At 44.6% G+C, this 288,358-nt stretch overlaps 2 protein-coding genes across 36 annotated transcripts; one reads left to right on the top strand and one right to left on the bottom strand.

The window, feature by feature from the left end:
- The first annotated feature begins 7,833 nt into the window (after positions 1–7,833).
- TLR5 (toll like receptor 5) lies at positions 7,834–41,409 on the top strand. Of its 4 annotated transcripts, XR_009867923.1 has the most exons (4): positions 7,874–8,046; positions 23,824–24,007; positions 37,320–37,423; positions 40,437–41,409. XR_009867923.1 is itself a non-coding variant. In XM_062210430.1 (3 exons), the coding sequence occupies exon 3, from the start codon at positions 31,605–31,607 to the stop codon at positions 34,179–34,181; it is 2,577 nt and encodes an 858-aa protein (XP_062066414.1). In that variant the 5' UTR covers positions 7,834–7,916; positions 23,824–24,007; positions 31,601–31,604; the 3' UTR covers positions 34,182–35,137. The 4 variants fall into 4 exon arrangements, 3 of the variants coding, with proteins under 3 accessions (XP_062066414.1, XP_062066416.1, XP_062066415.1); XM_062210430.1 differs by lacking the exons at positions 37,320–37,423; positions 40,437–41,409 and adding an exon at positions 31,601–35,137 and having other exon boundaries at positions 7,834–7,916; XM_062210431.1 differs by lacking the exons at positions 37,320–37,423; positions 40,437–41,409 and adding an exon at positions 31,601–35,137.
- Positions 41,410–96,836: 55,427 nt separating this feature from the next.
- DISP1 (dispatched RND transporter family member 1) lies at positions 96,837–287,889 on the bottom strand. Of its 32 annotated transcripts, none has more exons than XM_062210395.1 (16): positions 287,720–287,889; positions 274,603–274,664; positions 263,658–263,744; positions 215,749–215,825; positions 206,969–207,122; positions 205,009–205,073; positions 202,975–203,141; positions 198,331–198,380; positions 191,522–191,716; positions 165,101–165,623; positions 125,026–125,055; positions 115,266–115,389; positions 114,322–114,449; positions 113,873–113,970; positions 111,123–111,220; positions 96,837–101,851 (listed from the first exon to the last, which is right to left on the bottom strand). In XM_062210395.1, the coding sequence occupies exons 10-16, from the start codon at positions 165,604–165,606 to the stop codon at positions 98,249–98,251; spliced, it is 4,587 nt and encodes a 1,528-aa protein (XP_062066379.1). In that variant the 5' UTR covers positions 165,607–165,623; positions 191,522–191,716; positions 198,331–198,380; positions 202,975–203,141; positions 205,009–205,073; positions 206,969–207,122; positions 215,749–215,825; positions 263,658–263,744; positions 274,603–274,664; positions 287,720–287,889; the 3' UTR covers positions 96,837–98,248. The 32 variants fall into 32 exon arrangements, with proteins under 32 accessions (XP_062066379.1, XP_062066402.1, XP_062066381.1 ...); XM_062210418.1 differs by having other exon boundaries at positions 165,463–165,623; XM_062210397.1 differs by having other exon boundaries at positions 287,777–287,889.
- Positions 287,890–288,358: the final 469 nt, after the last annotated feature.

Genomic DNA, 288,358 nt, shown 5'->3' with positions numbered 1-288,358 from the left:
CTGCCCTCGGGCCATCAGTGACCTGCTGTACTGTCTTCTGTCGTTGTATAACAGAATACAGGAATTTCAGGGTTTGGGACAATCGTCATTCATTGTCTCACAGCTTCTGTGGGTCAGCACTCCTGGCAGGGTGTGGCTGGGGCCTCTGCTCACTGCTCGGAGTGAGGAGGTGTGGGAGGCCCAATCAGGGGGCAGCCGGGCTGCGTGCATCCTGGAGTTTGGGGTTGTTGACAGAATTCAGTTCCTTGTCATTGTAGAATTGATGCTGCTGTTTTCCTTGCTGACAGTCACCAGGGACCACTGTCAGCTACTTCCTAGCCGTGTGGCACCCCCTTCCTGCCCCAGCATGCTGTTCAGCTGGCTGTCTGCTTCCTGGAGGCCAAGTGAATTTCCAAGCAGTCTGATCACATGAAGTCTTCACATCAGAATCCGATCAGGTGAGTAACCATCCTATCATCGTCTCGGGGCCTGTCTGACTCAAGGGGAGGGCGTTATCCAGGCCAGGTGCAGCCGGGTATGTGAATTTGGGGAGCCATGTTGGAATTCTGCCAACACACCTACAATTTGTCACGTCGAGTGGGAAATCTCCATTGTTTTTATTTTTTTAATTTTTAATTTATTTATTTGACAGAGTTAGACAGTGAGGGAGATAGACAGAGAGAAAGGTCTTTCTTCCGTTGGTTCACCCCGCAAATGGCCGCCACGGCTGGCACGCTGCGCTGATACAAAGCCAGGAGCCAGGTGCTTCTTCCTGTTCTTCCATGCGGGTGCAGGGCCCAAGCACTTGAGCCATCCTCCATTGACTTCCCAGGCCACCGCAGAGAGCTGGACTGGAAGAGGAGCAACTGGGACTAGAACCGGGTGCCCATATGGGATGCTGGTGCCACAGGCGGAGGATTAACCAAGTGAGCCACAGCGCCAGCCCCTCTTCATTGTTTTTGATGTCTGGTTTCTAGAAGAGTAGCTGCTGCTGACCACTCACACTTTGAAATTCATACAATGAACTTCTTGCTGCTTCCATTTTTTATTTTCCTCCTGTTTTTTTCTCTATAACTTTTAATGTGATATAAAACGCTGTTTTTAAAGTGCCTAAGACGTATCTGCGTATTGTAATGAATAACCATAAAGCAGACTCTTGTGTTGCCTCTGTTACCACCAGAACACTGCTCCCACCAGAAAAGACCTCTGAGTTCCCTCTCAATGAAGCCTCCTCCCTCTGACTAATTAATTCTGCAGGAATCATTTTTTTAGTCTTTGAAAATAGTTTTATCATCTACTCAGGTACATCTAAACAATATCATTTAGCTTCATCTGTATTAGAACTGCATGTGAATGGACTGATACTTACCTGTTCTCTTACATCTTCTTTCTGTTGCTTAACGTAAACTTGCACGTTTCATTCATGTAGTTGGATACATGACGGTCAGTTCCTTTTCAGTGACGTCCACTGTAGTGCTCCGCTGTGTGGCCATTATCGATCTGCAGTGTATTTCTCCCTTCTATTTTATTGAGGAATACTTGGTTGATTTCCAGTTAAGTGATCTGCATTGGTTCTTTATTGCTGTGTGACAAATTACCCCAAAGCTTAATGGCTTCAAACAAGAATGCACGAAATGTCGGCTTCTGAAGGGGAAGACTCCAGGCAGGACCTCCCTGGGTCCTCTGACTCTGACATTCCAAGGTGCAGCCAGAGTCGGAGCAGGGGCCATTGCTTCACCTTAAGGCTTGAGCGGAGCTGTAGCCACTTCTAAATCACTCAAGTGGTTGTTGGCAACCACTGGCTATTGGACTAACGGCTTCAGTGGCTTGCCGGCTGTTGGTGAGAAGTCTCCATTGAGTCTTTGCCAAATGGTTCTCTCGCCATAGGGCAGCTGACAACATGGCAGCTGACTTCCCGAGAACAAGTGAGAGGAGCCGGGAGTGTGTGAGCAGGTAGATGCGACATTTGTTGGCAACCCAGTCTCAGAAGGGGGAGCCCCCCACTTTTGCCAGTTCCCATTTATTACAGCTAACACTTAAGGGGAGGGGACACGGAGGGCATAGACATCAGGAGGCAGGAATCATTGTGAGCCATCGTAGAAGCTGTCTGCTAGGGGGATATTACAGACAAATCTGCCTTAAATATTCACATACATATGCTCTTGTATATGAGAACAGCAGGTGATACACCTAAGCATGGAATTTCTGAGTCTTAGGGCATGCGAATTCAACTTTCCAGGATCATGCCAAACATGTGAAGATTTTGTTGCTCCGTATCATCACTAATACTTGTCATTATCAGACTTTTAGTTTTGGCCAATGTGATGTATGTGTAATACATGATGAACTTTGGAAAGTGCACAGGAAAATGGAGTTGAAAAATAAATTTTTGGTGCAAAAATATTTTGAAATACATGCATTGTTTTTTCATAATATGCATTTTCCATGAGCTTTTTGAATACATCAAAAATGGATTTCAAATTTTTTTACACCAAAATGAACTTATCTTTTAATTCCATTATCCATGAGCTCTTTGAAAATACCTTTGTATTATAGTTTTTATCTGCATTTCTCAGATTACCAATGAAACGTGGCTCTTTTTCATTTCTTAATCTTGGATTTCCTCTTTTGTCAGCCACTTGCCTGTATCTTCTGTCCATTTCTCTAGTCTTTTCCTATTGGGTTGCCTGAGTTCTTTATATAATCTGGATACTCGTTATCCATGTTGCAAACATCTCTGGTTTTGTATTCTGGCCCTGGAGTCACTGACAGGGCCTTCAACTTTCCAATCTTATCTTTAATTCTCTTTTAAAATTTTACTTATTTATTTGAAAAAGAGAGATCCTCCCTCTGCTGGTTCACTCTTCAAATGCCTGCAATGACCAGGGCTGTGCCAAACCAAAGTTAGAATTCAAGAACTCAATCCAGGTCTCCCACACAATGGAGCAAGGTCTTAAGCCTCAGAGCCATTTCAGCTCCTTGCCTGCAAGCAGATGCAGTTCCCTGAGGGACTCCCTAGGCCTCCCTATCCCTGCATTCCTTCTCAATCAGCTCGGTCCCTGGCCCTGTGTCCTTCCCCACCTCACCCTCTGCGTTCTAAATGGGTCCCTGAGAGAGGAAGTTTGAGAAGCCCTGGAAAACCTGCAAACCAGATCAGCTCCGCCCACTACCCTCCTGTCTAGACCCTTAGCCTGCTGGAGGGCTGGGCTCTGTGCCACACGCTCGCTCTGTCTGCCAGCTGCCTGTTAGCCACCACTGAGAACCTATTCCCTTGAGTAAATTCATTTTGGCTGTGAGTCCATATCCGGTCTCCGCTCTTTTCTGCCCCTCTCTTCTTACACTCCTGGGTGGCAGGCTCCTAGCACTGGAACCATCATCTGCAGCCTCCCAGGGTGTGCATTAGCAGGCAGCTGGACTGGAGGGCTTGAGTTTGGGTCTCAGATACAGAACAGGGACATCTCAAGTGGTGGCTTAACCATCGTGCCAAACACCCACCTCCCTCTCTTTTCGCGATAGCTTTTGATGGACAGACGTTCTTACAAATGCACTTGAATTTATCGATCTCATCTTTATGAACTCTGTCTCTTTCTTGGACCTGGATTTTGCCTGTCTTGTAGGTGTCATTTTTCAGCTAGATCTTCATCTGTCACCTCTATCATTTAATTTAATTTTGTTTTTTTTTTTGGACGTGTTTGAGAGTCAGAGAGAGAAAGAAGGGAGGAGGGAGAGGAGAGTGAGAGCAAGCAAGCAGGAGCACTTCATCCCCTGGGTCACTCCCCTGATGTCCAGGAGCTGGGAACTCAGCCAGAATCCTCCGCTGCCTCCCAGGGTGCACATTAGCAGGCAGCTGAAATCAGGAGCAGAAGCTGGACTCAGCTCTAGGCGCTCTGAGAAGGGACACAGGCATCCCAATGGGCAGCTTCACCGCTGTACCGAACGCTCACCTCATCACCTGTGTTTTGGTGCCTCCCAATTCCAACTCCATATAAAGATGTTGCTATGCTCAGACACAGGACTTCAACTGCACACTGGATGCTTCACCTACCTATCCCACAGACAGCAACGCCAGTTTATCCCAAACTAAACTCATCCTTCCAAGTCTGCTGTCACCATAGCACCATCCTAAACTTGTATTTTCTAACTAAGACTGGCACAACCAGCTACCACTGTAAAGCTGCCCTGACATCTCGTACTCTAGGAGGGGTTAAATTTCGCGACAACCTAAATCTCGCCCAAGCTGTCTTTTCCGCAACTCCTGTGCCAGATGTTAGTTCCACAAGACCAAGGACGTCACCCAGCTTACTCAGGGCTGTAAGACCATGGATTCTGAGTTGGAATCCTGGCTCTTCACTTACTAGCGATATAAGCATGGACAAGTTATATAACCCTCTCTCCTTTGTTTCCTCTGTCTGTAACAGATAATGATACTGACTTGTAGACTTGTGGCAAGGATTAGTCAGTTAATATATGTGTAGAGCCTGGAAGAAAGACACCTGAGAGACATTCAATGAACATTGACTATTGAGGTTTTGTCCGACCACCTGACATAGTGCTTGGTCCATAAAAGTATCAAAAAGTGATTTTTTTTTTTTTTTAGAAATGAATTCAGGCCATTGCTCTACTTTGGACTCTTACTAGAGAGCTGGCGCTGTGGAAAGATGGGTTAAAGCCGCCGCCTGCAGTGCCAGCATCCCATATGGGTGTAGGTTTGAGTCCTGGCTGCCCCACTTGCCATCCAGCTCTCTGCCACAGCCTGGGAAAGCAGTAGAAGATGGCCCAAATCCTTGGGCCCCTGCACCCACGTGGGAGACCTGGAGGAGGCTCCTGGCTCCTGGCTTTGGATCAGCCCAGCTCTGGCCATGTGGTCGTTTGGAGAGTGAACCAGCGGATAGAAGACCTCTTTCTCTCTATTGCTCTACCTCTCTCTGTAACTCTGTCTTTCAAATAAATAGAATAAATATTTTTTAAAAAAAAAACTCTATCACTATCTTGCTTAGAGAATTGCAGTAACCACTAACTGTGTTTAGTCCTTCCCAACTACCCCATTCATTCTATGCACTGCCCTTAGGACTGGCTGCTAACCACAGAAATATGAGCGCGTGGTATCGCTCTGATCCTTACACCATCCAGTGCATCCCCAATCCTGACAGGGAGCCAGAGCAAAATCTAAACTCCTCAGCAGAGCGGGCATTGGTGTGTGGCACATGCGTGGATTTGCAATCTGAGCCCAGCCTCCCTACTTCTCCACCCACCCCAATCCTTCCCACATGGGGCACTCGGTTACCACCTCACCAGCAGCCCCCACATGAGCCCCTCCCAGCCCAGCACGTCCTCTCTCTCCCTATCCAGCTGGCAAAACCACCATCATCTTTTGACTGCGACAACGGCACCGTGAAGTCCTGGATGTCAGGGCTTCCAGCAGAGTTGGTGCACACGGTCTTGCAGCGCTGATCAAATCACAGAACCACCATTTGCTTCCGGGTCCACCTCTCCCACGGGCGGCGAGGCCCTTGACCCCGAAAGCCAGATCTGAACCAGATTTGTAGTCCTGCCAAGGAGCACAAGGTCTACAAGAAGCTTAATATATGCCTGCTGAAGGGATGGTTAGTTTTAAGAAGCACCTAACAAACCTTGGTATTTGTATTTCCTGAATCTTGTTTTGCTTGTCATCTTCAAACAAAGACAGCCCCTATCATTCATTCATTCATTCATTCACCGACACTTATTTATTGGGAGCTACTTGGCAGATGCTGGATTGAGCAACTCAGACACAGCTCCTCCCCTCATGAGGATTACAATCTATTACGTCTCCTAAGTATGACGGGGAGACGGAACCATAAACACATCAGGATAAAATACAGATGGACGTGAGACTGACAGAACAGAAGAGGACAACAGGATAATGCAGAGAGGTTAGGGGAAATTCCCTCTGGAGAAGTGACATTAGAGAGGACAACAGGATTGGGTACCAGTGAGCCATGAAAAGTCACAGGGAGAGAGCATTGCAGGCAGCAGGAGCAGCAGGTGGGAAGTGCTGAAGGGAGTGGGAGGCAGTTGGGAGGCTGGGGCCTGAGAGGTGGGAGCAGAGGGGAACAAGCCTGGAAAAGCTGCCATGGGCAGACGCAGGGCTTTGGCCTGGAATCTGGATTTTATTCAGTGCAGAGGGAAGCCACAGGAGGTTTAAAATAGGGGAGTAGCACAAACCTCGGGCAGGGCTCGGACTGTGTAGAGCCCTATACCTGCGTGTACCACAACGGATTTCAGTGCAGAAGAAAGCAAGGGACAGCCGCTCCCAGCCCTGATCAGCAAAGGCTTTGCTCACCAGCCACCCCTCCTGCATGCCCAGTGCCACACAGGAAGACCCCAAGCTGCACTGGCTGTTCAGATGGAAGTCACCAACTCCCTCGGAGGACTTGTCTGTCCTAGACAGGGCCAGGTAGATGGTATCTAAGGGTCCTCCCTAGTCTGACACAATGTGGGGTGCTGGAGACTGTGACCAGCATCTTGGGCCAGGTGCCACCCTGGGCGGGGGGGGGGGGGGGCGGGGGCGGGGTGGCTTGGAAGTCCCTGGAGACCATAACCCTGCCTGGAGTGCTCCGCCCTCCGCCGTACACTCAGAGCACTCCTCTCTGAGTGCTGCTCCTGTCCTGTGCACCTGAGGCCACCTACCAACCTCTCTCTACCTGGCCTGGGCTCCACTGACCACAAAAGGGACCACCGGGCTTGCCCCAGCAAGGCCTTACTTAGCTTGGGTTAGCACTGCTGTGGTTTGCAGCACTCCTTACTCCTGGGGGCCTTTTCTTATCCCCACCCCCACACAGTGCAGGAATGTGAGCTGTGAGCTCTGTGCCCCTCCCCCCCATCTCCACCCCCTCAGGGTGGGGTTGGGGTGGGCAGGCAGTCCTTGGAGATCCACTTGAGACAACCTGTCACTCAGGCTAGGAGCTGGCAGCCGAGGTGGGAGCTGGGAAGACTCTAATGAGCTCCTTGCGGGTGATTAAGAGCCAGCCTTTGTTTGACACCTCTTTCCCAGGGAGTGCAGTGGGGGAGACAGCTGCTCAGTGATTACACGGAGCTCCCAGCAGCAGGTGTGTGGAGGCCTCCACCTGCACCTGTGCCTCCCCCACCCCCTGCCTTATCAAGAGGGTGCCATTTCCGTCTGAACAGCAAGCACTCGCTGTGCTACTTTCTGATAAAGTCACCTCTCTCGCACCCTTGGGTGGCACTGGCCCCTGGGAATTCCTTTCTGTCTCCTCCAAGTGCAGCGGCCTCCAGCGGTGTGTGTGTGGTGTGGGGAGCGAGAGGTTAGGGCAGAAGGAACACAGTGCAACAGGACGAAAAGGATGTCTGAGCTCTCCGGACCAAACTGGAGCTTCCTTCCTCAAACCACCCCAGTCCCCACACCCGCGCGCTCAGATCTGCAGAATGTAGCCTAGGGGTTGGCACAGGTGGAGGAGCGCCGAGCTGGGCGTCCGCACAGAGTCGATTCCTTTTGCCAGTTTGTTTCAGTGCCGGTGCAAAACGCCTGAGGTCCTCGGCCTGGGTTGCCCGTTCTGCGCGGTGCGAAGAGGACCGGAAGGAGTAACGCTGGCATGGAAGACCTCTACGGGCATTTGGGGAGTGTTCCGAGGCCTCTCTACCGCCTTCCCCTGCACCCCGGGCGTCCCGCGGCGGCAGGCTCCCGCCCCACAGCCCTCCCGGCCGTCGGAAACCCCACGCCGGACACCTTGCCAGGTGCTGCAGCCTCCGGGTGCCCGCAGCTGGTGCAGGAGGCCGCCCCGCCCACAGAGAGCGCCGAGAGGCCACCTGGGCAGGAGGGCGTGGCGGGGGCGGGGCCGCGGGGCTCCGGGAGGCCCGGGAGCCTGGGGCCGAGGGCGCCGCGGGTGCAGCGGGCCGGAGAGAGCCGAGGTGCCGGCGGCGGGGAGTCGAGTGTGGAGGTGAGCGCCCCTCGGTGGCAGGGACCTCTGCCCCCTGCCGCCTCCCTCTTGGGGCTGTTTCCAATCCTCGTTCCCGTCCAGGGCCCCAACCCCAGCGCCGTGCGAGAGAGGAGAGGATCCCTTGGCAGAGGTGAGGGTGGCATAGGGTGGCTTGTGATACCCTGCCTGGCGGGTGGGACCAGAGGAAGCCTCGCCTTGGGACAAAGCTGTATTTTTTTTAAAAATGTTTTTCTTTTCATTTCAAATGTGAAAGGCAGAGAGAGAGAGAGAGAGAGATACAGAGAGAGAGAGAGAGAGAGAGAGAGAGAGATCGATCCTGTCTTCTGGTCTACCTCCCAAATGCCTGCGGTAGCCCAGGCTGGATCAGGAACTCCATTTGTGTTTCCCACTTGGCTTGCAGCCATCCAAGTGCCTGAGCCATCACCTGTTGCCTCCCAGGGTGCACATTAGCAGGAAGCTGGAGTCGGGGTTGAGCTGGGACTGGAACCCAGGCACTGGGAATGGGATGGGGCATCTTAACAGCTGAGCCAAATGCTCGCCCCCTGGATTCCCTCCCGACAGGTGCACCTCTTCCCCTGGGCACACCCTGTGCCTACGCTCCCACCTCTCCCTCTGAAAGGGGAAACAAAGGCCGTCAGAGTGGGGTGTGGAAATCCCAGAAAGTCACTGAGCTGCTCAAAAGACCTTGAGCACCCTGCACCTGCACCAGCTAGTGCAGCCTGGCCAGGACTCCAGGGGAAATAAGAGTATTAATGGCACTTAAGGGGAGGTGTGTGGGGGGACTACCTGTGAAGATAATCGCCTAGTGTCTGTGCCCCTCTGAAACCGAATTGGGAGGACATTGTGTAAGGGGTGAGGGTGGGTGTGGGACGGTGTGGTTGGGTTCATTGATTGGCTTGGGGGTGAGTGCTGACCCAGGAAGGCTGCTTAGGCTATGCTGGGTAGGAACTGATGGTGGCAGCTGCTCCCAGCTGTGGGTTAGCTGGGCAGTTACCTAGTGTTTGAAACACATGCATCCAGCCAGGGCCTTACTCCAGCGACTTCTAGACAGTGTTGCTGAGCGTTGTCCTGTCTGGATGTCAAGTTAATCTGTAACGCTGGGTTCTTGCTCAGTGCCTGGAAGAGGGCCTTGGTGATTCCTGCATGAGCCCAGGTGTGGCTCGCCACCTCGGAGCAGTCAAGTTCTTGCCAGATGTGGGTTGATGACTTTTCTCAGTGCCGGCCTGAGCTCTGGAAAGCTGCTCCAGCATCTCCCAGGCCCCTTGACTCCCTGCACCCTTGTTCTCGAGCGCATAGAACAGTGGCCAGGAACTTCCCGGTATGCCACATGCAGGCAGTTGGAAGGAAAGCAGGGCCCTGGAGGAAGCTCTGTGGAGTTACATGCTATGCCTTCAGTTGCTGGATTGAGAGGGAGGTGGGGGGTGGGGGCGGGGAGGGGTGTCCCAGAGGAGGAGCTCAGGCCAAAGCTGATTACCAAGTGCTACAAAAATAATCCATATTTTAACAATCAGGATGCTCCCTGCATATCAGCCTGATGGGCACTTCCAGCCCAAACGATGGCACAAGCCACCCCCTTGGCCATAGGTGGCTCTAGATTCTGCTGTCAGAATGCAAACCACCCCTGCCAGGCCTGCAGCTCTCTTCCTGAACAGGGAAGCCTCTGCCAGGGAGGGTGTGTCCAGCACAGAGCCTTCTTTGTTGACTGTTATGTGTCAGGAAGTTTGGTTCTGCCAAATGTCGAAATCAAAACAGTCTACGCAAGCATTCAGCCTTGGATAGCAAGAAAACCCTGGAATGTCCAGTGGTAACACGAATCCAGATGTGATTGTTTTACTCTTGATTTTGTGGAAAACAATGCAGATTGGGTGGATCCAAAACTTTAATCAGATCTCTGAAGCTTCGGTGGTTTCCAGTCCTGGTTTCATAGTTCCCTAATGTGTCAGCCACATCCTATAAGGTGCTCAGCTCTATGGGACAAACACAGGCATGAGACACGGTTCCTGCTATTTGAAGCTTCCCGGTGCAGGTGGCAAGACAAAGCTAGCAGCACAATTAGAAGCATGATTTAGTGTAGAGGCTGTGGCGTCACCTGCTGGCTCTGAGGACAGCCAGTACGGGCTACGAAAGGCAGAGCAGGCTTCCAGCAGCTGGTTGGTCTTGAGCTTGGTTTATTTATTTATTTATTTTAATATGTATTTGAAAGGCAGAGTTACAGAGAGGCAGAGGGAGAAAGAGAGAGAGAGAGAGAGAGAGAGCCACAATGGATGGAGCTGAGCAGATCTGAAGCCAGGAGCCAGGAACTTCTTCCGGGTCTCCCACTTGGGTGCTGGGGCCCAAGCACTTGAGCCAATCTTCCACCGCTTTCCCAGGCCATAGCAGAGAGCTGGATTGGAAGAGGAGCAGCCAGGACTAGAACCGGCACCCTTATGGGATGCCGGCACTGTAGGCAGCAGCTTTACCTGCTTCACCACAGCTCGGACCCTGTGATTGATATGGAAATGACAATCGGAGACAGGCCCAGGCAGAGGGAAGGCAGCCTGAGGACAACACGACACTGGGAAGAAGCGACACTGGGAAGAAGCGAAGGCACTTGCTGCCCACGAGCTGTGGCCCAGGTTCCTGCCTCCCTTCCGGCACTGGCAGCTGCTATCTTAGTGCACCTGACCATGCCACCTTCCCACAGCATCTGACCACGTGTTCTGTGCTTTCCTCTTTCTCTTTGCATTGCCCTCCTTGTGCCCAGAAGCTCTGCCAGGAATCCTCTCCATTTTTAAGAAGCATCTCCAATGGCATCTTCTCCAGGGATGATATCCTGGATGGCTCCACTTCTGCTTCAAGCAGAATCGGCGGGTTCCTCCTCTGTCCCCCAGTGCTCCTCGCAGGAAACTGTACTCTTACCACCTTGGCCATAGGAATTGAGGAGTCTTTGCCCCTCTCACAGAGGAAGGGTTGTGTCCCATTCATCCAGGGATCCCCTGAGCCACAGCTGGTGTACGACACCTAGGAGGCATTTGGTAAATGATTCTTAATTGAAATTCAGCCTCGTGTGGGAAATAGTAAAGCTCCCCATGTATGTGGAGCAGAAGGCATGGGTTGTGTAGTCATTGGATCAACCAGATGGAGCCAATTCCTAGCAGCCTTGAGGAGTCTGAGTTTAAGGCCATGGTAGTGCTCAAAGCCCTTAGCACCTTCTTCTGTGCCCAGATGGAATTCTAGAATCTTTTTTTTTTTTTTTTTGACAGGCAGAGTGGATAGTGAGAAACAGAGAGAAAGGTCTTCCTTTTTGCCGTTGGTTCACCCTCCAATGGCCGCTGCGGCCAGCGCATCGTGCTGATCCGAAGACAGGAGCCAGGTGCTTCTCCTGGTCTCCCATGTGGGTGCAGGGCCCAAGGACTTGGGCCATAGCAGAGAGCTGGCCTGGAAGAGGGGCAACCGGGATAGAATCCGGCCCCCCAACTGGGATTAGAACCCAGTGTGCCGGCGCCGCAAGGCAGAGGATTAGCCTGTTAAGCCACGGCGCCAGCCATGAATTCTAGAATCTTCTGGATCCAGCCCCAGCAATTCCTCTCCAGCCCCATCTTGAATGCACACTTTGTCTTTCCGAGCCATCCAGCACCAGGCAACACCCAGCTGGGGCTTTTTCCTCCCCTTTGCCTGGGCTGGGCAGCAGCCTCTCCTCCTGAGAGGTGAGCTCTCTTTAAAGACAGAGCTAGAAACATTTGGAGGGAGAAAAAAATGGGATTTGGTTCTTTAAAGAGAGACAAGGACAAGATTGGCTTCCTGCCTGGAGGCAAATATCTCATGGGGCAGATCCCCAGCCCAGGGAGAGGTCCACTTTACACGCCTCTGAATGTTGTGCAAAACTTTTTGTTCCCAGAAAGATTTTCGAAATTCAAAATACTATTAAGTCATTTGGGGACATATTGAGTCTGAAGCTGTAAGAGGACATTCAGATCGGGATGTTCTTTAGTTACAGAAACACACACCTTGAGTACAGGTAAGCTCGGGGCCAGAGAGAGGCCTCGGGAGTGTAGTGGGATGGCCCGACTTATGAGGGTGAACAAGCGAAACTCAGAGACAGGGTCTAGGGAAAGCCTGCAGCCACGTAGGTGGGAGAATGAAGAGGAACTTGTGAGAAAGAGAGTGGCAGAAAGACAGGGAGAAATCTAGGGAACCAGAGGAGGAGATATTGCAAGAAAAATAAGTAGTGAACCCTTTCTGGTCCCTTAAAAAGGCAGGGCTTCAAAAATGAGGAGAGAGGGAGAGGGAGAGGGAGAGGGAGAGGGAGAGAGAGAGAGAGAGAGAGAAGCTTCAGGCTAGAGCACCTCCAGGGAAAGCAGACCTCAAGGGGTTAAAAAGAGTGGTTAATGAGCCCTGGGAACCTTGGGTGGAGTCTTTAGACTTCTGTTTGAGGAATTTGACCACGAAAGAAAAGCCAGATTACTTCTTAGAAAGCAGGGAGGAGTGCCTGGGTCCGGACAAGATTGTGTGTTTGAAGGCAGGGGGGCTGGAGCCCGTGTACACCAAAGGGGTCTGGACAAGTGCCCCCTCCACACTGCTTAGATTCCACGAGACCTCCTCGCCTTCCCACCACCCCCTGCCGCTCCGGAGACCTTTCCCTTTGGAGAATTTCCAGGCCTGGCATTGCTCAATCCAAGGACAGGATGTCACAACACGGAAATGACTGGTTCTCATTGTTAGTAAAATGGCGCAGTCTTATCTATGGTGCCATCTACACCCTGACACCATCCTAAGCTCTAGCCCCTACCGCCATTGCTCCAACCACCAGTGTCAGCTCCACCCCCATCCTAATGGGATTCACTGCTTCTACTTCCGCCCCTCCCCACCCTGCAAAGTTTTAAGAGGGCCTGTTCCTCCTTCTCCCTCTTTCCCTTCTTTGCCCCTTCCCTCTGGTCTGTCGGGTTTCCCCCAATAAACCCTTTCCCTTACTCCGGTGTTAGGTGTGTTTTCTGGCGGCCTTACACGCATCTCTCTCAAATACCCACAAGCTCGCCTTTGTCTCCTGGTGGTGCTGACCAGATGTTTTGTCCTCTACTGAGCAAAAATTAGTAACACAGTACTAATAGCAAGCACATAAATAGCACCAGCTCTGAGCCATGCACTATTTTTAGTGCCTATGAAGGTAAATGGTAAACCAGGATTCAAACTCACTGTGTCTGGCTTCAGGGTCCATGTGCTTAAACCACTGCACCCAATACATGACAGCAAGCTAGAACTTGGGGTTCACATTCATGTTCCTGGCACTAGGACAGGATTCATGGTATTGATGCTCCGGACAACATGGCTTCTCCAAGGTGACCAAACCAGTTGTCTGTCCAGACCCAGCTTCATTGTGGGTTGAAGCAGCTTTAGTAGTCCATAAACAACAGTCAGCAGGTAATCCGCCACGCACAAGGTGTTCAAGGGACACGAAGCCAGGAGCTCCAGCTCTCGTGGCCTCTTCACAGTCACCGCCTTTTACCACTCTTGTCTCAAGCTCCTGCCCCTGGCTGCTCTCGGCTGCTTCCCCTCCAGCCCTCGCCCTCCTGTTTCCTCCAAGCCTTTGCTTCCACCCGCCAGCCCCCACTTCTCCCTGCACCTCTTGGCACAGCCTCTGAGTCCTCAGCCTAAGGCTCTGTTTGGAAATCAAAGCCAGGAGAACCTGCAGCTGCTTGTGGGTACTTGCCCTGGGGCAATGACTGGGGCTGGGCAGGGCAAGGAGGAAATATACAGAAGAGAAAACCAAGCTTTCTAATCTCAAAAATACTATCTAGCCACAGACGCCATACCCTCTGAGAGAAACCTTAAGGAAGAAAAATGTCAGATAAAAAAATGGCCAGGATCTATGTGGACCCACTTTTATTGGTACAGTTTAATAACATTACTTATTATAGATTATTGTATATTTTCAAGCGCTGGAACAAGCTCTCAGATTTGTCAAAATGGAGACGAGAGTTCTGCTCCAGAGAGAACTGCCATGTCTGAGCTGTCACGACAGTCAGCAAGTCTCCTTGGGTGATTTCGGAGTCAACAAGGGTGTGATGGTCCTTCCACGGGAGACTCGCTATTCTACATGGGCAGAAATTGAGGCCAGGGAGGGTGAAACCTGTGCAGGGTGCCCAGATGGTGGCTGAAGGAGGACCCAGAGCCAGACCCCCCCTCGCAGCCCACTGCCCTTTGCCATAACCTCACCCATCTTGGAAGTTGCCACCACCAGCAAGCTGGAGCCAAGTCACTCGCTGACCCCTTGGGTGGACTCAGAGCAGAACACGGCTGGCCGGGCAGCCTGTCCAGGCAGAATCCACAGGCACTGAACCTCCTTGCCTCCCCCCACCCCGGAAGCCGGCAGGTGGTGGGGACGTGGGTTTCCCAGGCTCCATCAGTGAAGTCCTTGTTGCTGCCCACCCTGTAGTCTCAGGCGTCCTTGTTCCCGCCTGCCTGCCTCCCCAGTCTCCCCTGGGGCTCCCCTTGCACCAGGATGTGTCTCCAGTCACAGGACGGACTTGCTTGGATCGGCTTCCACTTGGAGTCTTTGCTGGCCCGGCACAGGCAGCGACAGACTCCCCGGGGCGGTTCTGGAGTGTCGACCCTCTACGCAGAACCCATCACCGCTTCAGTGCGGGTCTGCTGCCCGCAGCCCTGCCGCACGCCCCAACCGCTCCTCATTTACGGCTCCATCCAGATGCTTTCTCGGCTCCTAGCAGTGTCTGTGCCTTTCAGGGGACGCCTGATGGGACGCGGCAGCTCTCAGCTGCTCCAGCCTCCTGCTCGTGCAGCTACCTTCCTTCCTAGCTGGGCCCACCAACACTCCAGGTTTAACTGAGCTGCCTTCCGGGAGGCCGACAGAAACCTGCCATGCTCATTTTCTGGCACGGTCTGACCCTGACCCTGAAGACTGGGAGGGAGGATGAGTCCCTAGGGATTTCGAGCGCGCTGTGCTAGCTGTCGGATTTAAATAACCACTCGGACGAAAGATCCGGTTCGCCCAGATGCTTTAAAACTGTGCCCAAGGATTTACAAAGGCAGGCAGAAGGGAAGCCACCCTGACCCTAATCTTAGCCCTAACCCTAACCCAAGTAGGCGCCAACATACCCCCCCCCCCATATCAGCGCCTTTGGGTACTGCTGTGTTGGTTTGGGGGGCGCTGGGGACCACCACCCGAGGTCGTAAAGAGAACCAACACGTGTTTGCGCAATTTCCTTCTGGTGCCAAAAAGAGAAACATCAGGTCAACCCCAGGGTATTGAGAAATCTCATTTCGCTGTTCCGCTTCGATGAGTTCTGAAAGACAGGCTTTTGCCCGGCGGGGCGGTGGGAGACTGATGGCCGCCTGCTGGGACCCTGCCAGGGACCCCGACCCGCGGGGGGGCTCCGCTCTGCGCCCCGGCGGCCCCAGCGCGCAGAAGCCGGCACTGCCGCTGGTTCACAGGTGGCGAGACAGGCGCTCAGAGAGGGGCAGCCCTTGCCCGGGCTCACACAGCCAGGCACAAACTTTAGTTGCCATTTCCAGCTCTCAAACACGCTCCATTAACGCAGGCAGCAAGAATTTCCCGGAGCTCAGCTCAGCTCAGCGCCGCCCTGCACCGCTCCGCCCGCAGCGGTTCCGCCCTTCGCGCGCCCCCTGCTGGTTGGCAGGAGGAGCGCCCGTCCTGGACCACAGAAACTGGTCCCAAACTCTGCTTTGATTAGCTGGGAGTGAAACATTACTCACACGCGCCTCTCCTGCGTCCCACTTTGGGACGGAGAATTGATGGTGAACGTACTGACGTAGCCCCTTCCAGGAGGAAGAGGCAGCCCGGGGCGGGCCAGGAGAAAGCTGGCAGCAGGTGTCTGTGCCCCTGTGTGCTTGTTGGAAATGCAGACCCTCAGGTCCTGTCCCCAGACACACAGATGAAGCAGAAGTCGAATCTGCATTCCCAGGGGGCTCCCTAGGGGCCATTGGGGTGTAATGTGAGAGATTTTGCTCAAAGATGACAATGACAGCCATGCTGGTGGCTTTATTCCAGTCCTACCTCTGTACTAGGGTGGCTTCCCAAGGGTCCTGGTCATTGCAGGCTCGGTCCCTGGGGGAGTGGGTGGAACCTTTGAGAGGTGGGCCAGGTGCCAGGTCTTTAGGCATTGTGAACGGTTTTCATGGACTTCTTGCTCTTGGCAGTTCCCAGCAGAGGGCTGTCAGGAAAGCTAGCGTGGACCCCACCCCCCACCCCCCGCAGTTCATGGTTTCTGCTCCTGATTCTAGATGCCGCGGCTGGCTTGCTCCGGCCATCACTATCTGCCATGCTGGAACACCGGGCAAAGAACTGAGCTTGCACCAGCACCACACCCTTCAGCCTGCACAATTGTGAGCTGAATAAATGCTTTCCCTTCATAAAATGAGCTGCCTCAGGCATGTTAGCACAGTGCACCGCTGACTACCACATGCCATGCACTGATACACGTGACGCTGCCTCTCCGAGCACTGGTTTAATCTCCCATAGCATGCCGTGAGTCAGCCCCTTGGCCTGCAAGACTCTCATCCCAGCCCTGAGACTCGTCCGTACCCGTGCCTCCTCGTATAGCCCTCGTCCACCTGGCTGAGCTCCTTGGAAACCTCACACCCCAGTGGCGACTGCAGCTCTGTTGGTCCCTAGGAGCCCGGGAGACCCTTGGTCAGCAAGTTCCCTGCCCCCTGGAGAATAGATGCGAAAGAGCTCTCCTTGTCCTTGTCTGAGAGCCCACAGGAGCCAGCGGCCCACAGAAAGCTCTGGAACTGGACTGCTGGGTCCCAGGGGAAAACTTCCTCTCCACTACAGTGATTCATTTTCCCCCTCACAGAGAAGAAAGATCCTGTTCGGACTGGGTGGCTTAGATATCCTACATATCCACCCTCTGGACAAGAGTCTGCGCCAGGGATTGATTTCTTTGTTTCTTTTTAAAAGTTTTACTGATTTTTAAATGCTCAAAAAGCAGAGCGAGAGAGAGCGAGAGAGAGAGAGAGAGAGAGAGAGGGAAACAGATGTCTTCCATCCACTGGTTCATTTCCCCAAATGCCCTCATCAGCCACAGCTGGCCAGGCCAAAGCCAGGAGCCTGGAAATCTGTCCACGTGGGTGACAGGGACCAAGAACCTAAGCCATTATCTACTGCCTCCCAAGGTGCGCATGAGCAGGAAGCTGGAGCAGAAGCGGAGCAGGGCTCAAACCCAGGCCTCCTGAGTGGCACACAGGCGTCCCAAGCAGCATCTTTCCCACTGTGCCAAGCACCCACTGCTGGGCCAGGGATGTCTGAAGATTCCTTCAGCACTGGTGTTCTCTGTGCCTTGATGAGCAAAACAGCCCCAATCTTTTCCAGTTACAGTTCTATTTCCTGGTGATACATCCAATGTGTGTCAGCTCTTCCACAAGGAAAAACGCATATGGGCGAGAAAAACATCTAAGTAATGTTTTCTGTTCCTCTCTTGGAATCAGCTTTCCTGTTCTCCCTTAGGCAAACAGAAGCCCTTTCTCCTGATTCACCAAATACACACACACACATGCACACACACACTCATCATGGTGAACAGATGCGGTAGTCTTAGAAGCTGAAGTTGTTAAACCACCAGGGGACCCCCTGCCCCTAGACTAAGAATGCATCAGAGGGTCTGGTGTTAGGGTGAGGGGTGGGAGGTGCTCCTGATGAGAACATATCTTCTGTCAAATAGTAACGAGGAGAATATTGCTGGGGCGCGGAAGGTGTGCTAAGTACTGCAGAGAATCCTGTGTGAATCCAGTGGAACCCTGCCCTCGGGATTCGTCATCTGATGGGGCTGGCTTAACGCAATCCAAACGCTCCGATGGAGATGTAGCCAGAATGTCAAGGGAGGGAGTTAAAGTGCACCTGCAGAAACGTGCGGGCGGCTCCACGGGAGAGCTGGCCTCCGAGGCAGCCGCTGAAGGGCAGGCTGCAATGGGATAAGCAGAGGAGACGTGTGCTGCATGCCAAGCCCGAGGAGCAGCCCCCTCAGAACTGGGATGGAAGCCGAGCGCAGAGAACGGCACTTCTGTTTGGAGCGCAAGGCAGTGATGGGAGGCCAGGTGGAGGGTGGCCTGAGCTCCCCTTCTGTGAGATGAGAGGGCTCAAGCACAAGGGTCCTCCTTAGTCAGTCATCCCAGAATTAGGCTTTAGTCCTTGATAGAGATCCCAAGGTCATTCTGAGACTTTGGACTTCTCGGGCATAAGGAGCCAAGGAAGATGACTTCTTCTTCAAAAGATTTATTTGTTTATTTGAGAGGCAGAGTTACAGACAGAGAAAGAAAGAGAGAGGTCTTCCATCTGCTGGTTCACTCCACAAATGGCCGCAACAGCTGGAGCCGTGCCAATCCAAAGCCAGGAACCAGAAGCTTCTTCTAGGTCTCCCATGTGGGTGCAGGGGCCCAAGGACTTGGGCCATCTTCTACTGCTTTGCCAGGCCGTTAGCAGGGAGCTGGATTGGAAGTGGAGCAGCTGGGACACGAACTGTCGTCCGAATGGGATACCCGCACTGCAGGCGGAGGCTTAACCTGCTACACCACAGCGCTGGCCCTGGGAAGACTTCTGATCAGAGCACCAGGAAGGGTGCTTTTGGCGGAGGGGTAGGGGGAGATCAGCCAGTGGGAGTCAGTGGGGCCCAGCAGCTGAGCAGTGGCTGCAGAATTGGAACCAATGCTGCAGATATCCTGAAATCAAACGGTGGCCGCCGGCTGCACTGATTCTGTCCTGGAGGTTTCTTCCCGTGGGAGCCTGAGGACACCAATGCGGCCCAGCCCGCCTGGCTCCATGTTGAGGATGGAGACGCTGAGGAGAAGGCAGAGTCCATCAGCAGAGGTGATGACAAGGCAGGGTGTGGCCAGGCAGAAGGGGCTCAGAGAAGGACTGCGCACCTAGAGGACTGCTCCAGATGCACCCCAAGGTGCATTCGGAGGAGGAAAAAGGCAGGAACAGGCTCGCTCGCAGAAGCAGAGGGTACAGTCGTGCGGATAACCGCTCCCTGCTGGGAGGAAGTGATGGTCTGGGTGGGAGGGAAGACAGCCAAGGAAACAGGGCCGCTCTGAGTGTGCCCCGGGCTCCCAGCCAGGCCTCTTCACCCAGGGGACCCAAACGCCTGGCAGATGAGCCCTCTGCATCCCGAAGCCCCAGGGCAGAAGGCGAGCAAACGCATTCGGCCGGCAGACACTTCCCCGGGTCCCATTCCAGGGTGAGCTGTGGGCAGTGCCTGCCCTGGGAAGGGCGTCCTCACTGACACGGAGGGGCACAGGTGTGCAAGAAACTGCAGACCGCAGAGCAGGACAGCAGGTGGCCTGCGGCTCTGATAGGTGCGGCCCGCTGCCATCCGGAGGGCGTCGCTCGTTTCTGGCAACTCCAGGAACTCGGCACAGAACAAAACCCCACACTTTAAAGGAAAATTCCCCGTCTTGGCAGGCTCCACTTTGTGGGACATGCTTTGCAAAATGGGGTCCTTACTGATCCTTATTAGAAACGCAAGCCGACCTAAGGAGCCTTTACACCAGCCGTTCTCTGGAGCCTGCACCAGAGCCAGACACGTGGGTGGGTTTGTCCTGTGGTGCTGGCCTTTGCTGCTCAGGCACAGGCCGAGTGCTTTGTGCTGATGCCAAGGCGGGTGTGAGCAGCAGTGTCGGGAAGAACGCGTTTCCATTTTGCTTGCATGCGCACACAGCCCTTAGTGGCCATGGAGGGAGCGCCTCTTGCACTCGGGTTTGCAACCTGCTGGGCCCCAAAGCCCCCTCCTCGGGGCGCGGCAGGGGGGGCTGCCCCATGTCTTCATGGAGACTCCTGGTAGGCTTTTGATGTCCCGACCCAGGGAGCCACGCCAGTGGCCGGTAGAGGGCAGCAGCGCGCTCCAGCCCAGGACGTGCTTGGCAGGGGGCCCGCGGGCAAGAGCCTGGCGAGGTGTGGACTCACCCCTGAGGCGGAGGAGAAGGAGGAGGCCTGGGTACTGCACACCCGTGTGAGCACCAACGTGCATGGGGTGCGGCTTTGCTGCCAGTGCAGCCCTCAGCTGTGACGTGCAGAAGGCAGGCAGCCGGTGCAGGCGTCTGGGCTGGAAGAGCAAGGAGGCGGGGAGTTAGGAACGTGAGAGAGCCATGGTCTAGAATGGTGGAGAGGTGTAAGGGCGTGGCTACACTGAGCAGGCAGGGAAGGTTCCAGAACAATCATGAGGCTCGCAGAGAACTGGTGTGGGTGCAGAGGAAAGGGTGGGAGAGCCAGGAGCTGGAGAGTAGGAGAGAAGGACAGCCTTTCAAAGGAGGAGCGCCCCAGGAATAAGTGACCATGCGGTTGACGACGGATCTTCCTGCGGACCTGGAAGAGAACAGGAGCCAGTGCCACAGCCCTTTGTGACTGAAGCGGAGTGGCCAGGGACAGAAGATGATGACTGGGAGGTGGGCCGGGACAGGGCTGCTGTCCCAGGAGACTTGGGCATCCACACAGAGGTGCCTAGCTTGGAGGGTGACATTTAGTAGACAGAGCTGTGTGGTCTTAGGTAAGTTACTTACCTTCTCTGGGCCTCAGTTTGCTCACCTGTAAAATGGACCTACAAATAGCACAGAAGACTGGGAGGATGAGGGCAAGGGGCGAGCTCAGAGCCACGGGGGGATTGAGTGTGTAGGTGAAGGCAGCCTGCCGTGTGGTGACGATGCACATGACTCTCACACACTTGTCCCTCGGTGTTCACAGGGGATCGGTTCCAAGACAACCTCCCCCCATCCAGGTACTCGAATCTGCAAATGCTCTGTCCCATATATAAGGTGGCACGGTATTTTAACCTAGGCACCTCCTCCCATATACTTAAAATCATCTTGGATTACTTTTAAGACCTAACTCAGTGTCAGCACTGCATAAACAGTTGTTATACTGTGTTGTTCCGGCAGAAAAGTCTGTGCATACTCAGTAAAGGCAAAAACATTCCCCAGATATTCGCCATCTGTGGTTGGTGGAATCCATGGATGTGGGACCCACAATAAGGATGGCTGACTGTGTGTCCCTGCTGATTCCCCAGACTCCAGCCCAGCGGTTCTCAGATGTGAGGGCCAGAGAAAAGACACTGCCAGGCTGGCACCACGGCTCACTAGGCTAATCCTCCACCTGCAGCGCCGGCACCCCGGGTTCTAGTCCTGGTCGGGGCGCCGGATTCTGTCCCGGTTGCTCCTCTTCCAGGCCAGCTCTCTGCTGTGGCCCGGGAGTGCAGTGGAGGATGGCCCAGGTCCTTGGGCCCTGCACCTGCATGGGAGACCAGGAGAAGCACCTGGTTCCTGGCTTTGGATTGGCGCAGCGCGCTGGCCGCAATACGCCGGCCATAGCGGCCACTTGGGGGGGTGAACCAATGGAAAAAGGAAGACCTTTCTCTCTCTCTCTCTCTTTTACTGTCTAACTCTGCCTGAACAACAACAACAACAAAAAAAGACACAGCCAGATCCCAGCCCCGAAGCTTCTCCTCCAGGAGGGCTGGGGTGGGGCCTGAGAATTGGCCATGCAGCTGCTGCCCCCGCCCAGAGCCCAGCAGTTGGCACAGCGGGACAGCCTCAGCCTGGGCCTTAAGGACAGCAGAAATTCTAATCGCGGCACAAGGCAGGGCGGTGCTGGGTGAAGGGGAGATGGTGCCAGCAGAGCCTTGGAGTTGTGGTTTGTGAAGGAAGCTGGAATCCTATCTGGAGAGCTGTGACGCTGATGACTATGCAGCCACCCATTTGTTTCACAGACAGAACGCTGTGGCCCCAGCAATATTTTGGACTTGGCAATGGCCAGGGGTTGGCTTGTTCCAATGGAATGCTGTATGATGCGTCTAGAGCATGTGTTGGCCCTGTGAGAGTTCACCTTGTCCCTTGCTCTTGTCCAAAGCTAACCCCACGGTCCACACCCATACCTGGAATCAGTCCAGGGTTTTTACTGCTGCGTGAGCTTGGGAAGAAGTCTCCCAGGCACATGCTTGGAAGCGAAGGTAGTACTTTTCTCAGATAGTGAGTGCCCCATGCCTGATGCCGTGGTTGGAGCCCAGCACCTGCCCGGAGGAACATCCCCTTCACAGCTGGTCACCTATCTGCAGCCAGCATGAGCCCAGTTCGGAACCCTGGGCCCTGCCACGGAGCCTCCAATGGCAGTGTTTTATTAGGGTCAAGCATTCAATTAGCAGCCTCCTGGCTCAGCCTGAGGCGGTCGATGGTTATCAATGGTGCCTGGGAGCACAGGTGGCCCTGTGTGTTTGCTGCAAAAATCCTGTGGCCCATAACTCAGCCCAGCTTAGGTGAACGGCTGTGCTGTGCAAGCAGTTCAGTCAGGAAACGGAACCTGCTCTGCTGATGGCTAGGATGGAAGCTAAATGACTTCATACAAATGAAAGGGACACTGACCCTTCAGCCTTCCCTCTTAGCATCTTAACTAACAGTGCTTGGCAGGTGTATTGAGGTCTGTGTTGACTGTGCTGCCCCCATCCGCCCGCCTCCCCCCCACCAATGCCCCAGGGCCAAGTGCTCTCAGCTTAATAATAAAAACTCAGTGCTCAGCAGCTCTCAAGTTTTCCTACCAGCCCTTCTTCCTCCAGGAGAATCATGGAGGTTCCCAGCTGGCGGGTGTTGTCTAGATCAGTGCTTCCCAGAGGATGGCCTGAGCACCATTGCAGCCAAGTGCCCAGGCGAATGCCGGGATAGCAGAGAGAACCTGAAAATCTACCTGGGAGTCAGGTGTGGGCAGCACTGGGGGGATTTTTGGTTTAGTTTATTTTTTAAAAGATTTATTTTATTTATTTGAAAGGCAGAGTTAGAGAGAGAAAGAGAGAGCCACAGTCACAGAGAGGTGGGGAGGGGTAGAGAAAGGGATCTTCAATCCGCCAGTTCACTCCCAAAATGGCCACAAAGGTGAGAGATGGGCCAGGCTGAAACCAGGATCTTCATCTGGGTCTCCCACATGAGTGCAGGGGCCTGGGCACTTGGGCCATCTTCCGCTGCTTTCCCAGGTGCATTAGCAGGGAGCTGGAACAGAAGTGGAGCAGCCAGGACTCGAACCAGTGTCCATATGGGATGCTGGCATTGCAGGTGGCAGTTTAACCTGCTGTAGCACAACACAAGCCCCTATTTGTTTATTATTTTCAACTACTTGAAAAGCAAAGCAAAAGAGAGAGAGAGATCCCATCCCGTTCACGGGTTCAGTTCCCAAATGCCACAAAAGCCAGATCTAGGCCAGACCAAAGCCAGGAACCTCTGTGATTGGCAGGAACCCAAACACTTGAGCCATCATCTGCTGCCTTCCAGTGTGCACAATGGCAGGTAGCTGAATCAGAAGTGCAGGAGCCAGGACTCAAACTGGCACTCTGATATAAGATGTGGGTGTCCCAAGTAGCAGCTTAACCTACTGCATCACCATGCCTACCCCTTAATTTTATATCTTTAGTTGTGGGAAAATACACACAACATAAAATTTTCCATTTTCATCATTTTTAAATGTGCAGTTTAGTGGCGTTAAATACATTCACCACCATCGGGCTTCAGAAGTTTTCATTATTCCAAACTGAAAATCTGTATTAAACAATAACTCCTCACCCCCATAGCCGCCACTGGATTTTCTATCTCTATGAATTGGCCTGTTCTAGATATCTCGTGTAAGTGGACTGGCTTACTTCTTCAGAGTTCATCTGTGCTGTAGAATGAGTCTGGATTCCACTCCTTTTTTAAGGCTGAATAGCATCCATTACAGACGCGTCAGACTTTGCTTCTGCATTCACTGGTGGACTTCGGGTTGTTCCGCCTTTGGGCTGCTAGGAATCAGACCACTGTGAACACGTGTACATACCTGCTTGCGTTTCTGCCTTGAGTTCTTTTGGGAGCATACCCAGAAGTGAATTTGCTGGGTCATATGATAATATTACTGAATTTTTAAAATTTATTTTTTATTTATTTTATTTAGTTTCTAAGCACTCAAGGTGCAAAGTTGCAAGTGGAGGACTAGATGATCAGACTCTGCAATTCGAATCACCTGGAAAGATGAACAACTCTGATGCCAAGACCAACCTCAGGCCAACTAAATTGGCCTCTCTTGGATAGGACCCAGGCACTGTGATTCCATGTGTGGCCAAGTTCCAGAACCATCGGTAAGAACACAGATTCTTGAGGGATCCTGAACCCTAAGAGCCCATTGAATGGGTCAAGGATAACCTGGATTGCACCTGTCTCAAGACTCCTCAGGAGGTTCTAATAGGTAGTCAGGGCTGACAGCCACTAATCTTGTCTGGGCTCTTGGTGGAACATGAGAACTCGGAGGCTTTAAGGGGCAACTTACTCTGCCCACGCCTCTGAGCCCTTTGTGGCCTGAGTCAACCTTTGTCTCCTCGGCCGGTTCCCAAGTCAATCCCGTGGATTCTCCAGACTATACCATACGGTCACAGAGGGTGGAATCATCGATAAGACCTGCATCTTTCCTTCTCTGAAGTGGAACTGACATGCTGAGATTAGTGGACTGTCAGTTGGGTTATAACGCCTGTTTTGAAATGTGAATTTGCTCCCAGCACAACTCATGCATTAGAGGACATGCCTGACATGTTGCATAAGCTTATAAGCTTATACAACCCATCAATGACTCAAAGCCTGCATCTAAATTACTAAATCTAATCATAACTTTGCCTAGTAGCAAGCTTTAGCCCAACTCCCAAATTAAAGCAATTCTCAAAACCTAAACATTTTATAAAAGTTTAGGAACAGGGCCTGTCGCTATGGTGCAGCAGGTAAAGCCTCAGTCTGCAGCACTGCTTCCAATCTAGCTCCCTGCTAATGCACCTGGAAAAGTGGTGGAAGATGGCCCAAGTGCTTGGGCCCCTGCACCCACATGGGAGACCTGGAAGAAGCTCCTGGCTCCTGGCTTCATCTGGCCCATCCCTGGCTTTTGCGGCCATTTGGGGAGTGAACCAGCAGATGGAAAATCTGTCTATCTCTGTCTCTCCCTCTCTCTCTGTAACTCTGACTTTCAAATGAACAAATCTTAAAAAAAAAAATTTAAGAACAATATTAATATAATAGGGATGTGAACTTTACACTTGTTTATGTGCAATTTCCTTTTTTTAAAAAAATAATTTATTTGTTTATTTGAAAGGCAGAGTTATAGAGAGGCAGAGGTAGAGAGAGAGAGAGAGAGAGAGGTCTTCCATCTGTTGGTTCACTCACCAAATGACCGCAATGGTCGGAGCTGAGCCTATTCAAAGCCAGGAGCCAGGAGCTTCTTCCCCAGGGTCTCCCACTTAAGTGCAGGGGCCCAAGCACTTGGACCATCTTCCACTGCCTTCCCAGGCTATAGCAGAGAGCTGGATTGGAAGAGGAGCAGCGGGACTTGAACTGGCGCCCATATGGGATGCTGGCACTTCAGGTGGTGGCTTTAATTTTTATTTTTTTTAAAAAGATTTATTTATTTATTTAAAAGTCAGAGATACACAAATAAAGAAGGAGAGGCAGACAGAGAGAGAGAGGGAGGGAAGGAGAGAGAGAGAGAGGTCTTTTATCTGCTGGTTCAATCCCCAGTTAGCTGCAACAGCCAGAGCTGCGCCGAACAGAAGCCAGGAGCCAGGAGATTCTTCTGGGTCTCCCACGCTGGTGCAGGGGCCCAAGAACTAGGGCCATCTTCCACTGCTTTCCCAGGTCATAGCAGAGAGCTGGATCAGAAGTGGAGCAGTCAGGAATCAAACTGGTGCCCGTATGGGATGCCAGCACTGCAGGCGGCGGCTTTATCCGCTACACTATGGCGCCGGCCCCCAGGTGGTGGTTTTACGCACTACACCACAGCACTGGCCCCTTATATGCAATTTCTTATGTATAAAGACAGAAAGCAGGACCCAGCAGAGCCTTGCCACATAGAATATACAGAATACACTCCCTATATCTTTCAGCTACCTCCATTCTCCACAGATGCTTTGAGCATCTGGGGTTGCCGCTTTCCCTTGGACACCAGATCTTTCCCCTGCTTCAAGGCAGTAGCTCGTGAGCAATGGCCCTGTGATGGCCGCATCCACAAGCCCATTCTTACTGTGGTGGTTATGCTTTGGGGGCCACGCACCTTGGCTCAAACTGTGCTGCTGCTTTTATTGGATTCCAATCCTTTCTGTTTTTAAACCTTCTGGGGATGAACGTTTTGAGTCCTGTCTCCTCGCCCCATTTATCCCACAAGCCCCGTGCTTTGGTGTGCTTTTGCACAGAGCAGTGACTTTTAAGAAGGAATATATGCGTCACCCGAGAGAACGAGCCGAGCCGTGGAAGTGGTCTGACCTGTTGTGCTTTGTCGTCCTTTTAGTGATGACTTAGGAGCACACTGGCTGGTGGGGAAATTTAGCCTCCAGCTCTCCCAGTCTCTGTCCACCAAGGCCCCAGGGAGCGCCCCTCTCAATGACAACCAGATGGGCCGGAAGCCGTCCCCACGTGTTCGCCGGCTGCACCTGGATCTCAGGGGACATGGTGGCCGCAGGTCGCAGGCTGCGGGTGGGACCTCCTCCACACACTGCCATCCTTCCGGTCCCCTTCTTGCCTTAACCCATTTCAGGTTTCCGGTTTCAGGTCACCTGGTTTCTTTCTTGAATTCCTTTGATGCCCAGGCTGGCTGATCCCCACCTGCTGTGGGTCACACGCCTCTGTGGATGGATGGACCACATTCTTGGACTCTCTGAGGTTTGACCAGGTCCGAAGCGACCTCATTGCCTGTTCTCACCCTTGGGTTAAATTTTCCTTGACTCAGTCCTCATGCAATATTTACTGCAACCCACTTTGGCTTCTGGTCTCGAATTCCAGGACACTCTGCTTGGGTGCTCTGCTCAAGACACCCAATGCACCTGCTCGCCTGTCCTGTGCTTTGATCCACAAGAAGCTGCTTTGGAGGTTATAGTGTAGCGGTTTCCTGTCTTTGTGCACTTCCTAAGGAAATAGATCAGCATGGTATTGTAATACAACACAGGCCCAAACAATTTTCTTTAAAATCTGTTTGTTTAGCTGGCTTTATCCACCTTACCTCCTTTAAGTAGCTTCCCCATTATGAACTTGAAAATTCAATATCTTGTTTGGTGCTGTCTTTCACTCATTAATACCACAAATTGACGATCAAGTCACCAAGTTTGGCATGAACCTGTTGGCATGGGCCAACCTGGAGTCGACTATGAAGAGACAAAATTGAAGCTAAAAATGTGAACTTCGTCATTCTGAGCTGATGTCCTCATGCCCACATCTCTGTGGACATTTCTTTGCCTGGTTCTGTAAGATGAGGATTCGTTGTTTGGACAAAGCAGAGGCTGCAAAACTGTCAGTGTCTTGGAGGTCAAGTTAGTTCTTTCCTACAAATACTGGTTGTTCAGCATCAGAGTGTTTCTGTCTACAGTCACTTCAGATCCTCATTTAGGAAATCAAAGTCTATTTTCCTTTCTTCTAGAGCTGAGATCAGCAAACAGTGGTCCATGTCTGGCCTGCAAAGCCAGCGCATCCTTTCCGGAACAAAAAGCGTGGCGGTTGTTTAACATAAGCCAACGGTTCTCAGTACGACTTTGAAATGGATTGGCCCAGGAGGCCAGTGAGCCCTGTGAACCTGGGGGCAACATTCGGCTTGTGCTGCAGACTTTGCAGAGGGCAAGGAATCAGCACTCTGAGCAGATTCTTCAAGGGCCCGGTGACCTCAAAGTACAGAGGGGCTGCTGCAGTGACAGCATCAGGTGTGAGCTCCTGGGCGGATTTCTGCGTGCCCTGCTGGGCACTGTGGAATCCACTTCACACCGGCAGGTGCAGAAAGGTTGCTCTGAACTCAACACGGTCTCCGCACGACTATTTGTTCTCCCCCTGTGAAATGCATCACCCCGCCTCTCCCGAGGGCCCCTGCTTCCTCCATGTGCCATTAGCTGCGCCTCCCAGGCCTTTACCAGCTCTGGAATCACTGCCCTGCCATCAGACATGGGAAATGCAGAGCTGGGTTCTGGGCCCGGTGCCGTAACTGCCTCGGGAACTTTGTCGTTCTCTTTTAGAGCTCCTCTGCCCTTTCCAGATGTGTCCTGTAAACTGGGATTTCTATTTGATATTCTCAATGCTTGGGGGACATATTCAGGATGCAAATGACAAGTATGTCATTGAAGATGGCAGGTGCACTGGGGACAGAGCAGAGCCTGTTGGGACAGGGTTTCGCTTTAATGCCTGTAATGCCTTCATCTGCCCTGATTCCTGTTTTCTTCAACAATTCTTCAGTTTATCTATTAAGATCGCTTTTACCTCATTTCCTAAAATGCAGCCTCCCCCGCCCGTGTGTGTCATCTGTACATACGACCTCGTTAGCTCCCAGTCCCAGTCACAACCACAAGAAATTCACAGAGAAGGAAAGTGGCTGTGTGGTTTTCATAACCTAGTTTGATCACCCACACAAAAAAACATCCCAGACTTCCGTGGAGCGCGGGAGCAGTGCTCACAGACTTTCTGGTCTTGGTCACCAGGGCGCCTGAAATGCGCTTGGGAAGAAAAAATGAGAAGTGCTTCAGCTCCACGGGTACCGTTGCTTCTTTATAACAACTGTTTGAAATGATCCCTCTGCTATTCTGAAATGGAATTCATAGACATAACGTAATCTACCTGCACACCTGATTTTAAAGAAATCAAGATGATCCCCTCCCCTCCCCCCGCCCCTTGGTGGTATGCAAAAATAAATAAACAAAAGGGAGAGCACCTTCCCGTGGATTGGTATGTGTTTCACTGTGGGACTGCCTGGGCACAACTGCACCAGGAGATGAGGTGAGTTAGACGCTTCCACCTGCTGATACAGAGGAGGTCTGACAATTAGCAATGAGGGCCAGATACATCTGCTCACTCATATGAGCAGCCCCTGCGAAGGCCACCTGCTCACGACTCCCTGCGGAAGCATTGGCCATCATGGAACGATCTTCTGAAACGGTGAATAACACTGTGTCAGGCCCCAGAGTGAACAAGGTGCCATTTTCCCTGGCTTGGCCAGGTGGCTGCATTCCTGGAAAATGCAGTGTGCGCTGAGGTGGCGCACGAAGACTTTGCTATCCTGGCCCCCATGGCTGGGTTCAGCGCTAACTCGGAGCAGGGTTTTCGCTTTCAGGGATGCATGCGTGGGTGTCCCAGGGTTGTGAGGGGCCGGCCCAGAACCACCAGGTACCTTAGTGTCCCTGCTTCCTGGCGACGGGTTGGTGCCCACACACGTCACTGTGACAACCAGAAAGCCTGCAAGGTCCTGTTCTGTGCTTTCCCTTCCCCTTCCCTGGCTCCTTCTTGCTCTCCCTCTCTCTTTTTCTTCATTTCCTTCTTTTTGTGAGCACCACAATGTGGGAGAGATGATAGACAAAAACACACAGACAAGATTGTTAAGCACCGAGGATAATCAATTTGATGGATATAAGCAAGGTGGGTTTTGAGAGGATAACCAGGCAAGGGCACTACGCCAAGCACTAAGGTGGGGAAAGCTCTGAGCAAGTGCTGGTGTGAAATCCAGCCACAGGAAGAGCAGGAGAATAGGGTGCGCGTAGGAGCAGCGTGTGCCAAGGCCCTGAGGTCGGGAAGAGTTCGGAACAGCAGAGGGGAGTGTCTCTGGCTGGAACTCCCACCCGTGGGCCATGGTTCTGGCTGCTCCCTCCACCTTGACTATTGCGCCTCTCCATATCCTTTCTTTCCTTCCTTCAGGTCTCTGCTCAGTTAAATTTCTATCAGAGAGGCCCTGCTGAACACTCTGTGAACAGCAGCCACCACTCGGGCTTTCACAGCCCTGTCTCCTTTCCCCGGCTTCACCTCTACCTGTGTCACCTGTTTCTTTTGTCACCTGTCGCCTCTCCCCTACACCAGAGCACAAGCTGCATGAGGGTAGCTCAGTTTGTTTCGTTCACTGCTATCTCTCCAAGTCCCAAAGCAGCACCCGACTTGTTCAGTAACTTAGTGAGGTGGCAAATGCTCAAGATGGTGTTGAAAAGACAGACGAGAGCCGGATCATAGACCTCCTTGCAGGATTTCCTCCAGGCTCAGCGAGGAGGAGAGAGGAGGGAGGTGGAGTGAATCAGGTTTTAAAGGAACTCTGACTGCTGTTTGGAGAACGGAGAGCAAGGTTGGAAATCCGGCCAGCGAGGAGCGTCCCGTCTCGCCCAGATAGGAGACACTTGGGATGAAGGTGTGGATTGCTGGGGGATGGAGGAAGAGACTGAAGCTGCCTCTGCTGTGGTTACCACCAGTGGGGATGGCAGAGCAATGTGCTGAGAAAAACTCAAAGCCGTGTGAACCCCTCCACCCCTTCTATTCTAATGATCATTAAATACCCATTTTTGATCCTTGGCGTCAATGTCACCTGCTGATTTGCTGTATTGTGTGCGCCACAGCCTCCCAGCCCCGCACAAAGAAAGCCCCCACGAGAGCCGGCCACTGGTCCAGGGTCCAACACCAGCGCCGGCACTTGCTCTGCTCTGACGCCGACGTTGTGATGCCCCTTGTGGGGTTAAGGCTCTTTATAAGGTGCTGCTGCCTTCCTACCTCTCTTTCCTGTCCCTCCCGCCTCCTCCCCCGCTCCACTGGGCTGGGTAACTCTGCCCTTGTCTCCCAACAGTGAGGTCAGATCAGATGGGTTCCAGGCACAAAGACGGAGGAGCTCTGCCAGGGGCAGACACCAAGCTGTGGGCAGGGTCCTTGTGTGTCTTCTCTGTTCTCTGCACGGCACCTAACACCACACTCGGAACACAAGCCAGACACAAGCAGTGAGCCCCTTTTGCTAGTGTACAGGTGATGTAAGCACCAGACTTACCAAGAAGCCTGTTTTTTTCTATTGTACACTCACATAGTCACACAACAAATGCCAGGCGTGCAATAGGTGCTGAACACATTTTTATTAAACCAACCAAGCCTCACACTTTGTGGATATCTCTATGAGAGGTGTTGTTAGGATCAGATCCAAGAAATGGACTAGGATCCTGGACGAGTGCGAGAGAATCAGTGGATTTCTTTTCCACTTATCAGCTGAGCCTTCTATGGGTGAGGAGTGGGGTTGGGGGAGGTGGTCCCTGACTGAAGTGAGGCAAGAATGTGTCTCTTCCTGCTGTTATCTCCACTTCACTCAGCAAACCTTCAGTGAATAAATGAGCAAATAAGTAGATGAACAAAGTTACAAAGATTAGATGAAATATTTTAAGGTACCTAGACTAGTACGTGAGGTGTAGAAAAAGCAATATAATTGATAGAAAGAACAAGAATGGCTTTGTCTCTAGCCAGCCACATCTGCCAGCAGCCACATTCATGGAGTCAGATGAACACAGTGGTACAAGGAGTAGGCACGTAGTAGAGGAGTCAGCCAAATTCCTTAAAAAAAAAAAAAAGATTTATTTGTTTTAAAAGGCAGAGTGACACAGAGAGAGAAATCTTCCATCTGCTGGTTCACTCCCCAGATGGCCACAATGGCCAGGGCTGGGTCAGGCTGAAGCCAAGAATCAGGAATTCCATCTGGGTCTCCCACGTGGGTGGTAGCGGCCCAGGTACTTGGGCCATCCTCCACTGCTTTCCCAGGCGCCTTAGCAGGGAGCTAGATTGGAAGCAGAGCAGCCAGGACTCTGTTATGGGAGGCCAGCGGGCCAAGCGGCAGCCTAACCTGCTGCACTGCAGAGCCGGCCCTGACCCCCGGGTCCTGTGAGCCCGTGTGCATGGCCCTTAAGCTTAGACGCCAGTGTTTTCGCTCTCCTTCTCCACAGGGTCATGGCAGGTCACCTCGACCTCCTCGTAGGAGTGGTGCTCATGGCCAGCCCCGGGTTTGGAATTTCTTCCTGCTCCTTGGATGCTCGGGTGGCTCTCTATCGTTTCTGCAACCTCACCCAGATCCCCCGGGTCCTCAACACCACGGAGCGTCTCCTGCTGAGCTTCAACTACATCAGGACGGTCACTACCACGTCATTCCCCTTTCTGGAGCAGCTGCAGCTGCTAGAGCTGGGGACCCAGTTCACCCCCTTGACAATTGACAGAGAAGCCTTCCGGAACCTGCCCAATCTGAGGATCTTGGACCTGGGCCAGAGTCAGGTCAGCTTCCTGCACCCAGACGCCTTCCAGGGACTCCTGCACCTGCTGGAGCTTCGGTTGTTTGCCTGCGGTCTCTCGGATGCCATCTTGCGAGATGGCTATTTCAGAAATTTGAATTCTTTATCTCGCCTGGACCTCTCCTTCAATAAGATCCACAGCCTTTCCCTTCACCCCTCCTTCGGGGAGCTGAGTTCCTTGCAGTCTGTAGACTTCTCCCACAACCAAGTGCCAGCCGTGTGTGAGAGTGAGCTCAGGCCTCTCCAAGGGAAGCAGCTCGCCTTCTTCGGCCTCGCGGATAATAACCTGTACAGCAGGGTCGCTGTGGACTGGGAGGCGTGTGGGAATCCCTTCAGGAACATGGTGCTGGAGACCCTGGACGTTTCCAGCAACGGCTGGAACGTGGACATCACGGGAAACTTCAGCCGTGCCATCAGTGGGAGCCAGACTACCTCTCTGATTCTCGCCCACCACATTATGGGTTCTGGATTTGGCTTCAACAACCTCAAGGATCCCACCCAGGACACGTTTGCTGAGCTGGCCAGAAGCTCGGTGCTGCACCTGGATCTGTCCCATGGGTTTATCTTCTCCCTGAACCGCAGACTCTTTGAGACCCTCAAAGCCTTGAAGTTTCTGAACCTCGCCCACAACAAGATAAACAAGATTGCCAACGAGGCATTCTATGGACTCGACAAACTCCAGATTCTCAATATGTCACATAACCTTTTGGGAGAGCTTTATGATTCTGATTTTTATGGACTACCTGAGCTCACCTATGTTGATCTTCAAAAGAATCACATTGGGATCATTCAGGCCCAAACCTTCAGATTCCTGGAAAAATTAAATACGTTGGATCTCCGGGATAATGCTCTGAAAACCATTTCTTCTATCCCGAGCATACCCACCATCCTTTTGGGGAACAATAAGCTGGTGTCTTTGCCAGACATCCACCTTACAGCCAAATTCATCCAGCTGTCAGAGAACAGGCTAGAACACCTGGATGACCTCTACTTCCTCCTCCGGGTACCGCAACTCCAGATTCTCATCTTGAATCAGAACCGCCTTTCCTCCTGTCAACAAAGCCACACCCCTTCAGAGAATCTCAGCTTGGAACAACTTTTCCTGGAAGGAAATATGTTGCAGCTCGCCTGGGAATCCGGCCTGTGTTGGGACGTTTTCCACGGGCTTTCTCGTCTGCAAATCCTGTTTTTGAATAACAACTACCTTAATTTCCTTCCACCTGGAGTGTTTAGCCACCTGACTGCATTAAGGAGCCTCAATCTCAAGTCTAACAGGCTGACAGCTCTCGCGCCGGGCAGTTTCCCTGCCAGTTTAGAGATTCTGGATGTATCCAGGAACCAGCTCCTCTCTCCCGATCCGCATTTATTTGCCTCACTGAGCGTCTTGGACATAACCCATAACAAGTTCATCTGTGTGTGTGAACTTAACATGTTTATCAGTTGGCTTAACAAAACCAACGTCACTATATTTGGATCTCCCGAAGACCTCTACTGCATGTATCCCGACTCATTCTTTGGGGTTTCGCTCTACTCTGTTTCCACGGAGGGCTGTGATGAAGAGGAAATGTTGAAGTCCTTGAGGTTTTCCCTGTTCGTCGTGTGGACTGTCGCTCTGACGCTGTTCCTCGCGGCCACCCTCGGAGTCACACAGTTCCGGGGGCTTTGCTTCCAGTGTTACCAGGCTGCCCAGAGGCTGGTGTTTGAGGACCATCCCCAGGGAACAGAACCCGATACATACAAGTATGACGCCTACCTGTGCTTCAGCGGCAAAGACTTTGAGTGGGTGCAGAATGCTTTGCTCAGACACCTGGACAGGCAGTACAGTGACCAAAATAGATTCAACCTCTGCTTTGAAGAAAGAGACTTTGTCCCAGGGGAAAACCACATAGCCAACATCCAGGCTGCCGTGTGGAGCAGCAGAAAGATCATCTGTGTGGTGAGCAGACACTTCCTGCGCGATGGCTGGTGCCTGGAAGCCTTCAGTTATGCCCAGAGCAGGTGTTTCTCTGACATCAGCAGCGCGCTCATCATGGTGGTGGTCGGGTCCCTGACCCAGTACCAGTTGATGAAGCATCAGTGCCTCCGAGGATTCGTCCAGAAGCAGCAGTACTTGAAGTGGCCCGAGGATCTCCAGGATGTTGGCTGGTTTCTCAGCAAGCTCTCTCAACACATAGTAAAGAAAGAAAAAGAAAAGAAGAAAGACGAAAACATTGTGTTGCAAACGGTGGCCACCATCTCCTAGTCCAAGGAGCAGTGTGCAATTTCTCTGAAGCTGCAAATAGCTCTTCGTGTTGTCTGTGCACCGGTACCACTGCAGGGCCCCTTCTTGGAGTCGCTTTCCTACTGTGAAAACAACAGAAATCTCTTGATGTTCGTGTCAACAGGATGATTTGTCTCACTGACCTCCAAATGGAAAATAAGAGATCTAGAAAATTAGAACTGCCCCTCGAGGTGCCCCCGTCCACTGATTTCCTTTCAGACCCAATAATTCTGTTCTCCCCTGATGTATCGACTGCAGAATGCGCCCTCGCCAGGAAAGGGCACCTTGGGAGAAGTTACAGGTGTCTGGCACCCGCGCTCTGGCATTCAACCAAGAAGGGGAGGCTCAATGACTGAGTTTTCTGTGCTCTGCAAAAACAATGCTAAGTAGAAGACAAAAGAAGATGAACAGCAGGTGCAGGCCACCCCCTCTCCTAAAGATTAGTGGTGGCCTCCAAGAAACTGGGATAGGAATGCCTGCCTCTCTTGTGGCCGTACTGTACTTCCTGTCCACATCTTCAGCTCCTCTGGGTCCAACGCTGTGGGCCCCCAGCATTCTTTTGCACACTACCTTTCTTTCATCCCGGCATTCAAGACTTCGCATGACTGAGCACCAACCTACTTTTTGGACCTTATTTCCCACCACACCTCACTTATCGGGTCCCCAGGCTATTATGGAAAGAACGTGGACTTTGCGCACGGATCTGGATTGAGTTCTGGTTCTGCTGCTTTTTAGCTGTGTGCCATGTTACACCCTTGCTGTGTGCCTCAGTTTTCTCACCTGCAGGCATAATAACATCCACCTACCAGAGTTGCTGTGACAATGAGATTGTCAAAGGATGTTAGAGCTTCTTGGGTCTTTTCAATGATTACCCTAATGGCCACAAGAGAGTGAGGAGCCTGGGAGGCCATCTGGGGACTGTTGCAATTTCTTTGAAGTTGTATTTTTTTATAATCTCAAAATAAATTGATGTATATTTTGCATTATTTTCCTTTTTGTGTTTATTAATACAGAAATGTCTTTGTGCAAGAGCATTAAGAAAATGTAAACCAAGGAACAACGCACCAAACTTAGCCGATAGCCTCACATACAGCCTCCTCCTGAGCCAGCATCACTGCAGGCCATTCCTGCAGGTGGAGGAATCTATGTAGACCAGGGATCCCCTTCTCCTTGCCGTGCTCCCCAACCCTTACTCCTCCAACACACACGTAGCTGCACACACACATAGCTGCACACACATAGCTGCACACACACAAGCTGTTCTCAGCTTTTTGGGGTCCCCTTTTTTGGGTCCATGAGACTGAGCTTGCCCTGCACCCAGATATGGGGTTGTTCTATACACACCATGCACACCCCACTCTACCTCTTCATTAATGTTCTCCCATCTCTGCCTGCCACCCTACATGTTCTTCAAAATCCAGCCCATGAAGCCCCCTGGACTCCTTTTATCCCAAAGTCCTTTCTCCCTTTTGTTCTTTTGAAACTAGTACTGCCTCCTGTGAGAGTTGTGGCCTTGTCTGGCCACCCACCCCTCAAGACTACAAGCTCTGTAAGACCCTGTTCTCTGTCCCACCCTGGCTAATCATCACAGAGCACATGAGGTTTTAGGACCACACAAGAGGTTCCCACTTGCACACCTTGTCCGCGCTTCTTCCTCCCCTCCTGCTGGGATTCCCTTTCCACAATCCCACTTCCTGTCTGCCTGGTGCATTTCCTAGCCTCGCACAACCACCCATTCCTCAGGACCCAACAGATTCCTGCCTCTGATATGTGACACAGTGTGCTTCTATACTATACATGAGAGGACAACCTAGCCCATGGGAGCCTGAAGTCTTGTGTTGTCCACCTGCATATCCCAGACCCAGGATGTGCTCAGTAAGTCCCTGTTGGGTACATGAGGTGTCCTGGGAAGCCCAGCCCATCTCCAGCAGGGCCAGCTGCTAGTAGACTCTCCCGGGATGGGCAGGTGGAGCCATGAGAATGGGATCCCCACAGAGGTGCTGGTGGTGAGGAAGAGGAGGAGAACACAGGCTTTAAGAAACCTGCCGACCCCAATTTCCAAAGACTGAGCATGGTAGTGGGACAGTGACAGCCTAGACAAATAGCCAGGAGCTGGGCTGGGGTGGAGGGGTGGACGGGCACAGAGTGGGGAAGGAACACGTATACCTGCGTATGTAGTGAGTAAGGTTCTCTTGAGCTTGTGCTAAGAAATACAGCAAAAAGGGGCTGGTGCCCTGGCACAGTAGGTTACTCCTTCGCCTGCAATGCCAGCATCCCATATGGGCACTGGTTCTAGTCCTGGCTGCTCCTCTTCCAATCCAGCTCTCTGCTGTAGCCTAGGAAAGCAGTGGAAGATGGCCCAAGTCCTTGGGTCCCTGTGCCTGCGTGGGAGACTGGGAAGAAGCACCTGGCTCCTGGCTTCGGATTGGTGCAGCTCCGGCTGTTGTGGCCATTTGGAGAACAAACCAACAGGAGGAAGACCTTTGTCTGTCTCTCCCTCTCACTGTCTGTAACTCTACCTCTCTAATAAGTCAATAAAATCTTAAAAAATGCAGTGCAAGCACAGTACTGCTGCCAGAAGCGCTATAACCACCACTCAGGAAGGCTGTGGAAAGGCCATGGCGTCTCAGCTGGGTCTTTCCCGACTCGCCTGCTCCTCTGCCATCATTGTTCCCAGGCTACAGGAGCAGGGCAGAGGTGCCCCAACCAGAAGCTCACGAAAGGGGTTCCCTGGCTCTGGCGTGGGGTATGGGCAACACCAGAGACCCCTTTGTTGTGGGCAACCAACACCTTGACTTGATCTTTCAAACCAGCTCTGGGGCGCGTACGATGATAAATGTGACAGGATTTATGAGAACAGTGCCTTGGAGCACAATGACTGTTGAAATACAGGAGTCCCTCCTAGAGCCTTGCCTAATCCTCTTATTTAAAAGCACAAACAGAAGGTAATGTTCCCGGTGAAACATACTTACAAAGCATTTAGGCTTTTCTATAGAGTTCATGGAACTGTTCACTCCATACATCCTGGCTGCGATTGAATTCAACATGCATCTTTAATTCATCCCAAAACATCCCATAATGTTCTTAAGCTCTTTTGTTTGTCTTCTCTTCCATCACCAGGCTCAACAGCTGCAGCTCTCTCTGAGCCCGTTTGCCCTGCTCTTTCTCACGTCAGTTGCTGCATATTTGCTGAGAGGAGAGATCCCGCAGAGCCCCGGGGAGAGGTGAGTCCAGGGAGGTCAGCTGGGACCCGGCCTGTCAGTGGCGGCCTCCACCCTCCCTTCTCAGCAAGCTGATAAATTCCACTCCAAAACGGCAGGAACAGCCACAGTGCCCTCTAGAAACGCCTCGGGCTCGCTGTACTTGACATTGAGATTCTTCTGGAAAATCTGGAATATTGATTGCAGCTGTTGAAAACTTCAAAGAGAATCCTCCCCATCACCCTAAACACAACTGAGTTTGGAAATTCCTTGTCAACCACATGCAGCTGCAACGAATAGTGTTTAAGACAGTCTTGATATAATCTAAAATAAATGTGGTTTATACCACGAAATGGCTACACTGGGAGGATAAGCGACTATGGCATACAAGTGTAAGATATTAAATGCTTAATTACTGCAATATAAAGCCAATATACATTGCCCAAAGTGTTCAATCATAAATAGCATTCTGAATATATGTTTGTAAGTGTGGAAATGCCAGAAGAAAGAACTAGACAAATTAATGGTGATTGCTGGAGGGAGTTCTGCCCAATTCTTCCATTGAGAACATCTAGAAAAGCTGCAGAAACTGCTTTGTAGACTCTGCCTAAAAGTACTGCAGTGCTTCAAGGCAGTAAACGGGGCCAGAGCCAGAGAGAAGAGGGAAATCAAGAGAGAGCGCTACGCCGAAATCAAGCCCTTCGTTCGCCAGAAGGCCATGAGTGAGCGAAAGGACGGGACGGCATGGGAGCAGATATTTATAACACATGTGTCTGGCTGGAGAGGACTCGTAGCCAGAATTTGACAGGAGTTCTAGATATTAATGAGGAGAAGACAACTGCAAAGAAAAATGGACGAGAGACTCAAGGATTCACAAAAGGGTATCCAATGTCCAGAAAGTAATGAAACCATATTCAATCTCCTTGAGGCCTCAGAGAAATGCAAATTAAAACCACATTGCAGGCCAGCGCCATGGCTCACTTGGTTAATCCTCCGCCTGCGGCGCCGGCATCCCATATGGGCGCCGGGTTCTAGTCCCGGTTGCTCCTCTTCCAGTCCAGCTCTCTGCTGTGGCCCCGGAGGGCAATGGAGGATGGCCCAAGTGTTTGGGTTCCTGCACCCGCATGGGAGACCAGGAGGAAGCACCTGGCTCCTGGCTTCTGATCGGCGCAGCGCCATTTGGGGCGGCCATTTGGGGAGTGAACCAATGGAAGGAAGACCTTTCTCTCTTTCTCTCACTGTCTATAACTCTACCTGTTAAATTAAAACAAAACAAAACAAAACAAAAAAAAAACAAAAAATACATTGCAGGGGCCAGAGCTGTGGCATAGCAGGTAAAGCTGCTGCTTGCCATGCCACCATCCCATATGGATGCCAGTTCAGGTCCTGGCTACTCCACTTCCAATCCAGCTCTCTGCTGTGACCTGGGAAAGCAGTAGAGGATGGCCCAAGTCCTTGGGTCCCTGCACCTGCGTGGGAGACCCAGAAGAAGCTCCTGGCTCCTGGCTTAGGCCTGGCCCAGCTCCAACTGTTGTAGCCTTTTGAGGAGTGAACTAGTAGATGGAAGATCTCTCATCTCTCTCTCTCTCTCTCTCTCTCTGTCTTTCCCTCCCTTTCTCTCTGAAATTCTGACTTATAAATAAATAAATCTTTAAAAAAAGGAAGCAGGTAGGGTTTTTTTTTTTTAAGATTTATTTATTTACTTGAAAGCCAGAGTTAGAGAGGGAGAGAGAGAGAGAGAGAGAGGTCTTCCATCCAATGGTTCACTCCCCAATTGGCCACAACGGCTGGATCTGTGCCGATCTGAAGCCAGGAGCCAGGAGCTTCTTCTGAGTCTCCCATGCGGGTGCAGGGGCCCAAGGACTTGGGCCATCTTACACTGCTTTCCCAGGCCACAGCAGAGAGCTGGATTGGAAATGGAGCAGCCGGGACTTGAACCACTGCCCACATGGGATGTCAGCACTGTGGGTGGCAGCGTTATCTGCTACACCACAGCGCTGGGCCCCAGGTAGTTTTTATTTTTACAGAAATAGAAGACATGTAGTAGACCGGTTCAGGCAGAATGGATGGAACCATCTTCCCCAGATACCTTGTTTTGTTAGGGACGCCTCTGGTCCAACTGCATTTCCTTGCTCTGCACGACCAGAGGAAAACACAAATGGTTATGTGGGGGCTTTGGTAGACGGCCTGGGGAGGCCCTGGGACTGCAAGTTTCCATCGTCAGCCTTGGTGTTAATTAATGCTTAACTCTGCACACATTTCATTGACAATACATTTTTTGGGGGGGGGGCCAGGCAGAGTTAGACAGTGAGAGAGAGAGACAGAGAGAGAGAGTTATAGACAGAGAGAGAGAGAGAGAGAGAGGTCTTCCTTCAGTTGGTTCACCCCCCCAGTGGCCGCTGCGGCTGGCACACCACGCTGATCCAAAGCCAGGAGCCAGGTGCTTCCTCCTGGTCTCCCATGCAGGTGCAAGGCCTAAGCACTTAGGTCATCCTCCACTGTGCTCCTGGGCCACAGCAGAGAGCTGGACTGGAAGAGGGGCAACCGGGACAGAATCCGGCACCCCAACCGGGACTAGAACCCGGGGTGCTAGCGCCGCAGGCAGAGGATTAGCCTAGTGAGCCGCGGTGCCGGCCGACAATACTTCTAATAGGCAAAAAAAAAAAAAAAAAAGTAAATGATAAATACATAATTACATGAAACTGAAGTGATAAAACTTTGCTCCTTGGCAGAAGACAGAGAATATAAAAAGAAATAGCCAGACTTTTAAACCATCAACAAAGACCCACAAAATAATCACAATAGGTGAACAGACATGAGAATAAGACATATATATGTGTGTATGCATATGTATATATATATATATATATATATAATGTTTTGCTCCATTTTATTTTTCTTGAGATTAAAGGAATCTTGAGATTAAAGGAATTTTTTAATTTGTTTTACTTTGCAATTAAATATTTTATTTTTCAATGAACGCAGTAATTTCTATTTAGATTGTCTTTTTAAGAAACTAAACATTTTTATTTTACAGAAAATTCCACGGAAAGAGCTTGCTAAGGCTCGTGTGGCAGTCCCAGGCACCGTCCACGCAAGTGACAAGGTGTTTTTCTTCCTGAAACTTGGGGGCCTGATGCCGCAGGCTAAAATCGCGTTTCTCCCCCTAGCTCAGGCCACTCCCCTCCACAGGCCCCTGCTTCCCTGCCTCCTCCCCAGGAAGGTGGCCTCGTGGAGCTGTGATCAGAACCCATGACATCTGTCTCATCGGGCTGGCTGCTCTCCAGGAAGCAGGTGCTTTGGCGGGGTGGAGACTGGGATGTGTTTCTGCTGCACCGATCTGGGTTTCCTGGCCAAGTAGCCTCCAGGGCCTAACATGTGGGGCCACCTTCATGGTTTTCCCAATGACTTTGACCATTAATCAACTCCCCTGCTTTCCCCAGACGCAGCTGTGCCACGCAGCCAGAGCCTTCCGGGCCTGCAGGTCATGCCAAGCCTGGAGGCATTTGCACCAAGAAGTCACTAGTGGTTTCTGAGCTCTGGCCTGCGTGAAAACAAGAGAACCTTCTTGGAGAGGGAACTCGGAACCCCTGGTGGTGCTTCTAAGAAGGACATCAGGCACTGGTGCCAAACAAAGAAGAGAAGCTGACATGGGGGAGACCCTGGCCGGTGAAGGCAGCTTCCCTAGCCCAGCTCAGGCTGCAGCCCCCAAAATGAGCCTTGGGGGCAGGAGCTCCCTTGCGGGCAGCATCTCCAGAAACAGCTTGGAAGTCAACTCTGGGCTTGGAATCAGAAGACTGAGTTGTGGTCCAGTTAACCCCTGGGAGCTGCAGGTTTGGTTTGTGGTGGTTTGTCCTAGGAGTGAAAGGTCGGTGGGAGCAGCAGAGTCCTTGGCACAGAACGATTGCACTTTAGGTGTGGTGGGGCAGAGACGGGGAGGTGGCCATCTAGGTCCCTGACTTCCATGTCACTGCCTCCCATTCCCCAGGTCTTTGTTCCTGGGGTAAATCCGATTTTGGGGGTGGGGGGTGGGGTGTAGGCGATGCCTCTAAAAATCCAAAAAAGAAACCAATAAGCAAGTGTTTTTCTTTTCTTTTCTTTCCTTTTTTTTTTTTTTTTTTTTTTTTAAGATTTATTTATTTACTTGAAAGCCAGAGTTACATGGAGAGAATGAGAGGCAGGGAGAGACACAGAGAGAGGTCTTCCTTCTACTGGTTCACTCCCCAATTGGCCGCAATGGCCGGAGCTCTGCCGATCCGAAGCCAGGAGCCAGGTGCTTCTTCTGTGTCTCCCACGCTGGTGCAGGGGTCCAAGGACTTGGGCCATCTTCTACTGCTTTCTCAGGCCATAGCAGAGAGCTGGATCAGAAGAGGAGCAGCCGGGACATGAACCAGCGCCCATATGGGATGCTGGCACTGCAGGCAGAGGATTAACCTACTGTGCCACAGTGCCGGCCCCTAGCCACACCTCTTAACCCAGACATAGCAGGCTCCATTGTAGCCCCTTGATAAGTCCGTGTCTCAGACTAATCTGTTTACACATTCACACCCTGAGGAATTGAGAATTGAGGGGCAGAAACAGGAAAAAGAGCAGGCCACCAGATGGCAGCAGCGCTCAGCAAACCTATGGGGAGGGAGAAGATACTTGGGCAGGTTGCATGGAAGAGCAACGCTCCTCACCCTCACCGCAGGAGATGCTCCTGAGAGGGCCCAGATCCATGGCTCAGAAGGGAAAAACGACGAGGAAACTTCACTCCACAGCCTGGTGGGGAGTCTGTGGGCCAGAGAGCTCCCAAGGGCACTGGCCATTTAGGGTCTTCTGTAGCCCCTGGTTGTCCTTCATCGTGGAAGGCGCTGGGAACAGCTTTATGGATTAGGCAAAGCAGGTGGGCACCAAGCAGACAGAACAAAGGTGGTGGGGGGCGGGCAAGGGGCTGTGTTTAAGGAATTGGCTGTGTTAACAACGTGGGCTGCTGCTAGCAGGTTCCAGTTAGTGGCCCTGAGCTGTGGCGCAGAAGTAAACAATATGCCCGGGAATGCAGCATGTCCCTGGAGAACACAGCAGTGCCCTGTGGGACTTCTTTGCCTGGCCTCCTTCTATGGTGCCCCCATCTCTGCTATCATGGCCGGTGTAGATAAACCCTAGCACCTGCCCAGTGAGCTCCACTTTCTACAGCCCAAGCTTGCCCAAATCCCTAGTTCATGAAAGTAAGCGGAGTTCCTGTAGCAGTGACAGGAAAGGCAGCAGGGGCAGCAGGGGCAGCAGGTGTACGCCCAGAGCCCTGGGAACAGCACTGCCCTGGGCACCATCGGGGCAACATCTCCACAATGGGCTGCAGGTAGAAACCCACCTGATGCCACAGGGCGTCAAAAGTGGATGAGCCACTTCCCCAGCCCACACAGGAGTTCTCAATTGGCAGGTTTGTCATCTCAGTGATACCTGATGACAATGTACCTGGATAGTGGGACATCTTGTTCAGTGAATTTCCAAGTTGGTTATAAAAGTGAAAGTGAAAGTAAGCTGTCTGGGCTGGCCCTGTGGCGCAGCGGGTTAACGCCCTGGCCTGAAGTGCCGGCATCCTATATGGGCGCCATCCTGGCTGCTCCTCTTCCGATCCAGCTCTCTGCTGTGGCCTGGGAAAGCAGTAGAGGATGGCCCAAGTCCTTGGGTCCCTGCACCCGCGTGGCAGACCTGGAAGAAGCTCCTGGCTCCTGGCTTTGGATCGGCACAGCTCCAGCCGCAACAGCCGATTGGGACCAGCAGATGGAAGATCTCTCTCTCTCTCGCTGCCTCTCCTCTCTCTGTGTAACTCTTTAAAATAAATGAATGAATGAATCTTTAAAAAAAAAGAAAGTAAGCTGTCATTGACTCAAGATGCTCTTTCATTGGAGGGAATAAATACGAACACTGCCGTCTCAACAGCGACATTTGTACCAGGCATCCTGCGTGTTCAATGTGACAAATGTGAGGCCGGGAGTTGTGGTGCAGCAGGTGAAGGCCTTCACTCCATACCAGAGTGCCTGGTTTGAGTCCTGGCTCCTCCCCTTCCGATGGAGCTTCCTGTGCCTGGGAAGCAGTGGATGGCAGCTCAAGTCGCTGGCTTCCCGCTGCCCACCCGGGCCATCCACTTGGAGTTCCTGGCTCCCGGCTTCAGCCTGGCCCAGCCCTGGCTGTTGTGGGCATCCAGGGGAGGGAACCAGCCAATGAGAGCTTGCTCTCTCTCTCTTCTCCCTCTCTTTGTCATTCTGTCCTTCAGAAAAATAAGTAAAACTTTTTTTTTAAAGGAATGTGTTTCCGAATTGTTGAGCTGCAGGAGAGAGAACCACCCCCATGTGTGAACTCTTCGATCTCCTTGGTGCTCAGCTCCTCGCCCAGCCCCATCCACGCTGCCACCCCCTCTTGTCACACTGAAGTCCCAGAGGCCCCACGTCCTGGAGCTTTGGTCCAGTCCCTTCCTCGTACAGGACTCAACCTGAGTCCCTTAGGGCAGCGTTTTCAAAGGCTCAGCAGGTCTTTCAGACTTAAGGAGACAGAAACACCCGGTTTTCTTTCCTCTTTATTTTTAGATTTGATTTTATTTATTTGAAAGGCAAAGTTATAGAGATAGGGGGGAGAGATAAGATCTTCCATCTGTTGGTTCACTCTCTAAATGGCTGCAAGAGCAGGGGCTGGGCCAGACCAAAGCCAAAAGGGGGGAGCTTCCTCCAGGTCTCCTTGTGGGTACAGGGACTCAAAAACTTGGGCCATCCTCCACTGCTTTCCCAGGCACATTAGCAGGGAGCTGGATCAGAAGTGGAGCAGCTGGGACTGAAACCAGCACCCACATGGGATGCCAGCGCCCATACAGGAAGCAGCTTTATTTGCTATGCCCCAGTGTCAGCCCCCTGGTTTTCTTAAAAATACAACACACCTAGGATGTTGATTGTTCCCCGTGTGCCAGGACTGCAGGCAGCAGCAGCAGCAGCCAATTTAGGATTTAAGCTAAGACTGAGAGAGCTGACCCCAGCCTGGGCAGGTGGGGGGGTGGGGTGGGGGTGGGAGCATTGCCTCTTGACCAAGACAGGAAGTGGGGCACGATTGCCCTCCTCTCCTGCCGAGACCCTCCACCGCACTCCAATATGGGGCCCCCTGGCTCCTGCCTCCAGAAATGTCCCTCCCCACCACTGGGTGGTTCTCAGCCCTGGGCCCACATCAGAATCCCCTGCAGAGCTTTTCAAAATGATCTACACCCAGACACCTTAAATCTGGGACCCCAGAGGTAGCACCTGGATTCTGTGTAAAGGTGGCCCCAAGGGGTTCTCATGTGCATCGCGGTTAAGGAGGACCTTTCTAAACCAGAACGGCCCAACCTTGGCTGCAGGCTGGGACGAGTGAGGAGCTTCGGGAGGCTCCCGTGGCCTGGATCAGGCTGCAGACCAGGGGCTCCGTGCTCTCCGGGCCGGCTTCACGTCAGTGTGTGTGTGTGTGTGTGTATTTTGGCTGCCTGGATTTTGCACAGGTGCTCTGAGCACTTCTCCTGCCTTCTTATCACTCTTCCACGCAGTGGTGGTTGGCACCATTCCCATCACAAATGTGTCCGGGACACCCTCTGGCCCAGAGTTTGCACGTGGGAGCTGTCTGTCTCTAGGATAAAATTCAGAATTAAGTGCAGAATCTGTACCTTGGCTCCCGGAGCCGTTCCTGAGCAGGCCATGCCTGGGCCACCTCCTGGAGGTGGAGCTGCTCCCCGGAGCCCCGGGCTGGGAGGGGAGCTGGGGAGAGGCCTCTGGAGGTGAAGGAGGCAGAGCAGTCCTTGGACCCAGGACCACGGGAGAGGTGCAGCTTCGCTGTGACGATTGTCATGAGAGAGACTCACTGCCCTGCAGGGTTGAGCCTCACACCCATCTGCAGGGGCTCTGCCCTTGTGCACCCCTTTGTCTGTGCACCGAGGTCTACACAGCACCCGCTTTGCACCTGCGCGCTGCCAGGGGCTGGGTCCCAGGAGTGGGAAGAGCAGGGTTTATGGTGACGGCCAAGATCACCTTCAAGCTGAGAGTTTAGAGGGCCTAAGAACGTCTAAGAACAAAGAGGCGTCTGGGAAGGGTTTTCAGCCGGAAGGGCCGAGACCCAAGTAGCGTGTGGAAGCAATAAGCCCGTGGCAGCAAGGGGGTGGCTGTAGAGAGGCTGCCTCGGAACTGAGGCTTTTCATTCATAATCCTGATTTTTTGGGGGGAATTCACACAGAAAGGGATGAGCGCGGAGACAATGAGCCGTGACCGAGCGAGCATGGCTCCGGGCAGGCGGCAGCTCTGGGGTCAGGAAGAGAGGCACTGACACGGGGCAAGCCAGCAGCCAAGAGGGAGCTGCAGCAGGCTGGGGGGACCTGACACCATCCAGAAAAGCAGGGCAATGTGAGTGCTGAAGTCAATGGTCTGTGCGCACTCAGCGAGATGCCCCTGTGGGCGTGACTGTTGCCAGGTGCTCATCACACGCCAACTCTTGCCAGCATTTCAAGCAAAAGGGCAGCAGCTGGGGTGAGGATGAAGTGTGCGGGTGGCACCCTGCGGAGCAAAGGGATGTGGGGCGGGGGGGGGGTGGCAAGATGGACTCAGAGACCCCCTCTCCCACTCCAACACCCTGGCCACGTTTCTGGACAAGGCCACAAGGAGACTTCTGAAATTGGAAGAAGGAGAAGCCAAACGCCAAGCGAGCAAACTGCTAGCCTTTGCAGAGCTGCCTGGACCCGGCTGCAGGGCAGAGCGCGCAAAGGGCTCAGCATCCAGGCTCTCACCCGCACCCTGCTGGGACACAGGGCACTTACTCGTGCTGAGCGGATGCTCTGTTTTACTTGGTTTTAGGAAACCTTCAGAATTTTCAAATATAATGTGTGTGTGTGTGTGTAGAGAAAGTCATCTTGTTTGAAGTTTCAGCTGGGAAAATGAAGCCATACACATTTGTCATGGAAAGAAATGTTCACTTCTCCTGTGCGAAGCGGGGTGGCCAGACAGGGGATGTGTTAGGTGTGTTACGTGTTAGGTGTGTGTGTGCCAGGCACATCACAGGGAGCACTGGGCGGGGGGGGGGGAGGGGGGGACTTTCTCCCACCGGCTCCCTCCTCATTAATTGCACTTAACTTTCATGGAAACATTTTTTTCCATGAAGTGTTCCATGATCTGAGTCAGACTTGGAGTGACTCTTTTGGGGGAAAAAAATGAGCTGAAAATTGCTTCAACTGTTTTTGACGGAGGAGATGTTGAAACACACACACACACACACACTTCTCTCTTCTTTAAAAGAGAAGGAAGAAAAAACACTTGACCTATTTTTACACTCGCGTAAGTCACTAACAGGGGAGCTGTAAACTCCAAACTTGGCCAGGCTGGGGCTGACATCTTTGAACAGGCAAACCCAGCTGGCCCCAAAGAAAAAGGCGGCAGACATCACAAAAGTTGAAACCCCCGCATCTGCGCCTTTGGAGGGAAAGAGTTCCTCCCCGGAATCTCAGCGAACCTCATTATAGCAGCCCCACGAAAAAGCTCCAGCGCTCTTGCCAACTGCCAGCTCTTTTCATTAAAAGCAAGTCTGGGAAAAAAAAAGAAGAAAACTCAGAGCCGCGTTCATCGCCCAGCAGCACCATGGGAAAGCGGCGAACTCCTAAGCCACCCCTGCACACACCGGAGCCGGCGCTGGGGACAATCGCCAGAGGCTCCCAGGCCTGCTGGAGGCATTTTAAGTCTTCATTTCCAGGCACAGTCAATGCTGGCCGCTGGGAGGCTGAGGGTTGCGCTCATCGGAGGAGAGACCAGCAGGGCCTGGTTTGGCTTAGCCATGAGGATGCCTGCATCCCACACTGAAGGACTTGCATTTGAGTCCTGGCTCTGGTTCCAGTTCCAGCTTCCTTGCAGTACAGACCCTAACGGGCAGGTGATGGCTCAGGTGCCTGGGTCCCTGCCACCCACTTGGGAGACCTGGATGGAGTTCTGCAGCCCCTGGCTGATGCTGGCGTTTGAGGAGTGAACAAGCAGATGAGAAACCTCCCCTACTCCCCATCTCTGTCACTCTCTCATCTAAAAAAAAAAAAAAAAAAAGGCAGCAGATTTGAGTTCCAGAAATATACCTAAAATATCAAACACAGCGCAGCTCTCCCATGAAAAAATGGCCCAAATACACCCCAGGGCAAACTGTGATGACAACAGCCTCATAAGAAAGAAGGCAGATTGACCCGGTGTTTCTGTAAGGGTGGCGCTGGTCTTACCCACCCTGGGGCATTACGAGGGTCTCCCTCTGTGCACAGGGTTTGGGGTGAGCTACACCCTGGGAAGAACAGGGGCCAGGAAGTCAGGGGGCCCAAGTTCCAAGCCCAGCTCTGACAACTGCTCTAGAGCTGTGACCTCTACGTGTCTCTGTTTCTTCTGTGGGGCCATGGTGAGGCCTGGGACAAAGCACGTGTTCAACGGAAGGGAAATGATACCAGAGGCACTGGGCTGCACATTCCGCCTCTGCCTTCTATGTCTCATGCATCAGGAAGCCCCAACTTCTCGAACCTCAATTCTCTCATCTGCAAAATGGGAGCGCTGGTGGTGCTGCAGAATCAGACACCCTGGACACTGACAAAACCCTCACCTTTGACCGGGACGTCCTCGGTTCTTCTGGTCTCAGCTTAACTGGCCTGCCCTGCGCCTCCTTTTTCTGATCTTTCAGAGTCCCTTGTGAGCAGGATTCTTGCTTAGCACAAGCATCCCCCTGTCCCCCCCGGGCATCTGGCCACCCCCCATGCCCTCTCACCATGGCCAGCCTTCAGCCAGAATTCTGTTGAGCTTGTCTAGCAAAGTCCCCCATGTCCTGGGGTCTGCGCTCAGTCATTTCCCATCCGCTGGCTCCCAGCCTGCTCCACGGCTAGGAATCCCACTTGGCCCTGCTGGAGTGGGCTGAGCTGAGCCCCACTCCCCACGACCGCGAGAACCCGTGGCAGTGAAGCCGCTCTTGAAGCTTTCTCCCAAAGAGTCTGCCTTGCCAGTTTTTCCAAGGATCGTGCCCAAGTTTTTTCTTTAACAACACCCCAGGGCCCCACGGCCCTCGGAGGCCAGAGCTGGCAGCAGCACCCAATCCCCAGTGTGGCAGGAGCCAGCAGCCATCTCCAGTGGCCCTTGCCAATAGACTTAATTTCCTGGAATGGCCCCCAGGAGGATCCCTCCCCACCGCAGCCCCCACTGCCCCTCCCTGCGTTTATAGCAGCCCTGGTGCAGCTGTCCGCCCCCGGCGCTCCGCTCTGCCGTGGCCCAGCTCCAGCCTTCCGCTAGGTGGACGGCTTGTCCTCCCCGCGTGGCCCTGACTCAGAAGTGCGTGTCGTCATTCTGTCTAGGGATCGTGAACCTGTTGTTCCCTAAACCGTTACAACCCATCTCCAACACGTTGTTCCTGAAAGCAAGCTCGTCTCCTCGGAGCAGAATTTATGACGTGGGGAGAGACTCGCAGAGACAAGCAGGCAAATTCCATTTCTTTGGCGTCTAAAGAACACGGCGCTCAGAGCAGCCTGCTTTACATCTGACTGCAGAGCCAAACACCTCAGCCTTCGCTGTCCTGACACCAAGGGAAGCAACAGCGAGCCTTGCTAAACATGGGCCCTTCTAGTGACTTCCAAACCTCAGGACCAACACTTTTGAGGACGGAGAATCCTGAAGGGACCTTAGGGTGAGCCTCTCCAAAACCAAGAAATACAGCATGTGGGTCCCCCTTGCCATGTACCTTCTAGCCACTCGGTAGGGATACGGGCGCCTGGGCTCTGTGTGCACCTGCCACCGTGCCGTGTTGGTGTGAAGGAATGTGGGGTGGGCCCTGCCTTCTCGTCTTCAGTCCCAAGCATGCTTTGAGCACCTGCTGTATGCCACACAATGTGTTCAGCATGATCAGAAACAAACCTCAGACTCGTGTGCCCCCCCCCCCCCGAGTTGCTGGTCATCATGCACGTGTCTGCAGGTCTGAGTGGACAAGGAGGGCGAACACATGCAACAATTAATTAGCCACACAGGCAGACTGTCACCTTCCAGAGTCATGTGGATAATGGGCATGAGATGTGCACTGCCGTTTAGTTTATTTTTGCCAGAATAAAACAAACTGAGATGTTCAAGGGAGCAGGACAGGGGCTGGTCCTTGAAGGGGGTGTAGGGTTTGAGCCAACCTGAGTGTCCTCCGGTGCCTCCTGGGCATACATCAGTCCCATCTAGGGATAAGTAAGGCAGTCCTTGCTAATGGTCTCCCAGGAGGTGGAAGGAAAATTTTCCTCCTGCCCCAAACAGCAAAACCCACCCCCCAGCCTTTGTCACCCACAGCTCCTATCTTTCTCCCAGAGTCGTGTCCCTACGGGGCTGCCTCCTCCATTGCCCACACCCCTGAAACCTCTGCTTGCTATTCTTCAGGCCTCGTCCATTCAAAGTCCCATCTCCGTCAGGGTCCAGACTCCATTTAGCAGAAGGAAAAGCACGGTGGCTGGTGGGACTAGAACCACGCAGCCTCATGGCTAGAGCTAGACCCGTCCTCCAAATTCTCAGGTTGAGGCCTGAGCCCAACACCTTCCCGCCTCCCAGCGCTGCACCTCAAAATGCACCCTTATTTGGAAACAGCCTTTTTTTAAAGTTTATAAACAACAGAACTGTATTGTTCACAGTTCTGTAGACTGGCAAGAAGAAGATCAAGGTACTGGGAAATACGATGTCTGGTGAGTGTCTGCCCCCTGGTCCTTACACTGCAATCTTCATGCTGTAAACTTACACGGCAGAACAGGATCTCTTTTTTTTTTTTTTTTTTTTGAGATTTATATGTTTAGGGGCTGGTGCTGTGGTGTAGTGGGTAAAGCCGCTGCCTGAAGTGCTGGCATCCCAAATGGGTGCCAGTTCGGGCCCAGCTGCTCCACTTCCAATCCAGCTCTCTGCTATAGCCTGGGAGAGCAGTGGAGGATGGCCCAAGTCCTTGGGCCCCTGTGCCCATGTGGGAGACCTGGGGAAAGCTCCTGGCTCCTGGCTTCGGATCGGCGCAGCTCCTGCCATCGCGGCCATTTGGGAAATGAACCAGTGGATGGAAGACCTCTCTCTCTCTCTCCCCCTCTCTTCTCTCTGTGTAACTCTGCCTTTCAAATAGATTTATATGTTTATTTGAAAGGCAGAGTTAGAGAGAGAGAGAGCACTCTTCCATCTGCTGGTTCATTCCTCAAATGGCAACAACAGCGGGAGCCGGGCCAGGCCAAAGCCGGGAGCCAGGAGCTTCTTCCAGGTCTCCCACATGGATGCAGGGGCCCAAGAACTCCTACCATCCTCTGCTGCCTTCCCAGGGAGCTGCAGAAATGGAGCAGCTGGGACTCGAACCAGCACCCACCTGGAATACCAGCGATGCAGGTGGTGGCTTCACCTGTTACATTACAACGCCGGCTGACAGGCACTTTAGAAGGGCAATCAGGCCAAAACGAGACCATGCGGGTGAGCCCTCATCCAACACGATGGATGGATGCCCCTAGAAGAAAGGGGAGTGCAGAGACAGGCATGTAGGAGCGAGGCCGTGAGCCGAGAGATGCTGGCAGGAGAACCCAGCTGCCAGCCAAGGAGAGAGGCCTCGGATGCGCCTCCCTTGCAGCCCTCAAGAGAGGCCAGGCCTGCCGACAAGGACTCGACCTGTCTTCCAGCCTCTGGGTCTCTTCCAGCCTCTGTGCAAGCCCCCACTGTGGGCGCTGGCCCACCCCTCCCACCCACAGCAAGCCTCGCTCCTGCTCCCCAGGAGACAGGCGCTGCAGGCGCTCCTGGAGGTGGAAGCAAAGGCTGCAAGGCAGGACACACCGGAGGCCCAGGGCCTGCTCTAGCCAGGCCAGGGTCAAGTTCAGGTGTGACATTTATCCACCCCTTTTGCTCCACAGAAATTGTAGTTTGCACGATGAACTCCGATTAACTCCGGGGCCTTCCAGGGGCTGCCAGGCCTCATTCCTCTCAGGCCCAGGATTCAGCCCCAGGACCTTGGCGGCCCAGTGCTTACTCAGTGGTCGCTGCCTGGGCTCACGCTTACCAGCTGTGTGCTCCTCTTGCTTCAGTTCTGGGCCCTCTGCACAGATCACAAGTCCCTCTGTTCTCCGTCACTTGGGGCCCCTCTGCACAGGGCCGGCCAGGCGCTGGAGCACAGGAGTGGACAGAGCAATGGGCTGGGAGTCAGGGGACCCGGCCTCTCTGAGCCTCAGTCTCCTCACCTGTTAAGTAGGCCGGCAGGCTCCGCCGCCTCCCCGCATTTAATATTCCGCACATCTTAAAGGACTGCCGCCTCTAGGTGAAACAGCCACGCTGACAAACAGCAGGGCAGGGAGGGCCGGAGCCATGGCGCTCCGTCACCCTGAGATCTTGGGCAAGGCAATCTCAAGGGAAGCCTATGCTTTTCTTTGGAGTTGGGGTAGTGTTTCCTGACAACTGGTGGATGTCTAGCAACTTCCAAGGAATTGGGCATCCTCCTCGAGGGGCCAGCTTAGGAGAGGTGACCCCTAACCAGGATGAGGACCTACTGGATCCGCCAAGTTGCAGTGTGCGTGGCTCCGCGGCCGTTCTTCTTGCCGCCCCCAGGTGGCGCTGCAGGCCCACAGCCCCAGGCTCCCAGGCGCCCCGAAGCCCGCCTGGGATTTACTCTCTCCCAAGGGAGGCGGCACCAAGAGGCCGCAGGTTCCACCCCAGGCCCGGCCTTCCTCCCGCACCCCAGACCTTCGGGAGCCTTCCGGATCCATCGCCTCAAAGGCCTCCAGCGTGACCTGCCACCTGACGCCGGCAGCGACGGGGCTGGGGCCGGACGCTGGAATTCGCACGGGGCCGGCCGGCGCCTGGCTGCCTGCGCCCGCCCTTCCCGCCCCGCGCCCCGCCGAGCCGGGGCCCAGGGCCTCTCCGCCTCAGACCCCACGGCTCCGCGGCCGCGGCCGCTCCCAGGACCCCTGGAGCCTCACGCTCACACCCACAACAAGTGCACACTCAGAATCCGGCTTCCCGGAGGGAGCCGTCCGGCATCGCAGCGGCTCAGCCTCCACACTAGTCCTGTTCTCGCCTGCACCCAGCGGCTCACAGCGCGCTGCTGTCACCTCCCACCTCACTCCACACCACCACCTCACCTCCACACCACCACCCTCACCTCCACACCACAATCCACACCCACCACCCTCACCTCTACAGTCACTCCACATCACCACCCTCATCTCCACACCTCACTCCACACCACCACCCTCACCTCCACACCACACTCCACACCACCACCCTCACCTCCACACCACCACCCTCACCTCCACACCACCACCCTCACCTCCACACCACAATCCACACCCAGCACCCTCACCTCCACACCACACTACACACCCACCACCCTCACCTCCACAGTCACTCCACACCACCACCCTCACCTCCACACCACCACCCTCACCTTCACACCATACTCCACACCCAGCACCCTCACCTCCACACCACACTACACACCCACCACCCTCACCTCCACACCACCACCCTCACCTCCACACCTCACTCCACACCACCACCCTCACCTCCACACCTCACTCCACACCACCACCCTCACCTCCACACCTCACTCCACACCACCACCCTCACTTCCACACCACAATCCACACCACCACCCTCACCTCCACACCACACTCCACACCACTACCCTCACCTCCACACCACACACAACCCTCACCTCCTCACCACACTCCACACACACCACCCTCACCTCCACACCACACTCCACACCACTACCCTCACCTCCACACCACACACAACCCTCACCTCCACACCTCACTCCACACCCAGCACCCTCACCTCCACACCACACTCCACACCACCACCCTCACCTCCACACCACACTCCACTCTCATGCACACACCACTCACATGCACACTGCAGACACTGTAATCACACCCACAGCACACTCCACACAACCACACGACACTTGACTCAGACACACCACACATGCAAGTACACACACCACACTCCATATACACTCCATGCACTCACACCACACTCAATACACACTACTCACATACCAACATACCACACACACACATACCATGTACACATACCATCCACTCAACACACATATACCACACTCTGCATACCTCCTACATGTGCAGTGCAACTCATACACAAGCCACACGCACACTACATATATACACACTGCACTCCACATACACACCACACATGCAACCCACACCATATACACACCACATACCATACATCATATGCACATCACACATAAACCACACATACAACACAAACACACACCCCTGTGTATACCATAAATAACACTATATACACTCACCATACACACCACATCCCACATATATGATGCACAATGGTCCAACAAGATGGTCCTGGCCACCCTTATGGGTGGCCTGGATGGAGTTTTAGGCTCCTGGCTTCAGTCTGGCCCAGTCCTGGCTGTTGTGGGCAGTGGCGGAAGGGGTGCGGTGGGCGTGAACCAGGTGATGGAAGATGCCCCTTCCCTTCAAATAAATCAAAATCAAAATAAAAACCCTGTGGCCCATGCCCCAGGAATGGGCTCCTTGCAGAATGTGGAGACCTGAGCCTAGTCCTAAGGCTGGGGATGGTGGCAAAGGCCAGCTCGAGAAGCCACAGGTGCCAGGTGCCTCCAGAGAGCTCTGAACCACGTCCTGTCTACCCGCAGCCCAGGGAAAGGCCAGGCCAAGACAGGGGTTAGTGGCCGTGTGTGAGATCCGTGCTGGGCATACAAGTCCCAGGGGCAGTTAAAGTAAAAATCTCTAGGGCTGGCGCCATGGCTCACTTGGTTAATCCTCCACCTGCGGCACCAGCATCCCATATGGGCACCAGATTCTGTCCTGTTGCTCCTCTTCCAGTCCAGCTCTCTGCTATGGCCCGGGAGGGTAGTGGAGGATGGCCCAAGTCCTTGGGCCCTGCACCCACATGGGAGACCAGGAGAAGCACCTGGCTCCTGGCTTCGGATTGGCGCAGCGCCAGCCGTGGCGGGCATTTGGGGGGTGAACCAACAGTAAAGGAAGACCTTTCTCTGTCTCTCTCTCTCACTGTCTGTAACTCTACCTGTCAAATAAATAAAATAAAATAAAATAAAAATAAATCTTAAAAGTAAAAATCTCTAGGCCACAAGGACCCAACTGAGCTGGTCATTAACTTGGTGCCCAGGTGAATAGGGCCTCCCTGGATTCAACCCAGTAAGACCTGGATGGTTGGACCGGAGGAACCCTGAGGGTTTGTTCTGATCCCCAGGCAGCGGCGGTCCAGCTTCCGCTTGGACACTTCTAGGGACAGGGGACTCCCTGTTAGTAATCAGCCTCCTCCACTCCTGGAGAGCTCACTCTACAGTGGATGTGATGTCTGCCCTCTGGGACATTCACCCACTGGCCTGGATTCCACCTCTGAACCTCCCCAGAGGGCCTGCTCCTCCCCCAATCCTGTAGGAGGGCCCCATGCTGGGTCACTGATGGCTGTCTGCAGGGGCACTGTTTGGGTCCGGAGCGCCTTGGACCAAGACACCTGGGACATCAGCCGGAGCCATGGGCCTGGGCTGCAGAGCGTTTCGGGAATCGAGGCTCTGTGGACGGAGAAGATCCGGAAGCTGCAGCCTCTTGGGCTGAGCCCGCCTCTTGTGGAAGGGCAGACAGGGAGGACCTCGTGGCTGGTGTGCACGCAGGTGGTCTCCATGGACAGCCTCTCCCGCCCGCCCACCACTCCTGTGCATGGGAGCCACTCTCCCTGCAGGAGGGCTGCTTTCTCCCTCCCTCCACCGCTGGACCAACAGGAGGCAGCAGAGATCCTAGAGCCACACTTTAAAGGCCCTGGCCATTTCCTGTCTCCTGGGGGGACCAGCCCCCATGCTGTGACCAGTGGACTGGATGATGAGAGCCGAATGGGGCTGGAGCTTCCCTGTCCCTCTCCCTGGCCTCCTGCAGCCATTGCCCGGGTCCCAGTTGGCCCACACCTGGCACCAAGCAGCCCTTGTGTAGACCTCCTCTGTCTGCTGCACTGCCCAGGCGGGAGCCTGGCTGGGGGCCCCTCACCTCCCTTCTGGCCTCTTGTCGCTGGCCTCACATGGCCCAGGCCCTGATGAATGCATGGGCTCGCTACCAAGGTCGTGGATCAACCTTGTCGGGTGGAGCCCCAGTGAAGGCCTCACAAATATCGATCCAGTCCCCTCCCTGTGCTCACAGCTTCACCGCAGGAGACCCCAACCCCCACCCCTCCTCCCTGCCCCTCCCCCCGTGCCAGCATCCAGGGCCCTCCTGCAGCGGGAGGCAGAGTCCCCAGGGCGCCTGGCTGTGCCTGTCCCATCCGCTCTCCAGAGCAGTCGCAGACATTACCTCATCGCTCTGACAGGAGTCTCAGGGGCCGCCGGGGAACGGGACCCTCCCTCCCTTCCTCTTAGTGTGGAGCTCGCAAGGCAGGGAGTGCCTGGAATGGCGGCGTGGGCCTCCTTGGGCGCTCACAAAGGGGGAGTGCAGGAAGGCCAGGTGGCGCTCCAGGTGGGCTTGCTGCCCGGCTCCACCTCGCGCAAGCTTGGGCATCCGGGGGGCCCAGGCACAGACATCCGCTGGTCCCCCTTCCCTGAACCATGCCCCGGCCTCCGTGTATGGTTCAGCCCGGTGTCCACATGCATCTGTCCACCCCATGTCCTCCGCCTTCTGAGAGGCCCATCGCAGCCCCAGGCGGGTGTGAGACGTTCAATGGAGCAAGTGAACAGTTGTGTGTGCAGTTGACAGGGAAGGACCCCCAGGTCTTCCTAGAAATGTGGAAGGTGGAAGTCAGCCCCGAAGCCTCGCTGCCCCCATCCCCACCACCTGTAAACTGCCGCCAGCAGACGCTCCCTGAGGCACAGGCCCCAAGGGGCCCCAAGGGCCAGGACACTCAGCCCCACCGCCCTCTGGCTGTGTCCCTGTGCTCAAGGCCAGGGCCAGCGCCGGGGCGGCTGCCACCAGAGCTAGGGTTTCTGGAAGCATCTCTCGGCTGCGGGCCCCCTCCCTGTACCTGCTGTGCTTGCCTGTCTTTCACAGGGACTGTTGCTGGCATTTCTCACCCATCTCCAAGACTGAAAAGGAATCTTTTGGAAACCGCAAGACGGGGAGGGTGGGGGAGCGGCTCCACAAGCCAGCTCCTCTTGATCCCCAAACAGGAAGGCGGGTCTTTCCTGTTTAGACCTCGTGTCTGGCAGGAGGAAGTCAAACCCGAAGTCACAATAATAATTACATAAACTTATGATATGTTAGCATCCCTTGTGTCACAGCCAAGCCCAACTGGGCACAGCGTGACTGGGGGGCCGCGGTGGTTAGCTGAGGGGCTGGGATCGTGGGAGGGCAGGCTAGGGACTCCCCTGGGTGCCCCAGGGAAAGGGCCTTGGGCAGAAGGGAGAGCAGCATGGCAGAGTGGAGGGTGTGCGGGCTCTGCTGTTGGCCAGGTTCAAACCCCAGCCCCGGCTTCTGCATCTCAGGCTCACTCCTCACCCCCTGGGCTGCAGCCTCCTCGTTGCTAAGGTGCTAAGGGGAGGATAATACCTGGTGTCTTGTGTTGCGTGAGAATATGAAACCAGACACCTGCCCAGACCTGTTCCCCCTCCCCTGAACCCTTAGGAGCCATGCTGAGCCAACCTGAAGAAAGACAAAGGCACAGGCTTCACTTAGCTTTGAAAGAGAAGGGTCGGGACAGGAACAAAGGGATTGAGTTTCTGATGCAGGGAGCCCGCTCCAAGGGGGTCACTGTGTCCCGGGCCTGACTCAGCTGAAGGTTGTGCCCAGAGGCCAGTCCCTACAGCACGCCAGCAGTGACAGTCCTTTACCCAGCCCACCTACCAAGGGGCTTCCAAAGGTTCATGGAAAATGGAATTAAAAGATGTTAATTTTAGTGCAAAATATTTTTGAAGTCCATGCTGTTTTTTTCCATAGCATGCCTTTTCTATGGGAGACCGAGCCAGCTTCACTGGGGACATGTTAGCTTAGAGCTGACGCCGTGCACGCGAGGCAAGGTGTCTGTGCGTGCCAAAGGAGCCGGGGATGGCTGGGAGAATGGGCGCAGGAGAATGGGCAGTCCTGGGCTGCCCAAAGTGGCACTGAGCTTGAGTTAAGAGAGAGCTACAGGGAATCCTAGTTAAATGCCAGAAAGCATTTTCTGATTGTAAGGGTTAAACAGAGATTTTTAAAAGAAATTTATTTATTAGACAGGCAGAGTGACACAGAGAGAGACAGAAACAGAAAGATCCATCCTCTGGCTCATGACCCCAAATGGCCAGGACAGCCACGACTAACTCAGGCCGAAGCCAGGAACACAGAACTCCATCGGGTCTCCTACATGGCTGGCAGGGGCCCGAGCACTCAGGCCATCTTCTGCTGCTTTCCCAGGCTCAGCAGCAGGGAGCTGGATCAGAAGCAGAGCATCTGGGACTTGAACCAGTGTTCTCATATTAACATGTTTCCGTTGGAACCACCTTTATGGAATAAATTGACAAAGAAGGAAATGGAGGCGTACTGGGAAGGAAGAAGCCTGCACCCCAAGTTCACGAGGCAAAGGATTTGCAAAAGAGTTTGTCAATGTGCTTGATTTTGGCTGGTGTCATCTCCTGTCTCTCCCAGTAAGCAAATCTGTTTCTCAGGGCCGCCTTGTTTTCTAAATCGAATGCTTGTCTTTATTTAACTGATATCTTCATGGGAGACCATTAAGACATACAAAATTGTGTTTACTGAACTTAAGTTGTGGAAAATGCATCTCTGTAGAGGGCTAATTGTTGAGCTATAAATTCTGACAGCATGGATGAGCTAGGGGGCTGTTTAATGAGGACAGCTGAATAAACGGCCTGTTAGGGTTCGAGCAGAGACAGGAGCCCAGGCACGTGCTGCTTATTTACCGAACACTGCTGGACACGAGCGTCCACACCCCCACCCACGCCCACTAACACCGCTGCCCACACGAGACAAATATTCCACTCGGGCCCTGCACAGCCCGTCACCACATTGTCATTTGCTGTCTTCCTAAGCCCACAGCAAGCAAAATATCTCTTTCCAAAGAAAGAAGTGACCACTGTGGGTGGGGCTGGGGTTCCTGCTGCTCCCGGGGCTGAGGTCAGAGCTCTGGCTGCTGTCATCTCCCCGGGGGTCTCCATCACCTCTGCTCACTTGGGCCTCTCCACCACCGCCCACCTCCCCTCACCCCTTCCCAGACCCTGCGGACCAGCAGCTCCGTCAGGCCCCTCTGAAGCCAGGAAGCTCGCTCTCCATCACTTCTATTTCGGGCGCTTGGACGCAGCCCTGGAATTTTACGAGCCTGGGAGGAATTGGCAGAGCCTCAGGGCTTTCCTTTGCCGCTGCCTCCCCTCTCTAGTCCCCAGGACGCAATGCCCAGTGCCCTCGGGCAGCACAGGGACTGCAGGCCCTCCAGACTGGCAGCAGGGGCGGAGCGGGAAGGGAGCTGGGAGGCCCAGGGAAGGAGGAAAGCCCGTGTCCATGACCTTCCAGAAGAGCCTCGTGCAAGGAGACGCTGAAAGCTCGAGACTTCCTGGGGCAAAAGCACAGGGTCTGCAACCTCTCAGTTTCTCCCTGCTGATTTTCATCCCAGCACAAGATAAACTGAGCTCCGCAGAGAGAGGGCCTGTGCCTGTTGAAATAAACCCATGATTCCATGTGCATTACCTGGCTCCCCTCCTGGGTACGGCTTCCACTGACACCAGGACTTCACTCTTATTCACTGCTCTCCAGCCAGCACATGGGACAGAGTAACTGGCTCACAGTAGGTGCTTAATAAATGATGAGTATGGGGCTGTCTCTTTTTTTATTTAATTTTTAAAATTTGACAGGTAGAGTTATAGACAGTGAGAGAAAGAGACAGAGAGAAAGGTCTTCCATCTGCTGGTTCACTCCCCAAATGGCCGCTACGGCCAGCGCTGCGCTGATCCGAAGCCAGGAGCCATGTGCTTCTCCTGGTCTCTCATGCAGGTGCAGGGCCCAAGGACTTGGGCCATCCTCCACTGCCTTCCCGGGCCACAGCAGAGAGCTGGCCTGGAAGAGGAGAGACCGGAACTAGAACCTGGCGCTCATATGGGACGCTGGCGCTGCAGGTGGAGGATTAACCAAGTGAGCCACGGCACTGGCCCCAGGGCTGTCTCTTGAACTTGACGTCCTGCCTGCCTCTCCTTGAGGTTCTACTCATTCAGAGTTTGTTACCGAGAATTGGGAAGATTTTTTTCCCCTAAGTCACATTGCTTCCTTTCAAACCAACAAGCACTGGTCACGCCATGCTCACTCCCTTCTTAGATCTAGGGACCTGGGTCGCTTTGGGGGGTGCCACTCATTGATTTATTGACTGCCTACTGCATGCTGAGCATGGAGAGGAAGAATGAATGAGTCCAAGTGACCTTATCCTTTTGGAGAGCTTGCAATCATTATGAAGACTCCTTTAGGATTGCCATCGGACTTTGTCACGCACACCGGCTGGCTCCGCTTCCAAGCCCAAGACTACCTCCTACCAGTCATTCAGCTTTCTAAGTGATCTGTTGGTAGGGAGGCAACTCCTAGGACCCCTCAGTGCTCGAAGGCTTCATTCTGGTCCATGCATCAGACTCTGTGAGCTTAGTTAATGTGAGTCTGCCTCAAGAGCCAGAGACACTCTTGGTGAGCACACAGCAAATTTCTGTGCATGTGAGGCTAAGAACGGAAAGTGAGCTAGTCAAGTTCATAGAGGTGGGCCTTTCGCGGGTCCATGCTTCTTTGTCATTCCCCCCACCTCCAAAACTGGTCACGTAATCTCCAGCCTGTGAGGAGGTACAGAGCACACCAGGGTCACTGTGGGGCACACTCACTGCAGTGCACAGACCAGAGCGCCACACTCCCACGGAGCGCACAGGCTTGGGTCTCAGCTGGCCCCGACCCTGCAGGGACCCCGTAGGTGCCGGCTCGTGAGCACAGCAGGGACGAAAGCCTGATTTAGAACTTCTGAACCCCCCGTAGGTTAATAAGAAGGAGAACACACTTTCCATGACTTGAAAACACTGAGTGTGACAGTTAAGTTAATCAGTCTCACGGTTTTGGGACTCAACAAGTGTTTTTAATTCAATTACTTTTAATTCTTTGCTAACTCGGCAGAAAGAGAGTTTTACTATAATTAACTTATCCTAAAATATAAAGTTTCAGACAAGGCCCGAGAAAAAAGTGAAGAAATAAATAAATGGAGGGGGAGGGGGCCCAGGAGAAGGTGGAATGTGGAGCTTCCGTGCCGGCTGTGCTCGGCGATGGGCGTCTGCGCCCGGCGATGGGCGTCTGCACCCAGCATGCTCGGACCCAGGTGCTGGGGCCGTTGTGTTTCTTCCAAAGCTGTGCGTTCATTGGCTGATGTTGATGTTAGCCAGTGCTTCGCCTTAGCCACACTTTAGGTTTAAGTGATTCTTTTTTTTTTTTTTTCCTTTTTGACAGGCAGAGTGGACAGTGAGAGAGAGAGAGACAGAGAAAAAGGTCTTCCTTTGCCATTGGTTCATCCTCCAATGGCCGCCATGGCCGGTTCACTCCCCAAATGGCCACTACGGCCAGCGCTGCACTGATCCGAAGGCAGGGTGCAGGGCTCAAGCACTTGGGCCATCCTCCACTGCACTCTCGGGCCACAGCAGAGAGCTGGCCTGGAAGAGGGGCAACCGGGATAGAATCCGGTGCCCCGACTGGGACTAGAACCCGATGTGCCGGCACTGCAAGGCGGAGGATTAGCCTATTGAGCCACGGCACCGGCCAGGTTTAAATGATTCTTAAAAATCACCCATCCTGGGGCCGGCGCTGTGGCATAGCGGGTAAAACCACCACCTGCAGGGCTGGCAGCCCATGTGAGCGCCGGTTCGTAATCCTGGCTGCTCCACTTCTGATCCATCTATGGCCTGGGAAAGCAGCAGAAGATGGCGCGCTCTCTCTCTCTCTCTCTCTCTGCCTCTTTAACTCAGGCTTTCAAAGAAGTAAATAAATCTTTTTAAAAACATCACTCACCCTCTCCTTCCTGCGTCTTCACACAGCCTCCCCTCTGGACACCGGTGACATTAGGCCTTGTGAGCAATCCAGAGAGAATGTAGAACGGACATATTTGAGCTATATGCAAATACTAAGTGCTTTGCTATGAGGGATTTGGCGTTGGCACCAATGCCCCACAGAGAGTGAGGGACAACTGTATGACACTGCTTTCCAACCTCATGAGGACCCTGGTCGTAGTGGAGTAAGGCCCACCCTACTGGCCTCATTTGAACATACTTGCTTCTTTAAAAACCCTGTCTTCCAATACAGTCACATTCAGGAGTACCGGCGCTTAAGTCTGCAGCACAGGAAGGAACCCGGGGCGAGACAGAGTGCATCCCACAAAACTTGTATCACCATCATTCATTCACTCATTCATTCATTCATGCTCACGTGCACTCATTCATTCATTCATGCTCACGTGGAGCATGGTCTCTGCAGCGGGCACTGTGGTCAATGCTGAGGATACAAAGACGAATAAAACACGGGCGTGGACCTCAAGAAAGTCACGATTAGGAGACAATTATGCACAAAGATCAGTCTGCCTCCGTAAGCCCATCAGTCAGAACCCTGTCTGGGTCATCACCCACCCTCGCTCGCTCGCTCTCTCTCTCTCTAATGCATACTCCTTTCCTGAACCATGACTGGAAGTTGTCACTGCCCCTGGATGTCACCCACAAGTCATCGTCCACTCATTCAACACATACTTCTTTATTAGGCGCCTACTGTATGCTCGGTGCTAGACACCCTAGGTGGGGAGAAATCCCAGGAGGAGTCTACAATCTACAATTGGGAGACACACAACAAACAACTAAACACATAGCTGGCATTGTTGTGATAAAAATGAATCCAGGCAAGCAGACAGAGGCACTGCCGGTGGGTGGGGAGGAGCTGTTTTAAACAAGACCCCGGTCAGCCTGCGCTGGGGACTTTTGCGCAGAAACCTGCAGACTGTGGGCAGGGAACCGTGCTGAGAAATGTCGAGGGAAGAGAACTGATCCCTCAGGCAGGTAAAACAGCAAGTGTGAGCGTGGAGGGGATGAGGAACCACCAGGAGGCGGGCTGGGGGAGGACAGGGCCCGGCGCCGCCCTCCTGCGGGACCTGGGTGGCTGTCACTCAGCTCTGCTCACTGTGCTGACACAAGAGGCCGTGGGGGACTTCGACGGCAGTCGGTCTTGCTGGCTGTGCGTGAAAGAAAATGGTGGCCGGAGGGGGAGGCTATTACAGGAAAACAGGGGAGTGGTAGGAGGCCGGCACTTGGCTCCTGGTAGTCAAAGCAGCAGAAGTGATTAAATCAAAGAGATGTTGAAGGCAGGGCTAATGGACGACAAGATAAATGGCTCTTACACTTGCTTTCAAGTTAGCCTGGAAAGGGAAGGAAGACATAAAAACAGCTTTCTCACTGTTCCCACTGACTCCACTTGGCTTGCAAGTGCGACGTCGACTCCCATTGTCACAGAGGGGCCAGTGACCACTCTGGGAGGACACCAGTGATGCGATGTTTGACCATAAACCATCTGTTAAGTCACTGCAGAAATGAAGGTATTGGCGCCATTAGATTGCAAACAAATTTACTCGCTGAGTTCAGCCAATGGCGACCCAGAAGCCCTCTTGTAGACCTGACAGCGAAGTCCCCAGGCCAGAGACCCACATGCCCAGCTTCCAGAGGGGACACCGAGGCCGAGTGGCATCTGCAAGCTCCCCAGGGCTGCCGCGGAGTGCTCTGTAGATACAGCATGCGAGTACCACAAAAACCAGACCATCTCCACCCAGTTCTGTTCACAGACTGAGCCTGGTTCTGGACAGCAACCTGGCCCAGCAGCCATGACGCTTGGCTCCTGGTCCTGGTTCTGCTGTGACCTGGTTCCCCATGGATGTCAGAGGTAATGGTATCTTTCCTTCCCTGCCTTGCTGGGACACAAGGATTCCAGCTATATCCAAGACTCTAATGCAATGCTTGGCACGGACTTAGCAGTGCTAACGCACTTGCCGTCTCAGCCCAAGAAAATAGGATTGAGTGGGGTCAAATGCAATTACTTTACCTTGCACAAGACGAGTGCTTTCGTTTTCAAAGCAGTTTCTAACCACTAAGATTGAGAAAAGGCCGCGGACACTGTCACTTCTATGCACCATTGTACTAGAAGGAGGTAAAACTGTCTCTGCTGGCAGATGACATCACTGTATCCACAAGAAGTCAAAAAACATCCACACACTGTTAGAATCCATAAGTAAACCTAACAGGGTCACTGGGCAGAAGATCAAGACATGTTTGAATTTTATTTCTGTATACTAACAACAAAAATTAGAAAAGGAAATTTTAAAAAATCCTGTATAATAACATCAAATATCATTCAGGACCTTTATGCTGAAAATCTATAAAACATTGCGGAAAGAAATTAAAGGCCCAAATAAATATAATAGAGATACATGCAATATGGAAGATGTTATATTTCTAAGGTGTTAATGCTCCCTAAATGGATGTATGGAGCTAATGAAATTAAAATCAAAATCCTAGGGGCAGGTGTTGGAGCACAGGTAAGCTGTCACTTGAGACACCCACATTTCACATGGGAGTGCCAGTTGGAGTCCCAGCTACTCCACTTCTAGCTCCTGGCTGATGTACCTGGGATACATAAAATGATGGCTCAAGTACTCGAGTCCCTGCCACCCACTTAGGAAACCCAGCTGGAGTCCCTGGCTTCCGGCTTTTGTGTAGTCTAGCCACAGCTGTTGTGACCATTTGGGAAATAAAGCAATAGATAGATTTCTCTCTCTCTCTCTCTCTCTCTCTCTCTCTCTCTCTCTCTCCTCCCAACCCCCATCACTCTGCCTTTCACATAAATACATAAATCTTTAAAAATATAACAGAATCAGGGCTGGTGTTGTGACGTAGCAGGTTAAAGTACCAACTGCAAGGCTGGCATCCCATATAGGTGCTGGTTTGAGTCTCAGCTGCTTCACTTCTGATCCAGTTCCCTTCTAAAAGCCTAGGAAAGCAGTGGCAGATGGCTCAAGTACTCAGGCCCCTGTCACGCATGTGGGAGACCAGATGAAGTTCCTGGCTCCTGGCTTTGACCTGGCCCAGTCCTAGCTGTTGTGGCCACTTGGGGAAGTGAACCAGTGGATGGAATATTTCTCTCTGTGTCTATCTCTCTGTAACTCTGCCATTCAAATAAATAAGTAAACTTTGAGAAGAAGTTTTAAAAATGTATATGGAAGCCAAACCGAGAATGTTCCAAAGAACAACAAAGTTAGAAAGCATATACTGCCAAATATCAAAGTACTGTAATTAATTTCACATTTGCAATAATTAATAGAGTGTGGATCAATGGGAGAGAATACAGAGTCTAAAAATATGTATGATTGCTCAGTTTATGACTGCAATTCAGTGGGCTAAAGGCTTTCAATAAGTAGTGCTAAAGCAAATGGATACCTACAAGGAAAAACATGAACTATGGTCTCCACCTCATACTACATAAAAATTAGAGATTAATATCAGACTTACTGTCAAAAAAAGAATAAAGCATCTAGAAGAAAATAGGGATGAATATCTTCATAAGCTTGGAATAAGTAAACATTTGTTAAACTATATGCAAACAGATTAACCACAAAAGAGCATTTGATAACTTGGACTTCATTAAAATTAAGAACTTGTGCTCATTAAAAGCACCACTAAGAACATGAAAAAACAAACTATGGATTAGAAGATAGTTGCAATACGTACAGCTGATAATGCAGTCATACCCAAAATAAATCAAGTGCTCCTAAAAATTAGCTATGAAAAGACAAAGCTGGGGTGGGCCTTTGGCTTACCAGTTAGGACGCTGGTTAACATGCCCATGTCTCACATTGAGGTTTAATTGCTGGCTCTGGCTCCTGACTCCAACTTCCTGCTAATGCAGACCTCAGGAGGCAGTGGCAGTGGCTCAAATTGTTGAGTCTCTGCTACCCAGTGGGAGACCGGATTGTGTTCTTAGCTCCTGGCTCCAGCCCTGGGCCAGCCCTTGCTGTTGCTGGCATTTAGCAGAGTGGGCTGGTAGATGGGAGCTAGTGTTCTCTCTCTCTCTCTCTCTCTCTCTCTCTCTCCTCTCACAAATAATTAAATTGTTAAAAGAGAAGACAAAGTCATTCAAAAACAAGCAAAGTGCATGAGCACACACTTCACAAAATAGGATCTAAATAGGATCTCTGAAGGGTCTAAAAGAGTATACCATGGCTCACCAGAGAAATGCAGCTCAAACCTCAATACACCTCCGCCAGATAGCTAAAATTAAAAGGATTGGCAATACCAAGGAATTGGCGCAACTAGGTATCTTTCCCACCACCGTTGGGATGACAAACCTCTTTGGAAAACTGCTTGTCCATATCAAAGAAGGCTGAACACAAATGTTCACTGAGGTTCAGCGGTGGGAGCCTTGGTTTGAAAACCAAAGAGAGATGCATTCGCATTAGCACTAACGAAGAATGGATGAGAATATCATAACTGCCTTATTCATAACATCTACTGCAAACAATGCAAGTGTCCACCAACAGGTGAATGAACAAATGAAGTGTGGGATCCAATTTTAAAAAACAGCAAACAGCTGATACACACAACAAGGTGTTTGACTATCAGAGAAATTATGTGGCACAAACTCCAGACTCAAAAGGACGTGTGTGTATGTACTCCACGATTCTACTTACATGAAGTTCAAGAAGTCGGCTGAATGGACAGTCGTTACTGCTGGCCAAGGGTTCTTAAATTAGACATTAAAAATTAGCACAAGATTACCACAAAAGAATGGCTAATAAATTGGACTTTCTAAAACTCAGAACTTCAGTTTATCAAAAATAATCAGTATCTGGGGCTGGCGCTGTGGTGTAGCAGGTAAAGCCGCCGCCTGCAGTGCCAGCATGCCATATGGACGTTGGTTCGAGTCCCAGCTGCTCCACTTCCGATCCAGCTCTCTGCTGTGGCCTGGGAAAGCAGTAGAAGATAGCGCAAGTCCTTGGGCCCCTGCACCCACATGGGAGACCTGGAGGAAGCTCCTAGTTCCAGGCTTCGGATCAGCTCAACTCTGGCTGTTGCGGCCAGTTGGGGAGTGAACCATCGGATGGAAGCTCTCTCTCTCTCTCTCTCTCTCTGCCTCTCCTCTCTGTGTGTAACTCTGACTTTCAAATAAATAAATAAATCTTTTTTTTTTAAAGTAATCATTATGCACATGGAAACCCAAGCCACAGACCGGGAGAAAATACGATCGTAATTGTCTGATACAGCACTCATATTTAAAGCACGGGAAGAATGACTAAAACTCAACAACAAAAAAGGAAACTTATTTTAAAACACGTTGTACTACAGAAGGGGAAACTGCTGACAGAGGGAAGGAAGGAGTCTTTTCAGTGCTGCAGAGGGCCTGCATCTTATCCGGGTGGTCGTTATGCTGAAATAACTATTTGGAGACATCTATCAAATCGTCCACGTAGCATTAGCACATTTTGCACACATTACTGCACAGAAAGTAAGCCTCAATTAAATACATTCTCCCTCAATTAAAAGCAAATCATGATAAGGATAATTATCCAACAAATATTTAATATCTCTATTAGCATTTCTTGCTGAGTGGTTGAAGGCAAACTCATGCTGCATGGGGAATTAATAGGCAGAGCACATAAAAAAAGGCCCATGTTCCAATAAGTTGATGGAAACCTGGGTTTAACAAAGATGAGCATCCTTTATTGCAAGATTTCTCAGAGCTGTTTAACTTGAAATCGTTTGTCAGTTATCCTGGGGCAGAGGCGTGCAGGCAAAGCTTCGGTGTCTCTCACAGCGTGGCAGCACAGTCCCTCTGCCATGTGCGGGTTTGGAGATGATGACTTGGATTGTTATCACTGAAATTACAACCCAGATTCCAGGAAGTCAAAGGGGTCATTGCTTTTCAGTGTGTCGGATAAGCCCTTCCAGGAAGCAGGCTCTTGAATGGAGTCAGGAATGCCAGAGAGTCATTGAGGGCAGTGCCTTCGAAAGGCACGGGGAAGGGGAGGCAGGGTGGGCACAGGGAACCTCAGACAGCAGGAGGAAAAGAGGAGAAGCAGGGGATTGGGTAGAAAAGGCCTCAGATTCTGAAGCCACCTCCAGAAAGTCTTGGCCAGCCGATAGGAAGCTACAGTGACACATTTCCCTTAATGAGGTCCCGCGTCAGAAAGAGCCGGGCCCTGGGAGCCCTGCCCTGCTTTGCCTTGGCTACCTGGGGAGGGCATGGCTTTCTGGAGACACAGTAGCTGGGGATGAGTGCTCACTCCTCACAGCTGACTGGCGACTTCTTTCCTGGAGGGAGGACTGAGTAGGACCCTGCCATGGGTGTCGCCAGAAGATCACCAGGACTTTAGGAAGGAGGAAATTTCCCAGTACTAAATTCTAAGAAAGTGTTACATGAGGCTTTTATAAGGGGCAGAAAAAAAAAAAATACAGTAGGTACAGGAGGAGAATCGGAGCAAGGCATGGTTTGCTGCTTTATTGTAGATTTTATTTTCAGTTTTCTAATGTGTTTTGTAAATAACAGTATTCAGTTGAGTGGGAAAGTTCTTTGAAATGAACTAGGGCACACCCTGTAAATCCACCTGGACATTTTGTCTGATAGTCCCTTCAGCACCCACAAACACTCCTCCAAGGAGGACGTAAATGGCAGAACCACTGCCCACTAGGGGCTGGGACCAGCAGTGGATTCCTGACATCACATCTCAGGGTACATGGGGAGCTCAGGGCTTCTCCAAGCCCTGCACTGTCTCCGGAGTCGCCACGGCACACCCACACATGGGTGCTTACCATGCTCGGCTTCCACAGAGGCTGGCCCTCCCCCCCATGGGTTCTGTCCTCTGTCCTGACGGGACCCTTCCTTTTCCCCTGTCTGGCGGCATCATCTCCTTCCTACTGCTCTAACGTCCCAAGGCCATCATTCTGCACAATACCATTCATGTTCTATGTGGAGTGAGCCTGGATGTGTGAGATCTGATGGCAAGGAAATTTGAAACTTGCTGCTGCCTCATTTTCTGCCATTTATGTAAAAAGGATACAGGCTTAAAGTCCTCACTGGCCAGGGGTGATTAACAAGTTGTGAACAGAAGGCTGCTCCAATGAGGCTCCCAGGGACTCCCGAGTTACACACCTATTAACTTGGGCCACAGCCAAGAAGAGCCAAGGTGCCTAGCTGGGCTTATTAGAATACATCAAGATCCACCCCAGACTCTTGAACCAACTCACAGGCAGAAGGCAGAGGGTGCTAGAAGAAGATGGCCCGTGCTGGTGGCTTTGTGCAGTGTGGCCCCCTAGTCCAACCCCAGAACAGTGGGACCAAGTTAAGGATTTTGGTTCCAGTTGCCTCTCCAAGATCAGCTCCTGGACAGCATTTGTCAGACCAGCCTACGAGACTCTTTGACGATCTTCAAGTTTGCACTGCATTCAGGCAAAAATCATGGGCCCCATCGTGACGGGACCACAGTCTTTATGCCTCCCAACCCCAGCTCTCATAAGACCTCCTTCTCCACCTCTGGGGGAAAATATGTTGTGACCAGCGTGGAATGCTTTTCTTTTGCAAGTCATCCATTTCAGCTAGATTTTCCCAATGCATTGGTAGAAACATGTGGTGTCCCAGCTGTTTGCTCTTTCAAAGGCATTCTCAGCCTTGGAAGCTCCAAAACACTGAATGGATTCAGTTCTACGGAAACACATGTGTTCAATGAGATGTTCAAATAAGAAGCGAAGAAATTTTGCCAAAGTTAAGAAAAGCTCAGTATGTTGTTAAAAGAACCCAGCAGATATAGGCAAAACTGGAGAAAATGAGAACATAAGCACACACCGTTGCACGTGCGTGTTACATTACGGGACTCCATGGAAAGAGAAAATCCTTGAGATGCTTCCAAGAAGAGAGCAGAGCAATAACAGCAAGTGGCACGAGATCCTGCTGGCACCAGAATTCCCGTCTTGGGGCCGGTGTGTGGCTCAGTGGGTTAGGCCATCTGCAACTCCGCGTCCCATAGACGCGCTGGTTGGAGTCCCTGCTGCTCTACTTCTGATACAGCTCCCTGCTAATGCCCTGGGAAGGCAGCAGAAGACTTTCCAATTGCTTGGGTCCCCGCCACCCATGTGGAAGACTCAGATAGATTTCTAGGCTCCTGGCTTCAGTCTGGCCCAGACCATGCCGATGAGGTCTTTTGGGGAGTGAATTGGGAGATGGCAGAACTCTCTCTCTCTTTCTGGAACTCTTTCAAATAAATACATAAATACATAAAAAGTAATGTTCGTGGAAAAGTGGAATTAAAAGGTAGTATACACTTTCCATAACAAAAAAATAATTCCTACTTCTAAATGGGACAATAACATAGTCAGTCTCTAAATTTTCTTAGGAAAAATGTTATGCTACCAGAATTCAATAATCGACAAAAGACAATTCTTGTGTAAAATAAAAACAGTATTAGACAATCAAGGGCTCAGAAAGTTTTCACAGGGACACAGGGACGGTGATATTTCTAAAAAACGAACTGGAGGACATCCTTTCAAAATACAGAAAAGTGAACCCCAAATAGATAAGGAAATGGAATCCAAGGAATGGTGAATAAAGAAGATGGAAAGCTGTTGGTAGGTACAGTTGATTGCAAAAATGGTATTGTTAAGCCTGATAACAACTGATGAAAAAAGAACCAGACCAAAAGAGGAAGCATAAAGTGAAAACAAGATGATACAAAGATAGAGAAATACAGATAATAGACAGATCACTTGGAATGCCAACTCTATAATACTTACAAAAGTAAAGGTGTGAAATGTTTAGGGGAATGTATTCTGTTAGAATTAGTGGGAGGTGAATCAAAGAACATGTAGTTTTTTATTTCAACCCCAAATTACCTAATAAATCCCCCAAATTATACGGTTCACTTCTTAGATTTCAAGGATTAAGACAAGGTAGCCTCTCAAATGCACATTTTGGAAAAACTGAGTATCATGGAAAACCAAATAAACCCCAAGTGGTCCTTTACTGGCACGGGCATTAGGAAAACAGATCCACGCTGAAAAGCAGCAAAGGAGCTACAGTCTCCGAGAGTGTTCCACCGCCGTAGATACGCAGTGTTCCTGTCTGGGCATCTTTTCTCGTGGGCGTCTCCAGGGTCCACGGGGTCCACCCATACACACATCTGGCCATGCTGGAATCCCGCCAGGCCCCCTGTCTGTGTGTGGAAATCTCCCGGGGCCGCACGGTTTCTCCTCTCTGGATGGGTGCTTGTCTTCTGCACTTGCAGGGACCTCTGCTGACTGTGCACAGTGCTGCCCCTGCCTCACCGGTGCTGGTCTGCAGCGGAGGGAACTGGAGGTGTTGGCTGTCTTGATCTCGGTGGTGATTACATGGGACAGGACGTCTATGAACGCTCATGGAACTTCACACTTCAAAGCTCAAGCATGATGACCAGTTTACAAAGTGAGAGCAGGGAGCCGGAGAGAGCACTTGGCACTGCAGTTAGGTCACTTGGGTCACCAGCATCCACATCAGAACACCAGTGTTCGAGTCCCGGCTCTACTCCCAAGTCCAGCTTCCTGCTGATGTGCACCGTGGGAGCCAGCAGGTGATGACTTAAAGTACTTGGGTCCCTGCCACCCATGCGGGAGACCCAGATGGAGTTCCCAGCTCCCAGCTTTGTCTGGTCCAGCCCTAGCTGTTGTGGGCATCAGGGGAGTAAACCAGCAGATGGAAGACAACTGTTCGTCTCCATTTGTCTTCCTTCAAATAAATAAATAAATAATAATTAAAAAAAAAAACATAGGGAGCACAAGAGCATTTGTCGAATAGGCACGAAGGAGCGGATGCTGTGCACTGTGCATGCCAGCCACGGGCCTCAGTTGTGGACAAAGCCAGACGCGCAGCAGCCACGGAACCCAGAGCGGGGCTACCTTGCACAGTGCGAGGCTCACAGCCAGGGGCCTCAGCCTGCCAGGTGGGGAGGAAATGTGAGAAGAAACTAAACGGGCTCTTTATTGGGTGTTGGGCTATGGGACCTGGTCATAAATTAATCCTACACATGAGCGTTCCCCAAGGGAAAACCCAGGAAAGAGATGGCAGTTTTAGGAGATGGAGTACGCCCCCGCTGAGTTCCTGCAGCCTTCCACGTCCTCCTTCTCAGTCTGCACGTCTCTGTTTCTGTCTGTCTGTCTGTCTGTCTGTGGAGACGCCCAGAGCCTGAAGACCCCATCCTTCCGGGAGCGAGAAGAAGTTGGAGCAGGAAGATAAGCAGCGACTTCCAGCCAGGGGTCCCGAGACGGCTGTGTTTAGTTTGGCTGCGGAGCCCTCGGCCCTCCCTGGCTCCTGCCCAGTTTCACAAATAGAACTGCCAGGCCCACGGAAGGAAAAGGACAGGCGGAGGGAGGCCGCGACACAGACTTCTCAGGTGGACGTGAGGGAGAAGGCACAGGCCCTCCCGAGGCTATGCGGGCACTCGCTCCCCGGCACAGGGCCAGGCAGCCCGGAACAGAGGCAGCCACCCGTGCTGTCACAGCCCCCACTGCGAGAGAGGAGCAGGCAGCCCAGCGGTTTGAGGTAGATAAGGCGGACGAAGCAGAAGAATTGTTGGAGTGGCATGGGTCGCCATCTTGCTCCCAGGGGAAGAACTCTGCAGGGCCCGGACGGTGCTGCTCGCAGGCAGCAGGTCGGCTTCCCACGTCTACCAGGGGAGGCCCGAGCACTTCTGCCTGCAGACCCCTGCTTCAGAGCCTCCTTCTCTGATTCTTCCTCAGGACAAAGCCCCCAGGCCCTGCCTTCTAGAACCATATTTGATGGGCCCAGGAACTCCAAATGTCCATTCACATGGCCCCAAGCCTGACTCTAGGACCTACAAGGGACTTCCTCAGGGCTGCGTCCCCCAGAGGATGGCCACAGAGCAGTATGGGGTGTGTGTGTGTATGCGGAGCTATGACACGTGGGCCTGGGGTCCGTGTGTGTGCAGCAAGGCCCCGGCAGTGCAGTAGAACCAGGCTGGATGAGAAGGCGTAGGCTCGGGCCAGCTCTGTGGGCACAGAGCTCCAGAAAGGCCAACCTTCTCCACCCAAACCCTGCTTTCCATCCTGTGATAAAATGATCCCGCGAGGAGGAAGAGGGCACCATGGCGGTGGCAGGTTGGCTCCCTGTAACTTTCAGCTATTCAGACAAGCGGTACGTGCGCGGCCCCGGGTGCTGCAAATGGCAGTCACAGTGGCCCCGGATGCTCACCTCAGCACTGCCAGGCCCCCGCTGTGGAGCCCTCAGACCCCACTTGGCCATAGCCGCCATTAAAAGCTGTCTCCAGCTGACCTGGGGTCTCGGGGTGCTCCATCTTAGTTCCGCAATAGTGGCCGCATCTGATCGGCCGTCGTTGGGGGACAGCTCCATGCTCAAGCTGCCCTCGGTTGCAGGAAGAACATCTGGTGCCACTGGGCTTCTGTCTGGAGAGGCCTTGAGGTTTCCGGCACGCCCCGGAGAGGTGCTCAGCAGGTGCACAGTCAGCGTGACAAGGCCCCTGGATTAGTTTCCTGCCATCACAAAGCACCAAACACAAGGTGACTTAAAGCAACACAAATCCGTTGTCCCACAGTTCTCAGGGTGTCAGGGGCAGGCCTTTGGCGCAGTAGTTAAGATGTTACCTGGGACACCCACATCCCATATCTGAGTGCCTGCATTTGAGCCCTGGCACTGCTCCTGGCTCCAGCCTCTTGTTAACACGCACCCTGGAAGGCAGCAGGTGGCGGCTCAGGTACTTGGGCCCTGCAACCCACATGGAGACCTGGACTGAGTTCCAGTCTCCAGCTTCAGTGACCCAGCCACTGAGTGATGAGAGCATTTGGGGAATTAGCCAGAGGATGGGCATTTTCTCTCTCCCTCTCTCTCTCTCTCTGTCTCTCTCTCTCTGTCTCTCCCTCTCTCTGCTCTCCCTCTGCCTTTCAAATTAAAAAGTTAATTAATTTAAAAAATCTTTCTAATTAAAAATAAAAGCGTCAGCAGGCTGTTCTCCCCTCCTTGCCGCTTTGTATCCCTGGTGCTTGCCGCAGTCTTAAGCACCTGTTGGCCCAGGGATGCAGCATCCCAGTCCACATCTTCATGGAGCTCTCACCGTGTCTCTGTCAATCAGTTGGGTGGAAGTGGAGCCTGCCCCCCCCCCCCATTACATACTGCACGTGAAGTCTGACGTAACTAATTATTTCTGCAATGACTGTATTTCTAATAAGGTCACATTCTGAGATACTGGACTTTCATGTAACCTTTGTAGTGGACACAATCCAACCACAACACCCACTAACAAGATCTTCCGATTCCGCGTCTTTAATCTATTTACACCCATGTCCCTGTTGTAAATTAAAAAAAAAATTATTTGAAAGGCAAGAGACAGAGCGAGAGATAGAGACAGACAGTGGTCTTCCATCCACCGACTCACTCCCCAAATGCCTAAAACATCTGAGATTGGCCCAGGCAGAAGTCAGGAATCAGAAACTCAATCTGGGGCTCCCATATGGGTGGCAAAAACCCAAGTTCTTGAGCCTTGTCCTGCTGCCTCTCAGGTGCACCCTAGCAGGAAGCTGGGATTGGGAGCCAGAGCTGACACTAAATCCAGGCCCGCAGATACTGCACGCAAGCATCCCGAGTGGCATCTTAACCCCTGTGCCAATTGCCTTACCCGCCATGTCTCATTTTGGCAAACATAAAAAGTCCATAACTTCCTTTAATTTTTGGAGAAACTTCAAGGGATTCAGGGACAGCCTGAACATGAAATTGAACGTCTCCTCCCAGGACAGCCCTACCCCACTGGTGAATTTTGGGATTTATGTCTTTCATCAATTCAGGAACACTCATAGAAAAAAAAAATGTCGTTGAATACTGCCTCTCTTCAAATCTCTATTTCCTCTTCTTGGAACTCCAGGTATATGTATGTTTGATCATTTCATAGTGTCTTCTATGTCCTTAATTTCTTTTTCATATTTTCCATCTCTTTTCTTCTTTGCACCGACTTCTAAGTAATTCTTCAGAGCTATCTTCCAGGTAACTAATTGCTCTTCTCTTACTTATTTTTCTGTTGTGTTTTTAAATTATCTTATTTTTCTTAGGGTCTAGAGACATTTTATTGTAGCTGATCTATTACTTGTTCTTATTCTTCCGTCACTTCTGTCCCAAGTTTCAGCATGTTTATCTATAATGTGTACATGATCAATCTGATGTCCTGTTCTCTTGGGGATTTCCTCTTCTGCAGATCCTTGTTCTTGGTGCCTCATTTCTGAACTTTGAAACCTTGAGTTCAGCTGTATAGGCCCGATCTGCATGAGTGCTGGCCTGGGTAACGCCGTCACCCCCCACAGGGCACCTGCACTTGCTCTGCCAGGCGCCCCAGAGAGTTACGAAGCACTGCACGTTTTTTAGTCTTACTTTTTGGAAATCATAAAGCTACATTTCACTAGTAGAATAGACTCATGTTTTTAATAAGCAGAATCGAGTCTTTATCATGTTACTTTTTTAAAAACTTATACTCTATGTGTGGTTTTGTTCATTTTATTTGTTTAAAGATGAGAACAATGAGTATTTTTTTCATTGTGCTTGTTTAAATGTGACAGAAGGCGAGGAGAACCATAAAAGAGGAAATACGAAGGGATAGCAGAAAGTTCATGGAGAATGGAACTAAAAGGTAAGCTTATTTTGGTGTAAAAATGGAAATTTTTCATAACGCACGTTTTTCCATGAAAGGTCTTTGAAGCACCCTCAGAAACCTGCAGCAGCGCTCTGTCCTGTGTGGTTGCTTCAGCCTCATGATGAAAGCCAGCAACCAAAGAGGAGCTGGTGTCGAAGAAACAATTTTACCAGCTCTCCAGGGACACCGGTGGACCCCAGGCCTGCATCTGTGTCAACTCGCTAAGCAGTCTTCCCCCGAGGTCTTTTCAACAAGAACAGGAATCCACACCTGGGAAAGAAAGCCCTGAACCCGTAGGGAGCAAACCAGGCACAGAGAGAGGGCTTCTCCAAGCTCCGCCCACACAGACGCCTCGCTGAGGGATCTGAGAACTCCTGAGAGCAGCTCTGGCCCCTCTCAGTGCACCTGTGGGTGTCCAGCGCCTGTGAGAGCAGGGCGAGTTCTGTTTCCAGGGTAGCCTGAGGAGCCCTTCAGTATGTGTTCAGCATACTCTGAATTCCCCAAAGGATGCCAAGTGTAATACCTGCTCCCAGGGCGAAATTAACCCCTGACCTTGTCCAGTTCGATCAGATGCCAGTCAAGACTGCTGTCAAAACCATCAGCAACAAACCACAGCCCCTGGGCACGTGGCAGGAAGCAAGCAGGTGCACCCCACCCCTCCCTGCCCCGCTACAGCCCCCCTCCCTTTCCTCCTCCTCCTGCTGCCCCTTCCTCTTCCTGGTTTCACTGTAGGGTCCTGTGGACCCTGCTCCAGGCAGAACAGAGTGGTGAGGGGCAGGACAGCCTCAGGTCCCTGCTTAGCCTCTGCTTAGCCTCCTGTGGAGAGCCCCCTGTCACGTGGCTTCAGTGGCGCTGGACTTTCTCCAGGTGAAAGGCCGAGAGCCACCCTTGATTTCTCTTTTTCTCACCTCCCACAGACTACCCACAGGTGAGTCTCAGCAGCTGTATGGTCCAAAGTTCTTCCCAGGTGTTGACTTCTCCCAGTTCACTGCCACTGACCTGGTCAAAGCCATCTGGGCCTGTCTGTCTGTCTGTCTGTCTCTTGCCACCCTATACCCTACTTTCCTGCCAGGAGCCTGTGGCTAAATCAGAGGAGGTCGCTACCCCGTGACCAGCTGTTGAAGAACCCCAACAACACTCAGCATCAAACCTAAGTTGCACACGTGGCCCCACCATCTTCCTTCCCCCTTCCCCTGCCCCTTGCTCCTGGCCCTGCCCAGGTCCTCTTTCTGTCCCTTGAGCAAGCCCGACACATCCCAGGGCCTGGGGGCCTCCTCACAACCTTCTTCCATGGCTGGCCCCTCAAAGCTCATCCATGCCTAGCTCCGGTTACCTCCTCCGGGGAGGCCCTCCGTGACCACCCCTTCTGAGCCCCGTCGCCCTACATATGTGTTGCCCGGTGTTGTTATCACCCAGGCCCTTAGCACCATCTGAAATAAACACATTTTATTGACCTGTGTGTCTGGGTTTCCCCAGGAGGTAAAGTTCCGAAAGGGCAGGAGTCTAACTTTCCCACCGCACTCACTTTGTGTCCTCCATAGCCTGGTGACTCAGTGGGAATGTTCGAGGGGGGTGAGCCGTCTTGCCAGCAGTGGAGAGGGCGTGAATGGAGCCTTCCATGTCCTCTCACTGCTTGCTTGGGCGTGGCATCTCTGCAGGGTGAGCTGTGCACCTGTCGCACCCAGCCAGCTGGCCTGACTCAGGCGCATCACGGGATGTCTTTCTCCTCTCTCCAGGCCTGCTTGCCAGAGAGGTCTGGCCTGTGTCACATCCTGGCGTACTCTCAGAGTGGGGCAAGAGAGCACGGAAAACCACAGGTGGGGGTCGGCATGGGGGCGCAGCAGGTTAAGCTGCCCCTGCAACACCAGCTTCCCATATGAGCAACGCTTTGAGTCCTGGCTGCTACACTTCTGATCCAGCTCCCAGCTAATGGCCTGGGAAAGCAGTAGAAGATGGCCCAAGTGCTTGGGCCCCTGTACCCTCGTGGGAGACCCGGGTGGACTACCTGGCTCCTGGCTTTAGCCTGGCCCAGCCCCAGCCAGTGCGGCCATTCAGAGAGTGAACGAGAGAATGGAAGATCTCTCTCTCTCTTTAACTCTGCTTTTCAAATAAATAAATAAATCTTAAGAACAAACAAAAAACCAGAGACCGGCTCTGAAAGCTACTGCCGGGAGAGCTTCACCTCCATTGAAAAATCAATGGCTTAAGCCGGTTTTGTGGCCAAAAAATAAACCCTCCTCTCCGGTTTTCCGTGTTTCCTGTGTTCCCGTTGGTTGCTTTCAGAGTCAGCAAGCTGCATTGAGCGCTGGGCTCTGTGCTCCCCTCAGCTTCCGAGCCCGAGACCCATGGCGGGAGATGTCACCCGACCAGAGCCTGAGACAGCCCCTCTGCTGAGCCTAGGGAATGTGTGTGTGGGGACAGGACTGGGGACCAGGGGGCCGTGAGCAACCCCCCCAGCAGTCCAGGTGAGAGGGAGGGGAGAGGCAGGGTTCATGCCCCAGGAACTGTCTCAGGCGCTGGGTGGATGGAGCTGCCCTTTCTCTGACACAGAGAAGCAGCCATCGCAGACTCATGGGGCCATCCAGCCAGGACCCCTGCCCGGAGCGCCCCAAATCAGCCACCAGCCAGCAGGGTCCGGAGCAGGGTGAGGCCAGGGAGGTCCCCAGGGTGCAGAATTGAAGGAAATGTCACCCTCAGGGTCATGTGAGGGCAGGGCTGGCCCTGGGAGTGCTGTTTCCCTAAATGTGACCTCCTCTCTCCTCATTCACCTCACCCTAACCTCAGCCCTGATCACAGACTGTGACCGCCTGACCTAGGCTTCCCGGGGGCCCCGTGCACACCGGTGACAAACGCAGCCTCTCCAGGGCCCCTGTGTGATGGAGTGGCCTTGCAGCAACCTGGCCTCCCAGGTCTCCTTTGCCCACGGCCTGTCTGTTCCCATGACCTCGTCACCCCCACTGAGGCCTCACTGTCTGATGCCCGTGCCTACCTGCGGGCTATACTTAGCAGCTTGCGCCCGCTCCTCTGCTGCTCCTGGGATGCCCCTCCCACCGTCAGGGCCCAGGAGCTCAGGGAAGGACAAAGGCCCTTCTGTGAGCTCCACAGAAAGCAGCCAATGCCAGGCAGGGCCCTGCAGCCTCCGCTGGCCCTGTGTCAATCCCTGCCATGCAGCCCTGGCACTGACCCAGGCGGGCCAACGTGGCCCAGAACCCGGAAGTGGGTCTGCCCGGCTACAGGAATCCCATAGACAACGCAGTGTGCGGCAAGGCAGGGCAGAGCAGGCCTCCACATTTTATTTAAAGGACAGCCACCCAGTCCCAAAGCCTCAGCAAAACACGCGAGCTTCCCGCCTAGTGCAGGACTGCGGCTCCGAGGCTGGGAGCTTCCAGAGCCAGCACCACCCCTGGGACCACCCGGGGCTCTTCTGGCCCCCCCCCCCCCCACCAGCCATGGGCTGCAGTCCAGAGGGGAGCGGGAGCCCCCAGCAGCTCAGCCTCCTTCTCCTGGGCTCTCTGTCCCCTGACCCACTTGTCTGGACAGCAGGCACGAGGCTGGCCGAGCCGTGGCTCCTCCTCCTCTGGACAGCACAATTCCCTGGGCCTGCTGGGAGCCCATACCCCATGGGGCGGCTACCGGCCTCTCTCTTCTCCGGGTGGCTCACCCTCCGTGGGGCCTCCTCACCGGGGTAGCAAGGAAAAAGGAGCATGGTTTGAGGGAGGGGTTACCAGGCAGGGGGCAGGGAGAGGAGTGTCCTGATGGCTTCAGCGTGGGGAGAACTGAGGAAAGCAGTTGGATTTGCCGACAGACAGCTGTAGGTTTAAAACCCTGGGCTGATTAGGGGAGTGAACCAACCGAAGGAAGACCTTTCTCTCTGTCTCTCTCTCACTGTCTATAGCTCGCTCTCTCTCTCTCTCTCTCTCTCTCTCTCTCTGTCTCTCTCTCTCTCTAACTCTGCCTGGCAAAAATAAATAAATAAATAAAACCCAGGGCTGACTCACTCTTCCCGAGCCTCGGTTTCCTCGTGTGGAGATAGAAATACCGTGGTATGGTTCAACAACCAGAAGCAACAGCCATCAAGTGCCAAGTATGCAGTGGGTGCTGTACCAATGGTAGCTACTGCCATGCTTGCTCTTGGCTTTTTATCGGCTGCCTTGTGATGAACATGGATGAAAGACCTCGGCTGCCCCTTCTCTCCTGGGTTGCTGCTTGGGGAGCTGTCACACACAGTCGTCACCCGGGTGGGGTTGCCCGGGCTTGCCACACAGCTGGCCAGATGGGGGAAAGCACCCCGGAGCCCTTGTAGTGGCTCAGGACATCTGGGGGTCATGAGTACGGTGCTCTCTTGCCTTCAACATGATAGGTGCCTGCCTCCCACCCACCGCAAGCAGGAGCCAAAGAAGGGAAGGGAGGACATCAAAGACATTCCCCTGGACTCCCAAGTGCTGGTGCACTCACCCGAGGGTCCCAGAATCGCAGGAGCTCTCAACAGGCCCCAGAAGCCAACCCAGAGCCGGCTTGGCCACAGCAAAGCCAGACGTGTCTCTAGTCCAGAGCTCTTGGGGGAAGGCAATTTTCCGGCCTGGGACCTTAAGGGGAGTGAGGAGACAAGCACTGAGAGTGGGTGAACAGCTCTTTGTGGGGTGTCCCTGCAGGATTCCCGGAGCTCTGGCCAAACCCACGGTCTGAGAAGGCCGACACTCCCTGAGAGGTTTTGGGGGAAGGAGTTTCCAGTGGCTCTCTGCTCTGTGTGGCACCCGGGCAGGGCCTGCACCGACATGAGCTGTGCAGAGGCGCTGAGAAGGGGAGGCACGCCTGCCCTTGCTGCTCTCAGGTGGCTCTATTCACACTTCAGCGGGCCCAGCCTCTCTGTCTAACGGCCTCCTGGCCGGCTCCTCCTGGAAATGGAGCTGTAATTTCCCTGGTGCGGAACATCTAATTTGAACTTCTCAAGTCTCCTCCCCTCAAAATGCTTAATTGCTATGTTCTTCTAAAACATCAAAGGGAACCTTCCCCAGAGGAGGAAAGAATAAACCAGCAATTAGTGCTGTGAACTCCGATCCTGGGACGTCCGCTTGGGGCCAGGGATGGGAAGGGGACTTCGGAAAGCTCATGGAGAAACGGAGTTGAAGCAGGAGTTTATGTCGGTGGATAAAGGCACAGGCTTGCTACTGCCGTGGCAAGGATGCAGCAGTGTCCTTGACAATCCCGGGCGCGTTTCACAGGGCGACACCCCGTGCGGACCATGCCTATCACGCCATGTGCTGCCCCTGAACTGTCTGAGGGACCCTGGGACTCAGCCCCGGGACTCCACCATGGAAGCACGGGCAGGCTGGTCGCCAGAGGGGCTGCTGATGGCAGGTGTGTGGGTTAGAGGCCCCTGAACGCATTTCTCTCTGGACACCCCTGCCGCCCTGGTAGCACAAAGCAACTCTTGCCCCCAGAGCCCCCAGAGCCCCGCTCCAAGCCACAGTGCCCAGAGCATTAGAGCTTGCTTTGTTTGTTACTTTCTTTTCTAGAACATTCTTTCTGCCTTCATTTAAAACAAACAAACAAAAAAACCAAAAAACCCTCTTCCCTGAAACCCCAGCTGTCCCTGTTACATCATTGCACGCCCTGCAGCCTTGTGCCCACTGACTGAAGTCTTTGGTGCCTGGCTCGTCCGGGGGTTGTCCTCAGCTATGGGATGGCCCAGAGAGCTAGCCTGGCCCAGCCTCTGGACTTCCTGGCTGCTAGTGACGGTCTAGTTCCACGTTAGTCACACAGCCCCATGGACATACCCCAGGTCCTGCCATCGCTCACCAAGGTCTCCAGTGACTTCCCCAAAGCAAACGCCACCCTCTGGAGTCAGCACACAGCTCCCACTCCTCCTGATCGTGCTCCCTCAAATCCCATTGTTCCTGCTCTGGGACATCATTGGCCCCCATCTCCCCCCCCCCACCTCCACCCCCTATATTACCCTTCTGTTTTCTCAGTGAGCGCAACATTGCTGTGACCTTGTCACCTGCCCCACGCCTTTAGGTCTATTTCCTCAACCAGCCTGGACTCAGCTTCACCCAGGAAACAGGATGCTCCAGCCCCATTTCTGGACCCCTGAAGCTTTCTCTCCCCCTCTGCCATGTGGCTAAGCTGGAGAAAATCTAACCATCCTATGCACCGTAGCCACTTCACTCTCTGACGCGCCACAAAGTCTCCCTCTGCTGTTAGCGTAGACATCTAGCGTTAAGACGGCTGGAGTCAGCCTTCTGTGTAGGCAAGGTGCACAGTGCAGGGAGTTGATGAAGTTGGGGGTGGGGGGAAGAGAGAGAGAGAAAGGTGGCCCGCGGACTGCAGTCTCTGTGGCACAGGCCTATGGGCCAAGTGTGTGAATCCCTCCCCAAGCTGGCTCAGTGCTGCCACGCTGGGGAGGAGCAGCCCTGGCGGGAGTGCTCACAGCACGGGCACTGGCGAAGGCTCTGAACTGGGTCTCTCTTTGGTCCAGAGAGCCGCTTGCCAGTGCACCACTGCCAGCACCTGCCACGCAGACCCGCATGCTGCTTTGGTGAGGACAGACAGCTTCCGGCTTCCGGGACTGCAAGGCTGCAGCCTGGTTCCTCAGGGAGCGGGGGTTGTTCCGGTCGCTGGGGAGGGAAGCGCTTGCCCTTACACATCTCAGTCACCTCTCTCACAAGCAGCACAACTCAGTAACTTAGAGACTTAGTGTTTTGTCATCGGTGGCTGTTTCAGACGGCAAGTGGTCAGCTCAGGAATACTCTCTCGTCATCAAATCAACTCAAGGACTCGTGTACCCAAATCCTGCAAACGCAGCCTAAATCTGTGTCTTCAAATCCTTCGTTTACACCGCTTGCCAAATGACCACCTGACTGCAATCCCCTGATGAGGCTGACCACTTTCCCAGAACTCCTGGTCGGGGCCCTGTGATGGAAGTGCTAGGCCAAGCTTGGACCTCATCCGATCCTGTAGCAAGCCTGTCGGGCAGGTGCTACTGCTGTCCCCACACTCCAGTTAAGGAAGCCAAGGCCCAGAGAGGCCGAGGAAACGTGGAGGGGGGGGGGGGGGGGCTGGGTGTGAGCCAGGCCGTGTGGCCCCAGAGCTGGCCCTAGAATGCACGGCCGGGGGCGTGGCTGTTGGACCCAGTGGCTAAGACGCTGGTTGGGAGAGATGTGCGTGTCCCATGTTGGAGTACCAAGGTTCATTTCCTGGCCCTGGCTCCTCATTCCAGCCCCCTGTCAGTGCAGCCCCTGAGAGGCAGTACTTGTGGCTCAAGGGACTGGTTCCTGCCACCTGTGTGGAAAACCTGGCTTGAGTTCCCAGCTCCTGGCTTCAGTCCCAGCCCAGCCCAGCCCAGCACAAACCCCTGCTGTTGATGGCATCTGGAGAATGAAGAGCTCTCTCACGCTCTCTCTCTTTCTCTTAAATAAATAAATGGAATTTTTAATAAAGAATTCGCAGCCCAGGAGAAGGTAGAGGGGAACCACAGGGATGCCTGGGCCTGAGGCCTGCACGGTGGTGACCTTGGCTTTCACTTTCCACAATGGGGCGAGAGCATTTCCTTCCAGGAAGGAAGGACCACTAGGACGTGAGCTAAAAATACAAGTTTTCCTCCCAGCCTCAGGGAGGAAGAAAAAAAAAAAAAAACAACAAAGCAAGGAAGTTGCAAGAAAGAAGATGATCAGACCCTGCTGGTCACTTGAATTTTTTCCAGCACTGTCACATGAGGGGGTGTGTTCACTCCTCGGGCCACGGGTGGGCGGGCATGGTTGTGTTCTGGGCGTGTGTGCGTGCCAAGGAGCAGGAGTGAGTCTGCCCTGAGAAGCTGAGAGGGAGCAGGAGCGAGTGAGCGGGAGAACCGTTCTGAGTCACGCGCCTCAGTAACCCAAGGCCCACACCTCCTCCCAGAGTGACTAAGGAATAAACCCACACACAGGGACCCGGCTCAGCCCAGGAACCTAAGGCAGCTCCCAGGGGCATGTCAGCCAGAGGAGGCGTGCAGGGTGCCGTGGCCCCCAGCCCCGCTCTGAGGCTCTTCCCCATGAGAGAGGATATCTTGGGTTTGGGGCAGAAACATCTTGACCAACTGAGACTGCTCAGGGCCAGAGAAATGCCCAGGCCTCTGCCCAGCCGACTCCCCCGGCTGTTTGCCCCAGGTCAGGTCTCCAGGCCTCTCCCAGGGCCCCCCCCTTCCAGTCTGCTGCAGCCAGGAAGAATGGGGGTCCTTCCAGCACGGCCGCCTGCCCCAACTTCCTGCTCCCCAGCCCAGGGCTTGGCTCTGCTGCCCCACCCCCCCCTCCAGGCCCAGTGCCCTGACCTGCCCTCCCTCTTGCCCAGCCCCAGCCCCCAGAGGCCACCGTGTGCTCTGGGGGCTTTCACACTGGGTGACCCGTGCCCTCTGTCTCTGGCCTGTGTTTGCTGTTTCCGGCTGTGCTTCCTTGACATGAAAGGGCCTGAGAGTTCAGCTCTCCCTGGCCCCTCCAAGAGCTTAATCAACGGTGGTGTTCATTGGAAGCCCCCACCCACTCCTGGGAAGGTTCTTCCTCTAAACCAATGTCTCTCTTCTTGAATCATAGTCACCCAGGAGTCCGTAGAGGCGGGCCCAGGTGCAGGCAGGCTCCGCCCCCCTCCGCCACCATTGTGCCTGTGGATCCTGTGAATGCCTTGTCTAAAGATCCTGATCCCGAAGGGAGGAAACAGGGCCTGAGAATCCGCATTTCAGACGCGCACTCGTGCAGTGGCCTCCCTGCAGACAGCAAGGCACCTGATGACATTTGGAGCTGCTCTGTGCACAGCCCCACCTTGCCTTTCGCACAGTGGCACAGCCCGGTGACCTCACCAGATGACGCTCCTGGGGTCCTGCTCACTACTGTGTCCCCTCTGGATAGCACAGGGCAGTGTTCCACTGTTGCACACGCACACATGGGGGAAATGATTAAATGGAATGATTTTCAAAGGCGTCTACAATACATGATCTGTTAAACGCTCCATCCCAAATAGACCCAAGTGCCCATCGCTAATGCAACGTTCTCTCTGCTGGACAGCCTGAGCCCTCCTGCTAGGTGCCTGGGCTCCCGGCCACCGGGGGGTCAGGAGCTTTGAGATTCTCAAGAATCAGAGAGGCACATCCTGTGGACTGAAACATAAACCAGCTGTGGCTGCTGGAGCTTCCTAAGGAAGGGTGGGCCCAGCTCCGCAGGGGAGAGGAGAGACGGGAGATGCAGGAAGGTTGGGGGGGGTGGGGGGAGGAAAGGGCAGGGCAGGAGGGCCAGCCCTGGGGGAGACAGGCCTCTAATGATGGCAACATCTGATCTGCCTCTCCTCCCTGCTAATCCTAAATCACAACAGTGTGAAATCTGAGCGAGTGTGAACGCCTGGAGCGCCAGCTGTTTTTCCTATCAACCTGTCACAGAAAGTCCCTGTTCTGAGGATGTGGCTCTTACAGACTGATCCCGGCCCGGGCAGGGGACAGGCACAGGCGTCAGGAACCCAGGCTGGTCTGCCTAGCGCAGCCACTGCACTGACATGGGGGCCACCCCCAGGGAGACCTCCAGTTCTGCCTTCCTGCCCTTGGGAATTTCATGGGCCCCTGGGATACCACCCAGGCAGGTGGAGATAGGCAGGAGCAGCTGTCTCCCTGGGAAATGGGGGCCCCAGGAGAGCGGGCACTGCAGTCCAGCCCAGCGACTGTGGGCCTTGAGACGGACCCTAGCCAGGCGGAGACGACAGCTAGGGAACTGGGGGGGGGGGGGGGGGGGGAGGGGGCAGCTCTGTTGCTGGGGCTGGATTCAAGGAGGTAGCCACCACTGGCTGCTTCCGGGAGATTACCCGGCACATTAGCTGCTGGGCCCATCATCCTCGGTGGAATCTTCCCGGGAGGAAGCGCAGGGCTGGAACCCCTGGGGACACTTGCCTGCTGGCATATTGTGTGCAGGCTGGGGCACCAGCTGTCTTTGGGAGAATTCACTCCCTGATTAGAGATCTGGGTGGCGGGAAGGGAGCCACAGGCCAGGGCAAGACAGCTTCCTACCTCCCAGAAGGAGAGACTGGAGCCAGTGCCCCAGCCCTGCGAGGTCCAGCCTGAGCAGGCAGATGATAGAGGTGGCACCACGTGGCATTAGGCCTGGCACCTCTGGGACAGAGGATTTTTGGGGTGGCCTTCCCAGGCCTCCATTTCTTGCTGCACCCTCAGGTCTTGCCCAGTGAGAAGCCAGAGCTTGGTGGCCCTGCGGTGAGACTTGCCCCAGGAGAACCCATCCAGAGATCAGGCTGGGCCAATCAGACTGTGACTCTTGAAACTGGGGACTCAGAGCCTGCGCAGTGAGCTGCTGGAGCTGTGGGTGTGGATGTGGGGCTGAGGGACCCCTATGGGCAGCCCCAATAGGTGTGTGCCTGCTGAGCCAGGGAGCCAATCCAGAGAGAGAGCGAGAGAGATGGACCAGTAGGGATTGAAAATCACCCACCCCAGAGGTAGAGCCCGAGATGAGGAGAGGGGTATCTTCTTGGTTCCAGCCCCTTGGGGAGTCTGCCCTGGGGTTCCATGAGGCACCCCGGTTCTGCCCACTGAAATCTACCTACTGTATTCACAGGAGACCAGCTTGTTTCTGATCCATGAAAGGCCATTAGACAAGTAAGGCTGGGCCGAGGACATGGCCAGGGCAGCAGGCAGGATGGGCCATGCCCGCTCCAGGACTACAGCCAGACAAGGGCCGGGAGCACTGAAGCGCACTCCCAAATCCGTGTGGCTTCCACTGGGTCGTGACTTGAGGGGCGCCTGGATCCCCTGCGGTCTGCAGGCTGCTCCCTCCCGCAGGAATCCAGGGTTTCCTCCAGCTCTGATGACCCTCGCCCTGCTCCCCCTGCAATCAGAGCTGCTGCCACCCCCACCCCGGCTGCTTCACCACATCAGGAAACAATTGTGCTCTGGCCACAGGCTCGCCCGCTATCCAGTTTCCAGCAATGGTGGACGACGTTACTTGAACCTGAAACACACCCAGCGTAATCAGATCAGTGTGGGGAAACTGAGCCGCCTGTAGATCATGGAGAAGAGTTTGGTGGACAGGACCATGGCCCTCCCAGTGTCCCTGGGGTGGGGCAGGGGCTGGGATGACAGTGACCACACAACTGAGGGACTGAGCACAGAGACGGAAGGGGCCATTCCCTGCAGCTGGGTCCAGGCTGGGCGCACCAGTGGTCGCCATTTCTGAGGTCCTGGTGCTCTAGTGGCCGTAGCAGGTTTCTGAGGACCCCTGTCCTCCCTGGCTATGCCAAGAGACCCACGTTAAGTGCCCGCCTTCGTGGGTATTTCAGGCTCTGTTGATCCACAGGGACTGGGGGGCACCGCCCACCCAAAACTTCCTGGAGAAAGCCCTGGGTGAGGAGAACTTTCCCCCAGTCCAAACCTCAGTTTACCTGCTACGCACTTTCTTGTACAAACCTTACAGGTTTGGAATTCAAAGACACTGCGGGGCAAACAGACAGTGTTAGCAAGGAGACAAGGTGCTGGGTGGAGGGCCTGGGACCCCAGGTTCAGGAATGCAGGGACACGGTGGTCACCTTCAGGGAGGGCAGGTGATTCAGTGGCCACTACAGGGTCCCTCAGCCTTGCTCTCTGCAGAAGCAGGCCCACTGTCAAAAGACTGACTCTGGAACAAGTCACCTCCCATTTTGTGTGTGTGTGTGTGTGTTTAAGATTTATTTTATTGGCCGGCGCCGTGGCTCAACAGGCTAATCCTCCGCCTTGCGGCGCCGGCACACCGGGTTCTAGTCCCGGTCGGGGCACCGATCCTGTCCCGGTTGCCCCTCTTCCAGGCCAGCTCTCTGCTGTGGCCCGGGAGTGCAGTGGAGGATGGCCCAAGTGTTTGGGCTCTGCACCCCATGGGAGACCAGGATAAGCACCTGGCTCCTGCCATTGGAACAGCGCGGTGCGCCGGCCGCAGCGCGCTACCGCGGCGGCCATTAGAGGGTGAACCAATGGCAAAGGAAGACCTTTCTCTCTGTCTCTCTCTCTCTCTCACTGTCCACTCTGCCTGTCAAAAAAAAAAAAAAAATTAAAAAAAAAAATTAAAAAAAAAAAAAAAGATTTATTTTATTGGGGCCAGCAGGTTCATGTCCGGGCTGTTCCACATCTGATCCAGCTCCCTGCTGATGGCCTGGGAAAGCAGTAGAATATGGCCCAAGTGTTTGTGCCCCTGGAAAAAGCTTGGATCGGAAGTGGAGCAGCTGGGACTTGAATTGGCACCCCCATGTTATGTCGGCACTGCAGATGGTGGCTTTACCCACTATGCCATAGTGCCGGCCCCATAAATAAATCTTAAAAAAAAGATTTATTTTATTTATTTGAAAGGCAGAGGACACACAGAGGAACACACACACACACATACACACAGCGAGATCTTCCTGCATTAACAGGAAGCTAGATTGGAAGTGGGGCAGCTGGGACTCCAGCTGTTATGAGTCACAGGCACCGCAAGTAGCAACTTAACCCGCTTGTGCCACAGTGCCGCCCCACCTCCCACTCTTGTTCCCCCTCACAGGCAAGCTGTGGCTGCAGAGTGACCAGGAGGAACACGTGTGGGCAGTTTCCCACCAATGTCCAGCCGGGGCCCACATGGGCGGTCCTGAGGAGCACGCACACATCTTTGTAAACAGTGGAAGAGGTGAGCTGTGCGGTTCCAGCCCCAGAAAAGACACAGAGAGGTAAGGGAACAAGCATCAGGCCACACTGGTTGGAGTCTAGGCCCAGCTGGCCCCTCAGTCAGCCCTCCTAGGACCTTGAGGCCCCTCTGCTTTGTCCCTGGGAGCCTGGTCCAAAGGGCTGAGGGTCCTCACTCCACCACAGGCTTCCAGGACAAGGCCTGCGTCCCATGCCTGCCTCGTGCGCATCTGGAAGGATTCCTAGCAGGGCCCATCTTGCTGGTCAATGTCAGGATATCCCTCCCTTCTAGTTACAAAGAAAGACCTCATCCAGGAATTCCCAGGGCCTGGCCAGCCTCCTGTTTAGTCCTCTCATCCTGCTCACCCCAGCAGATAAGGAAGAGCCCCCCCATTCTCTGCTCACCCTGTGCGCATTTCCTGCCGGACTCCAGGCAGCCACTTCCTAGCTGGGCTTTTCCCCAGAGGGCTGGCGTGGCCACCACAGGACCCTCAGCTTGTGAGAGAGTGGGGGAGGAGCACCTGCAGCAGGGAGGTGGTGAGAAGGGGCCCAGACTCCCTGCCCTCACATCCCACCCCAGCTGGGCATATGCGGCCCCCAGGGGCTCGGGAACACACAGGAATCCCTGTGGCTTTCCGTACAAGGCTGCCTGCTTTCTTCAGGCTTCAGCCCCTGCGCCTGGGTGCTTATCGGGAGCAGAGTCTGAGCCCGACAAGAAGCTGGCTGATCCCACCTACCAGCTTGCTGCCTGAACTGGCCAGGTCTGGCTGGGCAACAGCACGAAGGGCTAGTGCCCCTGCACGCACCGAGACCCAGGGCTGGGCATGCAGCGGACAGCTCGCCGCCTCCCGCCAGCCTGCCATCACCGGGTCCACACATCTCAGAGGTTTTGCTTCCAAATGCGGCACAGAGACCAAAAAGATGTGCCCGTTTCTCTTCTAGCGACCTCAGCCCTGGGCTCTACACCCATTAGTTGGGGTTTTCCATGGGGCAGTGAAAGGTCCCCACCCAACATTGCATTGCTGTTGGCCCCTTAGTCTCTATGTTTACTTTAATACAGCTTTGCTCAGTACATAAAGAAAACGAATCCTCTAACTACGTACGCAGAGATCTAGGAAACCCTGGAGCCACAAGCCCAGCCTCACGTGGCCGTGGTGGGTTCACGCCCACGAAGCTGTCTGCAGACAGGCCCAGCTCTCCTGCAGAGGCGTGCGCCCGACTCAGGGCTTTGTCCTCAGGTTACCTTTCCCTAGTGCACAGCAACATGCATGGCAGGAGCCTTCTTTGTACACGAGGTCTCTGGACCCACCTCCACTGTGAGTGCAGACAGAGAGCCTTGGCCAAGTCCAGCAGGCTGTGGGAACTCCAGCCAGAGTTCTGTCTCGGTGCTGCTATTCCCCAGCCCGCGCAGCAACAGACCCTCCTCTGTTAGGACATCAAATCTTCCCCGGGCCCCCCTGGTTCACATTCCTCTTTTTCGGATGGGCAGGTCTCACAGGGAAGACACGGGAGGAGTTAGGCTTAATCCGGCGCCTCTAGCCCACCAGTTACGCATTTTGGCTGAGTCGTTTCCATGGTGGAGGGGTTATTGCTAAAATACTTCAGATGTTTATAAATGAATAGAAGACGCACTGGCTTTGGGGGCAGAACTGAAAATCCAGGGAAGATCCTGGTCACAACTGGACCTTGCTGACCTTCAGGAAGTGAAGTCAAGGTGTTAGCAGGCCACCCAGCGCACCTTGTCTGGAGTCTGTAGCTCCCTGCACTCCTTGTTGGAAGCTAAGATAGTGTCATGATAAGAAACAGCCTCTCCTCCAGGAGTCCCTGTGCTGTGTCGGTCAGGGTTCTCAGTTGCCCATGACAGAATCTACTCTAAACTGGTTTTCAGCAGGGGAGGATTTTTCAGGGATGTTAGGAAAGCCACTGACAATACTGTGGGAGCTGGAGGTACCTGAGCTGCCGGCAACAACTGCCAGCCCCGCACTGAAGAAAGGTCTGGTCTGGGAGCCGCTGCCAGGGACAGCCCTGGAGTCACCTGCACTTGCAAAGAAAGGCCCTGGCCTCGCCTGCAGCATCAGCCTCCTGGCGAGGTCTGCAGACATCTGCGGGCTGGGAGTCCGTGTTTGGGCGGTCTGCTGGGAAAGTGCACGGAGATAACGGAGAGCTGTCGCACCGTGGGTGCCGCCGTGGGTGCCGCTGTGGACCGCCGCAGCCCGCTGGGAGCACAGAACTCAGCTTCGCGCTCCTGGCCGGGCTCGCGGACATTCAGGTCTGCCTGCCCGCCCTACTTTAGTCAGGAGCACCGAGGCCCCAGTTCGAGTCCTTAGCTTCAGAGCACACGAGAAAGTCTGTAGGAAAACAAGGGTTTGATTTTGGCGTGACTTGAACACTGTCCGTCCTTCTGGGCCTGGGGCATCAGGGCTGGAAAATTGGAACAACTCCCCCAGCCGTGAGCAAGGTTCCCTGGACAGGCCGGATCCTCTGACGTCCCTGGCTCTCACCTGCGCAGTTCCCTCTGCCTGGACAGCAGCTGCTCCTCTGGTGCCCTTCTACAATACCAGGACTCAGTGTGCGTGCGTTGTCTGGGAGCCCAGCAGACAGCTCCGGGCTAAAATCCAGCCCCACCGCTGCCCAACTGTGTGACCTCAGCCAAGCTCCCTCACTTTCCTCAGCCTCAGTTGGCCTTTTTTTGTTGTTGTTGACAGGCAGAGTTAAGAAAGAGAGAGAGAGACAGAAAGAAAGGTCTTCCTTCCATTGGTTCACCCCCCAAATGGCTGCTATGGCCCGCGCATCTCGCTGATCCAAAGCCAGGAGCCAGGTGCTTCTCCTGGTCTCCCATGGGGTGCAGGGCCCAAGCACTTGGGCCATCCTCCACTGCCTTCCCGGGCCACAGCAGAGAGCTGGACTGGAAGAGGAGCAACCAGGACAGAATCCAGTGCCCCAACCGGGACTAGAACTCGGGGTGCCGGTGCCGCAGGTGGAGGATTAGGCTAGTGAGCAGTGGCGCCGGCCTCAGTTGGCCCTTTTAAAACTTGACTTGGTCAAGTTGCTGCACCAGGCGTCGGTCTGGCGAGGAAGACGGCCGAGTAAGTGGACAACTCTAACACGAGGCACCCGATGCTGCTGGCGAACCCTGGCATCAGAGTAAGGGCACAGGTAGGCAGCTCCTCTGCTCCCTGCTCTCCAGGGCGGCGTTTCAGAAGGTGAGACTTCCTGGCCCTGCCCTCAGGGTGGCCCAGACTTCCAAAAGGAGACTCATGAGCCTGATTCTCCCAGGGCCCCAAATGAGACATCAAACCACAGAGAATTTTCAACCTTCACTCCCTGTCCGAGGCTACTGGAGACAAAGCCTCCCCTTGTCCTCCCGGCCCCACCACACAGGGGAAAGACTCCGTTTTTGTTTGCAGGGCAGCCTCGGTGCCTGGATTGATTTCCTGGATTCCAGTGATTTGAGGAAGACTGAGTTTGGTCTCAAAGTTGGTTTTTCCAACCTCTGCTTTCTCTCTGATGGCAACATATAGATATTTACTGAAGTGCCATGTAATTTGTTGTGATTGGCAGGGGAGCCATTCACTGAAGGAAATTCCCCCTCCTCTGCCAATCAGAGCCCCAGGTCTGCTGGAGGGCAGAGCAAGGAACTTCGGGTTGGAATCTGTGTTAGGACTATTCATCAGTTCAAGGTTCTTCAGTATGTATCTACTCCCATCTGACACACAAGGGGAGCACACAGGCGCTATCCAAGACACTAAAGGCAAAGAAAGTAAGTCATGTTCTACAAAAGAACAAACACGGGGGTCAGAGGTGGCGTAGTGGGTAAAGCCACTGCCTGCAGTGCCAATATCCTATATGGGCGCCGGTTCGAGTCCCAGCTGCTCCACCTCCAATCCAGCTCTCTGCTATGGCCTGGGAAAGCAGGCCATGTGGGAGACCTGGAAGAAGCTCCTGGCTCCTGGCTTTAGGAGGATCCACACAGTTCTGGCCATTGCAGCCATCTGGGGAGTGAACCAGCAGATAGAAGACTTCTCTCTCTCTCTCTCTCTCTCTCTCTCTCTCTCTCTCTGCCTTTGCCTCTCTATAGCTCTGCCTTTCAAATAAATAAATAAATATTTAAAAAACAAACAAAAAAAACAAAGGAACAGATACTAGTGACTTTTAGTCCGAAGGAGAATATGGCCCAAGGTCTGCTGCTCCCCGACCCTTCCTGGAGAACGGGGCGCTCTTGTGCTTTCACACACCCTGGCCTCCACGGCTGAGCTTCCAGAGTCCAGAGAAACAGAAGTCACTGTGCAGACCACAGGGCTTCCCAACGCAGGAGGAAGCTGGTTGGGGTGGCAGTATCTGACAAAGACTAAAGCCAGGTGCCCCGTTATCATTCTCAGTGGTATTCAGACCATCTGGTGAAGTTTGGCCTTGAGATAATCCCACTGGATCTTTTTTATTAATGAGATCGGTAAAAGCCATCTTGTGTTGCATAGACTGTGACACTTTGGTTTTCTAAACTGAAGAGGTTTGTTTTCTTAGACAGGCTAAACAGGCTCTTGGTAATCTTGTTTAGATGACTGGTTTACTTAGCAAATCCTTTCCCCATTAAGTAGTGGAAAGTTAAAGTCTGGTTCATTGATCAAAAATGTCCAGTTAGCAGACAGACACTGAGCAAACTTTGTCACGTGGTCTCAAATTAAAACCAGCTCTTACATGAACTTTATCAGGTTCCAAAGAAAAAATATTTCCTGCTGAGAATAAGCCCTTCACAGCTTTTTTTTTTTTTTTTGGTAGATTTATTTATTTATTTGAAAGGCAGAGAGAGGGGGGGAGAGACAGAGAGAGACTTTCCATTCTCTGGTTCATTTCCCGAATGGCCACAATGGCCAGGGCTAGGCTAGGCCAAACGCAGGAGACAGGAAGTCCATCCTGGTCTCCCGCATGGGTGGCAGGGACCTGAATGCTTAAGCTGTCATCTGCCAGTTGGAAGCAGGGCGGCCAGGACTGGAACCGACTCTTAGATATGGCATGCGAACCTGCTGTACCACAACACTGGCCCCTGCCCTTCCCTCTTTAGAAGGGTGATTACATTACAGAAACTTACAAGAAAAAGTGATTACAAAGGGTAAATGTCAAACTTCAGCTACTCCAGTTGAGTTGAGAACATGGGGCTTAACTTGTTTCACTGTTCTAGTCCCAGGGTCAAGGGGATCATAGCCACCAACGTCGTCAGCGGTCCGTCAAACTTGTGCCCCCATTTAGGGGCCAGGCGAGCACAGGGGAAGTGTCGGGTGGTACTGCAACCCCAGGAAGAGGACACGTGCTCCATAGCACCACACTCAACAAGTTTGCCGGTGACTTAACTTCTTACTCAAAATTAAAGGCAAATCTGGACCACGACTCTCGAAGAGCATCCGGGTGAGAGAGAGCTGTTCCTTGGACGACGACTGCTGAGTGCTCTGTGGCTTCTGTGCACGCAACCCTGCACCCCACGTCTGAGGAGAGCACAGCGTGGGCAGCCAGGCCCAGTGGGCCTGCCTCCTAGGCGCTCCCACTGTCGGCTTCCTGTTCTAACTGGTGCCTTACGGGGGCTAATGGAAGCTGTGTGGACCCTGACTGCCTAGTGACTTGTCTTTGTGTGTTTACCCTGTGGTTCATAAAGCTAATTAATGGAGGGGACCGGCGCTGTGGCACAGCAGGTAAAGCTGCCACCTGCAATGCCAGCATCCCATATGGGCGCTGGTTGAAGTCCCAGCTGCTCCACTTCTGATCCAGCTCTCTGCTATGGCCTGGGAAAGCAGCAGAAGACGGCCCAAGTCTTTGGGCCCCTGCACCCATATGGGAGACCCAGAAGCTCCTGGCTCCTGGCTTCGGATCAGTGCAGCTCCAGCTATATGGCCATTTGGGGAGTAAACCAGCGGTGGAAGACCCCCCCCCCCCGCCCCGCCTCTCTGTTACTTTGCCTTTCAAATGAATAAATAAATCTTTAAAAATAAAAAGCTAATGAAACAAGAAATGACGACTTTTAGCAAAAAATTTCAAACTGGGGCAGTTCGAACACTGTTAAGAACAAAAGGCACAAGATTGTATTCATCGACCATGAATATTCATGATCTATTTTCCTATATATTTAGTGCAAAGATATGAAACCTTAATGTACAAAAACAAACTTTAGGGGTGGGCACCTGCACCCCATATCAGAGTGCCTGGGCGTCTCAGCTCTGCTTCCAATCAGCTTCCTGTTAACACCCTGGGAGGTGGCAGAGGAAGGTCCGAGTGCTTGGGTCCTTGTCTCCCACATGGAAGACCCAAGGGAATGCCAGGCTCCTGGCTTTGGCCTGGCCCAGCCCCAGCTGTTGCTGGCATTTGACAACAGATGGAAGAGTGATCTCTCCCTCCACCCCAGCCGTGTCTCTCACTGTCTCTACAGTCTGTCTTTCAAGTAAATACAAACAAATAAACTTAGAAAGACTAAACATTAATGAAAGTGACTGTTAAATAAAACATTATAGATTAAAGAACAATCGGTGTACACTAAGTGTCAGCAAACCTCTTGGAAAAATCCACTATTGTACAAAGTGTTTGTGGACATGACAGTTTTTTCTGCATTAAACATTTAAAAACCCCTTCATGATTTCAACACATTCTTCTTTCATGGCTGTGTCTGAACCTTACGGGAAAGGTTGAGTCTTGGGATTCTTTTTTCTAAACACATGTTTAATTTTTTCCTTCTAAAATGGCTCTCCTCATTAAAGTGAAAAGATGCAGCTGTTTTCAAAGCCATTGTTTCCTCATATTTCATTCAGAAACTCTCCTGACTGCTGGCGGGAAGATGGTTTCCATGTGAGACAAGGGGGACCGGGGACACTTCCCAGTGTCCTGTTTCACCGTGCCGGGAGCTGCTCTGCACATCACCTTTTGCAAAGGTCCTCAAGTGTGGGGAGACTGAGGCCGGGGCACGGATCACTGTAATGAAATGTAACAGCAGTTCTCAGAATCCTGTGTTAGGAAAGGCTGTTCCGCCCGAGAAACGCACGCACACAGATGAAACGAGGCAATTATTTTGAACAATACAGCTCTTCTCCGGGAAAATCGTCTCCTCTTGGCCTACTCGGCTCTTCAATCAAACAGGATTTAGAAAGGGCCCTTGCAGGGAACAAGTCAGCAACAAATCTGGTAACGTGAACTCAGGACTGAGAAGATGTGTTCTGCTTTCGTGACAGAGAGTACGTAAAGCCTTTCCATACTCCAATTCCATCCAAGCTGCACATATCTCACCGCGAACAGGAAAGCGCTCTTTTCCCTGCATGTAATTTAACCTCTTTGTCTGCCTCACAAATTATCCAGAAGACGACAGTACAAGAAATTCCTTTGTGAAACACAACTAGGAATAGTGATTCTTTGCTACCCAGTAACAAGGAATTAAAAATTTAAAAAGAAGTTTAAAAGCCTTCTGAGATCCAGCAAATAAATTCTTAGGGAAAAAAAAAAAAAAGAATTCCTGTGTGAAAAATGTAGTCAATTCTAAGTCCAAAATCTGCAGATAAAATCCATGTGAAAGGGTTCACAGCCACGCTCAAGGTTCAGGGTAATTAGCAGAGCTTGGGGGGAGTGGGGAGGCCCGGCCCCCGGTGAGCCCTGGAGCTGGGCATACATGGCACAAGACAACAGCAAAGCCGGACAGAGGCCCTGTGCGAAGATGGAGAAGGTCTCCTGCCTTCCTTCACTCCAGTTTCTAAATTAAATGGCGCTCAACACACACAAGTCGTCCAGGCTGGACTCTGTAAGGAAAGTCTCGCCTCCAATCACCCTTAGATTCACTCTAGGATGGTGTTTGACCTAGCGGTTAAGATGCTACTTGGAGCCGGCGCCGCGGCTCACTAGGCTAATCCTCTGCCTTGCAGAGCCGGCACACCGGGTTCTAGTCCCGGTCGGGGCACCGATCCTGTCCCGGTTGCCCCTCTTCCAGGCCAGCTCTCTGCTGTGGCCAGGGAGTGCAGTGGAGGATGGCCCAAGTCCTTGGGCCTTGCACCCCATGGGAGACCAGGAGAAGCACCTGGCTCCTGCCATCGGATCAGCGCGGTGTGCCGGCTGCAGCGCACCTACCGCGGCGGCCATTGGAGGGTGAACCAACGGTAAAAGGAAGACCTTTCTCTGTCTCTCTCTGTCCACTCTGCCTGTCCAAAAAAAAAAAAAAAAAAAAAAAAAAGATGCTACTTGGGATACCTGCATCCCGCCACAGAGTCTGAGTCCAAGTCTCACCTTGGCTTCCCATCCAGCTTCCTACTCTGAAGCTGCAGATGACGGCCCAAGTACTTACTTGAGTCCCTGCCACCCCTAAGGGAGATCCCAACTGGGTTCTGGGCGCCTGGCTTCAGCCCGGCTCAGCCCCAGTTGTTGCGGGCATTTGAGGAGTGAAGCAGCTAATGAAATATGTCTGTCTGTCTCTCTCTCTCTTTATAAATATATTACTGACTCTCAATAAAAATTTTAAAAAATTTTAAATTCGCTTGTGTCGTGCCCAACAAGAGTGCTTTTGGGCCACTAGATTTTCACTAGCTGACTTCATGTGCATGTCTTTCAGCAGAAAACCAAGGCCCTCATGTTAGGTACTGCTAGTCCCGTCTCCAAAGGCTTCTCGTCCTCCTCACTGCACCTTACCCAGCAGAATACAGAGGGACAGACATCACCTCCTGACCTTCAGGGCAGAAAAGCAGCAGTCAAGGGAGAGGCACCTGGTGGGTTTGGTGCCCTCTATGCTGCATGAGAGGCGCTGTAACACTTGAGCCACAAGTTATTTCCATCGTCGTTGAGTGAACCAGCAGGGGTGGGTGCCACCCGGTCTTCTGGGTCTGATCCTCTTTCTCGTGGTGTTATCAGAGTCGGCTCCAGGCACCACATTTGCTCAGGGAATTTGACAAACTTACCCCAAAGAGAGCCAAGTTGCTCAATCAGTGTGTTAATTGCTTAAAACCCAGTCATGGGAAAATCAGCCGAAAGCAGTGGGATGTTAGTGGGAGGATATGATTACTGTGCTCAAATATCTGAAGGGATACCACATGGCAGAAGACCAGCGAGGTCTGTTTTCATTTCAGAGAATAGAATGAGGATCCAGTGGCAGAAAAACTACAGGACAACAGGTTTTCGTTGAGCCAAGCTGGATATGTATTGAGTTGCTTGTCACTAAGTATTCAAGCAAAAGCTGGAAAACAACTTAACCGAAGTGTGTTTGCACGGAGCTGCACTGGAGGCAATGACCCATAAGAACCTTTCAGCTCTTGAGAGCCTTTTTTTAAGGCGCTAGAATAATACACACATCTGATTTGGAAAACTATTCTTAGAAAACAAGCTAGTATGCTTTCTGAAGAGAACATTGTATTTAGAAACATTTCCACCCGTTTTCTTCAGAGGACCAAGTTGGAAGTAGAAACCCAGAAAGCAGCAGAATTCCGGGGGTGCTCTCCCTGCCCGGGGCTGGAATGCATGTGGTATCAGATGACACCTATGATGAGCACTGTGTCATCGGGAGCATTACCCAGAAAGCATGCTCCAACTGCTCTATGCTTGTAGACTGATCTCACACAAGATACACAAGCGTCACTGAAGATGCCGCCGCGGGCTCAGCATTCCAGGGGCTAGCTGTGCAGTAAAACCATCCGACATGTCTTTGAGACTAACAAAGGAGGAAGAAACCTTCTGAACATGGTTGCATTAAGGAAGCCAAAGTCCCACCAGTTCCCTTGCTCTGAATGCTGTATGACCTCACCTGGGTCTGCCTGCGTCACACGGGGTATCCCCTGGGGTAGAGCATTATTTTGGGGGAGCACATCTCTTCAGTCATGCTGTTTGGTGGCAATAACATAATTGTGGGCTGACACAAGATGTCATCTGTGACTCCTGGGTTAGCAGACGTAGTACATGAAGAATTAGCTGTTTGGGCTAATGTGGGAAAGGCCTCAATTTGGGTAAAACTGTGTCATGGCTTTATGTAGGCTCATCGTGTAAACAAGTGGAATGTACTACTAAGCTGCTGGGACAATTCATTTTTAAATTAAGCCTTACCAGAAAGTAAATTTTAATGTGGTTTAGTTCTTGGATTCCCACTGAAGTGGTGCTATTAAAATTAGGGCAATTCCTAGTATTTATGTTGAGCAATCAGAAGCTTTGCTTGCTGCCAAGTAAATACACCAGAATCAAGAGATCGGGTAAATGTGACTGCCTGAGGGCACTGAAACTTCCAGGTGATTCAAACTGTAAATCTCTGATTCAGCGCTAAGGGAGGACGGAAAGAGAGACAATTTTTTTTAAGCTGGATATAAATGTAAAAAGCATACTTTTTGAAACAATAATATCCAATCAGCCAATCCAATAACCATTGGAACTCATTGGATTTTTGGGATTGGTCACTGTTCAAATAAACAAATAAATAAAAACATCCCATCATTTGCAATGATGTGAAACACATGTGCCCTGGTGTTCGGGGCTCCCTTTCTAAACTTCTGGATTTGACTTCCATTCCCAAACAACAACCGAGGCCCGGGCCTGACTGTAGCGCTATGTTTATTACAGTGTTTTGATTAACAAACTTTCACCGGGAAGTTCCGAGTGTGCGAACACAGCAGGCACAGTGGCTTCGATGTTTGGCATCTGGCAGTCCACAGAATTGCACTTCACTCTCACAACTCTGCTACAACCTTGTGGGTTGTTGGGGCAGGACCTACACCCAGCCTCCCCCATTAAACGGTTAAATAGAAATTTCGGTTCATTCTGATTGCAATGTTCTGAGTTTGCGATTACGTCGGTCTGTGACAAGCTCTCCACTTTCCTCTCTGCCGTGTCGGTCTGATTCCCCAGACCAGAGACCTTGCTTCCAGGGCCCGCACTGCCCTCCACGTTCCCCACGTCTCTGTGGTCACAGAGTCCCCTTTGGTTATCCTCAGCATCGCAGGCTTTCAGTGAAGGTCCCGTGCTCCTGCAGACAAATGGTGACGGCTCTGCGGTCCCGGGCGGGTGCTCTTCTATGCTCTGAAGGCTGGAGACACTGGTCTTACCCAATTTTTCTTGGGCCTGAATATGCTGTACTGGGTGGAGGAAATAATTCCTGGGCAGAGAATTCTGCATTCCAGGTGGGCTTGCTCTACCCAGCAGGCAGGGGCAGTGGTGGGCGTGTGGGATGGGATGCACGTAACCCTCAGTGGCTTGGGGTGCAGCCTTCCGATGTGCCACCCCATTCTGGATCTGGACAAAGCCGCAGGCAGTAGGAACACACTGGTGGCACAAGGAGTCCTCTAACTGCTGGCAGGAGTGTGGGCCATACTGCAAGTGTTTGTAGGCATTCGGGCAGCTACATCTCTGATTCAGAGAGAACAAGTGACACATGGTGTGTTGTTCAAGCGAGGGCTGGATCAGGGCCGAGCTGGGCTCGTTCTTGGTGTTGAGCTCACTGTTGTAAGCGGCCTGCACAGGCATCCCTAAATTCTTTGCTTGGTTGTTTAAAAACTCAGAGCAGATGTGGGTCTCTTCATAAGTGGTCTTCTCAGAGGCGGTACAGCTGTGGGATGCCAGAGGTTCTAATTCATAGAACTCATGCTCCAGTTCAGGTTTTTGGCCCCTGGGACCTAGGTGGTAAGCATTCATGGAGTGTGTTTTGCTTTGTCCCTTGTCACCAGGACTTGTAGACAAGGCGTGGGAAAAGGCACTGCACTGTAGCTTTTTAGGTAGAGGAATCTGACCACAGGTACCCTGCGGCCCAAGGCACCGACACATGCACTGGAAAAAGAAGGTGGCAAAGGCCCAGCTGATGCACATGATGAGCATCATGAAGGTGCCCAGCTGGGTGTAAGCCAGGACCGTGGAGGGCATCATCATAGCCCCGGCCACAAAGGTCGTCAGAGCAGCCATGGCAATCGCGGAGCCCATGCGGCTCAGAGAGAAGACCACCTTGCCTTCTCGGTCAGTATCTGGAGCCAGGCAGTAGGCAACGCCATAATGGACAGCGAAATCTACAGACAAGCCGACTGCCACGGAAATGGTGACCGATTCCAATACGTTCAGCTCCCAGCCCAGGAGGACAAGAGAGCCCACGGTGACGAATATCGTTCCGGCTATGGAAAGGATGGCGTAAAGGCTGATGACGATGTTCCAAGTTGTCAGCAGCATCACGCTAAATGCCACAGCCACAGAGAGCCCCATGGCAATGAGCGTGCCATCAGACAGGCTGTCCTGGAGGTCGTAGAACTCCAGATTGCTGACGAACCAACCACTGCTGAGGCCCTCAGGCGCAGAGCTCAGCTCACTGGAAATCCACGAGTCCACCTCTTTATAAAACTGATGCATTTTTTCATAGGCCAGGGTGAACAGGTAGGTACTTTGGAACTCTAGCACCACGGCCCTGATCGTGTCATTGATGTCAAACCTCGGCCCGGGGGTTTTGCTGTCCAGGTGGTATCCCGTGCTCCTTTCCAGCTCCATGATGGCCCGCTTGATGCACAGTTCAAAAATCTCTTGCTTATAGGGGAAGCTCCAGTGGCTGCAGCACGGGTAGAGGGCAGGCTCGTCGCAGTCCTGGTTCTCCATCCACTGTCTGAACGTTTCAATGAAGCAGCTGGTGAAGTCCTGCTCGTCGGTCTGGTGAAAGAAGGTCTGGTTTCTCAGTTTTTGGCAGAAGTGCAAAATCCAAGCCTGAGAGGCTGGGCTGGCGATGTTGAAACTGCTATCCAGCGTCAGCTTCCCTTTGCTCTTGGGGTTGAGTGGGTTGCCGTTGTCTTCGGGGGTCACACCCCAGATGACGGTAATGGGCATGTGCAGCTCCTCTCCATGGTGGACACGTTCGAACATGAAGAGCTTTTTGTATTCGGCATCGTAACGTTCAAACGGGTGAGAGGACCTGAACACCTGGAACTCGGAGAGCTCCAGCGAGGGCAGCTTCATCTTTGGATTGACACACACAATGTAAGCCCCTCCGACCGTTAAGGCAAGGAACCAGAACAGCCAAAGGTAGCGGAACTTAATGACAATGCACGGCAGGACTTTCTCAAAAAAGATTCGGGACGCTTCTGAAATGGCAAAGAGTACTTTGTGGCCCTTCTGGCAAGCCACTGCCCAGCAGCTTTTGGTGTCGTAGACTTGCTGCTGGGGCTTTCGGAAGCAACTGAATAGATTGAGAAGATAGCGTTCGTGTAGCACAACCACCGCTGGGAGCCACGTGACCATCAAGACGTAATTCACTAAGATAGCTGTCCCCGCGTACACGCCAAAGCATCTGATTGCTGTGATGTTGCTAACATAGTTAGCATAAAAGGCAGCGGCAGTGGTAAAACTGGTGACGAACATGGAGAGGGCGGTGTGCTGCAAGGTCACGCTCACTGTTTCCGAAGTTTCGGCGTGGGGCTTGTCAAATTTGGTGTAGTTCCAAACATCACAGAGCACAAAAGCATCATCTGCTCCGATTCCGACCAAAATAATGAGTGCGGTGAGGTTCATAAAAGGGAAGAATTCAAAGTTAAACACTACGCGGTAGAGAAAATAGGAGACGATCAAGGAGCTGATTATCGCAAACATTGTCATCAACGTGATAAACATGGACTTAGTGTAGACACACATGACCAGGAGGACAATCACAATGGCTATGGCGGGATACACAGTATCCATTAGAAGATAATCTTGAAACAACCTGTGTTTGATACCAAACTCAATGCCAGTGACGGTGGTCACGCCGTCAGAAGAGTTCCAGTTTTCGAAGTTGTCCAGGTAAATGCTCATCATCCTCTCCCCTTTCTCTGTGGGAGAGAAGAGCATGCTATATTTTAAAGCCGGTGTGGCATAGTCGCCTGTCTTTGGGGTCATGAAGTCTTTGTCCACCAAGTAATGGAGGATCTGGTACACGGCGTTGTACTTGGTACATTTGCGCGGCACGTTGGTGCACTTGAGCTGATCCTTTCTTCTGGCTGCCATGTCCCAGCAATCTGGTCCCAGGGTGCCGTTCTGGTAGTGTTTGGCACAGGTGCGAAGCAGTTTCAAGGTGTGAGAGACGTCCCGCTCGACGATCTTCTGGCAGGACGACCTGTTGTTCAGAATGGCGATGTAGTTCCCCAGCGTCCAGCTGGGGCAGCAGGAAGCAGCAGTCGTCCTCTGGCAGAGGTTGCCAAACTGGGGATGAGATCTGATCTGCAGAGACAGAGACAGAGACGCGGGGAAGGAGCGGGGTTTACACGGGGTCACAGCTGGGCTGTTTTCAGGCTTTCTCGAGGGACAGGAAAAGCTACAGAAGCTAAACAATTCCCCTTTCAAATCAGGATCAGTTTGATTACCACGTGAGCTTCCCCCTAAAACGATCTCTTATTACAGGGTACTATCTCTAGGTTATTTATTTTGAACAGCAAACTACTGTTGGGGGATGACATACAAGTGTGAAACCGCTTCAACCAAGGCTACTTTAGTTTTAGAAAGCAGATAAAATTAACACCCACTTAGTAAACAAAGTCGGTAAAAAGCGCTACAGTGAACAGGTTGTGAAGCTCACGTTTAGCCACCTACAGAATTCAGCAAACAACTGCCCAGCTGCTACAGGAAACAAAACTGTGCCTGTGCCTGAAATTTCTGCTTATCAGCAGGCAAGTTTCGGTGACAGTTACTGGATCTTAATCAACACGGGTTGGGAGGGATGATGCAAACCATTGTGGTTTGAATGCTGTGGCTCCCTAAGTTCCCAGCGCGACAGTGTGAGAGACAGGGCCTCTGGGAGGTCATGAATGGGATGAGCGCCCTCACAGCAGGGTTGGAGGGAGCTCAGGGGTCCCTGAGCGTGGGTGGAAGGCACTGTCTACGAGGAATGGGCTCTCCCCAGCCAATCTGCTGGCTCCTTGGTTTCAGGCTTAGCAGGCTGCAGAACTGTAAGAGAGAACTCTGCTGTTTCTAACTACCCAATCTAAGGTATTTTGTACAGGAGCCCAAAGAGAGTAACGCAAAGCCATCTGGTGAATAAAATATGGCCCCTGGTAATATCAAAACCACTGACGGCAAAATGTATGAAGCATTCAGACTAGAACTGTTTTCTGAAATAGGCGTAGAGAGGGGTAATGTGTCTAAATTAAAATATTATTTGTCTAGGCCGGCGCTGTGGCTTAACAGGCTAATCCTCCGCTTTGCGGCACCGGCACACCGGGTCCTAGTCCCGGTTGGGGAGCCGGATTCTATCCCGGTTGCCCCTCTTCCAGGCCAGCTCTCTTCTATGGCCCGGGAGTGCAGTGGAGGATGGCCCAAGTGCTTGGGCCCTGCACCCGCATGGGAGACCAGGAGAAGCACCTGGCTCCTGGCTTCAGATCAGCACGATGCGCCGGCCGCAGCGGCCATTGGAGGGTGAACCAATGGCAAAAAGGAAGACCTTTCTCTCTGTCTCTCTCTCTCTCACTATCCACTCTGCCTGTCAAAAAAACAAAAAAATTATTTGTCTGATTTTGAATAAATACATACAATTTAAAAATAAGTAAAAAAAAAAATTCAATGACTTCTGCCATAGTCTATAAGTTGATTCAGGTTGTTAAAATCCTTTGTTGGGAACACTCTCTTCTGGTAAATGGGGACACTGCGTACCAGCAAGGATGGCACACTTGGGGTTTTTCTCAGAACGCTGTTCCTTCTCCTGGCTGTGGTGGTCATACAAGCCGTTTCACTACTGGCGCTGCCGGATTCTAGTGAAGTATGTACAATCCTGTGCTGTAAATTACATGGCTCTTCCCTGGGAGTGAGAAGAAATGCCCCCTCGTGCCCCTTCCCCCTCCCTTTTTTTTCATTTTAAAGATTTACTTACTAGGGCCAGTGTTGAGGCCAAGCCTCTTCCTGTGGTACTGGCATCCCATATGGATGCTGGTTCATGTCCCGGCTGCTCCTCTTCCAATCCAGCTCTCTGCCATGGCTTGAGAAGGCAACAGAAGATGGCCCAAGCCCTTGGGCCCTGGCACCCATGTGGGAGACCAGGAAGAAGTCCTGGCTCCTGGCTTCAGATCAGCCCAGTTCTGGCCATTGCAGCCATTTGAGGAATGAACCAGCAGATGGAAGACCTTTCTCTCTGTAATTCTACCTCTCAAATAAACAAAATCTTAAAAAAAAAAAAAAAAGATTTGCATATTTGAAAGGCAGAGTTAGAGAGAGAGAAATCTTCCATCTACTGGTTTACTCCCTAAATGGCTGGGGCTAGGCCAGGCTGAAGCCAGGAGCCAGGAGCTTAATCCAGGCCTCCCATGTGGGTGCAAGGGTCCAAGTACTTGGGCCACCCTCCGTACTTTCCCAGACACATTAACAGACAGCTTGATCAAAGTGCTACAGCTGAGATTTGAACCAGCATCCATATGGGAATGCCAGTGCTGTGGGTGGAGGCTTACCCTTCTGTGCCGCAGGGCTGGCCCATCCCCTTCTCTTGAGAAGTCCCAAAGCAGAAGACGCCCTGGTCTATCACTTTCCCCCATCTCTGTTTACTAAAGGCTGTTCCAGGGAAGAAACTCCAAAGTACAAGAAGGGTGTGAACTAGGCTTGTCAAGCACACACTGAAAAGTCTTTTCAAAGCAGAGAAGTTGGTATCAGCTCTTTGGAACTTGGATCTAACCAAGAATCAAATCACTTATGGTTCCTGAAATCCTGGTTGTGGCAATACTTTACTAGGGAGTAACCTCTAGGGACAGGGCGTAGATGAGTCAGGCTGGCCACGCGCTGAAAACGGCTGAAGCTCAGTAATCTGCCCATGTGGCTTCAGGGGCTGTTTTCTCTACTGTTCATATGCTTGAAAGTTTCCATAATAAAAAGTTGGATGGGGGTCAGCATTGTGGTGTAGCCGCCATCTATTAGGCTGGCATCCCTTATGGGACTGGCTCAAGACTCAGCTGCTCCACTTTTGATCCAGCTCCAATCTAATGCACCTGGGAAAGCAGCAGCAGATGGCTCAAGTGCTTGGGCCCCTGCACCCACATGGGAGACCTGGATGAAACTCCTGGCTCCTGGTTTCGGCCTGGCACAGCCTTGGCCACTGTGGCCACTTGGGGAGTGAACCAGCAGACTGAAGATTCTCTTTGTCTCTCCCTCTCTGTTACTCTGCCTGTTAAATAAATAAATAAATCTTAAAAAAAAAAAGTCACTTCGTAGGGGCTGGCGCTGTGGCACAGTGGGTTAAAGCCCTGGCCTGAAGCACCAGCATCCCATATGGGCACCAGTTCTAGTCCCAGCTGCTCCACTTCTGATCCAGCTCTCTGCTATGGCCTGGGAAGGCAGCAGAGGATGGCCCAAGTCCTTGGGCCCCTGCACCCATGTGGGAGACCTGGAAGAAGCTCCTGGCTCCTGGCTCTGGATTGGCGCAGCTCCGGGCCATTGTGGCTATCTGGGGAATGAACCAGCGGATGGAAGACCTCTCTCTGTCTCGACCTCTCTCTGTAACTCTTTCAAATAAATAAAAAAAAAAAACCTTAAAAAAAAAAAAGAAGGGTTGCCTCCTAAGGAGATGTTTGGGATTGTAAAGACTTTTCAAATGTAAACAACTGCAATTAAAAAAAAAAAATAGTCACTTCCTATCTTTTCTATTAGGCATAAAGAAAAATGAGCCAAAAGGGTTATTATTCAAATGCACTAAAATACTATTTACTTTCACAAAGAGTGCATTTTTAAAAGCTCATTTCTGAAGAGCAATAATTAGCATTTCACCAAACAGGATAATTCACATTGTTTCCAGGTAAAAACATTCACATATGCTAATTTGGAGAAAATGAAAGCACCTGAATTTACTAAACTTATTAAACCCTGGCATAGGCCCTCACTGGCTTCCATGCAGATTTTATTCCATGGAGAAATAACACGGCAGCCCGAGTCAGCCTGGTGAACTGAAAGAAAAGGCACTCAACCCCACTTTCTGGCAGCTTTCACATGAAAGACAGTGAACGGGATCAGCTAGAAGGAACATATCTGTAGTTGCTGAAATAACCAAAAGTCAAAGATAAAGGAAATAAAATTGCAAGCTAAACCTGGCAAAGAAAGCACAGAATTCTGCCCTTGAATAACCTTTTCCAACCACAGCAGGTGTTTTTAAAATGTGTGTATTTGACCAAAGATTTAAAAATTGGACATTATAAACACAGCCCAAATACGACTTTGATGGCTGCTATCAGAAACAAACGCTAGTTAGCCGCTGGGGAGCCAATCCTCCAACTCAAAGGTGGCGTCCCCAGTGCACAACATCTGGAAAACCGTTTTCAAGGACTCCTACAAGGTAAGAAATAAGGACCGAGGGAAGACACCAGGGCTGGGACTTTCTACCACCCAGCACCCTGAATCTGAAGGATGTTATTGGTCAAGGAATTGTCTGTTTTCAGGGAAGAAGCTTTATGTTCTCTTCCATTTTTCCATCCAAAAGTGGGGGGGGGAAGGTACTGAGGATGTAAACAAGATGAATAAGGCACAGTGTTCCCTATCCTCAAGCTGCTCAGTGTGGCTGGGAAACTGGATGAAAAGTAAACAGCCGTGCTGCAGCAGCGTGTTTCGTATCATCTGATGTGTGCGAGGGAGTGTCTTATGACTTGCAGAGGGAGTGTGGCAGTCTGCTGGGCGGCACTGAGTCCACTGTGGCTGAGATGCACAAATACAGAGGCTCCTGTTGTGTTGTGGCTCTGAGAGGTCAGCAAGCAGGATTAGCTTCACACAGAAGGCGGCTGTATTTTTGTTGTATTTTTGGAAAATGAGACTCAAAAGAATAATTTCAAAATCTTTGAAGTTTATAAAATAAAAATGGAGCGAGAGCAATTTCTTAGGACATGCATGAGGAAAACGGCCCTTCTAATTCTAGTTATTCACAAATTGGATGTTTCAGGGAATCATTTTGCTTCTGTGGTTATAACATGGCTTTGCACACTTCCCTAGTTAGATAGTAGCAGGGTGGAGTTGACTTAAAATAGGGGGTGCAAGAAGAGAAGAGAGAAAAAGAAGAAACCAGCGGGGCTCTAAATGATACCTTAACTTTTAAAACTATTGGCTAAGTTGCAGATATTTTAAGACGCTGAAAAAAGAATAAAAGGAGGAAAATTAAGCCCTTATCACGGGGCTGCACGGACTGCAGGAGTCTCCTTCCCCTGTAAGCAAGTCGCCCACATACTGAAAGTTAAAGGCAGAAGGGAGGAAACCAGGGTTCCACAGCCCCCTCTGACATGAGCATCGGGAAATGTTTCTGGGGTCCTCTACGTGGCAGGGGCAGTCCAGCTGTCCACAAAAGTCACTCCAGTAAACAGAGTCTCAAGCACCAAATTTCAAATCTCTTTTCCAAGCTGAGTGCTCACAGCCCCAGTATCTCTAGTGCACCAAGACTCAGGAGTGGGAAAAGGAGTAGAGGAGGCGAGCAGGGAACAGACTTCGTCTCCTTCGAGTCTAGGAAAACGGGCATTTCTGCTGGGAGGCGGACAGCAGCAGCCGAGAGAGGCTGTTCACCTTGGGAACCAGCGCCTGCCTGAATTGTGAGTGAAAGTGGTTTGTGATTTACAGGGAATCCGGAGTTTGAATTAAATGTGCTGTAAACACAGGCAGGAGACAACCAAAACATCTGGTCTCACTGAGATATTACACTGATTACCAGACATTTTCTGGAATCAACTCAATGACAATTAAGCTCTTCTGTTCTATGTCATTTGGTTGTGTCCCATTTAACTTGAGACTTGTTAATAACAAAGGACTTAAGTATAATAACCAGAATTGGAGGGGCGGGGCAGGAGGATTACCAAGCAGTCTTTCCTCAGGATATGGTCTACCCAATTCACCGTAGGGGCTTGAGCTGGTAGATTTGAAGAAGGCAGCAATAATCAAAAAGCTGAGCTGTTAACTACATCATTACTTAAGGTATCTGATGAGTATATTATCTTTATGAGGAAAGTTTATTATTCTGGGTTCACAAAGGCATCTGCAATTGGTAAAAACAGTATTTAACAAGTTAAAGTTATAATCATGGTCTCTGAGGTAGACTCCTGGGGCTTTGTGAGTGGCTTGTTAACAACCACTCATCCAGACATGTGCCTTGGGACTGTTCCTCCAGTTCTCACAAGAGTACCACAATCCTACTCTCTTGCCAGTTCATTGCCAAAGTGTGCACATATGCTCTTAGTGTGTGACCTAGAAAATATGCATGTCCTGCTGTTATCAGGTATTATGAACCTGAACTCACTGCTGTAGAATCCTTGTCATGAGTCCAGCACAGAGAAATACTCAGGGAAGAAGAAAACATTTATTCCTTTAGATAGTCTAAAAAAATTCTGCAAATGCATCAAGCCAAGCCATTAGAGAGCTACATTTGCAAATGTTACCGCTATAGTCCCTGTAGGTATTCATTTACTATAACATTTGCTACTACTCAACTACTTATGTTTCACAAATCAGCTGTGATTCAATGTTGTAATGTGGTTAAGAACTCTGTACACAACATCTCACTTTTATATAGACTGCAAAAAATGATTCCCTACATGTCTTAGTTTATTCTTTCCTAAAAAACAAATTTTGTTCTTTTTTGCTTTAGCAGCTTGGAGGTTAGAGAGAACTTTGCAGCTCACTTACCACTACAAATGTACAGGATTGTGGGATATGTATTATTGCAGCTAAATCTTAGTCTTAGCTTTATTATTTTCCCTTCATGTAGTTCATTCAATTTATTTATCTTACGTTTGGTGTGTTTTTGTAAGCTACCTCACTATGTTGATTTTTTATCATCTGATACAGAGATAGGCAGATATACAGATAGATGAAATAATATACTGGTTCCTTTTATGAAAGCTGCCATCAAACAGTATTCCTGGTTCCTGAGTCTTTGAGTGCGTTCACTCTAACATGTACTCATGGAATAAACTGCTAGCTCTTAAAAAACAAACAAAAAAGATGCTTATTCCAGGCCAGGAAGCCTCTTCAAGGTTTATCTGAGTAGGAAATGAAGTGAAACACATGAAATGAAACAAAACCAAAATGGGAGACTGCCTTCATTATGGAAGCATAAAGCAGAGTGGATAAAAGTATAAACTCTGGAATCTGCCATTTATCACCTATGTGAACTTTTCTCATTTACAAAATGAGCAAAATAATAGCACTTAATTCATAACATGGTTATGAGCATTAACGGACATAATCCAAGTGCTTAAAACATTTCCTGGCACATGGTAAATGCTCAACAAATATTGGCTTTAGTTAGTTGAGTGAATTCAACCCTTTACAGTGTTCAGGGATATGGAAGGTCTGAAGATCAACCCATGATGGAATAATGTAAAAACGTAAAAAAATTCATGAGTGCTCCGATCCAAAGTGTAATTATAAAGTAACCAGACTGGCTGAACTTTTCTGCGTTTAACTTCTAATTTGCTATGTTAAAAGGTGCTATAAATTCCAGGGCTACAGACCTATTGTGAGCTTAAAGCCTTACACAAATGAGGTATCACTACATATTTATACTTTATAGAGAAAGCTTTCTATATGAGAAAGTGTCATAATATATGACAAGGAGAAATATATTCACAGCCTACAAATAAGGAGCTATGGGTTGTAGAAGAAAAGAACATATAGCAAATAAAAATTGGCCACACAGTAAGACACTTTTTGTTTATAGATGGTTTATGGCTTTGGAGTTGGGCAAAAAAAAAGATGGTGCTTACAGAAAATCCTGACATCTCAATCAATAGGAAAGTCATTTTTAAACATATCAACAGCCTCCCAGGGGCAGGCATTGTGGCACAGCAAGTTAAGTCACTGCTTGGAATACCTGCATCCTATATTGGAGTGCCTGGGATGGAGTCCGATCTCCATTTCTGATTCAGCTTCCTGCTAATGCGCACGCTAGGAGGTAGCAAATGGTGGCGCAAGTGCTTGGGTCCCTGCCACCCACATGGGATACCCAGATGGAGTTCCTGGCTCATGGTTTTGGGGCTGGCCCAATCCTGGCTATTGCAGAACACAAGGAGTGAACCAGTGGATGGATGATTTCTCTCTCTCTCTCTCTCTCTTACACACACACACACACACACTTCATCTTTCAAATAAAAACAAACTTTAAACAGTCTCCAAGAACAAAGAATGTGGAAAGCCAGGAGATCTGGGAACAACTAACTAGGTGACCTGGGTAAGCCATTTAGTCCTCTGAAAGGTTTATATCAGCACACTGTGGGAAACTGGTTCAGGTGACCTCTAAGAGCCCTTGTAACCCCAGTTCCAAAAAGAAGTCCTGTCGATAGAACAGGAGATTGCATGATGTTGTCAGGCTAGCTCTTAGCACAGCACGTGATTTGATTTTTAACTAACCAGTGACTTTACATTTTTAGAACTATGCTAAGAACACAATAGATTCCTTTCCTGCCTGGTTGTTGTGCTTGGACAGGTCCATTAGTCACATCAGACGGCAATTTCTAATTGGAGAAACTGCCTTTGAACATATGAGATGACAGCTCTTCCAAGCCCAGGGGCTGACTTTGTGTTTTCTGGTGTTGACATCTTTTTGGCTCTAGAAAAGACTAAGACAGGAAGCACTTGTCTTCTTGCATCCTGGTTCTTCTGAAGCCACAGGTGTTAAGTTCAGGGCAGTCTGTTTTGGGTTGCTCTGGCCATTTATACAGATACTGTATTCATGCCCTTTGATGACCCTTTCCCAGCCTGCTCACTCCATTTTCCTTTAGGTCACTTGCCCAAATAACATATTGATTGTCAGACAGGCAGGCATTAAATTGCATAATTAAGATGCTGACAGCTGCCTCAGGAGGAAAAGCTAGTGAACAATGAAAGTACAACGAAAGAAGAAAACAAGTCTTAAACTACTGTTCTGAAGTAATAGAAAAGACCAACATGGAGAGAAAATGTAAGTTGCAAGAGACAGGGTTCTTTATTAAGGAAGATGGCATGTTTTGAAGGTGGGGGAACACAGGGCCACTCTGCTCCTGGAAACTGAAAGAAGTCAAGGCTGTGGGCTGGCCCTGTGGCATAGCTGGTAAAGCCACTGCCTGCAACGTTGCCATCCCATATGGGCGCCATTTGAGTCTTGGCTGCTCCACTTCTGATCCAGTGCCATGCTAATGGCCTGGGAAAAGCAGCAAATGTTGGCCCAAGTGTTTGTGCCTCTGACACCCATGCGAGAGACCTGGAAGAAGCTCCTGGCTCCTGGCTTTGGCCTGGCCCAGCCCTGACCACTGCAGTTATCTGGGGAATGGACTAGCAGATGGAAGATCCACCTCTCTGTTTCCCCCTCCCTGTAACTCTGACATTCAAATAAATAAATCTTTTTTAAAAAATCCTTTTTTTAAAAGAAGAAGGCAAGGCTGGCATTCTGGAGTCTGTCCTTAGCAGGTATGTCTTGCAGTGTGTTCCTGACTGGACACCAGGTCAGCAGTAAGAGGGGTTTTTCAGTCATACAACCTTATTTGTGCTAAACACATTTCGGTTTTACTTTACATACCCTGGAATTATCTACATTGCACATTGATTTGATTGCAGGTAAATTCCATAACGTTTCTCCTCCAGCTGAAGTAAATACCACCCTGGAGTATCGGTCACCTAGCAATATGAAAAAAAAAAAAAAAAAGAAAAGAAAAAAGTTGATAAGTTCTTTATTTCATAAGACTCATCATTCAGGAATAATTCAAACTGGGAAGCTGCCTGGATAATTCATTAGCAGCAGGGGATTATTTCCTTTGATAAATTCCAGGAGAAAATGTAAAAAAGAAAAAGTGATACTATAATATTGCCTTAGCTCAAAGTCTTTATCTATTCACTATATCTTAAAACTGTAGGAACTATAAAACAAATCTATTTCTGATCAGACTATAATTAGGAAGACAAATCTATAATAACTTTCAACAGGAAATTAATTGACTGCCTTCTTAATTTCATAACACATAATCAGAATAGTTTACAAAGTCAAAGAATCATACACTGGGAAATATCAGGAGTGAGTCACAAAGATACCCTCTCTGGCGGCTAATTACAGTGAAAAGATGTGAGGTGATTAATTTAAAAGCACTAAAATGCTGGCCAGGATCACAGACATACTCCATATTCTGATCTCTCTGGTATTCCAGAGTCTAGGAAAAAATACTTTGAAATCAGATTAAAGAGTAGTGGTATGGTGCTGTGGGTTAAAACGTCTCTGCAACCCCCATCAGGGTCTCTGGCTCAAATCTTGGCTATTCCACTTCTGATCTAGCTTCCTGCTAATGTATCCTGGGAGGCAGCAGAAGCAAAAGATGGCTCAAATGTCTGGGCCCATGCCACCCAAGTGAGACTTGAATTGAGTTCTGGGCTCCTGGCTTTGACCTGGCCCAGCGGTGGCTACTGTTGTGGGCATCTGGGGCATCTTCCAACAAATGGAATAATTCTCTTTCTCTGTGCTTTTCAACTAGAGAAAAATAGCAGGAATCAGATCAATAGAGAGTGTTTTAGAACAAGGAAGGTTGGATGATGTACTGGAAGGAGCAGGGTGTTTGGAGTCAGGCTCAGGTATAACCAGGTTCTGCCATTTACTAGTGGTGTGGCCTTAGGGGATTAACAACTCTGAGCCTGGCTCCTTATATATCTCAAATAGTTGTGAGAATTAAATGAGATAAATGAAAAATAGATGCTAAGTATTGTTTCTACCTCCTCAGCCATTAGAAAAAACCTTAATATGAACTAAATAAACTGAGCAGGTTAATTTTGATACCTAACATGTCTATTGTGCTAACAAAGAAAATCAGTTGACAAATTAATGAGTCAAGCTTTATTCCAAAGGTTTTACTCATGATCATGAAGTTTTCTTTAGTCAACCATTGTCTCCATCAAATTGCAATTGTGTAGGCTGATTTGGGGAGCAAACTCAGCCTTGTGGAAACGGAACCATTCCAATGACATAGAGTTGGTAGTGGCTTTCGTCAAAGCAAAACCTATTACTCATGAGACAAATATTTAGTACTGAATACTGAAATATGAACAAAACTACATTTAAGGAATCTGCTCATGTTCTCCCTGTTAAATAACAGCTATTGGCTAAGCAGTAATGGACAGTAATACTTTGAGAGAAATAAACCAGCCAAAAACATGCAACTAAGCAGAGCTCAACTTTCCGGATACATTTTTTGAAGAGCGGGACAAGGAAACTTGTATTGCCTCCTCGGATCAACATAAGGTTCCATCTCATCTCCCACTTTCACACAGTAAAATGCTCCAAATAAAGACCCTGAGACTAGAAAAATCAAAGATCCCAATCAAGCCCTCTAGTGTTCTATTAAGTCAAGAAAATATATATTTAAGAGGACTTTTCAATGATAACACCAACATGGGAACCACTAGAGCTTTAAGGTTAACATTTCCCTAATCCGAAATTCTAATTATCCCCAAGTCCTCATTCCTGATCACTATGGTTAATCAATGACTCACACTCGTATATATATTCCTCTATGCCAGGTGTTTCTCCTTCCCTGCAGTTGCACAGCGCTCAGGCTGACTTTATGCTACGCTGAATTTTGTTTAGCCAATTTGCTGCCAACATTTATAATTCTGGTGATTCCACAATAAAATCTGGATTCTTGACCTCTAGAAAATTCTTGTAACATCTGGGACCTCACTTCTCCAAGGCCACATTCTGCTGAGTTAGGGAACAGGTTTAGATGAAGCAGGTGCCATTTCTGCTAGCTTGATTTACTCCTGTTGTGTGCCAGCCCCAGAGGCATTCAAACTCTGGACCTCTGGACTTTATTTTCTTAACCTCTCTATCTCTACTGCACAGTAACAAGGCAGGCACACAAAAAGCTCTTAATAGATGTTTTTTGAGTGAATCAAAGCTTATTTTTAACACTACAATGGGTTATTTCAGGATTAAATCCAAAAATACATACTTATTACTTAATCTAGAAATAAATAATACAAGAAATTTTTAAAAAATGATTTAAAATTTGAGAAAAGTTAAGACTTTTATTAGATTTATATGCCCCCTTAAAATTGAGTATAACTCAACCATCTCTTTGTTTTTATTATAGATAGATAATTCAAACTAATAGTTGACTAATCTAGAGGAATCAAGTAAGAAGTTAATTGGCTAACACCTCTGAACATCTGATGGCAACAGTGGAGCTGTGGGACTAGCCACGCTGCTCTCCATTCAGACTGTGATCACGTTCAGTCCTGAGCGCCAGGGCATTGCTGAGGGGTTTGGTCAGCTACGATGCCACTCACTTGGAACGTCGCAGAAAAAGCTGTCTTTGTGGAAGTTCCAGTCAACTTCTCTTTTTTCTCTTTCATAATGATCATCTGACCATCTGTCATCCCGGTGGCTGAAACAGAACCACAATTTGATCCTCGGTAAAGGTCTAGCTATTTTAAGGCCATTGTGTGTACCTCTAACAGCACATTCTCAAAGCTACAACCTCTCCAGTGCTTAATATTAAGTTGGAAGGATTAACAAGCGATTGATATAAATTTTCTCATTTCATTTCCGAAAAAAGAACATAAAATCTCATGTTTTTATCCTACGGCAATACAATTTTAAATGACAATGAGAAGTTAAATTTAGTGGCAAATGATTTTGAACCACACATTTTACTTTTAACCTTTTTGCTCTAGCCACATTAAGAGAGGAATTCATTAAGCATTATTTTGCCTCAAAGTTTTATAAAAACAATTACCTTTTGGCTTGTTCATCTGCATATTTAAACGGATAATTTGCTAATGTTGCTTTGTATCCTGTATTTTTCACCATATTATTCCATGTGACCAGTCTCTGACCTATTGCAGTCCCTCTTGGTTCAAAACCCTAAAGTAAAATATTATAAGTTCTCATTAGTATATTTCATTTCAGGTTAAGTACAGTTATAATCAGAGCTTGGGAAAGCAATGTCAAAGTGAGGTACAGCTTTCAACAGACAATACAGATGTTCCTTGCAGTTATTCGCGGAGAACTGCTTTAAAACAAGATGACTTGACAGGATAATGATTACCTATTTACTGTGACAAAATAGTTTGAGTCTCTGGTATGCTGTATGTCTCAGGAGAAAGGAAAACAACTGTGTCAGAGACTTACCTTTCTAATTTATGCTTAAGCACTTAGTAGATACTTATTTTTATCTTGTAAAAACTATGGTGAAATTAAATTATGTTATGCATTGTTACAGTGCTTATGAAGAGTTTATCATTCCCCTTGATCCTATTTCCCTCATTAGTCCATGCCAGAGGAACACTTACTTAAAAAGTAGATCCTGGTTATTTATCAGTACTACTGAGATCCCTTTTACTTCGTTAGGTGGAAAAAGAAACAGTATATTTATAAAAATATGTTTATGGTCTGCAGATTTGCTAATTTAATGCTTTATAGCTTAAAAAGGAGGACCGACACCCAAAATGTCTAGATATTGGGTGATGAGCAAGTTCTTTGACCTTTTAAGAACCCAAGGACACAGATAAAATATGTGTATACTTTTCAGAAAGAGTTGAAGATTCACTGGTGGATCAAGAAGGTCAGACAAGACATGAGATAGTAAGTAACCTAACACAACACGTATGGAAATACGTAACTTTTGCAGACGATGTCAGGCTGGAGAAAACAGAGAAACTGTACAGACTCCATCCTTACCAGCAGTGGATCGGAGAAGTCAGGCCTCTCAGGCACCAGCAGTCCAACCAAGGCACAGACCACAATAAACACGGTGCACATGCCCAGGACCACCACGGGCCAGTCGGCGATCAGGGCTGCGTAACTATAAAAGCAGAAAAAATTACAAAGAAGCCCTCTTAGAAGCAAGGCAGAGTTCTTTTGCCACCCAGGGGAGCAGCTGATAAATCTTCATATGACCTAGTACAAATACTTTTCAATAAAAGGTCTAATGGGATTATAAGTATTTAAATGTAATTGTAGTAGGAAATTACAAAATCCAGTCAACTTCCATCGGGCATTCTGTCTGTATGAAGATCTGGAGTGTCAAGAGACTAAGGCACGGGGCAGGGCCTCCGGAAGGGGTCCAGGTTCTGATGCTCCAGTTGAAGCTGGTCAATCAGGGTGTGGGAAGGGATCCGGAAGAGAGGACGTCACGGCAGGATTTGGTAAAGGAGAAGTCCCTGCGGTTAGGAAGAGACTGAAGCCAGACTACAGTCGCTGGAGACTACAAGGACGCGCCATTTTGTGATAAAGAGCAGTGGTCAGATGCTACAGGTTACGGAGAGTAACCTGCACTTTATGTCTGCATCTGTGCCTAAGAAAGAGAAGCTCTAAAATCCACACTTCGTAAGAGGAAAGAAAATCTGTCCTTTCTGCCAGCTCTCAGACCTTTTGTTTCTGCAGTTCTTCTCTCTCAGTACCTTTGCTGTATCACTTCTTTAAGAATAACACAGTCTATAAACACACAGACATAGTGTAAATCTTAGAAATAACGAAACCAAGCTGCCTGGGGCCAGAAGCAGGTTAAAGCCCTGGCCTGAAGTGCTGGCATCCCATATTGGTGCGGGTTCTAGTCCTGGCTGCTCCACTTCCAATCCAGCTCCCTGCTAATGTAGCTGGGAAAGCAGCAGAAGATGGCCCAAGTGCTTGGGCCCTGGCACCCATGAGGGAGATCTAGATGAAGCTCTGGGTTCCTGGCTCCTGGCTTTGGATTGGTTCAGCTCTGGCCATTGCAGCCATTTGGGGAGTGAACCAGCAGATAGAAGTTCGATCTCTCCCTCTCTCTCTCTGCCCTTTAAATAAATAGATAAATCTTTTTTTTTTTTTTTAAGATTTATTTTATTTATTTGACAGAGTTACAGAGAGAGGTCTTCCATCTGCTGGTTCACCCCACAGATGGCCGCAATGGCTGGAGCTCTGCCAATCTGAAGCCAGGAGCCAGGAGATTCTTCTGGGTCTCCCACATAGGTGCAGAGGCACAAGGACTTGGGCCATCTTCAACTGCTTTCCCAGGCCATAGCAGAGAGCTGGATTGGAAGAGGAGCAGCTGGGACTAGAACTGGCGCCCATATGGGATGCTGGCGCTTCAGGCCAGGGCTTTAACCCGCAGCGCCACAGTGCCAGCCCCAGATAAATCTTTTTTTAAAAAATAACCAAACCCTTCCCACTAACCTATAACTTTTCTTCTAGCTAAAACTATACTGAACTTATCCACTAGACTGTGAATCCCATGATAATAGAGACTTTTGTCTACTCAGAACTCTAGCACAGTCCCTTTAGAAGGTGCTCAGAATGTGGTTAGTGACTAAATGAACAGACACCCTCATAACTGCCACACCCTGGCAGTCTCCAGCCACTGGAGCCTGGCTTCAGTCTCTTCATCCATCGTGGAAACCAAATCCTGTCAAGAAACCCTTCCAGACAGCCCTCCCACACCCTGTAAGACCTGTTTCTAGAGCCCCCCAGAAGGTCCTGCCCCATGCCTATTGTCTTGATACTTCCAGGTCTTGATATGAACAGAATGCCCAAAAGAAGATAACTAAACTGAACTGTCTCTAAAATCCAAAACTCATTCTGTAAACTTCTGATTTCCTGAATCTGTAATATTATTTTTTTTGCAGAACTATATTTATTTAGAACAAAACATGATCTCCTACATTTAAAAAATAATAATTTTATAAAAACTGAATTTCAGTCAGTCACATTTGCTTCTCAGTGAATGGTGCAAGTCGCAATTGCACTTGGCAGAAATCTTGACAATGTCCTCTACTGCGCTCCTCACTTCAGCCTATGTTTTTCTCGGTAGACACAGGTTCTTCCAGAGTTTTCTTTTGGCTCCCCTTCCGTGAATATTTGTATTTGTCTACATAGGCTTTTACCAGATTTGCCACTTTCGTGGAGTTTACTTCTCCACTCTTACTATGACAAACTTCATCCACTGCTTTCCACACAATCTCCTTATATTCTTCCTTGGTGATATCTTTATTTTGATAAAATGCCTTAATGGCCAATTTTACTTCCTGTGCTGTTTTCTCTTCTGCCGAATCTGTAATATTATTATTAGAAGAAGACCCTTACTTGTGGATCACAGCTCTCAAACTCACAACAATACTAGCTCATTTGGCTGCTATCATGGCTGTTTCTGGCTGACTGGAAACAGAGTCAGAACAATATTTGTGAGTTACTTCTTCAAAATCATGCTAGCAGTTACAAATAAAACTGGTATCTCTCAATGTCATTGTGGAAAAAGCTCTATAGTATATATTTCTCAAAGAATAGATTGTTGGTTTTATGTACTGATCTCTTAACTTCAAAGATTTGGTTTTGTGGAATATTTGCTTCAAATTACAATTCTATTAAGAAAATTAAAATACAACATAAGTATGCTTTGGGGGAGCACCGTGCAGGAATTTCTACTGCCCTTCTTTTAAAGTAATCTTATGAAAATAAATAATAGTAGCTTCACTTATGTGAAGTATCAATTAGCTCTTGTGCTTTAGAAAGATGATATCATTTCATTTAATTCTTACAAGAACCTTATGAGATTAATCTGGGGCACAGGCTTGTTCAAAGTTGCAAAACTGGGAACCTGGGTCTGGTTCAAGAGCCTGGCCTCTTAATCACTATGCTGTCGCCTCTCTTCTCAAACCAAGAGGAACCAAAGACTTCAGGAATAATAAACTTACCACAAATGGCTGCTTCCCAAAATTCACAATAAAAAATTCCTAGCCCCACTAATAGTTAATTTCTATATGCCAGATCACACAGAACCAGAGGACAAGTGCAGATCATTCACTGGACTCCAAATTTTAGATTAATAAAACTTAGGGGGAGGGCAGTAGGGTAGGCTGCCACTTGGGATTAGAATGCCAGTTCTAGAGCTGGCTACCACGCTTCCCATCCAGGTTCCTGTTAATGTGCCTGGGAGGCAGCAGGTGATATCCCAAGGAGCTGGGCTCCTGCCACCCTTGTTGGATTCATTTGGAGTTTCCAGCTCCTGACATCAACCTGGGTGGGCCCTGGTTGTTGCAGGCATTTGGGGAGTGAACCAGTGGACAGAAGATCTGTCTCTCAGCCGGCGCCGCGGCTCACTAAGCTAATCCTCCGCCTTGCGGCACCGGCACACCGGGTTCTAGTCCCGGTCGGGGTGATGGATTCTGCCCCGGTTGCCCCTCTTCCAGGCCAGCTCTCTGCTGTGGCCAGGGAGTGCAGTGGAGGATGGCTCAAGTGCTTGGGCCCTGCACCCCATGGGAGACCAGGAGAAGCACCTGGCTCCTGCCATTGGATCAGCACGGTGCCATTGGAGGGTGAACCAACGGCAAAAGGAAGACCTTTCTCTCTGTCTCTCTCTCTCTCTCTCACTGTCCACTCTGCCTGTCAAAAAATAAAAATAAAAAATAAAAATAAAATAATAAAAAAAAGATCTGTCTCTCCCCTTCTCCCTCTCTCTCTTGCTCTGCCTTTCAAACCAATCTTAAAAAACACATTAATGAAAAATTATGGTAGATAAGACAGAATAACCTGTTAATAATTTTGATTGTAATGAAAACATATAAATCACAACATGTTGACTATGGTTGCTCAAATGTAAATACCAAGAAGCCAGAAGCTTTCACATTTCAAGAACACACCCAATGCAAAAAATATTTTCCTTATTTTATTTCCTCCTCCACCAAATGCAAACTAAGATGAAAGTGACTGGTTTTGAAGCAATAAAGTCCTTTGTCTCACTAGCTCATTTGAGACTTTCTGTTCACTGTTTCATACTTTGAAAAGAGTCCTTTTCATTTCAGACCTTTAAAATATCAGCCCTGTGAAATGAACATGGCCCCAGGCTTCTATAATCATTCATTACACTTTATTTTAAATGGATCCATTCTCTTTCAAATAAACCAGTAGTGCATTTCTTTCTTTCCTTTTTTTTTTTTTTTTAACCTACAAACATATTATCAGTGGAGGCCAGTGGGCCCCAAATTGCTTGGTTTTCATATTGTGGTTTCATTTGCCTATATAAAGACTTTTTGTTTTGTGTTCTTAAAAAATCTGCACACACATGCATAGCAACCTTCAAAATCTCATTCAATAATTGCTTTTCTTCCCTTTGAAAACATTTGGTTTTGATTTTATAGGCACTGCTATAGACCATATACGTGCACTGCCTACATATGGAAACTTTATGGCAATGGTGATTTCAGCACATTTCTTCCAAACACGTTTAACCTTACTATATTACAATTCCACAGCAGATGTTTCACATGCTAACCTTTCCTAGACACAACTGCTCATACTTCAGAGATGGAATCACCATCCTGAGCATACAAATAGCACCACGGGGGCAAAGCCCAACTATTCTGGGTAAATTTTACACGGCCAAGTGTATCTTCTACACCCCACAACAGTGCTGAGAATGTTTCTGGTTCTTCCTGCTATCTATGCTGAGGTATCATACAGCTGTGGGCTGAGAAGTGAAAGTTTCATGTAGTAGGTGAAATCCAGACGATAAGTGTAATACCAAGATAAAAATCTAATAAAACAGGAAAATTGGACAACTAAGGGGAATTTAAAATGGGCTATAAATCTCACCTGTACCCGCATACACTAATTTTACTCTTGGGTTTAAGGTATATGTTCTAAGTTTGAAAACTAAATACTTGCGTATGATTTTCTCTGAAAAGTGTAAGAATTTTCAAAAAGATCATTCCTTTCACTACGTGCCCTTTGGCACATTAAATATTACTTGTCTGTCATGCACCTGGTCTAACTTTGGAAACCTTTAGACAACGCCTCCTCACAGCTGTCAATGCAGTCTGCGTCCTGGGTTAGGGCAGGTAGTCATTCTCCGGAGGATGGCTGGGTGAGTGTTTTCTCTCCGAAGCCCCACTGCCGGAGCGGCTGCTGTGGTGAGGGGCCACAGCTCTGTGCAGGGTGCTGCGGTGCACAAGTTCACATCGCTTTCTCAGCAGGTTAGGTCTCAAACAGTACACAGACCTGAAGGCCTCACCCTCTTTTCAAAGGATGAGGAAACAGAAGAAGCAGAGTGAATGACACGTGCTCACGCCTGAGCAGTGGACCTGTGCTAGTGGGCGTGCTGCCCAGCTCTGGGTCCAGGTGGTCACCGCCTCACTGGAGTTTTCACTGGTGTTCGATGAGAAATCCCTCAAATATACTCTGAGACTCTCAGCCACCTTATTATTGGGTTTACTCTGGAAATATCTCAGAAATAACTGTTAAAACAAACAAACCGAGTGTCTACAGGCCAATTTATGCTCCAGTGACATTAAATGGGGGGCTTGTTTTAAATGGGTCATTTCTATTCTAACAACACCCCACCCACACACACGATAAATTTTCCTCCTAGCTTATAAAGACTTTTTTCCTTGCACTTTGCTGCCTTTTCCCAAACGCTCTTGTCTCTCTCCACTCCCCTCCAAGCAGAGAGCTATGCTGGGGAGAGTGTAAGGCCTCATTTTCCTGACCAACCACCCGTCCTTAACCCATTGCAGCCATGGCTCTTCTGAACTGCCAAAATCAACTCACTCCTTACGGTTTTCATCTTCCTGACCTGAGCAATAATAAACAGTGTTAGCTATCCTTTCCTTCCTAAAAATCCTTTTTGCCTTGGCCATTCCTTTCATTTCCTTTAATAACTCTTCCTTTATTCCTGCTGTCCCTGAAGGGTAGGACATTTCAAGATATTATTGATCACAATGTTCCAGTGACATCAACTTTCAATTCAGTGGGGAAAGTCACTGACATTTGAGAAATTTCACATGCAAAAAATAGGACACAGACGTCTTTCTTCTGTGTAAAGTATGAAGCCCATTCAACAATTAGAATTGAATAGGAACGATACAAGGCCTTCTGGAAATATAGAACAATAGACACAGCTCTTATCCTAAAGGAACTTAACAGCCTAATACAGAAAATCATGCAAGCAGGGGCAAGCATTGTGGCATAGCAGGTTAAGCTGCTACCTGCAGCACCAGAATCCCATATGGACATCAGTTCGAGTCCCAGATGCTCCACTTTTGATCCAGCTCCCTGCAAAGGTGCAGCGGAGGATGGCCCAAATGCTTGGCCCCTGGATCCACATGGGAGACCTGAATGAAGCTCCTGGCTCCTGGCTTTGGCCTGGTCCAGCCCGGAACATTATAGCCATTTGAGAAGTGAACCAGCCGATGGAAAACCTCTCTCTCTGTCTCTCCTTAACTTTTTTAAATAAATAAAATAAATCTTTAAAAAAAAAAAAAAAGAAAGAAAGAAAAATCACACAAGTATACAAATATCTGTAAAATCAGGTAAAAAGAGGTGTATTTTTAGAGGGATTTAGAAGTTTTGTGAGTGAAGGGAGACATTACTACCAACTAGAGAGGAAAAGAGGTAATCAGGAAAGGCTTTTTTGAAAAAATTGTATTTATGGCAGGAGCCGCGGCTCACTTGGCTAATCCTCTGCCTGTGGTGCCGGCACCCCAGGTTCTAGTCCCGGTCAGGGCGCCAGATTCTGTCCCGGTTGCTCCTCTTCCAGTCCAGCTCTCTGCTGTGGCCTGGGAGTGCAGTGGAGGATGGCCCAGGTCCTTGGGCCCTGCACCTGCATGGGAGACCAGAAGGAAGCCCCTGGCTCCTGGCTTCGGTTTGGCGCAGCACGCCGGCCGTGACGGCCATTTAGGGGGTGAACCAACGGCAAAGGAAGACCTTTCTCTCTGTCTCTCTAACTCTACCTGTCCAAAAAAAAAAAAAAAACAACTGTATTTATACGTATATGTACACACAAAACATTAGAAATTAAGACTTCTTAAAGAAAACAATGTACCAACAGAGAGAAAAATACAAGAGTCATTTCAAAATGCAAGTTTTGGTCATTTGAGAAAGCCCTATCATTTCTAGAAAAATGAAATTCATTTTCCTAATATGACATATTTATTTGCATAGCTCTTCCCTTCATCTTTTTTCCAAGTTTTTAATTATTTAATATTGTGCAATTTTTTTCACCAAAAATGGAAGAAGAACTGGCTAAACAAATTATGGTTTATATATACAAATGAATATTATTCCATTGTACAAAGGAAGAAAATTCTGATACATACTACAAGGATGAACTTTAAGCTAAGTGAAATAAGGAAACCACAAAAGGACAAATACTGCTTGATTCCACTCACATGAGGTACCTGGGGAAGCCACATTCAAAGTTACAGAAAGTGGAATGGTGGCTGCCAGGGACTGTGGGAGGGGGAGACAGGGAGCTTCTGTTGAATGGACACAGAGTTTCAGTTTCAGTTTCACAAGATGAAAGCAGGTCATGTTTTGGATGGAAAGGGATGATGGTGATGGTTGTACAACAGTGTGCATGTTCACAATGCCATAGGATTGTACTCTTAAAACAGTCAAAATGGCCATTTTTACCTTATATTTTATGACAATTTGAAAAAGAAAATAACTCCCTTGAGGTAGGCTTCAGAGTTATCAATATCTGAGCAATTGGATTTCAAAGGTCACTTACAGTTTATTTATTATTACTATTTTAAAGATTTATTTTATTTATTTGACAGGTAGAATTACAGAGAAAGAGGGAGAGCCAGAGAGAGACATTGTATCCGCTAATTCACTTTCCAAATGGCCTCAATGGCTGGGACTTTGGGCCTAAGCCAAAAGCCTAGAAGTCCATCTGGGTCTCCCATAAGGGTGGAAGGTTCTCAAGCACTTAGATCATCTTCTGCTGCTTTCCCAGGTGCATTAGCAGGAAATTGGATCAGAAGTGGAGCAACTGGGATTTGAACCAGTGCTCATATGGTATGCCAGCATCACAGGCAGTGACTTACCACGCTGAGCCACAATGCTTAAGTTTCTTAAGTATAAGGACATCTAATTAGATAATGCCTGATTTCCAGAAACTCACAGCTATTTAAAATTTTTCTTTACTGAAAAGATTTTTTTTTTTTTTTTTTGGACAGGCAGAGTGGACAGTGAGAGAGAGAGAGAGAGAGAGACAGAGAGAAAGGTCTTCCTTTTCCATTGGTTCACCCCCCAATGGCTGCTATGGCCGGTGCACTGCGGCAGGCATACCGCGCTGATCCGAAGCCAGGAGCCAGGTGCTTCTCCTGGTCTCCCCTGCGGGTGCAGGGCCCAAGCATTTGGGCCATTCTCCACTGCACCCCCAGGCCACAGCAGAGAGCTGGACTGGAAGAGGAGCAACCAGGACAGAATCTGGCGCCCCGACTGGGACTAGAACCCGGTGTGCCGGCACCGCAGGTGGAGGATTAGCCTATTGAGCCGCGGCGCTGGCCAAAAAGATACATCATAAAATATAATGGCTTCCAGTTGCATTCATTTTGTTACAAAAGACAGGATTTCATTTTTTTTAACTGCTGAGTAGTATTCTACAGTGTATATATACCATGATTTCTTTATCCAGCCATCAGTTATGGACATCTAGGTTGATCCCATCTGGGTTGATTCCATATCTTAGCTATTGTGAACTGAGCTCCAATGAACATGAGGGTACAGATAACTCTTTCACTTGCTGATTTCATTTTGTTTGGATAAACTTCCAGGGATGGGATGGCTGGGTCCTATGGTAGATCTATTTTCAGATTTCTGAGGTATCTCCATACTGACTTCCACAACAGCTGCACCAGTTTACATTCCCACCAACAGTGGATTAGGGTACCTTGTTCCCCACATCCTCACTTGGTCTGTGGTAACTAATAGAGTACCCAAAATGTAATGTATTGGAGTGAAATTGACATTCTGAGATTTGATGATTGTTTACAACCCTTGTCCTTACTGCTGAGGAACAGTGTTTTTTTCTTCATACTATTTGTTGAACTCCTTAGTTAACGTAGGGTTAATCTTACGAGCATAAAGTAAACTGAAAATAGATCTTTGTAAAAATTAAGAGTGAAAGTAGGAAAGGGAGGAGAAAGAAGGGTGGGAGGGAGGGCAGGGTGGGAGGTATCACTATTTCCCTAAATCTGTATATATATATGAAATACATGAAATTTGTATACCTTAAATAAAACTAAAAAATTTTTTCACACGAAAATACCTCCATCTTAATATGGTAACACAAATTTTTAGACAACCTATCTTAGATAAACTGCCATGAATTCAAGTGATGGTAGTGTGTGTGTGTGTGTGTGTGTGTGTCTGTCTGTCTGTCTGTCTCTCTTTCCTCAGCAAGTAAGAAACTGAAAAGCCAATCCCTTACAGGAAAGAACACAAAGTAATTAGATAAGTATAAATGACTCAAAAGACACAGAATTTAAGACCTATAAATTTGCCCTGGGATTGAAATCACTTTTAGAGATATGGGATTCTTCAAGCAGCCAACTCACAAGACATTTATTTTTCCTTCAAAAACTGCGAAGGAGAAAGGCAGACAGCACGGCAAAGTGTGGAGCAGGGCGAGCAGGGGAAAGCATGCGGCAAGCTCACGTCTGTAAGAGCACACTGACTACTTTACCTTTTTGGCAACTTGAAAGGTCTGGATGGCCTGGAAAAAAGCAAAGATCAAACCATCAGAAAGGAAGCATCCTAACACAAAGGCTTCACGGTTGTCTCGACTGTTTTACTTGTTACCTCTCCTTGGAAAGCTTTAACAGGAGAACGATTTGAGAGATGTTAAACATGTGGACTGAGCGCTGCATGGTGGCCACCGTGCACTAGTGGGTGAGTACTCAGTACTGGAATCAGGAGGCAGCACTTCTCACTCCACACCACACTCTCCTGTCAGAACACAGCCTTGGTGTACACCGCACCAAGACCTGCAGCTACCAGACTCACTGCCCCCCCACCCCGCCCCAGCAGGAACCCACCCCCCAAGCTGCTTCCTTATTTGATCTCCTAATATTTTTTTGATTGATAGCTTCTCATACTAGAAATATTCTATTCCCTCTTCAAGATATTGGCTGTTTCTCCATATTCCAAGTTCTTCATGTCTAATTTCATAATGCATTTTAAAAAAGATTTATTGGAGCCAGCACTATGGTGTAATGGGGTGAAGCCACTGCCTGCAGTGCTGGTTAGAGTCTTGGCTGCTCCACTGTGGCCATCGGGGGAGTAAACCAGCAGATGGAAGACGTTTCTCTCTCTGCCTCTGCCTCTCTATAACTCTGAGTTAGAGAGAGAGAGAAAAGGAAAGAGAGAGAATCCACTGTTTCGCTCCCCAAATGGCCACAACAGCTGTAACTGAGCCTGTCCGAAGCCAGAAGCCAGGAGTTTCTTCTGGTCTCCCATACAGGTGCAGGGGCCCAAGGACTTGGGCCATCTGCTTTTCCATGGCATAGTAGAGAGCTAGATCGGAAGTGCAGCAGCTGGGACTGGAACCAGCACCCATATGGGATGCTGGCACTGCAGGTGGTGGCTTTACCCACTTCGCCATAGTGCTGGCCCTCATAATGCATTTTAATAAGTCTGAGCTTGTATTTCCAATCAGCTCTTGCCCACGCTCTATGTTCTCAGTCCCTCTCATGCTTCATACCTCACCCCTACCCCAGATAAGAAACTCCAAATTCAGTCTCAACTTCCAAACTTCTTATTCCTACCAGATTAGTTCTTTTCCCAGTTTACTTGGCACATGGTAAGAACTTAATAAATACTTGATGAACGAACAAAATCCACTACTCGTGTTTCATTCTTTCCAAGTACAGTGGTTCTCATGATGTGGTCTGAAGACTGCTAGGAACTCCTGAGGCCCTTCTCTTTCCAGCTACGGATCTATCAAACACCAGAGTTTCTTCAAATACTTCCAAATGGCATATTGCAATAGGTTGACTGCAGAAGCAAATATAAGAATTCTGCTATCTTCTAGTAAGCCACACATCAAACAGATATGCAAAAATGCAAAATAATACACATCTCACTAAACTTTGTCTTGGAAGATATAATTTTTCCATCAAAAATTTTATTTATGTTAATATGTAATGGGCTTATTGCTAGTCTTGAGTATGTTAAATACATTATTTTAAATTTCTGAGTTTCAATTTCAATATGGTACATATTAGCTCCAACCCACATAAACATAAAAGCTCTTTAGAGGCTCTCAACAGTTTTTGAAAGTGTAAAGGGATTGAGGCCACAATGTCTTACAACCACCAGACTAATATATAAAAGATATGTGAGGGGCTGGTGCTGTGGCATAGCAGGTTAGGCTACTGACCACAGGGCAGGCATCCCATCTTGGCACTGGTTTGTGTCCTGGCTGCCCACTTCTGATCCAGCTCCCTGTTAATGGCTTGAGAAAGCAGTGGAGGATGCCCAAGTGCTTGGGCCCCTGCATCCATGTGGGAGACCTGGAAGAAGCTCCTGGCTTTGGCCTGGCCCAGCCCTGGTTGTGGCAATTTGGGAAGTGAACTTTGGGAAGTGATGGAAGAATCCCTCTCTCTGTCCCTCCCTCTCTGTAACTTTTTTTTTTTTTTTTTTTTTTGGACAGGCAGAGTGGACAGTGAGAGAGAGAGAGAGACAGAGAGAAAGGTCTTCCTTTGCCGTTGGTTCACCCTCCAATGGCCGCCACGGCCGGTTCACTGCGGCCGGCGCACCGTGCTAATCTGAAGGCAGGAGCCAGGTGCTTCTCCTGGTCTCCCATGCGGGTGCAGGGCCCAAACACTTAGGCCATCCTCCACTGCACTCCCTGGCCACAGCAGAAAGCTGGCCTGGAAGAGGAGCAACCGAGACAGAATCCGGCGCCCCGACCGGGACTAGAACCCAGTGTGCCGGCGCTGCAAGGTGGAGGATTAGCCTATTGAGCCATGGTGCTGGCCCTCTGTAACTGCTTTTCAAATAAATAAATACATCTTTTTTCAAAAGGATATGTGAATATTTGCTGATTGAATAAATGAATGCCCTAACTATGTTCCCACTCTTAACCTGAACTCTGTCAGGCTGTACTAAGAGAAAACAGAGTAGAATGTAATTTTCCCCCCTGTACTCTTCATGTTGCAAACCATTACTCTTCCAAAATTTGGAATTCTTATCTTGGAATTTCTTCAAGATCTAAGGTTATCTTCATTGTTTTCTCTTGCCATTTACATTTCTCACTAAGATACATGTATTCATTTAAAAACATTTTTTCTAATTCTTAATATAGCCATGAATAAGACTAGCTAGTTCCCAAACTTTCTGGAACTTAACATTCTAGAATGCACTTAGTATTGGCTGGTTTATATGAAAGATGCATATGTTCTAAATTTCATGCTTTCTTTACATGCCGTCATGATGGACTCCAAGCCATTAAAAATATTAAAATCAAGGAGATGGAACAATCTCAGATACAGCAAGCATGGGAAAGATCTGGAGACTACATTCTAGTTCCATGCCAGCCTGATTCTTAGAGACAGGACTCGGTTTATCTTTGGTCACTCAAGGTCTGAGTCACAGAACTCAAGCCCCCTGGTGCCTAATTTGTGCTCTCTGTCCTCTGTGTTTCTCTGTGAAACCAAGGGGTAAAACCTAACAGGGACAATCACAAAGTATTAGTCACTTATACAGGAGAAGAAGTATCCTTTATCTTGGAAGATACAGAACTTAAAGTGTGGGTTTCCAGGGAGAACAACGTAAGAAAACTTGCTGCTTGTCTGAATATTAGGAATATCAAAAGATCAGCTTGGTATTTGTTACACTAATAAATGGGAGTCTTTTATTATTTTCCTTGGCGTCAACAGCTTTTAAATCAGTAGGCAATGATAAAAAAATTTAAAAAGCTAGGGACATAAACGTCAACATAGGTAGATTTAGTTTTATTTTCTATTTCTCTTCCACATCCCACCCCCAACAGTGTAATTTCAGCTCATCACCATCTGTCAATCCTAAACTCTTTTACCATTTTACCAAACTTTGTAAAGTTTTGTTTGTGTCTCTAAATCCTATAGTAGGGGGATTCAGTGCTCAGGAACTGTTAGTGTAATGGTTAAAGAGATCAATGAAAGTGAAAAATTCTTAAAAAGTGTTATACACTCCTTAAATACCTAATTATAACTTAAACATAAATGCCTTCTTGGCTGCTGGTCTTTGCTTATAAAAACCATACCCATGCTGCATTGTCTGTATTTCCAGTTTTGAAGCACTTAGGAGACTTGTGAATGTTCTGGTACAGTGACTACAACAAAGACCTAAACGTTGATGACTCCCTCCCCAGTGTTCTACAATCATTTCTCCCATCTCTAACTTAATAGTGAATTTTTCCATAGTAATTAATCTTAATCTAGTTTTGCTGAAGGCTATAATTTTCTTTTCATAAGACAACTTTCTTTTAGCATCTAAATATGAATGGATCATTTATTTAAAATTTTAATTAGATGACATAATTACAAAAACAAGCCAAATTGGCACAGATAGGTTTGGAAGCACACATGTCAAATGCTGGGAGCAGAAGGCTGTGGATGTAGGCGACAGCAGCCTTTCAACCTGGAGAGCTTGGCCTGCCTGGGCCAGGAGTGTGTGCAAGGGATGGAGTTAGTGAAGAACTTACACGCATACTTTACACAAACTGATCTTTCAACAGAAAGATTCACTCCTGAAGAAGCCTTGAACAATAGCTTGTTTTTTGGGTAATTCTACCAATTCCCTACTGCCAAACCTTATTTTTTCAAATATATACTGATTTTTAAATGTTTTATTGAAATTCGATCTACACACCATACAATTCATCCATTTAAAGTATATGTCAATGTTTTTTAGTACTCTCAGAATTGTGTAACTATCACTACAACCATACATTGATTTTTAAATATGCTGTCTGAACACTAATGATGAAACTACTAATGAGCTATGAGAAAACTTATTTTTACACATACACACAGAGTGAGGCATTGAATAAATAAGCAAATTACTTTTATAAAAAACCATAACTTTTTGCTCCCAATTTTCCAGTTATATATTCTCTTGAATTGCCATACATAGTTAATAGATTCTGCTATCTTTAGACCTAAAGTAGCCTTGAGTCACAATTCTAGGATGTGTTATATTCAATATTTGCAAAGAAATGATATTGTATTATGTACACTTGGGGTTGCACAAAATATAAACATTCTTTTTCCTCCTACTCACTCCTACTAACTTTTTTTAACTGAGAAATTCATGGTCCTTGACTAGCTTACTCCCTAGAAACAACTAGAGATTCATCACATTCCTTCTGCCTAAGTAAAGACCTCATTTTATGTTAAATTTGAGACAATAAGTAGGGATTGTCAACATCAGTTGAAAAAGAAAAATTGAGGCTACCACAAAGATACCTCCTGGGGAAACACTAGATTCCTTTGAAGTTTCTGTACTAATGGACATGACAAACAGATGTGGGAAACACCCCAACCACACTATAGGTAAAACATGACATCTGTTTGATTTATAGTGTTACCTTCTTTAATTCTGCCTTGGCAATCTCTTACCAGAAAATAACTGAGAAAAGAGGCAGTCAAGGGAATACGCCACAACTTTCATGAATCAAAAGTAGTCTTCCGAAAAATTATGAAGTAGTCTTCCTCTATTGTAAAATCTTTCCAATTTGTTTCTTTTAATATCTAATAAAACCTGCAGAATAGTTTTCACCCTAACTTTGGAAGTTTATATTGACAAACAATAAGCAAAAGCAAACAAACCTAACTCTATTAGGGAGAGAAACTTTTTTTTTTCCAGGGTTCATTCATTTTTTACCATTGGTCAAAACGCATGCTAGCCAGCCAAACAAACCAACTCAAGAAAGCAACAGTAAACTTAAGTGGGAACATTTGCCTGTTCCTTGCTTAGGTTTTAGCCTTTTTTTCTAAGAAAAAGCACAAGGAAAGATGGCATTTGTATATTCCACAACACACTCCCACGGCCTTTGTAGATAAGGTTGGGTGGTACAGTTTCCAAGAGTTGACTAACTGCAGTGTCACTCTTCCTCTCCCACTCAAGAAAGTATTTCTGTACGCAAGTGGGTGACAGTGACATTGTTCTAGGGCTAAGCTTAAATTTGCTTTAAAAAAATAAAGCGCTTACAAATTTAAGTACTTATAATTAGTAATAAACTGTCCCTGGCACTTCACACTTGAGAATGGTAGCAGCAGTTGAGAACCTTGGCTCCAGGACTCTGATGACCAGTGAACTGTGGTATGTGTGCACATATTGGTCAACAGAACAGCTAATGAGACTGTAAAATTCTTAGAGGAGGGAGGGAAAGAGGGAAGTACAGAGTGGACTAATCAAGATAATAGGGTTTGGGGTAGATAAAGAGGCAAAAAAAATTTTTTTAAATGGCAATTGAAAAAAAGAAGGGAGTGGAAAAGCTAATAAGAAACAGAAAAGGATGTGGAAAATGTCCCAATGGTCTGCGTTTCTTTGTTTTCCTTAATTTTACTCTCTCTTTTAATAATTTTTGGAAGAGGAGAGAGAGAGTATAGGGTGAAGAAAATGAGAATATTAAGATGTGAAAACTTTCATCAGACTACAGAATTTTATTCTTGATAAAGCTGCAGAATTAATTTCACAACTGACATAGGGACACTGTTAGCTCCAAAAATTCCAACTAGCTCTTCCTAGCATGTGGGAAAATAAAAACTGAAAAATCATTTTGTATTTTTCTGAATAATTCAAGTGCTATGAAGAAAATATACTTTCGGCTTCATGAAAGTAACCATGGCCGGTGCCGTGGCTCAACAGGCTAATCCTCCGCCTTGCGGCGCCGGCACACCGGGTTCTAGTCCCGGTTGGGGCGCCAGATTCTATCCCAGTTGCCCCTCTTCCAGGCCAGCTCTCTGCTATGGCCTGGGAAGGCAGTGGAGGATGGCCCAGGTCCTTGGGCCCCTGCACCCGCATGGGAGACCAGGAGAAGCACCTGGCTCCAAGCTTCGGATCAGCGTGATGCGCCGGCCGCAGCGGCCATTGGAGGGTGAACCAATGGCAAAAAGGAAGACCTTTCTCTCTGTCTCTCTCTCTCTCACTATCCACTCTGCCTGTCAAAAAAAAAAAAAAAAAAAAAAGTAACCAAATTTAAGTAAGAAAGTGCTTAAAGGAGCATGTTTTAGCCTCAACAGTCACACGGGATTGTGCCATATTATCTTTTTGTAAGAGGATACCCTGCAAGTAATAACTTCAGTTCATTGCCGGTATGTTAGGAAGAAAGTATCTGAAAATAAAGAATCCACACTTTGATGAACATTCTTTAAAAGATTTCCAACAAAAACAAAGTCATTCTTCATCATTAAGTATTTCCATGAATCATCACTGGCACACTTGGGTTCTATCGTGAAGATGAAACAGATACCCTGAGACAAGCTAAGCTTGGCCTCTAACCCACTTTTCATGCACCAGAGCTAAATGTTTATGGTCGGTGTCAAGTGATTTGAAGGATAACAGTAACCACAACTACTTGCGTAATGCATTTCCGGAATGCTTAAGAGATGTCAACTCAAAGGCACTGGTCATCTTGACGGCTAGAAGTACCTGAACAGCGTACTATACAAAACTAATTATTAAACAAAATAATTAGGAGGTGGGAGGAAAAGGTTGAGAGTAGAGACCTAACATTTACAGAGCATTTAATAACTACTAAGCACTTTATGAATGTTAAAAAAAAATCTAGCACATATTAAATGAGTACTTTGAGATGAGGAAACTGTCTTTAAGGAGAATAGTGAACTTAGAAACAAAACAGACATGAAGTAGAGTCTGGGCTATGAAATTCATCAGTTGAATGATCTTGGGCAAGTTTTTTCATTACTCAGAATTTGTGGGAATATTTTAAAATGAGTTGGTATAGGTGATAACTTTTTTTTTTTAAAGATTATATGTTATTTATTTGAAAGACAGAGTGGGTGGGGGAGAGAGGTCTTCCAATCTGTTAGTTCACTCCCCAAATGGCTGCAATGGCTGGGGCTGGGCCAGGCTGAAGCTAGAAGCCCAGAGCTGCTTCTGAGTCTCCCACATAGGTGCAGTGGCCAAAGCACTAGGGCCATCTACTGCTGCTTTCCCAGGTGCATCAGCAGGGAGTTGGATGGGAAGTGGAGCAGGCAGGTCTTGAACCAGCACCCATATGGGATGCCAGCATCACAGGTGGAGGCTATGCTACAGTGCCAGCCTCCTGGTAATAATTTTCTGTAAACTGTTGAACACTTTCCATAAGAAAAGAATATATTACTACTATTACTACTTTTTCATCTGGAAATTGTATTCAAACATCAGTTAATGCAGAAGACTCATGTGGAGTAAAATGCAATGATCCTTTATTTATAATCACTGTGAAACTTTATGATTTGCTTTACAAAATTCAGACAATTCTCCCAGCTGAGTATATAACAACAATTGATGGCATTATGCCCATAGCCTAATTAGGATAAGATATTGTTAGAACTGGAAGGAGCCCTAAAAGTCACCCCAATTAGCATGAAACAAAGGAGAAAAAGACCCAAGCTCAGAGAGCAAATCAATAATAGGGCCTAGTCTGGAATCCAAGTTTCCTGAATTGATCCTGTGCTTTTTTTTGGCCACATTCTATAAAAGAGAAGCTGCACACTGATGGAGGCTATGAAGTACTGTTTGTGAACAGAGAATGGAAAGAAGAGCAGAGTGAGAGTCTTTTGTTTAAGAGCTCATGGTCCATGTGCACAAAAGGGTATATGCAAGAATGTTTACTGAGGTGTGATCTACAGTAAGGCAAAGAAGCAAGAGCAAACTAAATGTCTGCCTATTAATAGATGGATGCTTAAATAAATGGTGACCCATCCACATTTGGGACATTGCATGGAATGAATATACATGCATACATATACATACACATTGCTGATATAGAAAGAATTTCGAGACAAAGTGAAAAGTTTCAAAAAAATTCATATCAGTGCTAGTGCTGTGGCACAGTGGATTAAGATGCTGTTTGCAGTGCCAGCATCCTATATGCACACCGGTTCAAATTCAGGCTGCTCTACTTCAATCCAGAGCCCTGTTAATGTGCCTGGGAAAGCAGCAAAGGATGGTCCAAGTGCTTGGACCCCTGTACCTATGTGGGAGACCTGGATGAAGGTCCTGGCTCCTAGCTTCCACCTTGCTGTTGAGGCTATTTGGGGACTGAACTAGCAGACTGAAGATTTTTCTCTCTCTCTGTCTTTCCCTCTCTCTCTCTAACTCTTTCAAATAATAAATAAATCTTAAAAAAATTCATATCACATTGGAAAAATAAAACTAAATATATAAATATATAAATAAAATACATAAATATATCTTAAAAATTCAGAAGAGAGTGGCAAATCAACAGCAGAAGGGAAGAGGACTCGAAAAAGAATCAACAGTGAATTTTACTCTGATTTTGGAATTCTTAATGAGAATATGTTCATAAATTAGTTGTATAATTTTTAGAAAAGTGACAGTTATAATTTTTAAAAAGGTACCTGCTTTTTAAAAAGGAATTTTTAAAAAGGGTATATATATATCTATATATCTATACATATGTTCATTTATATACATGTGACTGAAATGTTTTATTTTAAAATTCCTCTCACTGATAATTTGGGGAGAGTGAGGCTTCTAGGTAACTAAAATCTAGATAAAAGCAGCAGCACACACACAGATCATTCTAAAAAGAGAATATACTTAACATAAAATGTATAGTTAATTCTGCTCAATTAAAATAGTCACTGCATAGTCTGGGACCAAGTAATTTACTCGCTGGAATCACCTGGGGAGCTCAGCAAACCCACAACACATCAGTCTCCTCCCCAGGGATCTGGCTCAGTATGCCTTGGAATTCAGCCTACTCAGTCAGAGTTTGAACCACCACCACAGACCCCGTGCCAGGAAAATGTGAGCTCCAGACAAGAAACAATTAGAGAACAATATAAGAAAGTAATTAAAATTTAAAGGTATAGTGTAAAGATTAGGTGAACAGTGAATAGGGAGATAAGAGTGGCCCACAGCACTCCCCAAAGTAGCCCTGAAACCTGACTGCAGACAGGCATTTGGCTGGCAGGTACTGCTACACCTGTGTCCTGTATCTGAGGGCCTGAGTTCAAGTCCTGGTTCTGTTCCTGCAGCTTCTTGCTAATGTGCACATTGAGAGGCAGTAAATGATGGCTCATGTACTTGGGTCCCTGCCACCTATGTGGGAGTCTTGAGTCCCAGGCTCGCAGCTTCAACCTGGCTGTTGTAGGCATTTGGGGAGTGAACCAGTGGATGGACGATCTCTGTCTCTGTCTCTTTCTCTCTCTGTCCTCCTTCCCTTCAAATAAAAGACAGTAAATAAAACTTTTTTTTTTCTTTTAAGTAGAATTTGAACAAGGTCTTGAAAGATGGTAAGTTTTAGATAAATTGGATGCAGGAGGAACAAGAAACAAACATTGTGCACAACACTGACTATGCTAGATATCTTCACATGGCAGCATTAGCAAAATTAAGAAGGAATTATAATGAAAGAATAAAGAGGGCATCTTATTGAATTAGGAGTGTTTTGGGAGAAGCAGGAGACCAATGTGGGTATTAGAAATATGCAACTGGGGGCCGGCGCCGCAGCTCACTAGGCTAATCCTCCGCCTTGCAGCGCCGGCACACCGGGTTCTAGTCCCAGTCGGGGCGCCGGATTCTGTCCCGGTTGCCCCTCTTCCAGGCCCGCTCTCTGCTATGGCCTGGGAAGGCAGTGGAGGATGGCCCAAGTCCTTGGGCCCTGCACCTGCATGGGAGACCAGGATAAGCACCTGGCTCCTGGCTTCGGATCAGCGAGATGCGCCGGCCGCAGCGCACTGGCCGCAGCGGCTATTGGAGGGTGAACCAACGGCAAAGGAAGACCTTTCTCTCTTACTGTCTACACTGCCTGTCAAAACAAAAACAAAAACAAAACAAAACAAAAAAAAGAAATATGCAACTGGGGCCGGTGCTGGTGGCATACGGGTAAAGCTGCTGCCTACAGTGCTGGCATCCCATATGGGTGCCGGTTCAAGTCCCAGCTGCTCCACTTCCAATCCAGCTCTCTGCTATGGCTTGGGAAAGCAATAGAAGATGGCCCAAGTCCTTGGGCCCCTGTACCCACATGGGAGACCTGGAAGAAGCTCCTAGCTCCTGGCTTTGTATCAGCACAGCTCCAGTTTGAGCAAGAACTGACATGATGGAAACACTATTTTAGGTGGGCTGATGTGATGATAATGTATAGGAGGAACTAGAAAAGGAAACACCACAAGAAAAGAAGAAGTTGGGAGTTACTGCAGTGACCTGTGCAGAGAATGGTGACAGAAAGAAAAGGGAGGACTTTAATTTCTCTTTAATGATTCAGAAAGCCTCTGAGAATCCTATAAACCCAAATTACAGGAATCTATCGTCCTAAATAAATGAGGGGCTTTAAAACATTCATGAAGAATGAAATTAAAAGGTAAGTTTAGTCTGATACAAAAAAACTCTTGCATAGTTTTTTCATATTATATATTTTTCATGAGCTTTTGAAGAGTCCCCATATGCTTGGATTTTAAAATTTCTTGTAGCAAATAAACTTGACTTTTAATTCCATTTTCCACAAACTTTTGGAAGTTTCCCTGCATATGGTATTAGGTATTACAAGAAGAAAATTCTGGTGATATTTTGGATTAATAAAAATTTATATATCATATGCATACAATATTTCCATATTTAATACTGTTTAATCTTTATATATAATGATATATTTTAAGTACAATTAGAAATTCCTAAGGCTGTTTAACATATTTTGGTTTCATATCAAATCTTAGTTCATCTAAAAATAGAATTGAAGGTAGCAATAATTTGGATGACAACACAAACAGGTTGTCCAAAAGATTAATCTGAATGTTGAGGGCACAGATGATGAATAAAACCAAACTCAGCAAACATATTTCATTTTAAAAAAATATTTTATTTATTTATTTGAGAGGCAGAATTACAGTAGAGGGAGAGACAGAGAGAAAGGTCTTCCATCCACTGGTTCACTCCCCAAATGGCAACGGCCGGTGCTGCGCCGATCTGAAGCCAGGAGCAAGAGCTTCATTTGGGTCTTCTATGTGGGTGCAGGGACACAGGCACTTAGGCCATCTTCTACTACTCTCCCAGGCCACAGCAGAGAGCTGAATTGGAAGAGGATCAGCCAGGACATGAGCTGGCACCTATATGGGATTCTACAGGCAGAGGCTTAGCCTACTATGCCACAACGCTGGCCCCAAAGTTCATTATTTTTATTACAAGAAAGACACAAACATTTCTCAGAAAATTTATGAATAGTTATCAAAAAAAACCTTTTTTGCATTTTTATTACAAACTACACAAGTTATGTAGATAAGAGTTTATGTGTTAATAATGACGTCTATAAAGGTATATTTGAGGGGCCAGTGCTGTGGTGCAGTAAGTTAATCCTCCGCTTGTGGTGCCAGCATCCCATATCCCATATGGGCGCTGGTTCTAGTCTCGGCTGCCCCTCTTCCAATCCAGTTCTCTGCTGTGGCCTGGGAAAGAAGTAGAAGATGGCCCAAGTGCTTGAGTCCCTGCACCCACATGGGAAACCAGGAAGAAGCACCTGGCTCTTGGCTTCGGATCAGCGCAGCGCCGGCCGTTGAGGCCACTGGGGAGTGAACCAATGGATGGAAGACCTTTCTCTCTGTCACTCCCTCTCACTGTCTGTAACTCTACCTCTCAAATAAATAAATAAATAAACCTTTTTTTAAAAATGTATATTTGAATTTCTGAAAGTTCAAATTATGCATTTATTTTATTTCTAAGAACCAATCTCAAATTTATTAACAAGATAACGCCTTCATCAATTAGACAAGATAAAAAGTATAAATACAATCATAATTCATAACTTTTCCAACTACATTCTCTTTTAACATTTCTTATTTCAATTTTTAGTATGCCCACATTTTTCTCAATGTGAGAATGACTATTTAAGCTGAAAATGACAAAAAGTATTATTAATCTTCCTTAAATTCATTTCTTACATTATTTTGCCTATACAAACTTACTCAATACTCTAAAAGTTGAGTTTGGAAGGTTAAAAGTCACACCTGTTATTTAAAAAAATTGGAAGGGGGATTTAAGAATAATAAAAATCCACTGTATCAAAATGAATTCCAACGGTGTAACCAACGCCTTGCAGCTGCTGCGATGTCTTCATTTTACCGGCTGGGAAGACAGACTATCCCCTCAAACTTCTACAGAAACTCTTTAGTTATGCTTTCCAGAAAAACAGTATATGGCAAAATTGATTTTTCTTCCTTAACTAACCTTTCTCATGTTCACTCCTGAACTTAAATGTTACATTTTCATAACTCAACCATCAAAAGGTTTCATAAAGGTCAAAGCAACACAGTCAGTCTCAATAAAGGCAATACTGGTAGACAAGGGGGCTCTTCTTGGCCAAAGTCTGAGATTAATCAAAGGCAAAAAAAAAAAAAAAAAAAAAAAAATCAGCTAGGCTTAAAAGAACTAGACTGAGAAAAAAATGAGAAGTTTCTGAAGAAAAAAATGTCCTCCACTGCCCAGGGCCTGCATGCTCTCAGGCTATGGTGATGGCCTTGTTAAACTCTGGCTCTGGGGCAACTAGGCTAAAACTCTAAATTCACTTAAAGTTGTATTTGAGTCACAATAGTGCAGATTCTGTTTGCAACTCCAAACCTGTTATATAAGCCGATGATACCCAAATACCATGTGACAACGTTTAGGAACTTATTTTAAAGGTAATGAATTAAAAAGACCACATTGAGAAGTCACAAGACTTGTTCTGAACCAGGTGCTAATCTTGGGTTTTAACCTCTCTGGCTTCAATTTCCTCATTTATAAAATAAAGAGTTGGATTAAATTATTTGGAAGGGCCTTTCCAGCTGTGAAATTCTATTGCATTTTCCAGTGGAATTTTAGATAATTCAAATCAGCACATATTTCAGCCTCCTGGGAAGTATTTCAATACTGCCAGAGCAAAAGCTGGTGAACCAGCTTCCTCTAATTAAAATTCTGTTGAAATTCTTCATGTGAATGGTCAATAAAAATGATCCCCACACAAAGTAGGTAAGGAATAGTGTTTTAAAATGCTTTCAAAAATAATGTTGGCTCTTTAAGTAAACAACTAGGCAGACAAACATTTTAAGTGGCTAAGTGGTGTAATAAAAAGAGTGCTCAAAAATGCTTGGTAGGACGATGGGAGAAGAGTTCCCCATCTGTTAATTTTAGCTGGACATGGAGACTGATGAACCAGCCATGCCAGTGATGCATCCGTGCTGGAGGGGATGATACAGGGCCAGCAAAGCTGCTCGTGGTGCGAAGTGCGTTTACCAGCCTAAGGGGTTTTACCAGCACAGCAAACAGCAAAGAGTGCTCAAGTGAAAGGGGCTGTTTGCAGAAGCACTTTTCCTGGTCTCCCATCCATCATCTCAGAAAGGTAGGATACAACCTTCTTTCTTTTTTTTTTTTTTTTTTATTTTTGACAGGCAGAGTGGACAGTGAGAGAGAGAGAGACAGAGAGAAAGGTCTTCCTTTTGCCGTTGGTTCACCCTCCAATGGCCGCCGTGGTAGCGCGCTGCGGCCGGCGCACCGCGCTGTTCCGATGGCAGGAGCCAGGTGCTTCTCCTGGTCTCCCATGGGGTGCAGAGCCCAAACACTTGGGCTATCCTCCACTGCACTCCCTGGCCACAGCAGAGAGCTGGCCTGGAAGAGGGGCAACCGGGACAGGATCGGTGCCCCGACCGGGACTAGAACCCGGTGTGCCGGCTCTGCAAGGCGGAGGATTAGCCTGTTGAGCCACGGCGCCGGCCAACCTTCTTTCTTTTTAAAAAAAAAAAAATTCTAAAAATCTGCCTTTGATAGGCTTTTTCATTTAATGTTCTGCCATTCTAAAATATGAACTTTAATTTTTAAAGATATATTCTGTTTCAGTGCTGGTTTTGCTTTCTGACTATAAAACTAACATACTCATTTTTCTTAAATCTGAAAAATGCAAAATATTACCAAAAAAAAAAAAAAAACCAAGCACCCATTCCGTTACTACACAAGTAGAGCCTCTGCAGCTCTTTCTAAGCTATTTCCTTTCAGAGTTTTTCCTTTGTGCATAAACACAGACACTGAGCATGTCCATATGCGTTGGTTCACCCCCCAAATGGCCGCTATGGCCGGCGCTACACCAATCCAAAGCCAGGAGCCAGGTGCTTCTTCCTGGTCTCCGACACGGGTGCAAGGCCCAAGCACTTGGGCCATCCTCCACTGCCTTCCCGGGCCACAGCAGAGAGCCGGACTGGAAGAGGAGCAACCAGGACTAGAACCCGGCACCCATATGGGATGTTGGCACCGCAGGCAGAGGATTAACCAAGTGAGCCATGGCGCCGGCCCTCTTATTTATTTTTAAGCCTTGTATTAAAGACATGGAGCAATAGAATTGTGGCAAACACTCTTCCTAGTTTGTGGTATAGTTTTAATATGACTTTTTTTGCACGATTCAATAAAAATTTTTCTTTGTAATTTCTGTGCTCATTTTCACAGTTAAAGAGCCATCCTTGATCCAGACGTTACTTTCTCTCCATTCCATCTACTGAATAACCTAGGCCAGCCCTATGACTTTGCGTGCTTCAGTGATCACCTTCTGCAAAATTCTGTTTTAAAGCAGCCATTGAATCTAAAAATTCATTTTTACAAAATACATGACATGTAATATTGTGAGAATAGTGAGCTAATCCTGATATATTCATGCAACTAGCGGATTGAGTTTCCAGGGTCTGGCTGAACTGTCCAAATATGTTCTCGTATAGGCTATGTAGTTTGATGCCACAGTAATAGTACTTGCTCACTTGGGTTTAATTGCCAATGGGGATAACTGGATTCTGAGATTAACTGGTCTTTTTGGGACTACAGTGGTAACAGAAATCTCTTAGTTACCTGGTGCCCATTTTGTTGGCCAGATTTTGGGAAACTAGCTCAGAGGGCAATGAGAGTGTGAGGATCTGTTTCTCGATTCTTCACTTTTTGAAAGGGGGTTGCCTGTGAGTTCCTGGCTCATAAGATAAGGAATTTTAGTTTGGCCCTATTTGAGTATGGGGGCTAGGTAAAAGTCAGGAGCCCACTCAGTCATGAAGAGGTTTACTTTACTAAGGTTTTATGCATACGGGGATCTGTTCATCTAAACTAATATATCCACTGGTCTGCCTACCCATTCTTTCTACAGAATCACATTGTTTTATTTTGGCTTCAAAAAAGGCAAATCTTAGTACAGGATATTTAGGAGATCCTAACTCCCTTTAGAGAACTAACGGGTTTACAGTGTATTCTTGTGTCTGTAACTTGAAAACAACTTTAGTTAGTGAAAGACTAGAAGAGATGATTAAATGGGCCCCCAACCAAATATGAGAACTTTAATTCTCCATGGCATGTACATGTTAAATTATAGTGCAGAACAAAGGTCCTCAGGTAACTTTTAAAAGTGCTTTAGATCATTCCGAACGGCTTCATAAAAGCACAGAACATGGAACCGAAAGGCAGTTTTACAGCAAGACTCCCAAATGCTTTCCTTGTGCGCAGATATTTCTTACAAAGTAAACTCACATTCAATTCCAAGTCAAGTGAGCATGCTAAGTTTTCCCAGAACTTGACTTATGTCATAGGTTGAGATATTTTGGAGAAAAAGAGCTTACGTGTATAGATGCCAAGTGCTCTCTCTTGTCATAAATGTTCAAATCACCCTTTCTATTCCTTCTTCCTGACCTTAAATCTGGCTCTTCCATATGGAAAACTTAAATCTTTCTATAATCTTGGCTCACTTACTATCATATTATCTTTGACAGAGAGATGGGAAAGATATGTTACCACCTTCCCTAAGGAGGGGTGCCGAAGGAAAGCCCTTCATTTTCTCAACGTTATTAAATCATTCCTTTTGTCATTTCTTCTCCACCCTAAAAATTCCAATTCACTAAGCACTTGTTAAGCAGTAAAAAACAAAAGATACAATTTCTACTATCAAGAACGAAAATAGGAAACGAGTCTAGGAGAAATGCAAGGGAGAAGGCAAATAAAGAAAATATGTGCCAAGAAGTGATCAAGTCACAAAACATTCTATTTCTTAGATTCTGAAACTAAATGCTACTTAATTTTTGCTATCTTCAAATCAAGGTTATCACACACACACACACACACAGGCTTCAAAATTTTGTGGACAATGGAATGAACATTTCCATGAATGTTTTCAGACGTGTGTATGTGAGCAGCAAGGTGGCAACTGAGTGGAGTTGGGCTTACTATGAAAATCTATTAAGAGCAGGTGAGTATGCCAGCCCTGAAGGGAAATTAGCCACTATTATCTGCATACCTCCATCTTCTCTCCTACACCTTATCAACATGAAATGTAAAACAGCTTTGTCCTTGCCTTTCATATATACATGAACTGACCAGGAAGATGAGAGGAAGTTCTAGGATTTTGGGGTGGGGGACTCTTTAAATTCCTTGGGTAGGGCCGGCACCGCGGCTCACTAGGCTAATCCTCCGCCTTGTAGTGCCGGCACACCGGGTTCTAGTCCCGGTCGGGGCACCGATCCTGTCCCAGTTGCCCCTCTTCCAGGCCAGCTCTCTGCCGTGGCCAGGGAGTGCAGTGGAGGATGGCCCAAGTGTTTGGGCCCTGCACCCCATGGGAGACCAGGAGAAGCACCTGGCTCCTGCCATCGGATCAGCGCGGTGCGCCAGCTGCAGCGCGCCTACCGCGGTGGCCATTGGAGGGTGAACCAACGGCAAAAGGAAGACCTTTCTCTCTGTCTCTCTCTCACTGTCCACTCTGCCTGTCAAAAAAAAATTTAAAAAAAATTAAAATTAAAAAAAATTAAATTCCTTGGGTCATTTTTTAAAAATCATTCCAATTTCACCCACCTCCAGTAAAAAACACAAAGTTGAAGTGAAGAATCTGATGGACGTTTGCAATTATATACACCCACAAAACCACCACTCAGACCAAGACACATGGCATTTGCCAGCATCCCATAGAATCATGTATTCCCCCACAAGCAATCAGCATTCAGGCTTCTATCATCCTAGATGACCATTATCTAAGGCATCACCTTTCTAAAGATAGCTAAGATAAAAGTTTAAGGAGAATCTCAGATAGTTAAAATTCAGGTTGACTTACGTTTAGGAAAAATATTTAAAAAGAAAGTCCTAGTAATGTTTTAAATGGGTGACTCCCAGATGAGACTTAATTGAATTTCTCTTTTGAAGTTTCAGAAATATTTGTTCAAATGGCTTATGAAGAATAGATCTCCAATTACCTATAGAGAGCCTCTAATGAGCAAAAAAACTTCATTGATCTATACAAAACTACTCCTGGTTCTGTTACCTGTCATTATGTTACTTTTGAACAAACTATTTTAGACATTCATACTATTCTGCTTCAGTACATATTAGCTTCTTCCAAAGCTTAAGATCTTGGGGCTGGCGTTGTGGCATAGTGGATTAAACTGGCATCTATGATGTTGGCATCCCGTATCAGAGACCCAGTTCAAATCCCAACTACTTTGCTCCCAGTTCAGCTCTCTGCTAATACACCTGGGAAGGCAGTGGAAGATGGCTGAAGTACTCCAGCCCCTGCCACCCACATGGGAGACCCTGATGTTGTTCCTGGCTAGTTTTTTGGCCTGGCCCAGCCCAGCACACAATGTTGAGACCACTGGGGTGTGAATCAGAGAGTAGGAGATCTCTCTCTCTCTGTTTCTCCCTATCTGTCACTCTGTGGTAGAGGTCTTTCCCTTTTAATTAAATTTGTTTCTAATTGGCATGATTAAAGTTGTTGTAGGAGCCTCCCCAAGGTCAGAAGACGAAAAAGGGAGGAATTTGTCTTGGAAATGAAATGTGGTTGTTACCTGCTTGCCTATGAATGCTTCAACCATAGTTATTGTTTGTTTATATGTAACCATTTCAGCTTCTGTTTGCTAGTACAGAGCAATGGTGTTAAATCTTACCAGACAGTATGGCTCAGTATGTGGGTAAAAAAAAATCATCAGTAATTATGTACACATATATGCAGTGTTGTATCATTTCCTGTGGCCACCATGTAACATCAGACTATACAATCAAATGTATGCATGCAGCCATATAAAAGAGACAAAGAGGCTAAAACCATATATAAGGAAATACTTCTCTTTGTTCTGGACTTAGGCTTTTGGATAAGAAATTCCACCTAGGCCTTTTGCTGGCATAAATAATAAAGGACTACTTCCTGCTAAAAGGCCTTGGTGTCTGGTCTTTGCACATGAATCCTGCTACAACTCCGCCTTTCAAATAAATAATATAAATCTTTAAAAAAAAAAAAAAAGACAAAGTTCAAGATCTTACCTGGGTCCATAATATCTAGTTACAATAAATAACTTTCCTCACTTAAAGATAATTAACAAAGACACACTTTGGTTTATAGGTTACAAAATTGTTTAACTATGATACTTTTACAGAGTATTAAACGGAGATGTTTTACAGGCTACTGTGAAACTGCGGATAACTGTAACAGAGAGAAATACTTGAATAGGCAGAAAACATGAAGACAGAAAATTTCTAAAAGTTGAGAGGGGATTAAGAGAAAAACAGTGAGCGAGTTATTATAGAAATAACAGGCATGTGAAGGGATGAGAGAGGAGGCTCCCTCAATTTTGAAAGGGGGCAGAAATGGTAACAGGGCACAGGATAAGAAGAAAGAAAAGCACCGGGTCATGGCATGTGGAAGAGACAGGTGAAGCAGGGTAGTAAACAAGGCTTCCATGCAACAGAACTAAGGAAAAGAAGATGGGAGGTGAGTTTGTCAAGGAGATCACTGATCAGGCACAGCCAGGAAGGAAGTGATGGTAGAGATGAGACTGCAGGGAACTGGAAAGGAAAGAGATGATAGAAATTATAGGTACTAAGCACATTAATACATTAAAAGTAATCACCAACATTTACAGGCTTAACTATATGCCAGACATTGCTAAAGCAATTGACACAGATTAAAATATTTTTAAATTCTTAAAGGCAAAGAGAGGTTACCTAAGTTGCCCAAATTCACATAAAGAGGCAGGATTTTAACACAGGCAGTCTACTACAGAGCCCACACTCTTTTTTTTTTTTTTTTTAATTTTTGACAGGCAGAGTGGACAGTGAGAGAGAGAGAGAGAGAGAGAGAGACAGAGAGAAAGGTCTTCCTTTTACCGTTAGTTCACCCTCCAATGGCTGCTACGGCCAGCGCTGCGCTGATCCGAAGCCAGGAGCCAGGTGCTTCTCCTGGTCTCCCATGTGGGTGCAGGGCCCAAGCACTTGGGCCATCCTCCTCTGCACTCCCGAGCCACAGCAGAGAGCTGGACTGGAAGAGGAGCAACCAGGACAGAATCCAGTGCCCTGACCGGGACTAGAACCCAGTGTGCCGGCGCCACAGGCGGAGGATTAGCCTAGTGAGCCGCAGCACTGGCCAGAGCCCACACTCTTAACCAATATGCTAACCTGTAGCCAAATTTCAATGACTTTCCTAAGTAGTAGGTAATACTGTCCACGTGTCTGCAATTGAGAGAGGAAACTATGGTTTGAATAACTAGAGATAAAGAAGCCCAGGAAACAAGCTAGCAAAGGAAGTGTGTTTGAGGACTGAGCAGTGCTAGACTGCATGAAATCAGAATGGGTAGACTGCAGTTTCCATTGACTTATGGCAAGCAAGGCTTGCCAGCCTGGCAGCTGGAGCAAAGGTATAAACGAATCCTGAAGACGATGCACAGAAGTATTGACATTTAAACTAGAGGATTCAGTTCAGATAATTCCTCTAAAAAGTAGCTTACACTTTAAACGTGCTAAATCTACTAACACTTCTGGCCTTTCTGTGGTGCTCCTTCAAGGTAAAGTGTTTATGTACAACTCAGACACAATACAAATAGGTTGGAGAAATCACGCAGGATTCCTCCTAAGAGTATGTGCAAGGCGGCATTGTAAAGATGCTATTTCCATGATCTAAAATGACTAGGGTAGCCCAAGACAAAGCATCTGTGTCCTCATGACTATTTGGTGATCTGTATGATTTCCCTGCTATGATCTCAAGAATGAACCTGCCTGTGCTTACTGCATAGTAAATACTTGACAGTTGTTTCTTGAACTGCTGCTAAACTAAAAGTAGTTTTAAAAAATCATATTCCAGGAGAAGCTCTTCACCCCTGGCTGTGGTCTGCCAAGCCCCAGTCATTGCAGCCAATTGGAGGGAGAACCAGCAAATGGAAGATGTCTCTCTCTCTCATCTCCCTCTGTCCCTGTCTCTCTCTCTCTCACTTTCAAATAAACAAAATAACTTTAAAAAAAAATCATTCTCTAATGGTTTGAGCAACATAGAGATGTGATTAAGACAAAGGTTTCAAAATCAGGCAGACCTGGATTAATTCCAGACTCTACCACTTATTACTACTTAATTAATATCTTAAATACGGTTTGATTTTTTTCCAACTTCAGTTTCTTCACCTATAAGACAGAGATAAAAATAATAGTTCTGAATTCCTTGAGTTGTTTTCAGAATTAAATCAGAAAGTTCATGTAAAACACAGCATAATGCCTAACATATAGTAAGGGATCAAAAAAATCATTAATAGTGTCATAAATTTTAATTATGACTTCATGCTGTTAAAGTCCATTTTCTTCACCAATGACACAGTATAGAGCATGAGCATCTCTTAGCTTTTAAAAGTTCTGGGGCCGGCACCATGCTCACTTGGTTAATCCTCCGCCTGCGGTGCCGGCATCCCATATGGGCACCGGGTTCTAGTCCCAGTTGCTCCTCTTCCAGTCCAACTCTCTGCTGTGGCCTGGGAAGGCAGTGGAGGATGGCCCAAGTGCTTCAGCCCCTGCACCTGCATGGGAGACCAGGAGGAAGCACCTGGCTCCTGGCTTCAGATCGGCGTAGCACGCCGGCCATAGCAGCCATTTGGGGGGTGAACCAGTGGAAGGAAGACCTTTCTGTCTCTTTCTCTCTCACTGTCTAACTCTGCCTGTCTAAAAAAATTAAAAAAAAAAAAAAAGTTCTGGGGGCTGGCACTATGGCGTAGCAGGAAATGCCACCATCTGAAGTGCTGGCATCCCATAAGGGTGCCGGTTCAAGTCCCAGCTGCTCCACTTCTCATCCAGCTCCTTGCTATGGCCTGGGAAAGCAGTGGAAGATGGCCCAGGTGCTTGGGGCCCTGCACCCATGTGGGAGACCCAGAAGAAGCTCCTGGCTCCTGGCTTCGGATCAGCGCAGCTCCAGCCATTGCGGCCATCTGGGGAGTGAACCAGCGCATGAGGACTTCTCTCTCTCTCTCTCTCTCTCTCTGCCTCTCCTTCTTGCTCCGTGTAACTCTGACTTTCAGATAAATAAATCAATCTTCTTTAAAAAAAAAAAAAGTTCTGTATACTCAGACACTATTATTCATAAGTGTGGAACATTTTAGTAATAACAACATTTATTATTAAAACTCTTTAAAAGGTAATTTTTCTATAAAATTATAAATTACATGAAGAAGATACTTATATTAGGAAATAATTTAGATGTTATATAACCTAAATTGCAACTTTAGGAAAAACTAAATATACTTAACTGCTTGAATGTCCAGAGACAGACAAGTACATCATTAATGTAGAAGCAATTTATAGTTGATTATATTCTGATGTAAAGCCTATATATCTGCAGGTGAGAGAAAAGGAGATCTACCATTTCAAAAGTTCATCTTGGGGCTGGCGCTGTGGTGTAGAAGGTGAAGCCTCCACCTGTAGTGTCAGCATCCCATATGGGCGCCAGTTCGAGTTCCAGTGGTTCCACTTCCAACCCAGCTGCCAGCTAATGGTCTAGGAAAGCAGCAGAAGATGGGCCAAGTGCTTGGACCCTTGTAGCCACATGGGAGACCCTGAAGAAGCTCCTGGCTCCTGGCTCCTGGCTTCGGCTTGGGCCAGCCCTGGCCATTGTAGCCAATTAGGGAGTAAACCAGAGGATGGAAGCCTTCTCTCTCTCTCTCTCTCTCTGGCTCTCCTTCTCTGTAACTCTAACTTTCAAATATATAAATAAATCTTAAAAAAAAATTAAAAAGTTCAAGTCTTTCCATTTTGATTTTTTTTTTTTTTTTTGACAGGCAGAGTTAGACAGTGAGAGAGAGAGGGAGAGAAAGAAAGGTATTCCTTTTTTCCGTTGGTTCAACCCCCAAGTGGCTGCTACGGCCAGTGTGTTGCAGCTGGCATGCCACACCGTTCCAAAGCCAGAAGCCAGGTGCTTCCTCCTGGTCTCCTATGGGGTGCAGGGCCCAAGCACTTGGGCCATCCTCCACTGCACTCTCAGGCCACAGCAGAGAGCTGGACTGGAAGAGGAGCAACCAGGACAGAACCAGCGCCCCAACCGGGACTAGAACCCAGGGTGCCAGCGCTGCAGGCGGAGGATTAGCCTAGTGAGCCGTGGCGCAGGCCTCCACTTTGAGATCATGAAGGGACACTTAATGTTCTACCTAATAATACAGACTTAATTCACAACGGTGAAAAATTACTTTAAAAAATTTTTGGAGTTATGATTTTAAACAAAATGTTCTACAATTATTTTAATTAAGGAAAAATTAAATACTTAACTTCAAAAATACGCAATATTAAAATAATCTTTAAAACTATGCTGGGGGCCAGGGCTGTGGCACAGTGGGTTAACGCCCTGGTCTGAAGTGCTGGCATCCCATATGGGCGCTGGTTTGAGACCCAGCTGCTCCACTTCCGATCCAGCTCTCTGCTGTGGCCTGGGAAAGCAGTGGAAGATGGCCCAAGTCCTTGGGCCCCTGCACCTGTGTGGGAGACCCGGAGGAAGCTCCTGGCTCCTGGCTCCTTTGTGGCCAATGTGGGAGTGAACCATTGGATAGAAGACCTCTCTCTCTCTCTCTCTGCCTCTCCTCTCTGTGTAACTCTGACTTTCGAATAAATAAAACTATGCTGAATGTACTTCTTAAGATAAATATAAAACTGTGATTATGACCACACCTACCTTCAATAATGAACATCTGCATTTTAAGTATATAAATTTATATTTATATTGTCTTTATAACTGACAGGAATATGTCAGTCTTAGGGAAAGATAAATCATGCTATAAAATAACTAAAGTAACTGCTGAAATCTATGGAATATGGGCAATCCTGAACTTCCTTTGCTGTCTCTTATTTCTGTCTTCTTTAAAGCCCACTTAAGTATTCAATGGCTACTGATTAGCTGGAAACAAAAACCAAAAAGACCTCACTTCCAACTTAGCTGTTAAATAATGTGCAATCCTCCTCCAAAGACAGTAAGTATAGTTGTGAGAATATATGGTGAAAGGCTGCAATGATCAAAATGTGCACTTATGTACATATTTATAAATTCTCCATTTCCACCAAAACCTTCTGGCAAAAGAAAATGCCTGACAGACACCTCTCTGAGGACGATGCCACACGGCAAAGCTGCACATTCACTGTATCTGCTGACAGGTATCTCCTTTAGTAATTGCATCCGTAACTCACCAGGACATTTCTACATGAGTTCCAAAAGAAAAACATGTTCCGTGCATGTTTGTGGATCCCTGTTTGTCCCACATCGGCTCCAAACCGCCCTAGAAGCTGGAACAAATCAGACTTTCATCTAACAGCTTCAGTTCCAACTGAAGCTAAAAGGAAACTTTCTTCTTAGCTGATCCTGCCTCTAAGGAGTGAGGAAAAAATGATGCTATTTGTTACTTCAGTCAGGAAGAAAGTGATTGCATTATACCAAGGGTCTTCAAAAATGGTCATGGAAAATGTCTATGAATTTTGACAAGTTTTTGTACCAAAATAAATTTATGTATTCCATTTTTTAATTTCCTTTTTTTAAAAATTACTGATTTATTTATTTGAAAGGCAGAGTTAGAGAGGGAGAGAAGGACTGGTTCACTCCTATAAAAGCCCTAATAGCCTCAGCTGGGCCAGGCCAAAGCCAGGAGCCAGAAGCCTCATCCGAGTCTTCACGTGGGTGACAGGGACCCAAGCACTTGGGGCATCTTCTGCTACTTTCCCAGGCACATTAGCAGGGAGCTGGATCGGAAGTGGAGCAGCCAGAATTCAAATTGGTGCCTACAAGGAATGCCGGTATTGTAGGTGACAGCTAACTTCCATTCTATTACAATTTCCATGAACTTTCTGGAGTACCCTAGTACAACACAGTGGGACTGGGGGTCTTGGGTGTCCTTCGTTCTTATGTAATTAATTATTTCTCCAAAATGTGCATTCCAAAGCCCAGCAGATCACTAAAAGGACAGCCATTCTGATGTTCACGGAAAGGTGAGAGAAGCAGAGCATGGGAAAGTCATTTTCAAACACATTTTGTCTAGGCCACTTATCAGGGGAAGAGAGGAGGGGCAGTATGCAAGGTCAGAATACCATATGGCTCTGATCCTGTGCAATGCACACCCCAAAAGAAGTATCTAAGAAAATGTTCCCTGTCCCTCTTATTTGTACAATGGTAAGGTAAATAGTTTAAAGCATTTGTAATTCTGAAAAGCACAATTGAGTAATTTTAAATGCTTTTAAAATGGTTAAAAAGTAGCTCTGGTTAGAAGAAAAGTCTCTCTGACCCATGAAGTTACATTTGCCTGGCGTAGCTGAAGGTTATAAAGCAAACAGCCCCATGTGTTATATTTTAAAGTTCCACTAAATTATAAAGTACTTACCCTTAAACTCAAGCCTTTCCATGCCAGACTGTTGCTGTGAGCCCTGCTCAAAACATGCTCAATGAGAGTATAATATATAGTTTTCTTAATAAGATGTGAATAATAATCATTAATAAGAGGTCCAAGAAAAGCCCATAAGAAAGCCAGAAAAATCTCATTAAACTTAACTAACTTAAGAGCATGGAATGCTGGAATGAAGTCTACAATCTTCAAGCCAAAACACTCACCAGACACTAATACTGCTCACTGAAATTTCAAGCTTTGGGAAGAGGTCAGGGGTAAGGAGGTGAAAAAAAAAAAGTACAATCTGGACCTCAATGTAGAGTTTCATTCTATGAGTTAGGGGGAAATATAACAATCAAATGATACATTTCAGAAAAGCTTTCATGGGGATTGTTTTGTAATGATTCAGGTTTCTGGCAACCCATATGGTAGGCCATGGTTGACAGCTAGACAGCAAAGTTCTAGAACAATACCTAAGAAACTAAGGCCTAAAATTTTACTATTAACTGGGACAAAAAAATTATCTGCCCATTAAAGTTCCCTATTAAGCACAAGTGGAAACAAAGACACAGCACTATTTTTTTGTTTAAACTTCTTGAGCACAGGGCGGGAAAATCTTCTATAGTAATGTTACTCTCGGAGATCTGTCATCTTGTTCCTCTCAAGAGCTGGATGAAAGTCTCCTCCTCGCTGAACGACCCTTCCATTCCCTGTAAAACACACTTCATCCCTCAAAGGGAAACTGTCAATGCCAGGTCAAGGAGTCTGAGGAAACTGGGAGACTTCTGAGCAGAGGAGTGACATAATGAAAGCAGTGTTTGAGGAAAGGGGAGGTGGGCAGGCCTAAGTGACCACAGACACACAAATAGGGTCCAAAGGAATGAATGTGCTAACTGTCCACTTATTACCAGACACAACAAAACAGTGCTTAGAAGCAGTGCATTGCTTACATTCTTGGAGAAAGCATCACCCTGAATCTCAGAGCCTCGTACTATTCAAATGAGAGAAAGAGACAGATTGGAACTAAACCAGCCAACTCAGCAAATGCGCATGGAATAAGGCATCATATTGGGTTGTGCACTCTCATTTTATTCTGCCTTATGAATTCAAAAACATACACATGAAGAAAGAAAAATCCCAACTGCTCAATTAGGAATTTAGGATTCATCCACCAATTTTAAAATCTGTTGATTGCTTATAAAGCCACTTAGGCTCGATTTGCAAATATCCTGGAGGTGGCCAGAGCTGAGCAAACAGAAAGATGATACTGGAGTGAGCTCTCTCAGGCACACAGTCTCCTGGCTCGGCCTCATTTTTCCCTTCAAAGGGAATCCAGAAATCAACATAAAAGCAGCTCAGGAGCTCTGGCAGCAGAGGACTGCATGTTTACCTTTTATTCCATTTTCTTCTCACCAATGAGGCTACCTTATTTTTTTTTTAACATCAGAAACCAATGAATTTAGAATAAAATCTCAAGGACAAGAAGAAATGTCCCCAAAGAAAGACTCAAGCAACAATAATACAGTAGCATTTTAAAGGAAACAAAGTCTTTGAAACCTTCTCTTATCATCTCAGAAATATCTCACTACATTAAATCAGTGCTCCCTGATTTTCATGATTAAATCATTACATCATAAAGTCAAGCTCTGCATAAGAAGAATTTGATTGCTGCTCAATTAAGATTTTTTTTTTAAAGATTTATTTATTTATTTATTTGAGAGGTAGAGTTACACACATTGAGAGGGAGAGACAGACAGAAAAGTCTTCCATCTGTTGGTTCACTCCCTAGCTGGCCGCAACAGCCTGAGCTGTACCAGTCCGAAGCCAGGAGCCAGGAGCTTCTTCCAGGTCTCCCATGTGGGGGCAGGGGCCCAAGCACTTGGGCCATCTTCTACTGCTTTCCCAGGCCACAGCAGAGAGCTGGATTGGAAGAGGAGCAGCCAGGATTAGAAATGGCGCCACAGGTGGAGGATTAACCTACTACGCCACAGTGCTGGCCCCTCAATTATCTATTCAGTTCACTCAATAATTAATTTTTGAGTGTCTACCAAATACCAGGCACCTAACTAAGCCCTGGAGACATAAAATAGTACAAAGAATAGCTTAAGGTGAAGGCGTTTGGCCTAGCAGTTAGAGCTATAGGGTGGGATGCAGGCACCCCATCCTGGAGAACATGTGTTTAACTCCCAGATCTAGCTCTGGACTCCACACCCTGCGAGGCAGTGGTAATGGCTCAAGGAGCTGAGTTCCAGCTACCCACATGGGAGACCTGGATTGAATTCCTGACTCCTAGCTTTGGCCCTGGCCCAGTCTGGTCCTTGTGGGCATCTGGGGAGTGAACCAGTGGATGGAGCTCTCTATGTCTCTGTCTCTATTTTCTTCTGTCTCTCTTCCAAGCTCTCAAATAAATAAAAAATAAAAATATTAAAATGGTTTAACAAACTTAGGATAATAGCTACCAGTTGAAGTTATTTTAACTATACATACAATGACTATAGTGAAGTAGTCGGGTACTTAGTAAATGCTTTGTGATGATTACACACCATTCAGAATTGCTGTTTGGGGATAGCAGCCTTCTTGGACTAAGTAAAGCACATTGTTCTTCAAAGATTGAATGGGATGAATGCCCTGTGCTGCCTGCTTTGGCCCTTCTGCAGGCAAAGGAAATGCTTGCCTTGCTCCCACACACTGACTGCTGTTTGTGGCTCCTCTCAGCCTCCTATTTCAAGCAGCTGGGCCCTTGTCCATTCTTTTTTAAAGATTTATTTATTGGGGCTGGTGTTGTGGCATGGTGGGTAAAGCTGCCACCTGTGACACCAGCATCCCATATGGGCGCTGGTTTATGTTCTGGCTGCTCCATTTCTCACCCAGCTCCCTGCTAATGGCCTGGGAACAGTAGCAGCAGATGACTCAAGTGCTTGGGGCCCTGCACCCACATGGGTGACATGGATGAAACTCCTGGCTCCTGGCTTCTGCTTGGCCCCACCCTGGTTGTTGTGGCCATCTAGGGAGTGAACCAGCAAATGGAGGGTCTCAGCCTCTCTCTCTCTCTCTCTTTCCCTGGTGGCCATTATTGACAAGTGAAAAGCCACCTGTTTCTCATGATACTTTCTCTAAGATTCCCTAAGAGTCCATCCCCTTTGGGACTCACATAACCCTCCAAACCCCAAAAGTTTGGTATTCAGAGTGTGTCATTATTTTGCTCAAATCATTCCTCTCCTGTTAGATTAGAAGCTGCTTAATAGCAGCGAACAGTCTAACTTTGTGGGTTTTTTTTCCTAAGTTTTGTAAATTTTTCACCCAAAAATATATGTTGAGAAATACTTTTTTATAGTCGTTCATTCATTCAACACTTACTAACTTCAGACTATGCCTCTGATACTTGGTTATGTTTTGAACTCCAAAATAACAGTCAGTTGAATATCTGGCTTTTGTTTTAAAAAATGTAATTTTATTGTCAATTTTACTGAAAAGGACACAAAACATTACAGCAGTCAGAATTCTCTTTTAAATGTTAAGTGCTATAAATTTATTTTAAATTACACCTAATAATATACTTAGAATGGAAAAAAGTTGCAGGAGATAACAACTGCCTTTTTCCTGGAATTAAGGATGTAACTGATCCATAACCATCTATTTTTATTAAGCCTTGCTGTATGCCAAACATTTTGCAACATTTTAAGACTTGTTTTTAACCAAAAAAAGAAAAGGAGAAAACCTGAACCATTTCTTTTTTATTCCCTTCACTCTCCAGTATCTGCCAATCAGCAGTAATATAGAAAGAGGGTAGTTAAATAATACATTCACTTAATTCCAAAATATTGTATTAATTAATTTTGTAAAATAAAGAGGACATTGTTTCCTGACGTTTATTATGAAGGTAAACGATGACCAAGGCTCACATTCCGAGGTTCATTCCCTGTGCAGTGAATTCCATGTAGCACAGCACTCTAAAATCGGCGCCTTTATAATATAGAGAATGTTAAAAATAGAAGTTCTACTATGAAAATTGGCCTTCACTCAGTCTGACCACCAAACTGACTGACATTGGCAAGTAAGCTCAGAACATTTTAAGTTCTACAAACACTAGTCCTTTTTTTTCTTTTTTAAAGTTAATTTGCCCACTTTGAGGAACATAAAAACAAATCTTGGTTTTAGTAAAATCAAGATTAAATCTTATCAGACTTCAAAAAACAACTATCATAATGATTATGTAACTGGTATAAAGCACAAAGGTTCTGAGCCTTGGGTGGGAGAGACCACGTTCGACACTCCTTTTCTTCTTTCAGAAGACCAATTAGTGACCATCTTTCCTACTTGTTTTTTCCTCCAGGCTGATAAGGTAAAGTGTATAATTTATCAACAGCAATGAAAAAGAATATGTCATAGATTTGTTTAAACCGTGTTTCAGTAATAGTTTCATTGAGGAAACAATGCCAACAGGATTAAGCACAGCAGCAAAAAACAACAACAAAAGAAACAGAAGAAAATGAATGGAACAAAAATGGAGATGAGAAGGGGGATTAATATTTAATACCAGGCACTCCGCTAAATGCAAGATAGCCACCATTTCTTCCATTTTTACAGAGATGAAAACTAGACTGAGCGAGATTAAATATTTACCTAAAATCACAAAGCTATTAAATGGCACAGGCAGGATTCAAAGGCAGGGTATCAGTTCCAAAGCTCATGCTCTCACTGTCTCATGTTGGGCAGTGAGGAAAGGAGAGAGGACTGACAAAAAAAAAAAAAAAAAAAAAAAAAAAAAAAAAAACAAACAAACAAAAAAAACAAATGACAGTTATAAAGTAACACCAATTACTGCTTTTAGAGGGTGGCTGTTCTTACATATCCTTAGAAAAAAATTTGCCTTTACATTTGTATTTTATATCTACTTACAAAAACCCTGGCAACTATAAGCTTAATAAGCAAACACTTTTGCCTTTAGATCGAGCTAAATATGGTGTGCAGTGGCTTTTGCAGGATGTACTAGTGGCTTCCAGAATATTCTCAAAGATACTGAGAATGCTACACAATTTTTTGTAATATAATTAAGGCTTAGTGCTTCAGACTTTTTTAAGACAAGGAGTTTGCCAGCGCCACAGCTCAATAGGCTAATCCTCCGCCTGCGGAGCCAGCACACCGGATTCTGTCCCAGTTGCCCCTCTTCCACTCCAGCTCTCTGCTATGGCCTGGGAGTGCAGTGGAGGATGGCCCAAGTCCTTGGGCCCTGCACCCCATGGGAGACCAGGAGAAGCACCTGGCTCCTGCCATTGGATCAGCGCGGTGCGCCGGCTGCGGCGGCCATTGGAGGGTGAACCAACGGTAAAGGAAGACCTTTCTCTCTGTCTCTCTCACTGTCCACTCTGCCTGTCAAAAAAAAAGATAAGGGGTTTTATCACTTGTCATTTCTTTATTATGCATTAAAGTACAATCAACCAAACCCAGTGAACTAGAAGTATATTGAAGAAAAGGATATTCACTGTCAAATGCTGCTATTTCCCTACAACATAAAAGTTCCATTTGCTGTCATGGAGTTTGAAAAGCCAAGAAAGGTAGCTCTGCCCAATAAAACTTTCTGCAATGAGGGAAATGTTCTATATCTATGGTGTCCAATGTGGTAGCCACTAGCCACATGTGGCTACTGCCTACTGACAATGTGGCTAGTGTGACTGAAACACAGCATTTTTAATGTTGCTGACTCTACTGAACAGCAAAGATCTAAAGAAGGCAGTTTATTCCTTCTTGCAAAAAAAAAAAAAACCCTGCCGAGCAGTCCTAGAGAAGTAATGATTTACATTAAGAAATAAAGACAAATGATTATTTCACTATTAGTAAGCTTAAATGGGAAGAGGAAAAGTGGATATGGATTTGTAAAATTGAAGACTGTTTCCTTTTTTGCATTAACAGATAAGCTTGGCCTGTGCCTCTGCAAAAGCACTTGTATTATACTTCAGAGAATACAACAGCTTTTCAGAAAATACTATTGAGCTAAGATGGCAATCTACCTGTGGTCAGCCCACACTGAAATCTCAGTGTATTACCATGTCCACATCACTTCCACCTCCCTGACGGGTGGGTTCAGACTTGCCATTCTCACCTCTGTCTCTAGCACCTAACACCTGGTAAGTACTCATGAGATACTTACCACAATAAGTGAACACTCAATCTAGAAGTTCTCTATTCACTGCTCTAAATCTTAGAGAAGCATTTGGGTAAAGCAGAGACTCTGGGATCCATGCCAATGCAAGGTTCATGCCATGCTGCTGATGAAATGTTCAAGAGAGACTGTCTAGCTCACATTTCTTGGCTAAATAAACTAATACAATCACCAGGGCTCAGAAAAGGGGAAAGGGCAGGTCACTGGAGGCCAGGTACAATGCAGGAAGACACACTGGGAAATGAGACTCAGAGCTCTACTCTCATCCCCGGACGCTGTGATACAACATAGGTAAAAGGACAAGAGTTCAAGTGGTAGAGTCAATCTCTTTTAGCATCTCAGAGGAATTCTCATTTCTTATATTCTAAGACAAAGAGGTCCCTTCAAAGAAAATAATGTCCCAAGGAGAAACAAACAGAAAATCTCTGAGAAGTGAGTCCAAAATTAGAAAACAAAGAACTGAAGGAGAAAGGAAATAGAGTTACAAAAAATTATACAGTATAGGGCAGCAGGGGCAATACTTAGTTTACCTTTCATGGCTAAGCTAATGCCAGGTGGAGGGGTGTCCACGGTCCCCTATATGCCAAATATGCCTGTAGTCTTAACTCTATGTAGCTCTCATTCTTCCAGTGTGCCACAGGAAACATTCAAAGTGACCGTCTGTCTATGAAATCACCTTCAGAGGAATAAAATGTGTTTGGCAGGTACCCAAAAACATCAAAAGTTCCCTATCATGATAATGAGTCTGTGGCACTGCCAAGTATCCTCTACGGAGGCCTTTGTTACCATCAAGAGCATTTCTTTGCAACACCAAATTAAAAGGTAAGTACAGTTTAGATTAGAAATCTGGTATGCTATTTTTGGATGTAGAACTCCTTATTAATTGTGCAATAATACCATTACCCTTTCACTTTAATATGGCAATAAGAAGATCCCAAATGAATAACTGAACCAGCACACATGGAACATGACTGACTCCTGGAGAGGTCTTTTCCAGCTTTCTGGAGGATTACGAGCAGATCATTACCATACAGCCTTTTAGACGACTGGACTGCATTTAGGATACAGAATTAGGAAAATCTCTCTCTCTCATGACCACTCTAATGACCCTCTCCCCTGGCAATCTTGCTCTCACTACCCTCTCTTAAATATGCTTTGAATTTTGTAAGCTTTCCCCTTACAACTCTCCTCAACCTTCCTTATTCTACCTCTGGCAGTTCCTTTATTAACTTCTAACCATCCTTTAAGAGCCATTCAAGTTCTGTCCTTCTCTGCTAGAAGGTTCCTAATCTCATTAACTTACAGGGATCCTGCACCAGGATCCTTCCTACCTCTTTATTGACCCTACAACAAAGAATGTCTTCTTTTTGTTATTGTTCTTACATTTTAAGTCTCCGGGTGATTCTGATGATAAGCTAAATTTAGGACTCGCTGGTATAAAATTTGTCTTGAGGTAGGCATTATGGTACAGATTAAGCTACCACTGTGACACCTACATCCCCATATTCTAACACAGCTTCTGGCTAACACGCCTGGAAAGGCAGTGGATGAAGGCCCATGTAGTTGGGTCTGTGCCACCCACATTGGAGACCTGGATGAAGTTCTGGCCTTCTTTTTTTTTTTTTTGACAGGCAGAGTGAACAGTGAGAGAGAGACAGAGAGAAAGGTCTTCCTTTTGCCGTTGGTTCACCCTCCAATGGCTGCCGTGGCTTGTGCGCTGCCGCCAGCACACCGCGCTGATCCGAAGCTGGGAGCCAGGTGCTTCTCCTGGTCTCCCATGGGGTGCAGGGCCCAAGCACTTGGGCCATCCTCCACTGCACTCCCAGGCCACAGCAGAGAGCTGGCCTGGAAGAGGGGCAACTGGGACAGAATCCAGTGCCCCAACCGGGACTAGAACCCGGTGTGCCAACGCCGCAGGCAGAGGATTAGCCTATTGAGCCGCAGCGCCGGAGTTCTGGCCTTCTGACTTTGGCCCTGGCTGCTGTGGACATTTGGGGAGTGAACAATTGGATGAAAGATCTCCCTCTCTTTGCCTCTCCCCTTCTCTGTGTCACTCTGCCTTTCAAATAAAGGAATGACTGGATATATGAATATATGATGAATGAATTTTAAAAAAGAGAACCTATCTCATGTAGGGAGAGATACCTATCTTTTTAAATTTTTTGGTGTTCAATTAGCCACATTGAGCAATGGGTATGAGAACATGAATCTATAAACGAAAAAGCCTAAAGCTCTAATATTAAATGTATTTAATCTACCTAATATTTGGTGATAAATGGAACTAAAACAGGACACACTGAATCTGATCCTCTCCATGATCTTAGTTTTATCAATCAGAAAATTAAAAGAGAATTTCAAAAAGAAAAAAAAAATCACACATGGGTGATTGATATAATGAAACTTTTAGAAAGATTCATTAGAGCTTTGACAGTTAAGAAAGGATGAAACAGAACCTACTGTATTACTGAAAGGGGAGAAAAAGAGTTACGGGAATATGAATAACTGAAGTAAGTGGCAAATGGGCTAGGTGAAAACTCTCTCTCCTGTTTGGTTAACTTACAGCATAAGTGCTTTATAAATAAATAGAAAACTTTAGGAATAAAACAAAATACCAAACAACTGGGCTCATTTATGACATAGGTGCAAATGGCAATACGAACTGAAAGCCCCTCAGTCTCTGATGTCTACACTTTTACTCTAATGCTATCAACCTATAAGACGGCCTTTACAGTAACGGAAGACCACAATACACCTTAAACATTGAATGAATGACACTACATTATGTATTGCTCTTATCAATAAAAAAGCTTTATAAAAACCTTTATACAGTAAGACACAATATAAGAAAATTAAAAGATTTAGAGAGTTAAAGTGCCTGGAAGAGATCAGCTCTATGACCTTCGGTGTGGGGTAGAATAATTAATAAAAGGCAGTGAAGCATCATACAACATCCTCATTTTCTGAATTTCTTATTGAGGATGTCCTATATAGACTCCCCTAAACTACCCTGCTCTCCTGTACACAGTATTTCTAGCCATGTCCACACTGGTGTTTGTGGACTGCTTACAGGTAAGGAAAGGGAGTTACAGCATCTGGTTTAGTGCCTTGCCCATGGCATAATTTTTAAGGGACCTCAATCTTTCACTGTTATCGCTACTCTGCAGTCCCATCTGGAAACTCAGTGCCTCACTTCTGTTTACTTAGTACCTTTTTCTGATCCTCCTCATTTTAATGAATGGCACTGTCATCTACTCAGCCAGTTGCTCAAGCCAGGAAACTGAAAGTCAGTTGCGATCCAATACAGCCTCTCACGCTTGCCGGCTACCAGATCCAACTATTTACCAAATCCGGTAGATTCTACTTCCTAAATCCCTCAAAAAGATTTTATTTCTAAATCCTGGTTCACATCACCATCATTTCTCACTTGAATTCCTGAAAAAAACCTTTTCATAGACTTTCTATCTACAACAGTCCTGACCCAGTCCAATCAACTCTCTACAATGCAGATGATGGACTTTTCTCTTTTCTTTTCTAAGATTTATTTATTTTATTTGAAAGGTAGAGTTACAAAGAGGCAGAGGCAAAGGCAGAGAGAGAAAGAGGCCTTCCATCCGCTGGTTCACTCCCCAGATGGCCGCAACGGCCGGAGCTGGGTGGATCTGAAGCCAGGAGCCAGGAGCTTCTTCCAGGTCTCTTATGTGGGTGCAAGGGCCCAAGCACTTGGGCCATCTTCCACTGCTTTCTCATGCACATTAACAAGGAGCCAGATCAAATGTGGAGCAGCCGGGACTCAAACTGGCACTCATATGGGATGCTGCCTGCCCGCTACACCACAGCGCTAGCTGGCCCCAGATAATGGACCTTTCTAAAATGTAAATCTTTTTTTTTTTTTAAAGATTTATTTATTTGAAAGATTTACAGAGAGAGAGGAAAGGCAGAGAGAGAGAGAGAGAGACAGAGAGAGAGAGAGAGAGAGAGAGGTCTTCCATCTGCTGGTTCACTCTCCAATTGGCCACAATGGCTGGAGCTGTGCCAACCTGAAGCCAGGAGCCAGGTGCTTCTTTCGGGTCTCCCACATGGGTGCAGGGGCCCAAGGACTTGGGCCATCCACCATTGCCCTCCCAGGCCATAGCAGAGAGCTGGATCAGAAGTGGAGCAGCCAGAACCAGAAATGCCACCCATATGGGATGTTGGCGCTTCAGGCCAGGTTTTGGTTTTTTTTTTTTTTAAGATTTATTTTTTTATTTGAAAGTCAGAGTTACAAGAGAGAGAAGGAGAGGCAGAGAGAGAAAAAGGTCTTCCATCTGCTGGTTCACTCCCCAATTGGCCAAAGCTGCGCTGATCTGAAGCCAGGAGCCAGGAACTTCTTCCGGGATCCCCATGAGGGTGCAGGGGCCCAAGGACCTGGGCCATCTTCTATTGCTTTCCCAGGCCATTAGTAGAGAGCTGGATCGGAAGTGGAATAGCCGAGATTCGAACTGGCAGCCACATGGGATGCTGGCACTGCAGCTGGCAGCTCTACCCACTCTGCCACAGCACTGGCCCCTAAAATGTAAATCTTACAATGTTTCTTTTCTGTTCAAAAATCTGTAACACTACATCCATTATTATGGCTAGTCTCAAAAACAAGCAAAATTAATAAAATAAGTGTTGGCAAGGATGTGAAATACCAGAAATTGCAGGTACAAGTAAGAATGTAAATGGTGCAGCCACTATAGAAAACAGCATCGCAGTTCCTCAAAATGAAAAACAGAATTGCCATATGATTCCACTTCCGGTCTAAGCATTCCCCACAAAATTAAAGGTCAGGACTCAAATAGATATTTGCTACCCCTGTTCACAGCAGAATTATTCCCAATAGTCAAAAGGCAGAAGTATCCATCAAGGGATGAATGGATAAAATATATATATATATATATTGATAGTATTATTCAGCCTTACCAATGAAGGACATTCTGATACATTAAATGACATGGCTGGATGTTGAAGAGATTAAGTAAAGTAAGTCAGCTGCTCAAGAACACAGCCTATATGATTCCACTTACATGCAGTTCCTAGAAAAGTCAAACTCAAGGAGACAGAAAGTAGAATGATGGTTATCAGAAGCTGGGAGAGGGGAGGATGCAGGAAGGAAGTTTCAGTCTGGGAAGATAATAAATGTTCTGGACATAAATGATAGTGATGAGGACTATAACAATATGAATGTACTTAATTCCACTAAACTCTATACTTAAAAATCATAAATTTTATGTTACACATATTTTACCACAATAAAAAAAATCACATGCACACACAAAACCTGTAATGGCTCCCTAGTGGTATCAAGGTAAAGTCTAGAAAATTCCTTAATGTGGCCTACAATGCCCCTTGGGATTTGGTTCCATCCTATCTCTGTTCTTGCCATTACACTCCCTCCCACCAAGGTCTAGCTGTACTGAACTATGCTGGAGGTGGGCTTATAATGCCTCCTAAGTCTTTGCATAAACTGTTCCCACTATCTGTAAGACAACCCCCCTTTTCTTCTCCCCACTTGTGACTTCTGTTCACCTTCAGCCCTATGTATTCCTTTCTGGTAGTATTACCACAATATTGTAGCTGCCTGTTTGCTTTACTGTTTTCCCTTCTTACAAGCTTTTATCTTGACAAAAGTCTCAATTTGTCTGCAATCACATGGCACCTGGCACATACAGGTAGTCAGTGGATATTACTGATTATATAAATAGATGAATTTACCAAACAGGAATGTAATTCTTGAAGCACAATGAAGTATGTCATATATACAAGTGTATATATGTCATTACATTGCATCTTTAAGATTCCATGTTTGTAGCAATTAATCCAAAGCTTCAACATTCTTGAGATCAAATTCTAAATATGAAAACTTTCCTTCATTCTAGTCTACTTTCTTCCACAACTCTTCTTGACTGACACTATGATCTTCAAAAAAATCATAAAAAATGCACAGTATGAAAAAATGATGCATAGATTTCAAAATTTTACACCAAAACAAACATCTTTTTAACTTTTTTTCCTTGAAGTTTTTGAAGTACCCTTGTATAAAAATTTTTATCAGCCGTTTCAAATTAAATAATGAAAAGTGTTTTTATTTCTCCCATAACTTAAAAAATGTGAACATCTGTAATTCAGCCACAGCCTTTACTTCCTTGGATCTCATTTCCCTTTCAAACAACATACTCTCGTTCCAGAAGGCAGCTTTAGCTTCTCATCATCCAAGGACACATCCCACAGGGAAAAGTAAGTGAACCAGGGTTTACACACACACTAGGAAGTAAGTTCACCATGACTGCTCAGGTTCCAGTGCTGACAATGTACAGGCACGCCTATTCGTTTGTTTTTTAATGCCATCCTATTAAAGTAGACACAGTTCTCATTCCTTTCGAGTTGGGTCACTGAGAAATACTAAGTAAAAATCCTGAAAATCTTGGCACAACGTGCCATACTGAAAGAACTAGTAATTTGCTTGCTTTTCATTCTTTTTGACTTTTTACAAGGAGAAATCAACTTCAAAATGCAGGACTCTGAGTCTTCTCTTGTACCCTGCAACCATGTAATTCATGACTCAAAAACACCAATACTTAGGATTATATAAGCTTTTTGCTATAATTTTAAAAAATATTTTATTTATTTATTTATTTGAGAGAGAGAGTTATAGACAGTGAGAGGGAGAGACAGAGAGAAAAGTCTTCCTTCACTCCCCAAATGGCGTCAACGGCCGGAGCTGTGCCAATCTAAAGCAAGGAACTTCTTCCAGGTCTCCCACGCGGGTGCAGGGGCCCAAGGACTTGGGCCATTTTCTTCTACTGCTTTCCCAGGCCACAGCAGAGAGCTGGATTGGAAGAGGAGTAGCTGGGACTAGAACCGGCACCCATATGGGATGCTGGCACTTCAGGCCAAGGCTTTAACCTGCTGTGCCACAGCACCGGCCCCATATGTAAGTTTTTACAATCAACTATTTCCACACTTTAATTCAGGATGCAGCACAATGTTGTCAGGGAAATCTCGTAAGAATGACTCTGCTGAACTCAGGGAACTTATCATAATTCTATAGCTAGGCGGCTCTCGAGTCCAACCTGGCAAATGTATTCAGAAACTACAGAAAGACTGCAGAGGATGCCTCTCTGTCCTCCTATCTTCTCTTTTCCCTTTTTCTCATCTTTTTCTTCTTCTCTTTAAAAGAGTAAAATCAGATTATCTTGACAATTTTCCAAACCTGTTAAAAGTAAAAAATGTGTATCACTTAATCTCTTTCTGGATCTGACTCTAATCTAAAGTATATTTGGTAAGGGTGTGTAATGGATTACTACTCAGCAATAAAACAAAAGTTCCTCAACAATGAGAAGAGTCTCAATAACATTATGCTAAGCCCAAACTGCCAGACACAAGAGAGCTCAGATTATGTGATCCCATTTACAGGGAGTTCCAGGAGCAAGTAAAACAAATGTACAGCAATAAAACTCAGCACAGTGACTGCTTCTGGTGACAGACAGGGAAAGGCTGAGAGGAGGCACAAGGGAACTTTCTGTAGGATAGAAATGGCCAGGGGCCGGAGCTGTGACGTAGTGGGTAAAGCCACCACCTGCAGTGGCAGCATCTCCTATGGTCGCTGGTTCGAGTCCTGGCTGCTCCACTTCTGACCGAATTCTTTGCTATGGCCTAGAAACCAATATTGGATGGCTCAGGTCCTTGGGCCACGTAGGAGACCTGGAAGAAGCTCCTGGCTCCTGGCTTCAGATTGGCACAGCTCCAGCCGTTGCAGCCAACTGGGGAGTGAACCATTGGATGGCAGACCTCTCTCTCTCTCTCTCCCTCTCCCTCTCTCTGCCTCTCCTTCTCTGTGTAACTCTGACTTTCCATAAATAAATAAATCTTTTTTTTTAAAAAAAGAAATGTCCATCAGATTGAGATATGGGCTCATTACTTGCACACATGGCAGTCAAAGCTGATTTAATGGTATATTTCAGATCTCTACATATCCCTGCTTGTAAATTCACTCTAATTTTAAAGAGGATGCTTTCTAATTTATATTTTTTTAAATTTAGCACCTATACATGTACAGCAATGCATAAAAATATATTACCAATGCTTACCCACAGCAAGTGCAACTTAAACAAGTATGGGAAAATCAGTGACTTTACATGTGAAAGAAGTCAGGGATAAGGACTGGTAGTGATGAAGATCGTTCCAGCACTTTTCAATCTACCAGATCTAAAACTGCTTTACAAGAACTATTTGTTAATGTCCTGTGCTACACAAATTTGGAGCTATCATCTGCTATAAGAATTGGTGCTTTCATCTGATCTCAACATACCAGAGTCATCCCAACCACATGAACAGAAATTGAGCACAGTCACTCAGAAGCATAAAGAAGCAATTGGTTTTATACTTCTTTTTCATGAAGGTTGACCACAATTGATACTAGCAAATAAAGGACTTCGGTTTAAGTGGCCTCATCACAAATACATTTTCTATAGTATAGTAACTAAAACAAATAACAATAAAACTTTTTATTGAACTTTATAACTCAAGCTCTGTCAGGGAATTCCAACCAGTTTGTAGACAGGAAAAGAGAAGGGAGAATCAATGGATAAAACAGATATATTATTTCATTTGCATCTTTGTAAGCTATACACAGTTCAAAAAATGTGCATGCGCAATGGTTGCCTTTCCCTGACATATTTTGCTCCCTTCCTTTTGGGGAATAAACACAAGCAATCATGTTCCCGTGGAATTAGTCGAATGTGAAAGGGCAGCAAGATGTTCTCAACACTCACCTGATGTTGGCTACGTGCTGTTGCACAGGCTGATGCTGAAAATGGTCAGGCCACGGATGATGCAGGCAGAAGGATGGCGAAGGCTGAAGACAGCACGCAGCCGGATACACGGGTGAATGGTTTGGACACAGAGATGCAGAATACTCTGAGTGTGGCTGCATGCAACACGAGGCCAAAGCAGAGGGTGTTGCAGGGCCAGCCTCGGGATGGCACTCTTGGTGACTGCTATGGCTACTCAAAGGATGATGGTATGGGCAAGGATGGCAGCACTGAGATAACATCTGAGGCGTTCTTTGGTTGTCTAAAGGCAGAAAGGATGATTTAACTGTGCCATTAAGTTGCAGGCATCCATTTGGACTCACTTTTGTTCTTGTTGCTTCTTTGGGTGTGAGCTGCTGGGCTGCAAGGTCTCCCTCACAGGGGGTGAGGGGACGAGGGTTGGTAGCACTGGTTGCGATGCTGCCATTGCTCAGAACCACAAAATCGTTTCCGCTGCTCATAGCCATGCTTCAATTTCTTGACTCTAAAAAAGAAAATGATATATAAATTCAGCCAGTTATAATCAGGTGGGCAAATACGTCAGAAAGACAAGTAAGATATTTAAAAGTAGCTGTTGGAAAGTAAGTTCTTGCAGGAATGGGGGGTGGGGGTGGAAACCCAACAGCATCTGCAACAGAACCTGCCAGCCCATTCATATACCTCCTTCTTCGCCAGCAACTTTGTGCACCTTGAGAACCCTCTCCTATCCCCACTGGTCACTTTCCCCCACCTAACTGCCTTTCCAGCACCTTTCTTCTCTCCCTATCCTACAAACTAAGTATTGTTTAACAACTAGAACTTTATGGGGATGGCAGAGGAGAGGATACAAGTACTGTTTCTGGCTTTCAACAAAGGCATACTTGGTTGTTCTGATCTAGGAGTGACAGACAAAATGACAGGCCCAGGTTGAGGGCATTTAGTTGCACAGGTTAAATAATTCAAACAATCTAAAGAACGCTTTAGGTCTTAGAAAAATCTCAAAAACATGACTATTACTCTAAGACACTAAGTCCCAGAATAAGAATAAACAAAAGAAAATAAAAAACCAGTCAGCTTAATAGTAGTCTAGTAACCAAAATACCTGATACAAAAGCTTTATCCTCTAAATCAATCAATATAATGCTAAAAAATAATTAACAAGCATGAATGAGTTATCCATGAATTTCTAGTTTTCTTTATTATATACAACAGGTAATATTGCTTGTAGATGAGAATAATACTGTGGATGAGATTTGCTTTAAATGAGAATTCTTTACCTTGTTTCTTGTCCTTCCACCAAAGAATCCAGGCCTTCAATACAAAGGAAAACATTTACCTGCTCAAAGTACCAGTGAAATGTTCGTCCAGTCCGTTAAAAAAAAAAAAAAAAAGCAGAAAAATCTCTTCCCTTGCCTAACTCACCAACCTCTGAACAACACACATGCAAAATCTGGAATTTTTATAGTAAGAATAATAGGCCATTGGTCTATTCGAACTATACATGAGAGCCAACAAGAAGAAAAACATAATTTGGTTCACCAACCCTTTTGGAAGGGCACTATTCTAATCAAGCAAACAGCTTTTGGAGAGATCTTTCTCCAATCTTTTCCCACCTCTTTTCCAGGGGATACACAGGCAACCAAAAAGCATTAATTCCTTTCAGTCTCAGTACATGGTAATCTGGTCACCAAAGCTGGATCAACCCTGAGGAAGATTCCTATACACATTTTTATCTAATATATAATCTCCTCAAAAGGGGCATTTCTGGGACAACTGTTGTGACACAGCAGATTAAGCTGCCACCTGGGATGCACACATCCCATTTCAGAGTGCTGGTTTGAGTCCTGGCTGCTCCACTTCCAATCCAGCTTTCTGCTAATGCGCCTGGGAAGGCAGCAAATGATGGCTCAAGTAGTTGGGTCCCTGCCACTCACATGGGAAACCCAAGTGGAGTTCCTGGCTCCTGGAGTCAGCCTGACCCAGCTCTGGCTATTGTGGGCATTTAGGAAATGAACTAGCAGTTGGAAGATTTCTGTCTCTCTGACTTGCAAATAAATTGAAAATACATAAAATTTTTTTAAAAAGGAAGCAGCTCATTGGACAAACCTACCATGCAGAGAAATCACTGGACGCACATGCCCTCTCCAATCCACCTACAACCTGTGTTCTCTCCACACCTCAGCCAGGCTTTCTCAACTGATAGGAGCTGCTGGCCTCAACAGAAAAATCAGTAACTCCTATGCTCTTTCCAAGAAGAAGAGAGAAGGAAGGAATACTTCTAGAGTTTTTTTTTTTTACCATTCTAGGTTAGTTAACAGATCATCTCAGATTGTTTTACAATTAATTCAGTCAACCCCACTGACTCTGACCTAGATGTCAGGTGAGTTACTTTAGTGAGAATCATCTCACAATAACAAATTCTTCAAACTTTTAAAGTGAAGTTGGGCTTAGAGTAGAGTGCACCCTTCAAACTACCCGGAATCACCCCACACTCCATAATTTTCATGTGTTTCCCTATCTTCTAATAAAATCTGATTATTCTCAGGAAAGACAACTTTTCTTTTTTCTTTGTAATCAGAACCATAACTATCATTCCCTTTTATTGCAAATGAATGATTTTGTAGTTACGGAAGAGTTAAATATATTCTTGCAAGCCAGCAAGGGACCTAATCACCATTTATAACATTTTCCCCCCACTGCAGTGAAATGCAGTTGAAGTGCCAAAGAACTGACTTACAAATGAATTTTTGGAACACAACCTGTTTTGTAACTTGGAGACTTCTTGTAATGAAGTAGGAACTAGTGGATAGTAAAGAATAATTTGAACTCTGACTTTGGGTTGTAGTTAAAGCAAATCACATGAGCTTTCTCTGATTCAGTTTCTTTAATTATAAACTGAGAACAATCTATTTGACTTCATGAGTAAGTAAAAAACACAAGTTAAAATTAATAAAAAGCAAAACCAGAAAAAACATTTAAAGAAATATCTATGGATTATTTGGCTTCAATGGATATATAAGTGTACCTTCAAAATGTATGGAAAAATGAATTACAAGATAATTTTGTTTTGGTGCAAAAACTTTTTGAAATCCAAGCATAGTGTTTTCATACTATGCATTTTCCATGAACTTTTGAAAGCACTCCTATATTCATGTAGGGGGGCTGAGGTGATCAGGAGAGTGGCCAAGTTTCAGTCTGAAGTCAGGACTTTGCCCATACAGAGAATACATTTTTTTGCTTCAGAACTGAAAAATATTAGGGAAAAAAAAATCAGTCTGAGTCTATGATGGAGAGAACAGGAATGAATATAGATAGAGCAAGACTAAAGATAATAACAAGGAATGAAATAAGGAGTTCCCGAAAGAATATGTAAATACCCTTTACTTGTCCCGAACTATTGTGATAAATGTAATATTATGTGATTCTAATTTCAGTATTGACAGTATTTATGGTAGAAGTTTAAAGTAAGTTTTTGGTCTAACATAATGAATAACTTTAAAAGTTAGCTCTGTTGAAATCACCTGTTCTCCCCAGGGCCATAACACACAGGGGATTCCAAAAAAAGCTATTCCCAGGGCACTGGCTGAGGTGTGCCAGGCCTCACATCAGATATTTTAGTGTATTTCCTGCTGTTTGTGAATTTAATATGGTAGCATCAATATATTCAAATCCACTTGTTTCATGCCCCCTATTTCACCTTTCCAACTAACATGTTTATATCCTGAGTGATTTAGCACTTGGGAGCTACAAGGTCTTTGGAAAAGAACCATCTTTTGATTATATTTTAACTGAGGATAAGAAGATAAAAAGATATGGAATTTTCCTGGTTTTAAAATGAAAATTTTGCTTTAAATTGACAACTGAGACATCTGTAGCGTGGGTGGGTCTGAGTTTGAGAGTGGACTCTACTAACTACTTTAAGAATCTGGGTCAAGTTACTTAAACTCTCACTGTCTCTAAGTCTTGGTTTCTTCTTAAATTCATTGAATTGCAAATTGGTGCAACCTTCTAATAGAGTAACAGGACACTACTTACTAAAATTTAAAACGTCTTTATCTTTTAATCCACAATTCTAGAAATTTACCCTTTCAATACACTTAAATAGTGTGTAAAAATATATGTATGGGGGCCAGTGCTTTGGTGTAGCCGGTGGCCAATTGGGGAGTGAACCAGCAGATAAACGACCTCTCTCTCTCTCTGCCTCTCCTTTCTCTCTGTGTAACTCTGACTTTCAAATAAATAAATAAATCTTTCAAAAATATATGTATGCATTAGTATGTTGATTGCAGCAATGCTTGTAACAGTAAAAACTGGAAACAATTCAAATTATCATTAATAGAGGACTTATTCTGTCATATCCATTCTTGAGTATTCTGCACAATAAAAACCAAGTAAGTTAGATCTGGATGTATTGCTATGGAAAGAAGTCCAAAGAACATCATTGTGTGTAAGTAAAACTTAGCTCCAGAACAACTGCTACGGTATAAATTCGCTTGTGTGTGTGCACGTATAAGTGTTTGCAGTTATAGTTAGAAATCAAGAAAATATTAACAATGTTTCCTAGAGGAGAGCTGGATTGGGTCATCTGGAAGAGTGGGAAGACGTTCACATGTTCCTTTCTGTGCTGCTTGCAGCACTCACTATGTCTCTTTTATAGTAATGAAATGTTAATGAAGGGGGCCAACACTGTGGGACAGCAGGTTAAGCTACTGCCTGTGACATCAGTATCCCATATAGGTGCCAGTTCAAGTCTCAGCAGCTCTACTTCTCATCCTGGGAAAGCAGCAGAGGATGGCTCAAGTGCTTGGGCCCCTGCACCCATGTATGAGAGACCTGGAAGAAGCTCCTGGCTTAGGCCCAGCCCAGCCTCAGTCATTTGGGCGAATGAGTCAGCAGATGGAAAATCTATCTCTCTAACTTTGCCCTTCAAATAAAATAAATAAATTTTTAAATAAATAATTAAACTACTAATGAAGCACAATGAACAACAACGAACAAAAGGTAATCATTGGCCGGTGCCGCGGCTCAATAGGCTAATCCTCCACCTGCGGCGCCGGCACACTGGGTTCTAGTCCCGGTCAGGGCGCCGGATTCTGTCCCAGTTGCCCCTCTTCCAGGCCAGCTCTCTGCTGTGGCCCGGGAGGGCAGTGGAGGATGGCCCAAGTCCTTGGGCCCTGCACTCACATGGGAGACCAGGAGAAGCACCTGGCTCCCGGCTTCGAATCAGCGCAATGCGCCGGCCGCAGCCAGCTGCGGCAGCCATTGGAGGGTGAACCAACGGCAAAAAGGAAGACCTTTCTCTCTGTCTCTCTCTCTCACTATCCACTCTGACTGTCCAAAAAAAAAAAAAAAAAAAGTAATCCTTACTAAATGCAAAAAGTGAGACAAAATTATTTTATCTTAAAGGATAATTAGACATTCACCGGATATATATATATTTTAAAGATTTTATTTATTTGAGAGAGAGAGTTACAGACAGTGAGAGGAAGAGACAGAGAGAAAGGTCTTCCTTCCATTGGTTCACTCTCCAAATGGCCACAACAGCCAGAACTGCACTGATTCGAAGCCAGGAGCCAGGATCCTCTTCCCAGGTCTCCCATGCGGGTGCAGGGGTCCAAGCACCTGGGCCATCTTTTACTGCTTTCCCAGGCCACAGCAGAGAGCCAGATCTGAAGAGGAGCAGCCAGGACTAGAACCAGCGCCCATATGGGATGCCAGCACTGCAGGCAGAGGATTAACCTACTGTGCCATGGCGCTGGCCCCAGCCATTGGATATATTAAACATTGTGTATCTTTTGGTATATAACTGCTCTTTTACACTGATACCCTATACAATCTATCAAGTAACTGCATACAAAGGAAATGAAACAGACCTAAGGAACAAGAATAGATGACTACAAACTTTTCAGACAAAGGGTTCCATATCTCTTATCTCACAGCTTCCACATTTTTGGAAATATAAATGATTGATTATTTATTGAACCAAAGCTATCAATGAACCAAAATTACCATGACTAGTCTTAACAATTATTAAGATAGACATTACCGGGAAGTATAGTGACAATCATATTGAAAGGTAGGGAGAAGAGAGTCATCGGAGTGCATGTGATTAGAAGGGTCAAAACAATTATACCCTAAGCCAGCGCCGTGGCTCAATAGGCTAATCCTCCACCTGCGGCGCCAGCACACTGGGTTCTAGTCCCGGTCAGGGCACCGGATTCTGTCCCAGGAGTGCAGTGGAGGATGGCCCAAGTCCTTGGGCCCTGCACCCGCATGGGAGACCAGGAGAATCACCTGGCTCCTGGCTTCGGATCAGCGCAGTGTGGCCACTGGGGGGTGAACCAATGGAAAAAGGAAGACCTTTTTCTCTGTCTCTCTCTCACTGTCCACTCTGCCTGTCCAAAAAAAAAAAAAAAATTATATCCTACTCTTGTTTGGAAATCAGGAAATTTACATCTATAAAATTAATGAAAATTATCATGCTTCAAAGACAAAAAGTAGCATTCATTGAAAATGCTATCGCATAATCATAGTTGTATTTATTTAAATTATGGACATTTTATTTATCAACATAGTACACACTAAAATATGTTAATGACACAAAATTTACCCAAAGGATGCAAACTATTTAGGTGCCTCCCAGAGTACAAACACATCTAAAAAGCATTAAGAAAATCTGATGGCAGTTCCTTGGAACTGGGAATGAGAACTGCTAGCATGGCCAGAAAACTGCCAACTGAAAACCGAAATGTAATGTTGAAGAGAACATACAGACCTGTTCTACTTATCACAGTAACCACTCAGCAAAGCCATCACTATCCTCAACAAAAACAGGGCTCATATTGCCTGAAGGAATATCATCTTCATCCCCATCAACAGCTATACTGAAACACGCCTTTCATAGCCCCAAAGCACTTTCACACACATGATCTCACATCAGTAGATTCTTCTAATAGCCCTCAGAAAAACAGGTGTGACAGGCATTACCATTCCATTTGCAAAGAAAACTTGACATGGAGAGTCTAAAAAGGTACCCAAGGTACTGAACACAAATGGTAAGGCTAGGAAGCCCAGTGCCAAGGTTTTGAAAGCTTTCTGCTAAACTACATTCCGTAAGTTCAGATGCTATACTTTAGAACAACCCTTTGCTTCACCAGATTCATAGTACAAAACTGAATAAATGGCCACCAACATGACTCCATATTTTAACCAGTTATCTTTTTCAGAAGAGTGATGCTTCCTAGAGCTGTTTCATTAGATTAAAACGAAATCAGTAAACCAGTGCTCTAAACTTAAAGGCTACTTGGGGACACAGTTAAAATGCAGATTTTGACACAGTTTGCATGAAGTAGGGAAAAAGCCTCCAACTACAAGCCCTCACTGCCCATTCCATGAACATATTTTGAGTAGCAAGGCAAAGCCATAAAGTCGGCGAGAAGGCTACAAGAGAATTAAGCCCAAGTAATGGCCAGAGGATATATAATTAAAGCAGAATGGACAACAGGAAACTGACAGAGAAACTAAGGTTCATTTTTCTAATCAAGGCAGACAAAAGTAACACATTTCAACAGCAGAAGTTGTAACTGATACTCAACTTTAACTGTGGCTCATCTCATGACTCCCAAATTATTCCATGTGAGGAAGCAGTGATGGAATTTTTTTAGTGCAATTCACAAAGTTAAACTGAAGCACCTTGCCTACTTTTTTTCTTTTTTAAGTGGTATTAAAAATTACAAGACGGCTTTATAAAGAGATCTCAAGTCTTTTTATGTGAGGCATAAAGGCAGTCTTGGGAATATCTGTATCCATTATTTACCAAACCTGTTTTAATATAAAAATGATTCCTCTAAAATTGCTTGATGCTTACGATAAAAGGATGACCTCATTCTGATCACCAATACTAAGTTGGTCTATTAATATTTATTGCCAGAGCCAGAAAAATATATAGCTTTACAAATGCCAGATGAAACTGACAAAGAACTGTTGCTTAGGTATATTCTGTGGTGGGGTTATAAAGTTAAACAATAGAAGGACATCAGCCAGGTCTTCTTCTAAGAATATTTTTCCCCTCAAAGGACTATTACATTTTTTTTTAATTATCTCACTATGTCAAACACATTCCTCACAATACTCCTACAAAAATACTATTAAACCCATCATGGAAAAAAAGCAAAAATATTAAAATATATCAAAAATATTAAAGTAACATCCAAATAACTAGCATGACTCTAAAAGTAAGGGTGCTCTACTACACAGGGATGCCCCTAGGGCAGTGCCAAGTTCAACTAGCTATTAAAGAACCCCTGGAGACTACTGACATAAAATTCCACCTGAAGGGCCACATGAAAAATAGCCTCTGAATTCAACATTTCCCAAGATAGTTTTAAAGGTACAACTCGGCATTCAAGAGTGTCAGAGGGATATTTCACTAAATTAAGGAGTCGTGTTTTCCATCCATGTATCATATTATGCAAACCTGGAAAAGCAAGGCAGTGGATTGAACTTTGTTGTCATGTAGTATTTGGACTATATCAAAATAATGTAAGTGTAACCTGACAGCAAAATCTGTATCTTTAATCAAAGAATCGGACACTTTTAAGGAACTAAAAAGAATGATTTTAAATAAATATAATCCTCCCTTCTCAGATAAATATTCTTAATTTTTGTTTGAGTTCATGAACTTTCTACTGTTAAAATTCTCCTTCAATAAGAACACTTATAAATGTCTTCACCTAATTACTTATAAATGTTTTATACATTGCAACGAACTGTTTAAAAATAAGGTATCAGGGCCAGTGTTGTGGCATAGCGGGTAAAGTTACCACCTGCCATGCCAGCATCCCTTACGGATGCCAGTTTATGTCCTGGCTGCTCCACTTCCAATCATTTCTCTGCTAATGGCTTGGGGAAAGCAGCAGAAGATGGTCCAAGTGTTTGTGCTCCTGCCACCCACACGGGAGACCTGGATGAAACTCCTGGTTCCTGGCTTCAGCCTAGCCCAGCCCTGGCTGTTGCAACCATCCAAGGAGTGAACCAGTGGATGGAAGTGTTCTCTCTGTCTCTTTTTCTCTCCCTCTGTCTCTCTCTGTAAATCTGACTCACAAATAAATAAATAAATCTAAAAAAAAAAAATAAGGTATTATTGCTACTATTCCCCTTAAGCATTATAGGCAATAAGTCAGAAACTATTGTCTCAAACATTACATATTTAAATATCTATACCACAAAACACACTTAGACATTTCATAAAGCCTATTAGATATTAGTATGCCTTTCCACTGTACCATGAAAAACAAACTGAGTTCTAGGAAATCTGAAAGTGAAGGATTAGAATTCTTTTACAATTTGAATTTACTGTTTCAACCGATGATTATAAACACCATCTTTGAAAATGAAATGTACCTAACACTTTTATTAATCTCTTTTAACATTATATATATTAATAAAAATCCATAAAGATAATCTGTTACTTTTTTGAAAGATTTATTTATTTATTTATTTGAAAGGCAGAGCTACAGAGAGAGAGGAGAGGGAGAAAGAGACAGACAGGCAGACAGAGAGAGATTTTCCATCTAGTGGTTCAACTCTCCAAATGGCTGCAATGAACAGGGCTGGGCCAGGCTGGAGCCAGGAGCTTCATCCAGGTCTCCCATGTGGGTGCAAGGGCTAACATACTTGGACCATTTTCCACTGCTTTTCCAGGCATATCAGCAGGGAGCTGGATGGGAAATGGAGCCGCCAGGACTCAAACCAGCACCCAAATGGGATGCCAGTGCTGCAGGAGGTGGACAGAATCGCCCCCATGTTTGTTTTTATAGAACACATTCCTGATATTTACAAACAGAAGGAAATCAAACTGCCAGATGATGTTTCCACTAAGGTTTGTGGCAAAAAAATTATCAAAGTAAAATAACAGGAAGACATTACACTACATGTGTCAGAGAAAATCTGAAAACTATGTGCTAAGAAAGCAGTTTATATCGCTAGAAATAAGTGAGGGTTATTAACACAAAGAATTATATGTGTAGGAGTGAGTGAATGACAGAAATCTCAGGGAAAGGGGAGGGTTGCGGGTAGGAGGGAAGTTATGGGGGGGGGAGCCATTGTAATCCATAAGCTGTACTTTGGAAATGTATATTCATTAAATAAAAGTTAAAAAAAAAAGAAATCTCAGGGTTGGAGAAATATCAATCCATTTTGTTTTTTTTGTTTAATGTACTTGGTAACAGGTCTATACTGGGGAGAGAAATGTGGGTATAAAATGCAGTTTATCACTGAAAATCTAGTATAAATGATGTCCACAACATCTCCCTAAATATACATTTCAAGAGAAAGACTGTAATTACTGAAGCAATTTTTAGAGATCTTTTTTCCAAGCTCAACCACAAACATTACCATTCTATTTAATATTTAACACTTCTCCCCACACATATTATAAATGTTATACCCATAAGCATCAATGCAAGAGAAAGAGTTCTATCTTTATGTCCCTATTTCAGACGGGTTTAAATTCCGTTAAACTGCACTGATTTCTTTTGGAACTTAAGCCTGGGGAATTTTGCTAATTTGTATAACCAAGAAGATTTAAAAAAGTTATAGGAGCACTCTATATTCAGAAATACCAAACAATGGTCACTTAAAAACATTCTACAAAGTCCTCCCAAAAAATGGTTTTTAATCCAAGAACCAGCCAATACATTTATCCAGAGTCTGCTATGAGTCTTACAGAGAATGCAATACTTACAACAAATATTCACAAAATTACATGTCTAGTGCAGAAGTCTCAACTCTGGCACATCAGAATCACTGTGGTAATTAAAAACAAAACAAAACAAAACAAAAAACAGTCCCAGGGTATTGGCCCCAGAGGTTCTGAATTACTTCATATTGTAATGGAGTGTGGGCATTAGCATCTTATTTTTTAAAGCTCTCTAGGTGATTCTAATGTTCAGCTAGGGCTGAGAACCACTGATTTATATTTTTAATAATCAATCTTGATAAATTTATAAGAGCAAGGAGCTGCCACTCAAAATACCCAACATTCAGAAAATACTGCTTGCATTGCAAAATACTGCTGCATATTAAAAAAAAGTTGAATCTAGAATTCCATATTAGACATGCTCAGTATTTACCAACTTCACATGGATTTTTGGGTTTTATCTACTTACAACAAAAGGAGGTTGCATCTAGAGTTCATCTTAAGTTGGGAGGGTAGGGACAAGGATGCTGTGAGAGAAAGCCTTAATGAGGCCTAAGCTCAAAGAAGACAGTGCACACTTTGTGTACAACAATGTTGTAGAAATGTGAAGCAAGTTGTCAATCCATTACTTACAGATCTTTTGCAGAAAGTGTAGGAAAGAGTTGATTTGACTAACAAGCTTATTTAACCCCTCCAGAAAAAGTGTATCCCCAGTCTCTGCTCTAAATGAAGTCACAAGCTCCTGTATTAAAGAACCTGGTCCCCAAAGTTCCAGGCCAGGAAGGGGGGAAACATTTCTGGTTGAATTTTAAGCATCTTCAACTTTCTAATTTGAGGATCAAACACCTCCAGATCCAGACATGCTGCTCTCTAGCTTCACATCCCCATCAAATAAGAATTACAAGACACTCTCATAAAAACCAGGGAACTCAAGATGGAATAAGTCTGCCTTTAGGTCATGAGATTTGATCTGAAACTATTTTGCTTCAACTGAAATCACCAATTGGGCAGCTTTACAACTTTGCAATCTATCAGTATCACTACAGCTCTTCCCCAGTAGAAACAGGATCACATTACTGAGCTTAACTAATTTCGCTGAACAGATCACAAGCCTGTCGAAAGACACCATGAACGTTTAATGCTTCACACATCTTAAAACCTCAAAACTTTGGCAGCTCGAAGGAAAAAACCATCCCTGGGGTAAATCAAAGGCAGAAAATTCTACTCCCACATATTCTGAGGCTAAAGAATGTGGGAGAATTTTTTAAATGCCTTTCATAAAGCCAAAAACTAAGATCAATCACCAGAATGTACTTAGAAGTTGTTTGATTTAGATGGTAGTATGCTGTGTTTTAATACTACACTTAAAACTATCTACACTTTTCCCACAAATGTTAAGTATCTGATCCTGGGCCCCACTCCCTGCAGTTCTGGGAAGTCTAAGAAGTAGCAAATCAAATTTCCTACAGCATCTCCCCACATGGGTTCTTCCCTGCAGAGCCCGGCAAATAACCTTGCAGGGGTATCCCTTAGTCCACTGAGCAACTTGGGAAACCCAAGGTACTGTTTGTATGAAATTTTAAAGATATGCTTTTCTTTCAAGGGCTCAGATTTGCTTTAAGCTTAGAAAAACAACTTTATAAAGAATTTTTTTCCTATTTGAATTGGATCACTAAATTAACTGTTATTAAGAGCCTAGGAGCAATTTTGACAAATCTTTTTTCTATTTCTTACTGAAATTATCACTACAAGGGCTCATAAATTCTGCTATATGCTTTCTTGTGTATGTTAGATGAACAGAAATTACTTTCACTGTTGATATGGGATTCCTGCTCACCCACAAAAGTTAATTAAATCATGTTTTTTCTGTTAAGTAGGTAGATATCCTTATTTAACAATCTTATGAGTATAATAAGCACCTACTGTGTTCCTTGTAAATAGCTTTCGTGCATTCCAAGTATGTGTGCTTGTAACAGAGGGGACTGTTTAAGTTATTAAAATCATCAGAGAACAGAAATCAAGATGGAGAAAACAAAGAGTCACCCTCTTCCTCAAGCCTAGCTTTTCTAATTTATTTTAGTTATTTGATTTCTATTTTTTCCCAAAAGGCTGATAATGCAGTTCATTTGCCTTGATCCTAAACAACTCAGTTTTACATACTGTGTTTGGATGAGATCTGCATCTGCAATGTTTTAAAAGTAGGACACGTTCATATAGTCCATCACCCACTATGAGTTAAGAGAATCACAGAGAATGCTCACATCCAATCCCAGAACACAGAGCAGTTACAACAGAAGGTAAAGAATCCGTGCCCAGCAAACACTGAAAAGCAGATTTCCCTAGAGTCGCAGAAGTCCATTGGTTCAATAGAAACTACAACAACTGGGGTTAGGTTAGACAAGTGGCATTAGACTTCAATGTTGGATGAGTCAATTTTATATCAGTTTCCAGACTGAGGCAAGGTTAACAGTATTTTCTAAACTGTTTTCTTTGTAGGGCAATATTTGAAACACTTAACACATTATACATTTTTTTTTCATAATCAATGCAAACAGTTCTACTAGGTCTAAGATGTAAACCAAATGAGTACATATTCTGCCTTATTTTTGTATACTGACAAAAAGTTTCAAACAAGTTATAATCCAATAAGATGTTTCAATATCCAATATTTTGGCAATGAAAGCATTCTAAGATAGTCTATTGGAGATGAATGACCAATAATACATAAAATAATGCAAAAAAGAGTACTTTAACTGAAAGGTAGAAATGTGTCAGAAGACAATAAAACTGTGGGAAGTAGTAAACCTGCTACCTACAAGTGAAATACGCATTAGTTTAGAACTTATTTTATAGAGTTTTGTGATTTCTCAGCCATCAAAGGAAACTGGCATTTTATTAATTATAAAAATCATATTTAAAACCATCCTCTTGTAGCAAAGAAGATACATTTCACTGTTTTTCTTTCAACAGGAATATTTGTTGTTACAAGAAAATTTCATCAAATTGTGTGTTCTCTACTTCTTGAAATACCACTGAAGAAAGGCATTTATGGTCAGCCAATGATATGGATACAATACCTATTTTCACTAAATTTTCTACTTAATCTTTAAAAAATTTATATCCAGACATAAAACTATTTTACAAGTTAAAGTAGTTTCAAGTTCTCTATCAGTTACATATAAATCATCACTCTCATTTTAAGGAAAAGTCAATAAAGCAAATATATTCTACTTGTGCTTCAAGTAGGAAATCTAATCATAATGTAGCTACCGTTGTTACAATTAAAATGCATACAATGTATGAAACACTTCATCAACTCAAGTACTACTTGAAGGTGTATACCAAGCTGTGAATCAGAAACGAACTTTGATAAGAATTAAACTTGCTGTTGAAGCTTAATTCTCAAGTGGGTATCTTTACAAAATTTCTCTCATTGTAGGTTGGAGAGTGCTGATATTCACTATCTCCTTAAAATATTTAACTCATAAAGTGATTATTAACTCATTAAAGTGATTCTTGTGATTCTACATTTATTTTTCTATCAGCTGGTAATGACAGAAGTACATATTTTCCAAAAAGTTTCTGACTTAGTAATTAAACAAGAACCTCAAAGTAAGAGAACATAAACTACTTTAGGTTTTATGTTTTCTTCCAACTTCATAAAGAAAGCACATTTTGATATACTGAAGAAATAGCTGACCTTATCTTAAGAGTTCTAGGCTGTAATTCAAATAAACGACAAGACTTTAAAATGCATTAAAATGCTGTTTTGAAGTTTACATTGAAAGAAAACAAACAAACCTGTAAATTAGAATTTTAAATACAACCCTAGAAACTAAGTGCAGCCCTAAAATAAATTATCCCCGAATCACAAATTCCCACAGAAAGAAGCAAGAGTGAATGTATTACCTTTACGTTAAAAGAGGCAACTTCCCTGGCTCTGTGGCCTGCAGGCGACTGCAGACTGCACCAGCAACCGCCGTAACTGGCTGCAGGAGCGCAGCTCCACAGAAAGGCAGCATTGGCAGGCGCAGCTCCCCAGAGCGGCAGGCCAGGCTGAATGACAAGCACACGCAGAGAGCTCTGAATGAGGCGTGTTGGGGGCTGGAACTTGCTGTGTTTGCTCTCCTATAGGACAGGAGAGTTTTTTTTCCTGCTTAACCCCTCAGGGCAAGGTCTTAATAATGGTAACAGCTGGCATACAGAGGGTCTTGATCTGAGCACCAGGTCAGCAAGCCAGGATATGAAGGTGACATGTAATTTCTAGCCTTTTCCTGCTTCTACAGGGAAATTGCACAAAGGGCTGTTTTTAGTTATAACTTCCTTTGATCTTTTGGATTTAAAGTTACTTAGTAGATTAAAGCCATGTTAGCTGATATTATTTGCTTGCTTAGTCTAACTTAAGTGTTACAGATTCACTTTTCTGACACGTCGGGCTACTGCATTTAAACTAACACAAATAAACACCAATCTGTGTTTATTTCCAAGTTCCGGGGATTTTTGTGTTCTTTCACAAATGGCTCTTGAGGCCCTGCTTTTAGGGCAGAAAGTTCATAGTTTTAAAAGAGAACACTGCTTTCCTTAAGAGGAAAGAATTAGTCAAAGAACTGAAGTGTTTTTCTAAAAATTTTCTAAACAAAAACAGCAGTTTGTTAAATGAACTTGACACTGCTTTTGATAAATGTATGGCGCTGATGATGCCAGTATTTAAACCACAATCACAACACAGAAACCTTGTAAACACCTTCATACGAACGGTTTAAATTCACAAATGACAGGGGTGATGATTCATTGAAACCATGAAAGCAACTCTTCAGGATTCTGATAAGAAAAATACATAAAAAATTCTTTCAGCAGGATGTATTCATTAATTACATGAAGACTACACTTTCAAATATTTCAAAAGCGCAAAGGGAGCAAATGCATAAAAATGGACTTTGACAAAATAAAACTTGTAGATCAGAGGACATTTTCAAGAAAGTGAAAAAATGGGCAGAATGGAACGAAATATTTATAATTCATATAGCTAAGGGTCTAGCAACCAGAATACGTAAAACAAAATAAAACAAAACCACCTTTGCTCAACTCAACAATAAAAAAACAAACAACCCAATTTAAAAGATGTAAAGACTTTGAATAGAAATTTCTCTGCAGAAAATATACAAATGGCCGACGCACTTGTATGCCCATGAAAAGATGTTCAACATTAGCGACTTAAGAAAATGCAAGTAGGGGGCAGGCACTGTGGCGTAGTGGTAAAGCCATTGCCTGCAGTGCTGGGAGGCACCCCGTATGAGCACCAGTTTGAGTCCTGGCTGCTCTACTTCCATTCCAACTCTCTGCTATGGCCTGAGAAAGCAGTGGTAGATAGCCCCAGCCTTTGGGCCCCTGCACCCATGACAGAGACCTGGAAGAAGCTGCAGGCTCCTGGCTTCGGATTGGCGCAGCTCCGGCCATTGCAGCCATTTGAGAAGTGAACCAGAGGGTGGCAGACCAATCTTTCTCTTTGCCTCTGCCTCTCTAGTGAACTGGGGAGTGGAAGACCTCTCTCTAACTCTGCCTCTCTCTAACTCTGTCTTTCAAATAAACTAAATAATTGTTAAAAAGAAAAAAAAAAGAAAAATTCAAGAAAAAACTACTTCACATCTTCAAGTATGGCTATAAAAATAAAAGGAAAACTAACAAGTGCTGTCAAGGATAGCGAGAACCTGAAATCTTTACACACTGATGGTGAAATGTTCAATATTGTACAAAACAGCTTGGCAGTTTCTGAGGAATTAAACACAGAATTACTCTATGTCCCAGCAATTCCATTCCTAGGTACAGATGATCCTCCCTGTTTTCCAAATCCATATTCACCATCATTTACTTGTAATCCCCAATAATCCTTGTGGTGCTTTCGCAGTCATTCAGATATGTCAATGTTCAGGGGGTGACAAATTGGGTCAGCTGACGCACATGCTCCCAGTTAAGGTCAAATGAGATGACACTCTTGGGGCTTGGCTCTCCTACTGTAAACAAATGGCCTTTCACAGTCTACTTAGTGTCATGTTTGACACATTTTTTGTGTGTGCTGTTTGTTGATGATTTCATCGTTTAAAATAGCCCCCAAGTGTAGTGCTGAAGTGCTGCCTCGTGTTTCTAAGTGCAAAAAGGCAACTGTGTGTCTTTCAAAGAAAATCTATGTGTTAGATAAACTTTGTTCAGACATGAGTTATAGAGCTGTGAGATGTGAGTTCAATGTTAATGAATCAACAATATGTGTTAGATAAAGAGCATTTAAACAGAAACACACATAAAATAAGATTATGGTTTCTACTGATCAACTGATGCAAATGCTGTGACCTCAGTCTGGCTCAGAGTAACCTAACCCTGTATTTCTCTGAGGAGCAATAATTCAGTATTTGCTAATTCACTGTCAAATGTGACTTTACATACATAATTACCAAAAATAATGAGAACGAACTCTATATATAATTAAGAGAATTGAAAATACGTTCATAAAAACCCTGTAGATGAATTTTCATGGTAGCTTTATTCATAATCGCCAATAATTAAAAACAACCTAAATATCCATCAAAAGATGAATGGATAAATAAAATGTGGCAAACCAGTACAGTGGAATACTATTCAGCCATAAAAAATAATGACTTGATAACACACTGCAACCCAGATGAACCTTGCAAAGTGAAAGCCAGAAATAAAAGGCCATATGTTATATGATTCCATTTATATGAAATTCCCAGAAGAAGCAAATTCTTAAACATAAAAAGTAGATCAGTGGTTGACAGGGGTGAGGGTGAGGGACAAGAGATGGGGAATGACTGCTAGCAGTTACGGAGTTTATCTTTGGGTGATAAAAATGTTCTAGAATTGGTGGTGATGGCTGTATAATACATTAAAAACCACTGAATTATATACTTTAAAGTGGTGAATTCTTTGGGATATGAATCATATGTCCATAAAAATTAAGTAAGGCATAAAGCTCTAGACATTAGACCAGAGGTTCTCAATTTGAATGTGCATCAGAATTCCCTGGAGAGGTTGGAAAACGCAGATTATTGTATCCCAGGCCCCCAAATTTGGAGCGTGAAGGTCTGCACTGGGGCTCAAGAATCTGCTTTTCTGAAAGGTCCTCAGTGATGCTGACACGCCAGTCTGGGACACACGTTTTGAGAGCCACTCACTGCGCAAAGACAAGGCCTGAGCTCCTAGAGGGTGGGAAAGGCAGCTTTCATCTCCATAGCTCCTAAGTCTGCCTTAAAAAGAGCCAACCTAGGGGGGGAAAGATGGGGATAGGGAGGGATTAAAAAGGAGAAATATTTGTATATACATTCACAAGTTACTGATTTGTACATATAATCATTTTATTTAAAAAATTTGGGAGGTCCATGTGAAAATAGACAACTTAAAGTATACTTCTGGTACTGTCACATGGAATAATTTTTATTTTATAAATAATCATGATTATTTTGAATCACTTCAGTATGTATCTCAATATATTATTTTAACCAAAAAGGAGATCACTAGTAATACTCTCTGAAAACCATGTCCTTTTTTCCCTTAGATCCTATGATTTAAGTATCATTCCTCAATATCAGAAAAACAAAAGGGCATGAGGGAAGGAGAAAGACACAAAGGCAGGCGAGAGAAGCACAGCATCCAGTACTTTTCAAAAAGTGAAAAAACAGCGGCCAGTGCTGTGGTGTACTGGGTAAAGTTGCCACCTGCAGTGCCCACATCCCATGTGAGTGGTGGTTTGAGTCCCAGTTGCTCCACTTCCAATCCAGCTCTCTGCTATGGCCTGGGAAAGCAGTGGGAGCTGGCCCAAGACTTTGGGCCACTTGCACCAGTGTGGGAGACACAGAAAAAGCTCCTAGCTCCAGGTTTCAGATCAGTGCAGCTCCGGCCATTGCGGCCATCTGGGGAGCGAATCAGCAGATGGAAGACCTCTCTCTCTCTCTCTCTCTCTCTCTCTCTGCCTCTGTCTCTCTGTAACTCTGCCTTTCAAATAAAAGAAATAAATCTCTAAAAAAAAAAAAAAGGAAAAAAATAGCTGCTGATTAACAAACTTTTCCCCCTCTAGTCCAAAGTGTAATTCCATATTTTGTTATATTTATTAACAGATCAAAGTTGTGTCTATTTATCTTTTAATGTTAAATAAAACAGCTATGAATGCGTCATCTATGGTCTAAAGGAGACAACAGAACAATGCTTCAGCAAATTTTTCTCTCAGTATAGTCAACAGTTTAATAATTTGGAAGCACAAGATCAGAAAAACTAGTCACAGGAAAGTTCTGCAGACAATATTCCCTATTGTATTTTAATGCTTCTGCAGCACAAACTGTTCGATGGTCACTGAAAACTTCAGACCAGAACACTATATGCTCAGGACATGGCCCAGGACAGGGAATTGGGGAATAATTGATGTGCACTCACCAGCTAGATTAACCTTGAACTAGACACTTCATCCAGACATTACAGTCTCCTATCTATAAAATCCAAACATTACACAAGATGATCTCACAGGCTCTGAACTCAGTTTTTATGACAGTAACTGTAAATAGATCAAATAAATCCCAGTTTTACTACTGAAATTTGGATTTTTGAAGAAAAGACTATAGATTGAGTTGAGTTACTGAGTCTGCAGCAAGGAAAACTGGAGCGAAACCAAAATCATCATGAGATGCTGAAATTCCAGGAATCTGGAACTATGTCTCAGTCTTGTATACTCCTCCCTCTGACAATAATAGCTCCTAATCTTATAGCTTTTTTCTTACTCATTTCTACCTCCAACCCCTGCAATTCTGACCGACGACAATTTTATGACGGTACCTGTCTTCCACAGTCACACATCTAAGGAATCTGCTCTTCACCCTTATGAAGACCTTCAGCTCTAGAGTCTTCCCATGCCCCTTGCTAACTTCACGTGCTCAGCACTGATTTCCTCCACCAGCATGCTAGCCTGTGAAAGAGCTCCCCTAAACTTGCTCTGCCTGCCCTTCTTTCTTTTTCTTCCTCCCAAGTTTGGTAGTTACCAAGAGTGACCACACAGGGAAGCCGAGAACTAAGGCACATGCACGTTCTCGCCTCTGGAGGGCTCTCAGTGCTGCTGTGATTCAGTTCTCTCCCAGTTCTCCGCTGGAACTGGACAGGGATTGCTGAAAATCTTTCCCATGCTCCCTCCCTCCACCCTCCCCACAGATAATGCTACCCTTTTTTGTGGAAAAGAAGTAAACTCTTGGACCACGAGTCCTTCAAACACTACCATCTCTACCTCAAGCTTTTTCTGAAACTTGTCCCTTATATCTCGGGACTATCTACGTAAATACTACATCTTTGCTACAAAGTAAAGTAGCTACAAGGCACATGCGACTATTTGATTTTGAATTAACTCACATTAAATAAAATTAAAAGGTTACTGCTCTAGCTGCATTGGCCAGAATCCAAGTTCCCAACAGTGACACGTGGCTCCTGGCTCCTACACTGGCTCTTACAGATGGAGACCACCACCATCATTGCAGACAGTTCTCCTGAACAGCACTGCACGAGAGCTTTACTACCTACCATGTTATTCACTCTGTCTCCCTCATCCTCAAGTTCACCTTCATCTCTCCCACCCTGTCCATTATTTACTTACAAAATAACTTGCTACCCCACAGGCTGAAATTTGATTAAAAACTAGGAAGCCATATGCATCTTATCAATAATATAGAAAGTACTGCAGTCATACAGAATGAAGTTTACTAAATAGTAATCTATATGCTACTAAAAAATTCCATAGAGATCCAAAACTGGGGCACATATTTTATTTATTTATTTTTATTTGAGAGTCAAAGAATGAGAGACAGACCTACAATCTTCCACCTTCTGGTTTGCTCCCCAAATGCCTGCAACAGTTGAGATTGGGCCTGGCTGAAGCCAGAGGCCAAGAATTCAGTCTGATTGTTCCATGTGGTTGCCAGGGACTCAACCACTTGCACCATCCACTGTTGCCTCCTAGGGTGTGCATTAGCAGGAAACTGGAACAGAGAGTGGAGCCAGAATTTGAACTCAGGCACTCCACTAGGGGATGAAGCCAATTGGTAGCCTAACCACTAGGCCAATGCCCACCCCCAGGGCACATATTTTAAAGCAAAAAGTATGGAGATCAGTAGATTGCAGAAGAAAAGTGATCTTTCATTTTTCTGGAAAGAGAAAACAGTCTATGCAATGCAAAATAAGCAAAATTTCCAGCCCTTCTTAGCCTAAAGAACATTAGTAAAAAGCTTGTCTGGAACAAGAGCCTTTCTCCAACATAAAGCACAGTAAATGTTTTAGAGGAGGAGCGGAGGCCAAAGTTTGTTAGTTTTATATCAAAAGCAAGCGGAATCATTCCAGCTTCCACAAAATAACTTGCCTGTAGATCGTCTAATATAATCTTGTGAAGCTCAAGGATTTAAACACAAAGCATAAGGAATCCATGAGCTCTGGAGAGTTACCGAACTGTTTCTGGTTTGCACTACAGGATTTCAGAATGTGACCTTTACTTTTACAATGGAAGCTCCTGGCAGGAGACCACTCTTAGAATGAAGACCACTATGCCTTGACTCTAATCTAATTAAAACATTCTCCTAATCCTTTCAGTTGTTACTTTGTTACCAAACTCTAAACGAATGTAGTATGCACATATTAAGAGGAGTTACCACTAATAAACTGAAATTTGTGTACTTCAGACTTTGAATGTTTATGGAGAAAGTTACACGTACTTTCCTTACATCATGAAATAGACATACAACTTGATTTTCCAAAAGTTACTCTCTAGCAAAAGAAATGTGTCACCTGCACACAAACATATGTCACTATTGCTAAAGTAGTAACTGACACATCAAATTTCTAAAGTAGTGAAGATGTATGGAGAAAGGTAAGTGAAAATTAGAGACCAATCTTATCTATTTACAATATTTTACAAAATTTACAATATTGTACTAATATTACTTTTGGCAAGGAAAGAAATTTAAACTACCAAAATTCTAAGATAGACAACATAAAGGTTAGGTATTTCACAAATGTAGAGGGAGTTGTTTTACATGTTAAAAACATATGCATTAGTTATTCAAAAGTTCAAACAGTTCAGAATTATGAAAGTCATACCATGTCTGGCTTCATAAATTTGCTTATGTGAAACAATATTCATGAGATTGCTGTAAAAAGGTAAGAAATCACATAATAACAAATGAGGAAGGAGTAAAGATATTTACTTATGTCAGAATTTAAGATCATGAGAAGTAAGCTAGAATACTTTACTTAGGATTCTTACAGACCCTTTGAAATATTCCAACATAGCAATGTTGTTAGGTTAAAATGTAGGCTTAGCTGAAAGAATATGCATGTTTAAAAATGGGACATAGTAGAAACCAGGTTAAGTCATAGAAAGTAAAAGAGTATCTTAGCATATTTAAGGGTCACATTTCACTAAGCTCAGCAAATGGCACTTCTACAATAACAACAAAAAAAACATCAGAATGACTGTTGTGCTTCACCATCAGGCTCTTTAAGACCAAGTTATTGGCCGGTGCCGCGGCTCACTAGGCTAATCCTCTGCCTGCGGCGCTGGCACTCTGGGTTCTAGTCCCGGTTGGGGCACTGGATTCTGCCCTGGTTGCTCCTCTTCCAGTCCAGCTCTCTGCTGTGGCCCGGGAAGGCAGTGGAAGATGGCCCAAGTGCTTGGGCCCTGCACCCGCATGGGAGACCAGGAGGAAGCACCTGGCTCCTAGCTTCGAATTGGTGCAGCGCGCCAGCGGACATAGCAGCCATTTTGGGGTTGAACCAACAGAAGGAAGACCTTTCTCTCTGTCTCTCTCTTTCTCTCTCTCTCTCTCTCTCACTGTTTAACTCTGCCTGTCAAAAAAAAAAAAAAAGACCAAGTTATCAGGGCTAGCACAGGCTCAGGCTACTGTCTGTGAGGCTAGTATCCCATATGGGCACCAGTTCACGTCCTGGCTGTTCCACTTACAACCCAGCTCCTTGCTAATGCACCTAGGAAAGCAATAGCTGGTGGCCCATGCACTTGTTGCCACCCACGTGGGAGACCTGGATGAAGGTCTTGGCTTTTGACTTCAGCCTGGCGCAGCCCTGGCCTTTGTAGCCATTTGGGTAGTGAGCCAATGGGTGGAAAAATCTCTTTCTCTCTGTCTCTCTCTCTCTCTTTCAAATAAATAAATAACTCTTAAAAAAAAAAAAAAGGTATCTTTGGCATATTTGGCAAACCCAAATGTTGAAAGCTTAGGCAACTCCTAGATGACCATTATCATTCCTGAATAGCAGACTTTTCTGAGCTGGCAGCCAGAATGGACCTCCTGGCTGTGGACTGGTAAATGCTCCAGCTATAGGGTTAGGAAGTGTGGACATCTCCAGGTGGCTATCTCCACGTGCACACCAATACGTTTCTGCCATAACATGTGCTATACAATATTGTGGCATCCCCAAAAGACTCAAAATTCTGTAACTGGAGCTAGATAAAACTAATAATTGTCATTTGAGGAATCCTTAGTCCTAACATCACTAGAAAAGAAAAATATACATAGAGTTCTTTAACTTGTTCCAGGCACTCAGATAACCTAGGATGGCAAAACTTTTGCCAAAAATATAGGGGGAAAATATTTAAAGTGAGTTTAAATATGTCATGCCTTTATAACAAAACTCACAACCTAATCATACAATGAAAATTACCATGGCATCTAGGTAACAAACAGACTCAGGCACTGAAGTTATAAAGAAACACCAAAGGAGATGGCATTCTGATATTTTGACTAAAAAGCACCATCAACAAGAAATAAGTACACATAACTAATAGCAGTAAGAAAGCACTTTATTTACCAAGCAGGTCCCTGTATCAGAGTTCTGAGTTATGTCACTGACAGTATACCACCAAGCTGACCTTTACCTTAAAAAGAAATAGAAAAAAGGTATTTATCTCAATGCTAATAGTAATATTCAGGATTTAGACTCCACAAATATCTGTCATTCACAGTGCCTTATACTCTAAGAGAATGACAGATTTAAAAAAAAAAAAAATTTGAGCTTGAGAATGAAAACTGAAAACTAGTAAATTCTGTTTTGTTCCTAAATTAGGCATCTGCCTTGTTAACTCACCCAACAGTATTTGCCTTCCTTGATACGGCTGTCAGTGACCAAGAATTCCTGAGGATTTAGGAATTAATAACCTTAATATCCTTATGCACTACATATTCAACACAGCTCTTAATCACAGGGAAGGAACATTATCCACTCCCACTTTCCATCCCTATGGGATATTAGGCAATGTAGCATTCATTCCTTTCTCTGCCAAGTGCAATGCCTTGGTAACACATGTCCACACCCTGCTGGCTTTGCAAGAAGTCCAATCCAGCTTCAAAGATAGAGTTCAATTCCCTATATAGGAACAAATGGAATTGTTACAAATCTCTGAAATAGTCCCTAATCTTGTATAAGCTAAAATGTATACCTCTTACTTAGATCAAAGAAGCATAACTTCAGAAGCATTTGCTTTTCCCAATCTCTGATTATACTTGCAATAATGGTTATTCTGATACTTATACACTGACAACAAGGACTAAAAGTGCCCAGCACAACTACAGATGAACTCAGATTTTAGAAATAAGTTAAATTCTTGTTACTATGATATTAACTTCTTTACATATTTTTTAAGATTTATTCAAAAGACAGAGTGGCAAAGAAAAAGAGAGACAGATAGAAAGAGAATATGAATCTTCCATCCGTTGGTTCACCCCCAAATGGCCACAATGGCCAGGGTTGGTCCAGGCCTCCCAAACCAAATGAGGAATTGCCTCTGGAGTGGGTTGCAAGGGCACAAGTATTTGAGTCGTCTTCCACTGCCTTCCCGAGCCCATTAGCAGGGAACTGGATCGATCAGGAGAAGAACAGCCAGGACTCAAATTGGTGCTCTGATACGGGATGTCACAGTTGCAAATGGTGGCTTAACTGGCTGTGCTGCAACGCCAGCCCCTCTTCATGCCTTCTGACACCATCAAAGACTAAATATTGCAGATCTTTCAGCACATTCTTTGGCAGAGAGGGTTGGTCTGATAGCCACAATTAATAGTAGTTACAGCATCTCTTTTCTCACAGTGATAAATGACTCTGTTTCCTTTCTAGGAGAGTGGGGGGGGGGGTTTGGTGTGTGAGAAGAAGGAAACAGGAGGTAAGAGTCCTGGTATCCATGATGTCTTATTTCTGAAGGTAAAAGCCCTTGAACTTTCTAGAGAAATCTTCTAAGCCAAATTAATAATAATATGTAGACTTCATTAGGTCATAAGAAAAAAATTTTTTTGTGATCTCAACTTCAAAGTACAAAAAAATATTCCTTTGGTTTAATATATTTTGGAAGGCAATTAAATTGGAATATAGTAATATTCATTTTATTTTTGATATTATATTCAAAAAATTCAACTGAACATTTACACAAATCTCCCCTAAAAGAGTTTTTCATTTTTACAAAGTTTCTCTTAAAAACTTAAATCCTGGGGGCCAGTGCTGTAGTGTAGCAGGTAAAGCCACCACCTGCGGTACAGGCATCCCATATGGGTACCGGTTCAAGTCCCAGCTGCTCCACTTCTGACTCAGCTCAGCTATGGCCTGGGAAAGCAGTAGCAGATGGCCCAAGTCTTTGGGCCCCTACACCCATAAGGAAAACTCAGAAGAAACTCCTGGCTCTGGATCAACCCAACTCCGGCCATTGCAGCCATCTGGGGAGTGAATCAGCAGATGGAAGACCTCTCTCTCTTTGCCTCTGTAACTCTGCCTCTCTGCTTTTCAAATAAATAAATAAATAAATAAATCTTAAAAAAAAACTTAAATCCTGGTCCCTTTTGCTCAAGACTAACTTCAAATAAAAGAGTAGGGAGTTTTAAACAATCCAGAGATTTTAATGATTGCCTTCAGACTGACTAGCATCAGAAAAAGCCCTTGTAAGCTTGGTAAGAGAAACACCTACAGTACTGTTGTATCAGCAGATATTTGCCATTTGTTTGTTTTTTAGTACATATTTGAAAAAATAAACTATTCTCACTCTCAAGTACAAACTTGGCAATAAAACAAGCTATCCCCACTTGGATCTGCAGTGTAACAAAGAAAGAATTTGAATCTCAAGTTTATAAATGTTATCTCAAAGATAAAAGCTAATTAGAGAGTCCTATTTTATTTTGTATCCACTACTTTACTGAATGTTTAATGCTAGTATCCTGTGACTTAAAAAAAAAACAAAGCTAAATGGTAAAAGCAGAGGGAGAGACAAAGGAAGCCTATCAAGTATAACATCTTACTGCTAAGCATTTAAAAGAGTGATTGCAAGAGAAATAGGACTGGAGTAATTTTAGAATCTTACAAAGCAACTTGAGTGTAACAGTAATAGCTCTACTCAATATTGATACATATTAGCTAATATTTTGATTTATAAAAAAAATCCACAGGAAAGTAAAACTTAGGTCACTATTTGCTTAAGGGTTTAATAGTCAATAAAATAATTCAATCTTAATCTTTAATATTTCACTTCTAACCATTTCATAGGAAAGTCTTGAAGAGAACTAAAGTGAGTACTGAACTGAAGTGATATTTCTCACATCAAAATAAATCTTATTGGGATAAGTGTTTAGTGCAGTGGTTTTGCCTACAATTGGGATGTGGTGTCCCATACATTGGAGTACCTGAGGTTGAGTCCTAGCTCCACTCTTCATTCCAGCTTCCTGTTAATGCACATCCTGGGAAGCAACTGGTGATGGCTCAGGGACTCAGGTGCTGCTACCCACATAGGAGATCCAGATTGAATTCTCAGTTTTTGGTTTTGGTTGGAGAGTGAATCAGCAGATGGGGAATCTCTATCTCGGGGTCTGTCTCGTTGCCTTTCAAATAAGTAATATTAAAAATAAATAAAAATAGGTCTTATTAATTTGCTAAGTTCCACATTTTATTATATTCTAAAATAAGTTCTATATTTTAAAACTTTAGTGTACAATTAAAAACACTTTTTTAAGTACAGAATTTTTGGTTTGGGTTTTGTTTCATCATTCCTGCTTTAAATATCTAATCTTGCAGGTCAAGAGTCAGACAAATTATCTCATACCCCAAGATCCCATAACTGCATACAGCAATTATGCTTCCTTCTTGCTCCCACTCCATCACATGTCAATACTCAGACATGAAAGCATGTTCCTATCACTCTGCTATTTTTCTAGCTCACATTCTTTATTGAAACCTCAAATAGCTAAGTAAGTTCAACAAAAGTTTACTGATGATTAAGAATATACTATGGTTGGATTTTATTTTTCTGCTGTCTACTAAGCTCCAAAAATAAATTAAGTTAAAAAAAGAACACTTTGATTAATTCATGAGTCTATCCCCTGTAATTAAGAAAAACAGTTCAGCCTACAAGGAATCGGAGCAAACAGGAATAGAGAAGGAGAGAATAATGAGGAACAGAGGTAACAGAAGGCAAAGGGTCAGAGAATATGGGAAATGGAAAACAGCCATAAGTAGTTATCAAGGTGATAAATGTACGACATACACATCACACAAAACAAATGAAGCAACGTGCCTCACTTTGGGAACTAAGAGGAGAGGACAAATTATAACACTAAAAATAGATAAGTCGGAAGAAAAATAGATGTTCCACGCTACACTCTAACACAGTGTAGTACTTTGGTTTCTAAAACAATTTATCGCAGAAAAAAACACTAATGGAGAAAACTGCAACACGACACATACCTACAGATTAACTGCAAAGCCCTCCTGCAAACTGGTTCTTCTGCAAGTTTCAACTTTTTTTTCCCTTTCTTTAAATAAATCTTAAATTCTCCCAGTCTCTAGTGCAAAGATAATTGCCTCCTAGACAATTCAAACTGATTTAGCAACAGCTTTGGTTTGTAGAAGATTCTGTCTGATACTATGATAACACCTACTTGGTACTAATACATATGCAGCCTTTATTCGATGTAAGGATCAACTAAGGACAAAGTGAAAAACAAGTTTTAACAAAAGTTAATATAATACAAGGAGATAGAGCCTTTTCAAATTATCTAAACTATTCTCAGAAAAAAAGAAAACATAACCTGAGAAGATAACATTTTACAAAAAAAGAAGTATACCCCAAATCAAAGAGCTTGTCTTTTTTTGTAGTTGAATTAATGCTATGGTTTAACATACCACATTCAAACATTCTCAGAATATATTTCAGTATTATCTTCTAACTTCGCCAAAACTACCCTCTGGGGTAACTTCCTGTTGAATCCATTTTTTTAATATTTGGGCTAGGGCAGGGGTGGTGCTATACAAAAGGTAAACACTTACTTTTATATTTGAAAATTTCTTAATTTTGCTCTCATTCTTTAATAATAATTTAAAGTAGTATCAGAGATTTAACAGAGCCAGCAGACAACCTGACTGCTCCTGGTCACTAAATGGTGTTTCATTTAACTTTCTCCCTATAGTTCACAGCTTCCAATAACTACAGTCCCCAGGTAGAGCTAGAAGCTAGTATTCTGGCCTCCATGAACAGAGATGGAAATCAGGTTGGCAGAAGCATTCTCACTCCTTCAGCACTGAGCCCAGCTCCATACCTGACTGCCAGTGAAGTGGCTGACCAGTAGTTGAGTATCTTTCTGCCTCAGACCAGAAGCTTGGCAGGATCACAGTTCCATTACTTCTATTTCTTATCTCCTCCTGGATCTCTAAGATGCTGGTCTTTATTTTGAGGCTATATCATTTTATTTTTCTTTTATATTCTTACTTTGCCATGTGGAGGATGGTGTTAAAACAAGACCTTCCTGGGGTCAGTGATGTGGCATAACAGATTAAGCCGCTGCCTGTGATGCTGCCATCCCATATGAGCGTTGGTTTGAGTCCCAGCACTCCACTTCTGATCCAGCTCCCTACTCCTGTGCCTGGGAAGGCAGTGGAAGGCAGCCCAGTATTTGGGATCCAGCACCCATGTGGGAGACCTGGATGGAGTCCAGGTTCCTTCTTTCAGCCTGGCCCAGCCCCAGCTGCTGAAGTCATTCAGGGAATGAACTAGTGGATGGAAGATCTCTCTTTTCTCTCGCTCCCTTTCTTTCAGATAAAGAAATAAATATTTTATAAAAGACCTTCATAGCTTCATGGAGCCATCCTAACCAAAACTCAACTGTATCTCTTTGTATGTACCTGAGTGCCTAGTATAGTGCCTACTACAGAGTAGGTTTTTGATAAATAACTTCTATATGGTAAGTGCAATGAAAACATGTCAATGGAATCCTGAATAATGAAAGAGAACAGATACTTTTATAAACAAAAACTTTTGTAAACCAAAGTGTCATATAGGTTTTAATTGCTTTAATTCAAAACAATCACACTATTTCAGCCTCAGGAATGTAATATATTGCTGGGTAATTCATAATAGCTAAAACAGGTATAATTTGAAGAAAAATCAGTGAGCTAACAGGTATAAAACCTAAACACAGTGCTGATCCATCTCTTTTTGATTACCTTTAATCTCCACATACAGTCCATTCTTGGTAACTTTTTTTTTTTTGGACAGGCAGAGTTAAACAGTGAGAGAGAGAGAGAGAGAGAGAGAGAGAGAGAGAGAGAAAGGTCTTCCTTCCGTTGGTTCACCCCCCAAGTGGCCACTACGGCCGGCGCTGCACCAATCTGAAGCCAGGAGCCAGGTTCTTCCTCCTGGTCTCCCATGCAGGTGCAGGGCCCAAGGACTTGGGCCATCCTCCACTGCCTTCCCGGGCCACAGCAGAGAGCTGGACTGGAAGAGGAGCAACCAGGACAGAACCAGCGCCCCAACCGGGACTAGAACCCAGAGTGCCGGCGCCGCAGACGGAGGATTAGCCTAGTGAGCCGCAGCGCCAGCCGGTAACATAATTCTTTTTTTTTTTTTTTTTTTTAATTAAACTTTTATTTAATGAATATAAATTTCCAAAGTATAGCTTATGGGTTACAATGGCTTCCCCCCTCTTTGTATACAGAAGATCAGTTTAGTATATATTAGGTAAAGATTTCAACTTTTTGCCCATATAGCAACATCAAGTGAAAAAACTACCATTGGATTACTAATTATAGCATTAAATAGCAATGTACAGCACATTAAAGACAGAGATCCTACATAATTTTTTTTTTTCAAATTAATTAATTTTCTATGCCATTTCCATTTTAACACCAGGTTGTTTTTTTTTTTTTTTCATTTCCAATTCTCTTTATATACAGAAGATCACTTCAGTATATAATTAGCAAAGACCTCATCAGTCTGCGCCCACACAGAAACGCAAAGTATAAAAATACCGTTTCAGTACCAGTCATAGCATCACTTGGCTTTAGACGACACATTAGGGACAGATCCCACATGGGGTGTAAGTACACAGTGACTCCTGTTGCTGATTTAACAATTTGACACTCCTGTTCATGGCGTCAGTAATCTCCCTAGGCTCTAGTCATGAGTTGCCAGGGCTATGGAAGCCTTTAGAGTTCGCTGACTTTGATCTTATTCCGATAGGGTCATAGTCAAAGTGGAGGTTCTTAAAAAAAAAAAAGTTTACCTGGAATTAAAATCTATCAACTCAAAATGGATGTTTTTTTTTTTGTTTTTTGTTGTTTTTTTTGACAGGCAGAGTGGACAGTGAGAGAGAGAGAGACAGAAAGAAAGGTCTTCCTTTTGCCGTTGGTTCACCCTCCAATGGCCGCCGCGGTAGCGCGCTGCGGCCGGCGCACCGCGCTGTTCCAATGGCAGGAGCCAGGTGCTTCTCCTGGTCTCCCATGGGGTGCAGGACCCAAGGACTTGGGCCATCCTCCACTGCACTCCCTGGCCACAGCAGAGAGCTGGCCTGGAAGAGGGGCAACCGGGACAGGATCGGTGCCCCGACCGGGACTAGAACCTGGTGTGCGGCGGAGGATTAGCCTAGTGAGCCGCGGCGCCGGCCAAAATGGATGGTTTTTGACCCATGCAACCCACATTTCCTCAAAAGCAATCCATCCCAAGAGGCTTTGTTGTGAGTGGTATATACTACAAGGAAGATTAGTGTACATCCCACACCACATCAGAATACAATAAACTTGCAAAACGTAATATATCAACATCACATTGAGAAGAGTAATAATTTTCAGGAATCCTAAAAAACAGAAAAGGTCAAAGAATAAAAATTCATCAGCCTTTAGTGACTACTAGGACAAAATGATTTAATTTAATTCTGGAAGAAGTTTCTCTGATTTTACATTGAAATATTCTTAGTTTAAAGAAAACAAAATCATTGTTATTGATTTCAATAAAAATGTTTTTGATTTAATTTTGTCCTTTATTCAACCTCTGATTTATAAATTTTCTAGAATCAATACACCAAGTGAATTGTTCTAGCTTTTTTCCCACTGTCACAGAAAGAACTGAGATTATATGTTCCAAGTAAGTCTCCACTGACTTCTGAGGAAACTGAGACAAGTGAGTCCTTCCACCTACAAAGCTGAAAGCCTGAGGTTACCCCCAGCAACCTACGAACATCTCTATTGCTTTTAAAACTCTGTACATACAATGATTAATTGTTCTTACCCAATCTGTATGAAATCATCAAATAGTAGAAACAAGCAATTCATGGTTGATTGGAAATCTCTTCTACAGAATCCCTGATCTCACTTCTGTTACCTGATTTTCCTCCTCCAGACCAGTGGCTCTCAAATGTGAGCATGCTGGTATCAGAATCCCTCGGAGAGCCCATCAAAAACACAGGTTGCTGGGTCTCACTCTTTCCCAATACCCACCTCCGTCACCCAGAAGGTTCTGATTCAACAGCTCTGGGCTGAGGCCCTGGAATTTTCATTTTCAACAAGTTCCCAGATGGGGCTGAAGATGCCGGTTGGAGGCCTACAACCTCTTTCCCCTTTCACTACTTCCTATAACCAAATCAATTCTCAAAGCAGACACTCAAATGATAACCCAGGGCTCTCAAATGAAAACTATTGAGTTCAATATATAAACCGCTTTGACAGAGTCTTCATTTATTCTAAGCTCATCTCTTGGCCAATTTAGCAAACCCTTTCCACAGTTCTCTGCCACAATACCAACTCAGTGTTCCTTCCAAACACTTCATTTCTAAATCCATTTCAGAAGTTAAATCATTTAAACAAGCAAAAAAATACCAATATCCAAAGCGTATCTAACAGTTTTTACCATGAGTGGAAATGAATATACAGTGAATACACTATATTCTCTTCCCTGGTCTTATTAGACTGTTCTAAAAGATACAATGAAGATGCCATTAACCAAGTATTTACTCAGTGAATAGATATTTGAAATATATTCCTCTCATGTAGCAGGTTTTTAAAGGAAGTGATTTTTGGTAACTACAGTTTGATGCTTGGTATCCTGTCCAGGTAGAAGGAAACTAAAATATGTGAGAGCAGGACACAGCCTTCTGTTCAGGTATTTCTAGAGTTGAACAGTACACAGTATGTTCAGTACGCACAGGTGCTCAAAAAGTAGACAGAAAGACTAAACTACTCACTGCTTGTTAAATTTTTAAGACAAAATATTTTTACAGATAATACTAGAGCAATACATAGCTAATAGTAACATTTTACCCACTCCTTTGAATCAAATATTTGCTTAAATCCTCAAAGTCCTATGAGTATATTTAAAAAATTTGCTTTTATTCATGTTTAATTTTTAAATACTATTCATTCATATCTAGTACAAGTTTGAATGAAGTCATGCAAGTTATCCAAAACTAATAACCCCATGGAATATATGAAATGTATTAATGATAAAGGAAACTTTCACACAGACCCAATTAAGTCAACTTAATAATTTCATTAAACCATGACAGAAGAGTCTTATTTTAGTGCAATAAAGTTTAATGGAAACTCAGTTTGGTACTAAAAGAGTAGGCATTACATGCAATGAAGGCATAAATTATAAATAAGAAACAGTCTTACACGAAATCTAAATTTCCTCAGAAATTAGCCAACATATACTTATGACCAAATTTATGCATCTGGTTAAGAGAACAGCTACAGTGATGCTATATATTGTTTGTCACTTGCATTTGAAAAATGAGGTTATTCTTTAATTAGCTATTCCTAAGCCAAAGTTAATGCTTATTTGAAAATGAAGTTCATTACATGATTCTGTAAATGTACCCTGTAAGAACTACCATTACCACACAGCTGTATAAACATATTTACTATGACATATTCTTCTACCACAGGTGTATATTTTCCATTCCGAGTATTACTAATATGCACTTCAGACTAGTCTGATCTAGAATTAATATGTAAGGAAGGAAATATTTTTTAAATTACTTAACTAAATGTAAAATAAAATGTTAACCCAATAGAACACTTAATATGCCATAATTCATCTCTTTTAATTTGTTTTTATGCTCCAAGCTTTCCTGAAATGGCTTATGGTAGCCACTTAATTCTTTTTATTTTAGATATACTAATAATAGAATCTTCATCTAAAAGTAAAATCAATCTGAAAATAAATTACCTGATTTGTATTTACCAGACAACATACTTGCAGCATGAGTAGATTTCTTTCTAGTAACAAAGCAGAAAACAATAAAATATTCTTGTGAGGAAATAAAATTACCAGAAATTACTTTATAAGTTACAACTAAAGTTTGAATAAATCAGATATAAATTGTCCTTTCTTTTTTTTTTTTTTTTTTGACAGGCAGAGTGGACAGTGAGAGAGAGAGACAGAGAGAAAGGTCTTCCTTTTGCCATTGGTTCACCCTCCAATGACCGCCGCGGGCGGCGCGGCCGGTGCACCGCGCTAATCCGAAGCCAGGAGCCAGGTGCTTCTCCTGGTCTCCCTTGCGGGTGCAGGGCCCAAGCACTTGGACCATCCTCCACTGCCCTCCCGGGCCACAGCAGAGAGCTGGCCTGGAAGAGGGGCAACCGGGGCAGAATCCGGCGTCCCGACTGGGACTAGAACCCGGTGCGCTGGTGCCGCAAGGCGGAGGATTAGCCTACTGAGCCACGGCGCTGGCCAAATTGTCCTAACACCTATGTAAAGTATTAAGAGGAAAGGTTTTAGAAATGAATTTTCAGCCATTTTTGAACATCATGAATGCTAAAACTGATGGTCTATAAATACCATCTTTGGTAGCATTCAGAACAATGGCTTAGTTATGATTTATGATGTAACAGACCCAACAATGAAGAATCCCTTAAGGGCAGAGGTTTACAAAACACACAAATATATTTTCTACCTAACAAATAATCCAGACTTCAACTTTGGAGATTACTTTTTTCTTTGGGTAGAATAAAATAGATTAAAAATCTCACAATGCAGGGACTTAAATACCTTCCATTCCTCAAGTGATTCTAAAAGATATCTAGGCCTTTACATAATAGACATGAGAATATTTTTCAGCTTTTGTCCAACACCCATCAGCTTCACCCTTCTTGATTAGTGAATAAATATGTGGATTACTTTTATTTTCCATAAAAGGGGTCTGAATGGTAGGAGTATATAGTTCATATGTTATGTTTCATTTGCTCTGAGTCCTGTTACCAGCCAAACACCAAAGTAGATAAAGAAATATTGCACGTATTTAAGCATAAATTTGATGTTTATCCACTCCACTGTCTCTTTCTGAGGGAATGCCCAAACAAAAGTCCTCTGTTTCACAGAAGTAGATCTATTCTCTAGCCTCTAAGCAAACGTCTCAGAAACTGGAATGTATTAAGCACCAAATAAATCAAAGATTCAGAGTAGAAATCCTTAGTTTACCTGGAAGGCAATGCCAAATCCCTTCTAACTTTTCATAGTGTACATGTAAATCTAATTTTACATAGTGTAGATTTCTAACCAGTGATCACAAAGTCAGCTTTGGCACTGATACAATTTTTGCTTCCCCACACATAACAAAGAGTAAGAAAAAATAATTTGTTACATTAAAACTTATGTTCCAAATTCTGTAATATTTTAGATGTATTTAAACATAACTAAGTTTTAATATTTACTTTTTACAATTAATACTTATTTAGACATGTCAAAATATCCATTTCTTTGCTCATATATTCTTGCATCTCACACTCTGGTTCAATTTCCTTTGAGCTGAAGTATAAGCTTTTATAACTCTTTCAGCAAAAATCTGTGAGGAGTACACCTCCTCAGTCCTTTTTTCACTCTTACTCTTAAATTATTTCTCTTAGTTTGGAGATTTTATTCCACTGTCTTCTGGCACTTATTAGAAATCTGCTGTCAGTCTTAATAGTCATTCTTGGCAGAAAACTCCCTTGAATCTCTGGTAAATGTTAATACTTTCTTTTTTCTTTCAGATGACTATTTTATACCTCTTCCTGTCTCCTCAAAACTTCTCACAAATCTTTCTTCATTTCATGTTCAGCTAATGAAGTACTTCATTTAGAATATAATAAGCCTGAGGATGCCACCTGTGGTGCCAGCATCCCATATGGGTGCCAGTTTGTGTCCCAGCTGCTTCACTTCCAATTCAGCTCCTGCTAATGGCCTGGGAAAAGCTGCAGAGGATGGCCCAAACAATTGGGCCCCTCCTATCTACATGGGAGACCTGGAAGAAGCTCCTGGCTCTTGGTTTCAGCTTGACTCAGCCCTGGCCATTATGGCCAACTAGGGAGTGAACCAGTGGATGGAAGACTGATTCTCTCTCTCTCTCAACTCTGGCTTTCAAATAAATAGATAAATATTTTTTAAAAGTAGCAACAAAACTATCTTTCTGAGTCCTCTGTCTCCTTAGATAAACTGCCCAGATTTAATAAAAAAAAAATGTACCTAACTTTAGCTTCCACTCATCACTTTGTTGACCCGACATTAGTTGAGATCACAATTAACTCAACTGGGACCATAGTGCAATGAATTATCATTTATTTCATTATTTTCATTCTGAATCTCCTATCTCTAATTTTTCAGGTTATTATGCTCTCTTAAAGGTATGTTCTAAGTTATTTTGGTTGTTGCTGTTATAATTTAAAACATGGCTGGCACCGTGGCTCAATAGGCTAATCCTCCACCTGTGGCACCGGCACACCAGGTTCTAGTCCCAGTTGGGACACCGGATTCTGTCCCGATTGCCCTTCTTCCAGCTCTCTGCTATGGCCAGGGAAGGCAGTGGAGGATGGCCCAAGTCCTTGGGCCCTGCACCTGCATGGGAGACCAGGAGAAGCACCTGGCTCCTGGCTTCAGATCAGAGCGATGCGCTGGCCGCAGCACGCTGGCCGCAGAGCGCCGGCCGCGGCGGCCACTGGAGGGTGAACCAACGGCAAAAAGGAAGACCTTTCTCTCTGTCTCTCTCTCTCACTATCCACTCTGCCTGTCCAAAAAAAAAAAAAAAAAAAAAAAAAAATTTAAAACATAACCACAACTATAATTGAGTTTTTCAGACTATTCAGCTAAGGATCATCCAGATTACAAGTTTCTATAGGATACCTACTTTCCATGTGACAGCTGATTCATTACTTGATAGTGGCTTCAAAGGAAGAAAGAAAATAGATTACTAAAAATCAACTTTTTAAGTGTGTTGTGAAGACAAATCCACTCACCAACTGGATTTTGTTTATGTACCTCACCTACTGCCATAGATGACCCAGATTAATCTTCCTTCTTTAAGAAGCAAGTACTGCTTATCCTTATTTTATCAATGAGGAAACTAAGGCTTACAAAAGCTATCCCTTGGTTACACAATGAGAAAGTGGCAGAATTGACATTCATAGCTAGGCACTCTGAATCCTGAGCCCAAATTCCTAACCACTACACTGCACACAATGTCTACTCTAAGGGTCAATGTTAATAAGGTAATATGCATATGATTGCAGGAACTCAATTACCTGTATTTTACTTTTTAAAATTAATTTTATGAACTTACCTAACTACATAGCATATTTTATAACTTTTCTTAAATTTCACAGTAAAACTATTTAAATTCTAGAAGTCAGAAATCTTTGGAGAGTATTAACAACAAGAGCAATGTTTTTTGAAAACTTTCATGAAGGCAACAGACAGTTCTACATTCCCTCAGGGCCGGCGCTGTGGCATAGCAGGTACAGCTGTCGCCTGTAGTGCCGGCATCCCATGTGGGCACCAGTTTGAGTCCCGGCTACACCTCTTCTGATCGAGCTCTCTGCTATGGCCTGGGAAAGCAGTAGAAGATGGCCCAAGTCCTTGGTCCCCTGTACCCACGTGGGAGACCGAGAAGAAGCTCCTGCATAGCTCCAGCCATTGCAGCCAACTGAGAAATGAACCATCGGATGGAAAACCTCTCTCTCTCTGCCTCTGCTTCTCTCTCTGTGCAACTCTGCCTTTCAAATAAATTTTTTTAAAAAATAAAAAATAAACATTACATTTCCTCTTGTTCCAGTTAAATGACCTCATTCTTATAAGCTAGACAATGTAAAACAAGGCCCTCACCATTTGCAGTGAGCACACAATTAAATGAGATTTTATTTTGACTATTTGATGGACATACAATTTGGAATTCAATGCTCATAATTATCTTCAGCCATTTACTCACTCTCAATGATTTCACCAACTTGAAATCATCCATGACAATTTATCAAGTAAGAAGACACCTCCTTTCCCAGGCAGTTCCCAGGAGCATTTTAAAGTAGTTTTAAGCATTTCAAATAGATTCAGAGACTGTTTTCTCAATTCCCATCCCCCTTCCTGTTTAAAATCAACAGGCTGAAATTTGGGTGAGGCAGCAGAACACAAGAAGACAGTATTAAACATAATTTCTGTGAACTTTTTCTCATGGCCTTGTTGTAGGAATCAAGTGAGAAAGTAAAGGACCATACTTATATAAACTGTTCTTATATAAGAACATATATTCTTAGATTCATTTATAGTGTAATTTCAAATAGAAACTGCTTTAAAAGGTATTGACAATTTATTTTCTAAAAAGGTGCTTTATTTCCTCCAGAAACATTGAGATTAAATGTCACAAAATTAAAATAGTTTAGTTAGGTGTGTTTTTATATCTGGGCTGAAGAACATTAACTAGGCAATTTAAACTGGTCAAGACGTTGAGCTCAGGAGCGGTTGCTTGGCTGAGCAGTGTATACGCTGCTTGGGATGTCGTATCCCCTATCAAGTATCCGGATTCAAGTCCTGCCTACACTTCCAACCTAGCTTGCTGCTAATGCACACCTTGGAAGGTAGCAGACGATGATTCAGGTACTTGGGCCCTGGTTTTGGCCTGGCCCAGCCCAGCTACTGCAGGCATTTGGAGAGTAAATCAGCAAACGAAGATCAATTTCGCTTTTTTCTTCGAATCAGCAGATGGAAGAGCTCTCTCTCTCACTCACTCTCTCTGCCTTTGAAATAAATAAATAATTTTTTTTTTTAGAAAAGTTGAGGTCATATACACAGGATATATAAGGGAACAAAGATAATGTTAAACAACCAAACCCTGACTGCAATCTCACACATTATCTATTAAATATGGAAACAATACCCTTGCTGCTAAATGCAGTAAGCTACTGTGTGGGTCATATAAGATACAACACAATAAAATACATAAAAATAAATAATTGTGTAGATCATATAAAATATAACACAATTAAAATGTTTTAAACTAGATATCTTTTAATTGATAAATTATTTTTTTTTAAAAAATATTTATTTGAAAAGCAGAGTTACAGAGAGATAGAGGCAGAGGCAGAGACGGAGAGATCTTCCATCTACCGGTTCACTCTCCAAATGGCCACAACAGCCAGAAATGAACTGATCCGAAGCCAGAAGCCAGGAGCCAGGAGTTTCCTTCAGGTCTCCCACATGTGTGCAGGGGCCCAAGCACTTGGACTATCCTCTACTGCCTTCCCAAGAACATCAACAGAGAGCTGGATTAGAAGTGGAACAGCCAGGACTCCAACCAGCGCCCATCTAGGATGCCGGCACTGCAGGCCAGGGCTTTATTTAACCTTCTGTGCCACAGTGCTGGCTTCCTGAAAAATTATTTTTCTTATTTATTTATTTATTTATTTGCCAGGCAGAGTTAGACAGTAAGAGAGAGACGGAGAGAGAGAGTTATAGACAGTGAAAGAGAGACAGAGAGAAAAGTCTTCCTTCTGTTGGTTCTCTCCCCTAATGGCTGCTACGGCCGGCGCTATGCCAATCTGAAGCCAGGAGCCGGGTACATCCTCCCGGTCTCCCATGTGGGTGCAGGGACCCAAGCACTTGGGCCATCCTCCACTGCACTCCCGGGCCACAGAAGAGAGCTGGACTGGAAGAGGAGCAACCGGGACTAGTCCCCGGTGCCCCAACTGGGACTAGACCCCAGGGTGCCGGTGCCGCAGGCAGAGGATTAGCCAAGTGAGCCATGGTGCCGGCCTGAAAAATTATTTTTCTTATTAAACTAAAAACTTGGAAGGAAGAGTTTCAAGAGTTATAAATTGGCCAGCGCCGTGGCTCAACAGGCTAATCCTCCGCCTAGCGGTGCCGGCACACCGGGTTCTAGTTCCGGTTGGGGCGCCAGATTCTGTCCTGGTTGCCCCTCTTCCAGGCCAGCTCTCTGCTGTGGCCCAGGAGTGCAGTGGAGGATGGCCCTAGTGCTTGGGCCCTGCACCCCATGGGAGACCAGGAGAAGCACCTGGCTCCTGCCTTCGGATCAGTGCAGTGTGCCGACCGCAGAGGCCATTGGAGGGTGAACCAACGGTAAAGGAAGACCTTTCTCTCTGTCTCTCTCTCACTGTCCACTCTGCCTGTTAAAAAAATTTAAAACTTAAAAAAAAAAGAGTTATAAATTATCTAAAAATTTTTCAACACAATCACATTTACTTTTCAAAGAACACACTACACGACATAAAATTAAAGTTGATACTTCAATAATTGTTCCCTCTTCCAATAGCCTGCTGTATGACCTCAGCCTTTTATAAAAGATAATTCTCCTTATCTCTGAAAAAGACATTTTGATATTGGCTTAAACTTTTAAAATGCATCTGCCAGTGCAGACTTTTTCCATTCAAAACCATGTTTATGTTCCCACAGTTAAATTTCTTCCATATACTATAAGCTATAATCCCTGAGAACTGACCAAAACTTTACAAATATGAAGACTTAATAAGAAGGTTTATGCTTTTCTTCAAAGAGCAAGGCTAGAGAATATCAAATGTCAACAGTTCATCTGCAGGATATCAAGACACAAAGCAGAAGAAAAAAAGACAGTAAAAATGCTCTACTTACTGTGAAGATTTAAGACTTAGATGTTAGAAGATACATTCTTATGATTCAGCCCAGATAGGAAATATCTTTTGAAAATAAATCCAAAATGGTCATACACGTGTTTTTAAGGTACAATGTATAGTTAACTAAAACACCAAGTACTTTAGCCTCTATAAATATAGAAAAGTAACTATAATAAAACTAGTGTTTATTTTAAAAATATAAAACACTTAAATAAAAGTGAAAGCTGTGGATTTAAGAAATGGTTCCCTGAGGGAATGGGGCTTAACTCATTATTTCTGGATTTAACCAGGACTATTAGGTGTAAAATGAAATTATTAATGACAAGTCCACTGAACTGCCCCCTAGAAGGTTTAATAAAGCATCTTAGAAATAACACTTCTCATAAATTTATGAATATGCTTTTTAAAAAATACAAAACTAGCCATTAATATAATTAATAAAATCTATAATAGCTTAATTATTTTTAAAACAATTTCATGTTCTTATTTTTAAATATCATTGAAGTGTAATTTACATACAACACAGATTTTAAACAGACAGTTCAATAAGCTCTTACAAATGAATAGATATATCCAGGTAACAACAACCTCAATGAAAATAGGTAATATTTCCATCACTACTCATTTTCCCACTGTGTCCCAGCCAGACAACCAGTGAATTAATTTCTATTCTCATAGATTAGTTTTGTCTTTTATTCTACTTCATAAATGAAACTATATGTAAGTATTCTTTTATGTCAAGTCTTTCAACATACGTCTGTGAGATTCCACCACACTGTTGCATATATCAGTCTTAGGCTCATTTTCATTGCTGAGAGGTATTCTATAGAATAACTATATATCATAACCTGTTTATCTATTTCCCTATTGATAGACATTTAGGTTTTTTCCATTTCAAAGCTGAATAAAACTGATAGGAACACCCATGTGTAAGTCATTTCATTTTTCTTGGCTAAATATGTAGGTATGAAATTTGGGGGTCATAAAGTACATGCATGTTTACTCAGAACTGTCAGACTGTTTTCCACAGTTATGTGATTTTACACTTGTTTTGCATTCTTTCCAATGCTTGGTATTCTCAATCTTTTTTAAATTTCAGCCATTCTGATACTTGTTAGCAGTGTCTCATGTGGACTTTAAATAAATTCCCTGGTAACTAACAATGCTGACATCCTTTCATGTGCCCATAAGCTGTTCCAAGTGTCTTTTCAAGTTCTTGCCCATTTTTTTAAACTTGTTCATCTCACTGTATTGTAAAAGCCCCTTAAATGCTCAAGATACAAGCTCTTTGTCAGACACTGTGTTATAAATATTTTCACCTACTTTATGCCTTGTTTTTTCATTTTTTAAATGATATCTTTCAAAAAAACTTGTAATGATCATGAAAACTAACTTATGAAAACATTTTTGAATCTTATGAATAGAGCTTTTTTTAAACCCTAAGAAATCTTTGTATAGCCTAAAGATTCTTTATGTTTCCTTCTAAAAGTTTTATAGCTTTAGGTTTTATGGCATTTAGGTCTTTGATCCATTTTAATTTATTTTTTATATTTGCTGTGTGATACAGATCAAGGTTCTTCTTTCCACACATCCACCCCCCACAAAGAGATCCATTTAATCCATTGTATGTTGAAAAGCCTTTCTGGACACTATTCTTGTTCCATTGACCTATTTGTCTATCAGTCATTTTGTTGTTGTTGTTGTTAAGATTTATTTGAGAGATAGAGTTACAGACAGAGAGAGGGAGAGACAGAGAGGTCTTCCATCCGCTGGTTCACTCCCCAAACAGCCACAACAGCTGCAGCTGTGCCAATCCGAAGTCAGGAGCCAGGAGCTTCTTCCACGTCTCCCACGCAGGTGCAGGGGCCCATGGACTTGGGCCATCTTCTACTGCTTCCCCAGGCTATATCAGAGAGCTGGATCAGAAGAGGAGCAGCCGGATATGAACCAGCACCTACCTGGGATGGCAGCACCACAGGCGGAGGCTTAGCCCAGTATACCACAGCACTGGCCCAAGTAATGTTCTTTTAAAGAGGTAAAATATATAGCATTTCCTCTATCTTGGAATAAGGAGTCAGAACTGGTGCAACTGCAGATGTATTCCCAGCATCTCTTCACAAAGGAATTAAGAAAAAATGACAGAAAGTTCTATTTCATTATTCTTGAAAAATGATCATTTAATCTTAAAAAATAAATATAAGCCAATGTAACACCAAAATGTGAATTCACTTTCTAAGTTCATTATTATTCAGTTAACTACTTAGAATAAGTACAGGAGCAAGGATGCACTTAGGGGCTAGCTCTGTAAAAGATCCCTGAAGGCCTTTCAGAATGTCCCTGATGGATCAGCTTTGCTTCAGCTGAGCCTTCAACTGGACAGCATTTCCTTAGGCTTACCCCTGGTCAGCTGTTCCAAATCCCAACAACCTCACCCCAGTTGTCTTGCCCAGCCCATCTCTCATCACAAATAAGAGGTATGAGTTTATTTCTTTACAGATCATTCTCTAGATTTAAAAATTCTTTCCTACTTTAAAAAAAAGTATCCCTATTCAGATGATTATTTTTCTAACTGTGTATTTCATCTTAGTCTTTGAGTCACATCAATTTCTTATATGGCATTTCTGAATCCTAAGTATTCAGAAATAAGATACTGGAATCCCCAGAAATTCTCAGTATTCTAAGTTATTCTGTAATTTTCATATGTTCACTTACATGAATTTTAAGAGCTTTTGAAAAAATATATAATTACTTATTTGAAAAGCAGAGTGAGTAAGAGGCGGGGATATCTTCCTCTGGTTCGCTCCCCAGATGGCTGTAACAGGCGGAAGCCAGAGGCCAGGAACTCTACCTAGATCTCCCACGTGGGTGGCAGGTGCTTGGGCACTTGGCCCATCACCCATTGCCCTCCAAGGCACATTAGCAGGAAGTTGGATTGGAAGCAGAGCAGCTGGGACTGAAACTGGTACTCTCAAATAGGATGTCAGCATTGTAAGCAGTAGTTTAACCTGTGCCACAGCGACAATCCTTAAATAAATAATCTGAAAAAAAAAAATATCTGCCTTGATTGCTAAACTTGAAGGAGACTTATAATACTTTCCCTGGTTTCTGATTTCTCCACTGTATTTTTTTTTAACATCTGGGATTTGTAAAAATGAGAAATGCCAGAAAGCAAACAAATCCTGCTTGGATACACTTCTCTCAGTTATCTTTACCTGAGGCTTCTCTCCTTCCTCTTCCCACCCTCAGAGATTTCCTGCTCTTGGGCTTTGTAATCATACTCACATTCTTCCCCAAACACTCCACCTTCTTCCTTACCTCCTTCCACTTCACTGTCAATTCTTAATAAAGTAGTTTACGCATACTGCTTCTGCTTCTTCACTCACCTTTTATTCTTCAACCCATAAAAATTTATCATCTAAAAACATTCCTTCTGAGTAACTTGAACTAACTTTACCATATAACACACTTGACTCCCAAAACCTCATTTCCAGTCTCCATCTTTCTCTTGTCTGCTGTTTCCAACCATCTACTGGATATCTTGACTTGGAAATAGCAAAAATACTCTAATTTGGGGCCAGCATTATGGCATAGCAACATGGAAAAGCCTTAAAAGAAGCTTTTTCAAGATCAGAAATCAAAAACTGCTTCCTTTCGAATCTTACACATTTCTGGAATAATGCTGGTAACATGAAATTTTAAAAAATACTTTCCTCCATTATTCCATGTCTTCAACATAATAGGTATTTCCGTTTAATTTTCCATGTATTTTTCTCCCTTCAATGTATTTTTTAAAAAAGGTTAAAAATAAACTAAGAAATATCTTAAAATAGGGAAAAAAACACAGGTAAAAACTGGACATGAACAGTTAAGATAAGGTTGTCACTAAAATAACATAAAAAGAAACCTGAAAATTTTCATAGTTCAATATGGTTAACCTTTAGGAAGATTTGCTTTCACTCAGTTTGTGGGAGAAAATAAGTACTTTTCTAAACATATTCTGGTTTATCTGTCACCTTCAATGTGCATCAGGATTTACTCTGCTATCAGAATATATTCTGATAAAAGCTCCAAATTTAAAACAGTTTCTCAGGGCAGACTTCTGGTCTAGTAGTTAAGATGCTATAAGAGGCCCATGTCCCACATCAAGGTACTTGCATCCAGTTCGCTGCTCCAGTTCCCAGTACCCAGACAGACTCAGAGAGGCAGCAGATGGTGGCTCAAGTAGTTGAGCCACTGCCACTTACATGGGAGGCCTGGACTGAGTTCCCACATCCTGGCTTTGACCCTGGCCCAGTGCCAGCCTTTGAAGGCTTTTGGAGAGTGAATCAGTGTACGTGGGTGCTCTCTCACTGTCTCTCAAAACACCAAACCAACCAAAGCAACAAACTCTTAAGATTGGTCTTTCCTTCTTAAGATGGTTTGGCCTACACATGAATAGCTTCACAATTTTAACTGTTTTAAAAGATGATTTACTTGTTCCATAAACATGATGTATATAAGGATTTGTTCCGTTTCACTCACATCTCACTCACTTACTACACATGTAGTAAGTAGCCAGCCTATATTTCACATGTGATGCTCATTACTATTGCCTAGCATATCTAAAATTAAAAATTACCAGCGGCCCTTCTTTCCATTATGCACCCATCACTTAGAAGTAACTACAGGAGTGGGATGGCGCTGTGGCCTAGCAGGTAAAGCTGCCACCTGCAGTGGGTTGTCGGCATCTGATCCAGCTCCCAGCTAATGCACCTGGGAAAGCAGTGGAAGATGGCTTAAGCACTTAGGCCCCTGCACCCATGTGGGAGACCTAGAAGAAGCTCCCGGCTTCAGATCAGCCCAGCTCCGGTTGTTGCGACCATTTGGGGAGTGAACCAGTGGATAGAAGACCTCTCTGTCTCTGCCTCTCTGTAACTCTGCCTTTCAAATAAATAAATAAATCTTTAAAAAAAGGAGTAAATAGGGTAAACTCAAGTAAGGCCAAATGATGATATTTCAATTCTATAAAGGTAAGCCATCTCCTAAAAATGGTCTGAAATGAAACAACTGGTATGAAATGCCAAGTTGTTCCTAACAGGCAGATCCATTTTGCAAATCCACTCACAACTATGAATTTCTGAAACGTCCCCCATCAACATCTGAGGGATACATAGCAAAGGACCCCGGAGAATCCCAAACTGAATCCAGTTTCAATATTAGTGCATGAAACAACCAAACGATAATGGCTCAGCAAGGTCAGTTCTCTGCTGCCGTGATCTCCAAACCCTGTTCCAACCTGCCAAACTAGGATGACAGACCTGCTACCATTCTCAAAGACATCAATATTTTGAACTAGAAAATATCGGGGGGTGAGGGAAATGCTGTGATATTTGTAATTATCCAATTCAAGAAACTGTTATGCCTAAAACTGACATAAGTACTTTCAACTATGAATTTAAGAGTAAAGGAGAACATTTTGACAAATTTCTTTTAATGTCAAATGCTTGAAAAATATTCTGGCTATAGTCAGAACAGCCAATCAGAATGACAAGCAGGCAGGAAAATAAGGGCTTGTACTTAAGGTATTCAAACAAGTATTTCAAAAATGTGCCTGTCTTAACAAGCAACATTTTAAGGTGTAAGAGGGCAACACATACCAGCTTGTAGTTTCCAATTTTCCATTCATCTGACATTGTAAAAGAAACCTGATAACTTGGTATCTCTAAAACTGAGCCTGCAGCTTCTGTGATAGTAATTTTCCCCTCTCAAAGTCCTTTTCAGCTGGCTTTTTAAAATGCCTCTACCACACACTTCACGTTTATATAAATCCACGCATTTATTAATAAACTGACCCTCCCCAGAAATGTCTGCAGTTTAACATGCCAGTGCTCAAAGAATTCTGAGAAATGTATTGCCTTGATCCATAAATTCTCATGGAATCATTTTGAACAACTAATCCTTTGCCTGAGGTAAACCAGATTAACTCCAAATGATCTCTCTCAAAACTCTTTAAGTAAACATGATGTTTCAGGTCGCTTGTAGCTACTTTTAATTCCCCTTTGGCGAAGGATTTTTCTTTCTAGGCTTTCTAGGTCAAATGATTGGTCCTATGTAAGCAAAGATTGTCTTGAACAGCTCTTCTTCAAAGGAAACAACGTAAGATGGTCTCTCATCACAGTTCTGACATCAAAGTACCCTCTGGCTTCCTATACCTCTGGAATTGACAGGGTGAGTCCATGCAAGTTAAGGAACTTCAAAGAGCTGGCCCCCAGCCAGCTACAATTGTGCTCAGTTGCTTTCAATACTAAGTTAATCCTGCCTACGGAAGAAATGCAGGTACTATTTACCAGAGAGATCTAAACTTTGTCTTCATACCATCAGGGATGCTTTATCTGAAAATAAGTTTTGGGTCTTTCCTGACTTTTTTGGTGTGGTTTAAAGCACTTAGTAGGTGCTCAATAAGCACTTCTTGAAAACAATAAATGCCTAAATCTGAGCACAAGACACAAACGCGAAACAGTGACAGTTATTCCTATTATCAAGCTTGTTGCTCACTAAGCCTCAGAAGATTGCTCCCTTTCCTATCGCTGGGATTCTCTCATCAGTAACTCTCAGACTTTCCATAGCCTAGCCTAGCTCTAGGTCTTCAATATTAGAAAAATACAGAGGAGAAACACAAAAAAGGGAACATGTGAATCCATTATCCAAGCTGGGCAAGTGTCACTGAAAGGTGTTTTCCCTCATACTCTTGTCTCCCCGTGCCTAAGACACAGGGACTGCACACACACACACACACACTCACTCACTCATTCACTCATACCCACTCCTTTGAGCTTACACATCTCTTTCCAAGTTGTCCTATACAATAGTTTTAAAACTTATTCATATGGTAAAGCACCAGAAAACCATGGTGCTTTATTAAACATGCTGGCTCTTTGTGAGAAATTGTACCGTAAAACAGGATATATTAAATTCTGTCATACAAATTAATTAGGGCTAATTTCATTGGGAGAAAATATCACTATATATGCACATATTAAACAAACCTCCACCAAGAGCCTGTGTAGCTTAACAACAAACATGCCAATGACTGTATGAGATCATTTCAAGGCCTTCAGTTAACAATAATATGATCTAGTTGGTCATTTCTCTTGCTTTCGATGTTTATTGACAGAAAGGAACAGTAGATGTGAACAATCTTTCCTAGTTTAGAAAGAAGGAAAATCCTTGGGGACCCCAGAGACCCTTTCAGGGGATCTGCAAGGTAAAAAATATTTTTCTAACGACATTCCATCATTACGTGCCTTTTTAATTATCATTCTCTCACAAAGTGTCCAGTGGAGTTTTCCAGAGGCAAAATGATGTACAACACTGCAATCAACTCAGCATAATAGCACATAAGAAAATCCAGCTGTCTTCTAAGTCAGCCATTACCATGATTTGCATATAATATAAATCAAAGGCACTATCCTAATTTTTTCATTCTGGACAATAATATTTTTATGAAATAAGTTATTGAAATTGATGTGTAATACATTTGTCTAAATAAATTAATGAATAAAAAATTGTTTTAATTTCTACTACAGTAAAAATTGATACAGCTCACATATTAAAAGCTCTTCGATGTTATCAACCAATTTCAAGAGTAAAGGTTTCTACCAACCAAAAATTATGAGAACCACAGGGTTCTATATAGGAAATGACCAAAAGACTGAAAGGAGAGTATTAGGGAAGCAATGTGTACAAGAGACTTAGATGCAGGCTTAGTGCAAATTACACCTAAGTGGCCTGAATCTTCATAGTGCCAAGGTGGTTAATTCATTTATACTTTGAGGGGTAGCCCTGTAATATTTGTAGTATTTTGTGTGTGTGCTTTGAAGATCCCAGAACTCTCATTAATTGGGGGGAAGGTCAATTTACCTAATGTAATGTATTAAATAGTCACTTGCTGTTTAAGCTCTTACCCTCTGTTGTTGGAGTTTAGGAGAGATCTTATGTTGCCATAGATGTAGTCTCAAACGAAGGGCCCTAAACCAAGCTAAACTATATTGAGTAAACACAAAGCTTTGAAACATCAGACACGGAGAATGTTCTGAAAAGGAGATATTTTTCAAGTTACCCAAGACGGCAAACTATTAGCATCTGTCCTCAATATTTTTTTCAAAGGGAAGTCATACAGTAGTAAAATTTAAGACTTTTTTCCTATACCTCCTGAGCAAAGTATTCTTGACCACATACCCCCAATGTAGAAATTACAGAAGTGCACTTTTTTCCATACCAAAAAACTCAGTCAAACCCAACCACAAAGATTAGAAATTTTAAAAGGATAGATACATGAAATAAATATTGTAAAAAATTCTAATTTATATTAGAATGGTTCAAAATTTTCAAATAAAACATTTTGTTATTATTTATATAAAAATATAATGATATCTTATTTTTACACATGCTTTTTAAAAATAAAATCTTGATTTAACACTTAGAGAACAAGTACAAATCCAGAGCTGGCTCTAATCACAGTTTACTTAGTTTTTAGTGGTTATCACATTGGGAGGAAAATCTCAAAAATAATATACAGATCCAAATAGGAAAAGTACACCTTTAGTTGTATTTCTAAATCATGACATTTGTTTTTCAATTCCACTCATTAACTGTTACAGGTTTGTCTTCACTTCCTGAATGTCCATTTAAAACATCTTCACTGCTATCAGTGGTGACTTTAATATCTACTATCTCAAGATACCATTTGCACATAGAGTGAAATTAATCATTGAATAATAGGCACATATCTCAAGTGGAAGAACTGAGATTCAACGCCAGAAAGTAGAATTTCAAAGTCAGTGGAATTTGTATGAAGTATATCAAAATTGACAAAACCTACTACATTTTTTTTCCTTAACTCCATTTTACCATTGCAGCTTGTTTTCCAGTCTGATGTTTTGAACTAAATAATGATTTGATATTTAAAAAAACAGAAAAACATGTTATTTTAGAATTTAAGGTTTGTCAAGGCCAGCATTGTGGCATAATGGGTAGAGCAACCACCTGCAATTCTGGCACACCATATGTGCACCAGTTTGTGTCCCAGTTGCTCCACTTCTGATCCAGCTCCCGGCCTGGGAAAAGCAGAGGAAGAAGGCTCAAGTGTTTGAGCCATTGTGGCCATCTGGGGAGTGAACCAGAGGATGGAAAATCTCTGACTCTCTCTCTATGTAACTCTTTCACATAAATACATAAATTTTTTAAAATAAATTTATGGCTCACATTTGTAAATATAAATAAAACAAAAATAACAGTATTTATACAGATGCATGTCTACATATTGCGATTAGACTGGAAAAAGAGCTTATAACTTGAGAAAAACAACTTAAGAAAAGTATATATAAAGAAGACCAGTCTCAAACAACAATGTGAATGCTTCACCCTTTGTCTTGTGAAGCTGGGTGAGGCCCACTAACTTGGCGACTGCCACAAAGCTCCCCAGTGTGCTGCATCCACGGCCAGACCACAGAGGCCAGACCTCTGCCTGCAGCTCAAGAGCCTTGCTCTCCCAGAGCAGCCCTTGTCCTCCCTCCACTCATCACTTTGAACTGGCTCATTAACATCTCACTATTCCTGTGACTCTCTAGTCCACCAGCTGACCTGGATAGTATGAGTTACTACAGCTGATGGTTACCTTAGATTGTTTTACTTCCTGTTCTTATAAGACAAGCTGGCAATTAAGCTTGATTGCTCAGATTATATGATAAATTTCTCTACAGGATTTACATTTTGATGAAGAATTTACTATTTGCTTTGCAAATGTCTGCCCTCACTTAGGACTGCCAGGAGGCACAGTGACTTCTGGGTACCCTGGGTCCATCAGGCCTGTGATGCCTGTTGCTGATTACACTGGAATGATCACTAAAGCATGACATGATGGAAAGACACAGATGTTGAGACAGGTGATCAGTTACAGTCTCTCTGCTGTCCATGACACCCTTGCTGCTCAAAGTGTGATCTGCAACCAGCTGCATCTACTCGGAGCTTTTTGTAAATGCACATTCTCAAGCCCCACACCAGACCAACTGATTCTGAATCTACCTTTTATTTAACAAGATGATTCACACCTCCATTACAATAGCAAAGCACTATTCAAAAATACTTAAAAGTACTTTAAAAAGTTCATGGAAAATATAATGAAAAAATATTCTGGAGTAAAACAAGTTAAATCCATGTATAATATTTTATAACATGAAATTTTGAAGGTCCCATGTGAGTACATGTGGATGTGAAGACAAACAACCAGAAGCCAGAAATTACTTAGATTTAAGAGAGAGAGACAAGCAACTTTGTTTTCTCTAGGTTTTAAAACTATAATTCACTAGAGACACACACATAATCTTCATTAGTTAAGCTTTTCTGTAGAAAAACTTCCATGAAACTGCTTTGCTATAATCTCAGCTTCTTCTACTGCCTGTCATTTCAGAAATGGTCATTTCTATAACATTTCTGTGAGTACTCTAAAATGTGAACAGCTCAAAAGCATGAACTATGTCTTAAATTTTTTTGTATCCTTAGGAAAGGGCATAGTATATCAGTACAGAATGGCAACGCAGTTAAGATTTGCTAACTGAATATATGAAAGAATGAGTATAACTATCATTTAGGTTTCCACTCTATGCAAGCATTGCCACAGACATTTCATATTTATTTTTCTCATCTTCACAACAATCGTTAGAAGTAGGAATTGTAAGCTCAAAGAGGGAAAGTAGCTTACCCAACATCACATATCTGAAAGGCTCAATTTAACTTCAGGGCTATCTGATTCCAAAGCCGATGAGCTGGACCAGTGTTCTGAAAACAAATGAATATCAGAATCATCTGGAAAGCTTTTGAAAAGCAGCTTCCCACTTCTCTGAGTACACCTTCTGGTCCTGCTCTGACTTACAAAAACCATGATGTTCGACATACTTACAAAATAAATAAGCAAACAAAGAAAACCAGGATGAACCCACAGCTGAATACAAACAGTAACAAATGATCTTTACTGTACTACAAATGAATAACACAGCCACACTGACAAAGATGGAAGTGGAAAGAGCTAACTCTAATTAACTCTGGATAACAGTGACTACATTCTGCAAGGCAAAGGAGAAAAATAACTATACAAATGTTATATTCCACCTAGTAAATGTATTTCTGAAAGGGCCATTGGTTAGAGATCGCAAATGATTTTATGTGAGGGTTCTGAATCTTGGCACCACTGGCATTTCAGACCAGGTAAGACAGTGAAGGCTATGTTGTGCATCCTAGTTGCCATTAGCCCCCTCCAGGTTGAGACAACCAAAAATATTTCCCAACGCTGACAAAACTGCTTCCAGCTGAGAACCATCACTTCATGCATTTCCTACGTTTGACCAAATAAGTAAATATATCATATCTAATAAAAGCCACGTTTCTTGCTGCTAAAGAAAGAAGTTACAACGTAATATCATCACTTGATTTTTGTAGACTTTCTAGAACACATTCATCTCTTTATGTATGTTTCTGCTAGTGTCCTAAATTTTTCTCCAAATGATCCAAATATTGATAATATTATGTTGTTGTTGTTTTCTTTTACTTACAAACAAGGACTTTTTCAAGAGTATATGATGTTGTGTTTGGGACTTCTCTCCTTTTATTCTGATAGAATTTCTTCCAAGTGCATTTACAGAGAGACTTTATAAAGAAGTATACACATCTTTCAATTTTTACTGGGCATTTAATTACTTGTTTTCATCAAGGAGTACTACAGCTAGAAAAATCAGGGAAGTCTGCATTATTGTTTACATTTGGGTATAATGACAACAGCCAATTTAGAGTGCAATGAAGTGCAGTTGACTCAGTCTATGTTACAGACTACTTGCAGGGTAACTCAATAGAAGATTGTAGAGCACATTATCTCCAGTTAGCTAACTGTGTTTGGAAACTGTTTTCTTACATATTCTAAAGTTTGCATTATTGCCATTGCTTTATTCTTGTATCACAACCTCTCTTCATAATGCAAAGGGGAATTTCTACTTAGACATTGACTGTTATTGCAATTCCATTTTGATGGAGTTTAGTTTTAGGTTTTATTCTACATAAAATCCTACACTGAATCTACATTTATTCCATTACCCACTTTGTCAGTGAAATTTAAGTCTCAAAAATGCTTTCAGAATGTATTTTTATTCTTACAAAATTTTTGTTTTTGAAATGCCAAATGGTCTCTCTCCACCTTTTTTCTTCCTATTCTCTTCCTCTTTTTCTTATTTCTTTTTTTAAAGATTTATTTATTCATTTTGAAATGCAGCGTTACAGAGAGGCAGAAGCAGAGAGAGAGAGAAGTCTTCCATCTGCTGGTTCAATCCCCAGATGGCAGCAATGGCTGGAGCTGCGCCAATCTGAAGCCAGGAGCCAGGGGCTTCTTCCGGGTCTCACATGTGGGTTCAGGGGCCCATGAACTTGGGCCATCTTCCACTGCTCTCCCAGGCCATAACAGAGAGCTGGATCGGGTGTGAAGCAGCTGGGTCTCGAACTGCAGGCAGCGGCTTTACCTGCCATGCCACAGTGCCAGCCCCTCTTTTTCTTTCTCTCTTCTATGTCTTTAAATTTTCTACTTGAGTTGGGAAGCCCAAGTATTTTTAAGAGCTGTCTATTTTCTCTTTTGAAGTGAATTATTCTTTTGGGGGGGGGGTATTTTTAGCACATTCTTGGTTTTTCTTAAAAATCAATGTACTGTAACTTTTTTGTGAATATCTCGATGATTGCTCCTTTGTTCCTCGACAAAGAACCTTTCATTTTTGTAATGAAATTATAGAATGATGCCATGCTTTATTAGATGCAACACTGTATATTAACAAAGAATGGCTTAATTAGAACTGGTATGTAGTACTGACAGCACATTTACAGTCTATATTTCATGCAAGGATACAGTTCACAAATGCAAAATAGTGATGGTTTTTGAAATTAGCTTTGAAATACAGTGATGTTGAAAGCTATAAAGGGTACACGTTTTATAACTTTGTAGATAAGATGACTATTTATATCTATGTGTTTGTAAAGTTAATTTGAAAAATAGTTTATAACTGTAGTTTTTAACAGATATAAAAATATTTTTCAGTATTTTCAGTCTCACAGTATCTCCTTATAAAACACTAATCACAAAGGGGGAAAATATTGTTTAAAGAATAAAAACTGGTCAGATATCTTAACCAAGTGGTTAAAACTGATACCACCAATAAGATATATTGACATTATGTATGTTCTGATACAATGCACTGAGGAGAATATATACCCCCTCTGTAGGACACAAAGCCAAAGATGCATAGCTTCAGTGTAATCATGGGAAAACATCAGATATATCCAAATTGAGGGGCATTTTGCCTAAAAAATTATACATTCTCTTCAAAATTGCCAAGGTCATGACAGACAGAAAGACAAACTGGGGGATTATCACGGACTGGAAGAGACTAAAAAGACATGACAACAACATGGGATCCTGGGTTGGGTTCTAAGCCAAAGAAAAGAGGTAAAACTGCCAAAATTAAATAAGATTTGTAAACTGACAGTATAACAGTGCTAGGTATAACATTACTAAGCTATAACTACCAAGAGAAATAAGATAACACAGGTCCCTGTCTTCAAGAGTTATAGTTTAGGCCGGCGCCATGGCTCAACAGGCTAATCCTCCGCCTAGCGGCGCCGAAACACCGGGTTCTAGTCCCGGTCGGGGCACCGGATTCTGTCCCGGTTGCCCCTCTTCCAGACCAGCTCTCTGCTGTGGCCAGGGAGTGCAGTGGAGAATGGCCCAAGTGCTTGGGCCCTGCACCCCATGGGAGACCAGGAGAAGCACCTGCCTCCTGCCTTCGGATCAGCGCAGTGTGCCGGCCGCAGCAGCCATTGGAGGGTGAACCAACAGTAAAGGAAGACCTTTCTCTCTGTCTCTCTCTCTCACTATCCACTCTGCCTGTCAAAAAAAAAAAAAAAAAAGTTATAGTTTAGTTACTTTCCTTATAACTGGAGCCCCTCTTACTTTAGTACAGAGTGTGAAGAGAATGTCTTCCAGTTTTGTACAGGAGTTATTTAATGTTCATCTGCTTACTTTTTAAAAAACACTTTATTGTAAAAGGTATGCATACTAAGAAATGTTAATAAGTGTACAGAAAAATTAGTTTTTGTCATCTGCTCATCTGTTTGAGTATCAAACACCCAAATTAAGAACAGAACATTACTAGTATTCCAGGAGTCCTCACAATTCCTCCCTCCAACCTCTCCATTCCTTTTTCTTTAACGTGGGAATGAAGAGTATATTGTCATTTACACAGTATAATTCAGTGAAGCAATACTTATAACTACATACCAAATGATATGCACACAATTTTATATATTTGTGAGCAAATGTAGCATACTGATAAGTTTCCTTGTTTTAAGTACAGAACTGTAACACTACACACTGTATATTTCCAGGGCCATGTACTCATACATATTTCCAACAGAATTTTTGGCAAGTACATATACACATATGTGTATAATTAACAAATGCTTATGCCCATGCATCCAAAATTCTTGTAACTCTTGAATAGTCTGTCTCTAAAAAAAATGTTTTTTTACTTTAAAAATGTGGAAATAGAAGAAAGTAATATTTCTATAAAAAACTTCATGCATGTGTACATCCTTAGTGGTGATGGTGGCAGCACTACTTCTGAATTATTTTCTTAGAATAAATTTTCATGCTAGAAATTACTGAGTCATAGAGTATAAACATTTTTAGGGTTAAACTGCATTATCAAATTTCCTTCTAAACTTTATAACTACACTAACATTAGGCCTTATTATCTTAAAAAAATGTAAGTTTGAAATCAGGGCCGGCGCTGAGACATGGCATCCCGTATGGGTGCCGGTTCGAGTCCCGGCTGCTTCACTTCCGATCCGGCTCTCTGCTGTGGCCTAGGAAAGTAGTAGATGGCCCAAGTCCTTGGGCCCCTGCACCCGTTGGGGAGACCTGGAAGAAGCTCCTGGCTCCTGGCTTTGGATCAGCACAACTCCAGCTGTTGCAGCCAATTGGGGAGTGGACCAGCATATGGAAGACTTCGCTCTCTCTTCTGCCTCTCCTTCTCTCTCTGTGTAACTCTGCCTTTCAAATAAATAAATCTTTAAATATATATATATATATAAATGTAAACTTAAAAAAAGACATGAAGTCATTCAACTCTCTTTCTATAACTGATATTTATTTAATTACTAGCATAATCCCATAAATTTCATCATTACAGAGTGATTACATTATTCTAATCATAGTCACATATTTCACTTAAGTATTTATACGTGTCAGATCTCAACAACCTGAAGAATTTCTTTTTTAACTTTTCTAATAAATGTTTATACTTTTCACCATGTATTAACTTTTATACATTTTATATAGATATACTCCGCAGATGTTCAATATATTCTTAATGCCCTCATAATCATCACCATCATTTACTTCCACTAGGGTCAACCTGTCACAACAAAATGAAGAATTTGTTTAGCTTCATCATAAAATGCTTTGTTCTGTCAAATTCCATGGGAAACAGAGACAGAGAACTGGAAAATAGCTAAAAATAAGACATACAATACAAGAAGATCTTTAAAGTTGAGACAAAGGAAACGTGCAGAGAATATACTTCTCCATTCATAAGTTACAAAGAGAAAAATTCAGTCTCTTTAAAAATGTTTCTTCTTCCCTCTCTAAACAATGATACTTTAAAATCTAACGCGGACAAGAGAACAATCCACCGAACTTTAATTTCCTTCTCCTTCTGCCATTGTATTAGAGTGCTTCTAAATATTTGCCATTCCCAGATTACTAAAATAGAATGAGAAACCACTTCTTTGTAGTGCAGATGCTTGGAACAGCCTTCTAGTCCTAAAGAAAAATTCTCACGCCTTCAAGGAAGAATTAAATTGAGAGACTGAATCTTAAGATGAGATAAAAGTCACTGAAAAATAAATTATTATCCTTTGAAATGTACAATTATTTTATTTTCAATTACCTCACAACATGAACGCAAAGGGTAAGCAGACCACAATGAAATAATTCAAGAAAACCTAAAAAGTCTATGTGCATTTCAGCCAGAGATCAGGTAATTCCTTGTATATTCATGAAGTATTTCTTTAAAGATGTCAAAATTTCAATTCTATAGAAAAGAATATAACTATTTTCTAAATGCTAATTGCTGAAGCCCATACCCCTCCCCACCTCAAAACTTCCCCTTTTGGTTGTCCAGTTCTACTAACTCATTTTTTTAAATGTTTTGATTTAATACGAAAGTCTTAAATTATAGATACATGTTGGATATACAAACATACAGACATATAAATGAAAGTACCTCATATATACATACATACATACATACATATGAAGGTACTTAATAAGTACATATTTATTAATGTATGATATATATTACATATATGAAGGTATTGACAATAATTTGTTCTAGTCCATTCTTTTAAAAATAGGAGTATCTTTCATGTTCTCTCCAAAATCTAGATTTAAAGATTGTTAAGGCAATATTTTTCTCTTAAACCTAAACAAAGGGTATGAATGACCTTTTTATAAAAATCTTTGAGAAACCCTTAAAACTGGAAATACTATGCTGCTAATTTTATAATCTCAAATTATGCCTAATGCCAATAGCCTTTTACCCATGAATCCATTCTAAACTGCAAGCATGGCTCTGACTTCAACATAGAAGGAAAACTACAGGAAAGAACAAAAATAAAAACACTTGTCTGAACATTTTGTTCCTTTATTAAATTTAATGATACGAGCAACCAAAATGCCACTTTACTGATAACTCTAAAGGATACTGACAGGTACTGCTTTAGTGACATTACTGGCCTGAAAATGTTCTCAGTTAAAACTAATTTTTTATTATTTATTATATATAAATATACACATATATATTATATATAAAGCTTTTCTAAAACTCTTCCAGAGGGGCCAGCACTGTGGCACAGTGGGTAAAGCCACCGCCGCCTGCAGCGCCAGCATCCCATATGGGCGCCAGTTCGAGTCCCAGTTGATCCACTTCGGATCCAGCACTCTGCTATGGCCTGGGAAAGCAGTAGAAGATGGGCCAAGTTCTTGGGCCCCTGCACCCACCTGGGAGACCTGGAAGAAGCTCCTGGCTTCGGATCGGCGCAGGTCCAGCCGTTGTCATCTGGGGAGTGAACTAGCAGATGGAAGAGCTCGCTCTCTCTCTCTCTCTCTCTCTCTCTCTCTGCTTCTGCCTCTCTGTAACTGTGCCTTTCAAATAAATAAATCTTAAAAAAAAAAAAAAAAAAAAAAAAACACCTCTCCTAGATACTATATTTTAGGATGACTATGCAGCAAGTTACAGAGTCTTCTCTCCCCACACAGGAAAGCCACACTTTCCACAGAACCATCTTTATTCTTGAGTGGTTCGATCAAAAAGGAAAATGTTGCCCTCTCGTAAAAAACCTAAGTTCTGCCTGTGACAAACAATCCTCCCATGGAATAGCAGGCTGCATTCCCTAGCACTGAAAGTCGCAGAAGTGATTTTGAGAATGGTCACTTACTTTCTGATTACAAAACTAGTTCCTGCATATTGAATAAAAACTGGACCACACAGAAAGTATCAACAGTGAAACTACAATTATCTATAATCCTAATGGCCAAATAACCTCTTACATCTTGGTCTGTATATTTCTAGTCTTTCTTATGTGCGCTTCTCTAGTTTTAAATTTTAAAATATAACTGTGAGAGGGGGGTTGGCCTAGCAATTAACACACTTACATCCCACATTGGAATAACTGGGTTCGAGTTCTGGCTCCAGCTCCTGATTCCAGCTTCCTGCCAAAACAGAACCTGGGAAGTAACTGGGGTCTCTATCACTCATATTAAAGACCTGGATTGAGTTCCCAGTTTGGCTTAACAAACCCAATCCTGACTACTGTAGGCATTTTGAGAATGAACCAGGCTAGTTCCCTCTCTATCTCCCTGCCTTTTTGTTTGTTTGGTTTTGGGTTTTTTAAAATATTTTATATATTCATTTGAGAGGCAGTGTTCAGACAGAAAGGAAAAGACAGAGAGAAAGGTCTTCCATCAACTGGCTCATTCCTCAAATGGCTGCAAAGGCTGAAGCTGAGCTATCTAAAGTAAGGAGCCAGGAGCTTCTTCTGGGTCTCCCATGCAGGTGAATGGGCTCATGCACTTGGGCCATCTTCTACTGCTTTCTCAGGCCATAAGCAGAGAGCTGGATAGGAAGAAGAGCAACCAGGACATGTAGTAGTAGCCTACTATGCCACATTGCTGGCCCTGACTCTGGTCTCTTAAAACAAAACAAAACAAAACAAAACAAAAGAACAAACAAAACATAGTGCTTGAATCAGGTCTTGATTACAAACTAAAAATATTAATTTGGTAATACTGTAATGAAAAAATAAACCTTAAAATAAGAGCAGCTGATTAAAACATACATTCCTTAACCAAGAAATGGGTTAGTATTTTATTCTCTCCATTCCAAATATACTCAACTTGTCACTAGCATTTTTCTCAGTTTTTAAGTTGACTAGTTTCTAAATTTTACATGAAGACAGCTTTGTTAGTGCTACATGAAACCTATGACTAACAGGCCCCCAGTAAATATTTACATCCAAAAATATGTTTCTTTTATTAGTACCTATGACTTAAAACAAGCAAACAACTTCTCAAGACCAGAGACATGCCTAATGGTGGAAAATTACATGAGAATTTACACTTATTTGGAGTACTGAAAGCTCAACAGCCTTAGAACTTACCAGCATTCACAAAATGCAAAGAGCTTATCCCCTCCCTTTTAAATAGATACTATGATTACACTAAGAAATTTATTTCTAGGCAAAAGGAAGGTTTGAGTCTTAACTAAATCAAGGGGACAGCAAGAATTTATTAACTTTGTGTTGGCATGGAAAAGAATATTCATCTTTCACTGGTGACTGTACTAACTTTAGTAGGTTTACTGCTAAATCCAAGAGATTCCTGAAAAAAGATGAAAAATGTTTCACATGTGATCAAAAGTATCAACATTTGAAAACCCTGATCTTAGAGAAAGCACAACTAAAAATTGGCTTCAAAAATCCTCCTGTCTTCATAGGTATTATTAACGAAGAATTCTGGTGTATTAGAAATCATCAGAACAGAGTCAATCAGTAGCCAGATGCTCTGAATTTTTTTCCTTCCATTGGAAAGTCTATTAACTGATACCACCATTATTAATGCCGCTTAAAAAACTAAACCATAAACATGAAAAATTTTAAGTGGATTTTAATTTTTATTTATTAGATCTCTTTAATAACAAGAGATACTTTTGAAATAAATTAAACAATACAATAATAAAGGCAGAAAAGATTACTATTTCCTCTCCCAAATCCTATATCACAACATAATTAATGTTACTTAGTCTGGTTATTCTTTCAGGCTTATTCAAATACAAACATTGTATCTATGAAAATATACATCTATAAAAACATACATAACACACATATATGTATAGGGTTAAGTTTTATTCTTCATGGGATAATACATATCACTCTACAACTTGTCTTTTTCTCTTCTCATGGCTTTGCCTTAAACCAGTAGATTTAGAGCTAATAAATCTAATACCTGCAAAAATATTGCCCAGTATGGCCACACCATTATTTGTTCTCACAATCATTCTCCTTCCTCTTAATAGAGGTTCAGATCTTTTCCAAGTGTTTGCTCCAAACCTGATACCTAAGATTCTCACTTCTCTTTAAACTCCCTCTCAGTAATTTTGTCTTGTAGCCGGCATACTGGCCTGAGCCCTAGGGAGAGGAGAAAAGCTTACAAGTATTTTAACCAGTATTTTATGTAAGGCTGCCCTTCAATGTGCCAAATTTTAACATGTATCATTGCCTAGATAAATCTGCAGTAAGATATTGGCTTTTATGTTTTTGAAGGTTGGAAGTAAACTGTTCACAACAAAGATACACTAGACAGAGAAAACTCTAGCTGTATCACTAATTATTGATGTAACACTGATAACGCAGTTTAACTGTTGGGAAGTCCATTTCCTCCCCTAAATAATCAATTGCTTGAACTACATGATTTCTAAAGTACCTTGACACTGAAGTCAATGATAACTATATTGTTCAACAAATGCAGACTTTACAACAGCCCATAGAGAGAAGTTTATTAAAAGAACCATTGTGTAACTTAGACAAAGAGTTTGCTAACAAATTAACAATATTAAAAAGTAATAAATATTTTAACTCAAGAAAGCAAGCTACCTATTTACCTCCACAAGAACATTGTAATTACCTATTTATAAAGAACATGCAAATCATAACTATAAAGGTCTAATTCATTGAAGGAACACATCTAAAAATCTCATATTATTATATATGTTTGGCTTAGTTTCAATTACTACATATCTTAAAAACAGTAAAACTGATTTCTTTTTAAAATGTAGTAATTGTTGAATGACCATCAACATAAATCGGGTTCTGTTTTTATTTAGCCTCTATATTAAGCTTCTTCATCTATAAAATTAAGAAGTAAGCCAAAAGCTTCTAAGATTCATCCATTCACCCATCAGATCTTTACCCAGCACCTACTAAGTACCAGGCAGGCACTGTGCTTTATACGAGGGCTACAGCCACATGAGGCTATTCTCACTGCTAGGATGGTGGGATTCTATGGTTCTGCAGCTCAGACTATTTTCTAATTCAAACTGGCTCTCCAATAATTGGACTAAGTTTAGCTAAATTTTATTTCATGTCTTTTAAAAGATTCATATATCATTTTTTGTCAATATTCCACTGCATTTTTTTCAATTTGTTATGTACTTTCATTTTCTTTGAAGGGCAGAGATAGAGATAGAGATGGAGACTGAGACAGAAGTCCCCCATTCATTGATTTACTCCCCAAATGCCCACAACAGGTAGGGTGGTGCCAGGCCAAAGCCAGGAGCCCAGAGCTTAGTCCATGTCTCCCAGGATGCACAAAAGCAAGAAGCTGGATAGGCAGAAGAGTAGCCAAGATTCAAACCAGGCACTCTCATCTGGGATACAGGCATCCAAACAGCACCTTAACCACTGTGACGCGGTGGGGCAGGGGATGGTAGGTAAGCAGGCAGAGTCAGACATGCATCCCCCGAGACCAACACTGAGCCCCAGTGACCCTGGGGTGGCTGAAGCTTCCTTTCCTTCAGTAACTTCTACCAGTGGCCATCTGGGTTATGTTTCTGGGGGATGTGTTTGGAAATATGCCAAACATACCTGCCTCTAATAGCTAATACTGTGCATATGTGTAAAAGTCAGTCATACTAAGCTGATGCCAAAATAATCTCTATGTATAGAGAGAACCCAAAATAGAGAGGAGAGAATCTATAATTTGAACTCACCCCACAAAAAAAAAAATTTAATCAACAATTTTCAGATTTTAGTTGTAAATGTCTATTCTTTAAAAAAAGAATGTACAGAAATTTGCTTTCAAAAATTTAACTCAGGAAAAGAAAGCTATTTGTATAAATTGCCATTTCAGTTTTTCTTTATAAATGGAAAAGTTTTCTTAAGACCAAACTGCTTTAAATATTTTGATTTTTCGATTCATTTCTAAAAGACTCAGACTATTTTTATTCATCCTTAAAAGGCCTTTTCACTTATAAGTGTGAGGGGGAAAAACTTATGTTACAAGGTAACTTATGTTACAAGCTAAGTTGAAGAAAAACTTCAGTAAAATAAAAAAGATCAATTCCTAGTCAATTTTGTGAAAAAGTCTTAGACTTTATATATATATATAATTATATATATATATAATTATCTTCCTTTCCTGCTTTTCCAGTAGTACGACTCATGGAAAATTACGAGTTCTATACTACAAAATACAATGCACATATACCTTTGACAGATTTTAAGAAAAGCAGAAAAATAAAAATAGAAAAGAATAGGATCATTTTTAAACAAGTTTATAGGAATAAAATAAGAATTTATGAGCATAAAGTTGGTAGTTTTAGTTATTACAAAGAGAACAATGGGCCATATTTCCTGAGGGCTTAAGAAAAAATAATTTGCTTTAAGAGGTATCCTCACTAATGGCAAACCTAAATTGTAAATCTAGAACCTTTGAGGGCATAGGTGAATGAAACCCTACTGTTTTTCCCCAGATTACTCACAGAGCTAATAATGTAGTTTGGGAATAAGTCCTAAGGTTATCAGATGTCTTTAGTCATTTGTTCATAAGTTACCTTCAAGCATTCTTGTTTATAGCAGTTTAATAACAAGCAGCAGTGAAGTGGAAATTCTTTTTGCCTGACAACAGGGGGTAGAGGAAGAGAATTCAGATGAACAACATATTTCACATCTCTGGAGCTGACAAATGTGAAAAATGTGCCAGATAAACACTGCAAGCTACAATTTTTGTAATTAGAAATGTTGAAATCTTTGCAATGGTGCTGCCCATATCCAAATATTCTTTTAAAACAGAAATGAATTAAGTATTTTTCTTATACAGCAATTTTATTTGTATTTATGACTTTTTCTTATTGGAAAAAGGATTGGTAAAAAACAAGAGTATTGACAGAAAGTCATACCATTCAAAAGCAAAAAACAAAATTATTGGTGACAAGAGAACTATTTATTCAACAAAGTTCTATTCAGCATCTACCTCAGGCCAAGTATAGGTCATGGCAGTGAGAATGTATAAAGATAACACCATTACTAATCATTCACTCAGTCAGTCAGTCAGTCAGCCAAATGCTTAAAACATTATTTATTACTCAATGCAAAAGCCTGGACAAAATAGTAGGGATAGAAACAAAGCAATACTATAAAGCTAGGTTTCTCTCTGTTGGAGATATGAGTTACTAATATGGAAAAAAGAAAATGAATGCAGGTGTGCTGCAAATAATCAATTTGAACCCCTAATTTAGACACAGGACTTTAATTCAGACAAAGATGTCAATATTTACATGGTCTAGAGACCTGAATGGGCTTAGAATCAATGACAGATTAATAGCAATGAGCACACCAAGCACCTAGATTTTGGCTTTTAAATATCATTCTCTGCTTTTATCAAAACAATTCATTTCCATCGTTTTAAACGTAGTTCTATAAAGGCATTTAATGGGTAGGGGGAGAATGTCATCTCCTGCCCTACCTTTCTCCAGCTATCACTCTCAACTATTTCTAGATAAGATGCCCATAAACACTTTTTAAAATTTAACATCTCAAGGGCCAGCATTGTGGTGTAGTGGGTTAAGCCCCCGCCTGCGTTGCCAGCATCCCATATAGGTGCCAGTTCAAGTCCTGGCTGCTCCACTTCCAGTCCAGCTCCCTGCTGATGCACCTGGGAAATCAGCAGCAGACATGCCAAGTGTCTGGGCCCCTGCACTCACCTGGGAGACCTGGAAGAAGCTCCTGGCTCCTGGCTTTGGCCTAGCACAGCACCGGCCTTTGAGGCCATTTGGGGCCTGGATCAGTGTATTGAAGATCTCTGTCACTCTTCCTTTCAGATAAGTAAGTTTTCTAAAGAAATTAATATTTCAAGCACTACATATTGATTCCTACTGCAGAGGATAGGATTTAACTCTCATATACCATTCTTCTTCCCCTCTGTTTAACACAGTTACACCACAATTGTTGGTTAAACCAATATAGAGCGTTTTAAATTATTATGACTATCTAAATATTGCTCCCAACTTAATCACTTGAATAACTGAATTTCTTTCCCTGAAAAAAAAAGTTTCCTTCTAATTAGCTGCTTCTTTTATAAAAGTTTAGTTTTCTATGCATCTTCTCAAGATATGAGCATAATTTCATGTCAAAACATTTGAACATCTGCTATATACACTTTCTGTGATAGACACTGAATAAATAGGAAGACCACCAACATTTTCCCGAAGCTCAGAGAATTCAGAGTTCTGATTATATAACAGACTGAGAGAACATCAATTCATCCCAAACTCTTCCTGGAACACAGCCTTGTTTCCCTCTAATTATATTTTATCTCCCACCTCATTTTATTTCCCATCTCCTTACTTTCTATAAATCTACATTTTGGAAGATAGCCTTAATTTTATCACCCAGCCATTCTATTGAATTAATCTTTTAAATATCTAAAAGCCTTACTTATTCCTTGAATGATCCTATCTGGACGACCCTATTATTCTTTTATAGATCCAATATCTTCTTATCTCTGAGGATTTTAATTAGTTTTTTTGAAGGTTGTCTGCTCCTTCGCTGTGTCTGTTCCTTTCACATTCTTTTTCCCTCCATTTTGATTTATTTCATATGTCACAGACTTTTCTCTAATGTCTGTTAAATTAAGAGGTACACAATAAAAAATTATGAGCAGTAGCTGTATGTGGAAGGACAGAATTCACTATCCAGCAGATTTGTCCATAGGATAAGATCACAAACTAGCTTTTCCAATGTGGATGCCAATGTCACTGCACATAGATCGTTGTTTAGCTGCTTCATTTTCCTAAAGAGATATCTTCCATTCTGTTTCGTATGTTTATTGGCTGCAGTGGGGAGGAGGAGTAATAATAAACCTGTCAGTCTTCTGTGTGCTAACCAAAACAAGAGGGTGGACAGTACTACAACCCAATTTGCAGACTCTGATTTGACTCTGTTAAAGTCAGACCAGGTTACTCCAATTCATTCTGAGTAAAGGCCAGGTCTCTGAACGACCAAAAGGCCCTACATAATTTCCACTACTCACCCATATCTTTTTACTACCTCTGGTCTCATCTCTGACTCCCCTCCAACCATACTAACCTCCTTGCTTCTCCAGGATTGCCTCCACCACAGGGCCTTTACACTAGGCATTCTAATCTGGAATACTCTTCTCCCAATGCTCACAGTTCATTCTCTGTCTTCTAAGACATTGCCCAAGTCTCTGCCACCTCGTATCACTACCATCCCTCCATCCAGCACACCCAATCTTCCTTATCTACTCTATTTTTCACATTTATCACCTTCTAAGAAACTACACAGATCACTTCATTATGCCTACTCTCTATTGCCTACCTTCTCCCCTAAGAACAGTGCTTTTTTGGGTCTGTTTATCACAATGTGTCCTCATACCATAATGCTAAGCACAAGACAGACCTTCACTCCTGTCCTTAACTGTACCCAACCAGCTGTAGAAAATACTCCTTGGAACCGGCACCGTGGCACGGCAGGTTAACACCCTGGCCTGAAGCACCGGCATCCCATATGGGAGCTAGTTCGAGTCCAGATGCTCCACTTCTGATCCAGCTCCCTGCTATGGCCTGGGAAAGCAGAAGAAGAAGGCCTAAGTCCTTGGGCCTCTGTACCCACGTGGGAGATCCAGAAGAAGCTCCTGGCTCCTGGCTTCAGATCGGCACAGCTCTGGCCATTGCAGCCAATTGGGGAATGAACCATCGAATGGAAGACCTCTCTCTCTCTCTCTCTCTGTAACTCTGATTTTCAAATAAGTAAAAAAAAATCTTGAAAAAAAAGAAAATACTCCTTTAGTTCTTCTGCCTGGGTGTGGAAGAACCAGTCACCTGGCAGCATGCAGTACAAATGGCAATCCATGAATCTTAGTCCTCCTAAAACAATTTTCATACAATTCTGATTTTAGCTCCATCAGCATGCCCATGCTACAGAGATATCTAGGACCCTCAATTTCTGTGGTTTTGGGGACTCTGCTCTTCAGTTGCATGGCTTCTTATTTGCTTCACCCTGCAAACAGTTAGTATTCCTTCTTCTCTTTGCACATAGTTAGTACTAATATATCTACTTCCTGGCTTCCAAAATGTGGTTCAATTTTCTTCCACTGTTCCCACCTCTCCATTCTAACACAGATTTTTAATGGGATCCCCAAGGGAATCAGGGAAGGGAGCATGTGGTCAGCCTACCGTATTTACCTAGATTGCTAAATATCTGAACCCTTTAACCACCTCCCTTTCTTCATATTCGCTTGAGCTGTAACAAACCACCTGATGTTTACGGCTTCTCACACAGATATATTCCAGGGCTGGTTAGAAGACTCAACCCATATTTTTCTATGCTTAGCAAGTAGTAACTGTAAATAAAGCCTATGACCTAGTGGATTCATTCTCCCCAAGAGAGATGTAGACTCTTAGAAAGCTGACACATTACCTAACTGAAGTTAATATTACCTTGCAAGCCTCCAAGGAGATAACCAGCAGCTTACCCATACTGTTGAGTATATTTATACTTTAAAATTCATCAAAAAAAAAAAAAGGACTGGACTGACCAAAAAAAAAAAAAAAGAGGGGGAGAGGTTTTTAAAAATAACTAGAAGATGTATACAAATAAATAAGCAAGCAGGCAGACAGGCTGGCAGACAGACAGGTAATCTATGTTGCTACATAACTGATCATTTGCTGAGTACCAAATATGAACCTTATAGATAGGTACTTTGCATCTACCATATTTTTAATCCTCATACCAACTCTGTCATCTATTATTCCATTTTATAAAGCAAAAAACTGAGACTTCTAGATCTTACATCACTGGTCTAATAACACAAAGCCAGGTGAGATATAAAGCCAGAACTGATATTCATTCTCTATGATACTATTTTTTTAAGTATCAATTAAGACATGTAAAATGCAAAAGTAGTCCATTCTGGTCTGATCTGGACAGAATGATAACTGGTAATGACACTGTTATTGTTTCTAAAAGTTCTATTATCAAAAAGAATCATAGGAAGCATCAAAAGACATCATCCATTTAATTCAACATTCTGTCCCAAAATGGTAAGTGACATCAATGAATACTGTATGGCAGAAAACAGCTACTTTCTATGACACCAAATTCCAAAGCTTAGAGGAAATTCTCTAATGCATTCTCCTTTTGTCTAATACCTTCCCATGTGCCTGTCCTGAACTCTATTATGTCTATCATCAAGCTCATATCTATACTAGCCCTAAAACAAAGCCTAATTGTGTTAGTGTAGAAAAAGCTTATCATCTCCAGTTGTTGGAATCTCAGGCACATTACCACTGACTTCTCATGGGAAAAAGGCAAACACTGCCTTTAAGTTCAGAAAAAGAAAATTAAAAACAGCAAGTGGCCATACCTGGATTAGTAATGAATGACAGCAACACAGCCTGGAACTATTAGTTTCATCTGAGCCGGAAGGAATCTCAACAGAGGAATTTTGGGCTGCAGCTCTGCTATTTGCTGAGAATATGAAAGTTAAATGCTGATCCACTAAAAGTGGAATGTGCCTATGCAGATCACAGTAATGCATAGGTTCTTGCACCCCAAGATTTATATGAGATCTAATAATGGACTACGAGTCAGAATAAAGTTTTCACTTTTTCCATTTGAACTTGATTAAAAAAAAAAAAGAAAGAAAGAAATGATAGTGACAGGGCTCAAACTATTCATACTCCGGAAAACTAAATTATTTAATATCTTTTGAACAACAACAACAAAAAAAACCTTTATCCCTAAGACATATTTTTCAAAATATTAAATGTTCTATTGGAAGAATGATAATTGCCTTAAGTAACACTCTGAGCTCAAAATTAGCCCTTAAGGTTTCCTGGTCTGGCTGAAAAGCCCATGAGAGCATTTCAGGCATGGAAAGCCAAGACACTGTGGCAATAAATATTCTACATGAAGGATCTCTGTGAGTGAGACCCCAGTGGAAAGAAGTGGCCATCAAAGAAGGATGTACTTTTCTCAAAAGGGAAAAGAGAACTCCCACTTTTTTTATGGTCTTGTCTAAATACTGACAGAGTTTATAATTCAAAAGGCTTCCATAGCCTAGGCAGTTCATGTCAAGAGCCTTGGGTAGTCACTGATGTCATACATAAGAGTGTTAATTGTTAAATTAACAGGAGTCACCATGCACTAACTCCCCATGCAGGACCTCTGTCTGCAATGAGTTGTATTAAGAGAGAACTATAAAACTAGTTCTCAGTTTTGTGTGCATGTGTGTGTGTGTGCAAACTGTTGAAATCTTTATTGAGTATAGAGTTGGTCCTCTGTCTACAAAGTTAATTGAAAATGAATCTTAATGGAGAATGGGACTGGGAAGGGGAGAGGGAGGAGGAGGAGAAGTGGGAGAGTTGGTGGGAGGGTGGGTATGGAGGGAAGAATAACTATAGTCCTAAGGTTGTGCTTATGAAATTTGTATTCCTTAAAAAATAAATATATAATTTTTTAAATGTTCTATTGGGTTAGCTCTCCTCTTGGAAGCAGCTGCTATTGTGTTTTGAAACTAGAGAACAACAGTCTTGCCTCTCCTGTAATCACAGAAAAATTCCAGTCATTGTACGTAGGAAGTATTCAAATCACATACTTATAAATTATGATACTCTAAATGTTACGCAGCATTTGAATTAATCAAAACATCTTCAAAAGGTAGGGAGAAAACAGCTTTTAAAATTAAAAGGAGGAAGTATTAAGCTAGTCTTCCCTTCAAATTTTGTTCCATTCAGCATGCAGAGCATTTAGAAGCCAAGTAAGATTAACTGTAAAAGTAAGAATGCGCTGGGATAATGAAAACTTGGTCCTTGACCTAGGAAGTATGGTGACACAGTTCCATCTGCTGGGACATAATAATTTCCATGTGTAAACTCTGAAAAGTTTAAGGTTCAATATTTGGCTAAACCTTTTTGCTTTCTAAAGAGTTCATTTTGTTTTTAGTTCCATATATATTCTTCCTAATGAAGATAATATATTTTTCCATGTAGATAGAAGATTGAGAACATAGTTTCAGGACTTTCAAATATTTTGTAATTATTTCATTACTTTAATCTTTAATTTCTAGCAGGTCTTAAATAGCTCGCAAAGCCTGGTAACTCAAGTGCTACATTTATCATCATTTATCATCTTTCTACAAAAGAGTTTGTGGGGAGAGGAGCAAAACAAGAATGGTAGAAGTAGTGAAAAACAGAAAAGTCCTGGGGAAAAATTCTTGATGCAGTTCCTTGTGGAACTCCCATAATACAGGAGTTGGTATACAAATACTCTTACTCAGCAAGGTCTATGACAAGAAGCAAAAGTAAGTTTGCTTTCAATGTTATTTGTCTTGCTTTGTATATAGGGGAAATCCCTCAGTTAAGGCCGGAAGGTGAGGGGGTACCTCTCCCTTCTTTGACAACCTCCCTCCCACTAGCAGTTCTGAGGTTACTCTGAAGAATCCTTAGGCTCCCTAGACAAGTTTGAAAATGATTCAAACTGAACTGCCTGAGTTTCTGAGAACATAAAAAGTACTGTTAGGGCTCTAGAGCAGCCACTCTTCTACTCCCCCAAATCTTGTTCACTTCAAGCAACTGGGTATACCACCTTATTTCCTGAACATTCATATTTCAAAGCACAATGTTCTGGACAGGCATAATATCAGCCATTCATTTACAATGAAAAAAAAAAGCAAAACTGAATCTAAAAATTTAGAAACAATTATAAGACCCTCAATGAACTAACTCAAAGGAGAACAGTGAAACCCTCCATTTCACTTTAAAAAAATCAAGGAGTCACAGTAGATCAACAGTATACAAACAGCCTTGCCTAGAGAACTAAGTTCAAAGCTATCTCCAAAACAGGGACCCTAAAACTCTAGTTTCTATGATTCTGCCTTGTTAAGGGATCTGCAAGTCATGCAAACAGTTAGGAAGAACATAACTCTTTCAGTTTTACTCCTTTGACAGCCTGTGGCCAACATCTCTCACATACATTCCTTCAAGTTTTCAATTCCAGAGCAAATTTTATGGATCATGGTACAATAACTTTTCAGAGGAGAGTGCTTCTCTGAACAGCATGCTCTATCACCAACTTCACTATTAAGGCACAAAAATCAAATTAACAGAGGCAAATGAAAGGTCTATGTTTTTCTACCAAATACCCATTATAGATGGCATTCTAAAGCAAAATTTATTCTCTCCTTAGAACTGATTCATTTCTTCATTGCACTTATTACTATTTCTATAGGAAAACATATGGCAAATACACACAGATATATTGCTTTTACTCAAGTGCAAAGACCTTAGAAGCTATGCTCACTAGTGTATAACCAAAATACAGCAGCCTAACACATGTCAGCCCCTCAGTTCATTTTTATTAAATATGTATATGCCATGTATTGTCTATATTTTATACATTAACTCAGAGTTTGATCACCAGTGAATATTTAAAGGGGGAAGGGGGTGGAAAGAAAATAGGGTTTGTTTATTCACTTGGTTTGATTCCTACCCAGCAGAGTCAAGGTCCTTGAAAATGTATTCATTACTATTACTAAAATTACTAGTATGGGGCAGGTACCGGCTCATCATTTAAGTCACTGATCCCCTATATCAAAGTTCCAGCTCTGCTTCTGATTCCAGCTTCCTCCTAAAGAGCACCCTGGAAGACAATACCTTATGGCTCACCTACTCAAGTCCCTGCCACCCTTGTCAGAGACCAAGATTGAGTTCCTAGCTCTCAGCTTCTACCTGTCTCAGCCCAGGTTAGTGCAGGAATCTGGGGAGTGAATCAATAAATGGGAGTTGTCTGTCTTTGGTTATCAAATAAATAACTAATTCAGGCTGGTGCCATGGCTCACTTGGCTAATCCTCCGCCTGTGGCGCCAGCACCCCAGGTTCTAGTCCCGGTTGGGGTGCCAGATTCTGTCCCGGTTGTTCCTCTTCCAGTCCAGCTCTCTGCTTGTGGCCTGGGAAGGCAGTGGAGGATGGCCCAGGTGCTTGGGCCCAGCACCCACATGGGAGACCAGGAGGAAGCACCTGGCTCCTGGCTTCGGATCGGCGCAGCGCCCCCACCAGGGTGGCCATTTGCGGGGTGAATCAATGGAAGGAAGACCTTTCTCTCTGTCTCCCTCTCTCTCACTGTCTAACTCTGCCTGTCAAAAATAAAATAAAATAAAATAACTAATTCAAATAAACAAACACACACACATTACAAAAAAAAAAGTATTAGTGCCGAGATAAAAGTAGCAATATTTTCTTTCTTTTTTTTTTTATAAAGAAAGGAAGTTTATATACTTCACAGTTTTTTTGGTTTGGTTTGGTTTGGTTTGGTTTATTTTTGGGGGGGGGTGGTGGTGGAGGCAGAGTTACAGAGAGAGGAGAGAGAGGGAGAGACAGAGAGAAGATCTTCCCTCCACTGGTTCACACACCAAATGGCTGCAAATGGGCCCATATAAAGCCAGGAACCAGGAGCTTAATCTGGGTCTCTGATCTTCTGCTGTTTTTCCAAGCACATTAGCAGGGAGTTGGATTGGAAATAGAGCAGCCGGTACTCAAACCGGTGCCCATATGGGATGCCTGTGCCATAAATGGCAGCTTTACCCTCTACACCACAGACCAACCCTGCAGCAATACTTTCAAAGTAGTGGTTCTGTTCTCTGGTCTTACACATAGATGTGTAAAGAATGCCTTACTTAGTTATCTGTTTCTCCTAGAGGAGCTCTACATTTTTCAGGTTGTCATGATTAATGTGAATGACACTTTGAGTTAAGAAAATAATTCTGGCTCTCTGGTCAAGTAGCAAAAAACATAATAAAAGCCTACATGACTGTTTTGCTACAGTTGGCATGCCTGCTGTCAAAGACTTAAAGAAACTCAAAATGTTTTGAGTCTGGAATTTTTTTCCCAGTGGATTTGTAACTAATTCCAAAACATTCTTTTTTTTTTTTAAACTGGACAATTAGTTTCTAAAATATTGAATGCTTTGGTTCCAAGTTGGCTTGAGTATTTCACATGGAAATGGAAAACAACAAAATTAAAATAAGAAGAATTTGCTTTGTTTGAAATTGAGCTGGCCATTTGTTATGAATATTTAAAACTGGGAAAAACAACTTAGGGAATGCACAAATGTTGTGTCTCTGAAACCACAAACATTTTTTTTAAGACAAAGCTGTTGCATGCAAATATTAAAGCACAATACAGGGATGCCACAAAGTGAATTACCTGAGGATAAAGCTCCTTTGTGACACACTCTACAAATTTCATATATACTCTTGAGTATGGACAAAAGTGACATTGTACCTTTTTGTGTATAAAAAAAGCTGCTTAATACCAGCAAGACCAATGGCGCAGAGCCCAGTCAATCATCTGGGAGGCAAGGGTAGCTACATCCTAAGAAGCAATGGTTCTCAACCTTGTAGAAGGAGAACTCCTCTGAAACTCTAAGGAGCTACGCCATCTCTCCCTAGGGAAAAAAAAAAAAAAACATACTCATAAAATTTTGTGTCCAATTTCAGAGTTCTTAGGCCTTCTGAAAGACATTTAAGATCTCAGGTTAAGACCCCCTTAAGCAGAAATAAAAGCCTATGGAGAGAAGAAGAAGAAGAATGTGTGGCCACTGGGCCTGTCACATAAAAGAACAGGAAGTGGAGACAGAGAAAGTTTTCAAAATAATTAAAACATGAAGTAAAGTGAGAGAAAGCAAAGAGTTAAAAAAAAAAGAGAGAAAATAATATGGAACACAATAGAATAAAAATCAGTGGGACGGTTACAAAACCAAAGCGGAAGGGGGACAAATGAGAGCAAGCAGGAGAGAAAAGAATGGAGAGAAAATACCTGAAGAGAGAAGTCTGCTTAACACTGAACTTTCTGCCAGCATTTATTATTTCTCATGTGCTAGTAACATCTAAGCATTTTTCACGTATTAACTCCCTTAAATCTCACAGAAACAGTATGGGGCCTGTCTTAGACATTTCACAGCTCAAGAAACTGAAGTAGAGACAATTTAAGTATATTGCTCAAAGCCTTGAAAGTGACAGAATTTAAACAAAGCTAGCCCCTCTATCTAGCAAAGTCCACTAATTCAACTTGCCTTTCTAACACTCTGAAAGTCATCTCTAGACCTATCATATTTTTATTCATTCTGAAGACAATTTTCTAGGAATGAAGGAGAACCTACAATGCACTGTCTTTCTTAATAGATGCTGTACCAGATCTAAATCTAAATGTCCTCTAAATTACATTCTCACTGAAATCTAACATTGCTATGATTTTCATTATAACTAAAATGATACTTGCAAAGGGGTTTCTAGTTTTTGGACCTTACATAACTTTACTTGTCAAAATATTTCATGTGCATTAGAGTATTATCAAGTGTATGCAGAAATATGGCCTGTCACAGCCCACTAAGATTTAGTAATCTCACCAAGGTACTATGCGTTTCATAGCTTCCTGTCAGGGTATATGTTTGTCAGGTTGGTTGCCAGCTGTTTCACTTTATTTTTAACAATACCATTTTGTTAAAGCTGTTTTCCCAAATCATGGATTCATTTTTTTAGCTACATTGATCTTGAAAGGTTTATGTTATACAGATTTGGTCTATTGCATCTCAGTATGGTTTTCATTTAGGGCCTATTTTGTATGAATACTAGCTTTACTAGTAACTTCATTCTTTTCAGAGTTTCAGTAATTGCTTTTTTTCACATGGTTAATGGGCAAAAAAAAATTTAAAAAAATAGAAGGTACACTTCAAAGCTGGGGTACCCCCAATGTGTTTCACTTAAAAGTGAATGGCTGAAATCATCTTGTCACAGGTGTAGAGCAAATATAGAACAGATGCATGGACTAAAAATACATTAACTTTCTATTATAAAAATACAAATTAATTACCTGATTTTAGTCACCAAACTAGAAGCATTCAGAGAAAATAAAATCAGAACAAGTACTAAAGTACCTGCCATGTTGTATATATGATTTCACTATTCAAGCTTTAACCTGGACTGCATAAAGGTAGTATCTTAAAAAGCAATCCAAAAATGTGACTTTTTGCCTTCTTTGTGGATGATATAATAAAGGATTTGGGGATACAGGAAAGGGAATAAACAAGCACTTTGAGATACAGTTCATAAGAAGTCAGTATAAAACACTATTTACATATTCCAAGGTGCACAGCCCTGACATAAATATTTACACATTAGAAAGAGGTGTTTAGTCGGCACCGTGGCTCAACAGGCTAATCCTCCGCCTTGCGGCGCCAGCACACCGGGTTCTAGTCCCGGTCGGGGTGCCGGATTCTGTCCCGGTTGCCCCTCTTCCAGGCCAGCTCTCTGCTATGGCCCAGGAGTGCAGTGGAGGATGGCCCAGGTCCTTGGGCCCTGCACCCGCATGGGAGACCAGGAGAAGCACCTGCCTCATGCCTGCAGATCAGCGTGGTGCACCAGCCACAGCACGCTGGCCACGGCGGCCATTGGAGGGTGAACCAAGGGCAAAGGAAGACCTTTCTCTCTGTCTGTCTCTCTCACTATCCACTCTGCCTGTCAAAAAAAAAAAAAAAAAAAGAGGTGTTTAGTGGCCCGAGCTGTGACATAGAAGGTTAAGCCTCCTCCCGCAGTGCTGGCATCCCATATGGGCACCAGTTCGAGTCCAGATGCTCCACTTCCAATCAAACTCCCTGCGGAAGTGCCTGAGAAAGCAGCAGAAGATGGCCCAAGAGCTTGGGCTCCTGCACCCACGTGGGAGACCTGGAAGAAGCTCCTGGCTCCTGGCTTTGGATCAATCCAGCTCTGGCCATTGCAGCCATTTGGGGAATGAACCAGCGATGGAAGACCTTTCTCTCTCTCTCCCCCTCTCTCTGTGGCTCTACCTCTCAAATAAATAAATATCTCAAAAAAAAAAAAAAAAAGGATTGAGAAAATAAGTAAATATATTGAGCTTAATGGAAGCTAAATATCTCGCTAGAGGCCGGCGCCGTGGCTTAACAAGCTAATCCTCCGCCTTGCGGTGCTGGCACACTGGGTTCTAGTCCCGGTTGGGGTACCGGATTCTATCCCAGTTGCCCCTCTTCCAGGCCAGCTCTCTGCTGTGGCCCGGGAAGGCAGTGGAGGATGGCCCAAGTGCTTGGGCCCTGCACCCCATGGGAGACCAAGAGAAGTACCTGGCTCCTGGCTTTGGATCAGCGAGTTGCGCCGGCCGCAGCGGCCATTGGAGGGTGAACCAATGGCAAAAAGGAAGACCTTTCTCTCTGTCTCTCTCTCTCACTATCCACTCTGCCTGTCCAAAAATAAAATAAAATAAAATAAATATCTCACTAGAAGAAAATAACACTGGATAAAGAAAATATGGTATATGTAAACAATGGAATATAACCCAGAAATAAAAACCAGTATGTATGTATATGTATATAATATCTACATATGAAGTGAAAATAGCAAAATGCTCAAAACTGTTAAATCTAAAAATTATTTTAAAAAATTTTTAAAGAGGAATTTGTAAAAATGCTGGAAAGAAAACTCTACCATACTGGACTAGAATTGGAAGTATTGGTGTGAAGTTTTAGTTGTTTGTATAGATGGATATAGAAATATAGACATAAGTAACTGCCACTGTGGTGTATAAGGTTAGGCTGCCAAATGCATCACCAGCATCTCATATGGATGCCAGTTCATATCCTGGCTGCTCCACTTCTGATCCGGTTCCCTGATGATGTGCCTGGAAAAACAGCAGAAGATGGCCCAAAGTGCTTGGGGCCCCTGCGCCCATGTGGGAAACCTGGAGAAAGCTCCTGGCCCCTAGCTCTTGGCTTCTGATCAGTCCACCTCTGGCCATTACGGCCATTAGGGGAGTGAAGCAGTGGATGGAAAATCTGTCTCTCCTTCTCTTTATGTATCTCTGCCTTTCAAATAAATAAATAAATCTTCATAAAAAGAAATATAGACACATGTTTGTGAAATATATGCACAAACACCTGTGTGCATATACACACTCACATATGTGTATATATAATTCCCAACTTCTGCTCAGACTAGACCTAAAAGCAATGATGTCTTTGTCATAATGAGCACAGCCTGTGTTCAGATCTTTGTTCCTAAATTTAATTCTCAACTAAAAGTAACCAGGACTCTACAGCAAAATGGCTGAGTAAAGGGAAAATACCAGAAAAGCCTAGCATATCTTGGCATGACAGAATGTAAGAAAGTGCTCAATCATAAGGACTTTAGTATATAATTTTCATTAGTTATTCCTGAAACAATTTGAGCATCAAAACAAAAATAATACAATCTTACTCTAGTGGAAAAAATGAGATGTCTGCATATCTAGACAAAAGAATATCCATATAAATAGTCACATAGTAATGGAAACAGGGAAGGGAATACAGTGGAAACACTTTGCTGGCTCTTATTTTAAACCATTCTTTTCTTAGCATTTTCTTTCTTTCTTTCTTTCTTTTTTAATTTATTTGACAGGTAGAGTTACAGGCAGTGAGAGAGAGAGACAGAGAGTAAAGGTCTTCCTTCCATTGGATCACCCCCCAAATGGCCGCTACGGCCGGAGCTATGCCGATCCAAAGCCAGGAGCCAGGAGCTTCTCCTGGTCTCCCATGTGGGTGCAGGGCCCAAGGACTTGGGCCATCCTCCACCGCCTTCCCGGGCCACACCAGAGAGCTGGACTGGAAGAGGAGCAACTGGGACTAGAACCCAACGTCCATATGGGATGCCAGTGCCGCAGGCAGAGGATTAACCAAGTGAGCCAGGTGCCAGCCCCTTTCTTAGCATTTTCAAAGTCATTACACATAGCAATGATATTTATAATTAGAAAATGAACTTGAAGATCACATCATCTTGTAGCTTTACTGATTTTCTTTTTCTTTCTTTCTTTTTTTTTTGACAGGCAGAGTGGATAGTGAGAGAGAGAGAGACAGAGAAAGGTCTTCCTTTTTGCCATTGGTTCACCCTCCAATGGCCGCTGCAGCCGGCGCATCTCGCTGATCCGAAGCCAGGAGCCAGGTGCTTCTCCTGGTCTCCCATGTGGGTGCAGGGCCCAAGGACTTGGGCCATCCTCCACTGCCTTCCTGGGCCATAGCAGAGAGCTGGCCTGGGAGAGGGGCAACCGGAACAGAATCCGGCGCCCCAACCGGGACTAGAACCCAGTGTGCCGGCGCCACAAAGCAGAGGATTAGCCTGTTAAGCCACGGCGTCGGCCGGCTTTACTGATTTTCACATTTACTATGTCCTTAAATAGAAAGTGTCAGAAATTGATACTTAGTCCTTGCTATGTTTTACATGTTTCTGTCAAAGTTCCTGTGTTAGAAACCTAATTCCCAGTACACCCATGTTGGTAGGCTGGATCTCTCAAGATGTGATTAAATCACAAGGGCTCTGCCACACAAACTGATGTTGTTACCTCAGGAGTGGGTTAGTTACCAAGGGAGTGGCTACATTGTAACTGCAAGTTCCACCCTGCTGTGGTTTGTGTAGTAGTTTGGGTATCTCCCAAAGGTCAATATGTTGAAGGCTTGGCCCAGTTTGGTGCTGTTGGAAGCTGATGGAACCTTCAGGAAGTGAGGCCTGGTGGGAAGTCCTCAGGTCATTTACAGTGGGCCCTTGGAAGGAATTTCTCTGAAGAGGATTGTTAGGAAAGCTGGAGTTAAGCCCCACCCTCTCTGTCGGCTTCCTGGCTCACCATGTAATCCTCACACACACTATGCCATCTGTCATTGGCTTTTCATCCTCCAACACTGTGAGTTAAATCAATTTTCTTTTCTTTTGTACCTAGGTTGTGCGAGGTATTTCACTGTAGTAACAAAAACCCAACTAATACAGGCCCTCTCTCACTCTCTTAGTCTAAAGCCCCCTCAATCTGGTACATCCTAGCCTCTAAAATCATGAGCCAAATCAATCTTTTTTTTTTAATAAATTATCTAGTTTCAAATATTTTGTTACAGCAGCAAACTCAATCGTCATCCTTATTACCTATATAATCCATCATCATAAAAATGACCTACTTTCTACCTTTCTTCTTCCTAATTAACACCCATAGCTGTTATTCTACATACAAATTATACTGGCTATCATAATCATGAAAAATCAAAAAGCAGTGCTCTCTCAGGGGGAAAAAGAAAGCAAAGCAAAACAGAACAACAACAACAAAAAAAAAGCCCAAGAAAAAAACAGGAGAAAATTATTTTAAAAATTTAATTATTTAGGCCGGCACCGTGGCTCACTAGGCTAATCCTCCACCTGCAGCGCCAGCACCCCAGGTTCTAGTCCCAGTCAGGGTGCCAGATTCTGTCCCAGTTGCTCCTCTTCCAGTCCAGCTCTCTGCTGTGGCCCAGGAGTGCAGTGGAGGATGGCCCAGGTCCTTGGGCCCTTCACCCACATGGGAGACCAAGAGAAGCACCTGACTCCTGGCTTCAGATCAGCGTGGTGCGCCGGCCGCAATGTGCCGGTCATAGTGGCCACTTGCGGGGTGAACCAACGGCAAAGGAAGACCTTTCTCTCTGTCTCTCTCTCTCTAACTCTGCCTGTCAAAAAAAAAAAAATTATTTAAACCTGTTTGAACCTAAAAATAGTGTGTGTTCCATTACCACTATTCAATAATATGGACTTAAAGAAAATAAATAATAAACTAAAACAAATAATAAAAAAATTAATACACTAAGAAAATTCACTTTATTTTTAACTGAATTATTTTTTAAATTAAAAACTGAAATAGTAGGAAACCCAAATTTCAAATGATTTTCCCCAACATGCTATAAATTAAACCTGAAAATTTTACATTTTGCTTAAAGTTCATGTTTTTGAAACAGTAAATATTCCATACAGGATACTGACAAGACACTGAGGCCAGGCTCATTGTAAATTATTCTGAATACTGAAGCAACTTAAGCAGTTAATACATTTCCAAATGTTATGCTCTAAGAGAAATTTCCATCCAAGAAGTTGTACATCAGAAGAGAGAAAAAAGTAAAGAGTAAGGCTTCAAGATTATCTTATGACAGAACTGATATTAAACTGTCTTGTTTAATCCCAAACACACAAACATACACACATACAACAAATCAGTTCACACTCACAGTAAAAACAATGGAAGATGACCTAAACACATTATTTGAATATCCAGAAAATCATAAAGTACCACATTAGGAAAAAATATATTGTGCTAATATGAATTGCATTGCAAATCTATAGAATGTTTCAAAAACACTTGTTAAAAATAGAGCTAATATTTGTGTGAGCTAATTTTTATTTTTTATCTCACATTGGAAATTTAAATAAGCTAAAACAACTCTGAATAAAAAAACTTACACTGAGATATTTTTAGGGGACCTGCAGTGAATAGCATCTATATTAAATGTCAAAGCAAATATATAAACCATTAGTTTATATTTACAGTGAATGTAATTATTCATACACTTCCTTTTTAGCCTTTATAATGACAAATGGACTGCAAAACAATTTTGAATACACAGATTACCGTATTATTACTATACTGCTTCACTGTGTCTTCCTTGGCATTTACCACCAGCAAAGTACATTACTTTGAATATTCTTATTTCAAAAAATGTTTTTGCCAAGTCTTAACTCCCCAGAACAAGAAATTTGGTATCTTAACTGGTTGCTTGCCCCTTTTAATCAGTGGCTATAAAAAGTCATTTTACCTTAATAGACAAATGACATCCAGCATTTTTCTTGAAATTCACAGACAGCTGAGGCAGCTCACTTTTAGTGAGGAAAATTAGCTAAACCCTCAATGCTGCTTGAAATTTTAATTTCAGCAATTCCTACCCTTTCTTAACTTCAAAATATCTATTCCATGATCTACAACTAAACTTAAACCGTTGAACACCCTGGGGAGTTCACAATATCTTAAACTACTCACTTACAAATACATTATCAATACAAATCCTACAGTAATTGTTTTGTTCTGTTTTGTTTCCATATGGCATTGTGCCACGTAATGTATTTTTTTTTTTTTTTTGCATCTACTTAGAAACAGCTTTGAAAATTGGCTCCTGGCCTATTTGCAAATGATACTACAATTTAAATACCTTCCCAGCAAAGTTACACTAACTTCAAAATACTCTGGGATTAACCATTAAAATGTTTTTGTTTCAGTTACAACACTAATGAACACCAAATGTTGGAGTTCGTTGTAATGGTCTAGTATATAAAGGATTTTCTTAAAAGGAAAAGCTGGATCAGCTATCCAGTACATAACTAAAGGTAGATTAGTTAATACTGATACAGATAATACTTGAAAGATTTAATACTTAAGTGTACAATCAAATAGAAAGCCTGCTCAATTAGCCATCATATTTTTCCCTATAAAAATACCAAACTCCTGGTTTCTAAGCTACAGTTGAAAGCCTCCTTCCTTTTATTCTTTGCACAAGTCACTTAACCTTCACCTTGATTTCCAAATTTCTATATAATTTCTAGTATGCTTTCCTGTTCTTTCTTATATCATAAAGGACTCTTAAGTACCAAAAGGGTCAAAAAGTGGGCAAAGGAAACCTCAACACATGGGATCTATTAAAACCTGGTAAGAACCACGGATATGATGGAATCTAGGAAATAAATGTATAAATGTTACTTTTAAAATACAGAAACAAAGACTGGGGGATGGACTGTTCTGGATATGTATTCTGGATATGGTACATTCTAGACATGAATGTATGTAAAAAAGGACTACTGTAATTCCATGCATTTCTTTCCTAGCCCCAACACCACACCTCAGAAGAAGTGCAATATACCAGTATCTTCAGTAGTAATCATGACAATGACATTATTGTCTAACTTTTCTGCTGCTTTTGCTTCTCTTAATGATGGATCTTCTCTGGAATGGCAAATTGGCACCTGCTTCTGGCCTCTCGACACCTAACCATCTTGGTTGCTACAAGCACCACTAACTAGTCAGTATCATTTTTCTTTTCCAGAACCTTCACTTTTTCTTTCTTATCTTTTGAATACTACTGCAAATTAACACTTGTTAGCCTTCAATCTGGACCTTTCCAAAACTCAACAAACAGAAGCCATGCCTTTCGGCTTTTCAATTACTAATCATTTTTTTAAGCTGTACTTTTTTCTTACTTTTATTTATTTGAGATTTTATTAGATATCTGCAGTGATGAACAAACACACTGCTTTTTTTTTTTAAGAGAGCTTTCATTTAATAAATATAAATTTCACAGGTATAGCTTTTGGAATATAGCAGTTCTTCCCCCCATACCCGCCCTCCCACCCTATCCCATCCCACCTCTTACTCCCTCTCCCATCCCATTCTTCATGAAGTTTCATTTTTAATTATCTTTATATACAGAAAATCAACTCTATACTAAGTAAAGATTTCAACAGTTTGCACCCACACAGACACACAAAGTATAAAGTACTGTTTGAAGACTAGTTTTAAATTCTCATAGTACATCTCAATGAGGACAGAGGTCCTGCATGGGGAGCAAGTGCACAGTGACTCCTGTTGTTGATATTTTAACAACTGACAATCTTATTTATGACATCAGTGATCACCTGAGGCTCTCGTCATGAGCTGCCAAGGCTATGGAAGCCTCTTCAGTCCACAAACTCTGACATTATTTAGACAGGGCCATAATCAAATTAGGGCATTTGTCATTCTATGAGTCTGCTGTGTGGCCTGCTTCCCATGTTGGATCATTCTCTCCTTTTTAATTATATCTATTAGTATCAGCAGACACTTGGTCTTATTTATCTGATCCCTTTGACACTCCTATCATTATGATCATTTATGCACTTAAACTGATCACTTTAACTAGTAAGATGGCATTGGTATCTGCCAACTTAATGGGACTTTGAGTCCCATGGCAAGTTTTTAAGTTGTATTATTTTTTATCACTGCTCAAAAGATTCTTTCCCTTCTTTCTCATTAGAAAAAATCTCTCCCTAGCTTTTTCACATGTTTCATTCAATTCACAAAGAGGATATATGTCACTAAATAACTAAGATTTTATAAGACATACTATATTAAGAATTTTAAAGTAGACTATGGTCAGTGTTGTGGTGGTGGAAGTTAAGCCACTGCTTGTGTACCAGTAAATGGAAGATCTTTTTCTCCTTCCCCTACTCCCCAGTGCTCTGCCTTTCAAACAAATAAATAAATCTTTAAAAAAAAAGTTTAGGCCGGCGCCGCGGCTCACTAGGCTAATCCTCCGCCTTGCGGCGCCGGCACACCGGGTTCTAGTCCCGGTCGGGGCACCAATCCTGTCCCGGTTGCCCCTCTTCCAGGCCAACTCTCTGCTGTGGCCAGGGAGTGCAGTGGAGGATGGCCCAAGTCCTTGGGCCCTGCACCCCATGGGAGACCAGGAGAAGCACCTGGCTCCTGCCATCGGATCAGCGCGGTGCGCCGGCCGCAGCGCGCTACTGTGGCGGCCATTGGAGGGTGAACCAACGGCAAAAGGAAGACCTTTCTGTCTCTCTCTCACTGTCCACTCTGCCTGTCAAAAATAAAAATAAATAAATAAATAAATAAAAATTAAAAAAAATAAATAAAAATAAAAATAAAAAAAAGTTTAAGTACACTAATCTGTAAAAAGGTTTAGCAAATAAATAATATACATAAGATTGTATAATAAAAGCTAAAACTTTTTAAAGAAATGTTTTTAAATAATCTTAAATATTAAATACCCATATATTTGTAAATGAACTAACTTTAAGTCACTATCATTAATTCTTCTTTTTTTAAGATTCACTTATTTATTTATTTGAGAGAGAAGGAGAGGCAGAGAGAAAAAGAGAGGTCTTCCATCCACTGATTCACTCCCCAGTTGGCCACAACGGCCAGAGCTGAGCTGATCTGAAGCCAGGAGCCAGGAGCTTCTTCCCGGTTTCCCAGGCAGATGCATGGGCCCAAGAACTTGGGCCATCTTCTACTGCTTTCCCAGGCCATAGCAGAGAGCTGAGTAAGAAATAGAGCAGCTGTGTCTCAAACCGGAGCCCATATGGGATGCCGGCACTGCAGGCGGCAGCTATACCCACTACACCACAGTGCCGGCCTCACTATCATTAATTCTTTAATTTCTACTCAGAAAGCTCTAAGTGGAACTATTTTGTTAATAGTTTTTTTTTCCTTTATGCTTTTTCTTAACTTTTATTTAATAAATATAAATTTCCAAAGTACAGTTTATGTATTACAATGGCTTTCCCCCCCATAACTTCCCTCCCACCCGCACCCCTCCCATCTCCCGCTCCCTCTCCCATTCCATTCGCATCAAGATTAATTTTCAATTATCTTTATATACAGAAGATCAATTTAGTATATATTAAGTAAAGATTTAAACAGTTTGCACTCACACCGAAATACAAAGTGTAAAATATTGTTTGAGTACTAGTTATAGCGTTGATTCACATTGTACAACACATTAAGGACAGAGATCCTACATGAGGAGTGCACAGTGCACAGTGACTCCTGTTGTTGACTTAGCAAACTGACACTCTTGTTTATGGCTTCAGTAATCACCCTAGGCTCTTGCCATCAGTTGCCAAGGCTATGGAAGCATTTTGAGTTCACTGAACTTTTTAAAAGATGTGTGTATTTAATTGGAAAGCAGAGTGACAGAGAAAGGGAGAGAGACAGAGAAAGATGGCCCATCTGCTGTTTCACTCTCCGAATAATCAAAATGGCTGGGGGTGGACCTACGCCAAAGCCAGGAGCCAGGAACTCCATGAAGGTCTCCCACATGGGCAGCACTTGGGCCATCAGAGAGCTGGATCCAAAGTACAGAAGCTAGGGCCAGCACTGTGGCACAGTGAGTAAAGCCATCACCTGCAGTGCCAGCATCCCATATGGGTGCCAGTTCACATCCCAGCTGCTCCACTTCTGATTCAGCTCTCTGCTATGGCCTGGGAAAGCAGTAGAAGATGGCCCAAGTCTATTGAGGTGGATTCGTTCTGAGAGGAGGAGCATGATGGGGGCAACAGGTGCAGAGTCAACACACAGACCCCGGGAGTTGGGTGAAAGCAGGCCAGAGGCGAGCAGCCTGCAGACTCGTTTATTTCAGTTGCTACAGCAGCTTATATAGCCAAGGCAGCCAATTTGGTCAAGGGGCGGTCTATGCCCTAACCAATCACAGCCTGTTGCCAGTCAGGCTCCATTGCCATGTGGTTTCTGAAGCCATCCAATCACAGCCTGTTGTCAGTCAGGCTCCACTGTCATGTGGTTTCTGAAGCCATCCAATCACAGTCTGTTGCCGGGCAGTTTCCGTTGCCAGTGGCCATCTTGGCATGGCCTTCTCATTTCACCACATTTCCCCCTTTTTGTTTATTTTTGAGCAACGGGAGCCATGATTCTTGGCCATACCATTGTTGACTCCATTTCCATGTGGTCTCTGTATGCAACTGTGCCTGTCTTAGGTTGTCCCCCAGGGGATCTTACCCATCGTTGACTAACCAGCGCTCAAAACATGAGACCACAGGAGTGCTTGCTCAGATAGGGATGAGGAACAATGGTAATCAGGAATGGCATGACCACACAGAGGCTGTGGGTCGTTTGAGTGGCTGACCAGAGCTAGTGGGGTATAAAACAGTAGCAGATGTGCTATGGGCAGTTTCTCAGGGTAGGATGATAGGGCAGGTGCAAATCTAAATGTGAATCCTAATATAAACTATGGACTTCAGTTAATAATAATGTATCAATATTGGTTCATTAATTTTAACAAATATAACATGCTAATACAAGATATTTTAATAACAGGGAAAAGTTGGGGAGGGACAGAGGGAAGTTAGAAGGTATACGGAAACTCTATACTTGCCTAAAATGGCTCTAAAAAAATAGTTTATCAATTAAAATGAAAGAAATTTTTAGTGATTTTTTAAAATAACAAATATAATAAGTATCATAATAAAAACAAATTTTCTAATTGCTGAGAACTCTAATCATACAATGAATATACACATTTGAGAGATGAAGTCAATGTGTGTACTACATAACTGCAGATCTCTCATTCAATGAGATGAGATTTTTTGTCAATTAAAGCAGGTTAACATTCAGAATATTAAAATGTACAGTATGCAGGCCCTAAGAGACAGCCTATATAGGTGAGCCTTGCTTTATAGCATTGTCTGTGTATCAGACACTACACCAGAAGTATCTATATTCTAGACCCTTGTTTCTCACTATTCTTTTCAGTATCACCTCCCTAAGGTGCCTTTCTAGACATTTTCCTCTTCCTTTGCTTATCCATGAAAAAAAAATATTTTTTTGACAGGCAGAGTGGACAGTGAGAGAGAGAGAGAGAGACAGAGAAAGGTCTTCCTTTTTGCTGTTGGTTCACCCTCCAATGGCCGCTGCGGCTGGCGCAACTCGCTGATCCGAAGCCAGGAGCCAGGTGCTTCTCCTGGTCTCCCATGCGGGTGCAGGGCCCAAGGACTTGGACCATCCTCCACTGCCTTCCTGGGCCATAGCAGAGAGCTGGCCTGGAAGAGGGGCAACTGGGATAGAATCCAGCGCCCCAACCGGGACTAGAACCCGGTGTGCCGGAGCCACTAGGCGGAGGATTAGCCTGTTGAGCCACGTTGCCGAGTCCTGAATTTTGACACTAGCATGCACACCTTAGCTGTTGGAGTACTAGTTATAACATTAAATAACAGTGTATAGCACATTAAAGACAGAGATCCTACATGATATTTTTTTAAAAATTTATTAATTTTCTATGCAATTTCCAATTTAACACCAGGTTGGGTTTTTTTTTTTTCCATTTTCAATTAACTTTATATACAGAAGATCAATTCAGTATATACTAAGTAAAGATTTCATCAGTTTGCACCCACACAGAAACACAAAGTGTAAAAATACTTTTTAAATACTAGTTATAGCATCACTTCACATTGGACAACACATTAAGGACAGATCCCACATGAGACAAAAATACACAGTGACTCCTGTTGTTGATTTAACAATTTGACACTCTTGTTTATGGTGTCAGTAATCTCCCTAGGCTTTAGTCATGAGTTGCCAAGGCTATGGAAGCCTGTAGGGTTCGCCAACTTTGATCTTATTCCGACAGGGTCATAGTCAAAGTGGAAGTTCTCTCCTCCCTTCAGAGAAAGGTACCTCCTTCTTTGATGGCCCCGTTCTTTCCACTGGGATCTCACTCACAGAGATCCTTCATTTAGGTCTTCTTTTTTTTTTTTTTTTTTTTTTGACAGAGTGTCTTGGCTTTCCATGCCTAAAATACTCTCATGGGCTCTTCAGCCAGATCCCAATGCCTTAAGGGCTGATTCTGAGGCCAGAGTGCTATTTAGGACATCTGCCATTCTATGAGTCTGCTGTGTATCCTGCTTCCCATGTTGGATCGTTTTTTTTCCCTTTTTGATTCTATCAGTATTAGCAGACACTAGTCTTGTTTGTGTGATCCCTTTGACTCTTAGACCTATCAGAGTGATCAATTGTGAACTGAAATTGATCACTTGGACTAGTGAGATGGCAGTGGTACATGCCACCTTGATGGGATTATATTGGAATCCCCTGGCAGGTTTCTAACTCCACCATTTGGGGCAAGTCCGATTGAGCATGTCCCAAATTGTACATCTCCTCCCTCTCTTTTTCCCACTCTCATATTTAACAGGGATCACTTTTCAGTTAAAATTTAAACACCTAAGAATAATTGTGTGTTAATTACAGAGTTCAACCACTAGTACTAGAACAACAACAACAACAAAAATACTGAAAAGGATAAAGTATTACATTGTACATAAACAGTCATTGTTGATCAGCTCATTGTTTCTTATAGTATCCATTTCACTTCAACAGGTTTCCCCTTTGGTGCTCAGTTAGTTGTCGCTGATCAGGGAAAACAAATGATATTTGTCTCTTTGGGACTGGCTTAATTCACTCAGCATGATGTTTTCCAGATTCCTCCACCTTGTTGCAAATGACCAGGTTTCATTGTTTTTGACTGCTGTATAGTATTCTATAGAGTACATGTCCCATAATTTCTTTATCCAGTCTACTGTTGATGGGCATTTGGGTTGGTTCCAGGTCTTAGCTATTGTGAATTGAGCTGCAATAAACATTAATGTGCAGATGGCTTTTTTATTTGCCAAATTAATTTCCTTTGGGTAAATTCCAAGGAGTGGGATGGCTGGGTTGTATGGTAGGGTTATATTCAGGTTTCTGAGGAATCTCCAGACTGACTTCCATAGTGGCTTAACCAGTTTGCATTCCCACCAACAGTGGGTTAAAAGTAAATACATGAGGGGTCTCAAAAAGTTCATAGAAAATGCAAATTAAGAAAAAACTATGATGGATCCCATAATTTTTTGCACCCAGACATATCTTTTAATTCTATTTTCCATGAACTTTTTGAAGTCCCATTATCTGTTAGGTTTGAGCATGTGTTTTGCCTTTTTTTCCTTTTCAATAAATGTCAGTAAAGCTACATGACTTTGTCGCTTAGAATGCAAATTTTTAAATAAGCTTGGCCAATCCTCTGACTGCGGCGCCGGCATACCGGGTTCTAGTCCCGGTTGGGCACCAGGTTCTGTCCCGGTTGCCCCTCTTCCAGTCCAGCTCTCTGCTGTGGCCCGGGAAGGCAGTGGAGGATGGCCCAAGTCCTCGGGCCCTGCACCCGCATGGGAGACCGGGAGGAAGCACCTGGCTCCTGGCTTCAGATCAGCGCAGCACGCCGGCTGCAGCAGCCATTTGGGGAGTGAACCAACGGAAAAGGAAGACCTTTCTCTCTGTCTCTCTCTCTCTCTAACTCTGTCAAAAATAAATAAATAAATAAGCTGGCAATATTATATCCTATTAGAAAACTTTCTAAAAGACAGAAATTGTATTACCAAAAAAGAAGTATTATATTGGTATTGTATTACCAAAACAAAGTATCCACCCCTTAAGGTAAAAAATCCATAACATTTAGGTTTATCTCAGAATCATGAACTCTCATTTCAGTGATTAACAACTTCAGTCTTTTGAAAATGAAGTTTCATGGGGCCAGCGCTGTAGCACAGCAGGTTGACGCCCTGGCCTGGGGCACCGGCATCCCATGTGGGCGCCGAATTGAATCCCGGCTGCTCCATTTCCCATCCAACTCTCTGCTATGGCCTGGGAAAGCAATAGAGGATGGCCCAAGTCCTTGGGCCCCTACACCCGCGTGGGAGGCCCAGAGTAGCTCCTGGCTCCTGGCTTCGGATGGGCAGAGCTCCAGCCATTGTGGCCATCTGGAGAGTGAACCAGCGGATGGAAGACTTCTCTCTCTCTCTGCCTCTCCTCTCTCTGTGTATCTCTTTCAAAAAAATAAATAAATCCTTATAAAAATGAAGTTTCTGGCTAAAATGAGGAACTAAATGACTCACAGAAATCATATCTAAACTTGCTAACTATGAGAAAAGAGTTCATGTAAGAATTCATGTTCTACATGCTTGGGCTAGCTTTAGTTTCTGGCAATACAGCACACTAGAATATTTAAAACTATCTTACAGTGGATGCTATGGTGCACTGCCCAGACTCAATCCCCCACCTGCTGCGAGTGTTGGCTCATAGCCAAGGCTCATTCCAGGAATTGTCCACACCCTCAACCTGCCATCACTGGCAACAGATACAATAGTAGTTTATCTTGGCAGGCTGCAGTACAGTTGTTAAAACTTTCACCAGACAGCCAGAGCCGCAGCTCAATAGGCTAATCCTCCGCCTTGTGGCGCTGGCACACCGGGTTCTAGTCCCAGTCGGGGCACCAGATTCTGTCCCGGTTGCGCCTCTTCCAGGCCAGCTTTCTGCTGTGGCCCGGAGTGCAGTGGAGGATGGCCCAGGTGCTTGGGCCCCGCACCCCATGGGAGACCAAGCTAAGCACCTGGCTCCTGCCTCTGGATCAGCGCAGTGCGCCGGCCGCAGCGCACCGGCCGCAGCGGCCATTGGAGGGTGAACCAATGGCAAAAAGGAAGACCTTTCTCTCTGTCTCTTTCTCTCACTGTCCACTCTGCCTGTCAAAAAAAAAAAAAAAAAAAAAAAAAAAAAACAACTTTCACCAGAGTCATCCTGGAATGAAATACTGGCATAAAGGAAATGCACTAGTGGCCACAACATCTCAGGCTGTGAAGAATTAGGGGAAGTAGTAATGAGAAGGACTACAGAACGGGATGGTTTGCTGGGTGCTACTGAAGCAATGGCCTCAAACAGTGGAAGACTGAAGCTGATTAATCACCACTGAAGATGAAGCACAAAAGTCAAAGGACCTCCTTGGCAGCATTTAGACTCGTTTCCAACAACCAATGGGCAGGAAAAACTAAGGCTCAGGCCCATGACTTAACACGAGGGTGCTCAAGCTCCTAACTGAATTTTCAGCTCCCTCAAGTCAGCGACACCAAGGTCAGAGCTCTGATTGTGAGGGTATGAAACCTTGAAACTTGGGATAAGGGTATTCAGATGAGGCATATAAAAGTCCCAGGAAACACCTGATTCTGGAGAAATCAGCCTTTCCCCTTGCCTCAAGATAAAGCAGAGGTCTCTCTCTGTCTTAGAAAACAACCAGTGTTCTCCAGGGTCTTCCTCCACCATGCTCCTGGCCTCCGCACCAACTACAAATGACCAGATCTGAGAAGTGCTGAATCTGCTCAGGAAAGGGCGACATGCGGAAAGAGCTGAAGGACTCAGTCTAGATGCATTAGCAGGAGTTGAAAGAGGTTACACAGGACAGGATTCTAAAAATACCATCTCAAGGGAAATGGGAAATTAAAGTTGGATAAGACAAAGCTTACCTTGCTGACAGCACGCTCCCACGACACAAACTCAATGTCCTGACCAGGACTCTTGAATGACACTACACACTAACACTAGCCAGTGAGATCACCCATACTCCTGGCTCTTCCCCTACTCAACTACCAGAAACTGCAAACTAGTCTAGCATCTCCCACGCAGAGAGAGGAGAAAAGAGAACAGACGATAGATATTAAGAGTCAGAGGTATCACAATATAACAAATCTGGTCTTTGACTAACAGCCCTAGAGTGAAACCTGTAATTCACAGTTTTTAATATTAGCTAAACATTTGAGGATCAATTGAAAAATACTTCTATCATGAAAGAAAGAAATCAAATCTATTGTTTTGATAGAAAAACAAGAGGGGCTGGCATTGTGGCTTAGCAGGTTAAGCCACCGCCTGCAGTGCCAGCATCCCATATGGGCACTGGTTTGAGTCCTGGCTGCTCCACTTCCGATCCAGCTCTCTGCTGTGGCCTGGGAAGGCAGTGGAAGATGGCCCAAGTCCTTGGGCCCCTGCACCCACATGGGAGATCTGGAGGAAGCTCCTGGCTTCAGATCGGCACATCTCCGGCCATTGTGGTCAATTGGGGAGTGGGCCAGCAGATGGAAGACTCTCTCTCTCTCTCTCTCTCTCTGCTTCTGCTTCTCTGTAACTCTTTCAAATAAATATTTTAAAAATAAGGCTAGAAGAAAAAGTATAGGAAATCTCCCAGACACTACAGAGAGAAAAGGAAAAGAGAAAATTAGAAGATTAAAATCTAGAAGATCCAGGCCGGCGCTGTGGCTCAACAGGCTAATCCTCCGCCTTGCGGCGCCGGCACACCGGGTTCTAGTCCCGGTCGGGGCACCAATCCTGTCCCGGTTGCCCCTCTTCCAGGCCAGCTCTCTGCTGTGGCCAGGGAGTGCAGTGGAGGATGGCCCAAGTGCTTGGGCCCTGCACCCCATGGGAGACCAGGAGAAGCACCTGGCTCCTGCCATCGGAACAGCGCGGTGCGCCGGCCGCAGCGCGCCTACCGCGGCAGCCATTGGAGGGTGAACCAACAGCAAAAGGAAGACCTTTCTCTCTGTCTCTCTCTCTCTCTCACTGTCCACTCTGCCTGTCAAAAATAAAAAAAAAAAATTTAAAAAAAAAATCTAGAAGATCCAAATAATAGACTACAGAAATCCCAGGAAGGGAAAATGGAACAGAAGAAATTCTGAGTTAATTCAAGAAAAATTCCCATTAAACTCTAAGAAAAACAAGTTGCAGGAAAAGTGAATATAATCACAATCAGTATGTGGCTCTGTTATGAATAATACATAATTATAAAAATGAAGCCACAAGGCTGGCACTGTGATATAGTAGGTTAAGCCACCACCTGCATGCCAGCATCCCATATGGGTGCCAGTTCAAGTCCCAGCTGCTCTTCTTCTGATCCAGCTCCCCACTGATACACCTAGGAAAACAGCAGAGGATGGCCCAAGGCCTTGGGTCCCTGCAACCAGATGGGAGACCAAGAAAAAGCTCCTGGCTCCTGGCTCCTGGCCTACGCCATTTTGGGGACTGAACCAGCAGACTGAAGAGCTCTCTCTCTTTCTCCCTCCCTCTCTCTCTATAACTCTGCCTTTCAAATAAATAAAATAAAAATCTTTTCAAAAAAATAAAGAAAAGTGAACCAGTGAGTGGTAGATCTCTATCTCTATGACTTTCAAATAAAATGAAAATAAATATTTTTAAAACAATTTGAAGCCACTAACCAAAAATTATAACTATATGGAAGAAGGAAGATGAGGGGGGAAAAAAAGAATGAATAAGTGAAGTATAAAAGCTAAATCCTTATTTACTTTATAAGTAAGTCTGCATATAATGAAATTGAAACATCAAAAAATGGCAACATAAATAATACTAAGCAACACAGAGGTAAATACCAAAGAAACTGCTAAGGTTACAACAGTTGTCTACAGTGATAACAAGGTAGGGATGAAAAAGGGTGCATCAGGGACCAGTGTTTTGCATTATACATGTTACCTTATTACTTGAGTTTTTAATATTAATTAAGCTAGTAAACTAATCTTTGTGGAAAACAACATTTTAACATGAACTATCTCTCCATATAGTTTATATTCTTTTTGTCTTAATTAAATTGTGTTTCTCATAGGATCTCCTTGTCTATTTCCTTACTGTTTTATTCTAGGCAACTTATATTACTGGTTACTATTATAAAAGAATAAAACTTTTGTTCTTCAACTTGCTGTTACTAGTTAATCTGCGGTTTTCTTTTCTTTTCTTTTCTTTTCTTTTTTTTTTTTTTTTTTTTTTTTTGACAGGCAGAGTGGATAGTGAGAGAGAGAGAGACAGAGAGAAAGGATCTGCGGTTTTCTTAACTGTAAGAAGCTTTGTTTTTATTTATCATAAGTCCACTGACAATAGAAACTATTTTATGACTTTTATATATAGCACTGTGACCCAACCACAACAGGTAGAGAGTAAAATCAAACCAATGATAGGTAACACTGATAGAGCTTCTATTATGCATCATATACTAAACTAGGCAATTTATACTCTCTAGTCTTCACAACTCCTTAATGGAGTATTTTATTTAGGCTACTAGGTAGATTAAATCAAATGTAACAAATACAAAAATACACTGATTAAAAAGACAGAAGTTTATTTATCTCTCATATGCAATTCAAAGGTAAGGGGATAGTCTATTATGGATAGACAGCTCTGCTCTGGGGTAGCCATCCTAGCCAGTCAGTTCTGCCATCATCATTTGATGTCCATCTTTGGGTCTAAGGCAGTGCTTCATTCTTGTCATTCCCAGCCAAAGAGAAAAAAGAAAAGAGGACATCCAAAGCAAATGGCTTTTTATTTAAGAGGATGTTGCAAAAAGTTGACTATATCAATTTCTATCACATCCCAATGGCCAAACTTAGTCTCCATGCCCAACCTAACTGTATCTATCCAACAGACACAGTTGTGGCAGGGTGGCTGTAAGCTAGTCAAAGCTTAGCCAGAACTCCAGCTCTCATAAGAATAAAAGAATGTCTGCTGGGATATATAGTTTACCAGTCTCCATCACAGGCTAGTATCATCCATATTACAAATGAGAAAACTGAGAACCAAAGTTACTTGCCTACTGCTTGATAGTCAACAATAACTACGCTGGGAATCAACTTCTCTCTTCTGTCTCTAGATCCCAAACTCTTCCCACTAATCCATGCTAAATGATAGTAGGAGTTAATTTTACATATAAAATTTCTTTCTAAATGTGGCACAACTATATTTTCCTTAATATTATTTGTTTTTATTGTAATATTTAATTCCCACAAGTGGAAGGGGACTTAATATTCAATTTTTTAACTTTTTTTTAAAGATTTATTTTTATTTATTTGAAAGAATTAGAAAAAGAGAGGGAGAGGGAAAGAGAGAGAGAGAGACAGAGGAGGGAGATGGAGAGGTCCTCCATCCACTGGTTCATTCCCTAAATGACTGCAATGGCCAGAGCTGAGCTGATCCAAAGCCAGGAGCCAGGAGCTTCTTCCAGGTCTCCCACATGGATGCAGAGCCCAAGCCATGGGCCATCCTCTGTTGCTTTCCCATGCACATTAGCAGGGAGCTGGATCAGAAGTAGAGCAGCTGGGACTCGAATTGGCGCCCATATGGAATGTCAGCACTGCAGGCCAGGGCTTTAACTCACTGTGCCACAGTACCAGCCCCTCAATATTTAATTTTAACTTTCTCATTTTACAAAGAAAATAAGTAAAACTCATAGATTAAATTAGTTGCTTAAGGTTTCACAGTTAGTTATTGAAAGAAAGAGCAAGTAGAGATTCTAGGTTCCCGATTTTTCCTGCCAGTGCTTTATTCATTCTATTCTTTTAGTAAAAGTAAACTTTGTCCTGTCATATTTACAGTCATTCCTAGATGTCAAACATTTTAAAACAATAACATTTTCTTACAACTGATAATAAAATTGTACTCCCAAGCAGACCCTAATGTTTGATCAGACATTTCCACTTCTGTACATTTATTGAGAATTCATCAAGTAACGTTACCTTTGGATGAACATAAAGCTACAGGAAAAAAATTTTACAGGAACAATTGTTACTCTATTTGAATATTTCAAAAATCTAGTGTGCTGACTTAAAAACATCAGAAGAATAAAAGAGTCTGATTTTTTTTCCCCAATTGTTTCTCTTCTTGGTCACTAAAGATCCCAGTACCAAGTCTGCCCACAGAAAATGAAACACCTTATTTCTTCTATCTTGAGTCAAATTATTCACAGTCCAATACGAACTATATACTACAAGCTCTACTTGCCACTACTAGTCTAAATACAAAGAGATCTAGGAAGTGTGCTGAATTAACTACATGCCTTAATGAGAGACAAAGTTGACCAAACGATATAAAATCAACCATTGCACACAACTTCTTCCCAGCTCATCTTCCTACCTCAGTAATAATCTTCCCACTGAGATGATTCCAAATGCACCTGGCATTTTGTTGTGGAATAGAGCTCATTCTAAATTATTTGAAAGCAATTTTTAAATACTGGCAAGTCAACAACTTCTTTACTTTGCCCATATCACATAGCACTCTTGTTAGACTGAAGTTTTTCTTCATTTGATCCATATCAAACAGCGTGGTAGTGGTCATCAGGGTTGGCATTATCTGCTGTATAACCAAACAGAAGAAGAAGGATGAGGAGAAGGAGGAGGAATAAAGAGAAGATGAAGGAGAAAAAGGAAGGGGGGGAAAGGAGAAGAAAGAAGAGGTAGGAGGAAAGGGAAGGGGGAGGGGGAGGAGGAGAAGAAGGAAAAGAAGAAGAGAGAGAATATGACATAATTGGTATTTCTTTTTTTTTTTTTTTTTTTGGACAAGCAGACTGGACAGTGAGAGAGACAGACAGAGAGAAAGGTCTTCCTTTTGCCGTTGGTTCACCCTCCAATGGCCGCCGCAGCCGGCGCACCGCGCTGATCCGAAGCCAGGAGCCAGGTGCTTCTCCTGGTCTCCCATGGGGTGCAGGGCCCAACCACTTGGGCCATCCTCCTCTGCACTCCTGGGCCACAGCAGAGAGTTGGCCTGGAAGAGGGGCAACCAGGACAGAATCTGGCGCCCCGACTGGGACTAGAACCCATTGTGCTGGCGCCGCAAGGCGGAGGATTAGCCTACTGAGCCGTGGCGCCGGCCATAATTGGTATTTCTTATAGTCTGAAAAATTCCACTATAGCTTAAGCACCTGTTAATCATCTATGTCAAGGCTAAAAATATAACCCAAGTAAAATTAAATAGTAAATGACCCTTTCAAAATTTGAAATTACCTTCTTTTCAATGAAGCTGCTTCTGACAGCTGATATATGCCTTTTTAGTTACTACATATAATTCAACAGAAATAAGATGGGTCTGCTGTCTCTGAAATCTATGAAATGAAAACATAGTAAATATTTAGTCTAAAAGCAAATACTGAAACCCTCAAGAATAACAACATTTGGAATACTTGTTATATCAATGGAACTTATTATCAAATAATATACAAATAGTTACAGGTTAAGCCTAGATCAAAAAAATTAAAATAACCACCATAAACTGGATCACTACTGTTTACCTGGCACTTAACTTGATACTATACAAATATTGCTTATCAGCTCAACAACAACTCTACAAAACAAGTATTAGCTAACTTTACAGCTGACAAAAAAAGAGAAAAAAAAGGGAACACATTCAAAACAAGTTGCCTAGGGGCTGGCATTGTAGCATAGCAGGTTAAGTCACAGCCTGTGATGCTGGCATCCCATATTGGTTCAAGTCCCAGCTACTCTGCTTTCAATCCAGATCCTTGTGTATATGCCATGGAAGGTAGAAGGAGATGGCCCAAATAACTAGACCCCTGCCACCCACATGGGAGACCTGGATGGGGTTCCAGGCTCTGGGCTTCGGCTTAGCCCAGCCCCAGTTTTTGGAGCCATTTGAGAAGTGAACCAGTGGATGGAAGATCGATCTGTCTTTCTCTCTTTCTTCAACCCTCTCCACTCTGTCTTTCAAATGCAAAGGGAATGGAAAGGGAAAAGGGAAGGGGGAGGGGGAGGGGAAGGAGAGGGGGAGAAGGGGAGGGAGGAAGGGAAGAGAGAGGGAGGGAGGGAGGGAGGAAGGGAGGAAGGGAGGAAGAAAAAGTTGATTAAATTGCCCACATAGCTCATGTACATGTATAATAGAGCCTGGAGGAGTGTCAAATATTTCACTTTCTGAAAAACTAACTTGAGACTATATTTACAAGTACAGGACTACTATCTGAAATATAAAGCCTTAACTATCAACTATCATAGAAAAATGCTAATTTGTACACATAAAAATGCAAACATGGTGGCATTTTGAAAGTGTACAGCCTGGATGGTATGCACCATGTGCAAAGTTTCATGCGCACTACCCAGCTGTGACAGAATGTCTCAAGAGTAACATCCCCTTTCCCAGAACTCAGCCCAACTCCTTTGCTGGGTTCCCCATTCAACTGCTAAGCCTCAATTCCTGCCTATCTGTCTTTTACCCAAACATTTTTCTTTACAGCATTTATGTTCCTCAGATTTCTTTATTTTTTTATTCCTTTTTTTTTTTTTTTTTTTTTTTTTTTTTTTTGAGGCACACAAAGAACTAAAGGAGAAGCCCATGGTTAACCTGCCCTTTCTTTCTTTTTAGAGACCAGTCCACAAAGGCTTAGCTTACCTACAGGATATGGCACTAAACTCTGTATCACTCTTCCTTTTTTTTTTTTTTTTTCTTTCTTTCTTAGGATTTATTTACTCCATTTGAAAAGCAGAGTTATAGCAAGAGAAAGGGCTAGGACCAGCTCTGTAGTGCAGCACGCTAAGGCCCCAGCCCACAACTGGTGGGCTGTGCCCATATGGGCACAGGTTCATGTCCCAGCTGCTCCACTTCAGCTCTCTGCTATGGCCTGGGAAAGCAATGGAAGATGGCCCAAGTCCTTGGGCCCCTGCACCCACGTGGGAGACCCACAAGAGGCTCCTGGCTTGGGATCAGAGCAGCTCCAGCCGTTGCAGCCAACTGGGGAGTGAACCAGCGGATGGAAGAACTTTCCCTCTCTCTGGCTCTCCTTCTCTCTCTGTGTAACTCGGACTTTCAAGTAAATAAATAAATCTAGGGGGGCAGGGCAGAGAGAGATCTTCTATTCACTTCTATTCACAATGGCCACAATGGCTGGAGCTGGGCTAGACTAAGCCAGGAGCCAGGAAACTTCTTCCTGGTCTCTCCCATGGTTGCAGGGATCCAAACACCTGGGCCATCCCCCATTGCCCTCACAGGCACATCAGCAGGGAGCTGGATCAGAATGGAGCACACAGAAATGAAACTGGAGCCCACCTGGGATGACGGTGGTGCAGGCAGCTACTTCACCCACAACACCATAGCACGCGCTCCCATCTGTACCAATTTTTCTAAGATGGAGAAGGAACAATTAAACTTCTAAGGAAAAGGAGTGAATGGGAATAAATATGAAAAGTTTTTAAACTAAGAAATAAAGAAAATGGGGCCGGGGCTGTGGCACAGCAGATAAGGCTGCTGCTTGCAGCACCAGCACCCCATATGGGCACCAGTTCAAGTCCCAGCTGCTCCTCTTCCAATCCAGCTCCCTGCTAATGGGAGGGCAGAGGGTGATGGCCCAGTTGCTTAGGTCCCTCTACCCACATGGGAGACCCAGAAAAAGCTCCTGGCTCCTGGCTTTGGATCAGCCCAGCTCCAGCTGTCACAGTCATATGGAGAGTGGACAGCAGATGGAAGATTTCTCTCCCTTTCTCTATTTCTCCCCCTTTCTCTCTCCAACTCTGCGTTTCAAACAAAATAAATAAATCTTTTTTGTTAAAAAAAAAGAGAGAAAATGAAGCAACAAAATTCTATAAAGATGTTGGGGATACAGAGATATAAAACAGACATGGTTCTGCCCTCACAGAGCTGAGAAATTCAGTTGTCTTTTACTATAGTGGGTGTTAAAAATAATAATTATGACATACCTGTGCCTCCAATCACAATCTCCCAATAACAACTGACATTTAAGTAGCTCTTTGGGATTTTATAAAAAAATTTTTAGCATCTCATGTAAGCCTCATTAACCACCTACACTAGGAATGAGTGTCCCCCTCCCCTTACTAATGAGAAAACAGGTTATGAAAGACTATATTTCTTGCTCAGGGTGACAAAAACAATAAGAAAAGGAGCCAAGATTCAAGTCCAGGCCTTTCAGCTCCAAATCTATTGCACTAAAAGTCCCTGAGGAAAAGTGAGTCTGGTTTCCTTCAAGTGAATTTAGAGCCCAATTCATAGCATCTGAAATGAACACCCCACAACCCACACATCATATGACAGTCTCACACAGTCATGGCAAAGCAGTGGTCATGAGCAAAGTGGCCAGCCACTAAAGGGACATAAACTCTAAAGAACAAGCCCTGAGCACTTCCTATGGCTCCCTTCTCACGCCAAGTCCTACCTCCCTCATGCTCCATTATAAGCCTTGCAGCAAAGTTTTAATATATAACTAAACTGTTCAACAATATCAGAGGTTATAATTATAGTTATAATTATAATAAAAAGGAAGGTACCAGAAGGTAGTTATTAGGTGTCCAAATATTTTCATAGAAAGCTTTAATAAATATAAATTTCATAAGTACAACTTTTGGAAGATAGCAGTTCTTCCCCCCATACCTACCCTCCCACCCCCAAACCATCTCACCTCCTACTCCCTCTCCCATACCATCCTTCATTAAGATTTATTTTCAATTATCTTTATATACAGAAGTAAAGATTTCAACAGTTTGCACCCATAGACACACAAAGTATAAAGTACTGTTTAAAGATTGGTTTTACCATTAATTCTCATAGTACAACACATTAAGGACATTGGTCCTTCATGGCGAGCAAGTGCACAGTGACTCCTGTTGTTGATTTAACAACAAGAGGTGTCCAAATATTAACTACCATCAATCCACAGAAATGTTCTCAAACAAAAAAAGTAGCCTGTCTGGAAGTACCAACACTGAATATTCACACTTTCATCTCACTAATGCAAGTTCCTGTAATGCTATACTTGTGACTTATCTCAATTACCCTTACTGCATCCTTAAAAGTCTCCGCTCAATAACTATCAGAGATCTATTACTCCCTGTCTCTAACAGGCTATGGAAGATACCCAGCATGCTTTCCCAACCATCTTTTCTGATTAAGAAACCAACAACAGCAACAACAAAGAAACATCCACCTTATCTTTGTAGAAATCATCTGCCACGCCACACAGCTTGTGTAGGTCATCAAATACAGAACCCCATGCTTCTATGCCAACCTCCAGCTGCAGAGATGGATACAAGATTATGCAGGTTAACTGATTTTTTTGGGCTACTTTTAGATTTTAATTTTAACTTAAGTTTAAATTTTAAAATGTTTAAAGTGCATTTATTTAAATCTTAATCTAAAATTAAATTCAACAGTATCACCCAAAAAATCAAATTAGTACAATCCGCAATTTTAGAAAGTCTCAACTGAAAAATTTCTAAGTGAAAGACTAAAATGTTTTTTTACTGATGGTAAAAGTTTTCTATATATCTTAAGATCAATATCTCAAAATGAAAGTTATTATAAAAGCTTCTTAGAGTTAAATATTAAATTTTTTATAAAAATCAATGACTTGGTGATTTGACAAATTTAACATCACAGACAGAACTAGATTTATTAGAAAGGGTTAAAAGGGGGCTGGCATTGAGACACAGCAGATGAGGTCACAATTCCCGTATCAGAGTAAAGGTTCAAGTCCTAGCTACTCTGCTTCTGCTAATATGCCTGGGAAGATAGCAGAAGAGGCCCCTGCCACCCACCTGGGAGACAAGGATGCAGTTCCTGGCTCCTGGCTTCAGCCAGCCTAGCCCAGAACTGGCAGTGCTGGAGAGTGAACTAGAGGATGGATGATCTCTCTCTCTCTTTCTCTCTCTCTCTCTCTCTCTCCCCTCCCCACCTCTCTGTTACATTGCCTTTCAAACAAATAAATGATTAACAGAAAAAAAAAAATGTATAAAAAGTCACTAGGCTATCAAGTACTTAAATCTGGAAGTTCAGGTTCCCAAGAACCTGTGTCCTTAGACGCTATACCATTCTGCTTAGTTGGTAACTGGCCATAGTTGATAATTGGTTATCAAATGAGTGAATGACCAATTACCCCACTGTTTTACAAACTTTAGACTCTCCTCAGGACAGTACACAATGTCCTACAATCTTTTCTTTCCTTCCCTTACTCTCTAACATGTATCCCATATACTACACCCAATCTGGTATGTCAAACACATTCTACCATTTCCCACCTCCTCTCAGCCTCCAATTACTGAATATTTTCTCCTCAACACTTCTATGCCTCTCCAAATCCTATCCTAACCCCAGGTCATTCATGCCATAAAGTTTTCTCTGACAGTTTTGTCCTATGATAATATTTCTTTCATCTGAACTAATATTGCAACATCTACATTCAGCAATTACAAACTATAGGGTATTTAAGGATAAGGAATAAGAACCCATGACTATTTATAAATTCTACTCAGCAGCAAACACAGTTCCATATATATCATAATCATTACCAAATGAAAGGTCATGGAAAATATGTATTACCAAAAAAACCTATGCCTGGACTTCAAAAAATTTGCAACAAAATAAATTTCTCCTTTGACTCAGTTTTTCCATGAACTTTTTGAAGTGCCCTAGTATATTACTAACTGATTTTAAGGTGATTTTATTACCCAAAAAGAAATCTACTACATCTGAAATAATCTCCCCATTTCTGTAATGTCATTTTCTAACTTTAATTCAAGTTTCCACATGTGTATGTGTGCACACATATAAATGCCAAACTGTGCAATATTATAAATTGAACAATACAAGTTATCTCTCACCAGTTAACAATGATGAAATTCAGGGATACACACATGGCACAGTGGTTAAGACACCACTTGGGACATCCTTATACCATACTAGAGTGCCCAGTTTCAGTCTGCTCAGAATTCCAGATTCCTGCTAATGCACTCCCTATAAGGCAGCAGATGATAGTTCAAGTACTTAGGTCTCTGCCACCCTCTTGGGAAACCAGGAATGAGTTCCCAATTCCTGGCTTCAAAGCCTAGTCCAGCCCTGGCCATTACAGGCTTGGAAGTGAAACAGCAAATGGAAGACCTCTCTGCCTGTCTGTTTTGCTTGCTCATTCTCTCTCCCTCTGCATTCTAAATAAATAAAAATTAAAATAAATTAAAATAATAACACTCAAATTCTTTTTTTTTTTTTTTTTTTTTTTGGACAGGCAGAGTTAGACAGTGAGAGAGAGAGACAGAGAGAAAGGTCTTCCTTCTATTGGTTCACCCCCCCAAATGGCTGCTACGGCCACCGCTGCGCCGGCCCGAAGCCAGGAGTCAGGTGCTTCCTCCTGGTCTTCCATGCGGGTGCAGGGACCCAAGCACCTGCGCCATCCTCCACTGCCTTCCCGGGCCACAGCAGAGAGATGGACTGGAGGAGGAGCAGCCGGGACTAGAACCCAGCACCCCAACCGGGACTAGAACCCGGGGTGCCAGCGCCACAGGCAGAGGATTAGCCTAGTGAGTCATGGCACCAGCCAACACTCAAATTCCTAATGTTGAAACAACTTAGTTTTTAAGAGAAACATTTCATATTAGCACAGAGATCAGGATATTAAATGTTCTGCACAAGTATTATGTACACAGACTACAAAAAAGATGAAAGGACCCAGGAACAATTTTAATAGTGAACATATGTTGAAAACATTCCAGCATCCAAATCTAACAGATCCACAACATGTGCCACCATAACAACTTCAGTGGACTCTTCACAAACTTAGATACTACTTAGGGATTAGAGGTCCTTCCCACTTAACCCTAAAACCCTAGGACAAAGACCAGACCTAGGAAGAAGGAAGGCAGTCAGCAAAGGGGAAAAGTCCCAATATCCATACACAAATCACACTATCTTCTTCATATTGCAGTGACCCAAAAAATGAAAATAAAAACAAATTCTTCTTGAAAAAAGAGTCCTTTGAAACAGCTGTTTGATGTTGTGGTCAAATTAGGTAGATTGTAAGACTCAAAGATATTCAAGTCAGTGATACACTCTAAACCACACGACCCACTTAAGGCAAAGGCACAGAAACATCTGTGTGGAGTTTATACTGGCTGTGCAAATGAATGTCCCTAGTCATTACTCAACATCACCACTTACAAAGCATGCAATTGTTTCCCTTCAAATGCTCATCTTTTCTACTGGTACTAACTGAAAACTATTGCCAAAAACAGTCAACACCATTTGCTACAAAGATAATTCAAAACATTAAGCTTAATCCACCTAAAAATGTGGATTAAGCAGGCTTTTCAATTAAAGTATTATTTTTAACAGTACTTATCCAGTAAGCAATGCAAACCACATACATCCTATGTACATAATCATAAAATAATATTATATGAAAGAAAGAATGTAGGAAACACTGCCTTTAAAGTTGTTTTCTACTTCTGGATGTCTTCCTAGTATTTACTGCTAAATGAGGAGAACAACAAAAAAAATAGTACAGGTCACATTTTAAATGGCATGTAATGACTTCATAATTTTAAAAATGAAATGGAAAATTTTGTTATAAATTTTTAGTTTAAAAGAAAACTTTTTGGGCCGCACAGCGGCTTACTTGGCTAATCCTCTGCCTGTGGCACCGGCACTCCAGGTTCTAGTCCTGGTTGGGGCGCCAGATTCTGTCCTGGTTGCTCCTCTTCCAGTCCAGCTCTCTGCTGTGGCCCAGGAGGGCAGTTTAGGATGGCCCAGGTGCTTGGGCCCTGCACCCACATGGGAGACCAGGAAACACCTGGTTCCTGGCTTCGGATCAGTGCAGCGCGCCGGCCATAGCGGCCATTTTGGGGGGGTGTACCAATGGAAAAGGAAGACCTTTCTCTCTGTCTCTCTCACTGTCTAACTCAGCCTGTCAAAAAAAAAAAAAAAAAAACTTTTTAAGTATAAGATGTTTCCAGAAACACACAAAAAAGCCTATTTAAGGAGAACTAATGAAGTAAGGTTATCACTTCTTTGAAGATTACTATAACCATTTAAAAGTTAAGGCCTCAGAACAAACTCTGTAAAATTCCAATATAAATAAGTTTTGACATGTTCATGATACTTTTAACCTTAATGTTATAAATCTTAGAGCATCTGCACCTACCCAAGCTTTATAACATGACATCCCCTGCAAGGAACAAGCCAATCCTCAGAGGCCATTTATCTGAGAATAAGGTGCAAGGGAAAAATAATACTTAATGTTCCATTAAAAGATTTCTTTCTAGGTTTTTTTTCCTTACTCGAGAGGGTAGTCAATATAATCCTGCAATAAGAGTAGTACTCAGAAGGTTTTTTGTAAGTTACCTGGTGCGTCTCCTAAAAAACAGGTTAGTTCTTCTGACTCAAAATGAATGAGTTTTGCTAGTTACTAGGAATGGGAATACCAGACTAAAATAAAACAAAAGTGCTCTCCCCATCCCACAGGCTCATTGTACAACACTCCAATCAAGCACAATAACAATGTGGATGTTTACTTCTGGCCATGTGGATCCACGGCTGGAGATCACCTTAAAATGACGGACTGAATATTTTCAAAGTCTTTTTTAAACATAGGTAGAGTCAACAATAAAGTAAAAGAAATATTCCAAAAGCAGAAATAACAAAAAGGCACAAATTAAAAGGGGTTGTTTCATTCTGAAGCCAAAATCCCAAGGGCTTGTGCATAGTCCTTGCAGCATGAACTTGATAAAGAAAAGGGGGGCTACACGACATTGGGTAAGGTGTAGACAGAGTGGAGAGTCAGCACAGAGACCCACCCACATAAGCTTCCAGAAGGAATAAGAAGAGTAATTCATATGGATAAATGTAACTACTGGTATTTCTGGGTTAGATGATCAAGTCCAAAATGGGGTCCCAAACTTCATGCCAGAAGGAGGCTGAGCTTATTGTTCAAGAGTAAGGTAAAGACAATATTTACATGTAGACTGTATACATACGAGTATTCTGGGGTAACCACTAAAAAATGAAAGAAATGCATGAGAGAACTTCCAACACAGATGAAGGAGGAAAACTGGAATGAGAAAAGGAAAAGATCCACAAGAGACAAAGTATTCAAGCCTTGGGTGTCAGATATTCCTGGGGAGAAATCCCAATTCTACATAAATTACTCTGTAATCACAGACGTGCTTACTTTAAAGATTTCAGTTTCATCTTATAAAAAGGGGTAATAATACACAGTTTCTGGCCTAGAATTTGAGGTACAAAGACCCTTTCCCAGGGTTAGTGCTGTGGCGTAATGGGTTAAGCCTATATGGACACGAGTTCTTGTTCTGGCTGCTCCACTTCTGATCTAGCTCCCTGCTAAAGGCCTGGGAAAACAGCACAAGATGGCCCAAATGCTTGGGCCCCTGCAACCATGTAGGAGACCCAGAAGGGGCTTCTAGCTCCTGGCTTCAGATCAGCCCAGCTCCTGCCATTGTGGCCATTTGGTGAGTGAACCAGTGGATGGAAGATCTCTTTCTCCCTCTCCCTTTCTCTCTTCCTCTCCCTCTCTGCAACTCTGCCTTTCAAATAAATAAATTAATCTTTAAAACACACACACACACACAAATACCTTTTCCCTTCCTCCTCATTTCATGATACTTTAGCATGCCCAATGAATAAGCATGTTACTATTTCCAGTTGCTGGCTCAAACTAAGTTCAACCATGAATAACACAACTATTACATACAATTCAGTCATCCCTGCCTCCTCGATTTTGTGTATTCCTTCCTTATGCAGGAATTAAAAGTGTTTAAATAAAATTATACAATGTGTAGCACCTTCCAAAATTTATTACCTATTCCAAAACTATGCTTAAATATGTTTATGTTTTCAGGATGAGGATTAAGTTCAACCAAACACAAATGTTACTTCCATAGCAAAATGCAAAGATTAACAATGAATATAGGCTGGCACTGTGGCACAGTAGGTTAATCCTCTGCCTGCAGCACCAGCATCTCATGCTGCTTCTCTTCCAATCCAGCTCTCTGCTACGGCCTGGGAAAGCAGTAGAAAATGGCCCAAGTGCTTGGGTCCTTGCACCCATCTGGGAGACCCAGGAGAAGCTCCTGGCTCCTGGCTTCAGAATGACGCAGCTTCAGCCGTTGCAGCCATTTGGGGAGTGAACCAGTGGATGGAAGACCTTTCTCTCCATCTCTCCCTCTCACTGTCTATAACTCTACCTCTCAAATAAATAAATTTAAAAAATCTTAAACACACACACACACACACAAATGAATATAGGGGCAGGGGATTAGCCATGTTAGGAGACCTGCATCCCACATCAGGGTACCTAGTTCCAGCTCCTGACTGCAACTTCCTGCTAATGCGGGCTCTGGTAACACTGGTGTCCACTCAAATAATTGTATTCCTGCAACCCATATAGAAGATCTGGATTGTGTTCCCTGGTCCTAGCTTCAGACTCCACCCAACTCAGCCCAACCCCCTTGTTGTAGGCATTTGGGGAGTGCACAAGCAGATGAGAGTTCTGTCTCCACTCCTCTCTTTCTCTCAGCATCACAAATAGAACAAATTAATAAAACTCTTTATTAAATTAAAACATCTAAATTAAAAGATAAAACTGTTTTAGCTAAACCACCCCATCTCAAAAAGAAAATAATGATTTTCTCAAAATTAAGAATGAGAATATAATCCCAAAATACAGCACAATAAAATAGCATTTATAGCATAAAGATTATTTCATGGATTAAGAAACTATCCTCAAAAAATTAAAGTATTCAATAAAAGCTTCATAAGCCAAGGATTTCCCAATATAGTGTTATAAAGCTTGATCCTAAAGACCACAAAAGTTGGGGCCAGTGCTGTGGCATAGCAGGTAAAGCCACCGCCTGCAGTGCCGGCATCCCATATGAGCACTGGTTTCAGTCCCAGCCTCTCCACTTCCCATCCAGCTCTCTGCTATAGCCTGAGAAAGCAGAAGATTGCCCAAGTCATTGAGCCCCTGAACCCAAGTGGGAGATCCAAAAGAAGTTCCTGGCTCTCAGTTTCAGACTGGCACAGCACCAGCTGTTGCAGCCATCTGGGGAGTGAACCCACAGATGGAAGACCTCTCTCTCTCTCTCTCTCTGCCTCTGCCTCTGCCTCTCTGTAACTCTGCCTTTCAAATAAACAAATAAATCTTTTGAAAAAAAATAAATAAAAATTTTAAAAGACCACAAAGTGAAAAAGCTATTTTGAAGATAAATTCTTTTTTCATTTTTATTTTTTTATTTCCATTTTACTTCAAAGAGAGACAGAGATCTTCCACCAACTGGTTTTACTCCCTAAATGCTCACAATAGCCATGGCTGGGCCAGGCTGAAGCCAGGAGCCTGGAATTCGATCCAAATCTCCCATGTGGGTAGCAGAGACCCACATACTTGAGCATCCCTGCCTCCCAGCATGCACTTTAGCAGGAAGCTAGAATCAGACGTGGAGATGAGACTTGAACTGGCACTCCAAAATGAGATGCAAGCCTCTCTGCCGCTGTACCAAACACCCATACCCTAAAAAATCTTTTAATTCATTAAACCACATATGGACTATCTATGCCCTTAACCCTTTTTTTGTCATGACAAATTTAAATTTTTTTCTCTTATATATAGGATGCTTTCAGAATTTTACTATTTGTACATTTAGAGAATAAAAGTTGATTTCTACACATTCAAAGGTACCTCAAAAAAGTTAATGGAATATGAAATTAAAAGATAACCTTGTGGGGCCAGTGCTGTGTCACAGCAGGTAAAGCTGCCCTCTGCAGTACTGACATCCCATGTGGGTACCAGCTGAGTCACGGCTGCTCCACTTCAGATCTAGCTCCCTGCTAATGCACCCAAGAAAGCATCAGAAGATGGTCCAAGACTTTGGGCCAGGGAAGAAGCTCCTGGTTCCTGGCTTTGGATTGGCCCAGCTCCAGCCATTTGGGGAGTGAACCAGAGGATGGAAGATCTCTCCTACCTCTCTCTCTTGCTCTCTCTCTGCCTCTGCCTCTCTGTAACTCTGCAACTCTGTCTTTCAAATATATAAGTAAATCTTTGGAAAAAAAAAAGAAAAGATAAGATAACTTTGCTTTCAGGAAAAAATTTTGCAGTTCTTAAAAAGTTTTTCTGTAATAAGCATCTTGCACGAACTTTCAGAAGGCTCCTTATATTGAAGACCAACTTCAATTGGCAAATCTGCTCCAAAAAAGTATAAAAAAAATCACCTCAAACAACTAAAAACTTTTTCTCTACCAGTACAGAAGACTGATTACCCCAACTTAAAAGCACATATGTCAGTCATCAAGGTGACATAACCCTCTACCTGAAATAAAAATGCTAAAAGCTAAAAGATGTTTTATAAGAAACCACTGGCAACCACTAAAACTAAAGATGAAAGTTTTATTAAAATACAATTGAAAAATTCTGCACAGACACAAGAGCTCTAATAAGAAATGGCATGGGGAATTTTAAAAGTAGAAATCTTAAATATAGCTATATTATATATAAAACAAAAGGCATCACCATGATGAATAGCAAAGTAGAAAAGAGCTAAGTCCCTGAAATCAGGTTCCTCATACTCAAATCCAAGCTCCAATAATTACTCTATAACTTCAGCAAGCTACTTAGCCTCCATATGTCTCAGTTTCTGTATCTGTAAAACTGGCATAATATGGCCTTATAGGATTATAGTGAGGATTAGGTAAAGCATTTAGTACAATGATAAGCGTACAACAAATATTTAATAAGTGTAGTAGTTTTATAATTATCATTCTCTTTCTAAAAATTTTTACATCACCATACTAGCAGAAGTATGAAAAAAGCACCTTAATTGTGGTTAAGTAATATTACATATATACTTTTTTTTTTTTTTTTTTTTTTTGGACAGGCAGAGTTAGACAGTGAGAGAGAGAGACAGAGAGAAAGGTCTTCCTTTTCCATTGGTTCAGCCCCCAATGGCCGCTGCGGCCGATGCACTGTGGTTGGCGCACCGCGCTGATATGAAGCCAGGAGCCAGGTGCTTCTCCTGGTCTCCCATGGGGATACAGGGCCCAAGGACCTGGGCCATCCTCCACTGCCCTCCCAGGCCACAGCAGAGAGCTGGCCTGGAAGAGGAGCAACTGGGACAAATCCAGCGCCCCGACCGGGACTAGAACCCGGGTGCCGGCGAAGCAGGCAGAGAATTAGCCTAGTGAGCCGCAGCACCGGCTGAAGTAAAATTATATTTTAGCTACTCCCTGATAGGCGTGGATAATCCTAATTATCTATCACCAGGATTCAGCACATACAATAACCTGAAAGCCAATAAAACAAACAACCAAAAATTAAATCATTAAAAATTATTAGTGTAGAGGTGACTACTAATCTCTTCAGTTAAGCCCAGAACTCTAATTACTAATTAATTAGGCTACAGTATAAAGGGACTAATGAGATATTTCTACAACATACTGCTGCTAAAGTGATCTTAAGGGGCAACCAGGAGGGTTAATCGACCATAAGAAAATAAAAAAGAAACAAAGGGCATCAACTATTTGGTAAGCACAGCAACCCAATGTGCACTTCAGATAGCGTTACTGCTGGAGATAAGGGCTATCCGTTAGAGATACAGGCATTCAAAGTGAATCAGTTCATTCAGCTCCCAGTGAATCAAAGAAATAAAAAGGATGCACTGCAGATAATTCTTAAAGTTCAATTATCTGATCTTTTTAGTTAATTAATTTTTAATTGACAAAAAACAGACATTTATGGTATACAACATGGTATTTTGATACATTTACACATTATCAATCCATTTGACCTTGACAGCATTAAGGAAAATTTAAGTAGTCTCCGGGAACCTTGTGTCTAAAAAGTTGGGAATGAAAAGGAAAGACTCTTAAGAATGTCTGAATGTTTGTACCACCCCCACCTCCTGGGGAGAAACTATTTGAGACTGAACTGTTAACTGGCAACAGCAGTCATCAGTGTCACCTGCACAGACAGGCAGAGATCTAATAACCACTTACTTGGTAGTCACTCACTTACTCTTTATTTCAAGGTGGATTTTTCATGTAGGTTTTTAAAAATGAAACTTTCTAAAAATTTTTTTGCAGCAGATGGAAATGCACTCATTCATTATTACCCTCCATTATCCTTCTCAGCTGGCAATAACTTGTGGTTGTAAAGCAAAGGAAAAAAAGAGTTTGGGTGATTTTAATCAAAGCTTGGATTCTAGCCCTGCCCTGCAGCAGGCTGTAATAGGAGAAATGTTCCAGCCTCACATTCCAATAGAAATGAAATTTTATGTGACGAGCTCCCCTTCATTAACTGCCACCTCTTGTTTTGCTAAACAGCAAAAATTTCTTAAGCACTGACTACTTCAAATTATGCTAGAGGCTACATGAATTACAGTGCTGTCCTAGATAAATAACTAATCAATAATGAACCGCATTTAACAAAAATTTAAAATAGAATAAATCTTAAAACACTCCAAACAGTGCACAGATACACACACACAAAAATCTAGACTCAACATGCTGCTAACTTTCTCTAGAGAGTACTCTAGATATGAACATCAAAACATTTAAGGTGCTTTTGAAATGTAGAAAACACTATATAATCAAAAGCAGAGGAGCTTTAAAGTCAACTCCACCATTTATAAGTAGTGCAAACTTAGACAAAGGATTTAATCTCTCCAAAAGTGAAATACAAGCATCTACCCTATAGGAGTATAAGGGTTGTTGTAATGATTCAATAGTATATTAAATGTCCAGTGTAGTGCCTGACATATAGTACATGATCAAGAAAGAGAAGCCAGTATTTTAGAGACATTTTCAATATGAAGGACACATTTACTGGTGAGTTTTACTCCTTGGTAGGAAAAGATTCATCATGTCAATAAAACTTACTACTGTTTTGAAAAATAAACTAAAATCACAAGTTTCACAGAAGAAAATGTAATCTGACAATATATAAACTATGAGCATGTATCTTATGGTAAAGTGGAGAATAGGAAACTGCAACTAAGAGGTGAATAATATTTCAAAAGGAGAGTATTTCAACAGCAACAAAAAATACACAGAGATTATTAAGGGCCTGGAGAAGGAAAAAGTCCAAGAAGCAGCTATACCTATTTGTCAAGTTGAAATAGGTCCTGTCTCTTCCCATTATTCTTCCTCCTCTTCTCAACTCCTATAGGGAAGAAATATGTTCTCTTAGATATTGGGAGTCCAGGAAAAAAAAAAAAAAAAAGGCAAGGAAGTCTAAAGTAACAAGATAAGCAAGTAATCTATATGTATTAAGCTACTTGCTAATTCTCTGGGTTAACAGGTTTTTTGTTTTTTTTTTAACTGTATAAGCTTCACTTTAAAACACACATAATTTACTTGAGATCAGGTCTCTGAGTCATTCCACGCCTTACTTTGAATTAACTCAGATAATTCTGACTAGCTAATAATTATGACAAATAGAGATTTCATTTGAGTAAGAGATTAAGGAACTAAAGAAAGAGAAATAGATGATTTTAATACTCTAATATTTTAATAACAGGGCACTTGTAAGATGAGAAAACATTATACAACACAGCAAGCAACAGCAGGCAGAGAAAAGGAGGAGACTGCAAGAAGGTGTGCACCAAGGACTAGGGAACAAATGTGATGATCAACTCACTACTTACTCTGATCTTTTAGAGGCAATAATTTCCAGCACACTTCATTGAAAATCAAATGCTGCCACACATAGATTACCAAAATTTATCAACTATAGTGTTGTGAAACAGAAAATCATATAATTTTATAATTCTACATCTCAAAATGAGGCTTGCCAATACAAAATTATTCTATTTTATGACCAAAGTGTAGTAAATCATTCAAAAAATCAATACCACTCAAAATTCAATGCTCATTTAATCATGCCCTTTTTTTTAAAGAAAATAGTTAAGGATTACAAGAAAGAGGCAATAAAATTTACTTCTTTCAAGATCTCTTTTAACTTTTGCCCTATTTACAAATGTAGAAATATATGCATTTCTCAAATTTAAAACCAAACATACAGAGGTAGCCATTCAATACAGCAATTAAGATGCTTAGGACACCCACATGCCACGTGGGAGTGCCTGGGTCCAAGTCTCAGCTCCACTATGGATTCTACATTCCTGCTAGTGGGCACCCAGGTGGGCAGCAGGTGACGACAGCTCGAGTAGTTGGGACTCTACCACCCATGGGGGAGAAATAGATTGAGTTCCTGGATCTCTTCTTAGAGCTGGCCCAGTCCTCACTGTTGAGAACATTTGAGGAGTGAACCACAGAATGAAAGAGCTTTATTTCTCTCTCTCAAATAAATAAAAATTCAAAATTAATAAAATCTAACATACAAAATTATGCAGAGAAACTATCTTCCAGTTGGGCAAAAGATTCTTTGAATGACAACTCAACACAAGTCACTGAGTCAAATGCAAATTCTATCAACTTTCCATACACAAAGAAAATGTTTCCTGATCTAATTCAGAAATAACTGCACTATAAAATTGAGGCAGACAGTCTATGCACCATATCTCATGATCTCACTGGATCTTGAGTCCATACATTAAAAAAAAAAAATCTGTCATTTATATTGAAGTATTTCACATCCTAAGATATAATTGTCACAGGAAATCTCTTTCTTGTTTAACCAATTACCTCTGTGGCTGGCACCTATATATTTTATTTTGCTTTCTACTCAAATCTGAAGGGAAGACACCTTTGGAGAGGGAAGAAATAAGTTACTTCAAATTCCTGTGCTTTCTGTTTCCCTTTGCAACTACACCTCGATAGTTAGCAAAAAACAGAAAAAACAAAATGGGGCGGGGGGGGGGGATGGTTAAATAATAGAATTAGAGATGGCACTGTGGTAAGTACACCCTTTCAGTACAACATAGAATTTGCAAATGAAATATGACCCCAAAAAGTTTATTCAAAAAAGAATAGGCCCACGAATACAAAGGTAGAGAATATCATATATTCATATATGGCCCACAGACACACACTTGCCTGGAAATAATAAACTGACAGAAAAACAAGCTAAAGATCTGGGAAAGTGACAATAAAATGTCAGGAACAGGGAAAAGTGAGGGGTGGGGTGAGGGGCAGAATCTCACTCTAATGATATCCTCTAATAAGACCCTCAAGCCAAGTACCAGGATATAATAAGTGCTATAATGTATTGAGTACCACATTCGGGCATTATGCTAAGCATAACGTACATATGTTAGCTCATTTATGCCTGATAACATCTGTGTGCAGTGGGGATTATTGCGCTTATTTTGCAAGTAAGACGGAAAGTTCAATGGCTTTAGCTCAAAGTCTGTATTAACTATGCTGAGCTTGCACAAGATCCACAAAAGGTATTATTGTTATTACCAGAATTCAGTTCAAATTAATGCCTAAAACCTGGAAACTTTCTGAAGGATCCATTTACATCTTGCAACATTCTCTTTATGCCCCCAGAGAATCCTAAAAACTCTTATAAAGAGTTTCCAAATTCCTGTCCTATGTTGCCTACAGGAAGTTCCTGATTTCGAAAAGCACTATGTCTGTCTACCCTAACCCTCCTCCGGAAAAAAAGCTCTCTCAGTATTTCTCTTGATCCATGCACTCACATACTTCAGGTCTTTTTGGAATATCCCCTGGCAATCATCCAAAGACTAACTTGTACTTACTTGCAAAATTTCTTCAAACTTTCCAGGTATCATAAGTCACTATGTGTCCCAATTAGACACATCATCCATTTGGATATTTTATGACACAATTACTTCTCTCTGACCATCCTTCCTCCAATGTCACCGAATACTCTCCATTCTCATATCAGCATGCTCCCTTAACTAGAGGCTTCATTAGCTTCGCTTAACTGTATTCACTATTGTAGCAGAACAGGCACTGGATGGAAACCCAGAGACCCAAGGCCTTTAGTCCTGGTTCTCTTAACAGCTGTGTTAACTGAAACAAATCATTCCACCATTCCGGAATCAGTTTCTCAAACATCAATGCAGAGAATCAGACTCAAAACTAGTTCCCAGCTCTAAAGATTTCTTTATGAAAAAAGTAATAAGAGCACAAACATGAAAACAGAAAAATGTTAGAAAAAACTGAAATTATTTCAAGTTTCTTAAATTTTAAAAATTAAATATGTAACATTAAAATCACAAGAACAGAATTCTTAAATTTCAAAACATGGGGGCCAGCGCTGTGGCGTAGCAGGTAAAGCCACCATTTGCAGTGCCAGTATCCCATATAGGCGCCAGTTCAACTCCCAACTGCTCCACTTCCCATCCAGCTCTCTGTTATGGCCTACGCTGGCAAAGCCCAGTTAACTTTAAAGGTTTTAAAAACAATGAAGACCTAGATTTTTATTTGTCTGTCAAATAAAGAATGGAAATGGACAATTTAATGGCCTTTGTCATGCTTTGAAAAAAAATTTTTTTAAAGATTTATTTATTTGAGGCGGGCGCCGTGGCTCAACAGGCTAATCCTCCGCCTTGCGGCACTGGCACACCAGGTTCTAGTCCCGGTCGATCGGGGCGCCGAATTCTGTCCCGGTTGCTCCTCTTCCAGGCCAGCTCTCTGCTGTGGCTAGGGAGTGCAGTGGAGGATGGCCCAAGTGCTTGGGCCCTGCACCCCATGGGAGACCAGGAGAAGCACCTGGCTCCTGCCATCGGATCAGCACGGTGCGCCGGCCGCAGCGGCCATTGGAGGGTGAACCAACGGCAAAAGGAAGACCTTTCTCTCTGTCTCTCTCTCTCACTGTCCACTCTGCCTGTCAAAAAATAAAAAATAAATAAATAAATAAAATAAAATAATAAGAATAACTGGGCTCTGATTATAGACACTCTCCTATTTACAAAATACTATGCAATATTCCATATGCTACACATTTGTTTAACACACCAACAGTTTTTAAAATACTAACTGGAATAGTAGTCTTATGCATCAACCTGGCTGGATAATAGTACCCAGTTATTTAATCAACTACCCATTTAGGTGGTGTTGTAAATGTATTTTGTATATGCGGTTAACAGTTTCAATCAGCTGCCCTTTTTTTAAAAGATTTATTTATTTGAAAGTTCACTCCTCAAATGGCTGCAACAGCCAGAGCTGAGCTGATCTGAAGCCAGGAACCAGGAGCTTCTTCCGGGTCTCCCACACAGGTACAGGGGCCCAAGCACTTGGGCCATCTTCTACTGCTTTCCCAGGCCATAGCAGAGAGCTGGATCGGAAGTGGAGCAGCTGGGACTCGAACTGACACTCATATGGGATGCTGGCACTGCAGGTGGAGGCTTAGGCCACTAGGCTACAGCGCTGGCCCCCTCATCTGACTTTAATACAGGAGATTATCATCAAAATGTAAGTTGGACCCACCAAGTCACTTGAAGGTCTTAAGAGCAAAAACAGGTTTCTCAGAAGAGAATTCTGCTTCAAGACTGCAGAATCAACTCCCGCCTGAATTTCCAGCCTGCTCGCCCAACCTACAAATTTTGTGCTTGCCAACACCTGCCACTGTGAGCGAATTCCTTAAAATAAATCTCTTTGTAAAGAAAAATGCATGCATCCTCATACATTGTATAGGAAACTGGTCAGTTACCACGGAGACCCTACATTCATACACTAACACAGTGAAAGTCAAACTGGTACTTTTCCTTTTTCAAGGGTTAACAGATGCCTGTATCTTAGAAGTCCTTTAAAATACCAAACCATTTTAAGTAAGTGCTCAGACGGTTATTTTTGTTAAGGTAGAACTTTCTACCCAAGACCAAAAAACTAGCAATGCCATTATTGCACTATAGTCATTAATCATTAAAATCAATCCACAAAGAACTCCCTGACTCAACACAAATTCTAAGGATTAATTATTATAAGTGTAGAATACAAAGTTAAAAAGAATTGCTAATTAGTGAGTGAGAAAATTGACACCAAAATATATCTTTACAGGCTGAAATGCTGAACTTAAAACACATGCAAGACAAAATTGGTAAGAATAAATGTGTTAAAGCCCTGCATTTCAGTTTGAAAATCAGTTAAGTTCAGGAGATAAGACTAATAGAGAGTTCCTACTAAAATTCTAAGAGCTTTAGCTTACCAAATGCCTAATACAAGAGTAAAATGGGTCTGCTTAAATGCTAATGCAATCTGAGACTTCACTGATATTAAATACTCAATTATAGTACAGACTGGTGGCTACCTTACCGGAAGTAACTGTCCAAAAATTTGCTGCCTTCATCAGACATGTAACATAATGTAAACAATTATGGAAACCATATTTTCAGGATACTGACAACCTAATGTTTCCAGAAGAAGATGATCATTATGGTGAGGGATTCAGATGCCAGAACCATTCAACCTGGAGAAGAGACAACCATCTTCAAATATGCAACAAAATTTTGTTCAGCAAAGAGAAAATAGATATTCTGGGTTGCTCTGGATGATAAAACTAAAACCAACAGATTAAAAAAAAAAAAAAAAAACCACAATAGGTAGTTTAGACCTGTCATAAATTTAAAGAATAAGGGCCAGTGTTGTGGTATGGCAGCTTAAGCCACTGCTTGTGATGCTAGCATCCCATATCAGAATGCTGGTTTAGGTCTCAGCTACTCCACTTCTTTTTTTTTTTTTTTAATATAAATTTTTTTTTAATTTGACAGAGTTATAGACAGTGAGAGAGAGAGAGAGAGAGAGAGACAGAGAGAAAGGTCTTCCTTCCGTTGGTTCACTCCCCAAATGGCCACTACGGCCAGCGATGCACTGATCCAAAGCCAGGAGCCAGGTGCTTCTTCCTGGTCTCCCATGAGGGTGCAGGAGCCCAAATACTTGGGCCATCCTCCACTGCCCTCCCAGGCCACAACAGAGAGCTGGACTGGAAGACGAGCAACCCGGACTAGAACCCGGCACCCATATGGGATGCCGGTGCCGCAGGCGGAGGATTAACCAAGTGAGCCACAACACCAGCCCCAGCTACTCCACTTCTAACCCAGCTCCCAGCTTATGCACCTGGGACAGGAGCTAACAGCCCAAGTATTTGAACCCATGTCATTCAAGTGGGAGACTAGGATGGAGTTCCAAGCTCCTAGCTTTGGCCAGGCCCATTCCAACCATTAAAGCTATCTGTGCAATGATCCAGAGATTGAAAGATATTTTCATCTTTCTCTCTCTTTCAAATAAATACATAAATCTATAAAAAAAAAAGTTAATAAAAAGATTAACCATATAACTGGAATCACCCAACAAGGAAGCAAGATTGTACATAAAAAAAAATAACTCCATGTCTTAGCCCATGGTGTGCTGCTATAACAAAATACCACAGATTGGGTAATTCATAAACAATGGGAGTTTATTTGGCTCACAGCTCTGGAAGCTATAAAGTACAAAAACATGGTGTGGGCATCTGTGCTGTCATAACATGGCGAAAAACCAAATACAGAGAGAGCCAAACTCCCATTTATTAGGAACACACTCCCAAGATAACTTCGTTAATCCGTTCATAAGAGCAGAGCCAAAATGACCTAATCACATTTTAAAGGCTTCACCTCTTAATACTCTTAGAATGGCAATTAAATTTCAACATGAGTTTTGGAGGAGACATTCAAACCATAAAGCAGTCCCTGTCATTATAAGTATTCCTACAAGGGCCATATGTCTTGGGCCATATGTCTTCTGGAGTGGGATGGAGTATGAGGATATTCAAATTAAGTAGAAGACTGGATAAAGTGACTATTATAGATTCACTCCAGTTCTGTAGTGATAATATTTTAACTGCAGAAATAAAAGAACAAGTTGAGTCAGGAAACTAATTACATAATGCAAGCTAGATGGGTGAAAAGGAAGAAGAAATGAGAAAGTGATTCTAATGTACTCAAAGATATTCAAAAATAGATGGCAAATAAGGAATTAAAAGTGAGATGTAGCTAAAAAAAAAAAAAAAAAAAAAAGAGAGAGAGAGAGACCTGGATTTAGGGTTAAAACAGCTGGGCTGCATTTCAGTTCCAACACAACCTAGCTCTGTAGGACACTGGGCAAGTCAACCTTTCTGGGGCTCAGAATTTTCCATCTCTGAAATTGGGATAACACCTGTCCTGACCTAAAGACCAAATGACTACATAATAAAAATAACTTACACATACATTATCATTGTTATTTCTCCACATTAGTCAGACTCAGCTTTGCTCAACACACTTTTTAAAAAGAGTGTAGGGGCCGGTGCTGTGGCATAGCAGGCTAGGCCTCCACTTGCAGCACCGCCATCGCATTTGGGCGCCAGTTCAAGTCCTGGCTGCTCTACTTCCAATCCAGCTCTCTGCTATGGCCTGGGAAAGCAGTGGAAGATGGCTCAAGTGTTTGGGCCCCTGTACCTGTGTGGGAGACCTGGAAGAAGCTCCTGGCTCCTGGCTTCTGATTGGCACAGCTCTGGGTGCTGTGGCCATTGGGTAATGATCCAGTAGATGGAAGACCTTTATCTCTGTCTCTCGCTCCCTCACTCTCTAACTTTGCCTCTCAAATAAATAAAATCTTTAAAAAATAAAAAAGAGCATGAAAAACCTAGAATCTTAAAAGATCAACCAAAATAAGGCCTTATACAGTGACAGAAGAGGCAGAAAGTATATTTTAGCTCAGAATCCTAATGAAATAAAGATCACTTTATTGGAGAAAAACTAAAAAGACCTCTACTACAGATTAAATTAAGTATTCTTAAAAGGGATGTTGTTTACTTGTCTTCTACAACCAAAGAAGAGAGATTGAGAAGTGGAGGACTCCTTAATGAATGCAAGTGAGATTTCAGGTAGGTCTAAGGAAGAATATTTACATACTTGTCTTGAGATCAAATAAAACCTGTAAGTCACAAAACAACAAAGGAATTATCATTCCTTCCTTTAAGGTTGGTAACACCCTGGAAGAGTCAGTCTATGGAAGTTCAGGAATTAAACCACCTGTCCCTAGATTGGTCAAAATTTACCATCCTTAAGGGAGCTAAATCAAACTATCTCCCCATAATCCTTCTACCTCTGGATCTCAGTGAACTGGAGCTAGTAAATGTTTATTAGAGAAGAAATAAAGTTAGCAACTCAGAGTATAATTATTTCTATTTGAAAGGCAGAGAGACAGAAATTTCCATCCACTGGTTAACTCCCCAAAAAGCTAGCAACAGCAGGGGGTGGTCCAAACCAAAACCAGGAGCCAGAAACTCAATCCAGGTCTCCCACATGAGTGGCAGGGACCCAACTACTTGAGCCATCACCTGCTGCCTCCCAACGTGCATATTAACAGAATGTTGGAATGGGAATTAGATCCAGGACTGGAATCTAGATACTGTAATGGGATGCAGGCATAGCAAGTGGCCTTTTAATCTCTGCACCAAATGCCCACCCCAGGAGTATATTTCATATGAACTTTTTTTTTTTTTTTTGGACAGAGTGGACAGTGAGAGAGAGACAGAGAGAAAGGTCTTCCCTTTGCCGTTGGTTCATGGCCGCCGCGGTAGCTGCACCGCGCTGATCCGATGGCAGGAGCCAGGTGCTTCTCCTGGTCTCCCATGGGGTGCAGGGCCCAAGGACTTGGGCCATCCTCCACTGCACTCCCTGGCCACAGCAGAGAGCTGGCCTGGAAGAGGGGCAACCGGGACAGGATCGGTGCCCCAACCGGGACTAGAACCTGGTGTGCCAGCGCCGCAAGGCGGAGGATTAGCCTAGTGAGCCGCGGCACCAGCTCATATGAACATTTTACCACAATCAAAACTATAAGCTACCAGCTGGGAGTACCCTGGGTTTGAACTGACCTCAAGCAACTGACTGCAGCTTTCTGCCAATGCAGATCCAAGGTGGCACTCAAGTAATTGAGTTCCTGCCATCCATACGAGATGGATTGAGTCCCAAGCTCCCATCTTCATGTACTCCTCACTCCTTTCACCCTGACATCACTGCAGGCTTTTAAGGAGTGAACACTGTCTCTCTCTCTCTCTCTCTCTCTCTTTCTTACTCTCACTCTCATTCTCTGAAATGATAAAGCAAATGGGTTAAAATATTAACAGGTGCATCTGAATAAGGGGTATATGGGGGCCAGTGCTACGACATAGCAGGTAAAGCCACTGCCTGCAGTGCCAGCATCCCATATGGGTACTGGTTCGAGTCTCGGCTGCTCCACTTCCAATCCAGCTCTCTGCTATGGCCTGGGAAAGCAGCAGAAGATGGCCCAAGTCCTTGGGCCCCTGCACCCAACTGGGAGACCCGGAGGAAGCTCCTGGTTCCTGGCTTCGGATTGGCATAGCTCTGACCATCGTGGGCATCTGGGGAGTGAACTAGTGGATGGAAGACTTTCTCTCACTCTCGCTCTCTCCCCCCCCCCCCGCCTCTCCTTCTCTCTCTGTATAAGTCTGACTTTCAAATAAATCTTAAAAAAAAAAAAAAAAAAAAGAGTATGCAGGTGGTTCTTTGGGTTCTTTGTACTGTTTCTAAAACTGAATTAAATTACTATGAAATGGTCATCAATTAGTTTAAAATATTAGGGATTCACTACAATACTTACTAGCTGCACAGTCCTTAGTTCTTGTGGAAATGTCTAGAACTTGATTACATACCAATTACATGCCAATCTTTCCCCTCCCACTGTTGTAATACAAATTCACTCATATAACAGTGGTCTTCACAGGTTCACAGAAAATGCATATTATGAAAAAACTACATGTGAACATCAATTTTTTTTGTACCAAAATAAACGTATCTTTCAATTACACATTTCCACAAGCTTTCAGGTAGGTCTAAGGAAGAATATAGTGCACACAGTGCTTGGTCACATCTACAATATTTAATCACCATCCTCACAATATTGAAAATGCTAGTGCTAAAATAAACCATTCCTACTTCAACCCTGGCTCAAATCACTCCACGATTCCCAGTTACCACATAAATTATCATTTCGAAAGGCTTGCCGGGTCGTTCTCCTGAGAGCTGACACGGGATCCCCTCCCTAGCCCCTGCAGGCAATAAAGGAGATCAGGTCTGCAGAGTATTTAAAAACTACAAGAAAACCAACCAGAAGTTTTTCTGCTGTACTACCAACAGGAGCTGACTATTCTAAACAAACTCCATGCTAAAATACTTCATACAACCACAACAGATAGCTCTCTCCATCACCCCTTAGAACACCAACGGTGATGGCTGCCTTCCCCCACTGCCACCCAAATCTTTTACCCAAGAGTTTTTTCCTCAAAATCTCAAAATTTTCAAAATGTTTAAAACTAATAACAACAAAGGCTAGGTATGGGCAATCAACATTTTTCTACATTATTTCCAAGTGCAAGGTATCTCATCACTTTAATAGAAAAGCTCATGTAAATTTAATGTGATGCCCTACTTTAACCAAAACTGAGTACAGTCCTGATTAATTTTGCTTTAGTATTACAATTTTTTTAAGGAAAAAAAATTTTTTTAACATTTATTTATTTATTTATTTGAAAGGCAGAGACACAAAGAGAGAAGGAAAGAGAGAGGGAGAGGCAGAGGGGGAGGGAACAGAGAGAGAGAGAGAGAGAGAGAGAGAGAGACCTCCATCTGCTGTTTTACTCCCCAAATGGCCACAATGGCCAGGACTGGGAGAGGCCGAAGCCAGGAGCCAGGAGCTTCTTCCAGGTCTCCCACATAGGTGCAGGGGCCCAGAGACTTGGGCCATCTTCTGCTGCTTTTCCAGGCAAAATAGCAGGGAGCTGGATTGGAAGTGGAGCAGCAGAACTTGAACTGGCACCCATGTGGGATACCAGCACTGCCGGCAACAGCTCAACCTTCTAGGTCACAGCACGGCCCCAGAAGACAGTATTTTCATTATCACTATTTTTATAGTTCCTCTGTCAGAGATACATATTTCATCACAGCAGAAATAGAAAGAAACAGTGAATACAAAAGATTTAGTAATTTGCTGTACCTAATCAACATTATTATTATTTTTTTTTTTTTTTGACAGGCAGAGTGGACAGTGAGAGAGAGACAGAGAGAAAGGTCTTCCTTTGCCGTTGGTTCACCCTCCAATGGCCGCCGCGGTAGCGTGCTGCGGCCGGCGCACCGCGCTGATCCGATGGCAGGAGCCAGGTGCTTCTCCTGGTCTCCCATGGGGTGCAGGGCCCAAGCACGTGGGCCATCCTCCACTGCACTCCCTAGCCACAGCAGAGAGCTGGCCTGGAAGAGGGGCAACCGGGACAGGATCGGTGCCCCGACCGGGACTAGAACCCGGTGTGCCGGCGCCGCAAGGCGGAGGATTAGCCTAGTGAGCCGCGGCGCCGGCCCTAATCAAAATTATTAAAATATATAAAATATCTAAATCCTACAGAATAGCCAAGAATTTATGTCAAGAGAAAACTAAGAAATTTACTCAACAATTAGAACAAACATTCTAAAGATTTTCAAAAACACAGAGAAATCAAATTGAAATATACCATTCAGATAGATAACTAGAAAGTCGCCACAGAAGGCAGGTGCTCTTGTGTTTCAACAATGAGCACCTCCTACAACCATAAACTAAGGTTTAAAGGCTTGCATTCTTTCTCAAGTGCTTTCTCTCTTGAAAACCAGGGGGAAGGGGGCAAGAATACCAAGAATACCATTTTTAAACCAAGATTATGTGGGAGGAAAAAACCAAGCCTTATCAGGTAAACAGTATTGTCTACTTAAATAAGACTAAATTTATGTAGAAATCAACATAGCAGTTAGTTCAACAACTTTAGAGACATCTGTTCATTTTCTAATTTGAAAAATTATTCAATATGCTCATTTATATATTAAAGTATACTTTCCATTTAGGTATGGCTTCATACTTGTAAATATCAGCTATGCTGCTAAGCAGAGACATTCTAACTATGTATCTCACTCAAGCATAGATCTTTAAGGCCATCAGAAACCAGCAAGCAATACACCAAGATACACATAAATGTTAACACTTGCTAATTTACTTCAAATAGTTCATGTCAGACCACTAAATTCCATCTAAGTGCTACCTACAACAACAAAATAATGCTCAAAATAAAAAAAATCTAACGCTTGAAATGTGAAACATCAGAAATGGAGAAAACAATCATCCTCCAATGACAGTATTATGGCTTCCTCCAGGTACCTTGCCCAGCTTGTAGCAAAAATTCAACTCACCATCTACTTAAAAGCTAACAGTCTGCAAAACTGTACTGACTGAGACATCTTAAGATGTAAAAGATGTAGATTAGGAATTACAGATGAATTGCAGTCAATAAAACAAGAATACAATGTAAACGGTAACTAAAATTAATAGTAATTACCTCTGATACTGATAAAAACAAGTCTGCTACTACACACTAACCACTATGAAAGCTAAGTGTGTGCAAGAACATAATCATTGATTTTGGGTTATCAATTGATTTTAAATATTGCTGGTGGTAAATATATGTTTTCCTTGTAGCAGAAATAAAAAAGAACAGTAAAATGTTGGGAACTGCTAATGATTTGCTGCACCTTAATGTAAAATTACCTTACTGGTTTAACTGAAACACCGAGCCCAAAAGAACAGCTTGTAAGGAAAGAAGAAATGTGTTAAAGAGCTGGGCAGGAAAACAATGAAGTGCAGCCGGGAACGTTGACAGCCTGGCTTTCCTGCCACCATCACTGTCATTCTGAACCCACTTAGAAGTTCGTTCGATGACAAAGGAAACAGGACAACCTAAACTCAGCAGGCAAGAGAAGTGTCCAAAAGGAAAACTTCGGCTGGGTGCCTGTATGCAGAGAGCTGTGAAGTCCTGCCAGCCTGAACTGGATCTGGGTGAAGAAGAGTTCAAGTCTGCCCTGGGAATGTAAAACATCCTCCCGAAATCCACGCGGAGGTTAAAACAAATTAAATCAAATCCGTATTAATTGCAAACGAAGCAATGCGAGTTGGGCATCCAGTCGGTGGCTGGTCATCTGTCTGACTGGTTAGGTCAACACGTCCTTCCCATCGACGACCCCCAGAGAAGCAGCGACCCCTCCTCCCCGCCGTCTCCCCGGGACTCAGCCTCTGCCGTCTCGTGCCACCCTCACGGACAACCCGCCGGCGCCCGGACACACCCCCACGAGAGACTGCTGCCCTCGAGACGCATCTCTTCCCAGTGTCAGCCGCACCCCCCGCCCGCCTCAGGGCCTCTCCGGCCTCGGGGTCCTCGGTGCCTCCCCCGGCAGCCCCTAGCCACTGCGCTCGGGGCTCTCCCGGTTCTCCCCGGTCCCGGCCCCCTCCTCAAACCTGGAGTCCCAGCTCTCGCTCTAGCCGCGCGGGGAGTGCCGACTCTCCCGTCCATACCCGGTCTTCCAGTCGCCGCGCGGGGAGATGGCGCGCGGAGAAGCGTCCACGCAGGAGACAAGTGCCTGGGACACCGCGGCTCCGAACTCACCTCCAGTCCGGACTCTGGGAGCCTGGCCCGGAGCCCGGCTTCCGCCCGGCGCGCCCGGCGTTCGCGAGCGGGACCGGAAGTCCCGCCCCGCCTGCTCCCGGCGGGCCCGCCCGCTGTCCCCGAGCGGAGGCGTCTCGCTGGGAGCAGAGAGGGGTCGCAGGCTGCCGGCGCGGGACTGCAGGGCCGCAGCGGGGCTTGGCCTCTAGGGGCGAGGCAGGCTGGAGACTCCCTTCGCGCTCCTCCTCTTTCTGGGGCTTCCTTCAACCCATCTGCCAGTGCTTGGCCAAGGGTCTAGTTTGCTTCAGCCCTGTGAGGAACAAGATGACTCAGACCCTGACCTCTGTCTTCACGGGGTAGATGAGTGTTGACAGAAATAGGGATTAATCACACCTCAAGACAGTATGTCTTTCATTGATTTTATCACCCATGCAACGACCGGCACGGCTGTAGGTGCTGGCTGGAGTTACAGCAATGTCCAGAGGAAAGCCCCC

This window comes from Lepus europaeus, chromosome 14 (genome assembly GCF_033115175.1).
Source record: "Lepus europaeus isolate LE1 chromosome 14, mLepTim1.pri, whole genome shotgun sequence".
Taxonomy (NCBI): Eukaryota; Metazoa; Chordata; class Mammalia; order Lagomorpha; family Leporidae; genus Lepus; species Lepus europaeus.
This window is presented reverse-complemented; position numbering and strand designations above follow the sequence as displayed.

What these genes read in the sequence shown, in the direction of transcription:
- TLR5 (XM_062210430.1), top strand. Translation starts at nt 31,605, where the DNA reads ATGGCAGGTCACCTCGACCTCCTCGTAGGAGTGGTGCTCATGGCCAGC.
- DISP1 (XM_062210395.1), bottom strand. Translation starts at nt 165,606, where the DNA reads ATGGCTATGAGCAGCGGAAACGATTTTGTGGTTCTGAGCAATGGCAGC. An exon ending in CTTTTTCTGCGACGTTCCAA is followed by an intron (nt 111,221 to 113,872) that starts GTGAGTGGCATC and finishes TCATATTGCTAG; the next exon opens with GTGACCGATACTCCAGGGTG. An exon ending in GCAATGTAGATAATTCCAGG is followed by an intron (nt 101,852 to 111,122) that starts GTATGTAAAGTA and finishes CTGTCTCTGCAG; the next exon opens with ATCAGATCTCATCCCCAGTT.